Genomic DNA, 250,751 nt, shown 5'->3' with positions numbered 1-250,751 from the left:
TCAAACATCTTATAAAAAGTCTCTCTCAAGCTTTGAGCTTGCGTAAATTTCACATTTCTTACCCAAATCTTTTCCCATGTTTCCATCATTATTGGTTCTTCAAAGTTTTGTGCCCATTTTATCATGCAGTCTTTAACTAACTCTGTTTCAGAATCTGTTTCTATCAGTATATTATACAACCTTTTTATATGCATTTGACTCTGGTCCCTAATTTGTTTTACCAAATTATCCTCATTTTGCATGATACCAATTTTCTGGTCTTTTTTCCATCTAGCCTGTAACTGTCCATACTGAAACCAGGTTTGAATTACCCTTTCCTCTCTTAATACATTCAGAGGCTTTAACTGTGGTACACCTCTCTCTATGTTAAGAAGCTCTTTATATGTAATTACATCCTGTTTTTGTTCTATACTTATATTCTCTAGCATCCCCATGGTGTCATGTGATCAAAATTTAGATGCTTGGCAATTGGATTGTATTTATGACCGTTGCGGTGTCTCAGGGGTCCCCTTTTGCAACCTTCTGACAAAGTCAATGGGAAAGCCAGATTCACTTAACAACTGCAGTGATTCACTTAATGACTTTGGCAAGGAACGTCGTAAAATGAGGCAATACTCCCTTAACAATTGTCTCACTTAGCAACAGAGATTTTTGGGCTCAATTGAGGTTGTAAGCCTGTATTAGTTCAAATCAGTATTCAAACTGGAATCTTTAAATCACTGAACTGTTTTACTTTGAGTCACAGGTCCACGTATTGTATTAAGCCACAATTTAGATCTGATTTATTAAATACACCACACTTGACTGGGCTGAGATGGTATACTAAGATTGAATCAAACAAATCATATTATGGCTTAGCCCAGGGGTAGTCAACCTTTTTATACCTACCGCCCACTTTTGTATCTCTGTTAGTAGTAAAATTTTCTAACCGCCCACCGGCTCCACAGTCATGTGATTTATAAAGTAGGGAAGTAACTTTACTTTATAAAATTTATAAAGCAGTTACAGCAAACCCCTACCGCCCACCACGAAAGCTGGAACGTCCACTAGTGGGCGGTAGGGACCAGGTTGACTACCACTGGTTTAGCATATCATGTGACCCAGCCTTCTGTCATAAATGTATATCTCTTCTCAGCCAGCAACATGTTTATTGACATAATCTATCTCAATAAAGTATGATTCCCGTCAAGCTGGTGCACTCTGTTTCCAGCCCTCCCTCAAGTGGTTGACACCATTCCTTCAGATACTGCTGTGCTGTTCCTACTTTTTCACCTGATTCAGAGTTTTTATCTTTTTTCACCCATAAACTCCATCATATTTCTTACCTTCGTCTGCTAATATTACCCACAATCTCAAAATTCTAAACAGATTAAGAGACATAGAGTCGGAATGATGTAAGCTTTCCAAATACCATGTGAAATGAAATCAGAGTCGAAGCCGAAACTATGCTTAAAGTTCCAATTTAATAAAGCAGGCATGTTGGCATAGAGCTATGCGATTCCGACTCTGGAAGTTACATCAGAATCCCACCCAGTTAAAAGTTCATGATCTTGCCCCCACACCCACAGTCCATCACATGGTCCAATCTTCTTCTTCCACGCTGACCAGAACTTAGCGGTGAACTGAACTCCACGATCTGAAATGGCCCTTTTTGGCACCCCATGTAGGGGATAAATGTGTTTCACAACCACATTTACACAATTAAATTAATTATTATTGGTTAATGAGAATTCTGTTTTTTCTCTCCTTGCAGATCAAAATGTAATAGGTTTATGACAGTCAGAAAAATATCTACTGGATAACTCAGAATAATAAGTTATTTGTTGCCAAGCCTTCAAATATGCTTGTATCCAGTTGGACTTTCTCCAAGCTTTCTGCCATCCTTAATCTAACCATCAACATCATATTCTCATCACTACCATTATCAAAATCAACAGATTCTTAGGGTTTTAATCAGAAGGTAAGAGGGCTCTAATGTTGTTTTAACCACTGGTGGCATTTTTACATTCCAAAGGTCAGTCTGGGCTTTGACAAAATTATCTCCAGGGTGACATAAATCCCCCAAGAATCAGCAGGATAATTATTTTATTCAGTCCTTAATCCTCACAGAGCTCTGATTTTCCATAAAACTATATTTCACCTGATACTGGTATGACCCTGATCACAGAAATAGAGACAAGGCCTCCACAGTCTAGTTTATTTAATGCCACTCAGTTGTATGGTCTGCTAGAACGAGTGGAGTCAAATATAAATTGGAACAGATTTCCCTGTGTTGGGGAACAATGAAATGCTAAGTAACTCCAGACAAGGTGTAACCACCCATCTTCTAAAAGAGGAAATCGGGAGAATTTCCCTGCAGTATCCCAGCATTTCCATATTTCTTCTCTGTTGCCAACACTCATTTTCATAAGCAAACATTTCAAATTAGAAATCTGTGAAATAGAACCCCTAGTTGGAGTTCTTGAAGGTTCCACCACAAAACCGCGGTAGACTAAAGCGCGCTCGACGAAAGCGCGTATGTGACGTCATCACAGCGTGACAAAAACAGCACGCTGTGAGCGGTAAACTTAAAAATAACGCGTAAATCTAAACCTAACCCCCCCAAACCTAACCCTAAACCTAACCCTTAACCTAACGCTAAACCTAACCCTAACGCTTAACATAACCCTAACCCTAACCCTAACCCTAACCCTTAACCTAACCCTAACCCTAACCCTAACCCTAACCCTAACCCTAACCCTAACCCTTACCTTTATGTGAATCGGCTTGCTTTAAAAGCGCTTTTTAAAGCGCCCTTTTTTCTCCGCGGTCGTATTTGTCGCACTGCTGATGACGTCAGGTACGCGCTTTAGTCGGGCGCGCTTTAGTGGACCGCGGTTTTGACGGGTCACGGTTCTTGAATCATATTGGACCCCACCCCACTGCTGCACAAAGAACATGGGTTGGTAAAGATAGAAGATAGATATTTTTCTCATCTTCTCTAATAAACTGCGTAACATCAGAGCAGATTTACATGTTTATCCAAGATTAGGTTTTGAATGATTGCTCTTTGCTCTTTAATCAATGTGGACTATCATTTAGGCAACTCAAACTTTCTCTGATTGCCTGCTATAATAAGCTGTTGCCCTGACAATAGCTGCTTTTTGCTCTCTATTATTCTAATTGTTATACTCCGTTTCTATTTCTCTGTTCCTTTTTCAAATATATATTTCAAGACACTAAGCAGTAATTTTCTAAATCAGGGGTGGGTTTCTCGCTCCGTTCCAACCGGTTCGGTTGGAACGGGGCCGGCAGCGTCCTCGTGCACGCGTGCAGTGCACACATGCATACTAGCGTCTGTGCGATGCTCCAGCTGCTCCTGGAGGATCGCGCAGGCACTGTATGCGTCCTGCGCATGCATGGAAGTGCAGAAGTCATCAAAACCGGGTAAGGAACGCGGGCGGGCGAGTGGGCCCTTCGCCGTTCCCGGAAGTTACTTACTTCTGGGTTCGCCGACCAACCGGTTCACAGGGACCGCTGCGAACCGGTTGAAACCCACCCCTGGTACAGGTGGCACACATCCACAGTACAAATGAAATATACCTCTGCTATCTATCTGGAGGGCAAATCCAGGTAGTTTTATATTTAATGTAGTTGATGCATTGACGTATTTACAAGAAGCAGTGTGCTATAGTAGCAGATGGGATCTTCCACTAGATATCATTGGTTCAAAAGTGCAGTTAGCTTGACCAAATCTTTCTATCTGCAAAATTGAAAATGAATGTATAGAATGTATGGAATGCAGAACACGTTACTAATAAATGTGACCCGTAAAACCGCGGAGGACAAAATCGCGCTCGACAAAAGCGCGCATGTGACGTCATCACAGCGCGACGAAAAAAATTAAAAATTGAAATAAAATTAAAATTAAAGCAAGCCCATTCACATAAAGGTAAGGGTTAGGTTTAGGGTTAGGGTTAGGTTAAGGGTTAGGGTTAGGTTTAGAGCGTTAGGGTTATGTTTAGCGTTAGGTTAAGGGTTAGCATTAGGTTTAGCGTTACGTTAACAGTTAGGTTTAGGGTTAGATTTAGGCTTAGGTTAAGGGTTAGGGTTAGGTTTAGGGTTAGGTTTGGGGGGGTTAGAGTAAGGTTTTCGCTTTATTTTTACATTTTTCGATCACAGCGCGATGTTTTCGTCGCGCTGTGATGACGTCAAATGCGCGCTTTTGTCGAGCGCGATTTTGTCCTCCGTGATTTTGTGGTGGAACCACTAATAAACACTAATAAATTTGGGTATGCCAACCTGGATAGAATTTCATAGCCCTGGACAAACACTCTTTTCTTTAGTAAAGTAGCTAAACCCAAAGTCCTTCTGAATGACTCCCATTTTCTCCCCGTCCCACACAGGTCAAGCATCCATGCCAGATGATTTACTACTCAGAAGCCCCAAAGAATGGACTTGAGCTGTCACTGCACGCCACCTTTAGCACCACCCTTTTCAGATACCTCTTCCCATTTGTCCCACGATTTATCTCCTCGTGGCCTTAGTAGAGGAATGCCCTGCAAGTCCATGGTCCACTCTGTTAGATCTCACCAAAGGTTGCCTTGTCCTTGCAATCAGAGATGCAGACGATGTTGCCTAGAGAACCAGACCTTTTCCACCAATGAGGAGAGCTTACACCCACATCACATTAACAAAAGCTCTCCAGTCTGCTGCCAAGAAAACCAAAACACTGTCAGTCTTGAACCATGTGTCCATTCTCACCCTTTGTGGTGCTCAGCTCAAATAGAAGCAAGTAGGATACAGCCTTTGCTAGGTAGCTGGGCTGTGCTTTCCAAAACTCCTGTTCAAGAGGCAATTGACTTCTCTGAGCACCAACCGATGCCTGAGAGCTGCACGGTTTACTCCCTCAATGCAAAGGATTTAGACTTCGCAGGGCAATGTAGACATTGGGTTCCTTCTGTACCAAAACATTACGCCGTCTATTCATCACCCATTTCCTCCAGTTACCCCTTGCAAAATGAAAGTGGTCACCGATTCTCCAACAACATACCACCCGTGCTTGTTGCCCTGTATCCCAGGGAACGGGGTTTGCCGCCTTACGTAGAACAACTCGCCCAAATTGATCGAACACCCACACCTTCTCTAGCCGAGAGTTATCTGGCCTTCTCTGGCTAATAGACAATATGTCAAGAATACTGAAATGATTGCTTGAGCTAAAAAGCCTGCAAATTCATCCAATTACTTGCTTAAGTTTCATTTCACGCCTTCATCCCTCGCTATGTAAACTTGGCCTTGTTCTTCCTGCTGCTTTGGACTGGCTGATCTGAGTGCTTAAACATCATGGCGGTGATGGATTTGAACAAGAGAAGTGCCATGGCATACAATGCTGCTTCTTGAATTAAGGTTGGTGTGCAGGGTGGGTGCAAATGATTGTCCCTTATGGTATTTATCAGCTTTATTCCTGGATCCTGTAGCAGTAGCACCTAGACTTATATACAGTTTCACAGCCCTCTCTAAGCGGTTTACAGAGTCATCAGATCGCATAGAGCGGGCCTCCTCCGTATTCCATCCGCCAGTCAGTGCCGACTGGCGACCACCCGGAGGAGAGCCTTCTCAGTTGCTGCTCCGACGCTATGGAACAATCTCCCCGTGGAGATTCGTACCCTGACCACAGTCCAGGCCTTCCGTACAGCACTCAAGATCTGGCTAGCCCGTCAGGCCTGGGGATAAATTTTCTTGCCCCTCCCGAATGCTGAGTGAATGTTGTGTTTTAGTACTTTTTAGTTATCTCACATTTTTTTTTCTGTATTTTGTCTTTCACTCCCCTTCCCTTACTATTGTAAGCCGCCCTGAGTCCCCTCAGGGAAAAGGGCGGCCTATAAATGCTAAATAAAATCTAAATCTAAATCTTATTGCCCCTAATAATCCGGGTCCTCATTTTACCCACCTTGGAAGGATGGGTCAATCTTGAGCCTGGTGAGATTCGAACTGCCAAACTGCTAGCGGCTGGCAGGCAGCAGAAGTAGCCTGCAGTACTGCATTCTACCCACTGCACCACCACAGTTCTTGGGTAGGTAGTCCTAATTTGGCAATTACAACTGCAATTATAACTTGGTCATTAAATGAATGATTTAATGTGTCAGTAAGTGTAGACAGGTCTGTGCTTATGATCTGTTTTGCTTTGCAGACTTCTGAAGGTTGTGAATACAAGGACTGGTCCACACAGTTACTTTTTCATCTTTAAAAAATTGCATTGTAACTTTGGTCCCTAAAGGGGGCAGTTGCTAAATAAGGACTATCTGTACTCTTGAATAATTGCAAATAAATTTGTCCAGGTCTTTACAACTAATTCACCTTTAACTTTCAGCAAACCGAGTTGCAGTGTTCTGCTTTGTTCTTTTTAGGCATTATGCATGAATACTTTGAAAGGCTTTCTGATTTCAAATTTGCCATTTGACTAAAAGAATGTTAGTGTTCAGGAGGGCCTTAATGTTTCTTCCATTTGTCATTCTATGCAATTTTAATAGCACTCCCTGCTTGATAAATGAAATTCAAACAGCTCTCAGGACATATCTATATGCTCCTCACAATGGTTCCACCACAAAACCACGGTAGACTAAAGCGCGCTCGACGAAAGCGCGTACATGACGTCATCACAGCGCGACGAAAACATCACGCTGTGAGCGGTAAAGTTAAAATTAACGTGAAAACCTTACCCTAACCCCCCCAAACCTAACCCTAAACCTAACCCTTAACCTAACCCTAACCCTTAACCTAACGCTAAACCTAACGCTAACCCTTAACCTAACCCTAACCCTTAACGTAACCCTAAACCTAACCCTAACCCTTAACCTAACCCTAACCCTAATCCTTAACCTAACCCTAAACCTAACCCTTAACCTAACCCTAAACCTAACCCTAACCCTTAACCTAACGCTAAACCTAACGCTAACCCTTAACCTAACCCTAACCCTTAACGTAACCCTAAACCTAACCCTTAACCTAACCCTAACCCTAACCCTAACCCTAACCCTAACCCTTAACCTAACCCTAAACCTAACCCTTAACCTAACCCTAACCCTAACCCTTAACCTAACCCTAACCCTAACCCTTAACCTAACCCTAAACCTAACCCTAAACCTAACCCTTAATCTAACGCTAAACCTAACGCTAACCCTTAACCTAACCCTAACTCTAACGCTTAACGTAATCCTAAACCTAACCCTAACCCTTAACCTAACCCTAACCCTTACCTTTACGTGAATCGGCTTGCTTTAAAAGCGCTTTTTAAAGCGCCCTTTTTTCTCCGCGGTCGTATTTGTCGCGCTGCTGATGACGTCAGGTACGCGCTTTAATCGGGCGCGCTTTAGTGGACCGCGGTTTTGTCGTGCCACGCCTCACAATTCCTCAGCCAAAAACAAGAAACAGCAGTGACTGCTTTTCTGGCAGGTTCATCTACAAGTTCTTGGTTCTCACGTATAAATTACCTATGGGCCTTCAAGACAGCTTCTTGCTTTTGCAATGGTTTTCTAAAACTGCAGCTGTTATGTGCTAGGAATTGTTATGTTGCAATGAATTGTGTGTATTTGAGATACGTCAAGTTGCCCATTCATTATTTTGCTTACACAGTGAAGCTAGACGCAGTATTTTGGGAGTACTCTCACACCTAAATTTCAGACTTAGTTACACCATCGTATGTAGTGTATTGTGTTCTTAAGTGGTCTTTGTGCCTAGGCAAATACTTATTCTGCTATTATCAGAGAGACTGGAGTGACAGTTGGCTCTCAGGACTATAGAAGGGAATATTTGATAGTGGCCAAAGATCAATTAAGCCAATTTGACGTAGTGGATATGGCATCAAGCTAGAAACCGGGTGTGTGAATTCTAGTCCTGCCTTAGGCACAATGCCAACTGGATGATCTTGGACCAGTCACTTTCTCTCAGCTCTAGGAAGGAAGCAAATCGCTTTTAAAAAACCTTGCCAAGAAAACTGCAGGGACTTGTCCAGGCAGGCTCTGAAAATCAGACACGATAGAAGAGACCAATTAAGCCCGTTAGTGCCAGGAAATTTCAATACATGCTTAAAGGTGCAATCTTCTCCTAAGCGCATCAGTCAACCTCCAACTGTGAAATCATGTGTTGGCTCTGGATGCAATTTTTTACTTTTTTTTCCACGCATTAGTAGAAGCTTGGTCATGAGTTCCAAAGTAGCACTTCTTCATATACCCTAAGGCAGTGTTTCTCAACCTTGGCGACTTTAAGTCCTGTGGATTTCAACTCCCAGAATTCCCCAGCCAGCTCTCGCTGGCTGGGGGATTCTGGGAGTTGAAGTCCACAGGACTTAAAGCCGCCAAGGTTGAGAAACACTGCCCTAAGGACTGGAATACTTTAAAAAAATGTATGTATGCCTCCAGTGAACTTAAAAGTATTCAATAAGTGCCCTTTACAAATACAGCAATTATGAGGAAGGCCTTGGTGGTGGTACTGACTGGAATCCTGTTTGTGCAACTGCTGCTTAAGTGGGTTAGATTTTACCACTAAATAAAACACTTTTTGGGCTGTATTGTCTCACTAAGTCAGGGGTGTCAAACTCATGTCGTCACGTGACGTATTGGGACTTTTTTCCCTTTTCTAAACCAGACGTGGGTGTGGCCAGCACATTACGCATTCAGGCACGTGACCCGTCAAAACCGCGGTCCACAAAATCACGCTCGACGAAAGCGCGCATTTGACATCATCACAGCGCGACGGAAAAAATTAAAAATTGAAATAAAAATAAAATTAAAGCAAGCCGATTCACATAAAGGTAAGGGTTAGGTTTAGGGTTAGGTTAAGGGTTAGGTTTAGAGCGTTAGGGTTACGTTTAGCGTTACGTTAAAGGTTAGCGTTAGGTTTAGCGTTACGTTAAGGGTTAGGTTTAGGGTTAGGTTTGGGGGGGTTAGGGTAAGGTTTTCGCTTTATTTTTACATTTTTCGATCACAGCGCGATGTTTTCGTCGCGCTGTGATGATGTCAAATGCGCGCTTTCGTCGACCGCGCTTTTGGCGTCCGCGGTTTTGTGGTGGAACCTTCAGGCAGTGAGTTTGATAGCCTTGCACTAAGTGCTTTGATTTTTTTAAAAAACTACTACTATGCTGGTCTATCGTATTTTACTTTTTCCCCAATTCTATTTTTTAATACTGGGACTTAATCCTGGGAATTGGTCGAATGTTAGATTTTTAAAATAAGTAATTGCATAATTCAATTTAGCTATGTCAAATGAAATAAAAAAAGATTGCATCCTTACGAAAGTATCTTACACAAAATTGTTTATGGTGCATGCCATTGGAGAAATTTTTCTATGCAAGGATAAGGATTAAGTGGGATGTTTTCAGTACAAGTGCTCTCACAGTATGATCATATGCCCACTTTTAAGATCCCTCAATAATTCTGTATAATTTTCTGATTTATCATGAAGTAGTTTTCTGAGTTTCTCTTCTTTGGAATTAGGCTTTAAGAACAGAATTGATAAGAGATGTTTTCCCAAAACAAGGATTTTAAGTCCATGACTTCTTTGGGACAAAATTTAAGTTCAAAACATGACCCAATATTTTATGTAGAGAATATTTTATTAGTTTCTGTAATCAAACCCATGTAAATAAGACCTTACATATTTAATACAGTGCGTTACCCCTGTACAAATGAAAAAAAAAGTTTAAACTTTTCTAGACCAATATGGCTGTTAATTTCTGTACAATGCCAACTCACAGAACAAGTGGATCTCTTTCTCCAAAGCTGACATCACAGCTAAATTTAAAAAAAAAAATGCAAATTATAATATTTATATAAAAAAGATAACCAACAGCATTTCACTAGGCATCAATAGCAGCAACAGACTTTTCCAGATTTTGCCATCATCTGAACAAAATTATACACATTACACCGTTTTTGATTCATTCTTTGTTCCAGAAAGGGGTCGGGAAAATTGTCAGAGAAAATAGTTCGGTATGATGTGCCATGTGGTGCCCTCCAATTGACTTGAAAAGTCTGAATAACTTCATTATACAGCTCTGCTATAGCACAGTCACAACTACATATTGTAAGCAGGAATGAGATATTTTACATTCACAGAAGTTATCATACAGTACTTTTCCTACAGCTATACTACTAAGAGATACAATTTAAGAAGGCATTATTTTGACTTGATTCTATTTTCCAGCACAATGAGCAGAAAGAGTGATGCAGCTCTGATATAAATATCTGGTTTTTTTATGGCCCAAAATGAAATGCTTGCTGCTTTATGCTCACAAATTAAGAAGCATTTCAAGGCCAAAGGCTTTCTTCTCAAGCTCTGTCTAGTTCGAGCTCAACGCAACTGGCAATGTAAAAGGGAGCCTCCCAAAACTGCCCTTCTGATATTATATTAACATGGAGAAGCAATTAATATCTGTTTTTTTTTTCAGTTAAAATTCAGCACCATAATCAAATTGTAGTAGCAGACCACCTCCTGCCTTTCCTGGAAATCTGACATCAAACATTTACAAAATGAAATGGTGTGTAATGGGAGTAGGGGGTGATTAAGCTGCTCTTTTTATGACTTTATTCATGGTCGTAAATTCTCCTGCTCCGTTTTGAAAGAACATCTGATTTGGGCCCGAGTAGCCCAAACTCCAACCCCGTGTTTTTTATCCCAGCATGGTCTCCTCCGATCTGCCTTTCTTTCTCTAAATAAATCAGCAGCAAAAAAGGAGAATGTTTACCTTTGGCTAATAAAATGCCTCAGGAGCATTATTTAGTTTTGCACCATTGAAAAAGCAGAGAGGTGCCTCAATTCTGATTGATCACATTCATTCATGCAACGGCATACAAAATGTCCCATAGAAAAGTCCCCACGATTCCAGATCTTTAGCACTCATAGCTGATGACAGCCGTCTCTGTTTTTGCTACTCATAGCTTTGAACAGGTATGCCTCGCCCTCTCTGGGCTCAAGGTTGATTCAGCTGACATTTCACTCTTCATATTGGTTTGCAAAAAGCATCATTTTATGATTTCGTTTCTTCTGTCTTGATGGCCTGGGGTTTGATTGGACCAGTTCTAATAGGCTTGGGTGCTGCCGTAGCATTCTGTTTCTCTTCCACTTTGTCTTGGCAGATTCCAGAGGTGGGGTCTGTCACCGCCTCTGGAGCTTTGCTCCCATTGTCACCCACTTTCTGTATTTTGCCTCCAGGTGGCTTGCTCTGCTGCTGTTCAGAGAAAAATCTCTGCGTTGACTGAATGACTTCTGCCCTCTGTTTCGCCTTAATAAAAAAGGATTGTGACATTAAACAAAGCAGTCCAAAACAATCATAGCTACTTCTTCTGTTCATTAAGGTTGTTGGTTTTTTTTAAAAAAAATCCCAGTAATACTTTTCAAAAATGGAATCTAGTACCATCTCTTGGGAATTTCCTTTATATAGCAGTAGACTTATATACCGCTTCATAGGGCTTTCAGCCCTCTCTAAGCGGTTTACAGAGAGTCAGCATATTGCCCCCAACAATCTGGGTCCTCATTTTACCCACCTCGGAAGGATGGAAGGCTGAGTCAACCCTGAGTCGGTGGGATTTGAACCGCTGAACTGCTGATCTAGCAGTAGCTTGCAGTGCTGCATTTAACCACTGCGCCACCTTGGCTCTTATATGCTTATGATAGTTGCTTTTCATTCTATGGCAGTGTTTCTCAACCTTGGCAACTTGAAGATGTCCGGACTTCAACTCCCAGAATTCCCCAGCCAGCGAATGCTGGCTGGGGAATTCTGGGAGTTGAAGTCCGCACATCTTCAAGTTGCCAAGGTTGAGAAACACTGTTCTATGGGCTTCAACTCCTATTGATATTTCCTACAAGCACTGTTTTTACATTCCCTTATATCTAAATTCTACTAGTAGTAATACAAGAATTAGGAGGTTCAGTGAGGATTTTGAGTACTGTTATCACAAATAGTAATTTAAATTGCCAGACAAAATATATAATATTAAGTAGTTTTCATACAATACGAAAACAGCAATTTTATTGCACAAAGTGACTACGGTAGTTATTTATCACAGACAATAAGTTCATACTTTCTTCAAATATTTCCCTGCTTGGATACTATAAATTGATCAAGATAAGGACGGTACTTTGATCAATTTATAGTATGCTTGTTTGAAAAAGGATTTGCACACGCATACTGTAGCTGTGCTATTAATATAGCAATAGCAATTAGACTTATATACTGCTTCACAGTGTTTTACAGCCCTCTCTAAGCAGTTTACAGAGTCAGCATATTTTCCCCAACAATCTGGGTCCTCATTTTACCGACCTCTGGAGGATAGAAGGCTGAGTCAACCTTGAGCCTGGTGAGACATCTATTTTATGAGTCAAGCTCTGAAATAAGTATTTGAAGTTTTGTTTGTCTGGAATTATCTGATACAAAAGGCACAGAAAGTATACTTAAGAGCTCTTTTGTGGTTTCAGAAAAGAGAGGGCAAAGAAAATTAGTTTACAGCGTGTGTGTGTGGTGTTAAGGGGCACAATGGGGCCATAATATGCCTCTAACTTTTTATACCTGAAATCCCTCCGCAAAACGGCCCTTGGGAGGTTTGCATGGTACAAAATGTATATCCTTTTTCTTGTTTAGCCAACTAGCACATTTAGGATACTGGTTCTAAATAACTGTATTTATTCTAGTTTTATTAATCTAATATTCATTTAGAAATAGCAATAGCACTTACTTTTATACAGCTTCACAATGCTTTACAGCCCTCTCTAAGCGGTTTACAGAGTCAGGATATTGCCCCCAACAATCTGGCTCCTCATTTTACCGACCTCGGAAGGGTGGAAGGCTGAGTCAACCTTGAGCCTGGTGAGATTCAAACTGCCTGCAGTACTGCATTCTAACCACTGCGTCACCAAACTCCTTTGATCTTTTTACTAACAATATGCAATTCTAAGCTTTTCCCTGGGAACCAATGCTGGGTTTTGAAAACAGAATAGCACATACATAATTCAATTAAAAGTTACTTCAGATTAATTTATAAGCTCAATAACCCACCAACTAGGGCTTGGATAAAACAGGGTAAAACATGAAGATTTTAGCAATGTGCTGATAAATCAAGTGGTCTCACTTATCTCAGATTAACACTCTTTCATGAATGAAAATAATGGAAAAGATTAAGCAAGTGATGCCATCACTTTCAACCATGCAAGTTCATCGATTATAGATTCTTTCTTTCTTTTATGACATCCCCACATGGACTTTGCAAGACAGCTCAATTTTAAGGGAAAAAGGTTTCATCGAAAAGAGTCTCCAAGTGCTTTTATACCAATTTTACGGAGTGAAATGCAGCTATGGGTGGTTTTGCTTGAGTTTTAGACTTGAAGAATGAGGAAAAACACAGAGAATGAATACAGTTGACCAGATCTTAGACTGCATTACAAGTAAGTAGGTGAACTTAAACCTATTGCTGGAAATTTAGTGATGGGTTTTTGCTGTTTCTATTTGGCCACTTCAGAGGGAAATCTGAATCTTAAACCAAGTATAGCATCTTGCCTTATCCTTGCAAGTTGTTAAGACTGTACTGTGGTTAACACAGCATGGCCATCCAAAAATACTAACCTTTATGTCTTGTTCAGCCTTCATCGCAGCCTGGGCCTGATTGCCTCTGACTCCAGAGAATGATCCACAAGGACCCCTCGGCACATGTGGCAAACGAGGGTGGCTCAAAAGACCTGTGGTCATCTGAGGTGGCATCTGACTAGCCAGTGCCACTGGCGGCCTCTGAACGGGTGCTGGGAAGGTGTTAGTATGTGGGGCTCTTACCAATGGAGGGACCAGGTTAGGCTGAGAGAGGATCTAAGTGGGGGAAGAAAAAAACAACAACAACAAAAAAGAGAGACATTTAGCTGTTAGCAAACTGCCAACCTGATCATATGGTGGCTTTTCTGCAGGGAGCATGCCTCTGTTATTTAACAGTGCCAAGTAGTGGATTCACTTTTTATGTTAGGATTGGCTCTGTTGGGAAAATTCAGCACGGGAAAATCTTAAGGATACTGTGCTTAAAAACTGCAGTAGCACATCAGGGACAGATGATATCCTCAAGATATATATATATATCAAGATGCAGGAACTGTTAGAACGTAGATTTGTGCCTCTAGGCAATATCCAGCAGCTGCAAATTTCATATGCAATATCCAAGGCAGTCTCAAGTCAAAAGTATCTCATATTTCCCTATCAAGAAGCTTTACAGCATTTGCATTCTTTTAAAGAGGGATTGGTGTGGGAGTTTTTTTCCTGCCAACTATAGCTATTTTGGAAATTTACTTCACAGCTGCATTTCATGTAAGCAACTAAGGGAAAAACAACCACGAGTCTCTACAATCTGAGTGAAATGGTGGAGGTTATGCAGAGAGACCTTTGCCCTCTGACAATTCCCATTCTTTCTGCACAGGAGACATTCTAAGTACATTATGTTGTAAACAGTTGCTGGAGACACGAAGCCCTTCTCTTACAGAATATTTTGTCCTTCTCCCTTCAAATGATGAACCTTGGATTATAATGAGAGCCATGTGGGGAAGTCTGTGGTCATCCATTTGTTGTCCAATTTCTCAACTTCACAAGCATATATTTTACTGAAAACAAAATACTTTCCTCCCAATACTAAAACACTCGCATTAATTGTAATTATGGAAAGCGTACTGAATAAAATATCTGACGTATTTCAGGATCCAGGAAGTCTTAATTCAAAACATAACCAAGCTAATGAATATCCCATCCTACTGCAGAAAACCAGCTGCTGCCCACCTGTGGTGCAAACTGAGGAGGAAATGGTTGAGCCATTCTCACAGCTGCTGATTGGAATTGCTTCTGGTAAATAATGGTGTTAATTTTATTCGTCTGACTGTTTGGACTTGTAGAGACGGCCCTTGAAGACAAAATACATTGTTACATACATGCCATCATAAATAACGTCAATTCTTGTAACATTCATATTTTTACCTTATCTTGAAGAAAAAAATATGCATTAAGTAAACGATAAGTTTCAGATTATGCAACAAAACGTGCATTAACAGTATAATCCACGTCACCATGAGAGTCATATAAAATTGCATTTAATACTTTTAGCCACATAATGAGAATAATAAAGCTTTGGTCATTCTTTTGGATTCCAATGAATATAAATGCAGAAGTCTTGCATGTCTTCAAACTAATCAAAGTTATGTTTCTTTATGTTAGTTTACTGATGCTCACTAGAAGCAGAGTACTTGATGTTCACTATATTTCTGAATGACACAATTGAGTTTTTGAACAATTAAGGTACAACTACTTACAACATTAATGGCTAGCCCTAAATATTGTTATATTAAAATATTAAGAATTCTTAATCCAACCAATACATATATTTGACACATACATTGTAATTGACACATACATTTGACACATTCTACTAATATATAAAATCTAGTAATCTCCACACTATATATCACCCTAATCCTATCCCAACTCTTCCATTATTTAACTCGGCATGCTTTTAAAATACAATTCTTCAGATAACAATGGCCAGAATCTAATGAATTGTAAATACAATGAAAACTTTCCTGATAGCCCTACCAGACAGCTGTTTTTGTAAATTAAAAATTTAATATCAAAAAGCAGTTTGCAATATGGCATGATGGTCAATAGTTGAAAGAAGAAAGAATTATTCTACAAGAGCAATCTTCTCATGGGGATGTAAGAAGATCTTTCGAAGCCAATCTCCTAGTTCTTGCACTTCCTTTGTCTGCTTCTGTCTTTCAAGGAAGCAATATATTGAAAAAATGATGGCAAGACACTTGTCTTTTTCAGTTTTCAAAGGAGTGGCTTTTCCATTTTCACTTGTTCATAGGCTCCTGTAAGAATTGGAGCTTAGTATAACACAAGGGCTAACAAAATGATCCATATCCTTCCATCAATCTAGACAAATAAGAGAGGCTCAGTAATTGTTTCATCTGTGTAATATTTGAATTATCAACCAAAAATATATTGATTACGGGTAGTCCCCATCTTATGAATACAACTGAGCCCAGAATTTCTGCTGCTAAACAAATAATCTGTTAAGTGAAATTTGCCTCATTTTATGATCTTTTTGTCACAATTGTTAAACCACTGCAGTTATTAAGTTAATAACATGGTTGTTAAATGAATATAGCTCTCCCACTGACTTTGTTAGAAGGTTGGAAAAGGTGGATTGCGTGATCATGGGACACTGCAACCTTCATAAATATGAGCCAGTTGCCAAGCATCCAAATTTTGATTACGTGACTATAGGGGATGCTACAACGGACGTAAGTGAAAAACGGATCATAAATCATTGCCTTCATTGCTATTGTGTTGTGGCCCAGCAGGAGCCGTTGGAGCTGCCACCAGACTCCGACAGCGAGGGGCCCTATGAGTCGGCTTTGGAGGATGTGGAGGACCCTGGACAGGGTTCCGACTCCAAGCAGGGTACAGAGAGGCTGGCTGGCCACCAGGAGCCGCCCTAGCCTTGGACGAGTGGGGAGGAGACAAGGGAGTGTGATCCGGACGTCATGCACTGGAGCAGTGGGGAAGAGTCAAGGGAGTTGTTCCTGGATGCCCGGCACCAAAGAACTAATAGGCGTAAGGAACAGTTACGCAGTTACAGGAGATAATTGCACTCAGCTGGTGGTAATTAGGCTCCTCTCAAGACTATAAAAGGAATGCTTGTGCACACGCCCCTTTGCAGGAGTCAACGTATTCACTAAAATCGGAGAACTCTAGTGGCTAGCTTGGCAAGCTGGCTTGCTGCCAAGGCCTGGACTGTGCTGGCTTGCTGCCAAGGTCCTCTCTCTGTGTTAATAAATCCTTGCAGTATCTTTGTCTCGGCGTGCTTTGGTGTAGGACGAGGGGGGTCAGAACACTATTGTAACTTTGAATGGCCATTGAATGAATTGCTGCATGTCGGGTTTACCTGTATATAGACAGAGCAGATAGCCAGCTTTATAACTGACTATAAAAAGCCATGGTTAGTACTAGGGTGAGAGACTACCAACACATTCCAGAAGGCAATGGCAAGCCAATTCTGCAACGTAGCCAGGAAAGTAACCTGACCGTTAGTATGCTGTTATCATCAGTCAAATTCTAATCAAGGGAGACTTTACCTATATAAAATATAAGTAATGAAATGAAAACAAGTTGTTCAACGCATAGGAGTTAGAAATGCTGTCAAATACTCTTAGAAGTGCTATCAAATTACCTCCCAAAGACCAATTCGATCGCACAGGCTTGGCCTTCTCCGGGTTCCATTTGCCAGCCAATGCCGGCTGGCGACTCCCCAGGGGAGAGCCTTCTCTGTTGCTGCTCCGGCCCTCTGGAATGAGCTCCCCGTGGAGATCCAGACCCTTACTACCCTCCCGGCCTTCTGTAAAGCTACTAAGTTCTGGCTGCTCCGGCAGGCTGGGGGCTGTTAAAGCACCCAGCCCCGTTTTAACTGTGACTTGTGGATTTTAAAATTGTTTGTATTGCCTTATTTATTCCCTCCCCTGTTTATTGTGAGCCGCCCGGAGTCCTTCGGGAGTGGGCGGCATACAAAACCAATAAACCTAACCTAACCTCTTGAGGCTTTCATTGGCAACATTTAATATCCAAATCAGTCATATTGGATCCTGATATTTATGCTTGTTTGAAAAAGGATTGCACACGCTTAGCTGTGCTATTAATATAGCAATAGCAATTAGACTTATATACTGCTTCACAGCCGTCTCTAAACCGAGTCAGCATATCACCCCCAACAATCTGGGTCCTCATTTTACCCACCTCTGAAGAATAGAAGGCTGAGTCAACCGTGAGCTTGGTGAGATTCAAACTGCCTAATTGCTGGCAGCTGGCAATCAGCAGAAGTAATCTGCAGTGGTATTCTAACTACTGCACCACTGTGGCTCATATACCTGGTAATATAACTGCAAACTGGGCATTTATCTAACCGTGTTTTAGTGTCTGCAAAATAATATTGACTTTTCAAACAGATGTTCCTTTTCAATTGACAAATAGTTGAGTTTTTAGTTAACATCCGATATGGTTTCTTTACTAGAAAGGATATATCAAAATGCAATCTCAAGGGAACAATAACCATGTCTATTACTGGTATTTTCGATGTATCTATATCTCTGAGCCAGCCAATGCATTCATTCTTAATCCTTAAAATTCCTATATACAATGTAAGTTCTCTTTTTTTTCAAAAAATGAAAATCAAGGCAATTTACAAATCATGGATGAGTAATGTCTGTAGAATTTCACATTTTTACAACATCCTTCATCTGTTGGATGCTTAATAACATAGCAATGTTGCTGAATCAGGCCAAGCCCACCGCAGTCTGCTTTTTCATGGCTGCCAATCAAATGTTTCTGAAGTGCCCACAAGCAGGTAATAGTCACACAGTTCTGCCATTTTGTCTTGCAAGTAAAATTTGGAGTAGGCTATGCTTGAACACAAAAGCAGCACTTAGCTGAAGATTGAGACTGAAATCTATTTTTTTATCTGAGCTTGTTATAAAGGCATCCAGGTTACCATCAATCTTGTACCAATAAATTCCACAGGCCAAAAATGAGTACCATGAAAAATACCTTGTCCGTCCTAAATCTCCTTCCTTTTTATTGAATGACATGTAATCCTAATATCATACAGTTTTATATACCTTGATCATATTCACGTTCTATACTCAGATGCCTTTTTTTAAAGCTGGAATCTCAGAAGTCCTGTCCTTTCTCATAATACAGACCCCCAGTAATTTTAGTTGCCTTTCAGCACCTTTTCAGTTTTATTGTATTTTTCTTCAAATGTGGCAATCAGAAATTCATTCAGTATTTAACTGAAACTGAGATTTGCGTAATGGCATTAGAATGTTGACAGCTTTATTTTCAATACTCCTCCTAATGATATCTAGCATTATCATTGGCCCTTTTTTTGCAACTACTGTATACTTGAGTTGACATCTTCACTGAGCTTTCCCATGAATATCAGATTCCACCAGTGCAAATGGAACTGAACTTGCCATTTGGCTGACTAAAGAGATCCTTTTGGAGCTCTTTATTCACTTAGTTTTCTACCAAACTGAGTCAAGAAAATTCCCAAACAATTTAAAAAGCACAAGTACCAATACAAATCCTTGAGAGACTCCACTCATTTCCCCCCACTAAGAGCATTGCTCACTTATTCCAACTATTTACTTTTTAAAAAAATCATTTTTCAATTCACAAAATAATAGATCATCTTATCCCATGCCCACTAAATATATTCAGGAACTTTTGAAGAAAAATGCCAGATTTTTTTTAAAAAAAATGATCAAATATACAATATTGACAGAATTACTTTGATCGACATTTCTCTTAAGGTTGGCAAGGCAAAATTTGCCATTGTGATTTTTGCTGCAATACCGCTTATTGTTTATGTCCCTTTTTTCATTACCACTCATATCTATCTGCACACAACAGGTGTTAAGATGACTGGCCTATAATTTCTTGTGACTCTTTTAAAAAATGGTATCATATTGACTGGCTTCCAGTTGTGGGTACTGAAGGACAAGTTACATAGTTCTGCTAGAAGCTAGAAAGAAGGACTAGGGGAGACACGATAGCAGTGTTTCAATATCTCAGGGATTGCCACAAAGAAGAGGGAGTCAAACTATTCTCCAAAGCACCTGAGGGTAGAACAAGAAGCAATGGGTGGAAACTGATCAAGGAGAGAAGCAACTTAGAACTGAGGAGAAATTTCCTGACAGAACAATTAATCAGTGGAACAACTTGCCTCCAGAAGTTGTGAATGCCCCAACACTAGAAGTCTTTAAGAAGATGTTGGATAGCCATTTGTCTGAAACGGTATAGGGTTTCCTGCCTAGGCAGGGGGTTCGACTAGAAGACCTCCAAGGTCCCTTCCAACTCTGCTATTGTATTGTATTGTATTGTAAGTACAGCATTTTCTCCTTTTGAGTTCCTTAAGGGTTGGTGACCTCAGAACTCAATGATATGTGGTTGCATCGTCTCTCAAGATGCCCTAAAATACCTTTATTACCTCAGTTTGGCTCTCTGAAAAAGTAAGTCCAGGTTCAGATATCTCACTTACAATTTTAGTAGTAAAGCCAGTAGTAACAAAAACTAATTCAGTTTCTTTGCATTCCATATACTATTTTTATTCCTCTATCAGCGCACTTGCTTTCCTGCCCAGTTTTGTGCTCTGAATATCTTTAAAGAAATTATTATGGTTTTTCTTAAAACTCTTTGTCTTCTGAAATTATTTTTTGGCCTTATGCTAGCAGTCTGGAAGTAGCAGTTCTTTTTATCCATGAAGGACAAGGGGAAATTATGTTAAGAATAATTTGCATTAATTACAACAAATAAAGTCAAATATTTCTTTGAATTATTATCACCCTTATTCATCCAGAATACTTATATTCCATTTCTGTTGTCAACATGGCATTGCTATATTAAAGTTTGATTCAATACTAAATTTCCCCTCTTTTCTCTCCATCATAATTTGTAAAGTTGACTTGTTTGAAAATACTTGTTTACCGGAAAGGGCTAGAAGTTGGGGTGGTGCTTCGTCCAGAAACTGGGGGTGTGCCTGGCTTATCAATGACACTTCCAAAAGCCTTTAAATCCATTTCTGACATCTGAAGAAAAACAGCAAGGTTATTTATAGTACAAAATAAAATACCGATAGGTTTATCAGGTCATATTCATTTAACTAGAGGAAGTTTATGTCATTTAGTAAAAATGGCAATAAAAATTGGTGTACATCAATTACTTAAGCATTTCTGAACAAAGTACTCAATCATTTTATTTGGATACATCAGGTTGTTATACCAGATTCATGCAGTTCAAATAAATGAAAAAGTGTGGTAAACTGATCACTTTTAAGTTATCTATTCAAAAATAAAACCACTGATTTTGCAGAAATGCTGTTTTTACTTTGTGTTTCTGTATCCGCCTTTCAATAAAATAATTTTTGGTGCAGTGGTAAATTGATTTGAGGATCTGAGAGAAAGTAAGCAACAACAAATTTTATTATGTGTGCAAGCCACCTAGAATGAACTTGGAATACAACAATTATAATAGATAATGAATACTAACAAAGAATTACTTCAGTATTAATAAGCAGATAATACATTGTATTTTAATTCCCAATGTTTCAATGTTGGCTATTCCCACCTAAAAAAGTAAGAATCAAAAGCACATTTTCATCTATATCTTCAAGTATATGGGTTGGAAACAAGAAAAAAAAACTTGAGTAAATATATGTGCAGAGTTCCTTTTTTGGGAATAACATGAAGACAAACATAATTTTAAATTATCTTTTGTACACTGTAAATTCCCTTGTATTCCCTCTTATTAAATCATACAAAGAATATCAATAGCTGACACACTCCTGACATAATCTATTCAAAGTTGAACTGTTTTAACTCTCACTCTTCAAGAGAATTTAGAATGTTTCATTCTTTTCACTGTAATCTATCGACTCAGAACAGATCAATTTTGGCTATGTAGTATCTGTAATAGGCTACTATGGAATTCATTAGGCACACCAGAAGCTATGTGCCACAATCTCCCTCTTAGAGCAGTGTTTCTCAACCTTGGCAACTTGAAGATGTCTGGACTTCAATTCCCAGAATTCCCCAGCCAGCATTTGCTGGCTGGGGAACTCTGGGAGTTGAAGTCCGGACATCTTCAAGTTGCCAAGGTTGAGAAACACTGTTCTATGGGCTTCAAATCCTATTGATAGTTTCCAAGGTTGAGAAACACTGTCTTAGAGTCTTCATCCATATTTTAGACTAATAGAGTTAAGTTTTAGGAAGGGATAGGGGGTGGGAATAACCAATGTTGAAACAGTTGTTGGGAATTATTATTATACTTTAATACGCTGTCTGCAGCACCCTAATGCAGAGTTTGAGAATGGCTAGAGTGCTGTGAGCTGATAAGTTTGGGAACCTCTGTGCTATCGTAATGCAAGATTAACAGGAACATCTTTACCTTTCCAGTTATAATGCTGTGCTGAGTGCCAGCTGGAATTAATCCTCTGAAAGGCTGACCCACTTGTGTTGGCCGACTCAGGCTTTGAGCCTGAGGTTGTGGTGGAGTGTGCTGTAATGGAGGTTGAAGGGATTGTGGAAGAGCAATTAAAGGCTGGCCTGCTGATCCAAAGTTGGGCAAAGAAAGTTGTGATCCTGGTATAGGTACTGTCATCTGGAATAAAATGGCAATGTGTTAGACAAGCAGAAACCTTATTAACTGCATTAAAATAAAATTGTCATGTTTGAACATGACAAGAAAATATAAATACATATATAATACTATTAATATATCCTGTAACTATTTTTTTTATGAATCAGGGAAGAAAAAAGTGTTCATATTTCTATCCTTTAAGGTTGCAGAGAAAACTTTGAAATTCAACAGGCAGTAACTATTTTTCAGACCACAAGGTGGATTATGTTCATTAAAAATGAAATTGTTCCATTATTCCCCCATATTATACTTAATCCCTTCTGTTTGTGAATTCTGTAAATATACAGATTTTGGAAACAGAATGTCAGTTCGTTAGTTGTAAATGCACTTTGGAAATTCTGAACTTGCAAAATCAGGGCAATTTTATTTACTACTGATAAAGAAGAATATTTGTAGCTAAGGGTTCCTTGGTGCTCTCTGTGCTTGGTTGTTTCCTTGCAGATGTTTCATTACCCAAACTACCATATTTTTCGGAGTATAAGGCACACCGGAGTATATGACGCAGCAAGGTTTTGAAGAGGCAAATTTTTAAAAAGTGGGTAGGTAGATAAGAGGGATAGAGAGGGAGAGAGAAATACAGTAGATAGGAAGAGAGAGAATCAGTAGGTAGGTAGAGGGATAGAGAGAGAGAAATATAGTAAGTAGGTAAAGAGAGAGTGTGTGTGTAGGTAGGTAGAGGGATAGAGAGAGAAATAGAAAGAGAGAGAAATACGGTAGATAGGAAGGGAGAGAGTGGGTAGGTAGGTAGATAGAGGGATAAGAGAGAGAGAGAAATACAGTAAGTAGGGAGGGAGAGAAGGTAGGTAGATGTTTCCAGATATATTTATCCATGTGCTGGAGAAGGAAATCACTGACAAACTTTAAGATTTTGTTTCTGCTGGCATAGCACTTATTCAATGTAATTTTCATCAGTTAAAGAGCTTTCTGAAAGGAAAAAAGAGGGTTTGCACTCTGCAAACCTCTGAAAAATGGCCAGTTTTCATGAAAACAGGCCCGTTTTTTTCAAATAAAAGCCATGAATGGCCTTAGGGGGGCTTGCAGAGTGCTCCTGGGGGGGGGGGGCGGCAAAAAATGGCCCGTTTTTCACCAAAAAACCTGCATGCATAGCCTTATGGAGGCTTAAAGAGTGCTGCTGGGGATGGGGGCAAGAAAATGACCAATTCTTTGCTCATTTGTGCCCCCCCCCAGGCCCCAGGAGCTCTCTGAAAGCCTCCATAAAGGTATTCACGGTCATTTTGGTGTAGGGGCGGGGCTTCTGGAGGCAAAAAATGCTGTATTTGATGTATAAGACACACCCAGATTTTCAGCCTCTTTTTTGAGGAAAAAAGGTGCGTCTTATACTCTGAAAAATACGGTAGTCACTAGCAGTGGTAATATTGCCTAGTTTGGGTAATGAAATGTCTGCAAGAAAACAAGCAAGCTCAAAGAACATGAGGGATCCCTCAATCTTATTTACATTTTTTTTAAATGGCTAGTAGTAAATAACCAATTAAAATCAATTCTAATCAATTGGAGTATTAAAAAATAATGAAAACATGATGACCTTAACAAACACTGCACATACACAAAGCCAAGACATTAAAATAAACAGAGCATTTGAAAAATATGAGCAAATATGGAAGTCTTATTGGGTGATACTACTTCATTGTACATCAATCAGTCTATATCAAAGCACCCAGTAAAAGGCACCCGAAAAAGAATGGTGCCGGCATGTTCAGGTAAGAGAAAGGATTCTTCAACCTTATGAGGCAAAGCTTTTTCCGTTGAGGAGGGCTTGCTAGTGGCATACCAGCCTGAGTTAATGAAGAGCCAAGGTGGCGCAGTGGTTAAATGCAGCACTGCAGGCTACTGCTAGATCAGCAGGTCAGCGGTTCAAATCTCACCGGCTCAGGGTTGACTCAGCCTTCCATCCTTTCGAGGTGGGTAAAATGAGGACCCAGATTGTTGGGGGCAATATGCTGACTCTGTAAACCGCTTAGAGAGGCCTGAAAGGCCTATGAAGCGGTATATAAGTCTACTGCTATTACTGCTATGTGTCACTGAAACTGACACATCAGTTTCAGACTGAAAAGAGCCGAGGTGGCGCAGTGGTTAGAGTGCAGTACTGCAGGCCACTTCAGCTGACTGTTATCTGCATTTCAGCGGTTCAAATCTCACCGGCTCAAGGTTGACTCAGCCTTCCATCCTTCCGAGGTGGGTGAAATGAGGACCCAGACTGTGGGGGCGATATGCTGACTCTGTAAACCGCTTAGAGAGGGCTGAAAGCCCTATGAAGCGGTATATAAGTCTAACTGCTATTGCTATTGTATGTGCCAGAAATGAGATTGGCCTTAATTTTATTCTGTAAACTTAATTCTTTAAAAAAAAAAAAGATTTTTATTTTTTTATTACAAATTTTAAATTCTTTTATAAACAAAGTGTCGCCCGGGTTTTCTCCTTTAACATCCTCTCATATACATAATTCATTTTACGTCCTATTTCTATTTCCAATTTCAGCCACATTGTTTCCTTTCCATATTTTTCATCTTAAACTTAATTTCTTCTTAATACATAAACAATATCATTATTTGCTCCTTCCAAGTTAAACCAAATTATCATTTCATTTTCCATCCGTTATTCTATTTTGCTATCGGTTAACATACATTCGCAAATTCAATGTTTATGTAATAAGCATTTAACTTAATCAGTTATCCACAATTAATAATGTTATTATAATTCCCTCACATCTTAGTTGGCTACATAACATTAACAATGTTAACACATTTCACTTTAATCTACTAATATATTCTTTCCCTTCTTTTCTAACCATTTTATCTTGGTCTCTCAAAAATTCCACTTCTTTTAGCTTCTCTTCTTTCCACCAATTCTCTTGGCTTCTTTTTCTTTTTCTTATTTTTATAATTACTGTATCTCTTTAAAATCCTTTTTCTCCCTTTTAATTTTATTGTTATGGTAAATTTCCTCTGGATTTCTCCCAATCTTTCCCCACTATTCCCTTCTTTACTGTTTAGTGTTGTTGTTTTTTTTTTTGGGGGGGGGGGGACGCATTCCCTCTTGCCTGCCTTTTGTGTGCCACTGTAAATCCCAGTAAAATTATCTAAATGTTTTCCTTTTTCAATCCCTCTCTCTTCCATGTTATCTTCTTGTTCTTTATTTGAACCCTTTTTTTACCCCCTTTTCTCCTTTTTTTCTGCTCTGAATGCTGTAAACTTAATTCTGATGGGGAGGTGGGCCCTTTCCGACAAGAGAAAATTTAATAATAGAGCGGGGACCACTCCAAAAAAATAAATGTTCCTGTGCTAAAGCAATCTATTAAAAAGTAGATATTATTAAAAAAGTAATCTTCCATGTTTAAGAATTGTTTTAGATTTCCGCTATATAGAGCGCTATCTACTTTGCACAAAATGGAATATTCATTGAACCATAGTATTACATACAGCACACACGTATGGATAGTTAGAAAAATTGAAAGCAATTTACCATGCCATAGTTTACCTGCTGGAGAGTACTGGGAGACTGAGCAGTATTATAGAAGCTTGTCTGCCCTGGTTGCTGGACCTGTCCAGAATACAAATTTGAGGCCTGGGTAAGAGTAGCTCTCGCCTGAGAAGAAAGAGGTCAACATTTTTTGGGTGACTAAGTAAAGTTACTTTAACTTGAAAGAGCAGAACAAATATGAGTATTTTATTCTGTTGGTAATAATTCTGCTTACTGTAATATTTTACTATTTGGAAAAGTAGCTATTATAAAGCAAATAAACATTTATTGTATAGCTGCCAGCTGAATCAGGAAAAAAGCATTAAACACATCTTGACTTTCATATATATGCTTCTAAAACTTGCCTTATAACTAAGACTAAGATAGCTTGCTCTACTAACTCTTTGTTGTAAAGCTAAGTGCTGGAAGATGGTATCTTCCATGGTATTGGACCTGGGTACTTGAGAGACCGCCTGCTGCCACTCACCTCCACTAGACCGATTAGATCCCACAGATTAGGCCTCCTCCGAATTCCATCCGCCGGCCAGTGCTGACTGGCAACTACCCGGAGGAGAGCCTTCTCTGTGGCTGCTCCGACCCTCTGGAACGAACTCCCCGTGGAGTTTCGAACCCTCACCAACCTCCAGGCCTTCCGCAAAGCCCTTAAAACCTGGCTGTTCCGACAGGCCTGGGGCTAAAGAGCTGTTGCCCCCGTCTCGAATGGTATGACTGTTGTGGGTTTTTAAATTATGTATTGTTATGTTTCGTCTTTTATTTTTTGTCTGTACCCCCCTTCCCTGATTTGAATTGTGAGCCGCCCTGCGTCCCCTTCGGGGGGAAAAGGGCGGCATATAAATATAATCAAATCAAATCAATCAAATCAAGATGTGGTTGAAATCTCAAAACTATATCAACCAAGTTACTAGAATTATTTCCACGTTGATAGGGTTACAGTGCAGAACTGCCTTGAAAGTCCCCTTAACAGTGGGATTGCTATGGTAGAGAGAGAGAGTAGTTGTCAGCTGAGTTTCCAGTATAATTACTTACAATGATCCCAACAAATTGTAATCTAAAAAAAACTATAGACCTCACCAAGAAATGCCTATGGAGATACTCAAGCCATTCCGGTCATCCAAGAAGCTTCTCATCCAAGCTTCTTGGATGAGAAGTGAAATGTCTTCAAAGAAAAACCAGAAAGTCCAGTTGCCTCTTGAAAAAGCACCTTTGGGACTCTCCAAGAAATATTAGATCTCAGGCAGGGTAATCAAAACAATGAGCAATTCTTAAGTTACACGAGAATGTCAGATGACTGATCCTGATCTTTTCACTCAAAGTTAAGTTTTCAGCAAAATGTTTTGCTAAAGGCTATAATATTTTGCTTACTGGTTGCTGCTGACTAACATAAAAAAAGGGAAAATGGATTGAAAAACCATAGGTAAAAAGTAGGCAGCATATCAACTTAATATGAGATACAGCATATATGCAAAAAGAAAAAGTGTGGAAAAATACATCAGCATCGAACCTGGCGCATTACAAAGAGAAGGTTATTCCCAAAAATCACTGTTATTTTTGAAGAAGGCCAATTTCTTTATGTCTGCCCGGATGCAAATGCAAAGAAGACAAAATCAATGCTAAATATATTATGACTATAATATATGCTTACGGAAAGTGGCTGTAACTAAAGGCACTATTTTAGACAAGCTGTTCTCAGGTTGTATAGGACCTTGTAAAAGCAACATCCTGAATCTGACTAATAACCAGCAGTCAATTCAGATTTTTCAGCACAGGTATAATGGGAGCACAGAGTCATCTTCGAGTCAGTAGCTTAGCCTTTGCATTTCACGTTAGCTGTAGCTTCCAGCCTAGCTTCAAGTACTGTCCACAAGGACTATAATGTAATCATACCAGTTCATGAATCAATGAGGCAAGTCATAGCTGTCTATAAATAGGCACATCAGCCTAATGTGGAGGACTTTTTATTTATTTTATTTGCTGGAGGTATATAAACTATTGAATCTAAACAAATCTCAGTGGTTTACAATGTGGTAATCACACAAATATCAGACTGATTCTACAGTTGGAAGAAATGTATTATATGAATTCAGGGGGCTGCCCCTGAAAAGTGTTCAGAGACTACAATTAGTCCAGAATGCAGCCGCGCGAGCGATGCTGGGTGTACCAAGGTACACCCACATTACACCTGTCCTCCGCGAGCTGCACTGGCTCCCTATCGGTCTCCGAGCTCGATTCAAGGTGCTGGTTATTACCTTTAAAGCCCTACATGGCCTAGGACCCGGATATCTGCGAGACCGTCTTCTGCCGCATACCTCCCAACGACCGATAAGATCGCACAAGGTGGGCCTTCTCCAGGTGCCATCAGCCAGACAATGTCAGCTGGCGGCTCCCCGGGGGAGGGCCTTCTCTGTAGCCGCTCCGACCCTATGGAATGAATTACCCCCAGAGATCCAGACCCTATCCACTCTCATGGCCTTCCGAAAGGCTATCAAAACTTGGCTATTCCGGCAGGCCCGGGGCTGCTGACCTCTTGACCGAGGTCCAGCCCCGATTAGACTGGGTGCATGATGTGCTTTCTTTTAATCTGTTTTTCGCTGTTTGTTTTTAACTCTTCTTTTTAAAATTTTATTTCTGTAAGCCGCCCGGAGTCCTCCAGGATTGGGCGGCCTATAAATTTATTAAATCTAATCTAATCTAATCTTTTCAGTCTTGGTTCAAGCAGATATGGAACTGAGTCCATGTTGATTGCTTTTATGGATGATGAGAAGTGGAACTACAGAAAGGGAAAGTATAAACTTTGATTTGTCAGTAGCTTTTATTTACCATATTTTTGCACTATAAGACAGGCCGGTTTTTTTTTTGGGGGGGGGGGAAGGGCATGCAGATATATAGTAGAGAAAGAAAGGTGCTCAGTTCTTAATATTTGAATGTATCTTCTTAATAAACATACTAGTAATAATGTATTAGAATATTTCCTTTCTCCCTCCCTCCCTTCCTTCTTAAAAATTATTTGGGGCCACATGCAATTCTTCCTTCCTTCCTTCCCCTCTCCTTCCTCCCCTCCCCCTCCTTCTTTCTCTTCAGCAATTAAAAACTTCCTTCTGAGCAGAGCAGCTTCCTGAAGGCTTTTCAATTTAAAGCTGGGGTCTCCCAAGTTTGCAACACTGACTTGTGGACTTCAACTCCCAGAATTCCACAGCCAGCCATGCTGCTGGCTGACACCTGATTTAAAGCTACGGCATTTGTTTTTCTTTGTTAAGCGATCTCCTGGCTGAAAAGTGAGTCCTGATTTTTTTCCTTCTAACAATTCCCTCTTCCTTCCTTCCTTCCTTCCTTTTTCTTCCTTCCTTCCCTTCCTCACTCCCTCTCTCCTCCCCCCCTTTTCTTTCAGGCAAACCGGCAGGAAAAAAAAGGCTTTTAAAAAAAATGTGGATTGCGTGCCTCAAGCCTTTTTTCCCTGCTGGTTCAAGCAAACCAGTTCAGGCATTTCACCCCTGCTTGAAAGGCAATAAAGCCCCCCACTGACCTCCTGCTGGCAGGCTGGCTAATAGGGTTAGCCAGGAGAGGCGGAGAAGACAGAGGGCAGCCGATTGGAGCCCTCCGAAAGAAGGAGGCTGAGGGAAAGAGCATGTGCTACAGCATGCTTTCTTCCTCCCGTAGTCTCCTCAGTGCTTGCTCGTGGTCCTCCTCCCCAGTCTAGCTTGATTACAGGCGGAGCACATTACCTTTTACAAGGCTGCTGTTGGTGAAGCTGGGTGCCAGTGAAGGCAGGCTTTTTGCATGGCTTTGTCCAGCTGTTTGAAGGGGGAGGAAGCCATTCCCCGGCCCCATCCATTTCCCCCCTCCCGACAGCCGGACAAAGCAGGGGTGGATTCCTGCTGAAACTTTTTCAATGAAGATTGTTCTGCGCATGTGCAGAACAGAAAATAAAGATGGCGGCATCCAGGATAGAAGCGGTACGGTCATGTGCCTGGCCGAGTTACTACCTATTTGGCTGAACTGGTCCGAACAGGTAGGAACCCACCTCTGATCCATGATATTCAGCTGACACATGGTAACAATGTCAGCCAATGAATAGGCATAGCAACTCAGTCAGCCAGTGAGGGCTACTTGGACTCTGACATTTGCTGTGTGAGCAACAAGGAGACAGGAAGGAAACTGGCTTAGCTGAGAACTGAAAGTGAAACTGCTTGTGTTTTGCTTGCATTTACTGCTACCTTGGAAAACCTGCTTTTGGCAATGTATTGCATATTATTATTATTTTTACTGTGCACAGTTACTGTGCTTTCTGAATGTAATTGTTGCTGCAAACTCTAAACAGCCAGGTCAGCTTCAGCACTTATTGCAGCCTGATTCAGCACAGCTGATTGGTGGGTGGATTGGACTGCTGGAATACCCCCCAATCATCTGCAGGGATTGCCACAGACCATCGCTGCCTCCATGCCTCATGTTTATGGCCTCTGGTGGTGTTGGGAGGGACTACATTTGGTGTATAAGACGCACCCAAATTTTCGCCCTCTTTTTGGGGGGAAAAGATCCATTTTATACTCCTAAAAATACAGTAGTTGTTGAACAGTGGTGGATATGATATTAACAGTAATTTATGAACCATTACAATTATTCATAATTCTGCAGTCTTATGATTTACAATGTAATCTGAGCTTTATTTTAATAAAGCTCAGATTACATTGTAGAAATAGATTAAAAAAATATTACAACCAAAAAGAAACTGGTTAAACCAACAACTGCCACAAAACAATGTTGTGAAATGTCTTTAATTCAAGTCGACATTCAGTGTCTTGTTGGGAAAAATATGCAAAGCCTTAGAATAATCTTAAGAATGAGAATGATATCAGATGAATCAATAACAATCTCTTTAAGTATTAATGGGCCTCTGTTCACAATTTAAGTCACAATTTAGCAGGATTCTAAAAAATAAACCTTCTGTTGGGACACTAAACATAAACATTCCATAACTATGTTTATATACGTCAGTTTCCTTTTGTTACATCAAAAAAGGCAATAATTCCAAAGCTTCAAAAGCCATGTTAGTATCCATTGTTTTTCTTACCTGGAGCAGATGTGTATCAATAAGTTGGGAACCTCCTAATCCTGAAGGTTGACCTAACTGGTGCTCATACAAGATAGGAATAGGCTGAGTGTTGGATGTTTGTTGAAATGCAAGGCTTGACTGTGCTTTGGCAAGTTCTTGATGCTGCACTGTTGGGAAGTTGTGTAAAGCTGTGCCCGAAAGAACCACTGGAGATGGCTGAGACAAGCCACTCTGCATAAATGCCTGCTGAGATCTATTTAAAAAAAAAATGGTCTAAATTAATCATTTAAATATTGTTAATTTATTAGAAAGCTGCCACAGAAAGAAAAGTTTAAAGTTGCACTGAAAAAAATGAGCGAAATACTCAAGTAAATACAATAGTTTGTATATAATTCTATGCCTATATTTAACCAACATAGCTGTAGTTTTAATTAAGGCAAAGGATTCCAATGTAAAGCATGACTGAAATTCTGGCTTCTTTTAATATTATTTACGGCTGAATTTGGAATCTTGGTTTATTTGATGCTCTACCCATGTGGTTAGGCTTAAGAGGAAAGAAATTAAGCAGGACTCTCCTCAGGCTAAACTACTGTACTGTTCCAAATACAGGACTTAAGTATAAATGTGATCTGCAAATAGAAGGGAAACTGGTAACAAAAAATAAAAATAAACTATCAAAATTTCATTCACCATCAAATATGTGCATAAAAACCAACAGAGCAAATGCTCTAGCAACCTTTTTTATAAGTATGTGGTGCACAGAGGAAATTTTTTGAGAGACTATATTTTTATACAGTTTATGCTTTGCCAGTATGCCTTTTTTAAACTACTGTACTTACTCTCCTGCAAAAGAGTTGTGTGTTGAACTTTGTGTCAAGAAATATAAGGCTTGGTGTATGGTGGTGAGATTGCTTTTCTCTATCGTCAATTAGGAATTGGATATGGCACAAAGTTTGTCATCAGAGGAGAAATTTAGAAAAAGCAAGAAATCACACATAGCTGAGTGACACTACCTTTTTATGGCATTAATTTATCTTGCATTACTATGAATCAGAGCTCAAAGCTATGATTACATATTCTAAAAATAACAAGCCACTGTTAATACAGAATTTGTAAAATAAATAATAGCTTTAGTCAATGTAATCATTTTTTTTCTGAACTAAGGATATATTCACTTTCTTATTAGAATATTTGTAGGGTTGTGACGTTATTGAAGGGGCAGAGCCAATCGCAGATAAAACTAAACAAGTATTTTTTTATTTTAATTTTGTTTTTCATCTTATTTGTAAAACTTCAAACCAGTATTTGTAAACAATTAATTAGTAATTGTACTGTACTTGTTTAAATGACATGCCTGATTAGGAACTACTTAAATCTAAACCTCACTACTTATTTGAATATGCTACAAAAATGCAGCATATCATTCATCTCCCTCCTCACAACTCAAAATGCTTCTTTCAGGCGCAATTACAAACAACCAGTAACATTCTGAACAAAGATATTTCATAAAATGCATGTACTAATATTCTTAAAAATTCCAAACCTTCTTTCACTATAAGGAAATCTGAACACTGATTTGAAACAGCATCAACCACCACCACCACCTCAGTTAAATAAACTTAATTGATGTTAAAGTAACTTAAAAATATCGTGCAAATTATCTTGTATTAATGGTATGAATAAACTAGTAATGCAAATATTTAGAGCCATGGTGGTGCAGTGGTTAGAATGCAGTATTGCAGGTTAATTCTGCTGACTGTCAGCAGTTTGATTCCCACCGGCTCAAGGTTAACTCAGCCTTCCTTCTTTCCAAGGTCAGTAAATGAGGACCCAGATTGTTGGGGGCAATATGCTGACTCTGTTAACAACTTAAGAGAAGCCATAAAGTACCATGAAGTGGTATATCAGTCTAAGTACTATTTAGGAGAAAGAGACAGAAACCAGTATTTTCTGTTTCCTGATTTTATTTTTATTTGTTTGTTTGTTTATTTCAAAGACTTACCTATAGGGCTGCAGAGAAGAATTAAACAACTCCTGGGCCTGGGAGACAGCAGGTGCTGCTCCTAAACTCAGTTGAGCTTGATGCTGTCCTTGAAGAGGAGCATATATTGGAATTGGTATCTGCTGAACTGAAGTAGGCTGGAAGGAAGAGACATAATTTCAATATTTATGCAACCCATTGACATAGGAAACTCTCCTGAGCTAAATCCACCCAGCTAATCCACTGATTCTTTCTCCAGTCTCTCAACATAGAGGTCTATTCTAGCCTTATGGTTTCACATCCTTTAACTGTACATTCAATTATTTATAATATTTGTATATTGCTTCCCATTTTAAAAACCACATGAATGATTAACAATAAAATGATATATTGAATAGTGAACTGGACATTTTAATATGCCCCAGTAGCTCTAACCTGTGGCATCTCAACTAATAATTGTACAGCAATTTCATTGTAGGATGGAAAATGCTACTGCTAAATTTGATTTATAAGAATTCTGAACTGTCTCAGACATCCTACTGTTCAATTCACAAAAATAATCTTGCATATTGGGATTCCTGTTATCTTTTTGATATAATGTAAAATATTTCCATATAGGGAATCCTTAATTTAGCATGGGTAACATCCAAAATTCCTATTGTATTTGTAACATTGGTTGATAAAATAAAGATTTCATTGTATGAAGGTATTAGGATGTTTATCAAGCAGATTTTTAAATTTAAAATTTAAATATCAATAACCAGTCCTCCCCGGAATTCTGAAATCAGATGCAAAATTTCCCCCCCCCATCAAGTCTGCATACTAGTGATAAACACAATTCTCAAGCTGCTTCTAAGATAATTCCTGCTCTTTTTCCAATAGTATTGAGACAATATTTTTGTTGGTGAATATTATCACCCCATACCTCTTTTACTTCAACCTATCACTTATTCATTTTCACCTAGAATGATATAATTTCTTCACTAGAGGAATTAAAACCAACTAGCACCAATGCTAACTTAACTTTTTATTGCAAGAGTGATAACAAAAAACAAGACTGGATAAATTTCAAGCTAGGTTGATTTAATTTAAGTTGAATATATTTGCAAACTGTTTGTTTAGCAATCTCACCAAATGTACCTGTGAGAGTCCCGGTTGAAATCCTTGCTGCTGGGCAAGTGAAGGAGGAGCTAAACGGGCATGTTGGGTATTGAACAAATGAGTTGTATCCATATAGAATGCAGGAATTTGAGCTATAGGACCACAAGAAAAGATAAAAATTAAAATATGAACAAAAAAAAAATAACTAATCCAATTTTCAGAGAAATTCCAATATTCTTTTGTATACTAAATTAAGTTTATATGCCTGGGAGAAAACAATACTGAAGTTTGTAAGGATGCATACCAGAAAATAAGCCAACAGAAGAGATGAATTTAAATTTAATGAATAAATTTGTCACATTACCTGCTGCTGACTGAGACACATAGACCTGTGGACTTTGTTGTTGTTGGGCGATCAGAGATGGCATACAGCTTAACTGGGAAAAATGACCAGCAGATGCTAAATTGCTTGTTTGTAATTGCTGTGGCTTCACTTTACAGATGTTGGGTGGATCGGAGGTTGTAGTGGTTTTTGTACTTAATGAGGAAGTAGTGTATGTTCCAGCTCCTAAAATCAGCAAAGCAAAGATTCTAGAGTTACTGACAAAATATTTCAGCATAATAATCAAAAGATTGATTCACCTTAGAAGGTTGCACCTAATTAGATGAATCTTAATGCAAATTGCAGTACAGCAATATTTATTAAATATTTTTTTCAATTTCAGAACATTATTGTACAAGGATACGACTGTCTACATAAAATGGCATGATAGTGAAACCTTAATGATATGCATAAACAGAGACATACTGTACATGGCAGTTATTCTTCAACAATGACAATTTCCTTGAAGATATATTAAAGAACAATACGTTTTCCTTGGTGTACTATTTGCTAAACCAAGATTATTTATTTCAAATGACAGCAACCTATCTCAGCTCTTTTAGACATTTTACATTATTTTCCTAGACACAGGCAATAGACACAAGCAATTTGATACCCTATAAAATGAATTTAAGAATTAAAGTTTTAAGATTATCCAAGAAACAGATAAACTTGAACATTACTTTATATCCCTGAATTATCCGTTCCTTCATACAAAAGCAGCAAATCAGAATGTTCTTTATAGAAATGGCTAAAAATATTGGTCCGTAACTTAAAAAATTTAATAGCCAGGGTGGGCTAAGGAAAGTTATACAGTTCAAGGCATGATTAAATGCCGAAGGTGCACGGAACTCTGTTACTTCCCACCAAAGGTGGCTCCTATTTTTCTACTTGCATTCTTACATGCTTTCGAACTGCTAAGTTGGCAGACGCTGGGACAAGTAATGGAAGTTCACTCCGTTATGCGGCACTAGGGATTTGAACCGCCCAACTGCCAACTTTTCTGATTGACAAGTTCAGCGTCTTAGCCACTGGGTCACCATGTCCCTTTTCACTAATCATCAATATAAAAAATGCACGAGAGCTTTGTTAAAGAAGAATGATTCAAAGTTTTTAGTTCTAATAATTTAGATAAACAATTTAAAAGGATACAAAATTAAGTGAATCAAACTAAAATATCACACACCTTGTTTTTTAGACAGGACTGAACCAAATAATAAGTAAAGTAAATAAAGTAAAGAAACAAAGAGAGCTTCATTTAAAAAAGATAGCAAGTTATTCAGTCACATTTCTCAGTCATATTTCCTAAAGGTTAATACCTGACAATGAAGTTGTAGGTGTAACAGAAGCTACAGGAATGGGAGGCATGGGTGCACTTGAAAAAGAGCTGTATGTACCACTGGTTGGTCCACTGCTACTGCTGCTATTCCCACCTCCGCTGCTACTACTATTACCACCAGTAACAGGAGATGCTGATGATGTAACAGGTGAACTCTTTTCTCCCACATTTGGTGAATTCTCCCACGCTTTGCGAGCAGATTCCATCTATTCCGCAAAAAAAAGAAGGCTTTATTTTTAAGACTGCTACTTTTTCATTTCTGTATTTTTGTTTCAATTTATTCTAGACAACTCCCTATTATTTTAAGTAAATCTTCCGGGAAAAGCAAACTCCATTACTGCATTGCAAATAAATATGACAACGACAGTCAACTGGCTTTGTTTCTGAAATTAATCAATTCCTATAGATCTGAGGACAGTCCAGTAATGCTTGTTATTTGCAAAGCCCACCATATTAACATCATTCATTCCTTTCTTGTATTACTTCTCTGGAAACCGCAACATAGATTGTGCAATCAAATCAATGAAAAGGTGATGTGGTTCTAAGCTCTGCATCTCAAATTATGGTTGACTTTCATAATTTAAGAATACAGAGGTGATCCTGATCATTTCCACTGTCAAAACATAATGCTATAGCTTTCAGATAAATTCTATCAAATGCCAATCACTATACCACAATAAATTTATAGATATTCATATTTCAGCAATATCAGTGACAGACCTACCCCAGTCAGGTCACTTAGGCAAGAAAGACCCTTGACTCCATTTGGATGAGGTGAAAGTGTTTTTTTTAAAAAAAAACAAAAAACTAAAGGCTCCTGGCTACATTCCAACTCCTCCCCCATGACGAGTTTGTCTTAAGCCAATGAAGAGCCCCATAGGTGTTTTGAGAAATGCTGAGATATTTGGGTTAGTCCACATTCTTTTCTCAGAATGCATTGCCTGTAATGCTACACAAACTGGTTCTTGCTTCTCTGGTCTCCGTAAAACTGTCATCCCCTCTCCCATTACATCCCCATACATTTATTGCCCATTTGTTCTCCTGTGCCCCCCCACCCCCCCACCTTTGATGACAGGATGCCAGCAAGGCGCCAAGCTGAGTATCAATAATATATTGATGAAACTGTTCCCAACTGCACTGTGTAAATAAACAAAATTGTAGTTTCTCAAAACACAATCAATTTTATGTAGACATTTACTGGCACCTCATGAAGACTTTGTTAAAACACTTTTTCTAGGATACAGGTAGGCCTCAACTTACAGCCACAATTGAGCCTAAAATTTATATTGCTAAGCAAGGCAGTTTCTAAGTGAGTTTACCCCCCTTTTATGATCTTTTTGTCACAGTTGTTAAATGAACCGCTGCATTTGTGAAGTTAGTAACACAATTGTTAAGTGAATCTGGCTTCCCCATTAACTTTGCTTCACTGAAGTTTGCAAAAAGTGGTCAAATGACCTTGGGACTCCCGCTGTCATCAAATGTCCAAATTTGGTCACATGACCATGTGGAAGCTGCAACTGTTGCAAGTATGAAAAATGGTCTTTTTTTATTGCCATTGTAACTCCGAACAGTCACTAAATGAATGGTTATAAGTAGAGGACTACCTTATATGAACTATCCAAGCATAGAAAGGCCATCTTGGTGGAGTAGATAGATTCCTATATAAACATTTAATTGAGATACGTGGAATAAAGATATTAACTGGGAATTCAATACTGATAATAATTCAGCTCTTAGATGATGACCAATGGTGAGTGTGTATGTACTTAGCATTTTCCTACAGAAACGAAATTGGCTGTATTTGACGGAATGTTTTTTTGTCCCCAGATTCTCATAGATGAAAAACATTCCACAGAATACAATTTGAAAATTGTTGCATAAAATCACTACATGCTTATTAGAAAAAAGGTACAGTGCTTTGTCAGAACAACACTTCAAACATATCATATTTGAAAAGGTTAAAAAAAAGGATGCTTAAATATATTTTTTTAATGTAGAGACAGGATATATATAATTTGTAAAACTGTATATATACAGTATATTCTAAAAACAGCTCTTACATGTTTTATAATTATTTTAGGAAGTATTAAGCCTCAATGTTTCATTTTTAAATTCTGTTTATGACTTCTTTATGCATATATATATAAAGCATGTTTTCCTCATGTATGCCAACAGTAAATAATATCTTCAAGAAATAATCAAATTCCAGGAGGAATATTCGTATTAAATTTAGAGAAATTTCACTGACGTGAGTTATGCAAAAGCAAAGATGTATGTATATATCTATATCTGGACTTACGTATGCATCGATGAATGGATAGATGAATAGACAATAAGGTAAGATAGAAGGGGATAGAGATGTACTAATGTAAGAGCTAAAACTAAAGTATGTCATATTTAAAGAAATCAATTTATCTACCAAATTATTAATATTAGAAAGCTCCTGTGTTTAGTAAATAATCAGAATTTCTGGTTTTAACGTTAGAATTCTCCAGATATGCTTAAGATGAAAACAATGTTTGTAAAAAGTGGTTCTTTGATATAAAACTATATTATTCATCAAGATTGCTAAGATTTTTTTTCTGACCTTAATATTGTATTTAGCTTATTAAACTTGCTTTTGCTAATACAATTTTGCTCCTCTGAAATTAAAATTTAAAGTCATATTAATTAGAATCCTTTCTGGATTCTAATTGGAATCCAATTGGAAAGGAGGAGAGGAAGAGGAAAAAGAGAGAGAGCTGTAGCTTTCTTACTGTTTTGAACAGAATTGATGTCAATCTCCAAATAATTTTTGTCACTTACTTCATAGCAAATTGAAATGGTATCCAACCAAAAATATATATTGTCAATATGAATTTTGCCTATCTCCTACCTCTCATATCATCACCAAAAGACTACAATTAACTACCAAAACAGTAACTATAAAGAAGTCCACAAATATTAATCAGTTTATTTCTCAATTTGATGTATCATAGATCAGCTAACCAATATCCATCAAATTGCTATGTTCAACCATGTTAATACAAATCAGAAAAATTAAATTTAAAAAGCTCTGCAATATTAGCTATAAGCACCTTTTCTATATGTTCTTTGTGGAAAGGGAAATCATAGATAAATCTTACTATTTATTCTGATCTATATCCAATTATACATGGCAGATAGCAGTTTCTTGGTGTTAAGTTACCAAACAGGGTTAAAAGAATACAATGAATACTCTCTTTTTAGTTATTTAGAAAAAAAGGTATGCCTCTCCCTAATCTACAGCAAAAGTTTAAATCTTTTCCCGGCATGCAAGAAAATTCCCCTGAAAGTGGCATGGTACATACCTTGAGGGTGAGGTCGACGGTAGCGGGAGAAACTGGAGTTAGGCTGGAGCTCTGTTGTAGAGTCTCCCTCCTAGGGAGGGGAAGGGTGTGGGGCAGGGGCACCTGAAAGGTAGGCAACAGAGGTCACATTCTAGCTGGGTCTATGACAAAAGCTCCATCAAAACCAAGAGCTCAAGCAGTGCAACTGAACGAGGTAGTCTTCCACTTAAGTACTTGACAGGGAAGCATTCAGAAGGGGTGGGTGGGGTATCTGACACATGGAAAAAATTATCTGATCATTTATGATCTTGGAATATTATATAATTTTAAAAAAATCAGGAAAATAAATTTCCTTTAGATTGAGCCTCAAAAGATTCATATGGATGTGATATAAATGTATCTTTCAGATACATTTCCTTCTATAATGCAATAAAAGCATAGAACTGTTGCAAATATAGCATGATTTTCCTTGAAACTTTTTCGGTTGGATTCAAGACTTAAGAGGAAGTTATTTGAACTTGACTAGACACCTTAAGATTTCCCAAACAAGAAAAGACAAGCAGAACTTCTTATTCCTCATCATTTCCAGTGCACTAAAATCATCACCTTCCATGATACTGCCAAAGAATGGAATAAAGCTAGTTTAACCAATAGAAGTACTGGTATATGAATTTTTAAGTCATGCAACTATCAGGAAACACAAGGCCAAAATTAAATACACCAAATACACCAGTATCTAAGAATTATAAGGTGTTCTGCTTGGATGTGATTCAACTAAAAGCTTTACATTCTTCTGAAAAGGAAAGCAACAAACACTCTCACAAAGCAGAACCCAGTGTACTGAATATCATGAGATACATTTAATGCTGTTTCTCCCCCCCCCACCCCAAATACAATAATTAAGAGATGGCATTGCAAAGCAAAATAATAAGGCTTCCATGGTAAAAGATACTTTTAACTGCCAGATAACATTTGACACTTTGCAACATTAATTAGAGCAGGCATGATCAAAACCGCTCTTTTAATTAGCAACTTTTCTCTCCAAGGTTAAAATTATATTGCATTCATAATTATTTCATAAATATATTCACTAAAATATTTATTTTTTTACATAGAGTAAATAATTAGATACCAGATGGCAAGGAAACATTAATAGAAAATCAGTATATGAAACTTAAGAAACATATTTGCTTTCAGAATGGTTATAATTCATATTCGTACGTCACAAAACCTAACCATTTAGACCCCACTGCACTCATTTCCCTAAATTATTAGTTTTTTGTGCTACTCCTATTTTTAAAGTCCTCAAAAAAACTTACAAACTTTTCCCTTACAGTAACAGTAAAGGCTGAAGAGTAGGAAGGAGTCATTTAGACAGTTAAATAAAATCCCTGCTCCATCTGCTAATACAGCAGCAGTAACAGATATTGCAGAACTACAGTTTGATTAGAAGCATTTTCATTTTCACATATCTCTCCCCTAAACATTTTTTTTCCTTTTGCCTTGAGTTTTTGAAAATTAATTTCACAATTTAAGCCCTGACTAAACAAATCATAACGTTAAAGTTTAAAACTAGTAAAAAAAAACATACACTCCTTGAACATACACTCCCAAACCAAAAAAGATAATTGAAAAAAAGAATATAAACACCCAGTACAAACTTACTCTACCTGACAGCAAGCATACTTAGTCAGGTCCAGTTTGTCATTGTTATATGATTAAAATTTGGCAACCATTCTGGAAACTTCTCAATCCTGATAATTTAAAAGATATCCCACTATTGCCACATGAAATTAATCTGATAGGTTATGATGAGAAATTAATTCTACCCTCCAAGATTGGAAATAAGACACTTCAGAAGTATGTATGCTATTATCTCAATTTCAGACTTTGAACAAATGTTGTACGCTACTCAAGTCATTTTGTGTGAGATGGACACCTGTATACATACATACGTGCCTATGTGTGCACATGCATTTAATAAAGAAACAAAATGACCTTGGTAAGAAGGCCATTAAACCTTTTCAACAGCATCACTGTTAAAATATGATCCAATTGTGACTATGTGAAAGGTCTCCTATGTGGTAGACAATAAAAATATTTAGGGGTGGTAAATGTTCATTGTGGTGGAGATATGAAATACTAGTTTTCTTTCTTTGTATATCAAAATCAATTATTCTCTGCTTCAGCTTGTTCCAGGTTTTGTCTAAGTCCAGCATAGACACAAATTGGGGTGCTGCGCGGTGAGCTCACACTAAAGGTGGGATGTGGACTGCTCTGATATTACAGTGGGATAGAGGGGTATGAAGAATTTCATACATACATCTTAGTATTATAAAATAGTAAATTTGGAGTAGGGACGAAGGTTTTGGCCTAAAAATCAAGACATTGTGAGTTCTTGTCCTCCCTTAGGCACAACAGCCAACTGGGGTGTGACTCTCTCTCAGCCCAGACAACCTTACAGGGATGTTATGGGAACTATAGGAGGCAGGATCATTAGCTTTGTTTGTCACCTTGAGTTATATATTTAAAAAGGCAAGATAAAAATGTGATTATCATCATCATGATCATAAAATGGTTCATATGAGGAACATTTTTTAAAAGAGGGATATAGCTACTTTGATCCTTTTGGATTTTGGTAAAATTGAATGACACTATTAACCAGTCCACATGACAGTATAAAATACGTGATATAATAACATGTGTTTAACAGTTCCTAGGGCCTTTGTTCTTTATTACAAAAGTAAAATGGGATATCTTTGTATCTTCCTTCTAAGACTTCAGCAGGAAGGGCATCAAAGGATGAGTCAAGGAGAATGTCCTCTTATATTTAGGGAGTGTAATTTGACATGGGTGTTAACAAATCTGAGGAGGATAATGAACAGGAGTAGGACAGCAGTATATTGCTGGGAAAAAGATAGCTGAACTAACTATCAATTCTTAATTTGCTGCCCCAACAATACTATTGTACACCTGTATCTGAATGTGCAAAAGATGGAATAATGAAATCAAAGGATGTCAGATCAGTGGCGGCAAAACATGTTTTGGCTGGATGTGTGAAGATGCGAAACTAGCCATTGGTCTTATTGCAACTGAAAGCAACCTCATGGGAAAAAAGGATTTGAGACACAACAGAAGACAGAAAGTGATGTGTATGTATATACATGCTCTAGAATGTGTAACTACGTGTTCAATTGAACATGTATCTATATATCTATATCTATCTCTACCTACCTATGATATTTACACAAATCATTGTTTTTGGATGTGCCAGATTTAAGAGTGTACTATGTAATTACCCTGAATGAATATTTCTTAATTATTCATTTAATAACCCAGTAATAATAAGTGTACACTTCTTTACCGCATGTTATTTTAATATGCAAAGAGCACATCACCTATCTTGTAGATATTGTTTCAACATCTAATCACTTTTTACAAGTTTTCCAGGATATTTTAATTGGGAGTATATATGTTAACATTATTTAAAAGCCATGATTTTATTCTCAGTAGATAAGAGAAATGTAGCTTATTTAATAATATTTTTCTACAGGTATAACCAAAATCTAAAATAATTTAATTTTAAAATAAAATTAAATAGAGGAATTATACTATGAGATAATCAATACACCTACATTTGTAACTAAAGCCTCCTCCATCTTTGCACTGTTTGTTGCCACTGTACTTGAATGAGAAGACGGTGTTGTATAGTCTGTTACAGACTCCTGTAAAAAAAGTTCAACCAGTTTATCTAAATCTTATATGTAACTTCACTCAAAAATATGATTTGAACTTTGAGCAGAAGAGAATACTTTGTCATTTTCAAATTCCCAAGCTGAATTTCTCTATTAGAATAACAAAACTGTTAACTTCACATATTCAGTATTTTTAAAAAAGTAAATCTTTGTTGGATATTATTTAGAGAGTAAATGTAAAGAGCTATAGTCTATCAATAATTAAAAAAAACCTGAAACATGATTTTAAATTTCATATAACCACTGAGCAGGAAACTTAACATTCCCACTCATTTAAAATATAGAAAACACTAGCAACACATTTGATATTCAAATACCCTATTCAGTGGTCTGAACCACCAGGCCATGAAACAGCACTGGTCTATGGCTTGTTAGGAAATGGGGCCACACAGTTACAGGTGAGAGAGCGAAGTTTCATCTGTATTTGCAGCAGCTCCCATTGCACAAGCATCCCATTTAAACTCCATCTCAGATCATCAGGCATTGGATTCTCATAGGAACACAAACCTTACTGTAAATTGTGCCATGAGAAGGATCTGGATTGTGCACTGCCCCCCCCCCCCAATGGAAAAATGTCTTCCTGGATGCCAAAAAGGTCGGGATTGCTGCCTTATGTCATTGTCAGAAAAACTGTGGATTGAAAGACTCTTTCCAAAAGTACATCATTTGCATTATTTAACACAAGAAGTAGTTCTCAAATATTGTATATCAATCCCAAAATGAGCCAAGATGAATAGCCTCATATTGGACTCTATGCGTTTGTTATGACTCTAATAATAATCTGCACGTGTTATTAACTACTAATATCAAAAAATGATTAAGAGACTTCTGAAACATTGGACATCCCAATAATTGAAAGGATAAGCATCTACAGAGTTAGGTTCTACAAGTTCTACAGTTTCAATGAATCACACATTCTCCAATATCACATTTTTCTACTATAGAAATATTAGAAAACTATAGAAACAGTAGAAAATAGTGATAATAAATCTTACTACAGCTAGCCCTCAATTTATATTCAGTTTACCAAATGTTTGAAGTTTTGACAGAACCCCTAAAAGCTACTTTCAACCTGGTTTCAAAGTTCTGACATAACACATGCACAGACGCCCAAAACAACCAATCATATGATCATAGTTTGGGCACTTATCAACCATTTTGCAGTTTTGGCCATTTGCAACCAGCTGTGGTCATGTGACCAGGGTTGACAACAATTTTGCCAGAAACTGGTGATTACTTCTGATTTCTGGCAAAAACTAATCCATAGCAAACCGTAAATTCACTTAACAACCACTGCAATAGCTTAACAACCATCAGAAAACAAGCCGGTTGGTCACATGTGACCTGCTTTATCTGTCACAACTTATGACTGTAATTGATAGGCTCAATTATGGTTCTAACTTGAGAACTACTTCTACTATTTTTTGAAATGGGGAGAAGTCGACTAATATTAAGATTTGTCTTCACGACAAACAGACATATACTTCTTTTACGCTCTCACTTCAGAAAGCACCATAAAAGAATGTATTTGATAAAATTTGGGCAGGAAACAGGCACTTCTCTTTTCTTACTTTTTGAGTTGTTCCAAATTCTGCAGCCGACACTGATATCATTGTTCCTATTTCTGTACTAAGTTCATTAGTTGATTTGTTTTCTTTAGAAGTAATAGGATCTGAGCTTCTGACTGTATTAGCACTGGACTTTTCTTGCATCTCAGAATCGCCCTGTTGAGCCTCCTTTACTTTTTTGTTCTTTAGTGATCGCTCTTTCCCAATTGGGCCAGGCTTGTATTCTTTGCTTTCTACTGGATTCATATCTGGAAGCTAAAAAGAATTAATATTTAATGTAAATATATGTATATGCTGAATTCCAGAAGAAGGTATGGAAGTAATCAATCCAGTAACCACTAAGTTGCTTTTGTGGCTCATCAAAATTTGTATTTGTATAATATCTAACTATCTTGATTCCAAAACTTTAAGCAGGATTGGATTAAATATTTGGCATATCAGAAAACCTGAAGGCTTTAGACCAGTGTTTCTCAACCTTGGCAACTTGAAGATGTCTGGACTTCAACTCCCAGAATTCCCCAGCCAGCATTCGCTGGCTGGGGAATTCTGGAAGTTGAAGTCTGGACATCTTCAAGTTGCCAAGGTTGAGAAACACTGCTTTAGACTATATTGAGAAGGGCAGAAAAAAATCCTGAATATAATTACATAGCTATCAGGAGTTGAACATCATTCAAAGAAGAATTTATCTTTTAGCTATGTTCTATCGAGGGAAGATCATATGTGGAAAAATTCATCCGATTTTGCAGATTTCTAAATTCCAAATCAAATTAGATTTTGATTCCAAGGAAACTTCAGATTTGTAAAAAGTAACCCAAACCAAATTAGGAACATTCAGAAATGTGAACTGTACTCCTGAGCACTGTAAAAAGCTACAGACTTTTAAAGAATAATAAAAAACAGAATGGCAAGAAGAAAAAGAGACAGATCTGATGACATATAGTTCTATAATCTATGATTCTAGGTTCCAACTACTTCCAATTTTTTACATTGTTTGTTTATTCAGTAAAATTCCTCTGCGACAGTTATCAGTAATTGGGAAATCTATTGCATTAATAAAAAGCAACTAAAATCCAATTATGGTAAAAAATTCTGTTAAAGATAGAAGATAACTCATTCAGACATGAGCAGCCTCTATTAAATTAAAGATGAGTCCTGGCTGTTTAAGCATCCTGTATACTGTATGAACTCAACAATTCCTTCTCCCCACTACAATGACTTCAATCATTAACTTCTCTTTCACAAGATCCAATGAGGAATGGAGCTTTTTATTATACATTTTGTTCAAAATTATTGGAGGATTAAATTTCAGGGTGCCTCTCTAATTGATGAGAATTGGAAAATTTCACCCACCTTTTGTGTTTTTATAGGTCCTGCACGTGGTTGTTTTTGCCTTTGTTCCTTTGGTTCAAGAAGCTTTTCTGAGGCCTTATCTGAAGCCGGCCCAACTTCACTATCACTCCCACTAGAGGCTGGAGCTCCAAACTGAATGGTTTCTATTCCCAAATCAATTCCACCTTCCTGTCCAGCAGGGGTTCCCTAGTAAAGGCACCAATTTTTTTTTATTTATAAGTAGACTTTTGTGCTGTATTGAAGCATTTAAATATTTTGGAGAAGTTACACCTAAAAAACTTGTGAACCCACCATATTCATTAAATTTTAACAAGTTAAATCATAGAAATCAACAAAAAATATCCTGGTTGGAAAAAAATAACAACAAAGTATCTATTTTACCATATTTTTTTATATTTCAAACCCACTGAATCTTTCTAATTATGCAGGAAGGGTAGAATTACTGAACAACTTTATACACGAGGGTAAAATGACACAGGTTAAATTGTTTATAGCAAAACGGAGAAGGGAGAAATAAGAATTCCAAGTCTACAAATGCTATTACTATGTAATACTATTGAGTAGCATGTTTTGTTAATATAACCTTGAACAGTTTTCAAATTGGCTTAAATATGAAACTAATGCTTTAAAAATAGTTTAATTTAAAGCATTATCATTTTCTAGTTGTTCATTAAAAAAACAGGTAAACCCCTTGTGGAAAATAGCTAAAATTAATATAAGATAGTGTTTACTCTCTTGAATGCACATACAAACACACACACACACACATACACACACACACACACACACACACACACACACTTACAGCAATGTCACCTGTCCAAAACAAGTTGTAAACAGTAGGTTTGAAGTACATCTTCTTAAAACAAAAAGTATTAAAGGGGAGATTGAGTCTTTAATACAGGTAGTCCTTGACTAATAACTGTTCGTTTAAAGACCAAAGTTACAAGAGGTACTTAAAAAAAGTGCCTTATGACCAGTTCTTACACTTATGACTATTGCAGCATCTCCACAATCATGGGATCACATTATGAGTGCTTGGCAACTGGCATGTTTTTCCAATGGACTCATTTGCAATCCCATTCTAGGGAGCTTCTCCCAAGCAAAGTCAGTCAATGGGAGAAGCCAGATTTGCTTAATGGCCGCATGATTCACTTAGTAACTGTAATGATTCACTTAACAACCATAGCAAAAAACAGTCAAATAGGGGCACAACTCATTTAACAATGACTTGCTTAGTAACTGTGGTCATTAGTCGAGGGTTATTCTGCACTTAATGAGATTTTGCTTATATATGGGCACTCTAGACCAGTGTTTCTCAACCTTGGCAACTTGAAGATGTCCGGACTTCAACTTCCAGAATTCCCCAGCCAGCATTCGCTGGCTGGGGAATTCTGGGAGTTGAAGTCCGGACATCTTCAAGTTGCCAAGGTTGAGAAACACTGCTCTAGACGAGTTAAAAATAGGTTAGAAAATAGACTGTTAAAAAGAAACACTGAGCACTGTATTAGTTGACACTATCAATTACTGATAGTTTTGCAGCTTACAACCATTACTGAGCCCAAAATTTCTGTTGCTAAGCAAGACAGTGAATTTTGTCCCATAGTAGAACCTTTCTTTCAATAGTTAAGTGAATCCCTGTAGTTGTTACGTTACTAATGATTGTTAAATGACTCTGACTTCTGACAAGCATTGACTTTGCTAGTCAGAAGGTAGCAAAAGGTGATCACATGACTTTGGGATACTGCAACTGTCATAAATACATGCTGATTGCCAAGCATCCAAATTTTGAACACATGACCAGAAGGGTATTGCAACAATCTTAACATGTGAAAACTGGGCATATTTCAGTGCCACTGTAACTTTAAACAATAGCAATAGCAATAGCAGTTAGACTTATATACCGCTTCATAGGGCTTTCAGCCCTCTCTAAGCGGTTTACAGAGTCAGCATATTGCCCCCAACAACAATCCGGGTCCTCATTTTACCCACCTCGGAAGGATGGAAGGCTGAGTCAACCCTGAGCCGGTGAGATTTGAACAGCCGAGCTGCTGAACTGCAGTCAGCTGAAGTAGCCTGCAGTGCTGCATTTAACCACTGTGCCACCTCGGCTCTATAAACAGTTATTAAGTGAATGGTTGGAAGTAGGTGGATGTACTGTATTAGTATATTCCTAATGGATTAGGAAAGGATTTATTATACAGTAACAGAACTAGCTAATTGAATTATGTATTTAAATTTAAAATTAAAAAATGAAACAAGATAAATCTGTACTCATCAGATCTTAACATGCACCATTAATTTAGATAAAAGATGCTTTCAGGCACCTTTTGTGTCACTTTTCCTTTATACAAGTGAATGAAACGGTAACTCTTAATCATTATTAATTAATTATGAAGAGAAAAAGCATCCTAGGAAAAAAAAAAGCAAGAGGGAAATGACATCGCATTCTCAGCAGAGATTTCAGATTCTTTGTCAGGGAGAAAGCTTTTGCCCTTTACAGCCTATTGGTTCCTTTGATCTGAATGCGAGATCCTTTGCTAAAAAGAGGCTGAGATTGTTTTTAAAGATCTCTGGGAGTGTTTTCCACACATTTCCAGCTATTTGTCAGCAAGGGTCCCCCCCCGCCATTCATGTCAATAGAACTGTGTTTGATAGTCACTTTTAAAGGTTTAAACACTGCCTTCTGTTTTCTACTTTGTGTATCTATCACTTTCTATATGGCTATATCTGCCTGGATCAGTCTGTGCCTATCTCTCTCCAAATAATTTGCTGTATCCAGAGAGAGAGAAAAAAGCAAAACTATAGATTCCATTCAATTACAAAGTGACTGCAACCGAACACTTTTTAAAACTGAAACATAACCAGCAATGCAGCTTCCAATATATGGCTTAGATACAGGTTTTTCTATTTAAATATATATGCACAGCAAGTTTTAAATCAAAATTCAAGCTGTTATCATACCTCTGGCGAAGTAGCTGATCCAAATGATGTCAAAGGCTTATTCCACGCACTGACAGAAGGTGGCTGTGGAGGACTAATAGGCCCCACTAAAAATCCAAAGAATAAAATAAATCAGAATTTTTGAAAGGAAAACATATTAGCAAAAGTTTTGAAAAGTGGTTTAAAGATATCTCCCATGCAGTTAAAGTTCAGGACATTTGGAAAACAACAAATGTCTTACTAAAATATATAACTGAAGAAGAAAAAATTCTGGAATTGATCCAGAAAAAAATGGAGTAACACAGCATGTGAAAGTGGTTAAAGCAGTTCCTATTATAATTTGGGCAATATTCACATATTCAAAGTTCAAGTGGTAGCTAGAAAAATTACAATATTTGGAAGAGTTAAGAGAAAAAAAAAAGGAACAGACAATGATACAGATTTTAAAAGTGTGTGGCTGAACTCTGCAGCTTTAAGATCTAATTTTTACACATAACAATACCATATGAAGGGCTGGAACATTTCATGTCAAGAAAAACATTTCATGTCAAGAGACACTGAAAAGCCCAGGGAGAGAAGCTAATTCAACACTTTAAAGTACACATTTTTCTTTTCTTGTATATGGAAAAAAAGGTTCTCTGCTTACATTTTTTAGAGATGTCATTGAGGATGCTTGTAGGGGGTACTTTATTATCCCAAAATTCGGTTCCTACAGCATTATGGGCAGGTGCATTCTGCAGAGTTTTGCTTGTTCCTGCATAGTCTGTACAGATGTTCAACGAACAAGTTGCTGGCGTTTGTGCCTGGACCGAAGTTTGTGGACTTGGAATCTGAGGCACACCTTGCAATGGGACTTGTGGTTGAACCTGGCCTTGTTGAGTGGCAGCTGCGGCTGCGGCAGCGGCTGCAGTTGCCTGTTGCTGCTTTTTGGCAAACCTGGGCGGCAGTTTAGAATTTGTACATCTCCCTTTTTCATTTGAATTCTTTTTGGTCCAGACCTGAGAAAGAAAATATTGTTGAGAGATGATCCACTAGGGCAGTGGTTCCCAAACGTGGCAACTTTAAGACTTGTGGACTTCAACTCCCAGAATTCTCCAGCCAGCAGAGCTGGCTGGAGAATTCTGGGAGTTGAAGTCCACAAGTCTTAAAGTTGCCACGTTTGGGAACCACTGCACTAGGGAAAGATGAAACTGAAATGCTTAAAAAGCAAAACAATGTTTTCCAAATGACATCCAATTAACTCAGGAAATACGTTTGCCTGATGATTAAAAAAAATGATTAGATGAATTTATACATCACAAGCAGACTGATCAGATATTCCTTCTTACAACTATAAGATTTTTCCCCTCCGTGGCCATTTTATCAACTATCAATCAGATAATGATGAATAATCTGAACTGAAGAGTTGCATACAAATGAACAATTTAAAAGACACCATGGTGGTCATTTAACAGAATATTGAACTAGTTAGCCCCACAACTGAATCCACTATGGTAATTCTTGTGGCCTTCAAGGAAAAATGTTCTGGAAATGTTGCCATTAATTTCAAGTAGAATGTTCTGTGAATAAGGATGCCCGAGTACCATTTACTTCAGATGTTTCTCAATTTCAACTCCTGGTCAAGCCAAGGAATATGAATCACAGCAAGATATATGCAAGCAGTTGTAATTCAGCAACATCTGAAGACCCACAGAATACCCAATATATGGTGAGGGATAATAAGTGATCAAACGTATTAATTATGTAAATAGCTTATAGCACAAGATCAACTTATCCTGTAAGATTCCAAACCGAACAGGACGTCACAAAATGGAGTAAATCAGAATTCTTTTGCAGGGACTAAAGAAAGTGCAGAGTGTAATTGAAACTACCTGAGTAACTATAGATATAATTCAAATCAATACTTCTTTCTACAAGAAAAAGTAAATGCTATGCATGATGTCAAACCTGCACTGTTTGTTCTTCTTTTTTTCTACGTTCTTCATCTTGCAAACGTTTTTGCTGTTTTTTTGACACTACTTCAGTAAAACCATCATTGCTCAAGCTGGATTGGGAATCTTCAATTACTGTCACTTCAGGATGGTCATCAATAATGACAACGCCTATAAAGGAAGTCCAAATTTTAATTGGACCTATACCAGTTTAAAGCAATGGTCATTATCATAAGTTTAATTTATTCAGGGGAAATGACAGGCTCCCCCCCCCCCAAGTACCATTATTCCACTCGATGTTTCATGAAGAAAACATTACATACAATCATAGAGTTGGAAGGTACCTTGGAAGTCTTTTAGCCCAACCCTTTGCCCAGTGCAAGAATCCTCATAGGATTGTGGATAAATGGCTATCCAATATTTTCCTGAACATCTCCAGGAATGGAGCATTTATGAATCTTAAGCATCTTACAGAGATTTTCCAAGTACATACTTGCATAGTTATTAAGGTCAAACTGAGAGATTGCATCCACTTTCTCTTTGGGTTTCTTTGGGCCAGACTTGGATTCTTCCCGTTTCTTGCTGTTGCTATCTTTGGAACCTTTTGGCCCAGCAGCACTGTTACCGTTTTCCTCCTGATACAAATTGCTGCTTATTGATTCAGCGCTAATCACAACAGGTATCTGTTCTTCAAATGGTCTGTACAAGGAAAGGGACCAATTAATTTAGTAATAATAATTAGTAAAAGGATAGCAATGGAAGAAATAATAACATTTAGCACATTATGGAACATTGCCCATATTTTAATTCCACATGTCTCGTTTTATGTACAGGTAGTCCTCAACTTACAGTTGTTTAATGCAGTCATAACAACCTCAGAACGGGTGCTTTGGGACATTCTAAAATGTTGCACCTCCTCCGTTACATGACCACATTGCGATCATGTGACTAGCATTTGCAATCCTCTCTGCCACTGACTTTCTGGGGAAGACAGCAGGGAAGGTTGCAAACACAGGAGATGCCAGATTTGAGGTATGTCCTCAGGATACCAAGGGATTTCCCCTCTCCTCCATACAGGGACAGGAAAGCCTATAGAGGACTAGAAGAACATACCTCAGTTCTAGTGAAAATACTAGCACACAGAGATTTTGAGCCTCCAAGAACAATGGCATTTGCTAGCATTTTCATTAGATTTGAGGTCTCTTCCTCCAGGACACAGAGGGATTTCTCACCCATCTCACCAAGTCCAGGAGATCCGGGCCCTCTACCCAATGCTCTGCTTAACAACCCACATTATCACTTAATGGACATAACTGGGAGAGCTGGGATTGCAGTCATTGCATGAAGTGGTCACATGGAGTCTCACTTAATGATTACGTTGCTCAATGACCAAGATTCCAAGTCCAATTGTCATTGTAGCTATTTTGTCCTTCCTTTACAAATGCAGGAAGTTTCTTTCAACACATGCCCAAGATTTTGGAGTGGAGAGATAAGGAAGGAAGAATGTAATGGACTTCCAACTATAGTGGAATATCTGTCCTTATTTTGAAAACAAATTTTACTTTTGTAAATTAAGATTTGTGCATTTTGTGTGTTGAGTAGAACCTTTGTTCACAAACGCTTCTCACCACGACCAAATCGGGTTCCAACCAAAACATTCACAAAATTTTTGAAGCTCGTCATGAATACATACTCTGGTGGCAATCAAACACGGCCGAGGCCAATTTTTCCTTCCACACCATTTTTTTTTTGTAAGCGCCAAATTTCCTGTTGTTTCTGATCACAACCAAATCGGGTTGTGATTAAAGTTATGGAACGAATTATGATCGTGACCAGAGGTTCTACTGTACAATCAATCCAAACAGGAGTAGCAACAGCGTAAAAAGGGGAAAATGTAAACAAAAACATCTATTTTCCTGTCTAACATGTTTTGAATTGAATTAGTTCTGTTTAGCTATACTATAGCTATAGTATAAACTCAAGTCTTTCATACATGTTTACAACACATAAACACCATTAAAATATGCTGTAGTGCCTTAACCACTCTATGGATCACAAAATATACAGAACAATGATCAAATACTGAATTTGGTTAGCACAATCCTTTCACTTTAAAAAAGCCAGTGCTTTTTGACAAATCATTACATTTCCCTGGTAGGAAAAAATGCAGGAAATTTGTCTTTTGATAAAAACACAGAAAATATTTATGTAACCAGTTTTACCAAAATTGGGGGGGGGGGGGGGAAACCTTAATATGATAGAAATTAAAATAAATGGCAGTGCTTAAAAAAAACCAAATAAAAAAACCAAGCACATTCCTATTTATTCCAACATAATTCCAGGTGAAATGGGGCTCTAAGAACAAAATGCCTATCTTGGTTTTGTCCAAAACTGTCAATTTTAGGAAAGTAATTTCTTTGTTCCTTATTGAAGTGGAAAGTAAGGTAACGTTAACCAAGGGGGTTCTTTGATTCCATTATTTGGTAGTTGTCTCTAAATGTGACAAAATGAAGGTGCACGGAAAGTGCATAGACAGAAAAAACCATCTTCTAAAAAAAAAAGGGGGGGGGGTTGTAAGCAATGTACTCAACCTGAAACTTTACAGATTCTGAGGAGGTTTATATAAGCCTGATTTAAAATATCAGGTTGCCTCTTTTATCCTGAGTCAACGTTTTCCTATGGCTGCAATTCAAGTGATGATAGCATGGAATTTAAACACCTCTACCTGTTGCAAAGAGGAATCTGTCAGCAAGAGCTTTCCATGTTAGCGAAACAAAGCAGGCTCTTTTATCCCTGAGCTGCCTGGTGTGATCCTGGAAGCAGCCACCATTGTTTGGATAGCTGCACTGAATTGTGGGTAATCTGAAAACGGCAGCTACTTCCGAGATTAGACTATGTGGCCGAGGAATTGTGTGGCCTGTTCTGCTTCAATAATGTGAGCTCTGGTGATCTTTGAAAGGTAAATGCGAGATGAGTGACATGTGGTGAAGGGGAAGTTGTGGGGTCCAGTGGAATGGGAAACAGGCCAAGGCCTGTGGGGACCTCAAGGGGCAGAAAGTGGATCAAGGGATACCTCAGGGAGCAGGGGAGGTCCAGGGCAGGGTCTGTGCTAAGTCTTCCAGGGGTCCCCTCAGGGTCCCTGCAGCCTGTTCTCATCAGGAAGAGAAAAATGGAGGATCATAAGTGAGATAATCACATGGTTGCTTCACTTAATGACCATTATGACTTCTGACTTAATAGTTAGGCTCCATTATGATAATCAGTTAAGGACTAACTATGCAAGTGATTAAATATTATCAGGCATTCTCAACCATCAACTTCCAAGAAACTATAAGAAAAGAAACCGAGAGAAGGAATTATGATGCTGGATTTAACTGCAATAAATGTATCTCTTCTCTCATTAACTTCCCTTCCCTCCTAGAAATATCCCCTATAACAGGGGTGTCAAACTCAAAGAGTCACGTTGTCGTCACGTGACACTTCATGACTTTTCCTCCCTCGCTAACCTGGGAGTAGGCGTGGCTAGAGGGTGACGTATCTGGCCTGGGGGCTGCGAGTTTGACACCCCGGCCCTATAACAATAATTTCCCTATTCCTATCTTTTAAATGGAAGTAACTTTCAGAGCTGTGCAAGTTTGGATTCATGTTTTGTTTTTAAAGAGTTAGAAGCCTTGGAATGTGAACACAGCATGTCCACAACTCATTAAACAGACCCAGCACTATCTGTCCACAAGATTGTGCAGCTGCTGTGTTGAGAATTCCATTGCAATCGCACAACTTGGGAAACAGATGTGGCTAAAAAATGAGCTACAGTCAAGGGCTGCTTTCATGTGCCTACATGTTCTATGAATCTGAAGCATTAATATACTATTTTTAAAAATAATTTAAAATTAAAACCATTTAATTAAGTCTAGGTTCTATAATATTTCAAAGACTTAAAATGGACACCTAACATCAAATCTGTCATCGAAAAAAGCAGAACAAAGAATGTTCTTCCTGCGCCAACTCAGAATGTTCAGGCTGCCCAAGAAGCTGCTGATTCAGTTGTACAGAGAAATTAGTGAGTCTGTCATCTGCATTTCTATAACTGTCTGGTTTGGCACTGCAACCCGTCAAAGACAAATACAGACTTCAACGGATAATTAGAACTGCAGAAAAAACAATTGCTATCAATCTGCCTTCCACTGAGGACCCGTATACTGCACGAGCCAGAAAGAGGGCTGTGAAAATATCTAGCCCCTCACATCCTGGACATAAACTGTTTCAACTTCTACCCTCAAAACGACTCTATAGGGCACTGCACATCAGAACAACTAGACACAAGGACAGTTCTCTCCCGTTTCCCAATGCCATCACTCTGCTAAACAATTAATCCCGTCGAACTATCAACACTGTCAAACTATCTAGAAAGTCAGTATTACCATCGGTTCCACCACAAAATCGCGGAGGACAAAATCGCGCTCGACGAAAGCGCGCATTTGACGTCATCACAGCGCGACGAAAACATCGCGCTGTGATCGAAAAATGTAAAAATAAAGCTAAAACCTTCCCCTAACCCCCCAAACCTAAACCTAACCCTTAACCTAACCCTAAACCTAACCGTTAACGTAACGAAAAACCTAACGCTAACCCTTAACCTAACGCTAACGCTCTAAACCTGACCCTAACCCTTAACCTAACCCTAACCCTTAACCTAACCCTTACCTTTATGTGAATCGGCTTGCTTTAATTTTAATTTTATTTCAATTTTTAATTTTTTTCGTCGCGCTGTGATGACATCACATGGGCGCTTTCGTCGAGCGCGATTTTGTCCTCCGCGCTTTTGACGGGTCACGTTACCATCATTATTGTCATCTTTCCTATCTCCTTATCTTCTAACTGTTGCTTGTATCTTGCGATTTATATTGTTTACTTAGTATCCTAGTATGATTTATATTGATTGCTTATTTGGTATCCATTACTATCACTAAGTGTTGTATCTAATGTTTTATGATGAATGTATTTTTACAATGACCATAATAATGATCTATCGCTATTGTTGTATGTACACCGAGAGCTTATGCACCGGGGGAAAATTCAGTGTGCCTAATCACACTTGGCCAATAAAGAATTCTAGTTCTAAATTTAAAATTCCAGCAAAATAAATAGCAGAATTGGCTTTTATTTGAAGCCTTCTACATTAGGTTTTTCTAGGAAACATACTTACCCCCTTTTTCCAGGTCTCATTGGAGGGCCGCTTCTCCTTTCGTTTCTTGGCCCTGAAAAGTTTCGTCCACATTTGGATGGGCCATTATTACCACGGCGATTCTGCCGATCAATCCCAGGTCTCTGACTGGAAAAACTTCTCTTAGCTATTTCTCTTTTAGGAATCAGTGTGTTTTCTCCTGTCTTAACAGCTCCCTGTGCTGCGACGTCTGCTAATTTCTTTTCATCCCTCTCGCGTCTCTCATTGAAATCGCTACTTTCTGAAGCAGTTTCCCACTCTTCATTTGCCTGGTCTGAAGAGTTCTGATTGGACAGGTCAGGCGTCTTACTTCCTGAAACCTCCAAAGTAGTGCTTGGCTGCTCATTAACAGCATTACTCACTGCCACACTTGATGATGAACTAGTTGTGACTTCATTTATTTTTGATGCCGCCTCTCTTTCTTTTAATCTCCGAAAACGTGGCGGCTTGTCTTGTCTGGGAGGTCGTGCAGGCCTTTGCCTTCGGGGTCGTTCCCTTGCGGGATCAAATTTCCTCTCAAACTTTGCAGGAGGTCTTTTATCCAACTGTATAGGGCCATAATGTTCATGTCTCCGTTGTGGTTCTCCATCTTCAGGCTTGGAGATTTCTGTTTGTCTTGGGTTCCACTGATTCTCTCTGTATCCTGGTCTCCTAAGAATAGATGGTCGGGGTGGGCGACCAACTGAATCCCTTCCACCACGTCTAAACATCCCCCCTCTGCCATGTCTAGAAGGTTCTCCTTTAGGGAGAAAACCAGGCTTGGTCTTATTTTCATCTTCTCTTACATATGTTTTATCAACTCCTCTATGGTCCCCTCGAATGTTGTTTTCAGGTTTGAAAGGTAGCAGGGCCTTTGAAGGTTTTTTAACATCTGCCCTTTCTTCTCTCTTTGGGTGTTTGCCTTTGCTTAAGCTGTCTTTGTCTGACAGAAGAGTATCACTGGCGCTTTCATGTACTTCGCTGTCAGAGTCCGTTTCTGAGCCTCTTTGTCTTCGTCGTTTTGGAACAATTTCAAAATCAGAGCTCTCGCTACGGGTTTCACTCTCCTCTCTCTGCCTAAGAGGACCAGAAGCAACATGTTCTACTCTAGGTTTAGTATCTCGGTAATGGGGATAATCTCTATTGTGACCTCTTCCACCTCGACCCCTGCCTCCATAAGAACCCCTATAGCTGCGTCCCCTAGAGTAATATTCTCCACGTCCTCTTCCTCTGTATCCTTGGTCCGGAAACCAGTCCCTGTTTTCTTTCCAGTATGTTCTGGGAGGTGCTCCGGGCTCCCTTTTTACTGGTCTGGTTTCAATACCAGGTCTTTCTACAGGTTGTTCTTTGTTAATTATTTTTTCTGGCTGCTTTTCTTCCTTCACATTTGCAGGTTGTTGAACTGATAACTCTTGTACACTAAGTGGTGGAGCCTCAACTGCAGTTTGTGGAGTGTTTGGCTGTGGAGCCGAAGGTGGAAGCGTTTGGATTGTAGCTGGCGGCTGAGATACAGGAAGTACTGCTGCTGCTTGTTGTACAACGACAGGCTGCTGAACAGTAGGCGTAATTATAGGTTCTATGGGGCCGTCTGTACACTCTGCAGCTTGCGATGTGTTTTGCAATGTTTTCTTATCAACTGTAGTGGCTTTCTCTGGTTCTAACCTGGAAATTAGCATCTGAGGCTGATCCCTTTTCTCAATTTTATTGACTCTCTCATTTGTCAGTTTTTCTCCCTCCCGTTCTTTCTTCTGCTCACGCTCCTCTCTTTGTTCACGCTCTTCTTTCATATCACGAAGAATAGGCTTTTTAATGGGACCCGATCTTCTCATTGGCCTGTCACTACCTTCCTCCCTTCTACCATACCCTGGTCTTGGACCCCATCTAGTTTCAGATTTAGGTTTAAAGGGCTTTTCAGGTTTTGATCCCTCTAACAACCTACTACTTGTGAACCCCTCCTTTTTTTGCTTGCCGTCTAGTCTTTCCAGCAGTGGTTCTTTTGTTTCAGTGTGTCTGTTGTTTATTTTGGGAATATTTGCCTGTGTATTGCCCACCGATTCTTCTGATTTCAAAGAATGAGTTGATCCATGAGAAATGCTTTTCTTCAGAGAAGAATTATTCTCTTCTATAGGCACCTGTTGTTCTTTGGAGATTTCTGAAACATTTCCTGCAGTCACTTCAAAATTTCCTGCCGATGGACATGTATCAGATGGATGAGGCTGTGCATTTTCCAAAGACCTGCTTGAAGTCTGTATGTTCACATCCTCAGATTTTTTGAAATCTGTCTTTATATTGGGATCTAACTGACTCTCTTCTCCTGAGTATACTGCTTGCGCTGTTATTTGATCTTGATCCAAAAGTTCTTCAGACCTAGAGGAAAACAAGCCACATTTTCAGCTGAAGTCTTATCAATCATCCTAAACAATATTTTTAAAAAAGCATGTTTAAAATGTGAGTTATTTCTTGTATCCTGGAAGATATCTTATTGGTGACCCAATTAGATTTGGAGATATTTGGGGTGGTAACAGAGTGGCAACATTTAGAATACTCTTAGTAAACACTTAGAATACTCTTAGAATATAGTAAATCTCAAAAGTATTCCAATGGGCATGTATTCAGAAGAAACTGAAGTATTGTAGCTACTAAAACAAACAGATATAAATATGTATACAGGCAGTTCTCATTTAGTGATCATTCACAGTTAAAGGTAAAGGTTCCCCTCACACATATGTGCTAGTTGCTCCCGACTCTAGGGGGTGGTGCGCATCTCCGTTTCAGAGCCGAAGAACCAGCGCTGTCCAAAGACATCTCCGTGGTCATATGGCTGGCATGACTAAACGCTGAAGGCACACAGAACACTGTTACCTTCCCATCAAAGGTGGTCCCTATTTTTCTACATGCATTTTTACATGCTTCCAAACTGCTAGGTTGGCAGAAGCTGGGACAAGTAACAGGAGCTCACTCCATTACGCGGCACTAGGGATTCGAATCGCTGAACTGCCAACCTTTCTGATCAACAAGCTCAGCATCATAGCCACTGTGTCCCATTCACAGCTACAACAGTGTTAAAAAGTAACTTTACAACCAATCCTCATGCTGAGGACCTTTGCAAGTCTGTAAAGCAAAGGTGAAGTAAGATCATAAACATAGTTGCAGATTCACTTTAATGACTGAGTTGCCAATCCCAACTGCGTTTGCTAAACGAGTCACCTGTATATGATAAGATTTAGTTCACTATTGAACTATTTTAGCAGGCTTTATAGCTATTTATAAATATCTTATAGAGGTTAAAGTAGATAATGATGAGGGAGATGTGTGGATAATCTTTTTTTAAAGTGGAAAATTGTCTTTAATAAAAATGAAGGACAATGTCTCTGCTTTTTCACTGCCAAATATTCTGTTAATTGTAATGGAACTGGAATTACATTTACATTTTTCTGTTATTTGTCCAAGACAGACAATTGCACTGAAGAATACAGTTATTATCTAAGAAAAACCATTGATTAGAGGTATGCCTGAATGCAAGCACTGTAGAAAAGAAAGCCACGTTATACACAAAACCCCAAATATTACCTTATATCAACAGTTTCTTCAAGGATTTTGGGAGAGGCACTAGTCTGTTGAGGATCTGTGTGAGTATATGGTTCTGACCCCCACATCATACGTGATTCTGTCAGTGGTATGGCATGTTCCCTCGCTGATCGAGTAACATGATCAAAAGAATCTGAACCAGCTCCTGTCCCATCTATTTGATCCCTCCTCAGAAGTGGTTTAGGAGGTATAATTCCTGAAATGGAGATATTCAAATTAAAAAGCGTAAGTGCTAGGATTGGCATCAGATTCTTCTGACTTTTAATATGGAGAGATAAAACTGTCAGTCCTTCAAACAGATCAGACTAAAAAACCCAAAGTTATGAATGTTAATACTACTTTTATTACAAAATCACAGTAACAGAAACCCTTCTTTTATCTATAAGACACAAAGGAGGGACAAGCCTGAAAGGCTTTCTTAAAATTGTCCAACCATTGATTGGGTTGCGGCTCTTACTCCTATTCCTAAAAGTTACTATTACAACCCATTACGTACACTGAAAAACTGTTTAAAAATGTATAGCGAACACATCTTATAAATATATTTTGCTGTAGGAACATATTTTTGCAGTTGGAGCGCAACCACAGAAGAGATCATATTCCTATTCATTTATCCTCAAATAATGTCATTAATGTTTCTAATAATGATATACTGTAACTTTCAACATACTCGCTTTGAAATAAATAACCCTTTGAAATGCCTAATCTCAGAACGTTTATGATCTACAGCCCAAAGACAATTACACTCAGGAAAAACGAGAAAATGAAGTTCAGCATACAAGTATACAGCATATAGTAAGAGTTATACCAGGATGCATGGGTGGCATATCCATAGTAGGTCTTCCTGACATTATTCTTGGATTCACATAGGACTGCATCATGAGCCACCTTGGATCAAAGCCCATAGAAGCCAAATGTGGGGGGTGCGATTGCATAGGTTGGTACAATGGTCTATGTGGTGGCGGGGGAACAGGACTGTTAGAAGGTTGTGATGGTGTAGATTGTGGTAAAACTCCTTGCTGCTGCTGTTGCCACTGTTGCTGTTTCATTTGCTCCTACAAAAAAGCAAATACAATTAACTTTTCCTCTATACATTTGCTTTCTTAGAAACATGTTATATAATTCATATTCTTTTCAGCTACAGGTGTTTTGGAATAGTATTTATTTAATGTTCTTGGTGTCCAAACTCCCAATTGTCATTATGGTGGGAACTTTGGTAGCATTAACTATGACAATGGCGGAGCCATAGGAGGAGGCGGGATGTGACATTGGACGCTACCACACGGGACGTGAATTTTGCTGGGGTAGCGTCGGATGAAAATTCAAGTGCTGTGACAGTTTGTTTACATCCTGGTGCAGGCGCATATCTTCTGGTGCAATCCTAGGTCGCAATTGTTTAAGCCATGCTAGAGATGTTCTATTGAAGAACGAGGCCGCTGCGGTGGCCCCCAACGGTCAGGCAGTTGCCTGGTGCGTTTTGCGTATCATTAGTTCTGCTTTGCAGTCCTCAGCCTTGAGGCCTTCCGAAACATTGGATGGAACCAGGGCTGAAGAGGCTAAGGCCGCTACCGGAGGGTCTACCGTAGGGAATAGAAGAATCCCGTCCAACACCAGAGTTAAACTATAGAGCTTCCTGACGCCATTGCTAGGAAGTGGGACAGCAGCTGGTTGTGTCCACTGTCATTGGACAACATCTAAAAATAGTTTAGGGAATGGAATGACCTCCTTTTTCAGAACTTGTTCCGAAAATAGACGATCTGTGGAATCTAGACCAACCGCAGTGCTAGCTTGTGTGATAGTCCCCCCCTCCCGCCCGAATTGGCTGTGGCTTTAGCCTTGTACAAAAGTGATCTGAACAAGATGGGCCAAAATAAACCAAAGAATGCAGGCTTGTCCTGCACCAGACCCTCATCATCGGAAAGTTCCTGATCCCCCATATCATCCTCCTCATCCAACACTGAACCTTCACTATGAATAGAAGGAAGAGGTGAGGGGGGTGGTCCATTTGAGAAGTGGACAAGTCCCTGGATAAGACCAAAAGCCGAGGCTGTTGATCCCTACGTTGGAGCTCTGCATCTACGCCCTGTGAAATAGCTGCTGAGATCCTATCCTTTATCTCAGGGGGAAGGCTGCATGTGAGGCCTTCCTCGGGCCTCAACTCTGCAGCCATAGGGGTGAAGGTGGCAACCGGGACCGAACGCCTAGGTGTAGGCACCGGGGCTAGGTCCATTTCAGAAGGTCTGGAAGGGGATTGGAGTCCCAATGCCATGCCTCAGATGAAAATCCCTGTGGTATTGGGATGTCGGGAGACCAACCTTGGATCCCTGCTAGATTAAAGAGGAATCCAGATGGAGATCCTTCTGCTGTTAGAGCCAGTGGGGACCTGCTAGTAACTGTGGCTGCGGGAGGCTTGGGTAAAGGTTTGCCCCTTTCCTTGCACTTGGCGGCCCTATCCCGAGCCACGGACGAGGCGGATGCTCGGGACCCGCTACCAGTGGTCTTAGAGGTGGATCTGTCCATCCTCATGCTGACCCTAGCGGTTTCAGGCTGCAGCAGGGGAGAAGAGTCAGCTGCAGCGCAGCTCCCAGATACAGAATAATCCGCCATTATCTCAGCTCTTAAGGGAGATATACAATTGAACGCCCAAGTTCACGGTGGTGATCAATATGCACGAAGAGAAAAGCGATGGATCTGGAGATATCGGTGCTGAAACGGCTGCCAAATGACTATCACTAGCGTAGCTGGAGCACAGGCTGCCACAACTGCTCTGAATCCAAACCACGTGTGCAATGCCGGAATGGCGGCAAATTGACCTCCCAAGCACACAATCTGCGGCAGTTATGACGTCACACCAATTTCAGCGTGAACAGGAGAGCCACTCCTTCAGTGTCTCTTCAAACGGTGCGAAATTCAAATTGCAACCCAAAACACCCGCTGCAATAGCGAGGGAGCCAAAAGACAAGAAGGCAATGGCTGCCTGCAAGACAGTGATGGTGGTGATGGCAGCAGCAGCGGCTCGATGAATGTTACTAGGGGACTGACCGCACTACAAGCGGGTTGCACCCACGCCAGCTGACACGAGAGTGGTGAACCAACTCTCAATCGCGGCAACTCTCAATTAAAGCAACTAATAGGCAAGGGACAGTGACAATCCCTTTTGCCGGGCGACATCTCCAAACGGAAAAACAATAACCATGCAGGTCAAGTCGTCCGCATCTTACTGCAAAGCACCAGTAAATGAAATGGGTGTGGTCGCTACCCATCAGAACGGAACAGCTAGCCCGCTCGTGCCCATCAATAAATAGTGAATTTATCCAAATGAATAAAACAAGTAATTATCCTAAGATGCAATCATTATGAGTTAAAATATTGTCTATTGTCCTAGAGAATTTTTTTTTACGTCTCTTCAGGCTCGACTGAGTTAAAAAACTGAACTCTTCCAGTCAGAGGAGGCGTGGTCAACAATTTTACAACTCACTCTCTAAGCTAATGGACAAAGTTAACTCATGCTTGGATTCTCCAAGCAGCGCACTGGAGAATTGCTAGATTAAATTTGGATCATGGAAGCAATTACTTATTCAGTGGAGTCTAGTTATAAGCAATCTTTAGTTACTTATTTGATTCCATAAATGAAATGGAATAAAATATGTACTATAAAGCTTGAGATTACCTGTTGTCTCTGAAATCGTGGTGGCAATGATTTCTGAAACTGCTTTGAATAGCCAGAAGAAACAGCAGGACGAGGCTGAGCTCCAGAATCAGGCTCATTTTCATGTGAATTGTCTTTTTCATTATGATCGGTTTCTTGTATGGTGGAAACAAGTTGACAGTCTGTCCAAGGGAAAAGACAGAAAATTAGTGCCACATATGATTTAACTGATAAAATTATGAACAAAACAAAATATATAAATTCAGTGTTTTATAAGAAGTTGTCACCAGAGTAGCTTAAATTAGGCAAACTGGTATTTAAACTAAGAATCAATTTCAAAATGTTTATTGCAGATGTTCCAATTAAAGCTATACTGGAACATAAAGGGCAATCTGCGGATACCAAAAATGTTCAAAATTATACTGTAATTGACTTTCCAGGCATTATTTTGCAAGGCTTCTATTTTAATCATATTTAAAAATGTGTTCCTGCTTACGAAACACACAATGCCTATTTCAGGATGTCCAAATTTTTTAAGTCTAGATCTCGCTGATATTCTAGCATTCACAAAATATTGCTTGCTTCCAATCTGATCTTGCGCCCACCCCCTGAAATACTGCCAAAGTTTTAGTCAACTTGAGTGAAAACAAGGAATGCTGAAAACTAAAGTATAACTATATTATATATGGATGAAAATTATACTTTACATTAACAAAGGAATTGATACAAACCTCTTTCTTCCTCAATGGTGGTTTCTTTTTCTTCTTTCTCTAATATCACTGGGGCAATGACAGACTCCTGAGGCTCAGAAATTTCAGTTTTAGGTTTCTCCTCTACTTTAAGTTCCTCTTCCACTTCTTCTTTCTCCTCTCTTTCTTTCTCCTTTTCTACTTCTTTGCCTTTTTCTTGATTTTCTTTTATTTCCACATCTATCAATTTTTCTTCCTCCTTTTCAATAGTTGGTTCCTTTTCCCTTTCAACATCTTTTTCTCTGATAATTTCTTTTTCTTTCAATGGCTCTTCTCGAGTTGGCTTTGGTGCACACCCAAATTTCTCATTTAAGCGTTTTAATTTCTCAGCACATGCAGCTTTTCTTTGTTCCTCCATTCTTCGCTCCTCCTCTTCTCTCCTTTTACGGGCTCGTTCTACTGATGCAGATATTTCTGTCTGCTGTCTTCGCCTCTGCTTCCAAATCTCATCATCATCTGGTGCTGGCCTAGGAGGAAAGGAAGCTTGCCTTCCTGGTCCTGCCATGCGATCTGGATGTGGATGCTAAAAAAGAAAAAACAAGAAGACCAGTAAATATTTAAACCAAAGACGTACTATGAAATTCCCTTTGCCTAAATACATAGGCAAAACGGCTCTTCAATTCTCTTTGGAAGTGAGACCTCAAAATAATTTGTCATATAATCTTGGGTCAGGTTTAATAAAAAATAAATAGTGCCAATTATAAATGAAAAAACATTGCTGGAGATCCTGGAATTTGATCTATTTTCATCGAAGAATAATCAAAATGTACACACATTTAAGAACATTTAATCCCCAAAATGTACATGCTGTACAGTTAAGGACATTTTCAGTGTTAAAAGATATTTAAAATAATCCTTCTTCTAAAACATTAAGTATTTGTTTGCAAGACTTTTATTATTTTGAACTTCCCCATGAATTAATTTTTAATTCCTTAGGCTGACTGAAATCGAAAACTTAAGGAATAGCAGCCTTGTATTTTAAATTGTAATCTCCCTCCCTGAAATCTTGCCATCCAGTGGGACCTCAGAAGCAGGACTTTTCTGCAGCTGCTGCTACATTGGGGAATCCCTCCTGCCAGCAATTCAACAGGACCCCATTCTAGGTGGTTTTTTTTTTTTTGAAAGCCATTAACACCTTGCTTTTTATTGATGTGCTGGCATTATATGGGTAGAAGACATGGAAGTAGCTAAGCCTGCAGTAGAGCATCCCAAGGAGGATAATTAATGAACAGGATTTTTAAAAATTGTTTTGTTCTTATTACTACCTCATTTATTGGTTTTATGGTTGTTGTAAGCCATCCAGAGTTGCTTAAGATCTGCAGTCATATAAATCAGTTAAATGAATGAATAAATAAATGCATTTATTTATTCATTTAGTGCAATTAGAAAAAAATGACATACAAATACATCCCACACATTCAATTTGGAGTTCAACCTATGAATTCAGCAAAGGCATTAAAGGAAAAAATGTCCAAATTCAACTTCTTACAGAACTTCTAACAGAAACTATCAGCATTTTAAAAAACAGGTAAAGGAATATTTTGTATGTGAATCAGAGATTATTTCTGTTAAACAAGCATTTGATGATACCTGAAGAATTGATTTTGCATGAAGTCCAGAACTACTACTTCTCTCAAGTGCTGAAGATTGTGCTGGTAACACTCCACGTCCCTGTTAGATTTTAATTAAAAAAAACAACCCTTTGTGGATATTCATATGAAATTAAAATGTTGAACAAAGTTAACCGTTTCAAATTAAATTTTACTTAGAGGTAGTGTAAAAGCAGAAAAGTTGAAATCCTTCCCCTAATACATATCAATTTATCTATTTAAACATGTAAAATTATTTGTTTTTAAACATACGAAATTATTTCTTACTTTCAAGCTGATATTTTGATATATAGGACATGATAAAATTATACATACATACATTTTAAACAGAATTTAAAACAACAATAAAACCTAACTGATTTTAAATAGTGAAACCAAGAACAAGCAAACATTAATTAAAAATCATGCCAAAAAGAAACATCTTCTGCTTTTGCCTAAAATGTGCAATCGAAATATATTTCAAATCTATGAAAGATAACTCTTTTCCAAAGCAATTAAACTTAACTCATAAATATATATTACACATCAGTGGTGGGTTGCCAATTTTGTTACCACCGATTCAGACCCGGTGGGACCTCATGCCGCCATTACTACCAGTTTGCCCAATCTGGGAGCAACCCACCTCTGCTACACATATATTGCACATAGCACTAATCATAAAAGGCTACTTGTTAACTTTAATGATCAATGGAAAAAGGATCAGATTTAATTGCTACTGGAAGAGAGAGGAAGAAATATTTTTACTGCAACTTTTCTCAAACTAATAAATAGAATTCTGTTTGGAACAGTAAATGCCACTCGTAGCATGGAAAAAATTGAACATTCAGACTTTTGGCACATGTGCTTAGCTGAGAAAAAAAATGTTCTTCAGGAACAATATGATTCTAAAGAGACAGCAACAACACGTACCTGGTCGAATTGACTGCTTTTGCTATATGCTCCTTTTGATCCAACTGATGGCAAAGGAGCAGATGATTTAGAATCTTCTACGTCTTTCTTGTCTACATCTCTAGTAGATTCATTACTATATAAAACATACAAATGGAAACACTTATGCATAAAAATTTTATGCCAAACATATTTTACCAACTTTGTACTAATTTCATAAATATTGCATTACTAAAGCAAGCCCATCAAGTGTTTAAGGTAGCTGAAAATGGAACCATGAACCAATGAGCCACAGAAAAACAAAATTAACACAATGAGAAACATGCAGAGATTACAAATATACATATCCTGCCTTTCATTCAGAAGCTTAAGATCGCATGCCTATTGCTCTCTCCACCACATCTGAGAGATGATTGTCCCAAAGTCATTGAAAGAGCATAGGTGACTGATGGACTAGAACTGGGGTCTCTCTGCTCATAGCTCAATTCCTTAATCATTACACAATGCTAGTTCTCAAATGTGAAACGGGCTAGATGGATGGCAATGACATACTCAACATTATTTAGCTAATGCAAATTCTATACTTAAACAGATATTTACACCCGGTAGATACCTGTGCACTATACCACAATGGCAAAGTGATGCAAACATTATACACAGAACTTAAAAGACTAGCAGATGATTTTTATATTTTCTGTATCTATATTTATTACCTGTTTTCCTGTTCTTTCTGATTACCTCCCTGTTCATCATCATCACTGAAGTTCAACTGTTCAGTATAATCTACTTCACTTTGAGCTCCTAAATAACAAATTGGAGATTAGCATGATGGATACTTTTTTTCTGCATGCAATTTTAGTTCGATGTATATCAAGATCTACATTGCTTACCAGCCCAGCCCTCATCAGCTTCAGCATCTAAATTATCAAACTTATCAAGTTCTTTGAGTTCATTAGCACTTAGGATTGAAGGACGTTCTACAGCTTCGGAGTTCCGTGAAGGTGGCCCCCTTCCTCTTGGGTTTCTAGAAAAAGAGAAAACATGTCACACATTTGAATTTAAAACTCAGAAAATGGTACTCAACTTAGTTAACAAATGAGAGAAAATTATCATATTAGGCAGGATTCTTTTCATACAGCATGTTTAAGCAGAGACTGGGTTTATCTAAATCAGGGGTATCAAACTCAAGGCCAAATTTGGCCCAAGGGGTGCTTAGATCTGGCCCTTAGGGCCGCCCTGGAAACAGCAAAAGACCGGCCCATGGTGCCTATGCTAGCATAAATGGAGCTGGGGAAGGCCGTGTGGTCCTCCTGAGCTCCGTTTTTACTGGCAGAGGGTTTCAGGAAGCTGTTGCAGCCGAAAATGGAGCTTGGGAGTCCATTATTGCTGGGAGAACTCTCAGGCCACCACAGACACTAATGACCTTAAGCTGGCCATGCCCCCCCCCCTTCCGAGGTCAAGTATAACCCTGAGGCGGCCCATCAATGAAATCAAGTTTGACACCCTGATCTAAATAGATAGATTTAGATCCTAGATAGATCTAAAGCAATATATCAAGAAAGGCTTTAATCTGAATTCTTGCATGGAGCAGGGGATCAGATGTCCATGGCTAAATGGACTCTTCCAATTTAAGGATTAAATGATTGGTTTAACACAGTACTGAAAAAATACTGAAGTATATTTTTTACTAGAAGCTAATTAAACTTTAGGAGTCAATAGAGGAATAAGCTAAACTTCTTGGTACCAGTATATACAGAGTTCTCATTGTCTGCTAAGAGATTACAAATTTCAGCCACATAATGTACTGTAAATGCACAATGTCTAACTTTCTGGAGACATGATTATACAGTTAATAAGCAAATCTAGTTGTAGTATCAAGTGCAAACTGATTTTGGAACAAAGCAAGCAAAACAATTGGCTTTCTCACCTGCTGCTCTCAGATGGGGCAGGAAATCTGTTGGGACCTGCCATTGGTGGATACGCTAGTTTAGGGTACTGATTAAGCATCTAAAGAAAAAAAAAGACTAAATCAGTAATAACTAAATATCAAAATTATGCATAAAAATGATTACATAAATGCTATGCACAATGCTAAACTGTAATCTAAGCAATGATAAATTGGTTCCCGTATGAAATTTTAAACTAAGTTTTTAAAAGGTCAAAAGGAATTTACTAATTTACATAGCAAAATTATGCAGAAGTATATCATTTATTTCAGAAAATGTATGGCTATATTTAAACAAATTAGCAAATTATTGCAAATTAGCTCAATAAGATAACATTAACAATTAGTTAACACATACAGTCCCTTTGGTCAGGCTTCACATATCCAGTTGAATCAGAAGTCATTGATATATCATACATTCCCAATGTGAACAAAATCACCAGTTTAAGATAATGTCAGGATGTTAAACCGCACTATGAATCTGATTTTGTATTTTTGTAAGTTCTGAAGTTTGATTAGTTTCCTGACTTGTTTTGTCCAAAAGTATAATTAATTGAAAACTTTCTATAATTGCTCAGTCAACCAGGAAAGGAACACATAGAATGCCTGCATAAGCAAAACAATTATTCATATCTTAGAATATTAAGCTGATACAATATTCTGAATTTGCTAGTTTCTGTAACTTCAACTAATACAATTGAAGGACATTTCTGACATCTCATGTAATTATAAATCATAATAGATGAAGCAATCAATCTATCCAAAACAGCCTGCTCTATTTTCTTAATAAACTTTTAAAACAAACTATGGCAATTAAGACAACAAAATTTAAAGATGCAAGGACTTAGTTCTTGGGTAGAAATGAAAAGATGTGGAAAAAGATGAACTGCTTGCTTCTGATCTAGCAATTGGAGGATTCATTATGTCCTATGCCCGTGATGGCAAACTTATGGCACTCGGGCCAGAGGTGGTACACAGAGCCCTCTGCTGGAACGGGCGCCGTCACCCCAGGTCAGATCTCTCTCTTTTTGTGAGCTTTTGTTTCCCCGCAAATGACGAAACAGAAGCTCATGAAAGAAGATTGCCTCTTGCTGTGCTGCCGGTGTTGGGATGTCCTGCTGGTCTTCAGGTCTCTGCTGCGCATGTCCCACACATCCGTGTATATCTGTGCATGCATGCGCACAGTTTGGGCACTCAGTATCTAAAAGGTTCGCCATCACTGTCCTATACTAAGTCTCAAAACAATGGTCATTTTGAAGGCAGTTTATACATTCATGTATTTATTTCAATTTTTCCAAAATTTCAGCTCCAACTCCCCTGAAAAACTTACTCCTCCCCAATGATTCAAAATCGATATACATTTTTAGTTCTATAATTGAGTTAAAATTATTCAATTTTTCATGCGTAGTGTGATATGGATCTAGAGGAGTGAATGTGAGAAGTTTCTGTGTCCATGGTCTGAAGTATGTGCCTTATATCTTATTGATGTTAGCCTCAAGGTAGATTTAGAAAAATGAAAAAAATGCACTGGCTTCATTGCTGATTATAAGGCTAGAATTAGTACTTTCTGCTCATGTGTTATAAATCAGGGCTCCCCAATCCCTAGTTTTAGGAACTGGGCCGGGTAAGTGACTGAAGCTTCACCTGTACATGATGTAGGTTGTGCACAAAACCACCCACCCCACCCCCATCCGTGGAAGACAATTTTTCTTCTGAAATTGGTCCCTGGTGCCAGAAAGGATTGGGACTGCTGGTATAAATAATACTATCGATAGCAGAGTCTGGTAAAATAGGAGTGCAGTGTGCTGGCTTTTTAAATTTATTGTGGAATGCTAACCTACACTATCCATGCAATTAAGCAGGAACAGCCCAGTTTTGAAACCAGCGCAACTTCTTCCCATCCTACCAATGACAGGTTCATATACATTTAAAGAAATCCTGTAGTATCATAGCAATGGAAGTGCAATAATGTTACTTGGTTAGGTTGGGATTCAGTCTTGGAGCTGAAAAATGTTATATGTTATTAGAAGCTAAATAACTGCCAATTGAAGATTAAGTCTGTTGTTCTGCAGTACGAATGTTGAGTTTTCTCTTCTATCAAAGCTGTTAGGGACTTCAAAGAATTTGTTTTTATTATTTTATTTTTCCCTGTTCTATTTGGGTAAATTGTAGCAAAAATCAGCATCTATATCTATATTGGTACTGGTGGCCTTGGGTTAAAAAAAAAGGGAGCTAGGGATTTGTTCTGATTTCACATTATTTCTGATGGCCAGAAATTTGAAAAGGTTTGAGTTTTGTTCCTTTGGAATGAGCTAATTTAGAAAGTTCAGGAGGAAGTGAAGGTGCTTGGTTCTGGGGGGAAGAGGGGTGCTAATCTGAAGTAAAATATTTTTTGTTTGTTTCATGCATGTTCCTGTTTCAATTAATCTGATCACAAACCAAAAGATACCTTTTGAATCCTGAGGCTATAGAGATTCTTTCTCAACATTTTATGTTTTGTAAGATTCTTTAAAAAGGTTATTATTGTTTCACTTTGTCTACTGCTTAAATATGATCTAAAGCCACACCAGAAATGGAAGAGAATGATTAGCAAACAGGCCATACATGCTATCTGCTCTATAGGAATAATTTGCCTCACACATTCCATTCTTTATAACATGACTCTTGGAAGTGAAAGAAACTTTGCAAGAATTTGATCTATCAGACTTACATAGGGTGGTATCATTCCTTTATACTGAGGAGGGATCCCTGGCTGTTGCTGGCCATTCATCTTAGGTGGGGGAGGTGGTGCTAGCCGTATCTCCTTCTTTTCTGGTATCTTAAGGGCATCAATTGGTTCTGTTGGTCCAGGCATATTACCATCTTCTTGAATAAGAGGTTTTGCTTCTTGATCAGTTGGAGAGTTTGGAGAGTTTAAACTTCTGCCTCCACCTTCTCTCCAGCTAGCAACATCTGCATTGGAAAAGGGAACATCAAATTCTGAGGTGCTGTACCAATACCAGTTTTATTTTCCCCTTCCACTGCCTGAAAAAAGTTAAAGCAGCCAACTGGAGCTCTGTAATCTAGATGATTACTGAATGAACTGGGTGATGAGGTTTGTTTTTTCCTTCACCACTATAAAGGGTGGGATCAACTTACAAAAAGGGGTTGTCTCATCATACTAAGCATCTCTCAGTATTTTTGGAACATCTCACTTTTGGAAAACCCTAATATTATGCAGTGCACTTTCCCAATATGACTGAGCAGGAAAAAACTGACTGCCAGTCCTCGGAAAGCGGGAAATCAGAAATATTTGCTAATGTACAGGTAGTCCTATGGCCATTTGTTCAGTATCTGTTCAAAATTACAATGGTGCTGAATGAATGAAGATTATGACCAGTCCTCAGAGTTCCAGCTGTCTCACATGACTGCAATGAACATACCTAGTAGTCCTTCCTATTTCCCCCACAACAACAACACTCTAAGGTGGGCTAAGAGAGCGACTGGCCCAAAGTCACCTAGCTGGCTTTCATATGTAAAGCACGACTAGAACTCATGGCGTCCTGGTTTCTAACCTGGTGCTTTAACCATTAGGCTAAACTGACTTGCCAGTTATTACAACTTTAATGACTGGTTCCAGCATCCTGTGATCATGATTGCTTTTTGCAATCTTCCCTGCCAACTTGTCCAGAAAGTCAATGGGGAAACCAGCAGGGAAGTCACAAGTTGCTATGGTAATTCTCTCCCACCCATGTACCCTTCTTTAGCATCTTTGCATTCATGCCACACTGGCCACTTATACACTCCCAAAGTCCACCCTTCAAGCACCCTCTCAGACCTATGCTGGACCCTTGTGCTCCCTCTCTGGAGGGAGGGATTCACAACCACATGCACTCCCTGCCCAATCCTTGCTGTACCTTTCCATGAACAATCCCTAAACTTGCACACTTGCTATGCTACCTTCAAATCCATACAAATCCCTCACGCCCCATTCCATCAAACACTAGCCACCTATCTACCTGCTGGCCTGGAACTTGCAACATGCTGCTGGCTTCCCCATTGACTTTCATTGTGGGAAGCGGGTAGGACATTACTTTGCCTAACAACCATAGCATTCAGTTAACATCAACAACTAGGACTGCAGGGACTGCCATTACTAAACCATGCAGTTGTACTTTATGACATTGTTTAGTGATGGAAATTCTGTCATTGTTAAGTCGAGGACCACCTGTAGTACTAACCCCTACATATCTAGCAGTATTTCTAGATCCATCTTTTATTTGACAAGCATAATGGGCATTGTTCCACTTCTGAAGGCCTTTGAGCCTGCATATTTGAAAACAGATGGATTCCAGACTACATTTTACATGTTTAACTCTTTTCAGTTAAAGAACACAAAACTATTGTTTGGTATGAAGTATAAATTGTCTTTGTTCATCTTTGCCAATTTGGTTTATTTTGTGTTAAAAGAAAACATCAACCACTGCAACCATAATGATATTCCAACCTACCACTCAAAATAGGGAATGTGATAAACTGAGTATTTCTTTTACAAATTCGGGTGCCCTCTTAAAGCGACACAAACCTCCAAGGCATCAATTTTGACAGTTCTTGCAACAGATATAATTTTCTCTAATATGAGAATCCAAACGTGGTCCAAAGTGGGAAACTTTCAAGCCTATCTGACCTTAGACTGGAGCACTCCCAAAACAGTCCCAACGGGCGGACTGAGTTTTCGAACTGAGCATGCAGAGGCAAAGAGAGGGGTGGTCAACTAAAAATATCACTCAATCCAAGGGCAGATAGGCTGTGTTAACCCAGCATTGGACTCTCCGAGCAGTGCACTGGAGAACTGAGTATTTCTTTTACAAATTTAGTGAGCAACCAAAAATAAAACAGAAAATATCAATTTGTAAATGAGGTTTCAACTAATGAAAGCAAATAGATTAAAATCCTTAATCCTAGATAGATACATTAGGATATTATTTGCAAATTAATTCTGACATGAATCAAATGTGAATTAATATTGAATTCTATGAAGAAAATTTAAATTTATTCATTAGATTTGTTAAGGCTGCTCAAGTCTAAGACAATGTGTTAACTCTAGTACATAGATAAAAAAACAGATTAAAAAAAACCACATAATCCTGAACAGAAACAGCATTCCCCAAGATGAAAAACTCACCAGGAGCTCCACAACCACAACAATCTTAAGTTATTTTAGGCACACCTACTTTGTGGACGCAAACTTGGCCCAGGACCGTAAGGCTCTTCAGGTGCATCCTTTTCTTTATTTCCCTTTTCTTGATCTCCAGCTGCCTGCAAACTAGGAAACTCTTGCTGGAAATAACTATTTACTTGAGCTCCAGGACCTGAAAGTTATTAAAAAAAAACTAAGTCAATACTGCACATAATATTCTTTTATCCTTATATTTAAAATATATTCTATCACAATTCATATTGCTTCAGAAGATTTAGAATCACAGAATCATAGGGCTGGAAGGAACTTTAGAGATCTTCTAGTCATACCCTGCTCAAGGTGTGAATCCTTATTCCTTCCTAGACAAAAGTTTGTTCAATCTTTTCTTGAAAATCTCCAACAGTCAAGTTGACAGCTATCATGTCATCCCAATCTTTCTCTTGTTAGGTTGAACATTCCTAGTTGCCTTAGCTGTTCATTGATTTAGCCTCCAAACCCCTTATCATCTTTGTTGTTCGCCGCACTCTTTTTAGGGTCTTAGTAACTTTTTGGTATTGTATCAATCAAAACTGCTCGCAGAATGTATGTATGTATATATGTTTGCCTAGAGGTGACTCTTACGCTATTTGTAAACATACCTTAAAAAGTTTTATGCTTTTATCATATAGGGTTGGATCATTTTTCTCAATAATTAAATGAACAAATTTAATGTATTGAATTGAATTGAATTTATTGCACTTATATGCCGCCCTTTTCCCCGAAGGGGACTCAGGGCGGCTCACAATCCAAGTCAGGGAAGGGGATACAGATAAGGGATAAAAAAGACGAACAAAACAATACACAATTTAAAAGCACACAACAACCATACCATTCGGGGGGGGGGGGAAAGCTCTTTAGCCCCAGGCCTGTGGGAACAGCCAGGTTTTAAGGGCTTTGCGGAAGGCCTGGAGGTTAGTGAGGGTTCGAATCTCCACGGGGAGCTCATTCCAGAGGGTCGGAGCAGTCACAGAGAAGGCTCTCCTCCGGGTAGTCGCCAGCCGGCATTGGCCGGCGGATGGAATTCGGAGGAGGCCTAATCTGTGGGATCTAATCGGTCTATTGGAGGTAATTGTTTTTGACTTATTTGTTTAATTTTTTGTAATTAGATTTAAGAGATGTAGGGAGAACATATGTTTAGGTCATATTTATGCAGAAATACTGAAAATTCAAAGGGGTTCACAAACTTTTAAGACTCACTGCAATTTGTGTTAGACCAATTACCAACAGGGAGATGGCTGGATGAGATCAATTACACTAAGCCTATTTACCAACATTTCCTTATCTGACAAATCCCTTCCGAGCTTCATAGTTCCCACTATATGCTAGAGCCGTGATGGTGAACCTATGGCAAGTGTGCCACAGTTGGCACGTGAGCTGCCAGCTCCGGCACACATATGAACGCCAACTAGTTGATTTTCAGCAGTCTGGAGGGCCGGGGGAGGGCATAAAACAGACTCAACGGGCCAACCGGAAGTTCGGAAACAGTTAGCTTCCAACTTCTAGAGGGCCTCCGGGGGAGGCTCTTTTCGCCCTCCCCAGGCTTCAGGAAAGCCTCCGGAGCATGGGGAGGGCGAAAACTCCCCCCCCCTGCGTGCGAGTGAGGGGGGGTTGTGTGCGCAAGGGTGGGGCGGGTGAATTGTGGGCGAGGACACACACAAAAGTGCAATAGCCCGCGCACACACACACAATTTTGGCACACCTTTAGAAAAAGGTTTGCCATCTCTGTGCTAGAGAAACTCTGCTCTCTCTCCACTCTCCCTCAAGGCCACAGAAGCAGCAGCAGCAGCCATACATATGAACAAACAATAACACATGTAGAAGATATAATGACCAAAATAGCTTTCCATTAGCATCCTTCAACAGCTCCCTAAAGGGCAGTATCTCTTTTGCATCAACTGTTCAGACACAGACCACACACCCAGGATTGAATCCCTTATGGTTCTGACTTGAGGAGAATGCACTAAACAGAAAGAAAGTGTTTATATTTAGAGCAAAATCCTTTCCAAAAGTTCTAGTTTTAGATCATCACTTTAGCAACGTGACCTCTTTGGTGTGTTAAAATAATCGAAGCCTAGACAAAGCAAGTACAAAGCAAACAGAGGGAATGAAGTTATTCCCTTCTTCTCCACAGCAACTCCCACAAGAGTAACTCACTGGGCTGAGCTTCTAAGCTTCTTTTCTCTCTCCCCCAGTGCAACATACTCCCCAGTCAAATTGACCCCCTAATCTCCCCAGTGTTTTCCTTCTTCTCAGCTACTGCCATCAATATACTTGGTCCTTTTCTTCCTGGCTTCTATTTCCAAACTACTTCTGTCAGGAACATACTCTGATCACGCACAGACCTACCAAAGCCAGCTGTATCTGTGCCCCTACTAGCATTTTGGTGTAATCCCCCCTCCACCCCTAAAACAATTAATCAGTGGAACTTGCCTCCAGAAGTTGTGAATGCTCCAACACTGGAAGTTTTAAAGAAGAGATTGGATAACCATTTGTCTGAAGTGGCGTAGGCTATCCTGCTTAAGCAGGGATTGGACTAGAAGACCTCCAAGGTCCCTTCCAACTCTATTATTCTAAACTTCTAAACTTGTGATACTACCGTCTCATCCTTTAATAGTCTCTCCTAAGTTTTCCTTCAGAAGGCAACTCCTACACACTTCAAACTTTCAAAGCTATGCAACCATATTTCACCAAAGAATAATGATTCTACTACATCTCTAATATTACCCAAATAAATAAGAAAATGAAAGAATTGATGGGTCTTGGGAGAAAACTGCAGTGTGGAATTATTGGCTCAGCTAGATTGGCCCATCTTTCCTTCACTCACCATCACCCTGTCCACCCTGCTTGGTATTAGCCCATGATTTGACAACAGGAGGCGCTTCTGGAGGAGCAGGAACTGCAGGTTTTGGCTGTACCTGTGGTACTTCTACTGGTCTAAAAGCAAGAGAAATTTGAAAATGCTTGAGAGAAAATGGCTAACATGACTACAAACCACATTTTAACAAAGAATTCAAAACTTCAAATCATTACTGAAAGCTTCTATAATAAGAGCAGAACAACTTATATCCGGGATGGCAAACCTACGGCACCACATTGTCACCAAAGATCACGTGCAAAGGCTTATACAGTCTATGCCGAAGCGATGCCGCTTAGTGATAAGCAATAAGGGCTGGCCAATTTCATATTAGTAACCATGTTTGGTTACCTAAACAGTCCTTTTCAGGGCCACAAACAATAAAAATGTTAACATCGGCCTTAGTAATTGCAACACGTATGCCACTGGGTCTGCATCAGTTAATCTGTTTTCATAGTTATTGTAAGCATGCATTGTAAGCATGCAAGAACATTCACAATTCCCATCCAAACAGCACCAAATTGCAAAAAAGTTATGCTTTTCACTTAAAAAATCATCCAGTATTTATTTAAATATAACAATATTTGCATAGCAGTTAGCATGAAATACCATAAAATCAATGGCCTATCCCAAAAATGTCATAAACTGTAAACCGTAAAGCGTGCAGGATTTTTCACACAGCTGTATCTCCCAAATGGGGATGAGAATCAAATTGAGGGATTTTATTTCTTTTTACTCCAAGGAAACACAGGTAATAAATTATCAGAAAACTAAAGTGCTAGTATTTGCATGAAATTCTTATAAAATTTATAATTATTACTAATTAAGTAATAATGGGCCTTGTGAAGAGTCAACAGCTGCCTTTTCTGGGCAGGAGGAAGTTGATGGTGAAGGTCAGTTGGGGTGATGGGGGGGGCAGAAGAGACAGGCAGCAGAAGTGGCAGGATAGCCAAAAGGTGGGATATGGGAGGGAGTTAAGCAAATGGAGGCATCGAGACATACGTTGCAGTTGTAAATTTAGGGAGGTGCCAAGTATCCAAATTCTTATCATGTGATTACAGGGATGCCACAACTTTAAGGACCAGCTTTAAGGAACCAACTATTGGTTCATTGCTATTGTAACTACAAGTGGTCAGTGAATGAATGGTTGTTAAGCAAGGACTACCTGTAGTGTTCTGTAAAACTCTGCTTTAGCAGCATATGCTAAAATGTTACATTAATAAAAGGAAGGATGATTTGTAGTGCAACTTACTTTTCTTCCTCATGTTGTTCTTGTTTAGAAGCCCAACCTGTGCCATCCTTAGGCACAATGTTTATGTTGGGATCATTGCCTTTGTTTTCTGCTTTAAGACTAGGGAGGTTAGCTGGAGGGGGCATTCTCCGTGAAACAGCAACTTTCCCAAGACTTTGTAATCCATGACGAGCTGCAACTATGCAAAAATATAATAATTATAAACTGTTAATGTGCGTCTACTCATCCTTTTTTTCTTGAAAAAAAATTTCTTGGCAAAATACTATCAAAAATTATATTTTGGGACATTGAAAAACTAGGAACAAATTCCTGCCCTCTCATTTACTTGCAAATGATGGAGAAAAATATACCGTATTTTTCACTCCATGAGATGCACCCCCACCACCAAAGGTAGATGGTGCTGGTCCTTTGATGAATAGCAGCCGGGCTGCGGCGGTGGGGTCCTTTTACAGTGCTGAATCCCACCTCTTCTGTCTTTGCCATTGCCCATCTCTTCTGTCTGTTTTCCGTAGTGCAGGAGTCAAAAGGCAGAGCTAGCATATGAGAAGACACCTATTTGTGGTCCTCTCAGGCTCCGCCTGATTTTTTTTTCTTGTTTTCCTCCTCTAAACCTAGATGCTTCTTATGGTCAGGTGTGTCTTTTGAAGTGAAAAATACGGTAACTCTTGGTTTTCAAATTAATATATGGACAAGTGAATATAGCACGTTAAATACCTGATTATTCTTCTGAGGTCTTATTTTAAAAAATAGTAAACAGTACAAAACATCATTAAAGTCTAATGTTGAGCTATAAGATTTATAGAGAGAACTTTCCTACATCAAGTATAAATTAGTTCTATTTTTGTTTATTGCTCTCTTTTAAAGACCAGCAACTATGATAGGAATTGTGAAATTCTTTTTTCCCCTTCTTTGCTCATGGAGCTTGTATTTACTGTGAATTTGTTCCTCAAGTACACGGGTTTTATTATGGATGTAAACCATTTTTCATTAATATATTCATAACAATGAACAATGTAATAAAATAAAATTTATACAAATCAAACACAAATATTTAAGAGATGACAGATGAAATCCATGGACTCAATGCTAGATTATCAAAAGACGAAGCACACTGGAATTTACATACAATCTTGCCAGAAGGCTTTTTAGAGTTAGTTTTAGTATAATTATTTTAAAATATCTGAATATTAACTATAAAACTGTCAGGCATGTAAATTAATAGAGGTAAGTAGGTTGCAAAATTGAAAATTTGAAGTTAAAATGCCTTAAGTGCTGATATTTCTCGCACAAAACAAAATTAAAACCAACCAAGACCTAATAAATGGGTAGTAAATACTCTATTTTAACAAACATACCTGTAGTTTTCTGTGTTTCCAGAGCCTTTCCTTTATATGTATTGAATAAACTAAGTGTTGCATACTTTGTTTTCCCGTCCTTTGCTTTTGTGCTCTGGCTTGACTTCTCAGACATTTCAGTTCATCGAGTCTGGAATCTCCTTGCTCACCCCCTGAAAAGGAACAATAAACTGACTAGTTATAACAACCTAAAAAAAAAAAGACACATCCATGCAACAACAGATGTAATTATCATGGGAATTGGGATATTCAGAATGTAGTGCAGCTGCTCCATAAAAAACTCTGTGGTAGCTTTCCAATATATGAAATAGCACAACAAATAATGAAATTGTTAAGTGTGTTCCAGAAATCCTGTTAAAGAGTTTGATTTTTAGTAACAGCAAGACAAATATCAGAATTAAAATGTATTAAAGAGATGGGATAATCTAAAATGAATGCTACTAATATGCTCCAAGTAACTTTGTGTGTGACCTCATCTATATTCATGCATACAGAGTAGTTAACATTAGGATTTATACATCAAAGTTCAGATAATCAAACTCTCTATAGATGTACTCATTTCTTAGACCAGGTATCAATCTTTGAGGTCAGGGGGGTCAGCAAGTTATTGTCCACAGCTAAATCTGACCCACCCCCTGCTTTTACGTGATCTGCAGCTAAGAACTGGATGGAAAAGAGAGTAGCAGATCAAGCCTGAGCCTCCACCAAGATCCTGGGGTTAGAAGAGGAGCTGAGGATGGGGCTGTCCAGGGTAAGGGCAGTGGCCTTTCAGTAGCCAACAACTGTGGGAGACAGATATAGCAGTTTACAAAAAACATTCGCTGACCAGTATGCTAGACTATATAAATTCAAAATGTTTCCACGTATGGCAATTGCTATAAAGTATTTGAGAACAGATACATTATAGTCTGATCAAACTATAGAAAACAGAAAATAGGTTTTCATTCGTACGTCATGTTAATATGTCTAACTTAATCTAGATAGTTTAATTAATCTAACCCCAAGCAAATCTTTAAACCTTCTGCACTTGCAAGTTCCCATCCTTCATTGGTGAACAACTTTTAAAACATTTAATTCAGAAGTCAAATTTAATGTGAAGACTAGATTTGCATTAAAGTGCATTGTGAGGTAATTTGTAAGGGAGTGCACCAAATAAACAAGCATCAGAACATAGCATAACACTGCCAAATTTAGAAGAGCATTTTATACCATAAGATATAAGATAAATACGTAAACACATGCAAGGAACAAGACCCTAGCACTTCCAAAGAATCACTTATTCAGAGCTCTTCTCAAACAATTAAGCTTTAAAAAAAATACTTTTTAAACTCTAGTTGCAACAGCAAGCAAAACATCTCAGAAGACTACTGTATCCATACAGTGTATATAAGATTCTAGCTAAGCATTAAAATAGAATGCAAATACATAAAAATATAAAACTACAATCCTTTAAATTTTACTGTCTTATATCTTAGGATGGCAAATTGAAATAGCACATATAAAATCTACTCTGCTTTTGTAATATAAACAGCATGCTAAATTCCAAATGGAATTCTAGGGAAAATAGTGTTAGTATTCCTAAGTTTACAGGAATTTGAAAATAGTGTGCTAACAACAAATACTCTATTACAGAACTATCTATTTAGGGACACAGCTGAAGAAATCCCTTTATTAATTTATATAACAATATTGTTCTTATGTCAACCATCTGCACTGATTGTTTTATTTTTTTAAAAAAAGAAAATAAATTATAGCTCAATTATGTAAGAAACAACTATAATTACTGATTTTCATAGTATAAAATCTCTTTTAAAGTGCAAAAGTCTTAAGAAAAACAAATAGCGGTACTAGCAGAATACATCAAGGCAAATTCATACACTGTGATTAAACATTAAATCTTGCTCAATGTGAAACCACAAAAGCCTTGAAAATGCTTCTACTTAAATATAAAGTCCATAAAAATGGACTGCCTGTCTAATGTATTAGTCATTATCTGTTGAACATGGACAGCTTCAAAGAGGAACAAATTATTTATATTACAGCAGCATTGTCAATTGGACCCCTGGAAGAATTTGTCTCCAAATGGAAACACATATTTACAACCTTAAGTAAAGACCATCCCATAGCTTAGCTTAATGGATATCATTATTTCACCAATGTCAGCTTTCTCAGTACATAAATAAAGTTTTCAAGTGTGGAATTTTACACATAGAATAGTCACAACCGAACAAACATTCAAATACTTTGCTCCAGGTACAAGACACAGGAAAGTATACTATGCATTGCCTTCACTGCCAATCCTTCTTGACTTTGCAGGGTATCCAGCCTCTTTCACACTTCAAGGCAAAATGGCCAACAAAGACTGTAACCAACGATCAAGAAAGAATGGGCAAGATTGCAGCAGCATAAAATGGCCAGTAGGAGTTGGCCAAGTCCTAATCCCTGACTGAGTCATCGACTATATCATTGATGAGGAATTGTGCTGGACTCTTCTCAACAAGGGGGGGGGGACTATTAAAGCTGGAACAAGCAATGGCAACTGCCTATGGATATTCTCAATCATCCAGGTCATGATTGTCCCAAAGGCAACTAGACTTTCTTGATTTTTTCCTTAAAAACATTCTTACCCAAGACGTTTCTTCAGTTCTGATTGAATGATGAGGAATGAAAGGAGTTATACTTTTTGCAGTCACCTGGTTACTTGAGGGTTTATCTACATCAGAGTGCAAATAGGTGTGGAACCTTCTTGGGGTTGCTGAAAGGACTGAAACAGGAGAGAGGTGGTGCCATATCCCTCCCCCTCTGTTGAGAGAAGGCTATTCAGTTTTATCATAGATGGCATCTTTGACTGTACTTTCAAACTAGTGTTCCTCTGTTCAGAATGTAAACTTTGCTATCTTCAAAAGATCTTTGTTTTTCAGATGCAGATGGACTGCTGAATGCTGTCCTGATGGGTTTGTTTTCCTGTGTTGTGCCATGCGCTTGTGAAGTGGTTGTTCTCTTTTTTGTCTAGTATGGAGAAACTCTGGATTTGATGAAGCTCAGTTGGCATAGCCACAAGTTCTGAGGGCTTTCCTTGATGTGTTTTGTTATTTTTCTTTACTCTCTCTGCTAGTAGGAAAAGCTTCAACCAGGTGGTGTAGCATTGTGATTATGTTTGTGCTCTAGTGGGCAGTAAGAATCAAAATGTAAATACTGATCTTGGTGTGTGGGTTTTCTGTATATTTTTATGTTGAGGCTTCTGTCTCTTTAATAAGTGTACCGCACAGTTCAGGAAAGCCAGACTATCGCAGTACACATTGTGGATTCTAAACTTAATATATGTCATTGTTTTAAAGATTTTAAATTTTTATAATTATTTGAATATGAGTGATATCTACAAATCTATCTTAAATTCTGCTTCCAATCATCATTATTCACTAACAGTTATTTTCCTCTTCCCAAGCATTTGCGCTGTTAAAACATCACTTCTACTACCTTCTTACATTGCTGCCAAAATATGAAAACCCAAATCTTCAAGGAATTGAAATATCACTTTTAAAACAAAGCATAGAATTAGCTAATACAGTACAAAACTTGATTAAAACTAACTTAATTTGGGAAAAGAGCCTACTTTTTTGTGCAGGCATCATTGCTTTAAATTACAAAGGACAGATGTAGGTGTTATGGTTTCAAAAACATTTCAAGTCTGTATATAAGGGTACTTTAATCCATATAATGTGACTTGACAAAGGCACTTTTAAAGAGGGGCAAAGTACCAGGATTTGTTTTTAAAAGAGAATTAATTGCCGGGGTGAGGGGAAGCAAAAAGTCCTATTTTTTCATGAAAAAAATAAATAAGAGAAACGAAAGGTAAGATATTAAATAAGATATATTATAATCCAATATCAGGAATAATCTAAATGCTGCAAGGCTAAGTGGCATAAAGATGAGGCGTTAAGTATATAAGGAAAAAAAACTCCCAACATATATCATGTTGGAACTGTTGACATTTAAGTCTTAACTTTTCAACAGAGAACTTATTCAAATTAGATCTTGCATTTTTATATCCTAGAGACAAGGTCATTACAGGAAGTAATAAAATATTGTTATTTGCAAGAGCGAATAAATGAAGGCTTCTTTAATATAATCTATCACTAGTTCTATAAAATTCAACTCCATGTGGAAGGTGAACACAATTTCAACTTAATTATACCAACATGACTATGTCCTCACTATACATTAAATTGTAAAATCGGTGTGTTGCTAGATTACTTCCAACTCTTTGAGGTTTACAATTACTTATCATGTAGGCTTGAACACTTACCAACTTGGAAGTCTTGAAGCAAATTTTTGCAATCTAGGTTTATCATTAACTGAGTTGTGAGGACATTGTCTTAAAATAATAATATGTATCTCTGTAATCAAGATAACAACTGTATAATTATAATCTTTTATTCATATCATTTTTACTCAGGGGTCATCCATCTATTAGTATTGTCCCAATTTACTGTTATATAAATGAGCCTTTCATCTGGAATACTCCTTACATTGTTCTAGTTCACTTTGATCAACTTTATCCAAACTGAATGTGATTCTTTCTATCTAGATCAGAATATGATTTGCAATCTTACCTTGCTGATTCAGATTTAGCAAAAAAGAGGAACTACCTAAGTATTCAGGACAAAAGAACAACCAGATTACAAGATCTGTTAATATAATATAAAATTTAGTTTGTAGTCATGACTTCAACCAATATATAGGCTTAACTGTTTGAGCAGCAAACTACATAGAAAAAGCAGCAGAGATCACTTACATATACTGCATTCAGACAACTGATATTCAAAAATATTCACACAACAAAGCAGCTAAGTAAAGGAAATGAGAAAAGAATATAACGTGCTAAAAAAATACTGAGAATCTTCTACCTCAGGTTTTCTAATACTGCCATTTTTATTATTAGAATGAAGATCCCTTCTTGTGGTTTTCTTCTTTAGCTTTGAACTAGAAAAGGAGTATGGGCTGCTCTGAGCCTCTTCCCCCTAAAATCATCACCCGATAGAAGAGATTGCTGTGAACATTTCATTGTTCCAAAAATACAGCCTTAAGATTTATTTACAATGTTTGTAATCTTGGAGATCTCTAGACAGCATATTACACTACACAAAGTAAAAATACATAATAAAACCAAAAGTTAAATGTGGTAGATGAATACCGACTCAAGATTTGCTGAAACAATACAGTCTTGCTTATGTATGGAACAGTAATAAAAAAGTGGCTATGCATACTTCTGGGATGGATAATGCTCCATTAAGTGTAGGCTACCAAAGAAAAAATATGGTGCCTAGCCCATACCTCATGTAATAGAGCTCTCAATGACTAAATCAGTCAAATGATAATGTAAGGGTGAAAAATTCAATTAGTTTACCTAGGTATGACTGTGGTTAGGGCAACAGTTTTAAAAAGCTGGGATCTTATACAATAAAGCAACTGTCTTCATATGAATGTTTATAGTGATTCTTAATCATCAAGGTCTCAAAGATGCTTTTTTCAGTTAGATCTGAAAAAGCTTCTTGGATGAGAAGCGAAATGTTTTCAAAGTAAAAAAAAACAAAACCCAAGAAGTCCAGTTGCTTTCTTTAAAAAAAAAAGCACCTTTGAGATAACTGTAGGAGTCACATTTTGCCTCCTATACTGTTTGGGTATCACACAAAGTGAGACCTAAACTTCCAAATGGTATGCAAGAGGAAGAGCTGCAGATTAGACAATTGTTATGCAAAAGATATCACAGCACACAAAAGGAAAAAAGATGTGGGAAGCATTTTGGAAAGATCTCTCCGCCCGTTTTTCTGGAGAGTAAAAGAAAAGGAGAAGATAAATGCTTTCAGATGTAAGGTGTTATTGTAAACTTACAATAAAGATGTTAAAATACATGTTTTATGCTTGTCTGGGCTATCTTAAAAGGGCTGATAACCACTTTTACACATTCATCCATTCTGTAGCAGGCATCTGTAATTTCTTCTAGGAAAAGCATGTCATCACCAAGGATTCATATCATAAAACTACCAAAGGGCTGAGAAAAACCACAGGAAAAATAAAACATGAAAGATATTGGAAGGCATTTCAACTGGAAAATAACTCTCTACTTTTCGAGAAAAAAAGCTTCTCGTGATGACCTCCAATGACCAGCAAGGAGTATCTTATTTTTCAACCACACACTATTTGATAACTGGACTGTTAGTTTCTGATTGCTCTTTAACACACAATTGCCCTTCCTGCCAGTTCATTGAGAGCAAATTCGCCTGATCTGAATGGGTTGTTCTACTAGATTTTAATCCCGTTCTTTCTTACTTTCTAAAACTCAAGAAAGCTAACATATATAATATTCTTCCTGCCAGTTCATTGAGAGCAAATTCGCCTGATCTGAATGGGTTGTTTTACTAGATTTTAATCCCGTCTTTCTTACTTTCTAAAACTCAAGAAAGCGAACATGTATAATATTCTTCCCTGCTGTTTTTTCCCCATCAGCAACCCTCTACTTACCAGCTCAAGACCTTAACATTTTACCCTTTGCCTCACCACCAAGAAATTAACTTTCAAAATTAGCCCAAGTACAGGAACAGCAGCCTTGAGCAATCTTAGGCCATGGCTTAGTCACGTAAATTACTCATGTTCCCCAGAAGGAACAAAACGGAAAGGAGAGAAACGCAGGAAGGGGAATGAAAGGTGAGAATAAGGAGAGTAATCGAGGCTTTTTTTTGGAGAATTAGGATTGGGGGAAATTAAAGTTAGGAAGCGACGCCGGAACCTTCAAGACGAAAAACCGGATGTTGAAAAAAAAGAGAGGGGGGGGGGGAATCTCCGATTCCTGCGGTCTTCTCTGCCCCCCCCACCTCTCCCCCCCCCAAATTTCCTTTTGTCCTGAGTTAGGAGTAAAAGAGGCAGCTCAAGGCGCGGTTCTTCCCTCAGCTCATCCCTAGCTTAGACCCAAAGACGTGAGGGGGGAAAAGGCGCAGGAAAAGGACGATGCTCTCCCTGCGAGGGCGCCCGGCTCCAGCCCGGGGCTCGCCGCGGGCCACCCGACTCTCTCCGCCGGGGAGATTCCGCCCTGCCTGGAGCCTTTTAAAGACCGCCGCCACCGTATTCCCGTCCCCCCGCTCCTCCTCCCCGTCGCCCCCCGCTATTCCCCGGAGAACGCCGCCTCGAGATCCCACTTACCGAGGCCGAAGCGACCGCCCGAGCTGCTTTCACACAGAGCGGGCCAAAATGGCGGGCGAATAGCCAAACCGGCGGCGCCTCACAGCGTCTGACTTCAGCACGCACGTAGCGCTGGCGACCCCACGTGACTGAGCGGCTGCGCCGGCGGCGGCGGCGCCAGTCTCTTCGGAGGGCGAGCGCTGGCGCCCCCTACAGGAGTCGCGGAAAAGGCAACGCGCTTCTGATTAACCTGTTGCGCCTCCGAAGGTGCGTCACTATGCAAAGAGGGAGAAAAAGTTTCCTCCACGCTAAATTGTGCAGGCATAACCGCAGAGAAAATTCAAGATCCTCTGCAGCTTGTTTGTGATGATTATAGCAATAGCAGTTATAGCAGTTAGACTTATATACCGCTTCATAGGGCTTTCAGCCCTCTCTAAGCGGTTTACAGAGTCAGCATATTGCCCCCAACAATCCGGGTCCTCATTTCACCTACCTCGGAAGGATGGAAGGCTGAGTTAACCTTGAGCCAGTGAGATTAGAACCGCTGAACTGCAGATAACAGTCAGCTGTAGTGGCCTTCAGTACTGCACCCTAACCACTGCGCCACCTTGGCTCTTATATAGCGATGTATCTCCTAAAGGGGCTAACAATCCTCTTTATTTCCGATGCTTTTTATCACGCTCCTCAACTAAATGTATTTACGTCAACTTTCTCAAAAAAGCCGGAATATAAGTTTTTAAAAATTGGTCAAAGTTGAGAAAACAAATGGCACTGCAACAAAATATGTTTGAAAATATCAAGAACTACCAACCTATGTTCAGATTAAAATCTCAGTGGAGATTTTAGGGGACATATATAACGTTGGATCTTTCGTCTACCATCAAATCAGACTATTAATATAGACTTGAATGTACATTTCAGGCCAATCCATGAATACTTTCGAAGAATCAGATCTACTACATACCTGCTACAAGTACAGACAGCAAGAAAACTAAATTTCGAGGGTTTTTCTAAAGCACAGTACTTTGCTCCATGTATCTCATCATTGTCATAACCCACAAAATCAAAGTGAAGATAAATTTATCAAAACTCTGTATCGCAGAGTTGTTTTGATATTTGTATAATAGACTAATAGGACAGAGTTATCTGGCAGGTTTTTGTCCTCAGGTCCTCCGTTTGGCAGGCATAACCTTAAAAACAAATATTGGCTGGCTTTTTGAGTCTTTTGCAGTTTTTTTTGGGGGGGCGGCTGTTTGCACAACTGGTCATTTAAACGTTCCTCTATTGTCAACGATCCAGCGACAGGCATTCTTCATTTCCTAGAGGTCTTGGGCCTGAAACCATCTCAAACTTTAAATGGGCAAGAAGCCTGGCTTGCTATCCTGGAGCCCAGAATAGCATGCAAGATGCCTCAAGGGCCCCTTTTGGTATGTTGAAAGAAATGTCCTTTTGGGTTCAGCTCCAAGTGGGGAAGAAGACACTGGAGACATGGAGGCTGCTTGGAAAGATGGTTTATTGTTGGATAGGGCCACATGGCTTGAGCCCTGAACAGAAAAGGTGATCACATGTTTCAATGTTGGTGGAGAAGAAGAGAAGGGCTGAGGAAGGGGCTTGCTAGGCTTTTTATACCCTGTTTAGTCCCACCTCTCTGTTTCCTGTTCCTGTGGAAGAAATGCATTCTGACTGGTTGTCAGACTCCCATGGTGCCATGCAGGGGGCTACTCTTTAGGCTGTGATGAGTTCTCAGTTGCCTTGTGGTCAGTTGAGTAATATCCCTTCCCCCTACAGCTGCAGTGAGGAGAAGTCTTTATTATGTAAAGTGGGCTAGCCTGGCCATTTTAGCTGGGGATGGGCAGAAAGCTATAGGCAACTATTCTGTCTTTTGAAACATGTTTCTTTTCACATCCAGAGAAATATTCTGCCTTTTCAATATTTCCTAGGATATTTCATTTTTCTGGGAGAGGGCTGGATGATAACTTCCCACACAGGCATAACCTTAAAAACAAATATTGGCTGGCTTTTTGAGTCTCTTGCAGTTTTTTTTGGGGGGGGGGGTGTTTACACAACTGGTCATTTAAACGTTCCTCTATTGTCAACGATCCAGCAACAGGCATTCTTTATTTCCTAGAGGTCTTGGGCCTGAAACCATCTCAAACTTTAAATGGGCAAGAAGCCTGGCTTGCTATCCTGGAGCCCAGAATACCATGCAAGATGCCTCAAGAGCCACTTTTGGTAAACAGAACTTGTAGTGTGGGGTGAACCAAAAGCGGGGTTAAGGGGATGGTGCTAATGCTTGTGGGAAGTTATCATCCAGCCCTCTCCCAGAAAAAAAATAAATTATCCTAGGAAATATTGAAAAGGCAGAATGTTTCTCTGGATGTGAAAAGAAGCATGTTTTAAAAGACAGAATAGTTGCCCGTAGCTTCCTGCCCACCCCCACTTTGTCAATAGGCCCATTGAGATGGCCAGGCTAGCCCACTTTACATAATAAAGACTTCACCAGCAGCTACAGAAAGGCATGATAATATACTCAACTGACCACAAGGCATCTGAGAACTCATCACAGCCTAGAGAGTAGCCCCCTGCATGGCACCATGGGAGTCTGACAACCAGTCAGAATACATTTCTTACACAGGAACAGGAAGCAGAGAGGTGGGACTAAACAGGGTATAAAAAGCCTAGCAAGCCCCTTCCTCAGCCCTTCTCTTCTTCTCCACCAACATTCAAGCATGTGATCACCTTTTCTGTTCAGGGCTCAAGCCATGTGGCCCTGTCCAACAATAAACCATCTTTCCAAGCAGCTTCCATGTCTCCAGTGTCTTCTTCCCCACTTGGAGCTGAGCCCAGAAGGACATTTCTTTCAACATGCTCATGCCTGAAAACAGTGTGAGACCTATGGTGGACATCCAGGTTTGCCAGAATTGGGTTGTTTGGGAATGCAGCCCAAAGCCGATGGTAAATTCTACCTAAGGCTAAAGACCAGTGCATAATTAATTTCCTGATCGGCTGCAATCCAGTGGCTCCAAATCTATGGTCGTGTAGCCTATTGATTATGTGGCTCGGCATACATTTCTTTGATGAAATTTGGAAAGTGCACCATCGTTGATTTTATATTATGACTAGCATGCGTTCTTGAAAATAAAGATTTGTAGGAAAAACAATGTAATTGGAAAGCTAGTCTTTGGAAAAAGTAATTATATATACATGTATGACTAAGCACATTTTTTTTGGCAGATGTTCTCAATTTATGAAACCAATTGTTTTAAATGGTTAAAGGGCTCATAATGAAATAAAACATAAGGTGCACTTAAACCCCTGGGGTGGTGTAGGTTCTATGGCTAATTCTAAAGGCAACATTCTGACAGCTGGCACCACCTAAGAGCACAATGCAGAGAGCACAAGGGAATGAGCCTGAACTTGCAAATTGCTGGAAATAAAACATGCAGCATCACAATCAATTTAATTGCATAGTAAAGCTATTCTATTAACTCACAAACTTTATATTCTCAATCAATAGTATATCCAGAAGTGGAACATGCCACCAATATTCAGTAACCCAAGGTGAGCAAATACTATAAAAACAATTGCAACACATTTGTACACAAATACAGTATATTTCATTTCATTTCCCTTTATTTGTATGCCGCCCTTTTCCCTGGGGGGACTCAGGGCGGCTCACAGCTCAAAAAAAAAGGGGGGGGGGAAGGACAAACAATTTTCCAACATGAAGACAATACAACATATTAAAAAGAAAACACAACAGTCACACAATTCGGGTGGGGTTAGAATCTTAACCCCAGGCCAGCCGGGACAGCCAGATCTTTAAAGCGGCGCGGAAGGACTGGAGGGTGGTGAGGGTCCTAATCTCCACGGGGAGTTCGTTCCAGAGGGTCGGAGCAGCCACCGAGAAGGCTCTCCTCCGGGTAGTTGCCAGTCTGCACTGGCTGGATGATGGAATTCGGAGGAGGCCTAATCGAAGCGATCGTATCGGTCTACTGGAGGTAATTGGCAGTAGGCGGTCTCTCAAGTACCCAGGTCCACTACCATGAAGGGCTTTGTAGGTGATAAGTAGCACCTTGAAGTGCACCCGGAGATCAACAGGCAGCCAGTGCAGCTCGTGGAGGATAGGTGTTACGTGGGTGAAGCGAGGTACACCCACGATCGCTCGTGCGGCCGCATTCTGGACTAGCTGAAGTCGCCGAATGCTCTTCAAGGGCAGCCCCATGGCATATTGAATGCCAAAGCCTCTTCCCACTTTGGTTTTGTAATTTCCTCTTGTAGGAAGTTATCACCCAGCCCTCTCCCAGAAAAATGAAATATCCTAGGAAATATTGAAAAGGCAGAATATTTCTCTGGATGTGAAAAGGGAAGAAACATGTTTTAAAAGACAGAATAGCTGCCTGCAGCTTCCTGCCCACCCCCCTTTGTCAATGAGCCATTAAAGCCTGAGCTAGTCCACTTTACATAATATAGAGTTTTCCCCTTCAGCTCCAGAGTGATGGGATTAAGGCATGATAATATTGGCCCTTTATCCAACTGGCCACATGGCATCTGAGAACTCAACCAAACCTGGATTCAAAACCCAGCCTAGAGAGTTGCCCCTGCATGGGCCCATGGGAGTCTGATAACCAATCAGAAAACAAGCTCAAGATTAAAGGCCAGAGAGGGCATAAAACCAGACTCAGCTTCTCTTCCTCCCTTCCCTTCTCCACCAACATTGAAGCATGTGATCACCTTTTCTGTTCAGGACTCAAGCCATGTGGCCCTGTCCACCATTAAACCATCTTTCCAAGCAGCCTCCATGTCTCCAGTGTCTTTTTCCCCACTTGGAGCCGAACCCAGAAGGACATTTCTTCCAACACTCTTTTACTGCAAATTATTCAGTTTGTAGTGTTGGAAGAAATGTCCATCTGGGTTCAGCTCCAAGTGGGGAAAAAGACACTGGAGACATGGAGGCTGCTTGGAAAGATGGTTTAATGGTGGACAGGACCACATGGCTTGAAGTCCTGAAAAGGTGAACATACTTCCATCGTTGGATGAAGAAGAAGAGAAAGAAGGGCTGTAAGTTCCTGGCTTTATACTCTCTGTTCAGGCCCCACCTCTCTGTTTCCTGTTCCTGTGTAAGAAATGTATTCTGATTGGTTATCAGACTCCCATGGGGCCATGCAGCTCACTTACCAGCAGGCAGAAGTCAATCCAGAATGATGTAGATGTTAATACAAAGAACTGATCAAATTAAAATGGTGAAATTAGTCAGGGAAATATTTTTCAAAGAAACTTTTGCCGCCATTTTTTCTTCCACACGAGCCGACCTCCAACCTCCGTGCCCCTCCCCTCTGGAAAATCCAGGAAATAACACTTGCGGCCCCTCTAGCCAAGCATTTCCTGGAGCTCTATGGTACTTGGTCATTTTTTCTTATAAAATGAGGTAAAAGGGGCGGGGGGGGGTGTCCGTTTTCTTGCTTTAAAGTTTTAATATCTTCAATGAAAGTACTGAGACAGAGAGAGAGAGGTTAGACAGGGTGTCTTTTGTCTTGCCCCGGTTAGGATTTCTTAAGCAAATCCACTGGCCTTTCAACATGAAGCCAGAAAATCGGGACTTTTTAAAAACGGCCCGGGACACGGGACAAATTGTTATAAAGCGTGACCGTCCCGCTGAAATCGGGACGTCTGGTCACCTTACCCCATAGGAATCTGGCAACAGCCATTAAAATATTGGACATATTCTTGCACAGGAACAGGCATCTCCAAGAATGTATAAAAGCCTACCTACCTCAAGCCCATTTTGTCAGCTATCCCCAAAACATGCTGCTGTCACTGAAGTTTATGGCTAACAAACAAACTGACACTTTCTTTCCTGCAACCTGCCTCAATTTCATTTCAGCATCTTTCTCCCAGCTTGGAACAGGACTTGATTTTTCTTCCAACAAATTTCTTTTATTTTATGACTATCATCCCTAATTCCCCCAAATGCCAGCCTTCCTTAACCTGCTGCTTTCAGTTACAATTCCTTACACCATATTCTGTCCTATGGCTAAGAAGATGGGAGTTAAACTTCAAACTACTGAAAGGCCCTAGCTTGGGGAAAATTGTTTGGTAATAATACAAATCACCCTTCCAAAATACGAATTCCAAATATGACATATGGATGAAAGAAAAAGTAAATACCATATTTTTCAGGGCATAAGACACACCTTTTTCCCCACAAAAGAGGGTGAAAATTTGGGTGCGTCTTATATACCGAATGTAGCCCCACCCACCCCCACCAGAGGCCAAAAACGTGAGGCATGGAGGTAGCGATGGTCTATGGCAATCCCTGCAGCCCGGAACAGCTGATTGGGGGGTATTCCAAGTCCAATCCCGCCAATCAGCTGTGCTGAATCAGGCTGCAATAAGTGCTGAAGCTGACCTGGCTGTTCAAAGTTTGCAGCAGCAGCCATATTCAGAAAGCACAGTAACTGATTCAGCAGGATTCAAAATAATAATAATATGCAATACATTGCCAAAAGCAGGTTTCCCAAGGTAGCAGTAAATACAAGCAAAACACAAGCAGTTTCACTTTCAGTTCTCGGCTAAGCCAGGCTCCTTCCTGTCTCCTTGTTGCTCACACAGCAAATGTCAGAGTCCAAGTAGCCTTCCTTAGTTAGGTACCTAGTTGCAGGGATGTGCAGTCACTAGAGGCAAGGGAGGCGGAGCCTCACCAGTCTCCTCAGGAAAAAGAAAGAAATTTAAATTTTTTTTTTTAAAAAAAAATTAAAGCCAAGATAGTTGCTACCAGATTCCAGGTCACAGTGGCTTGGTGTCTGCTTAGTGTTAACCAAAGCAGGAGGCGAGATAACTCGGGGCCTCCTTTCCATAAGGAATTTTTTGCCTTCTAAAAGTTAAGAAAGAGTTAAAAGGCAAAAAAGTTCAGATGCAAAAGAGGCACTAATTCTCCCGCCTCCTGATCTGGAAGCAGCGAATCATGTCTTCTTGAGCACGCTTACGTTGGGCGGGTTATTTCGGAGGGCGTGCTTCAGAGGAGACAGGAGTGGGGGAGAAGGAGGAGGCTCACTCTTTGCTGCAGACCCAGGCGCTTGGCTGCTCCCGCGATGCAAATTCCCCCCCCCCTGCTGAGGCCGACTGCTGCCCTGCTGAGCTGCTTCGCAAAAGGATGCCCAGCTGAGCCTCACCAGGCATAAACCTCACCGCACGTCACTGCCTAGTTGCTATGCCTATTCGGCGGCTGACCTTGTTACCATGTGTCAGCCGAATGCCATGGATGCTGGTAGGCAGAGGCAGAATTTTTCTTATTATTATTTTCCTCCCCAAAAACTAAGGTGCGTCTTATACTCTAGAACATCTTATACTCCGAAAAATATGGCACATTGGATGGTTCGGGTGGGGTGGGGGCGGGGTGATTTTATTATAATATACTATATTATTTATTTGATTCTTTTTATTAGTTTTATTGTTTTTAATTTGCTTTTATATTCTGTAAGCCGCCTTGAGTCGCCATGGGCGGATAGATGGCAATAAACATTCAAATTATAATAATGATGCTGATGATGATTGGCAGAAAGAAGTATTGTCCAAATTTGTCATTCAATAACAAATCATCCCCAAAACAAATTTACTGATAAAAATCCCATTAAAAATGAAAAGTTACATAAATCTGTAGATCAGAGACCCTAGAGCAGTGATGGGTAACCTTTTTTGGATCGGGTGCCAAAAGCAAGGGGAGCACAAGGGGGTCATGCGCGGGCGTGCTCACACCCATAATGTTATGCGCATGACCCCAGCTCCCCCCACTTCTGGCGTGTTTTTATCGCCCTCTCCAGGCTCCAGAGGTTTTCTAGGAGGTTTCCCTTGAAGGCTCCGGAGGGCGAAAAACGGCCCTACAGCCAAACCGTCAATAGGGCCATTTTTCGCCCTCCGGAGCCTTCAGGGAAGCCTCCTGAAGTCTCCGGAGGGCAAAAAATGTCCCTACAAGCAAACCGGAAGTCCATCCCCAAACTTCCAGTTTGTCCGTAAGGCTGTTTTTTCGCTCTCCGGAGGCTTCAAGGAAGTCTCTACTGACAGGGCAATGCCTCACGTGCCCTAACAAATGGTTTCGTGTGCCACCTGTGACATGCATGCCATAGGTTTGCCATCACAGCCCTAGAGGTTGTTTTTTTTACTTTTAAGTAAAGCAACAGTGTAAGTAAAAAAATTTAAAATACAAGATCTTGCCAAAGCCACTTCATTGTTAATTTTAGGAAATTGTGGTACTGCCAATTTTGAGAAACTTTTCCCTAAAATGTTCCTTCCATCTAATCCCGATGCCTCTATACTATGTTTCCCCTGTGGCTTATAGCAGGAAGGAGTTTTGTTTTTGTGTTATATAAAAACCAGAACATATTATCCAATTTTTAAAATCAAATCATAGCTGCACATACGAAATAGAAAGAATTATCGTTCTAAATACGGTAAGATAAATTGCATGGTTAAGTATTATATTTATTAAAACTATACTATTATAACCATATTTTTTGGAAAAAATAAAGGGCAAATGTGAAAAAGGGACAAATCTGAAAGATTCATAGCATAAAATATATAGTTGCTTAAAACTTCGCTTTGCAAAGGAAAATTCAAGAGCAAAATCAAGAAAAACTTCACAAAATAGCACATAGCACATTCTCAAAACATCTTAACTCAAATAGTATAGGTGAATTTATTTTAAAAAGATAATTCCATTTCCATATTTGTCGGGTACTTGGTGTTCTCTGATTGGGCTATTTTATTCACTGCTTAATTGTTGCTCTGGAATTAATCCTGGTATTAATCTCTTATTATCTAGGTGTTTATTGCTGGGGAGGAGATGTTTTTGTCCTTTTGTTTCCTTGTTGATTGTCTCTTTTGAATGGTACATAGCTGTATATAGATATAGATGTATATCTATGTACCTAGTGATGGCTGATTTGTATGAGTGCCAAGCTTTCAGAAATTCTCTAGTTTCTCTAGATTTGGTTTGGTCCAGGATTCTCAGTCGAAACTATGGTTAAACTTGTCCATGTGTTGTGCAATTAATTCGTTTTCATCATGTTCTCTGACTGCTAGTTGGTGTTCATGAATCTTTGCCTGCTTATCCTACATAGTGACTGTTACAGTCCTTACACTACGTCAGAGGTGGGTTCCTACCAGTTCGCACCTATTCGGTAGAACCGGTTCGTCAAATCTACCGAACCGGTTAGAAGAGGTTCCACCAGTGGACCCGGAAAGCAGGCCACACCTACGGAAGAGGTTCCAAATTTTTTTTTGAAACCCACCATTCACACACACACACACACAGACTGACACACACACACACAGAGAAAGCAAGGAATAAATAAATAAATAAATAAAAAAGAAAGAAAGAAAAAGAGTGTGAGATGAAAGAAAAAAAGAAAAAAGGGACAGAGAGACAAAAGGAAGGAAAGAGAGAGAGAGAGAGAGAGAGGGAGAGGGAGAGAAAGAAAGAGAGAGAGAATGAAAGAAAACACATGGCTGGCAAGCCACTCCCACCAGGTCACATGGCCAGCAAGCCACTCCCACAAAGGAGGCCACAACCACGGAGTAGGTTCCAAAAAAATTTGAAACCCACCACTGCACTACGTGTTGTAAATGATTCCTGGTTTTTGTCTGTGTGTGTAGTTGCTGGGTATTTTGATTCACTTAAGATGTTTTGGAGGTGTTTAGTTGGTTGGCGTTCTACAGTGATGCTATGTGGTTGTTGTAGTCTGTTGGTTGTTACATAAGTTATTGTATAGACGATTTGTTTTCATTTTCCTGATGTTCATGGTTGTTGCAGTGTCTTTGTGTTTGTCTTACATAGCTTCTCTTATGGAAGGTTGGCTTGTGACTTTGGTATTGGAGCACTTGGTTAGCGTGGGTGGCTTTACAATAGATTTGTTTTTTTTTTTAAAAATTGCCACCATTATCTCTTCTGACATAAATTATCCTACCCCACTCTCAACCTTATGTTGCCTCAATAAAAACGAGTGTGCGCCGTCCAAACTTTACAGTTTTAATGTGGGACAAGTGAAGAAAATTGGAGAATTCCCCAGCTGAATTTCCCCTTTGATGAAACATCAGCTATCCAGGAAGAAGTACTACCCATTATGTTTGTCAGGCTTTTTGGCGAGCCAGACTAGAAATAGATAAGGGGACATTCAAGGACAAGACAGCTTTTAACAAGTAGATTTAGTGAAGAAAAGATAACAACTGTCATTATAAAACAATTTTAGTAACTGCTACCTATCAAATGTAAGCCCTAATTATATTGAAATAGAGGTACACATTCTTGTTCTCTTTTCTTTTGCCTGCATAATGGAATGGGCTTGAAAGTTGTGTTGGGAGTATACTCCTAGTGTTGGGTAGGATATATGTGTGTGTGTGTGTGTGTGTGTGTGTGTGTGTGTGTGTGTACACATACATACAAAACACAGCCCAGAGAGTTGCCCCTGCTTGGCCCCATGGGAGTCTGACAACCAATCAGAATACATTTCTTACACAGGAACAGGAAACAGAGAGGTGGGACTAAACAGGTTATAAAAAGCCTAGCAAGCCCCTCCTTCAGCCCTTCTCTTTTCTCCACCAACATTGAATCATGTGATCACCTTTTCTGTTCAGGGCTCAAGCCATGTGGTCCTGTCCACCAATAAACCATCTTTCCAAGCAGCCTCCATGTCTCCAGTGTCTTTTTCCCCACTTGGAGCCGAACCCAGAAGGACATTTCTTTCATTACCATAAAGCGAGATGACTATGTTTTATAATTAGGCTCACATGGTGTATATTTTGTAGAGCTAGGAGGCTGATAACAATACATTTAGTGAATGTAAATGTTTATTTTTGATTACAGTTTGCTTAGAGCATTTAAAGCTATATACTTCATTGCATTTTAATTTTTAAACAATTGATGCAGCTTAGAAAGCAATATTGGAAAAAAACAACCAGTCAATAAGGAAGGATTATAGGGCAGTTTAGTCATTTTTTAGTCATTTATTTGACATTTATAGGCTGCCCTTTTCCCTGAGGGGACTCAGGGCAGCTTACAATTAATGGGAAGGGAGTGTAAGACAAAACACAAGAAAGAAAAAAAATGTGAATAAAAAAATAAACCGATAAAACACAACATTCATTCAGCATTCAGGTGGGGCGAGGTTCGAGTCTTATCCCCAGGCCTGACGGGATAGCCAGATCTTGAGGGCTGTGCGGAAGGTCTGGACGATGGTGAGGGTACGAATCTCCACGGGGAGATCGTTCCAAAGCGTCGGAGCTGCAACTGAGAAGGCTCTCCTCCGCGTAGTCGCCAGTCAGCACTGACTGGCAGATGGAATTCGGAGGAGGCCTACTCTATGCGATTTGATGGGACGAAGGGAGGTAATTGGCAGAAGGCGGTCTCTCAGATAGTCAGATCCACTACCATGGAGGGCTTTATGAATGGTGAGTAGCACCTTGAAGCGCACCCGGAGATCAACAGGTAGCCAGCGCAGCTCACGGAGGATCGGTGTTATGTGGGCGAACCGTGGTGTGCCCACGATCACTCGCGCGGCCGCATTCTGGACTAGCTGAAGTCGCCGGATGCTCTTCAAGGGCAGCCCCAGTTGTTTATAGGGTGCCTGAATCTAATGAAAATGGGGAAGATCATGGAAAAATAAACAGAAGACAAAACTTGCAGTTTCGCATAAAGTCAGGATGCTATTTTGTATAATCTGTGAAACAAGCACAGGTTTCATGAGGTGAACATATATTCATAATATTTCTGAGCAAAATATTGTATATTACAAGATTATTTTTCCAAGTCCAGCATATATGGCATATGGCTTGTGTATGCTGCTTTGATGCCAGATTAGTTTTTTTTTATTCCTCCTGTAAAATAATGAAATAAAGTTCTAAGATTAGGTATTTTCCTTAGCTAGTATAAAATGAGTACTGACGTATGTAAACATGAGTATAGTCGTTCCAAGGAGTGCAGTGAAGTGAAATACTTTTTTCCAAAGGGATGGCTTGATATGTTTTGAAGAATTATCTACGATCCGAGTCTTCAAGGGCTTGAGAACACGGTCCCACTGGGTCAGAATTGTACTTCTAGCTTTCTCCCACTTCCCAGGCCCACAGAGGCGATACTGGTAAGAGGTACAAGGACCAAAGAAGACTTTCAAAGCTAGTTTGGGGTCCTGTAGTAAAAGTAATGACACATTGGGCTTAACTCCTATGCAAACAGCAATTTCATCCATGTAGTGAACAAATAATTCCTTTTCTTTCTCTGTGTTGGAAGTACCCCTGGAGCAGAAGACAAATGGAAATAATAATCAGTATTCTGTAGCTATAGATGGAGAGAAAGATAGGGGACTTGTGGGGCAATTGCTATGCCATGTGTTGGAGACAGCCTGGTCTGTCAGGTGAGGAATTAGTCTGGAATCTTTGCATGGGCACCAGATGGCAAAGTGGAACCCCCCCCACCCCACCCCTCTGAATGCCACTGAACATTATGTAGTCTGGCCGAAGTGCAAAGCATTAGTCTGGGAGATTGCTGCGAAATAGGTATGAGCAATGAAGTAGCTAACTGAACTCTTCATGTGCGGATCTGTTGTTCATGCTTGATACCACACTGCCTTTGGCACTGGGAACTGTAGTTCAGCAATATCCAGAGGAACATTTATTGTGAACTTTGATGTGATAAGTTTGACTGAAAGAAGTCATTCTAGATCCAGGCATTAGTGAAAGCCAGAGAGTTGTGAACGTGGAATTTGTTAAAACAAAATAGCAGCAAATGGCAAAATACATAGTAGGATATAGTAGAGAACAAATTAAAGATGCTATATAGCAAATTTAATTCAGTTTACTTGTACATGAAATTAAATAAAATGTCCTCGACCAGATTCATATCCTTTGGGAGTAGAATTTTGTGAATGCAATTTACAGTCCAATATCATAATGAATAAAAACCTCTATCCCTGCATTAAGCCATGGCATATTGAGTAATAGTTTGACTTTATTTTTTGAAACTAAAAAGAAACCTGCAATATCCGAACCATCAGAAACCATAGAAATGTTTGAAATACAGAAAGGTTGCTTCCTCTGAAGTTAAATGTGACCCATTCATTTGTAGATCAGTTGAATGTATGTCACAGCAAATTATCTTTCACCCAGAGCAATAAATTGCTCAGATCTCCTCATGTTTTGCCTTGTCCCTGAGGTCTGTTTACCTCTCTCTTCTCTAGCAGAAGAAAAACTCAGTAGCAGTGGTGGGTTTCAAATTTTTTTCGAACTTACTCTGTGGGTGTGGCCTCCTTTGTGGGAGTGGCTTGCTGGCCATGTGACCTGGTGGGAGTGGCTTGCCGGCCATGTGTTCTCTCTCTGTCTCTCTCTCTCTCTCTCTCTCTCTTTCTCTCTCTCTCCTTCCTTCCTTTTGTCTCTCTGTCCCTTTTTCCTTTTTTTTCCTTTCATCTCTCTCTCATTTTTTCTTTCTTTTTTTCTTTCTTTTTTTCTTTCTTTCTTTCTTCCTTTCTTTCTCTTTCTCTCTCTGTGTGAGTGTGTGTGTGTCTGTGTGTGTGTCTGTGTCAGTGGTGGGTTTCAAAATTTTTTGGAACCTCTTCTGTAGGTGTGGCCTGCTTTCCGGGTCCACTGGTGGAACCTCTTCTAACCGGTTTGGTAGATTTGATGAACCGGTTCTACCGAACTGGTGCGAACTGGTAGGAACCCACCTCTGCTCAGTAGCCTCTTATTTGCTTTTCTTAATGTTATTTCTGATTAAAACAAAAACAACGAAAAACTCCGCTCATATATATCCAAACCAAGCATATAACAATAGCAATAGCAGTTAGACTTATATACCGCTTCATAGGGCTTTCAGCCCTCTCTAAGCGGTTTACAGAGTCAGCATATTGCCCCCAACAACAATCCGGGTCCTCATTTTACCAACCTCGGAAGGATGGAAGGCTGAGTCAACCTTGAGCCGGTGAGATTTGAACAGCCGAACTGAGGAACTGCAGTCAGCTGAAGTAGCCTGCAGTGCTGCATTTAATCACTGCGCCACATCGGCTCCAGGTAACAAGGGTTACCTGGAATCAAAAGTATCTAATTAGAAGTGTCTAACCACACAGAAGAGCTACAATTGAATAACTCAGATGCTTCTAGGTCAGATTTGTATTGTGCCTCATCCACAGAATTTTACATTAAAAAGGGTGAGCATTATAATACCTTCTCCCTGTAACTCTCCTCTATCCTCTTTATCCCACTCAAAACCCAAAGGAAAAGAGAAAATACCGTGGCTACATAATATCTTTTTCTTAATGGTATTAAATCTGGAAATATTTCATGAATCAAGGTGTAGTGGAAGTTATTTTCTGCGGCCACATGATGGCACCATATGGACAGTTGACAACTACAAACTGCACCATATACATAATATTTTCTTCTTCTACAGTTTAAGGCTTCTATGGTTTAAGGATTTTCAAACATGTTCTATGTTCTCTAATGCCATTAAAGGGACAGAGGCTGATAATACTCTTCTGCCTCAAGGATCCTAAAAGATTTCTTGTTATGTTTAGTAAATGTTATATTTACTAAACATATATTTGACGGGTTACTATGTGACCCGTCAAAACCGCGCTCGACTAAGCCGCGCCTGATTAAACCGCGTCGCTGACATCATCAACAGGGCGACAACAGCGAGCGCGGAGAAAGAAGGGCGCTTTAAATAGCGCTTTGAAAGCAAACCGATTCAACTTAAGGTAATGGTTAGGTTTAGGGTTAGCTTTAGGGTTAGGTTAAGGGTTAGGGTTAAGTTTAGGGTTAGGTTAAGGGTTAGGGGTAGGTTTAGGGTTAGGTTAAGGGTTAGGATTAGGTTTAGGGTTAGGTTAAGGGTTAGGTTTAGGGTTAGGTTAAGAGTTAGGGTTAGGTTAAGGGTTAGGGTTAGGGTTAGGTTTAGGGTTAGGTTAAGGGTTAGGATTACGTTTAGGGTTAGGTTAAGGGTTAGGTTTAGGGTTAGGTTTAGGGTTAGGTTAAGGGTTAGGTTAAGGGTTAGGTTTAGGGTTAGGTTTAGGGTAAGGTTAAGGGTTAGGTTTAGGGATAGGGATAGGTTTAGGATTAGGTTTAGGGGGGTTAGGTTTAGGTTTAGGGGTTAATTTTAGGTTTAGGGTTTACAGCATGCTTCTGTCTCCATGCTGTTGTCGCCCTGTTGATGACGTCAGCGACGCGGTTTCGTCGAGCGCGGTTTTGTGGGTGAACCATATTTCTATTCAGAGGGTACATTGGGTAGCTCTCAAAATATCATTCAGCATCTATTTAGATTAAAAAAAACTTGATAAAGAATATTAAAACAGCCAGAGTTACATACACTTCTGTACCTGTTAGCTTTTTTACCTATATACTTGAAGCAGCAACTCTTAGGCCACAGCTATGTACCATTAATATCCACAAGCAGTATGCCAAGATAAAATGTTTTGTCCCAATTGTTGATCCTTACAATGCTGCAGTAGCAAGAAAGTGGTACGTTCTACCCTTACTGTTTCAATGCAAGGCAAATTAAAGAAAGTTATTGGTAAATTCTCCCAGCTTCCCTTCCCATTATGTAACCCTGTAGGCAGGAAAAAGCAACCTTCAATTGTAGTCCGTGATATAGGAATGTGCCAGGATAGGCAGCTGCTTAAATGTGGTCTCACTAGTGCTGTATAAAGCTGTACTACTCTTCATGTGATCTCGAAACTATTCTTCTGTTGATGCAATCTAGGACTTCATTAGCTTTTTTGGCAGCTGTAGCACATTGCTGGCTCATACTTATGTGATGGTCTACTAGAGATGCTGGTCTAGTATAATAAAGATTTGAACTGATTTGACAACCAAGATTGAATAAGAAATTTGAAAACCATTTGTGAGGCATTATATGGGTAGATGTCCAATCTTTCCATGATCAAATGGCATATCCTAATCCTGAATTCTTCCTAATTCATTGATGAAATGAGCTAAATTATAGTGTGCCAGGAGAAAAGAGAAAAAAAATTACTTTAAAACTGGAACAGATAAAGATTAGTTAAATGAGCTAAATTATAGTGTGCCAGGAGAAAAGAGAAAAAAATTACTTTAAAACTGGAACAGATAAAAGATTAGGTAAACTGATTCAGCTAGGGTTTGAGGATGAGATGAAGGTAATGTCATCAGGACATGGTATTTAAAAACTGGAACATGTTCATCCTGTAGTTAGGGGGATAGGAACTTAAGACCTTAGGCTCAATTTTTCTTTCTTAAATCAATGTCAGGACCAGTTGCTAAAATGCACATAAACATGTTCAAAAAAATTATCAGGAGTTGAGCTGAGTGGAATTACAGGTTATTTGTTTACATTAAAAAAAAAACACAGTGTGGATCTTTGTTATCCCTTTTCCAATTTACTTCATTCTTTGTGATATGTTTTGTCTCATCTTATTTTAGGAGTGTCATGTCTTCTCTTTAAAGAGTTTCTGTCTGTTAACTTCTTCCCAGGAACTTTGCATATATCTTTCAAGGTATTTGCTAGGATGATACCTTGAATTAATGTTTGTTGAATCTCCGGGTTAATATTTTCTCTTATAATTCACTGAAGCTGAGAGGCAAAAAGTACTAACGACAGCTTTTAAAATAATATACAATATTTCATACTTTTTAAGGAGCCTTTTCTTCTGCTTAGCAACTTCATTCATCATTCTGTTCATTGGAGGCAGCTTATTAAATCCTGGTAAGAAAAAAAGAAACAGTATGGATGAGTTTTGACCATGACAACTTCAGCTGTTGCTTTGAGTTTCTTTATGAGAAATGGCGTGTTAGGCTCACACTTTGTGGCTAGTTACAATGCCAATTATAAGATGGTCATCTTATCAATCATGTTACAGATCATTAACCAAAGTGTTCACAACCTCTGTTTACTTTGCTATAGAGAACAAGTTTCTAAGTAATCTGTCCACTGTCATTCTGTCTGTCTGTCTGTCCCATCCATCCTAGCAACTTCTGAAGTTTTACTCATATGCCACTACATGAGAAATACAAATCAATCAGTTTCTCATTCATTTTTCAGAACCAAGCGCACAAGATATGTATGTGAAAAACAATGGTGTGTGAACCGAAGGTCTTAACTAAGTGCTGTTTTTCTGTTATCATGCACTGATTTGTAAGAGATTAAAAACCAGCAATATTAACATGACCCGACAAATGCGCGAACGTCAAAAGCGCGCCGACAAAACAGCGGCGCTAAAACCGCGATGTCAAAAGCGCGCCGACAACAGCGCGCCGACAAAACCGCACCAACAGAAGCGCGATTTAAGTTAAGGTAAGGTTTAGGGTTAGGTTTAGGGTTAGGTTTAGGGTTAGGTTTAGGGTTAGGTTTAGGGTTTGGTTTAGGGTTAGGGTTACAGCGCGCTTCTGTCGGCGCGCTGTTGTCGGTACGCTTCAGCACTCATTCGTCGGCGGGGTTTTGTCGGCGCAGTTTTGTCACCGCGGTTTAGTCAGGCGTGCTTTTGTCGTTCGCGCATTTGTGGTGGAACCAATATTAATAGCAATAGCAATAGCAGTTAACTTATATACCGCTTCATAGGGCTTTCAGCCCTCTCTAAGCGGTTTACAGAGTCAGCATATTGCCCCCAACAACAATCCGGGTCCTCATTTTACCCACCTCGGAAGGATGGAAGGCTGAGTCAACCCTGAGCCGGTGAGATTTGAACAGCCAAACTGCAGAACTGCAGTCAGCTGAAGTAGCCTGCAGTGCTGCATTTAACCACTGCACCACCTATTAAACATCCACAAACTACTTAATCTTTCTATATGGGTTCAATTCATGTGTACAGTATTGGTTAATACTTACGTTGGATTATACATCAATCATAGCCCTTCTGTGCTATTAATCAATGCCTATATCTTTTAAAATCCCTTTTTGATTTTTTTTTTCCTGATTGCAGAAAATACGACTTCAGCAACGGAGTGGTGAACGCCTGGAATGCACTACCTGACTCTGTTGTTACATCCTCAAACCCCCATAACTTTAACCTTAAACTGTCTACTGTTGACCTTACCCCATTCCTAAGAGGTCAGTAGGGGCGTGCAGAAGATCCCTGTCCTACTGTACCCATTTATTTGTACCCATTTCCTGTGTTCTTATTCCTGTTTATTCTTATTCCTGTTATCTTGTACATGAGTGACAAGCTAAATAAAAATAAATAAATAAATAAATAAATAATTTGGAACTCTCTCTGCTACAAATTGAAATAGATGACTATCATCTTGTTTGTCTATATCCTGCATTTTTTTGGGTGAAATTTTCTTTTATCAGCTATTTTGCAAGCAGCTATATTGCTTAATTGGGCAGCTCTGTCATTATCTACTTCAATACTGAATATTTGCATTTTAATACTTAACATAAAAAAGTGTGGTTACATATTATCTTTGTTTCCTTTTGATGTATTCATGTCCTGTGAGACTGAATCATCTTTCAAATTGGAAAGAGCTTAATCATCTGGTATTTATTTTATTTTGCAGCAAAGCTAGGAAGTGAGATTATAGAAATTCACCATTTTCATTTCGACTATTAATTGCCAGAAAGACAGTGCTGAATGATGTGAGAATCCCAACTTTCTTGCAGTGTTACTGGAAAGATATCTCCTTTCTAGATGCTACTTGGAAGATAGGCAACAATCCCCGAAATGTCCAAGCTACTATACCAGAGCAGGATATGGAACCAGGTTATGAAGATCCAGAGGTTTTGGGCAGAAGAAATTTGGGATACCCACCTGTGGGACTCAGCAATCATCATAACATATAATACAATATAATGTAATGCAATATCTAAATATTAGCATATTTTGACCATCTTGAAAATGTGGGCTGAACTTGTGAAAGGTGTGAACCCCGAAAATGCATTTGCAAGAATCTCCCTAATTGCATTTTGATGGATTTCATAATAAAGAGGCCAGATGCTTAGCTGGCATTCTAGAAACTAACATGCTATTTAATTACAATGTAGCATTGTGATGAGATTTCTACGGTTTTTGGCTTCATAAAATGTAAAGCTCACATGGGTGCAGACGAACATGAGAATATTTTAGTATTAAATGTAATATTAATATTAACCTGGAAAGCAAATTAAAGTTGAGGTTCGAGGTTCATTTTATTTATATGCCGCCCTATTCCCGGCGGGACTCAGGGTGGCGCACAAACCCAAGGGAGGGGAAGGGAAACACAAAGAACTACAACAAAAAAGTACAAGGGAATTTAAAACAACCAACAGCCACACGATTCGAGAGGGGAAGGGAACGCATCGACCCCAGGCCTGCCGACACAGCCAGGTTTTAACGGCTTTTCAGAAGGCCTGGAGAGAGGTGAGGGTCCGAATCTCTGCGGGGAGCTCATTCCAAAGGGCCGGAGCCGCCACAGAGAAGGTCCTCCCCCGGGTAGTAGCCAGATGACATTGGCCAGTAGACGGAACCCGGAGGAGGCCTAATCTCTGTGATCTAATGGGTCTTTGGGAGGTAATTGTCAGCAGGCGGTCTCTCAAGTAATGAAATATACTGTTTATAGATTAGCCTTACCATTAAACACTCTTGTAACCCAGCGAGCTTGAAGTTCCACTGCTGGTAGAATAGATCCTGTTACTGATATAAAACCTATGAAGGCAAGTGTGGGCTTCTGCAGGTGAGGAGGGAATACTTGTTTATAAAGGAATGTACTACTTTTGCAAACATTGCGAACCGATTCTTCCAGGAAGAGAAACGAAGGGGCATAGCCTGTGGTAAAAATGACCACATCTATATTTTCTTCTACAGTTCCATCTTCAAATATGGCAGAAGTCTCAGTAAACCTCTTCACATTTGGCTTTACAACCACTGAACCACAGAGGATGCAGGTGGGCAGTTCGTCATTTACAATGACGTATGTCAATGAACTGTTGGAAAGAACAAAAGTAGAAAGAAGCACTGTTAGTTCAACTATCCCCATTAGCCTAGTCCCATTTTCAGGTACTACCCTATTTTGCTTCTGAAAGACTTATATTCAGGGGTGGGTTGCTAATCCCGTTCCAACCGGTTCGGTTGGAACGGGGCTGGCGGCATCCTCGTGCACGCGCGCAGTTCACGCATGCGTCTTAGCGCCTGCGCAATGCTCCAGCTGCTCGCGGAGACTCACGCAGGCGCTGTATGTGCCATCCGGCTGCTCGCGGAGAATCGCGCAGGCGCTGTATGTGCCATGCGCCTGCGTGGAAGCACAGAAGCCTTCAAAGACCGGTAAGGAGCGCGGGCGGGCGGGTGGGCCCTTCGCCGTTCCGCGAAGTTACTTACTTCCGGGTTCGCCGACCAACCGGTTCGCGGGGACCGCCGCGAACCGGTTGAAACCCACCCCTGCTTATATTGACTCTCACTGCACAGACAAAAAATGTCAGCATGCCTTTCTACTTTCACCACCTTCCTTAACTGTTGCCTGGATATTAAATACTTCCAAATGTTGGGTAGTTCTTCAATTGTTAGAATTAGATCGCAGATAGAAGATAGCCGAATTTTGATGCCAGTCTGACTTGCCATTAACTGCTACAGAAATTTCTTTCTCCTATTTTTATTTCAGATTTCAGTATGGCTAGGCATAGATTATCCCCCAAATGAGATATGAGAAGTGACCCTAGTTAAGTAGTTGAGTGGCTAGTTTATCAGCAGATGGACAATCAAGTTTATTTATTTATTTATTTATTTGTCTTGTATGCCGCCCACTCCCGGAGGACTCCGGGCGGCTCACAAAAGATAAGGGAAAGGGGGGAACGAGACAAAGACAACATATTAAAAACAAAACCAACATTCACAGTTTCTGTGGAGGTAGATGCTTCTCAGCTCCCCCCAGCCTGCTGGAACAGCCAGGACTTGGTGGCTTTGCAGAAGGCCGGGAGGGTAGTAAGGGTCCGGATCTCAACAGGGAGCTCGTTCCAGAGGGCCGGAGCTGCAACAGAGAAGGCTCTCCCCCGGGGAGTCGCCAGCCGACATTGGCTGGCAGATGGAATCCGGAGGAGACCTAACCTGTGCGATCTAATTGGTCTGAGAGAGGTAATCGACAGTTGTTAACAGATCAGCCTGAATCAGCCTGGGTGATAGATTTGGTACAGGGGGCCTACAGATATAATCTCTGCTTTATGAGATCAGTTCTAAAATGTCTAAATTTATTTCTTTTAATTCTCAACGTGCAAATGATACTCTGCTTTTAATGCCTCTTGTAACTGAGCTAGAGTTCAGTTCTCGGTTTTTTTTTCTGAGAAAGCGAAAATAATTGTGTCTCATAAGCAATAAGTTGCCCAATATGGATTTGAGAATTCTCCAGGAACATAGTTCATAGAACACTTTCGGGAAAGGCTCAAGAATCAGCAAATAGTCTAGCTAGCGGTTTTAACAGTACATATTTTTCCCTGAGGAAGGGAAGTTTGTTAAAAATGCACAGGGAAAAGAAAATTTGACAACAGACCCCGAAGAGCAAATTAGTTTTTACTTACTAGCAGACTTCATCTTTTCTAAGCTCAGCATTTCGGCAAATACAATGTCATCAGTGGTGGGTTTCAAAAATTTTCACCACTAGTTCGGTGGGTGTGACTGGATGGGGGGGGGCATGTGGCTGAGCGGGTGTGGCCAACTTGACATCCCTCATGCACATGCCCGCTCAGTCACATGACCACCCCACCAAGCCACGCCCACCGAACCGGTGGCAAAAAAATTGGGACTTTTTGACATGTATGACCCTCCAGCTCATAGGCCAGATCCAGTTCCAGACTCAGTGGGGTGGCGGTAGCTGTCTCAGCTTTCCCTCCATCGCCCTTCCTGGCTGAAAAAGTGGGGCCGGTGGGCGGCGGGTCCACAGAAACAAGGTCGCACTCTGTCCTTGGTTAAGCCACCCTGAGGTCCAGTGGGAAGCCTTTCTCCTGCATGCTCATCTCGCAGACGGGACCCAATTGGCTCAGCATGCCAGCAGGAGTGGGGTGCTCCAGCTGCAACCGCTGGGAAGGCCCATCAGAGGCGAGAAATGGAGCTCCTCCCTTGGCTGTCACAGAAGCCGCTTGGGAGAGCTGCTCCCCACCTCCCCAGGTGAGGCCCACAGCTCATGCCAGATTGAGGCTGTTATCCGCTCCCTTTGTCCGCCCAGTTGGCGGGAGCGGCAGTGGCGCCAGTCAGGCTGTGGGCTCTCAAAGAGGTGGCCTGGAGGCTTCTTCATGCAGGCACATCCCTTGGACTTACAAATCCAAGGGATGTACATGCACGAAGATGGCAAGGGCAGCAGCTTTCTCACCAGCCGACTGGAGGACTTTTTGGCATCCTCTGGCCAGCAGCTGGTTGGCAAAGAAGCCTCTCAGTCATTGGGTCTCAAAGAGGCGGCAGCTGGGAGGATTTTTTGCCAGCCAGCCACTTCCCAGCAGTGGCGGCTGGCTGGGGGCTGCCAAAAACTCCGGTCAGCTTGCCTTCCGGACTCTGGACCAACTGCCACGGAAGATAAGTAGCCCAAAGAAAGAGGTGGTGGTGGGGAAGGAAGCAGGGCTAGAGCTGGGGCCGTAGGGCAGGGCGGCAAGAGGGTGGCGGCTCTGTGGCAAGGCCAGAGCTGGGGGATGGTGCATTCCCTGACCTGGCTGATGCGGGTGGCTCCAGAGTGGTGGCTCCAGGGCAAGGCTGGAGCCGGGGAATGGCACTTTCCCTGACCTGCCCGAGGTGGGTGGTGAGAGGGCCCCGATTCAGGGCAAGTGGGTGGCATGCTTACTTACCTTTATTAAGCTAAGCAAAACGGGCGAGGCATGGAGGCGACCAGCAAGGCACATAGCTGGGGCCTGGGCCGCATGGCAAAGGCATATACAGGGCTTGGATGGGTGGGGCAAGCATTGAGCGAGTGAGCGAACGTCAGGCAGGTGGGGTGAGCAAGCATTGGGCAGTCAGGTGGGGTGAGCGAGTGGCGATAGGAGACTGGTTCGGGGGCATGGCCAGCCGTCCTTTGCTACTGGTTCTCTGACCTTGGGGAAATAGCCACCACCGGTTTGGTGAACCAGTGTAAACCGGCTGAATACCACTTCTGAGTGTAATGCATAGAAAAAGAGATTACCTTTTAATAGGGAGCAATCCATAATTCTCATGGTTAAACCATTGATTGAATTTCTTTGCCAATAACTTGTCTCTAACTCTGACAGGAAGAAGTCCTTGAATGAAGCTTAGAAATCGAGTTTGGAAGACCATATCATTAGGCCAGCCAGCTTTTGACATCCGACTTAGTACCCAGGCTCCATTTCTGGTGCTGAGAAAGACCTAAGGGGTGAGAAACTGAAAAGAGCATTCCCAGGAACTCTCCAACTACTCCAACTACTAGTGATCTAGTCCAGCCAGGGCCAGATTTTCCTATAGGCTAACTAGGCTTCAGCCTAGGGCCTCACGATCAAGAGGGGCCTACATTCAAATTGTTAGCAAAATTAAAATTACACTATTCTAAAAACAGTGAACACTAAAACACTGAACCGAAAATAAGGAGAAATTCTACACATATGACTAATAAACAAACATAAAAATATATTGGTTAAGATCATTTCAGCGCCACGGCAGTTGGGGAGCCCGCCCACATTCCCGGCACTGGCGGTCGGGCGAGAGGCACGGCCGCTCCCAGTAGCCGCCCCGTCGACGCGGAGCCCACCAGCGGCCAGGCAGGTGAGGGTGAGGGGGCCGAGCTGGGCAGCTGAGCGCAGCAGGGGAGGCGGCTGGCCTCGCTGCCTTTGCCGCAAAGCAGAGCCACCCTCCGTCGGGAGGCCAGCTATATATATTGATATCTATCACAGTAATGATGTATTTTATTGTCTCTCATGTAATTTACAAACTTAAAAATGGGAGGTGAAAGGGCCTCATAAGTGGAATAGCCTAGGGCCTCTTTTCATCTAAATCCGGCCCTGAGTCCAACACTAAAGGGCAAAAAGGAGGCTAAATCCTTTTTGGTAAGTTGGTAAGATAGACAGCATTACTAATACATCCAAAACAAAAACATTAAAACAATATCCAATGGAGGCGCATAGCATGGAAGAACAATATTATATCAGGCTTACAACTAAGGATGTGAGAATAATATGACCTAATAATGCATAACCTATAAGAGGCTAAAGAATATGGCAAGCTAAAAACTTTTGGCAATATATTCAAGAAAGAATTAGAAAGCAGTGCAGGAAGGACAATAATTCTGAAATACAGGTAGAGGTAGTTCTTGACTTATGATCAAATTTCTGTTGTTAAGCGAGACAGACCTTAAGTGAGTTTTGTTCCATTTTACAATCTTTCTTGCTATAGTTATTAAATGAATCACTGCAGTTGTTAAATTAGTAGCATGGTTATTAAGTGAATCTGGCTTCTCCATTGATTTTGCTTGTCAGAAGGTTGCAAAAGTTGATCACGTGTGGCCAGGATATTGCAACCGTCATAAATACGAAGCAGTTGCCAAGCATCCAAATTCTGATCACGTGACCATGGGGATGCTGCAACAGTCGTAAGTGTGAAAAATGGTGATATCACTTTTTTCAACGCCATTGTAACAATGCTCACTAAATGAATGGCTGTAAGTCAAGGACTACCGGTAGTCAAGGAATGTTTGATTGCATCATTATGATGTCTTAAAATAGGAAAATTTTGGTGATGTCTATCAACTGCCAGGCCTTTTGTTAGGATTTTGCAGCCCATAAATAGTTTTCTGAACAAAGCCTTTAGACCTATACTTGACGGACATAGGAAACAACTAAAGTAACGTCATAAAAACTGATAAAATGAAAGTTTTCAGGAGATGCATGTGCTTAGACCAGCTTTGTTGAAATAGTTATGCCAGTCAGAGTGACTCAAAAGAAATTACGGCAGTAAATAAAGTTCTACTTAATGTTTATTTGCCATGCTCTTAGCATATGAGTCCTTATGAAAGGAGGCGTGAAAGAGCCCCGGATAGTATCTGCCTTTGCACTAAAGATACGGCAAAACCATGTTTCACTGCTTCTGACTCTGCTCTTTCAAAATTGATATTGTATGGGACTAAGAAACTCCAGATAGCCTATGCTTAAGATTAGCAATAAGTTAAACTGCTTAAAGTTTGGGTAACAGTAAGAAGCTGAGTCCAACGTAGAGATCTTATTGACTTTCTTTTTTTCCCCTTCTTTAATATCCTTTGTTTTAAGATATTTTAGACTGTGTTTGTTAAAAAGCTATACCATGTACGGGCTCTGGGAAGTCGGGGGGAGGGAAGGGAGGTGGGGTTTTAGGGGGAGGGGGGAGGGGGGAAATAATATGTGTTAGATCCTAAAGCACATGATTGCATTCGTATACTGTGGCTCTTTAATGTTAGTGTAAAAATAGGACAAGCTGAATATATTGATAGACAATAGAAATACACCGAAGGGAGGAGTAGAGCAAAAGAAGAAAGAGGGGTAGAGAGGGTGGGAGAGAGGATTGGAGGCAGGAGGAGAAGGAAGGGAGGGAATGTATTGGGAGAGAGGAGTGATAGAGGGGGAGGGGAAGTAGGAAGTAGAGGGGAGTGTTGGAAGGAAGAACGAAAGTTGGAGGGGGGTGAAAGAGGGTGTATGGTGGGTCAAGGTGGTATATTGGGTTTGTATTTTGGGGGGTATTGTCTATAAAAGGGAGGGCTGTGTTTATTATTCAATGTTATATGCCCCGGTTATGCACAGTATACATGTGATTGTATGGAATAAAATGGAAATAAACATATTAAAAAAAATTGATATTGTGTAATGATAATGGTGATGACGATGAGGACTCCAAGGTGATCACTTCTTTCCTACGGAAGAGTAGGAGCATAGCATAACTCATTCAGCAAACAATACCTTGGCAGCTATGCGGCTCACTTCCACAGCTACGTCGCCTCCAGTGTTCCCAGCACCAAGTATCAGAACATTTTTACCCTCCAACCCTTTTGGATCTCTGTATTCCCTGCTATGTATGTAATGACCTTTAAAGTTTTCAAATCCTGTAAAATGACAGAGAAGACAATGTCACGTCTCATGAGATATTTCCCCCTGACAATAAAACAGGTTTTTTTTTCATTACTCAGCACAGTGCCAAAGGTACTTTATTAAACTTTACAGTGTTTATATATATGTATGTAGGTACGTACAGAGTTCGACTCCTTATCAGCTATTTGGGCATACCGGGGGTTGTAACTCTAAATAGATACCTATCACCCTGGCTTAGCTGATAAGGAGTCGAACTCTGTGGCTTAATGGTTAACACATCTGCCTAAGATGCAATACAGCACAGGTTTGAATCCCAGTAAGGGTATGGCTAGCTGATGAGAGCTAAATAGCTTGAAATAGATCTATACTAGTCTCCCTTTATTTATTTATCAGCACAAATACAACACATATGTAACAAAGGCAACAGTAAAAATATTGGGTTTCTGTCTGGATGGTCTCTTGTGACGAGCCGATGGACAGAGAATGGAAGTAGTGAACTTCCTCCCATATTTGGGCATACCGGGGGTTGTAACTCTAAATAAATAAATAAATAAATAAATAAACAAACAAACAAACAAACAAATATACATACATACATACATACATACATACATACATACATACATACATACACACATACACACACACACACGTTGCCAAGACAATCTCAATCTTACACGGGAAAAGACCCGAATACAACAAGTCCATATATATGCTGGTCTTCGGGTATTCGGGTCTTTTCCCATGTAAGATGGTATTTCATAGACTCCTTGGTTTTCTAGCTGGATTTTGTCTTTGGGGTTTCTTAAGATGGGAGACTCCTCCCAAGAACCAAGACACAGAACAGGACAATGGCATCGCCCTCTTCCCTTATGTCAAAGGCACCACAGATAAAATCAGCAAAATTCTCCACAAACACAATATCAAGACAGCCTTCAATACTGACCAAAAAATAGCCAACATCTTAAGAAACCCCCAAAACAAAATCCAGCTAGAAAACCAAGGAGTCTACGAAATACCATGCAAAATCTGCCCTGCAACATACATAGGACAAACGAACAGGAGAATAAATGCATGCATCGCAAAACACAAGAACGCAGTAAGAAAAAAAGAAAAAACTTCCTCCCTTTTCCAGCACCTTAAAGCTACAGGACATGAAATTAATTTTGAAGGAACCAAATTAATCTCCAAAACTGAACACTTCAACAAGAGAATAATTATGGAAGCTATCAAAATAGAGAAATGCCCCCACAACATGAATAAACGTGATGATACCTCCCACCTGCCAGACATCTGGAAACCAACCCTAGTCAACAAACGAGCCCCACTCACCACCCAGGCCGTTACAACACAAAACAACAACGGACACATAGCCAGCACCAATCAGCACCAATCTACCAATCATGATACAACCACACTGCCAATCAATCCACTTACTGAAACAAAGCCAGCACTCCACACCCCGCCACCAAGATTTATAGAAAGACGGCAGCTCTGACCACGTTTTACTCACACAAACATGAAGCAGAAAACACCAGCCTGAAGATGGCGAGTGAGACCTCGCCGAAACGTTGCCAAGACAATCTCAATCTTACACAGGAAAAGACCCGAATACAACAAGACCAGCATACCTATACCTGTGAAAATCTATGAATCTGTCTGTCTGTCTGTCTGTCTGTCTGTCTGTCTGTCTATCTATCTATCTATCTATCTATCTATCTATCTATCTATCTATCTATCTATCTATCTATCTATCTATTTATCTATCTATCAGAGGCTATCTGCCAAGAGAGTTAGGGGAAATACTGTACCATAGCAAGAGACAGCTACATGGCCCTTAAACCTTGGATTTAATCCTCTCAAAGCATCTGTGAGTACAAATATCGCACCTCTCTGCAACACTTTAAAATGTCATTTTCTTTATTGACTCCCTTGATATTCTGTATAAGAGTTTTTTAGAAGGACTTGATTGGGTCTACTGGCAATATACTGGACTAAATAGTCCTGATCTACTGGAGCTCCGACATTATCAGATTTATTCAACTATAAATAGGACTGATTTCCTTCTGTTTTCTTTCTTCTGTAACAGGGCAACTTATTTCATTGTCTCTGATACCATTTAATTCTTCTGCCTTAAGTAGTGATTGTAATGATCCATCTCTCTTCTATGAAAAAAATGAAATTCAAAAAGATGTGATAGGAATTGCATAATTTTGAGAACATAAATAGCTACCATGGATGGAAATGGGGTAGACTAAAATAACAGGTGAGATAACGTGGTTTTAGGTCTTTATCCCTACTGTAATTTCCATTATAATTGCCTCTCTGCTTTCTGAGTCTGCTGTCATTCATGGGAGAAAAATCTTCTTTTGGAATCATTCTTCCCATTGAAAATAAGCAAGCATATGGGGAAGATAGCAATTCTCATATTGCAAAAACATGTAATAAAATTGCTTTTTGCCCAAACCCTTCCCCACTGGCTATTTATTGTTCAAATTATACATGCCAAGACTAGAAAAGTGATGTTAGTGTAATCCTGGATAGCCCCAAAAATGATTACTGACAAATCATACCCAATGGGTAGTCCTTACTGTACCACATCTATATGTAGGGAAGTAAGCAGTGGGGACCAGAAGTTTCGGTCTTGCAGATGACACTAAGATGACAGGAATAGCCAACACTCCAGAAGACAAGCTCAGGATCCAAAAAGATCTTGACAGACAACGGACTTTATCCAACAACATGAAATGTAATATGGAGAAAAGCAAAATTTTACATCTAGGTAGGAAAAACCAAAGGTACAAGTACGGATTAGGTGAAACCTGGCTCAAAAACACTTAACTGTGAGAAGGACCTTGGAATCCTAGTGGACAATCACTTAAGCATGAGTCAGCAGTGTGTGGCAAAAGCCAAAGAAAGCTAAATACAATCCTTGGTATAAACAGAGGCAAAGAATCAAAATTGTGAAGTGTTAGTATCGCTTTACAAAATCCGTAGTAAAATCACACCTGGAATACTGCATCCAGTTTTGGTCACCACATGACAAAAAAGATGTTGAGACTTTGGGAAAAATGTAGAGAAGTGCAACTAAGATAATTAAGGGCCTGGAGACAAAGACTTATGAAGAACGGTTACAGGAATTGAATACAGCCAGTCTAGAGAAAAGAAGAACTAGGGGTGACACGATAGCCGTATTCCAGTATTTGAGGGGCTACCACAAAGAAGAGGAGGTCAACAAGACAAGAAACAGTGGATGGAAACCAATCAAGGAGAGAAGCAATCTGGAATTAAGGAGAAACTTCCTAACAGTGAGGACAATGAACTAGTGGAATAGCTTGCCTTCAGAAGTTGTGGGTTCTTCATCACTGGAGGTTTTTAAGAAAAGACTGGATAGCCATGTGTCTGAAATGGTCTAACGTCTCCTGCTTGAGCAGGGGGTTGAACTGGAAGACCTCCAAGTTCCCTTCCAGCTCTAATCTGATTGATTGAATGCCACTGATGAAATATCTTAGAGTAGTTGGGCATGTTTCTTCTGCTAATCCCCTATGAAGGACAAAGGGAAGACTACAGATAGTCCTCTACTTATGACCACAATGCAACCCCATTTGTTAACATAACATTTGTTAAGTGAGTTTTGCTTCATTTTACAACCTTTCTTGGCACAGTTGTTAAGTGAATTACTGCAGTTGATATATTAGTAATCTGGTTGCTACGTGAATGTAGTTTCCACATTGACTTCGCTTCTCAGAAGGTCACAAAAGGTGATCACATGACCTTGGGATACAACAATGGTCATAAATATGAGCCATATGCCAAGCATCTGAATTTTGATCACATGATTGAGGGGATGCTGCAAGGTCATAACTGTGAAAAATGGTCATAAGTCACTTTTTGTTGTTGTCGTCGTAACTAAATGAACAGTTATAAGATGACAACTGCCTGTATTATTATTCTAAGTTGGTGTATAGCTGGCCACTGAAGTCTCTTGGCAGTTTATAATATAACAACTATCTTGATGTTAGATAGTTAAAATAACAATTAAAATCCAGAACACAAGTTACGCAAATAAAATGAATAATTAACAATTAAGCAACAGTTATAAACCAAAATGTATTTTAAGGACTTTTTAAAAAAGTTAAAGGAAACTTCAGGACCTTGAACTCTGCAGGAAAAACATTCCACAGAAATGAAGAATCAGCCAAGAAGGCTTGTACTAAGTCAATGCCAGATCAGCCCCCCACCCCTTGTAGGTAAACATCATCACTGCTCTCGGCAACTGTGGAAGTTCCTATATGGACCAAAGTTTTGTACTATTTACAACCAGCATTTTGCCAGGAAATGAACAAGCAGCCAGTGCAATAATTTGATCACCCATATGATATGGGCTCTTTGCATTTTCCCACAAACCAGTTTGGCTCTTGATTTTTACATATACTGAAGTTTTAGACTAGACACAAAAGTAGACCAACATACAGCATGTTACGTTTGTTCAGCCTAGAGGTCACCCGCCATGTGTCCTGTACTATTTTAAGGTCATTTTTGTCCTCCCCACAAAGAATGTACTTGGCTTTTTCACCCGTGATCAAATCATGGATTATTTATTTTATTTTGAATCAACCTGGCATTATAAAACAGCAAGACCGTGTTGTTTTTTTTTTTTTAAATAGCTGGAACCATGATCACATTGACTTATTTGTATTTAGCAAATTTGATCAAAACTCACCAGGAAAAGAATCTAAGGGCAGATTAACTTCTGTAAAATTGCCACTGCAGATCATAACTGCGTCAAAGACAGTTGATTCCTTTTTTCCGTTAGCCTCTGTGTAGACCACCCATTGTCCAGTAGTTGTGAAATCCGGATGTTCTCTGATGCTGTATACTGTAGTCTTGTATAACCCACAAACAAAACAAAACAACTCAGCATCATTATAGAGCGACGGCATCCCAAATTTTGCTATTATTTTGTGTTCTATTGGGATTTGTGAGGATTACTAGATAAGAGGGTAGAACTACTCAAAAGGCATAATAGTTGACAAGAGCACTAAGCACTCAGAAGAAATAATAAATCTCTCACTGCTATCCATATCTAACAGGGACTGCGTGTACCCTTTTCTATCTAAGCCAATTAAAGTGTAAACTCCAGGTTTTTACAAGATGTGGTATAACCCACTCAAAGAGTGTTGTACGCATGATCAGAAACACTATATTCCTGGGTATAACAATGGAATAAAATTCTAATAAATAAATAAAATACTGTATAGGGGTAGGAGGCAGACTGCAAAGAGCTTCCCAAAGGCAGCTGCCTAGATGTTAGAACAGGTCCCTTCCAACCCTATAGTTCCGTGGCACGACAAAACCGCGCTCGACTAAGCCGCGCCCGATTAAACTGCGTCACTGACGTCATCAACAGGGCGACAACAGTGAGCGCGGAGAAAGACGGGCGCTTTAAATAGCGCTTTGAAAGCAAGCTGATTCAACTTAAGGTAAGGGTTAGGTTTAGGGTTAGGTTTAGGGTTAGGTTTAGGGTTAGGTTAAGGGTTAGGTTTAGGTTTAGGGTTAGGTTTAGGGTTAGGTTAAGGGTTAGGGTTAGATTAAGGGTTAAGGGTTAGGTTTAGCGTTTACAGCGTGCTTCTGTCTCCATGCTGTTGTCGCCCTGTTGATGACGTCAGCTATGCGGTTTCGTCGAGCGCGCTTTAGTGGAACGTGGTTTTGTGGTGGAACCCTATAGTTCTATGGAATCTCTCTAATATAGTGGAGTTCTAATATTTTTAACATATCAATAGTTGAAATGTCACTTAACATTTGCATTCCTTTCCTATTCTGACTGTTGCAGAAATACCTATTTCCCCTCTCACCTTAAACTGAATGCAGTCCAGAAGGTGAAAATGTTTAGCATAATCCTTGAGGTACTCCAGGACTAAGGAGTGATGTAGGTAGTTGGGGCAGCTTTCTGGAAATGGGAAGTCACTGAAGCAGGTCATTTCCTTGGACGTGTTGCTCACCACAGATCTGTAAACATTGGTCCTTCCCTTTTCAGGAATGTCCTGTACAATAGTTGTATATAATATAGTAAATTGTTTATAAGCCTTTAAAAATCATTTTTGAAAGTGTTTTGCAATGCAACCTACTATTTACACGTAGTCTGCCTTAGCCAAGGGATAAATTTGGTTTTATTTAATTCTGCTGACCAGTGATATATAGCTACCTTTATTTTAATGACCTTAGTTGTCCAGCTTTGGACAACAAAATGAATGGCATATAAATGTAAATATTAAACAAATAAATAAAATGACATTGCATTTTCATCTTATTCTACAATCAAATTTTAATTAAATATGTGTTTGTGTGTTCATTTGCATCATTTCAACATTCCAAAGGAATCTTTTGGTGCAGGGAGACTTAAGAACACAAAAAGGGTTTCTGTGACACACTGATATATATATATATGGAAGATGTTAGCTTCCTCCCATAATTGGGGCTTACCAGGGGTTGTGACACTAAATATATACCTTCTTCCCTGGCTTCAGCTGATAAGGAGGAGAACTTGTGGCTTAATGGCTAAGACGTTTGCCTAAGATGTAATATAGCACAGGTTCGAATCCCAGTAAGGGTATGGCTAGCTGATGAGAGCTAAATAGCTTGAAATAGATCTATACTAGTTTCTCTTTATTTATTTATCAGCACAAATATAACACTATATATATATACATATACACACACACACACACACACATATATATATGTTATGTTTGTGCTGATAAATAAATAAAGGGAGACTAGTATAGATCTATTTCAAGCTATTTAGCTCTCATCAGCTAGCCATACCCTTGCTGGGAATCGAACCTGTGCTCTATTGCCTCTTAGGCAGATGTGTTAACCATTGAGCTACAGAGCTCGACTCCTTATCAGCCAGGCCAGGGTGAAAGGTATATATTTAAAGTCACAACCCCTGGTATGCCCAAATATGGGAGGAAGGTCACACTTCCATTCTCTGTCCTTCGGCTCGTCACAAGAGACCATCCAGACAGAAACCCAATATTTTTTACTGTTGCCTTTTTGTTACATTTGTTATGTTTGTGCTGATAAATAAATAAAGGGAGACTAGTATAGTTCTATTTCAAGCTATTTAGCTCTCATCAGCTAGCCATACCCTTGCTGGGAATCGAACCTGTGCTCTATTGCCTCTTAGGCAGATGTGTTAACCATTGAGCTACAGAGCTCGACTCCTTATCAGCCAGGCCAGGGTGAAAGGTATATATTTAAAGTCACAACCCCTGGTATGCCCAAATATGGGAGGAAGGTCACACTTCCATTCTCTGTCCTTTGGCTCATCACAAGAGACCATCCAGACAGAAACCCTTATTTATCAGCACAAACATAACAAATGTAACAAAAAGGCAACAGTAAAAAATATTTGGTTTCTGTCTGAGAATGTTGAGAATGTCATTTTAGTGATTCCCAGAATGAGGTAGTTTGGGGATGAGCATTGGAGTCTATATAATTAATCCTGGGAATAGCTAGCTTCTCTGGAAGCAGAGAATGCCTGGTTTCTTTGTCCTTCATCAAACAGGAAAGATTACAAAGGAGTTTTAATATATCTAAGGTATGCCAGTAAAATAGGATAGTAGAAAGTTTTAATACCGCCTACTCATTTGTCATTTTTTTTGTCATTTTATTGACATTTATAGGCCGCCCTTTTCCCTAAGGGGACTCAGGGCGGCTTACATTTCATAGGGGGGGGGGTGTGAGACAGGACACAAAAAAGAAAAAAAATGTGAATAAAAGAAAATAACCAATAAAACACAACATTCATTCGACATTCGGGCGGGGCAAAATTAGGGACTTATCCCCAGACCTGACGGGATAGCCAGATCTTAAGGGCTGTGCGGAAGGTCTGGATGGTGGTGAGGGTGCGAATCTCCACGGGGAGATCGTTCCAAAGCGTCGGAGCTGCAACCGAGAAGGCTCTCCTCCGCGTAGTCGCCAGTCGGCACTGACTGGCGGATGGAATTAGAAGGAGGCCTACTCTATGCGATCTGATGGGACGAAGGGAGGTAATTGGCAGGAGGCGGTCTCTCAAATAGTCAGATGCACTACCATGAAGGGCTTTATGAATGGTGAGTAGCACCTTGAAGCGCACCCGGAGATCAACAGGTAGCCAGCGCAGCTCACGGAGGATCGGTGTTATGTGGGCGAACCGCGGTGCGCCCACAATCACTCGCGCGGCTGCGTTCTGGACTAGCTGAAGTCGCCGGATGCTCTTCAAGGGCAGCCCCATGTAGAGCACATTGCAGTATTCCAGCCTAGAGATCACAAGGGCTCGAGTGACTGTTGTGAGAGCCTCCCGGTTCAGGTAGGGCCGCAACTGGCGTACCAGGCGAACCTGGGCAAATGCCCCCCTGGTCACAGCTGACAAATGATGGTCAAAAGTCAGCTGTGGGTCCAGGAGGACTCCCAAGTTGCGGACCCTGTCTGAGGGGTATAAATTTTGACCCCCCAGCCTGATTGATGGAACGTTGGCCAAATTGTTGGGAGGGAAACACCACAGCCACTCGGTCTTGTCTGGGTTGAGTACCAGTTTGTTAGCTCTCATCCAGTCCTTAACGGCCTCAAGACCCCGGTTCATCACGTCCACCGCTTCATTGAGTTGGCACGGGGCAGACAGATACAGCTGTGTATCGTCCGCATATTGATGGTATTTTATCCCGTGCCTCCGAATGATCTCGCCCAGCGGTTTCATGTATATGTTGAATAGCAGGGGGGATAAGACCGAACCCTGTGGCACACCATAAGTTAGGGGCCTCGGGGACGATCTCTGCCCCCCCACCAACACCGACTGCGACCTGTCCGAGAGGTAGGAGGAGAACCACCGCAAAACAGTGCCTCCCACTCCCACGGTTATGTCGGCGCGGAAAAGGGCTTCGCGGTTTTGCCGGTGAACTGAAAAAAGGTCATAAGTCGCATTTTTCAGTTCTGTTTTAATTTTGAACAGCCACTAAAGTCAAGAATGATCTGAATTTTAGTTTAAAGGACCCAAATTTTCTTTGATGGAACAAGCAACAGAGAGAGAAAAAATTCCAAACTCCACAAGCTTTGGATTCATGTAAAGTTTTTCGCTGTTGTTCCTTGTAGAATTACTTACATGGGTGGGGTTTTTTCAGTATTTTAAGTTTGAATTCGTGCTACTCACCGTGAATTGCCAAAGTCCTCCAATGACATCATTTTTTTCAAAGCAGGTAGGTTCCAGCCGTTCCTCGAGGCAGCACTTGATAGAGGCCAGCCCACTCACTCCTGCCCCAATAATGGCCACTTTTCGTCCCATAACTTTGTGTCAGGATAGAAGCTTTTCTGAAGAGGCACCTAGAAAGTTGCACTGGTATTAATTCACGCACTACTGTCTGTTCGGCAGAAAGTCCAAAGGTTATAAATCTGTAGCAATACTTTTATTATTTCCTTGTGAAGTTGTGTAAGCAGGAAGCATTTCTCTCCTCCCTTAATTATATATCTTTGCCAGGAAGCATCTGTTTATATTGTATATTGGAACACAAATTACTGTTCGTTTCTCAGGGAGGCCCTCTTGCCTCTTTTAACACTAGAACTTTGTTAATACTCACCATCCCTAAACAACATTCTGCTATGCAGTGTCAGAGATTCTCATAATAATGGTAAAAATAAATATGGAGAATACAGGGACTCCAGATTCTATTGGGTATGGGGTGGGGGTTCTCAGTCATGAAAAAGGAAAGTAAAAATTAAAAAAAAAAGTGAATTGTGCTCCAATACAGCATTTTAAGTCAAGTTAATGAAAGTGTTTGCAAACAGAGCTGAGGTGGCGCAGTGGTTAAATGCAGCACTGCAGGCTACTTCAGCTGACTGCAGTTCTGCAGTTCAGCTGTTCAAATCTCACTGGCTCAGGGTTGACTCAGTCTTCCATCCTTCTGAGGTGGGTAAAATGAGGACCCAGATTGTTGTTGGGGGCAATATGCTGACTCTGTAAACCGCTTAGAGAGGGCTGAAAGCCCTATGAAGTGGTATATAAGTCTAACTGCTACTGCTTTTGCCAAGTCATACTATTTTTTATTTTTACACCACTGGTTGTTGAATAAGTCAACATTGTTTTGGCACAACTTTCCAAACTCCATAATATAGTTGGTGTTTTGCCTTGACAAAACCGTGGTAGTTTTATTTCTTTATTTCTAGAGAAGGTGGAGTTGTAGTGGAGGTGAAAATCCACAGTAAAAGCAAAGTCAATGACTGTGAATGTAGTTCACAGAACTACTACAGAAAAACTCAAAAGGTGACCAAGAGTCACAGGAACTAGCTTTATCACATGATGTAGCAATAATAGAGTTGAAAGGGACCTCAGAGGTCATCTAGTCTAATCCCTGCTCTCGCAGGAGACTTAAAAGCTTCCGGTGATGGGTTACCCATAATTTCCAAAGGCAATTTGTTCCACCGTTCAATTGTTCTCTCTCTTGGGAATTTTCTCCTTAGTTCTAGGTTGCTTCTTTTCTTGGTTAGTTTCCATCCATTGTTACTTGTCCTGTCTTCAGGTGTTTTGGTAAATAAGTTGGCCTCTTCTTCAGTTCCAGTATTGGGAATACTACTATCATGTCACCCATGCTTCTTATTTTCACTAGACGATACCCAGTTCCTGCAATTCAGTGGTGGGTTTCAAAATGTTTTAGAACCTCTTCTGTAGGTGTGGCCTGCTTTGTGGGATTGGCTTGCCAACCATGTGACTGGGTGGGATTGGCTTGCCGGCCATGTGACCGAGTGGGAGTGGCATGCCAGCCATGTGATTGGGTGGGCATGGTCAAATTGTAAAATGTGATGAAACTCACTTAACAACGCTCTTGCTTAGCAACCAAAATGTTGGCTCAGAAACTCTGGCATTTGAAGCATGCAAGTCTTAAAGCTGTCAAATTACAAGACCCTTGCACCACTAAACCTTTAGAAAAAAACACCCCAGGGGTGTTCAAACTTGACAGCTATAAGACTTGTGGACTTCAACTCCCAGAATTCCTCCTCTTGCTCTTCATCTTGATGATGTGTGGACGGGTTGGGGGAGGGAGCTGGAACCGGTTCTAAACGGTACTGTAGATTTGTGGGACCTCTTCTATAGAAGAGGTTAGAACTGGCAGGAACCCACCCCTGCTGCAATTGTTCTTCATATTTTTATGCCCCTAATCATTTTTGTTGCTCTTCTCTGAACTCTTTCCAAAGTCTCAATATCATTTTTATTTTGGAGTGACCAAAACTCCATCCAAGAAGGATTACAAGCCATTTAGCATTAGCAGACAGTTGCTAGTAATATAGACTGAAAGGAAGGCAGAAAGTTAAATGCTGTGGCAGCCTAGTTCTTCTGTTATTTGTGTGTGAATTTGCAGCAGAGTCAGACCTACTCCTGGAAGATCTGCATGACTTTTCTTGCACTCCAAAGCATAAGTCTTTCTCCCATTCCTGTGTATTCTCTGCAAGCATCAGTTTTCTCTGGGGAGAAATCCAGACAGCATTTAGTAGGTGCTGGATTAATTTCCCGTGACCTGTCAAAAGCGCGTTCCACAAAAGCGCGGTCGATGAAATCGCATATGTGACGTCATCACAACACGACAAAAAAGATCAAAAAATTGAAATAAAAATTAAATTACAGCAAGCCGATTCACATAAAGGTAAGGGTTAGGTTAAGGGTTAGGGTTATGGTTAGGGTTAGGGTTAGGTTAAGGATTAGGGTTAGGGTTAGGGTTAGAGCGTTAGCGTTACATTTAGCGTTAGGTTAAGGGTTAGCGTTAGGTTTTTCGTTACGTTAAGGGTTAGGTTTAGGGTTAGGTTTAGGGTTAGCTTAAGGGTTAGGTTTAGGGTTAGGTTTAGGGTTAGGTTTGGGGGGGGTTAGGGGAAGGTTTTAGCTTTATTTTTACATTTTTCTACCTTTTTCGTTGCGCTGTGATGACGTCACATACGCGCTTTCGTGGACCGCGATTTTGTCGTCCGCGGTTTTGTGGTAGAACCTAATTTCCTTGACCTGGAGGAATATTGTATAGTCCAGTCTCAGCTTGAATTGGTAACTGTGCCTTGATTATTTCTTCAGTTCAGTAGTTCCTCATTTGAGGATATGTCAGAGGAAGGCACGACAGTTCTAGATGAGCCACATCAAACAAATTGTATTTCACTTAGCATGATGTGTCAACTAACCTGAGAGGTAATTGATATGCTCAAGGACAAAGAGTGGTTTCTTAGTTTTGATTCTATTAATTATGAAAGCAAAGCGCTGATAAGTTCCTTCTTTTGTACATTTCCCTCCCTTTTTGAGTAGGGGAGTCCATAATGAAACTACAGCAGGCACTTTTCGAGAAAGGCAAACCTAATTACATCCCATACATTTACATCACTAATCTACATGTATCTGTGCACATTTAGAAGTATGGTGAACTTATTCTGAATTTTGCAAAATAAAATCAAACAGAACTAGGAAAGGGTGCTGGAGAAGAGGAGTCGAAGTCACGATGACACGACGTGCGAGCTCAATGCTCTGAGATCGCAGTTGACACTTTTGTCTCTGGGTGGTCCAAACAGACCTAAACCGTCCTGTAGAGATGGTGAACAGGAAGAATACATCTTGCTGATCACAGGGGCATTGCAAAGTCTCTGGATTGATCCAAGAGAAATTCTTCAAGCTGGTGACAAAAAATCCAGCCAAAAGGCTGATGAGGTCGGGGCGGCTCCAAAATGGAAGGATATGGAAAGGGAAAGTATTTTCGGCTGTTGAGGAATTTTTACTGTTTTAAAAGTGACTGCATATAAAAAAACCTTAAAATTAATTTAAACTGGAGAACAGAAGAAATAAGTGGCGGAATTAAATTTGGACTGATTTTGAACAATGGGTTATCTTACTTTTTAAATGCTATTTTTACGGATGGAATTTATGTAAGCCTTTTAAAATGAACGGATTAAGTTTCCTTCTTCTATTTTTTTTCTTTGACTACTCTCCATAATCTATGGACTAAAACTCTCCTCTTTCATTACTGTGGGTGTTTTTCTAACTCATTTAAAAATCGGACCTTTTTTAAAAAACTTGAAATACAAAAAGATTACAAAAAGAAACAAAGAAATGGTAACATTGTAATTTTGTAACTGCTTCTCAGAAGTTAGATATTTGTGTATTGGAAACAAAATACTTTTTTTCACTGATTATCCTGGCTTGGCACTTCAAGGACTCACAGCTTGTTTATAGAGAGTGAAGAAAAACACACAGATGTCCCTTTGAAGTAGATTTTTAACCAGAGAAAAGTGAAATGTTATTGTGATGCTTAATTCTGCTAAAACCTTCTAAGCTAGAGTAGCAGTGTTTGTCAGCCAGAAATCATGGCGCAATTTCAACACCAGAGAGAAGTTTTAAATCTGCAAAAGATATTCTCAGAAATACAGAAATTATCAACTACAGATGAGAGGATAGAGAAGAAGTTGGATTACTTAGTGCATCTAACAGTAAAATATGATGGAGAAGTTGAAGATGTTCATCAAATGGAAAAAGTGGCAGTTAAAATCCAAAAAACCGAAGAGGAAAATGAATATAAAGAATTTAAAATTGCTGAGACATGGTGATTGGTTAGTTTCTGAAAATGGAAAGAGTGGAATCCTGAAATAGGAATTAAATGGAGGGGAAACTTACCCCAAATGGGAAGATACAGAAGAGAAAAAAAAAGAATTTATGGTCCTAAAGAGAGAAATCTTATTAGCAATGTTTTGATAACACCAGTGACGTGCGGTCAGCTTTAAGCCTGGTGAGGCACTATTTAGACTTGTGGACTTCAACTCCCAGAATTCCACAGCCAGGCATGCTCAGTTCCGATTTAAAGCGACAGCATTTTTCCCCCTTCCAAAATAAGTTTTCCCATTCTTTTTCTTCTCCCTCCCCCTCCTTCCTCCCTCTCTCCCTCCCTTCCCCCTCTCTCGAACAGACCTCTAGGCTGGAGTACTGCAATGTGCTCTACATGGGGCTGCCCTTGAAGAGTATTCGGCGACTTCAGCTGGTCCAGAATGCAGCCGCACGAGCGATCGTGGGTGCACCTCGATTCACCCACGTAACACCTATCCTCCGCGAGCTGCACTGGCTGCCTGTTGATCTCTGGGTGCGCTTCAAGGTGCTACTTGTCACCTACAAAGCCCTTCATGGTATTGGATCTGGATATTTGAGAGACCGCCTACTGCCAATCACCTCCATTAGACCGATAAGATCGCATAGATTAGGCCTCCTCCGAATTCCATCAGCCAGCCAGTGTAGACTGGCAACTACTCGGAGGAGAGCCTTCTCAGTGGCTGCTCCGACCCTCTGGAACGAACTCCCCGTGGAGATCCGGACCCTCACCACCCTCCAGACCTTCCGCACCGCACTTAAAATCTGGCTATCCCGGCTGGCCTGGGGTTAATGATTCTAACCCCTACTAGAATTGTATGACTGTTGAGTTCTTAAATGATGTAATGTTTTTATGTTGTAAATTGTTTGTCCTTCCCCCACCCCTTTTGAAATGTGAGCTGCCCCGAGTCCCCCCAGAGAAAAGGGCAGCATACAAATAAAGTGAACTGAACTGAACTGAACAGACACACGCACACAGAGAACTTGTATCCCTCTCTCACTCACTCACTCTCAAACACAAACACAGAAGTTGGATTGGATATATTTTCCAAAGGCTTGAAAACAGCTCCTCTGCCATACCCCGCCCCCTCATTCCCCTGCTGCCTTCCAATCGGAGCCTTTGATTGCAGGTGAATCACGTTGCCTTTTCAAACTTGTAATCAGTGAAGCTGGGCTTATATACTTTTATCCAGCTCTGTGTGTGTGTTTGTGTGTGTGTGTGTTTGAAAAGGCAACATGGTTCTGCATGCAATCAAACTTTTTGAATTCCTCCCCCCTCCCCATACACGCAGCTTTTCCAGCTGTTTCAGAGAGGATTTCAACTCTGCTTTTGCCTGCCCTCATGAAAAGAAAAAAAAGCCTCTAAAAATGCCCTCTACAAAAGGCGAGATAACACGTGCCTCCTTTGCCTAAGAAATTTTTCATCTTTTAACCCTTGCTTAACTCTGCTCAAGTGATCATAAAGCTAGAGTAAAGGAGGCCCGTAGTTCCCTCGCCTCCCACTGCAGTTAAGCACTAAGCAGAGTCATCCACTGTGAATCTGGCAGCAACTACCTCAGCCTTTTTCTTTTTAATTTTTCTTTCTTTTTCTTCATGATGCTGGTGAGGCCCCGCCTCCCGTGACTGCACGTCCCTGTGATGATGATGGTGTTGGGTAATGAAATGTCTGCAAGCAATAAACCAAGCTCAGAGAGCACCAAGGACTCTACATTTCAACCCTGAGCTACAAAGATGATTCTCTTCCATTAGATCTCATCTTGCAAATTTAAACATGGGGGAAAATGTATTTTCTACAGTGTTTCCTACGTGGCAAGTTGGTGATGTTCTTTCATTTTTTTCAACAACTGGGATGATAAAATATTGAATTAAATTGAATTCTTCGGCTAAAGGGGATACAAAGGTGGATACAATTTTCCCAGGAAAACCTTCATGTAGGATTTTTTTCTTGTTTCTGCTGTTTCAAGTTTATAAAAATGCAAAAAAAGCAGATGAGACCACCACATATATGAGGAACCGTGTGGATTTTAGAGTAAAGGTTTGCCATTTGCCTTTGGTATTAGAACTATGATATCCTTATTTTGGTGACATGAGGGCACCTCTTGTCCCCCTTCATATTCAAAGGTGCCCATTTCCTGTGTGCCATATAAGGCTCACCCCTAGCACCCATCCACAGCTAGATAAAATATTAAGGGCCATGTCATCAAACACTGATTGTGATGACTATGACTGCTACACATATATATATCCAGGATCCCAATCCTTGTGCTGAGGCGTTGAGTAGTTGAGGTGCTGAGTAGCGGAGGAGCTGAGGTGCTGAATTGCGGAAGTGTTGAGAAGCTAAGGTGCTGAAGTGCAGAGGTTCTGAAGTGCGGAGGTTCTGAGGTGCTGAAGTACTGAAGTGCGGAAGTTCTAAAGTGCTGAGGTTCTGAGGTACTGAAGTGCTCAGGCACTGAAGTGCTGAGGAACTGAGGTGCGGAGGTACTGAAGTGTTGAGGTGCTGAAGTTCTGAGGAACCGAAGTGCAGAGGTGCTGAAGTGCTGAGGTGCTGAAGTGCGGAGGTGTTGAGGAGTTAAGGTGCTGAAGTGCGGAGGTTCTGTAGTGCGGAGGTTCTGAGGTGCTGAAGTGCTGAACTGCGGAAGTGCTGAAGTGCTGAGGTTCTGAGGTGCTGAAGTGCTTAGGCGCTGAAGTGCTGAGGAGCTGAGGTGCGGAAGTACTGAAGTGCTGAGGTGCTGACGTGCTGAGGAGCTGAAGTGCGGAAGTGCTGAAGTGCTGAAGTGCGGAGGTGTTGAGGAGTTAAGGTGCTGAAGTGCGCAGGTTCTGAAGTGCGCAGGTTCTGAGGTGCTGAAGTGCTGAGGTTCTGAGGTGCTGAAGTGCTCAGGCACTGAAGTGCTGAGGAGCTGAGGTGCGGAGGTTCGGAAGTGCTGAGGTGCTGAAGTGCTACAGATCTGAAGTGCGGAGGTGCTGAAGTGCGGAGGTGCTGAAGTGCGGAGGTGCTGAAGTGCTGACTTCTGAGGTGCTGACGTTCTGAAGTGCGGAAGTGCTGAAGTGCTGAGGTTCTGAGGTACGGAAGTGCTGAGGAGCTGAGGTGCGGAGGTGCTGAAGTGCTGAGGAGCTGAAGTGTTGAGGAGGTGAAGTGCTAAGGTGCTGAGGTGCTAACGTGTGGAGGACCAGCGGATCCAGGTAAGGACACACTTCTGGAATTATGGTCCAGTGGGTCACAGGTTACACTTCTAGAGCTGAGATGTCATTGCCAACCTTGCACCAAGCCTTGATGACATGTTTGCTTTCAGTATTTAGTGAAATTTGGGGGGAGGGGGCAGACACCTTGGTGGATGTCTGTAAAATCCTGTTGCCCATCCCCATTTTAAAGGCAGATAAATCATAGAATCAATATAGAGTATCAAGAAGACCTATGCTATTTGTCGGCCTCTGTTCTGATCAAACTTTGAAGAAAAAAATCTGCAAACATCAATAGCTGAGCTTGTTTTGCATATGAAGCTCTCATCACTATTGCAAATTTTGTTGATGCAATTGTGATGTCATGCGACCTCCCAAAAAATGTACTGTGAGGCAGTAACTTGTTGGGATACCTTTGCAGATTGGCATTTGGGAACAAAGTGAGAACTTTTCCCACATACTAAATAAAAAAATGTACCTCTAGAAATTGTTTTGAATTGTTTGGGTCTCTTGTGGTATGAAAAAGAAAAACGTTCTTTGAATTAAAAGGCTCTTCATGGGGAATATTGACAGCCAGTTATATATATCATTTGAGATAGTTCACAGATCCATGGCTGCATCCCAGTGGTGGGATTCAGCCAGTCCGCCCCTATCCGGGAGAACTGGTTGTTAACTTTATGAGCAGTTCGGAGAACCAGTTGTTGGAAGAAATCTCCCTTCCCCCCCCCACTTTACAGGGCTAATCCTGTAAGAAAGGCAGGAAGGAAGGAAACATTCTGGTGTTGTTTCTAGCCTAATATTTATTGCCCTCCTTACAGAAACTGCCTCTCTGGTTAACCCTAATTACATTGTAACAGCTAAGGGGAAGCCCCCATCGACCTGAGTGATATTGAGTTGGTCACACCCAAACAGTCACATGACCACCGAGCCTCACCTACCCAGCTGGTCATTAGGGCAGAAAACCGGTTGTTAAATTATTTGAATCCCATCACTGCTGCATCCCCTACATTGTAGGATTTACATTTTTAAAGCAATGTTAGTTTTGATGTTACCTGTTATAATCTGTTAATGTTTTATTTCATTTAGCTGCCTAGTGTTGCCTTTAGGTCAGATGGGCCACATATAAATAGGAAAATTGAATTATGTGGGGTTTAGATAGGTAGGTTGTAGCTTCTAGAAACACTTGAAGGGGTTGAAATAGCCTGGGGAAAAGGAATGTCTCCCACATGTTGAATCGTCTATCCATCTGCTTTCATGAAAAAGATCATAAACTTCCCCTGTAAGTCATAGGAGATTGAAAAGTAGCTTAAGGTTATGGGACCTTATCAATTGGAATAGAAATGCCCAATATTTAGTTGAAAGAAAAAAAGGAAAGGGGAAACTGCTGGGGAGGGAAGGGCAACGCTTGTCCTAAAGGATCAGAGTAGAGGAATTTGAGGGCAAATGTAATTAACCAATCATGTCCTATTCTAGACATTGTCTCTCAAGTTTACATTCCAATTTTTGAAATAAAAATGCCAAAGCTATTCTGCCTTGTCACCTATTTCTTTACCTTCTAGTTTCCGTCACTGATTTTGCCATGGAAAACTATCGGTTGAGGAAATTAAGCAAAAAACTGAGGTGTCTCCAAAAGGAGGTAAGAGAAAATATTTGTTCATAGGCTGTCACAGTAAACGTGTGATGGAATCAGTGGTGGGATTCAGCCTGTCCACACGTATTCGGGAGAACCGGTGGTTAACTTTTTAAGCAGTTCGGAGAACCGGTGGTTGGAAGAAATCTTACTTTGGTTTTTTCCGCTTTAAAGGGCTAATCCTGTAAGGAGGGCAGGAAGGAAACTTTCTAGTGTTGTTTCTAGCCTAATCTTTATTGCCCTGCTTACAGAAACTGCCTCTCCGGTAAACCCTTATGACATTGTAACAGCTAAGGCGAAGCCCCCATCGACATGAGTGACATTGAGTTGGCCACGCCCACCTAGACACTTGACCACCAAGCCCTGCCCACCCAGCTGGTCATGAGGACAGAGAACCGGTTGTTCAATTGTTTGAATCCCGCCACTGGATGGAATGTATAGAAATTTAAGGAAGACAGACAGGCAGATTAGGTAGTTAGAGACAGACAGACAGAATATTAATTATGGTTTCTGTTACGCCACGGTTAAGGCATCAACCTGCAAACTCAGAGACCGACATTTCTTGCCCCACTGTAGAAGCAAAGACAAGTGGGTCACCCTGAGCCAGTTAGCTTCTCTTAGCCCTAGGAAGAAAACAACACCGAATCACTTCTGAAAAACCTTGCTAAGAAAACTGCAGGGACTCGTCCAGCCATTCCCAAAAATCATTAAAAATTGGGTCTTTGGTCATTGCAGGGAGAACGATCGAGACTTCCTCTTCTGTCATCTACCACCGAAGAACGGAGACCTGCTGAGGTATATAATGTATACTTGTAGCTCACCTTGGAATATATTTATGAGAAAAATGAAAAGAAATGATTTCTTCACAATTGGTAATTGTGAATAATGCATGTGCAGCATATTTTATAGAGTATATATGTTCGCTTTATATTTCTACTATATGGATGAAATCCATACACACACACATCTATTCAATACAAACTAGTTTATTTGTAATTTCTATTCAAGAATGGCAATTGTCAGAGTTCATGCTCATTCTTGGTTGGTTCCTTCTTTGCCACATTAGCTAGTTTCTTTGGCCACATACAACACCAATGGCGGTGAAATAAAATGTAGATGATTCAGATTTTGTTTGAACCACCGTGTTTTGCATTTCCTAAACAAATGAACTAACACTAAATCTTTCTTTTTCTATCCCGGTGTGAATAGCCTTTATTGCCTGCATTAAACATCTACAGCAATAAATCGGGAGTTGCACATTTGTGCTCATCTTGACATGCATGATTTTAATATGCACAAATATGCTTGTCTACACCCTAGACTTTTTTTCCCTAAAGAGGATGTTTCAACGAATATCTTCTTTACACTGACATGAGAGAATTTATGGAAAACAAATTCATGTAATTCTTCTCATGACCATGAAATGAAGGAAATTATGAAGCAAGCGTTTAAAATTCATTTTGTTCTTCATTCTTCACGGAACTGCCAGGTTTCCCGGAGTCCAGAAAAGCACATGGACCAGAACATCAGCTGAAAGATGCGTTCCCATCGGGTAAGCAACCTAGCATGGAAATATATTCCTGACTTGTGATGTATTTTGGCTTCTCTAGATTGTTCAGACAAAAAGTGAGAAATTGGAAGAAGATCTGAAGACAGTAACGAGCCAGAGTTATACGTAAGTCTTTGCATAGTTCATCACATCATTTTATAACCCTATTCAGTTCACACTTTTTTATACAACATTCATCATTTGTCCATTGGCAATGGGACGGGCCATTTTATGAAACAAGTGATGGAAAATTATATTCTAGTAAAGCTTGGGAAAAAAGGGTGGAATGTGTTGTAATTGTATCAAAAGGTTGATAATTCAAGTAAAAAAAAAAAAACCCCAAGGGCCTAATTTCTCTCTGGTCTTCATAATTTGCAGAAAGACAATGGAAATATTCAAACTCCTGTCCGAAAAAAAGGAGCTCAGAGTCCAAATTCAGGACCTAATCCAGCAAAACCACCAGCTGGCCGAAGAGTACAAGGATTACAGAGAAAACTTGAGCAGGTTAAAAGATTTAGATAGCCACCCTGACTTTCTCTTCCTTTCTCAGCTATTTCAATTAGTTTTAATTTTAAACAAGTTTTATAATTCAAATAAAAAAACCTAAGGGAGCTAATTACACTTTGCTCTTGATATTTTACAGAAAACTGAGTTCAGAGGAACTTGGGCAGCTGGAGAAACTGAGGCAAGAGAACCAGAGACTCCGCTGCGAGGCTCAGAAAGAAGCTGCAGAGAAAGCAGAGCTCCTCCGGGAGAATAAGGATCTCAAAGAAGAACTTAATAGGTGAGAAATATTTAGATAGCGATTTGACTTTTTCTTTCAAATTCAGATTTATTTATTAGATCCCTTAGGCCAGATATACTGGATAAAAGAAGTATTCCATTCATGTATGTATGTATGTATGTATGTATGTATGTATGTATGTATGTATGTATGACTGAGTAAGAGAAGAGCAATAGTTATAATAGAATACAATAATAATTAGTAATTCAAGTAATAAATTAAGAGGGCTAATATCTCTCTGGTCCTCATAATTTACAGAAAGAGAGCAGTGATGTCAAAACTGACTGCAGAATGTGAAGAGCTGCGAAACAAAACGGAGATTCTGACGTTTAAAAATATCCAACTGAACGATGAGAAAGAGGCGTACGAAGAAATACTGTGCAGGTGAGAAATGTTTCGATAGACACCACAAACTATTTCTTCCAGAATTTCATATTAGGGTCTCCTTATCTTAGAAAGCTTGGAAAAACCTGACATTCTTCTTACTTTAGAAAGAAATTAACAAACTGTGGCTCTTATACTTTCACATATACAAATCTAGGAGTTAGTCTCATGGAATGGGAAGATAGGTATAGAGGAGACTTTTCAATCTCCATCCCCCGGTGCCCAGCAATATTCATAAACTTTCAGAGTGAGAGTTTCCTGACATCAAAGAAGTTCCCGTTATTTTAACTAAGAATACTTTGTTGTTGGCACAGATTCACAGCTAACATTCTGATTTTTTTTCCAGAGAGGAACTACAGAGAATAAGCCGCTGCACCTTATTGACACACGGAGACCAGAAGGAAGAGGAGACAGGAGCTCAAGAGGAAATGAAGCCTCAGATGGTGGAACATCAATTGAACCAGCAATGGCTGAAAGCTTCAGTAGACAGAATTAAAAAATCGAAGGAACCCGGGTCAAATCTTCTGAGGTGGCTGCAGAAATCTCTCAAACATTTAAAAGAGGATTCCTCTGAACAGTCAAAACACACCCTGCCAGAATGGCTTAAAGCATCTGCCACCAACCTCCCGGAGGAATGTCCTAAGGCAGCCAGGGAGGGTGTGAATGATTGGCTAGAAGAATCAATTCATCATCTCCAGGAAAAAGGGCCAGAAACGTGCGATTTAGATGTGGAGGGATGGCTTCAAGCATCTATCATCGGCCTTCAACATCTTCAAAAGTTCAGGTCAGAGTCTCGTGGAAGCCGGAAAAAAAAGGGATGGCTTGCAGAACCAATAGAAAACCCGAAGAAGGGGACTTCCTGTGGTGATGTCACCATGCTTAGAGTGGAGGGAAGGAAGTTCTCCTAACTCTAACTCCTTTGTTTGGGCTCTTTTTTGAGCACTGTGGGAGGAGTAACCATTGGGTATTAACCTAATCTTGATTGCCTATTGGAGATTGAGGAAATCTTTGGAAGCCACACCTCCTGCTGGTCCGGTGGCTCGCCACTTTAACCGAATATCTGAACGGTATCTGAAAGGAAGCAAAAAGAAACAGCCAATACCGATTCTTCCTAGTTGTTGCTTGAACCTGGACGTGCTCAGGCCCTGCTTCACGGCGAAGGTCACCATAATGGGCGGGAAGTGACTCCTCCCACACTTCTCGTCGAAACATGCAGTTCAGGTAAGTCCAACTGCCAGTTTCCGAAGAGAAGGTGTGGGAGGAGTAACCATTGGGACATACCAAAGTTAGTTGTCCTGGGAGGGAATGGACGGGCCCGAGCCCCCTTGCATGTCTAGGACGCCCTGAAGGACCCTCCTGCCGAAGGCAGCGTCCGCCGAGGCGTAGGCATCCAATCTATAGTGTCTAATGAAGGGAGACGGGGAGGCCCAGGCGGCCGCTCGACAAATCTCTTCTAGGGGAGCCTGGGAAGACCAGGCGGCTGAGGTGGCAGCACTTCTAGTGGAGTGTGCTGTGATACCCTGTGGGACCTGGAGACCCCGAGCCTGATAGGCCTGAGATATGGCCGCTCTGATCCATCTGCTGATGGTGGCCGAGGAGACCTTAGCCCCATGGGTGGAAGGTTGGAAGGACACGAAGAGGACCTCTGATCGTCGAAAGGGAGCCGTGCGTTTCAGGTAGATGCGTAGGGCTCTTCTAACATCTAACTTATGCCAGGATTTCTCCCTCTCCCCGGAGGGATGGGGACAGAAATCCGGAAGGATGATCTCTAACCCTCTGTGGAAGGGGGAGTTGATCTTGGGCATGAAAGAAGGGTCGAGTCTGAGGACGACCCTGTTCTCTAGGAAGGTGCAGAGGTCTGCTCTGCTGGAAAGGGCATTGATCTCTGAGACCCTTCTAGCTGAAGTGATGGCTACCAGAAAAATGACCTTAAGGGTCAGGAGCTGGAGGGAAACCTCCTTCAGAGGCTCAAACGGAGCCTCCGTTAGAGCCTGGAGGACTGTGGGAAGGTCCCAGGAGGGGAATCGATGGACCACTGAGGGTTTCAAATTCGCCGCCCCTTTGAGAAAACGCCTGAGAACCGGGTGTTGAGATAGGGGGGGAGCGTTCACCCCTCCTAGGACTGTGGAAAGAGCGGAAACCTGACGTCTAAGGGTGCTGGTGGCGAGGCCCTTCTGGTGACCCTCCTGGAGGAAGTCCAGAACCTGAGGAACCGAGGCAGTCATAGAATTTAGAATTTAGAATTTTATTAGAATTTGTAGGCCGCCCTTTTCCCTGAGGGGACTCAGGGCGGCTCACACAAAAACTGGGAAAGGGGAATACAGACAGTAGGACAAAACATGTAATAAAATAGCAAACAACAAACACTCATCATTCGGGCGGGTAACTATCCTATCCCCAGGCCTGACGGGCGAGCCAGTTCTTCAAGGCTATGCGGAAGGCCTGGACGGTGGAGAGGGTACGAATCTCCACGGGGAGCTCGTTCCAAAGGGTCGGGGCTACTGCTGAGAAGGCCCTCCTCCTTGTAGTTGCCAGCCGACACTGGCTGGCCGATGGAATACGGAGGAGGCCTAATCTATGAGATCTTATCGGTCGTAGGGATGTAATTGGCAGAAGGCGGTCTCTCAAGTATCCAGATCCACTGCCATGTAGGGCTTTATGGGTGATTAATAGCACCTTGAAGCGCATCCGGAGATCAACAGGTAGCCAGCGCAGCTCGCGGAGGATAGGTGTTATGCGGGTGAATCGGGGTGCACCCGCAATCACTCGCGCGGCTGCATTCTGCACTAGCTGAAGTCGCCGGATGCTCCTCAAGGGCAGCCCCATGTAGAGCACATTGCAGTATTCCAGCCTAGAGGTCACAAGGGCCCGAGTGACTGTTGTGAGAGCCTCCCGATTCAGGTAGGGTCGCAACTGGCGCACCAGGCGAACCTGGGCGAATGCCCCCCTGGTCACAGCCGTTAAGTGGTGGTCAAATGACAGCTGTGGATCCAGGAGGACTCCCAAGTTGCGAACCCTCTCTGAGGGGTATAAAATTTGACCCCCCAGCCTGAGTGGTGGAATAATAGCCAAATCTTTGGGAGGGAAACACAACAGCCACTCGGTCTTTTCTGGGTTGAGCACAAGCTTGTTCACCCTCATCCAGTCCATAACGGCCTCAAGACCCCGGCTCATCACGTCAACCGCTTCATTGATTTGGCACGGGGCGGACAGATACAATTGAGTATCGTCCGCATATTGATGGTATCTAATCCCGTGCCTGCGGATGATCTCTCCCAGCGGTTTCATGTAGATGTTGAATAGTAGGGGGGATAAGACCGAACCCTGAGGCACCCCATAATTTAGGGGCCTAGGGGACGATCTCTGCCCCCCCACTAACACCGACTGCGACCTGTCCGAGAGGTAGGAGGAGAACCACCGTAACACGGTGCCTCCCACTCCCACCTCCCGCAGTCGTCGCAGAAGGATACCATGGTCGATGGTATCGAAAGCCGCTGAGAGGTCAAGGAGGACCAGGATGGAGGAACGTCCTTCATCTCTGGCTCTCCAGAGATCATCCATCAATGCGACCAAAGCGGTTTCTGTGCTGTAACCGGGCCTGAAGCCTGACTGGAAGGGGTCTAGGTAGTTTGCTTCCTCCAAGGACCGTTGGAGCTGGAAGGCCACCACCTTCTCAACAACCTTCCCCAGGAAGGGAAGGTTGGAGACTGGACGATAGCTATTAAGAACAGCTGGATCCAAGGATGGTTTCTTCAGGAGGGGTCTCACCACCGCCGCTTTCAGTGCGGCGGGGAAGTTCCCCTCCCGAAGGGAGGCGGTCACAACCGCCTGGATCCAGCCTCGTGTCACCTCACTGCAGTTAGTAACCAGCCATGAGGGACACGGATCCAGAACGCAGGTGGAAGTACTTACAGCTCTCATGGCCTTGTCCACATCCCCGGGGGTAACGTCTTGAAACTCAACCCAGAGCTGTTCTACTTGGTCCCCCTGCGCCTCGGCTGGAACTGCGGGGGTGGAGTCCAAGTCCGACCGAAACCGAGCAATTTTGTCCGCTAAGAATTGGGCATATTCTTCAGCTCTGCCCTGCAAGGGTTCCCCCGCCTCCCTTTTGTTCAATAGGGAGCGGGTTATCCTAAACAGGGCGGCTGGGCGGGACTCAGCGGATGCTACCAGGGTGGCTATGTGCGATCTTTTTGCTGCCCTAAGTGCCCTGGTGTATTCCCTGGTGCAGGTGGTTACCATTGCCCGGTTCGATTCGGACTTATCGGACCTCCAACGGTGCTCTAGGCATCTCCTCCGGCGCTTCATCTCCCGGAGTTCCTCGGTGAACCAAGGGGGTCTCCGGGATCCGCCGCCTCGGAGGAGCCGCAGTGGCGCAATCCGGTCGAGGGCCTCCGACGCTGCCGAGTGCCACGCAGCAGCCAGAGTCTCCACCGGATTGTGGGCGAAAGAGTCAGGAATAACCCCAAGCTCTGTCTGGAACCTTACTGGCTCCATAAGACGCCTGGGGCGGAACCACCTGGTCGGTTCCTCCTCCCTACAGTGGGGGTTTGGCCTCCGGAAGTCGAGCCTCAGTAGGCAATGGTCTGACCACGACAGGGGTATGATGTCACTCCCCCTCAGACCAAGATCACAAATCCACTGCTCCGAGAGAAATACGAGGTCAAGCATGTGTCCCGCTGAATGGGTTGGGCCCCGAATTACTTGGGTCAAGCCCATGGCTGTCATGGAAGCCATGAACTCCTGCGCCCCATCAGAGTTTTCACCGAGCGACGGCAAATTAAAGTCCCCCAGGACCATCAACCTAGGGAACTCAATTGCCAGCTCGGCTACCGACTCGAGGAGCGAGGGGAGGGCTGCTGCAACGCTGTTGGGAGGCAGGTACGTTAGCAGCAGACCCACTTGACCCTTGAGGTCCAACTTTAACAGCAAAGACTCACACCCGACAATCTCCGGAGCAGGGACCCTACGAGGAACTAACGACTCTCGGATAACAGCGGCCACACCCCCACCCCTTCCCTGGGCTCTCGGCTGATGCAGCACCTGAAATCCTTCTGGGCACAGCTCTACAAGGGGGACTCCTCCCTCTGGGCCCAGCCAGGTTTCAGTAATACATGCCAGGTCTGCCCTCTCGTCTAAAATTAAGTCCCGGACGAGAGGAGCTTTATGTACAACAGACCTGGCATTTAGCGACAACAGCCTGAGACCAGGGTCCTGACTACTTGCGCCATCTGGTCTTGGAGTGGGACTCCTAGGGCCGGAAGGAGGGATCTCTGTAATGTAGCGAACCCTCCTTCCCCGGTAATGGCCTGCCCTAAAGTCCCCGCCGTATCTGCCCCTCCCTGTTACGACCGCAATACCCCGACCCTCTCCCGTGTCTCTGGTCCCCTCAACCACCCCCGTGGCCCCCGCAACTCCCGGCAGGTCCTCCGAATCACGCATACTCATACACTCCCCCAAACAGTCCCCACGTAAGAAGTTAAAAACACAAAATTACAACAATATGATCATAAAAAAGTGGGACATTCATCCATCTCAAGCGTACCTCAAGCATAACCCATACAAAGACAGAAGAAAAAGGTGAAAGAAAAGAAAGAAATTATAAATTGCGCATAAAAATTGATTGGTTTAAAGTGCGAATAGGACAGATGTCTTTACCCCGGCACCAGTCTGAGAAGGCCACCCACGAGGCATTGTAGATGCGGGTGGTGGATTGTCTCCGGGATGCCTCTACCACCTTGATGACCTCCTCGGAGAACTGAGCCTGTCTCAGTTGTTCCCGCTCAAGCGCCAGACGGTCAGATGGAGCCACTCCGGGTCTGGGTGCTCTAGGGATCCCTGGTGAAGCGTCACCTCCCCTGCTGGTATCCTCCAGGTCCACCAGATCTGCCAGCCAGGGGCGGCGCGGCCAAAAGGGAGCCACCATTATCAGATCTGCCCTCTCCGCTACCACCCTCCTCAGAACCCCGGGGATGAGGGGAAGGGGGGGAAAGGCGTAGAGAAGACCCGGTGGCCAGCTGCAGATCTGCCCTCTCCGCTACCACCCTCCTCAGAACCCAGGGAGGAGCTGTGGACAGGTCCACCAGATCTGCCAGCCAGGGGCGGCACGGCCAAAAGGGAGCCACCATTATCAGATCTGCCCTCTCCGCTACCACCCTCCTCAGAACCCCGGGGATGAGGGGAAGGGGGGGAAAGGCGTAGAGAAGACCTGGTGGCCAGCTGCAGCGTAGGGCGTCCGTGTCCATGGCTCCCGGGGACGGGAACCTCGAGACGAACTTGGTAGCTGGGCGTTGTGCGGTGTCGCAAACAGGTCCACCGTCGGATGGCCGAACCTCTCGCAGATCCTATGGAAGATCGAGGGATGGAGTTGCCACTCTCCATTGTCGATCGTCTCTCTGCTTAGCCAATCTGCCTGATGGTTCTCTGTTCCGGAGATGTGCTCCGCCTTGATGGACGCCAGGTGTTTCTCCGCCCAGTGACCCAGGCGCAGCGCCTCGTCGCGGAGAGCCTTGGAGTGGGTGCCTCCCTGTCTGTTCACGTGTGCCTTGGCCGCTACGTTGTCTGTCAGGACTAGGATGTGTTGACCTCTGACCATGTCCTTGAAGTGTCGGAGGGCCAGGTGGATGGCCCTAAGCTCCAACCAGTTGATGTTGTGCTTTAGATCTGTTGGAGTCCACCGACCTTGGGCGATCTGGTTCTCCAGGTGGGCCCCCCAGCCGAAGAGGCTTGCGTCGGTGGTGAGCGTCATTCTTGGTGGATCTCTGAAGAGGCAGCCTCTGTTCAGAGCTGGGGACAGCCACCAGTGGAAAGATAGCAGCACTTGGGGTGATACTTGGATCTTGAAGGTCGCGTCGCTTGTCCCGGACTTCTGATGTGGTAGCAGGAACCACTGGAGCTCCCTGGTGTGCAGTCGGGCCCAGGGGATGATCCCTATGCACGAGATGAACTTTCCCAGGAGCCTGGAAAGAAGAACTACAGGGACAGAGCGTGACTTGCGAACCTCATGAATCATCTTAACGATGCTGTCCTTCCGATCCTGAGAGAGGAACACCTCCCCCGCTACAGAGTTGATAATGGACCCTAGGTGAAGCAGCCTAGTGGAGGGCACGAGGTGGCTCTTCTCCAGGTTAATGGAGAACCCCAGGGATCTTTGAGTGTCGATGGTAGTATTCAGATCCCTTGCAGCTGAAGCAGAGGACCTGGCCAGGATGAGTATGTCGTCAAGGTAACAAAATAAACGGACAGGGAGGGAACGTAGGTGACCAGCAGCTGCAGCTAGCACCTTGGTGAAAGTCCTGGGGGCTGAGGCCAACCCAAAGGGCAGGGCTCTGTATTGGAAATGGTCCCCCTCATGGGAGAACCTCAGAAACTTACGGTGTTCCGGGGCGATCCTGATATGCAGGTATGCCTCTGTAAGGTCGATGGAGGCAAGGAAGTCGCCCGGCCGGATGCCCTCCAGGATGGATCTTAGAGAAGCCATTTTGAATTTACGGTATACCACCCTGGAGTTGAGTAATTTAAGGTCCAGGATGGCTCTCCAACCCCCCGAGCTTTTGGGCACTAGGAAGAGGTTTGAATAAAATCCTGACCCTTTTCCCCCCTCTGGGACCCTCTCGATGGCCCTGATGTCGAGGAGATGTTTAATGGCCTTGGCCTTAAGGGCCCTCCTGTTTGGGTCTGAGGAGGAGGAGAAGGTGCGGAACCTACTGGGAGGAAGGGAGCGGAACTCCAGGCGAAGCCCGAGCCTTACCGTTTGGAGAACCCACTCATCCGATGTGATACGCTCCCAGGCATCCGCAAACATGGAGAGGCGACCGCCGATGGGGTGATCCGGGGGCGGATCACTTGAATCTGCGGAAGGGACGACCGCCTCCTCCACGAAAGGGCCGCTTCCCCTGGTGTTGGCCCCTGAATCTGTTCTGAAATTGTCTATCCCCCTGCCTCTGAAATCTGGGGTTTTGGTACCTCTGGCCTTGGCTGTCTCCTTCAGGTGGTCTGTAGGAGGTCCTCCTAGGGTACGGTGCATGGCGGAAATCCAACCGCTTGTTCGTTGACGGGAGGATCTTCCGCTTGTTTTTGTCCTCCACAAGGAGAGGCTCCAGCGCCGTCCCGAATAACTTGTCCCCGGTGTAATCCGCGCCGGTTAGGTGCCACTTCATTCGGGATTCCGCCTGCCAGTGACGTAGCCAGAGTAGTCGCCTAGAAGCAACTGAAGAAGACATAGCACGCGACGCATACTTTACCGCGTCCAAGGTGGCGTCCGCTGAGAACTGCGTTGCCGCAAGCATCTTGGAGATGTCCTGCAGGAGTCGCACTTCAGAGGCTGGGGTCCTATCCCTCAGTTGCTCCAGCCACAGGACCGTGGACCTATTAAAAAAGGAGGCAGAGGCGGCCGCTCTGATAGCCCAGGTGATGGCCTGGAATGTCTTGCGCAGAACAATGTCTGCTCTCTTATCCTCAGGCTTGAGGCAATTAGCAGTGTCTCCTGCTACGACCGTTGAGGAAGATGCCAAGGTTGCCACCGGGTTATCCACTTCCGGAACCTGCAAGGCTTGGGCAAAGGCTTGGTTAAGATTATAAAACCTTCTTTCATTCCCCCCTGGGGTTGGAAAAGACCCTGGCTTTACCCACTGAGATTTGAGCACCTCCATAAACATATCTGGGGTGGGGATTTCTTCCTTAGCTACGGGGGGCCTATGGAAGGGCCCTTTCTTCTTGCTTTTGCCCTTGCCCGAGGACTCAGCTGCGGGTTGGGGATCCGAGGGTGGATCCAGATCAGCTGTGGCTACTGCCTTGCGTAAAAGGGAGCTGAACAAGGAGGGGGGGAAAAGGCCCGCTACGGTGGAATCCTCCTCCCCCTGGGGGACCTCATCCTCCGAAAACCCCACATCCTTTAGTTTTTCAAGGATTGTGGAAGACATTTTTCAAGAACTGGTCTAGGTTCTCTAGAAAGGGACAGCCTTTCTAAGGATCCTCGAAGTCATTTTAACATATTCTTCAGATCCTTCAGGACATTACTTCTTCAGGTTTTCTATTGATTCTTCAAGACATCCCTTTTGTTTCCGAAGAGAAGGTGTGGGAGGAGTAACCATTGGGTATTAACCTAATCTTGATTGCCTATTGGAGATTGAGGAAATCTTTGGAAGCCACACCTCCTGCTGGTCCGGTGGCTCGCCACTTTAACCTCAATCTCGGCCTAATTGGAGCTATTTTCCTGCTCTCCTTTCCATCCGAGATTCAGGAGTTTTTTTTTTTTTACTCTCAAGAAAAGCCTCAGCAAGGGATTTCAATTTAAATTGACCTCACCTGCCTTCTGCTGTGCTCCAGCTGCTCATCAAGCCTCGGCTTGCCAGAGCGCGCGATTAGAAGCCTGCAAGGAAGGGTCAGGATCACAGAAAAACTTACAGACAAAGATTGGAAAAGCCAGGGAAGCCGGAGAACCCAGAACCCTTCCAGGATTGCAAAGAGGCTTCCACCGGAGGAAGGAAGGAGACTCCAGACGGCACCAGCTGCCTCCATTTTGGATTGTCGCCATTTTAGGAGCACGTGGGAGTGTGTAAACAGTGTTCCGACACTGAAAGCACTCACAAGGCCGTGAAGCATCCCATCTAGGTCCTCAGGAATGGCTTGAAGCATCTATTAAGGACATCCAGGATCTCAAATAATCTAAGGAATCAAAAAGGAGCATGGGAAAGACGAAGGAGAGAGTGATTTGGGTAGAACCTGCTTGCTCTGAAAGAAAGTGAAGGATGAACCCTTGTCATCAACAATTTTAACTATTGTGGACTTACATTTGGGTGTTCCACATATCCCGGCTGATTCTACTCTGATAGGAGGTCTTTATGGTCACCCTGGAGAGGTAGCGAAGAAGCGAGGGATTACTTGTTGTTTCCGGGAGAAAAGCAGCTCTCCTGCTTGATCCCAGGAGCCCTCCCGACGGGTGGAGAAGAAGGACAGCCGTTATGACTGGAATAAAGCTGGAGCAACCGAGCTGGAGTGGTGTGTGAAAAGAGTATTGGAAATTGGGTGAGAAGTTTTTCAAATTAGAGACCCACCTAAATAAAAGAAGTTTTAAAAGTCTCCAAAGTGGCAACGTAATACACGGAGATAAATTATAAGACCCAAAAGAGAAATCACATTTGGATGGAAGAATATGAAGTTTTACGATATAGAAAGACTGAATTGGAATTTTGTTGCCTTTTAAAAGTGACTTTGATTTGCCTGCAATATTGTTTGAGTGTTAGAAGAAATTGTAAAAAGAATGTCTTTTCTTTTTGTTGAACTTTGATAATCAGCTGTTAGAGGTCTCCCTGATCTTGGTACCCAAAGTAACAGTTGAGACCCCATCTACTGGCCAAAGACGATACTGTATTATTATATGGTTGGAAAGAACCTTGAAAAGAAATGAGTTGATATGAAAAAAAGAAAAGAAAAGTCAGGAATGATAAGAAGAGAAAGAAAGTGAAAGGAAAACAACTTCTGGAAGGCCTTCTTTTTGTTTCCCCTTTTTATCTACTTGTTTTTTTGTGGCAAAAGTCCAATCAGAGTCTTGAGAAAACCTATGGAAGAGATGCTTTGAAAAATCAATAGAGAACCTCAAGAAACAATGTTCTGAAGGAACCGTGGAAAATATATTACAATGGCTTCAAGGATCCTTAGAAAGCTTGGCATTTTCTGAAGAACCTATACCACTTCTTCAAAAATGGCTTCAGCGATCCCTGAAAAACTTGGAAAAGGTCCTACAACATACAAAATAGATGCCAACAATGGCTTGAAGAATCTCTAAACAGCTTCAAAGAGGAAGGACCGTGAAGCATCCCATCTAGGTCCTCAGGAATGGCTTGAAGCATCTATTAAGGACATCCAGGATCTCAAATAATCTAAGGAATCAAAAATAAGCATGGGAAAGACGAAGGAGAGAGTGATTTGGGTAGAACCTGCTTGCTCTGAAAGAAACTGAAGGATGAACCCTTGTCATCAACAATTTTAACTATTGTGGACTTACATTTGGGTGTTCCACATATCCCGGCTGATTCTACTCTGATTGGAGGTCTTTATGGTCACCCTGGAGAGGTAGCGAAGAAGCGAGGGATTACTTGTTGTTTCCGGGAGAAAAGCAGCTCTCCTGCTTGATCCCAGGAGCCCTCCCGACGGGTGGAGAAGAAGGACAGCCGTTATGACTGGAATAAAGCTGGAGCAACCTAGCTGGAGTGGTGTGTGAAAAGAGGATTGGAACTGGGTGAGAAGTTTTTCAAATTAGAGACTCACCTAAATAAAAGAAGTTTTAAAAGTCTCCAAAGTGGCAACTTAATACACGGAGATAAATTATAAGACCCAAAAGAGAAATCACATTTGGATGGAAGAATATGAAGTTTTACGATATAGAAAGACTGAATTGGAATTTTGTTGCCTTTTAAAAGTGACTTTGATTTGCCTGCAATATTGTTTGAGTGTTAGAAGAAATTGTAAAAAGAATGTTTTTTTCTTTTTGTTGAACTTTGATAATCAGCTGTTAGAGGTCTCCCTGATCTTGGTACCCAAAGTAACAGTTGAGAACCTATCTACTGGCCAAAGAAGATACTGTATTATTATATGGTTGGAAAGAACCTTGAAAAGAAATGTGTTGATATGAAAAAAAAAAGTCAGGAATGATAAGAAGAGAAAGAAAGTGAAAGGAAAACAACTTCTGGAAGGCCTTCTTTTTGTTTCCCCTTTTTTATCTACTTGTTTTTTGGTGGCAAAAGTCCAGTCAGAGTCTTGAGAAAACCTACGGAAGAGATGCTTTGAAAAATCAATACAGAACCTCAAGAAGCAATGTTCTGAAGGAACCGTGGAAAATATATTTCAATGGCTTCAAGGATCCTTAGAAAGCTTTGCATTTTCTGAAGAACCTATACCACTTCTTCAAAAATGGCTTCAGCAATCCCTGAAAAACTTGGAAAAGGTCCTACAACATACAAAATAGATGCCAACAATGGCTTGAAGAATCTCTAAACAGCTTCAAAGAGGAAGGACCGTGAAGCATCCCATCTAGGTCCTCAGGAATGGCTTGAAGCATCTATTAAGGACATCCAGGATCTCAAATAATCTAAGGAATCAAAAATAAGCATGGGAAAGACGAAGGAGAGAGTGATTTGGGTAGAACCTGCTTGCTCTGAAAGAAACTGAAGGATGAACCCTTGTCATCAACAATTTTAACTATTGTGGACTTACATTGGGGTGTTCCACATATCCCAGCTGATTCTACTCTGATAGGAGGTCTTTATGGTCACCCTGGAGAGTTAGCGAAGAAGCGAGGGATTACTTGTTGTTTCCGTGAGAAATGCAGCTCTCCTGCTTGATCCCAGGAGCCCTCCCGACGGGTGGAGAAGAAGGACAGCCGTTATGACTGGAATAAAGCTGGAGCAACCGAGCTGGATTGGTGTGTGAAAAGAGGATTGGAACAGGGTGAGAAGTTTTTCAAATTAGAGACCCACCTAAATAAAAGAAGTTTTAAAAGTCTCCAAAGTGGCAACCTAATACACGGAGATAAATTATAAGACCCAAAAGAGAAATCACATTTGGATGGAAGAATATGAAGTTTTACGATATAGAAAGACTGAATTGGAATTTTGTTGCCTTTTAAAAGTGACTTTGATTTGCCTGCAATATTGTTTGAGTGTTAGAAGAAATTGTAAAAAGAATGTTTTTTTCTTTTTGTTGAACTTTGATAATCAGCTGTTAGAGGTCTCCCTGATCTTGGTACCCAAAATAACAGTTGAGACCCCATCTACTGGCCAAAGAAGATACTGTATTATTATATGGTTGGAAAGAACCTTGAAAAGAAATGAGTTGATATGAAAAAAAGAAAAGTCAGGAATGATAAGAAGAGAAAGAAAGTGAAAGGAAAACAACTTCTGGAAGGCCTTCTTTTTGTTTCCCATTTTTTATCTACTTGTTTTTTGGTGGCAAAAGTCCAGTCAGAGTCTTGAGAAAGCCTACGGAAGAGATGCTTTGAAAAATCAATACAGAACCTCAAGAAGCAATGTTCTGAAGGAACCGTGGAAAATATATTACAATGGCTTCAAGGATCCTTAGAAAGCTTGGCATTTTCTGAAGAACCTATACCACTTCTTCAAAAATGGCTTCAGCGATCCCTGAAAAACTTGGAAAAGGTCCTACAACATACAAAATAGATGCCAACAATGGCTTGAAGAATCTCTAAACAGCTTCAAAGAGGAAGGACCGTGAAGCATCCCATCTAGGTCCTCAGGAATGGCTTGAAGCATCTATTAAGGACATCCAGGATCTCAAATAATCTAAGGAATCAAAAATAAGCATGGGAAAGACGAAGGAGAGAGTGATTTGGGTAGAACCTGCTTGCTCTGAAAGAAACTGAAGGATGAACCCTTGTCATCAACAATTTTAACTATTGTGGACTTACATTTGGGTGTTCCACATATCCCGGCTGATTCTACTCTGATAGGAGGTCTTTATGGTCACCCTGGAGAGGTAACGAAGAAGCGAGGGATTACTTGTTGTTTCCGGGAGAAAAGCAGCTCTCCTGCTTGATCCCAGGAGCCCTCCCGACGGGTGGAGAAGAAGGACAGCCGTTATGACTGGAATAAAGCTGGAGCAACCGAGCTGGAGTGGTGTGTGAAAAGAGTATTGGAACTGGGTGAGAAGTTTTTCAAATTAGAGACCCACCTAAATAAAAGAAGTTTTAAAAGTCTCCAAAGTGGCAACTTAATACACGGAGATAAATTATAAGACCCAAAAGAGAAATCACATTTGGATGGAAGAATATGAAGTTTTACGATATAGAAAGACTGAATTGGAATTTTGTTGCCTTTTAAAAGTGACTTTGATTTGCCTGCAATATTGTTTGAGTGTTAGAAGAAATTGTAAAAAGAATGTTCTTTTCTTTTTGTTGAACTTTCATAATCAGCTGTTAGAGGTCTCCCTGATCTTGGTACCCAAAATAACAGTTGAGACCCCATCTACTGGCCAAAGAAGATACTGTATTATTATATGGTTGGAAAGAACCTTGAAAAGAAATGAGTTGATATGAAAAAAAAAGTCAGGAATGATAAGAAGAGAAAGAAAGTGAAAGGAAAACAACTTCTGGAAGGCCTTCTTTTTGTTTCCCCTTTTTTATCTACTTGTTTTTTGGTGGCAAAAGTCCAGTCAGAGTCTTGAGAAAGCCTATGGAAGAGACGCTTTGAAAAATCAATAGAGAACCTCAAGAAACAATGTTCTGAAGGAACCGTGGAAAATATATTACAATGCTTCAAGGATCCTTAGAAAGCTTGGCATTTTCTGAAGAACCTATACCACTTCTTCAAAAATGGCTTCAGCGATCCCTGAAAAACTTGGAAAAGGTCCTACAACATACAAAATAGATGCCAACAATGGCATGAAGAATCTCTAAACAGCTTCAAAGAGGAAGGACCGTGAAGCATCCCATCTAGGTCCTCAGGAACGGCTTGAAGCATCTATTAAGGACATCCAGGATCTCAAATAATCTAAGGAATCAAAAAGAAGTATGGGAAAGACGAAGGAGAGAGTGATTTGGGTAGAACCTGCTTGCTCTGGAACTGAAGGATGAACCCTTGTCATCAACAATTTTAACTATTGTGGACTTACATTTGGGTTTTCCACATATCCCGGCTGATTCTACTCTGATAGGAGGTCTTTATGGTCACCCTGGAGAGGTAGCGAAGAAGCGAGGGATTACTTGTTGTTTCTGGGAGAAAAGCAGCTCTCCTGCTTGATCCCAGGAGCCCTCCCGACGGGTGGAGAAGAAGGACAGCCGTTATGACTGGAATAAAGCTGGAGCAACCTAGCTGGAGTGGTGTGTGAAAAGAGGATTGGAACTGGGTGAGAAGTTTTTCAAATTAGAGACTCACCTGAATAAAAGAAGTTTTAAAAGTCTCCAAAGTGGCAACTTAATACACGGAGATAAATTATAAAACCCAAAAGAGAAATCACATTTGGATGGAAGAATATGAAGTTTTACGATATAGAAAGACTGAATTGGAATTTTGTTGCCTTTTAAAAGTGACTTGGATTTGCCTGTAATATTGTTTGAGTGTTAGAAGAAATTGTAAAAAGAATGTTTTTTTCTTTTTGTTGAACTTTGATAATCATCTGTTAGAGGTCTCCCTCATCTTGGTACCCAAAATAACAGTTGAGACCCCATCTACTGGCCAAAGAAGATACTGTATTATTATATGGTTGGAAAGAACCTTGAAAAGAAATGAGTTGATATGAAAAAAAGAAAAGAAAAGTCAGGAATGATAAGAAGAGAAAGAAAGTGAAAAAAAAAACAACTTCTGGAAGGCCTTCTTTTTGTTTCCCATTTTTTATCTACTTGTTTTTTGGTGGCAAAAGTCCAGTCAGAGTCTTGAGAAAGCCTACGGAAGAGATGCTTTGAAAAATCAATACAGAACCTCAAGAAGCAATGTTCTGAAGGAACCGTGGAAAATATATTACAATGGCTTCAAGGATCCTTAGAAAGCTTGGCATTTTCTGAAGAACCTATACCACTTCTTCAAAAATGGCTTCAGCAATCCCTGAAAAACTTGGAAAAGGTCCTACAACATACAAAATAGATGCCAACAATGGCTTGAAGAATCTCTAAACAGCTTCAAAGAGGAAGGACCGTGAAGCATCCCATCTAGGTCCTCAGGAACGGCTTGAAGCATCTATTAAGGACATCCAGGATCTCAAATAATCTAAGGAATCAAAAAGGAGCATGGGAAAGACGAAGGAGAGAGTGATTTGGGTAGAACCTGCTTGCTCTGGAACTGAAGGATGAACCCTTGTCATCAACAATTTTAACTATTGTGGACTTACATTTGGGTTTTCCACATATCCCGGCTGATTCTACTCTGATAGGAGGTCTTTATGGTCACCCTGGAGAGGTAGCGAAGAAGCGAGGGATTACTTGTTGTTTCTGGGAGAAAAGCAGCTCTCCTGCTTGATCCCAGGAGCCCTCCCGACGGGTGGAGAAGAAGGACAGCCGTTATGACTGGAATAAAGCTGGAGCAACCTAGCTGGAGTGGTGTGTGAAAAGAGGATTGGAACTGGGTGAGAAGTTTTTCAAATTAGAGACTCACCTGAATAAAAGAAGTTTTAAAAGTCTCCAAAGTGGCAACTTAATACACGGAGATAAATTATAAAACCCAAAAGAGAAATCACATTTGGATGGAAGAATATGAAGTTTTACGATATAGAAAGACTGAATTGGAATTTTGTTGCCTTTTAAAAGTGACTTGGATTTGCCTGTAATATTGTTTGAGTGTTAGAAGAAATTGTAAAAAGAATGTTTTTTTCTTTTTGTTGAACTTTGATAATCATCTGTTAGAGGTCTCCCTCATCTTGGTACCCAAAATAACAGTTGAGACCCCATCTACTGGCCAAAGAAGATACTGTATTATTATATGGTTGGAAAGAACCTTGAAAAGAAATGAGTTGATATGAAAAAAAGAAAAGAAAAGTCAGGAATGATAAGAAGAGAAAGAAAGTGAAAAAAAAAACAACTTCTGGAAGGCCTTCTTTTTGTTTCCCATTTTTTATCTACTTGTTTTTTGGTGGCAAAAGTCCAGTCAGAGTCTTGAGAAAGCCTACGGAAGAGATGCTTTGAAAAATCAATACAGAACCTCAAGAAGCAATGTTCTGAAGGAACCGTGGAAAATATATTACAATGGCTTCAAGGATCCTTAGAAAGCTTGGCATTTTCTGAAGAACCTATACCACTTCTTCAAAAATGGCTTCAGCAATCCCTGAAAAACTTGGAAAAGGTCCTACAACATACAAAATAGATGCCAACAATGGCTTGAAGAATCTCTAAACAGCTTCAAAGAGGAAGGACCGTGAAGCATCCCATCTAGGTCCTCAGGAATGGCTTGAAGCATCTATTAAGGACATCCAGGATCTCAAATAATCTAAGGAATCAAAAAGGAGCATGGGAAAGACGAAGGAGAGAGTGATTTGGGTAGAACCTGCTTGCTCTGAAAGAAACTGAAGGATGAACCCTTGTCATCAACTATTTTAACTATTGTGGACTTACATTTGGGTGTTCCACATATCCTGGCTGATTCTACTCTGATAGGAGGTCTTTATGGTCACCCTGGAGAGGTAACGAAGAAGCGAGGGATTACTTGTTGTTTCCAGGAGAAAAGCAGCTCTCCTGCTTGATCCCAGGAGCCCTCCCGACGGGTGGAGAAGCAGGACAGCCGTTATGACTGGAATAAAGCTGGAGCAACCGAGCTGGAGTGGTGTGTGAAAAGAGGATTGGAACTGGGTGAGAAGTTTTTCAAATTAGAGACTCACCTAAATAAAAGAAGTTTTAAAAGTCTCCAAAGTGGCAACTTAATACACGGAGATAAATTATAAGACCCAAAAGAGAAATCACATTTGGATGGAAGAATATGAAGTTTTACGATATAGAAAGACTGAATTGCAATTTTGTTGCCTTTTAAAAGTGACTTTGATTTGCCTGCAATATTGTTTGAGTGTTAGAAGAAATTGTAAAAAGAATGTTTTTTTCTTTTTGTTGAACATTGATAATCAGCTGTTAGAGGTCTCCCTGATCTTGGTACCCAAAGTAACAGTTGAGAACCTATCTACTGGCCAAAGAAGATACTGTATTATTATATGGTTGGAAAGAACCTTGAAAAGAAATGAGTTGATATGAAAAAAAAAAGTCAGGAATGATAAGAAGAGAAAGAAAGTGAAAGGAAAACAACTTCTGGAAGGCCTTCTTTTTGTTTCCCCTTTTTTATCTACTTGTTTTTTGGTGGCAAAAGTCCAGTCAGAGTCTTGAGAAAACCTACGGAAGAGATGCTTTGAAAAATCAATACAGAACCTCAAGAAGCAATGTTCTGAAGGAACCGTGATAAATATATTTCAATGGCTTCAAGGATCCTTAGAAAGCTTTGCATTTTCTGAAGAACCTATACCACTTCTTCAAAAATGGCTTCAGCAATCCCTGAAAAACTTGGAAAAGGTCCTACAACATACAAAATAGATGCCAACAATGGCTTGAAGAATCTCTAAACAGCTTCAAAGAGGAAGGACCGTGAAGCATCCCATCTAGGTCCTCAGGAATGGCTTGAAGCATCTATTAAGGACATCCAGGATCTCAAATAATCTAAGGAATCAAAAATAAGCATGGGAAAGACGAAGGAGAGAGTGATTTGGGTAGAACCTGCTTGCTCTGAAAGAAACTGAAGGATGAACCCTTGTCATCAACAATTTTAACTATTGTGGACTTACATTGGGGTGTTCCACATATCCCAGCTGATTCTACTCTGATAGGAGGTCTTTATGGTCACCCTGGAGAGTTAGCGAAGAAGCGAGGGATTACTTGTTGTTTCCGTGAGAAATGCAGCTCTCCTGCTTGATCCCAGGAGCCCTCCCGACGGGTGGAGAAGAAGGACAGCCGTTATGACTGGAATAAAGCTGGAGCAACCGAGCTGGAGTGGTGTGTGAAAAGAGGATTGGAACAGGGTGAGAAGTTTTTCAAATTAGAGACCCACCTAAATAAAAGAAGTTTTAAAAGTCTCCAAAGTGGCAACCTAATACACGGAGATAAATTATAAGACCCAAAAGAGAAATCACATTTGGATGGAAGAATATGAAGTTTTACGATATAGAAAGACTGAATTGGAATTTTGTTGCCTTTTAAAAGTGACTTTGATTTGCCTGCAATATTGTTTGAGTGTTAGAAGAAATTGTAAAAAGAATGTTTTTTTCTTTTTGTTGAACTTTGATAATCAGCTGTTAGAGGTCTCCCTGATCTTGGTACCCAAAATAACAGTTGAGACCCCATCTACTGGCCAAAGAAGATACTGTATTATTATATGGTTGGAAAGAACCTTGAAAAGAAATGAGTTGATATGAAAAAAAGAAAAGTCAGGAATGATAAGAAGAGAAAGAAAGTGAAAGGAAAACAACTTCTGGAAGGCCTTCTTTTTGTTTCCCATTTTTTATCTACTTGTTTTTTGGTGGCAAAAGTCCAGTCAGAGTCTTGAGAAAGCCTACGGAAGAGATGCTTTGAAAAATCAATACAGAACCTCAAGAAGCAATGTTCTGAAGGAACCGTGGAAAATATATTACAATGGCTTCAAGGATCCTTAGAAAGCTTGGCATTTTCTGAAGAACCTATACCACTTCTTCAAAAATGGCTTCAGCAATCCCTGAAAAACTTGGAAAAGGTCCTACAACATACAAAATAGATGCCAACAATGGCTTGAAGAATCTCTAAACAGCTTCAAAGAGGAAGGACCGTGAAGCATCCCATCTAGGTCCTCAGGAATGGCTTGAAGCATCTATTAAGGACATCCAGGATCTCAAATAATCTAAGGAATCAAAAAGGAGCATGGGAAAGACGAAGGAGAGAGTGATTTGGGTAGAACCTGCTTGCTCTGAAAGAAACTGAAGGATGAACCCTTGTCATCAACAATTTTAACTATTGTGGACTTACATTTGGGTGTTCCACATATCCCGGCTGATTCTACTCTGATAGGAGGTCTTTATGGTCACCCTGGAGAGGTAGCGAAGAAGCGAGGGATTACTTGTTGTTTCCGGGAGAAAAGCAGCTCTCCTGCTTGATCCCAGGAGCCCTCCCGACGGGTGGAGAAGAAGGACAGCCGTTATGACTGGAATAAAGCTGGAGCAACCGAGCTGGAGTGGTGTGTGAAAAGAGTATTGGAACTGGGTGAGAAGTTTTTCAAATTAGAGACCCACCTAAATAAAAGAAGTTTTAAAAGTCTCCAAAGTGGCAACTTAATACACGGAGATAAATTATAAGACCCAAAAGAGAAATCACATTTGGATGGAAGAATATGAAGTTTTACGATATAGAAAGACTGAATTGGAATTTTGTTGCCTTTTAAAAGTGACTTTGATTTGCCTGCAATATTGTTTGAGTGTTAGAAGAAATTGTAAAAAGAATGTTTTTTTCTTTTTGTTGAACTTTGATAATCAGCTGTTAGAGGTCTCCCTGATCTTGGTACCCAAAGTAACAGTTGAGACCCCATCTACTGGCCAAAGACGATACTGTATTATTATATGGTTGGAAAGAACCTTGAAAAGAAATGAGTTGATATGAAAAAAAGAAAAGAAAAGTCAGGAATGATAAGAAGAGAAAGAAAGTGAAAGGAAAACAACTTCTGGAAGGCCTTCTTTTTGTTTCCCCTTTTTATCTACTTGTTTTTTGGTGGCAAATGTCCAGTCAGAGTCTTGAGAAAGCCTATGGAAGAGACGCTTTGAAAAATCAATAGAGGACCTCAAGAAACAATGTTCTGAAGGAACCGTGGAAAATATATTACAATGGCTTCAAGGATCCTTAGAAAGCTTGGCATTTTCTGAAGAACCTATACCACTTCTTCAAAAATGGCTTCAGCGATCCCTGAAAAACTTGGAAAAGGTCCTACAACATACAAAATAGATGCCAACAATGGCTTGAAGAATCTCTAAACAGCTTCAAAGAGGAAGGACAGTGAAGCATCCCATCTAGGTCCTCAGGAATGGCTTGAAGCATCTATTAAGGACATCCAGGATCTCAAATAATCTAAGGAATCAAAAATAAGCATGGGAAAGACGAAGGAGAGAGTGATTTGGGTAGAACCTGCTTGCTCTGAAAGAAACTGAAGGATGAACCCTTGTCATCAACAATTTTAACTATTGTGGACTTACATTGGGGTGTTCCACATATCCCAGCTGATTCTACTCTGATAGGAGGTCTTTATGGTCACCCAGGAGAGGTAACGAAGAAGCGAGGGATTACTTGTTGTTTCTGGGAGAAAAGCAGCTCTCCTGCTTGATCCCAGGAGCCCTCCCGACGGGTGGAGAAGAAGGACAGCCGTTATGACTGGAATAAAGCTGGAGCAACCGAGCTGGAGTGGTGTGTGAAAAGAGTATTGGAACTGGGTGAGAAGTTTTTCAAATTAGAGACCCACCTAAATAAAAGAAGTTTTAAAAGTCTCCAAAGTGGCAACTTAATACACGGAGATAAATTATAAGACCCAAAAGAGAAATCACATTTGGATGGAAGAATATGAAGTTTTACGATATAGAAAGACTGAATTGGAATTTTGTTGCCTTTTAAAAGTGACTTGGATTTTCCTGCAATATTGTTTGAGTGTTAGAAGAAATTGTAAAAAGAATGTTTTTTTCTTTTTGTTGAACTTTGATAATCAGCTGTTAGAGGTCTCCCTGATCTTGGTACCCAAAGTAACAGTTGAGACCCCATCTACTGGCCAAAGACGATACTGTATTATTATATGGTTGGAAAGAACCTTGAAAAGAAATGAGTTGATATGAAAAAAAGAAAAGAAAAGTCAGGAATGATAAGAAGAGAAAGAAAGTGAAAGGAAAACAACTTCTGGAAGGCCTTCTTTTTGTTTCCCCTTTTTATCTACTTGTTTTTTGGTGGCAAATGTCCAGTCAGAGTCTTGAGAAAGCCTATGGAAGAGACGCTTTGAAAAATCAATAGAGGACCTCAAGAAACAATGTTCTGAAGGAACCGTGGAAAATATATTACAATGGCTTCAAGGATCCTTAGAAAGCTTGGCATTTTCTGAAGAACCTATACCACTTCTTCAAAAATGGCTTCAGCGATCCCTGAAAAACTTGGAAAAGGTCCTACAACATACAAAATAGATGCCAACAATGGCTTGAAGAATCTCTAAACAGCTTCAAAGAGGAAGGACAGTGAAGCATCCCATCTAGGTCCTCAGGAATGGCTTGAAGCATCTATTAAGGACATCCAGGATCTCAAATAATCTAAGGAATCAAAAATAAGCATGGGAAAGACGAAGGAGAGAGTGATTTGGGTAGAACCTGCTTGCTCTGAAAGAAACTGAACCCTTGTCATCAACAATTTTAACTATTGTGGACTTACATTTGGGTGTTCCACATATCCCGGCTGATTCTACTCTGATAGGAGGTCTTTATGGTCACCCTGGAGAGGTAGCGAAGAAGCGAGGGATTACTTGTTGTTTCCGGGAGAAAAGCAGCTCTCCTGCTTGATCCCAGGAGCCCTTCCGACGGGTGGAGAAGAAGGACAGCCGTTATGACTGGAATAAAGCTGGAGCAACCGAGCTGGAGTGGTGTGTGAAAAGAGTATTGGAACTGGGTGAGAAGTTTTTCAAATTAGAGACCCACCTAAATAAAAGAAGTTTTAAAAGTCTCCAAAGTGGCAACTTAATACACGGAGATAAATTATAAGACCCAAAAGAGAAATCACATTTGGATGGAAGAATATGAAGTTTTACGATATAGAAAGACTGAATTGGAATTTTGTTGCCTTTTAAAAGTGACTTTGATTTGCCTGCAATATTGTTTGAGTGTTAGAAGAAATTGTAAAAAGAATGTTTTTTTCTTTTTGTTGAACATTGATAATCAGCTGTTAGAGGTCTCCCTGATCTTGGTACCCAAAGTAACAGTTGAGACCCCATCTACTGGCCAAAGAAGATACTGTATTATTATATGGTTGGAAAGAACCTTGAAAAGAAATGAGTTGATATGAAAAAAAGAAAAGAAAAGTCAGGAATGATAAGAAGAGACAGAAAGTGAAAGGAAAACAACTTCTGGAAGGCCTTCTTTTTGTTTCCCCTTTTTATCTACTTGTTTTTTTGTGGCAAAAGTCCAGTCAGAGTCTTGAGAAAGCCTATGGAAGAGACGCTTTGAAAAATCAATAGAGAACCTCAAGAAACAATGTTCTGAAGGAACCGTGGAAAATATATTACAATGGCTTCAAGGATCCTTAGAAAGCTTGGCATTTTCTGAAGAACCTATACCACTTCTTCAAAAATGGCTTCGGCGATCCCTGAAAAACTTGGAAAAGGTCCTACAACATACAAAATAGATGCCAACAATGGCTTGAAGAATCTCTAAACAGCTTCAAAGAGGAAGGACCGTGAAGCATCCCATCTAGGTCCTCAGGAATGGCTTGAAGCATCTATTAAGGACATCCAGGATCTCAAATAATCTAAGGAATCAAAAATAAGCATGGGAAAGACGAAGGAGAGAGTGATTTGGGTAGAACCTGCTTGCTCTGAAAGAAACTGAAGGATGAACCCTTGTCATCAACAATTTTAACTATTGTGGACTTACATTTGGGTGTTCCACATATCCCGGCTGATTCTACTCTGATAGGAGGTCTTTATGGTCACCCTGGAGAGGTAACGAAGAAGCGAGGGATTACTTGTTGTTTCCGGGAGAAAAGCAGCTCTCCTGCTTGATCCCAGGAGCCCTCCCGACGGGTGGAGAAGCAGGACAGCCGTTATGACTGGAATAAAGCTGGAGCAACCTAGCTGGAGTGGTGTGTGAAAAGAGGATTGGAACTGGGTGAGAAGTTTTTCAAATTAGAGACTCACCTGAATAAAAGAAGTTTTAAAAGTCTCCAAAGTGGCAACTTAATACACGGAGATAAATTATAAGACCCAAAAGAGAAATCACATTTGGATGGAAGAATATGAAGTTTTACGATATAGAAAGACTGAATTGGAATTTTGTTGCCTTTTAAAAGTGACTTGGATTTTCCTGCAATATTGTTTGAGTGTTAGAAGAAATTGTAAAAAGAATGTTTTTTTCTTTTTGTTGAACTTTGATAATCAGCTGTTAGAGGTCTCCCTGATCTTGGTACCCAAAGTAACAGTTGAGACCCCATCTACTGGCCAAAGACGATACTGTATTATTATATGGTTGGAAAGAACCTTGAAAAGAAATGAGTTGATATGAAAAAAAGAAAAGAAAAGTCAGGAATGATAAGAAGAGAAAGAAAGTGAAAGGAAAACAACTTCTGGAAGGCCTTCTTTTTGTTTCCCCTTTTTATCTACTTGTTTTTTGGTGGCAAATGTCCAGTCAGAGTCTTGAGAAAGCCTATGGAAGAGACGCTTTGAAAAATCAATAGAGGACCTCAAGAAACAATGTTCTGAAGGAACCGTGGAAAATATATTACAATGGCTTCAAGGATCCTTAGAAAGCTTGGCATTTTCTGAAGAACCTATACCACTTCTTCAAAAATGGCTTCAGCGATCCCTGAAAAACTTGGAAAAGGTCCTACAACATACAAAATAGATGCCAACAATGGCTTGAAGAATCTCTAAACAGCTTCAAAGAGGAAGGACAGTGAAGCATCCCATCTAGGTCCTCAGGAATGGCTTGAAGCATCTATTAAGGACATCCAGGATCTCAAATAATCTAAGGAATCAAAAATAAGCATGGGAAAGACGAAGGAGAGAGTGATTTGGGTAGAACCTGCTTGCTCTGAAAGAAACTGAACCCTTGTCATCAACAATTTTAACTATTGTGGACTTACATTTGGGTGTTCCACATATCCCGGCTGATTCTACTCTGATAGGAGGTCTTTATGGTCACCCTGGAGAGGTAGCGAAGAAGCGAGGGATTACTTGTTGTTTCCGGGAGAAAAGCAGCTCTCCTGCTTGATCCCAGGAGCCCTTCCGACGGGTGGAGAAGAAGGACAGCCGTTATGACTGGAATAAAGCTGGAGCAACCGAGCTGGAGTGGTGTGTGAAAAGAGTATTGGAACTGGGTGAGAAGTTTTTCAAATTAGAGACCCACCTAAATAAAAGAAGTTTTAAAAGTCTCCAAAGTGGCAACTTAATACACGGAGATAAATTATAAGACCCAAAAGAGAAATCACATTTGGATGGAAGAATATGAAGTTTTACGATATAGAAAGACTGAATTGGAATTTTGTTGCCTTTTAAAAGTGACTTTGATTTGCCTGCAATATTGTTTGAGTGTTAGAAGAAATTGTAAAAAGAATGTTTTTTTCTTTTTGTTGAACATTGATAATCAGCTGTTAGAGGTCTCCCTGATCTTGGTACCCAAAGTAACAGTTGAGACCCCATCTACTGGCCAAAGAAGATACTGTATTATTATATGGTTGGAAAGAACCTTGAAAAGAAATGAGTTGATATGAAAAAAAGAAAAGAAAAGTCAGGAATGATAAGAAGAGACAGAAAGTGAAAGGAAAACAACTTCTGGAAGGCCTTCTTTTTGTTTCCCCTTTTTATCTACTTGTTTTTTTGTGGCAAAAGTCCAGTCAGAGTCTTGAGAAAGCCTATGGAAGAGACGCTTTGAAAAATCAATAGAGAACCTCAAGAAACAATGTTCTGAAGGAACCGTGGAAAATATATTACAATGGCTTCAAGGATCCTTAGAAAGCTTGGCATTTTCTGAAGAACCTATACCACTTCTTCAAAAATGGCTTCGGCGATCCCTGAAAAACTTGGAAAAGGTCCTACAACATACAAAATAGATGCCAACAATGGCTTGAAGAATCTCTAAACAGCTTCAAAGAGGAAGGACCGTGAAGCATCCCATCTAGGTCCTCAGGAATGGCTTGAAGCATCTATTAAGGACATCCAGGATCTCAAATAATCTAAGGAATCAAAAATAAGCATGGGAAAGACGAAGGAGAGAGTGATTTGGGTAGAACCTGCTTGCTCTGAAAGAAACTGAAGGATGAACCCTTGTCATCAACAATTTTAACTATTGTGGACTTACATTTGGGTGTTCCACATATCCCGGCTGATTCTACTCTGATAGGAGGTCTTTATGGTCACCCTGGAGAGGTAACGAAGAAGCGAGGGATTACTTGTTGTTTCCGGGAGAAAAGCAGCTCTCCTGCTTGATCCCAGGAGCCCTCCCGACGGGTGGAGAAGCAGGACAGCCGTTATGACTGGAATAAAGCTGGAGCAACCGAGCTGGAGTGGTGTGTGAAAAGAGGATTGGAACTGGGTGAGAAGTTTTTCAAATTAGAGACTCACCTAAATAAAAGAAGTTTTAAAAGTCTCCAAAGTGGCAACTTAATACACGGAGATAAATTATAAGACCCAAAAGAGAAATCACATTTGGATGGAAGAATATGAAGTTTTACGATATAGAAAGACTGAATTGGAATTTTGTTGCCTTTTAAAAGTGACTTTGATTTGCCTGCAATATTGTTTGAGTGTTAGAAGAAATTGTAAAAAGAATGTTTTTTTCTTTTTGTTGAACATTGATAATCAGCTGTTAGAGGTCTCCCTGATCTTGGTAGCCAAAGTAACAGTTGAGACCCCATCTACTGGCCAAAGAAGATACTGTATTATTATATGGTTGGAAAGAACCTTGAAAAGAAATGAGTTGATATGAAAAAAAGAAAAGAAAAGTCAGGAATGATAAGAAGAGACAGAAAGTGAAAGGAAAACAACTTCTGGAAGGCGTTCTTTTTGTTTCCCCTTTTTATCTACTTGTTTTTTTGTGGCAAAAGTCCAGTCAGAGTCTTGAGAAAGCCTATGGAAGAGACGCTTTGAAAAATCAATAGAGAACCTCAAGAAACAATGTTCTGAAGGAACCGTGGAAAATATATTACAATGGCTTCAAGGATCCTTAGAAAGCTTGGCATTTTCTGAAGAACCTATACCACTTCTTCAAAAATGGCTTCAGCGATCCCTGAAAAACTTGGAAAAGGTCCTACAACATACAAAATAGATGCCAACAATGGCATGAAGAATCTCTAAACAGCTTCAAAGAGGAAGGACCGTGAAGCATTCCATCTAGGTCCTCAAGAATGGGTTGAAGCATCTATTAAGGACATCCAGGATCTCAAATAATCTAAGGAATCAAAAATAAGCATGGGAAAGACGAAGGAGAGAGTGATTTGGGTAGAACCTGCTTGCTCTGAAAGAAACTGAAGGATGAACCCTTGTCATCAACAATTTTAACTATTGTGGACTTACATTTGGGTGTTTCACATATCCCGGCTGATACTACTCTGATAGGAGGTCTTTATGGTCACCCAGGAGAGGTAACGAAGAAGCGAGGGATTACTTGTTGTTTCTGGGAGAAAAGCAGCTCTCCTGCTTGATCCCAGGAGCCCTCCCGACGGGTGGAGAAGAAGGACAGCCGTTATGACTGGAATAAAGCTGGAGCAACCGAGCTGGAGTGGTGTGTGAAAAGAGTATTGGAACTGGGTGAGAAGTTTTTCAAATTAGAGACCCACCTAAATAAAAGAAGTTTTAAAAGTCTCCAAAGTGGCAACTTAATACACGGAGATAAATTATAAGACCCAAAAGAGAAATCACATTTGGATGGAAGAATATGAAGTTTTACGATATAGAAAGACTGAATTGGAATTTTGTTGCCTTTTAAAAGTGACTTGGATTTTCCTGCAATATTGTTTGAGTGTTAGAAGAAATTGTAAAAAGAATGTTTTTTTCTTTTTGTTGAACTTTGATAATCAGCTGTTAGAGGTCTCCCTGATCTTGGTACCCAAAGTAACAGTTGAGACCCCATCTACTGGCCAAAGACGATACTGTATTATTATATGGTTGGAAAGAACCTTGAAAAGAAATGAGTTGATATGAAAAAAAGAAAAGAAAAGTCAGGAATGATAAGAAGAGAAAGAAAGTGAAAGGAAAACAACTTCTGGAAGGCCTTCTTTTTGTTTCCCCTTTTTATCTACTTGTTTTTTGGTGGCAAATGTCCAGTCAGAGTCTTGAGAAAGCCTATGGAAGAGACGCTTTGAAAAATCAATAGAGGACCTCAAGAAACAATGTTCTGAAGGAACCGTGGAAAATATATTACAATGGCTTCAAGGATCCTTAGAAAGCTTGGCATTTTCTGAAGAACCTATACCACTTCTTCAAAAATGGCTTCAGCGATCCCTGAAAAACTTGGAAAAGGTCCTACAACATACAAAATAGATGCCAACAATGGCTTGAAGAATCTCTAAACAGCTTCAAAGAGGAAGGACAGTGAAGCATCCCATCTAGGTCCTCAGGAATGGCTTGAAGCATCTATTAAGGACATCCAGGATCTCAAATAATCTAAGGAATCAAAAATAAGCATGGGAAAGACGAAGGAGAGAGTGATTTGGGTAGAACCTGCTTGCTCTGAAAGAAACTGAACCCTTGTCATCAACAATTTTAACTATTGTGGACTTACATTTGGGTGTTCCACATATCCCGGCTGATTCTATTCTGATAGGAGGTCTTTATGGTCACCCTGGAGAGGTAGCGAAGAAGCGAGGGATTACTTGTTGTTTCCGGGAGAAAAGCAGCTCTCCTGCTTGATCCCAGGAGCCCTCCCGACGGGTGGAGAAGAAGGACAGCCGTTATGACTGGAATAAAGCTGGAGCAACCGAGCTGGAGTGGTGTGTGAAAAGAGTATTGGAACTGGGTGAGAAGTTTTTCAAATTAGAGACCCACCTAAATAAAAGAAGTTTTAAAAGTCTCCAAAGTGGCAACTTAAAACACGGAGATAAATTATAAGACCCAAAAGAGAAATCACATTTGGATGGAAGAATATGAAGTTTTACGATATAGAAAGACTGAATTGGAATTTTGTTGCCTTTTAAAAGTGACTTGGATTTTCCTGCAATATTGTTTGAGTGTTAGAAGAAATTGTAAAAAGAATGTTTTTTTCTTTTTGTTGAACTTTGATAATCAGCTGTTAGAGGTCTCCCTGATCTTGGTACCCAAAGTAACAGTTGAGACCCCATCTACTGGCCAAAGACGATACTGTATTATTATATGGTTGGAAAGAACCTTGAAAAGAAATGAGTTGATATGAAAAAAAGAAAAGAAAAGTCAGGAATGATAAGAAGAGAAAGAAAGTGAAAGGAAAACAACTTCTGGAAGGCCTTCTTTTTGTTTCCCCTTTTTATCTACTTGTTTTTTGGTGGCAAATGTCCAGTCAGAGTCTTGAGAAAGCCTATGGAAGAGACGCTTTGAAAAATCAATAGAGGACCTCAAGAAACAATGTTCTGAAGGAACCGTGGAAAATATATTACAATGGCTTCAAGGATCCTTAGAAAGCTTGGCATTTTCTGAAGAACCTATACCACTTCTTCAAAAATGGCTTCAGCGATCCCTGAAAAACTTGGAAAAGGTCCTACAACATACAAAATAGATGCCAACAATGGCTTGAAGAATCTCTAAACAGCTTCAAAGAGGAAGGACAGTGAAGCATCCCATCTAGGTCCTCAGGAATGGCTTGAAGCATCTATTAAGGACATCCAGGATCTCAAATAATCTAAGGAATCAAAAATAAGCATGGGAAAGACGAAGGAGAGAGTGATTTGGGTAGAACCTGCTTGCTCTGAAAGAAACTGAAGGATGAACCCTTGTCATCAACAATTTTAACTATTGTGGACTTACATTGGGGTGTTCCACATATCCCAGCTGATTCTACTCTGATAGGAGGTCTTTATGGTCACCCAGGAGAGGTAACGAAGAAGCGAGGGATTACTTGTTGTTTCTGGGAGAAAAGCAGCTCTCCTGCTTGATCCCAGGAGCCCTCCCGACGGGTGGAGAAGAAGGACAGCCGTTATGACTGGAATAAAGCTGGAGCAACCGAGCTGGAGTGGTGTGTGAAAAGAGTATTGGAACTGGGTGAGAAGTTTTTCAAATTAGAGACCCACCTAAATAAAAGAAGTTTTAAAAGTCTCCAAAGTGGCAACTTAATACACGGAGATAAATTATAAGACCCAAAAGAGAAATCACATTTGGATGGAAGAATATGAAGTTTTACGATATAGAAAGACTGAATTGGAATTTTGTTGCCTTTTAAAAGTGACTTTGATTTGCCTGCAATATTGTTTGAGTGTTAGAAGATATTGTAAAAAGAATGTTTTTTTCTTTTTGTTGAACTTTGATAATCAGCTGTTAGAGGTCTCCCTGATCTTGGTACCCAAAGTAACAGTTGAGACCCCATCTACTGGCCAAAGACGATACTGTATTATTATATGGTTGGAAAGAACCTTGAAAAGAAATGAGTTGATATGAAAAAAAGAAAAGAAAAGTCAGGAATGATAAGAAGAGAAAGAAAGTGAAAGGAAAACAACTTCTGGAAGGCCTTCTTTTTGTTTCCCCTTTTTATCTACTTGTTTTTTGGTGGCAAATGTCCAGTCAGAGTCTTGAGAAAGCCTATGGAAGAGACGCTTTGAAAAATCAATAGAGGACCTCAAGAAACAATGTTCTGAAGGAACCGTGGAAAATATATTACAATGGCTTCAAGGATCCTTAGAAAGCTTGGCATTTTCTGAAGAACCTATACCACTTCTTCAAAAATGGCTTCAGCGATCCCTGAAAAACTTGGAAAAGGTCCTACAACATACAAAATAGATGCCAACAATGGCTTGAAGAATCTCTAAACAGCTTCAAAGAGGAAGGACAGTGAAGCATCCCATCTAGGTCCTCAGGAATGGCTTGAAGCATCTATTAAGGACATCCAGGATCTCAAATAATCTAAGGAATCAAAAATAAGCATGGGAAAGACGAAGGAGAGAGTGATTTGGGTAGAACCTGCTTGCTCTGAAAGAAACTGAACCCTTGTCATCAACAATTTTAACTATTGTGGACTTACATTTGGGTGTTCCACATATCCCGGCTGATTCTATTCTGATAGGAGGTCTTTATGGTCACCCTGGAGAGGTAGCGAAGAAGCGAGGGATTACTTGTTGTTTCCGGGAGAAAAGCAGCTCTCCTGCTTGATCCCAGGAGCCCTCCCGACGGGTGGAGAAGAAGGACAGCCGTTATGACTGGAATAAAGCTGGAGCAACCGAGCTGGAGTGGTGTGTGAAAAGAGTATTGGAACTGGGTGAGAAGTTTTTCAAATTAGAGACCCACCTAAATAAAAGAAGTTTTAAAAGTCTCCAAAGTGGCAAATTAATACACGGAGATAAATTATAAGACCCAAAAGAGAAATCACATTTGGATGGAAGAATATGAAGTTTTACGATATAGAAAGACTGAATTGGAATTTTGTTGCCTTTTAAAAGTGACTTTGATTTGCCTGCAATATTGTTTGAGTGTTAGAAGATATTGTAAAAAGAATGTTTTTTTCTTTTTGTTGAACTTTGATAATCAGCTGTTAGAGGTCTCCCTGATCTTGGTACCCAAAGTAACAGTTGAGACCCCATCTACTGGCCAAAGACGATACTGTATTATTATATGGTTGGAAAGAACCTTGAAAAGAAATGAGTTGATATGAAAAAAAGAAAAGAAAAGTCAGGAATGATAAGAAGAGAAAGAAAGTGAAAGGAAAACAACTTCTGGAAGGCCTTCTTTTTGTTTCCCCTTTTTATCTACTTGTTTTTTTGTGGCAAAAGTCCAGTCAGAGTCTTGAGAAAGCCTATGGAAGAGACGCTTTGAAAAATCAATAGAGAACCTCAAGAAACAATGTTCTGAAGGAACCGTGGAAAATATATTACAATGGCTTCAAGGATCCTTAGAAAGCTTGGCATTTTCTGAAGAACCTATACCACTTCTTCAAAAATGGCTTCAGCGATCCCTGAAAAACTTGGAAAAGGTCCTACAACATACAAAATAGATGCCAACAATGGCTTGAAGAATCTCTAAACAGCTTCAAAGAGGAAGGACCGTGAAGCATCCCATCTAGATCCTCAGGAATGGCTTGAAGCATCTATTAAGGACATCCAGGATCTCAAATAATCTAAGGAATCAAAAATAAGCATGGGAAAGACGAAGGAGAGAGTGATTTGGGTAGAACCTGCTTGCTCTGAAATAAACTGAAGGATGAACCCTTGTCATCAACAATTTTAACTATTGTGGACTTACATTTGGGTGTTCCACATATCCCGGCTGATTCTACTCTGATAGGAGGTCTTTATGGTCACCCTGGAGAGGTAACGAAGAAGCGAGGGATTACTTGTTGTTTCCGGGAGAAAAGCAGCTCTCCTGCTTGATCCCAGGAGCCCTCCCGACGGGTGGAGAAGCAGGACAGCCGTTATGACTGGAATAAAGCTGGAGCAACCGAGCTGGAGTGGTGTGTGAAAAGAGGATTGGAACTGGGTGAGAAATTTTTCAAATTAGAGACTCACCTAAATAAAAGAAGTTTTAAAAGTCTCCAAAGTGGCAACTTAATACACGGAGATAAATTATAAGACCCAAAAGAGAAATCACATTTGGATGGAAGAATATGAAGTTTTACGATATAGAAAGACTGAATTGGAATTTTGTTGCCTTTTAAAAGTGACTTTGATTTGCCTGCAATATTGTTTGAGTGTTAGAAGAAATTGTAAAAAGAATGTTTTTTTTCTTTTTGTTGAACATTGATAATCAGCTGTTAGAGGTCTCCCTGATCTTGGTACCCAAAGTAACAGTTGAGACCCCATCTACTGGCCAAAGAAGATACTGTATTATTATATGGTTGGAAAGAACCTTGAAAAGAAATGAGTTGATATGAAAAAAAGAAAAGAAAAGTCAGGAATGATAAGAAGAGACAGAAAGTGAAAGGAAAACAACTTCTGGAAGGCCTTCTTTTTGTTTCCCCTTTTTATCTACTTGTTTTTTTGTGGCAAAAGTCCAGTCAGAGTCTTGAGAAAGCCTATGGAAGAGACGCTTTGAAAAATCAATAGAGAACCTCAAGAAACAATGTTCTGAAGGAACCGTGGAAAATATATTACAATGGCTTCAAGGATCCTTAGAAAGCTTGGCATTTTCTGAAGAACCTATACCACTTCTTCAAAAATGGCTTCAGCGATCCCTGAAAAACTTGGAAAAGGTCCTACAACATACAAAATAGATGCCAACAATGGCTTGAAGAATCTCTAAACAGCTTCAAAGAGGAAGGACTGTGAAGCATCCCATCTAGGTCCTCAGGAATGGCTTGAAGCATCTATTAAGGACATCCAGGATCTCAAATAATCTAAGGAATCAAAAATAAGCATGGGAAAGACGAAGGAGAGAGTGATTTGGGTAGAACCTGCTTGCTCTGAAATAAACTGAAGGATGAACCATTGTCATCAACAATTTTAACTATTGTGGACTTACATTTGGGTGTTCCACATATCCCGGCTGATTCTACTCTGATAGGAGGTCTTTATGGTCACCCTGGAGAGGTAACGAAGAAGCGAGGGATTACTTGTTGTTTCCGGGAGAAAAGCAGCTCTCCTGCTTGATCCCAGGAGCCCTCCCGACGGGTGGAGAAGCAGGACAGCCGTTATGACTGGAATAAAGCTGGAGCAACCGAGCTGGAGTGGTGTGTGAAAAGAGGATTGGAACTGGGTGAGAAGTTTTTCAAATTAGAGACTCACCTAAATAAAAGAAGTTTTAAAAGTCTCCAAAGTGGCAACTTAATACACGGAGATAAATTATAAGACCCAAAAGAGAAATCACATTTGGATGGAAGAATATGAAGTTTTACGATATAGAAAGACTGAATTGGAATTTTGTTGCCTTTTAAAAGTGACTTTGATTTGCCTGCAATATTGTTTGAGTGTTAGAAGAAATTGTAAAAAGAATGTTTTTTTCTTTTTGTTGAACATTGATAATCAGCTGTTAGAGGTCTCCCTGATCTTGGTACCCAAAGTAACAGTTGAGACCCCATCTACTGGCCAAAGAAGATACTGTATTATTATATGGTTGGAAAGAACCTTGAAAAGAAATGAGTTGATATGAAAAAAAGAAAAGAAAAGTCAGGAATGATAAGAAGAGAAAGAAAGTGAAGGGAAAACAACTTCTGGAAGGCCTTCTTTTTGTTTCCCCTTTTTATCTACTTGTTTTTTTGTGGCAAAAGTCCAGTCAGAGTCTTGAGAAAGCCTATGGAAGAGACGCTTTGAAAAATCAATAGAGAACCTCAAGAAACAATGTTCTGAAGGAACCGTGGAAAATATATTACAATGGCTTCAAGGATCCTTAGAAAGCTTGGCATTTTCTGAAGAACCTATACCACTTCTTCAAAAATGGCTTCAGCGATCCCTGAAAAACTTGGAAAAGGTCCTACAACATACAAAATAGATGCCAACAATGGCTTGAAGAATCTCTAAACAGCTTCAAAGAGGAAGGACCGTGAAGCATCCCATCTAGGTCCTCAGGAATGGCTTGAAGCATCTATTAAGGACATCCAGGATCTCAAATAATCTAAGGAATCAAAAATAAGCATGGGAAAGACGAAGGAGAGAGTGATTTGGGTAGAACCTGCTTGCTCTGAAAGAAACTGAAGGATGAACCCTTGTCATCAACAATTTTAACTATTGTGGACTTACATTTGGGTGTTCCACATATCCCGGCTGATTCTACTCTGATAGGAGGTCTTTATGGTCACCCTGGAGAGGTAACGAAGAAGCGAGGGATTACTTGTTGTTTCCGGGAGAAAAGCAGCTCTCCTGCTTGATCCCAGGAGCCCTCCCGACGGGTGGAGAAGCAGGACAGCCGTTATGACTGGAATAAAGCTGGAGCAACCGAGCTGGAGTGGTGTGTGAAAAGAGGATTGGAACTGGGTGAGAAGTTTTTCAAATTAGAGACTCACCTAAATAAAAGAAGTTTTAAAAGTCTCCAAAGTGGCAACTTAATACACGGAGATAAATTATAAGACCCAAAAGAGAAATCACATTTGGATGGAAGAATATGAAGTTTTACGATATAGAAAGACTGAATTGGAATTTTGTTGCCTTGTAAAAGTGACTTTGATTTGCCTGCAATATTGTTTGAGTGTTAGAAGAAATTGTAAAAAGAATGTTTTTTTCTTTTTGTTGAACTTTGATAATCAGCTGTTAGAGGTCTCCCTGATCTCGGTACCCAAAGTAACAGTTGAGACCCCATCTACTGGCCAAAGAAGATACTGTATTATTATATGGTTGGAAAGAACCTTGAAAAGAAATGAGTTGATATGAAAAAAAGAAAAGAAAAGTCAGGAATGATAAGAAGAGAAAGAAAGTGAAAGGAAAACAACTTCTGGAAGGCCTTCTTTTTGTTTCCCCTTTTTATCTACTTGTTTTTTTGTGGCAAAAGTCCAGTCAGAGTCTTGAGAAAGCCTATGGAAGAGACGCTTTGAAAAATCAATAGAGAACCTCAAGAAACAATGTTCTGAAGGAACCGTGGAAAATATATTACAATGGCTTCAAGGATCCTTAGAAAGCTTGGCATTTTCTGAAGAACCTATACCACTTCTTCAAAAATGGCTTCAGCAATCCCTGAAAAACTTGGAAAAGGTCCTACAACATACAAAATAGATGCCAACAATGGCTTGAAGAATCTCTAAACAGCTTCAAAGAGGAAGGACCGTGAAGCATCCCATCTAGGTCCTCAGGAATGGCTTGAAGCATCTATTAAGGACATCCAGGATCTCAAATAATCTAAGGAATCAAAAATAAGCATGGGAAAGACGAAGGAGAGAGTGATTTGGGTAGAACCTGCTTGCTCTGAAATAAACTGAAGGATGAACCATTGTCATCAACAATTTTAACCATTGTGGACTTACATTTGGGTGTTCCACATATCCCAGCTGATTCTACTCTGATAGGAGGTCTTTATGGTCACCCAGGAGAGGTAACGAAGAAGCGAGGGATTACTTGTTGTTTCCGGGAGAAAAGCAGCTCTCCTGCTTGATCCCAGGAGCCCTCCCGACGGGTGGAGAAGAAGGACAGCCGTTATGACTGGAATAAAGCTGGAGCAACCGAGCTGGAGTGGTGTGTGAAAAGAGTATTGGAACTGGGTGAGAAGTTTTTCAAATTAGAGACCCACCTAAATAAAAGAAGTTTGAAAAGTCTCCAAAGTGGCAACTTAATACACGGAGATAAATTATAAGACCCAAAAGAGAAATCACATTTGGATGGAAGAATATGAAGTTTTACGATATAGAAAGACTGAATTGGAATTTTGTTGCCTTTTAAAAGTGACTTTGATTTGCCTGCAATATTGTTTGAGTGTTAGAAGAAATTGTAAAAAGAATGTTTTTTTCTTTTTGTTGAACTTTGATAATCAGCTGTTAGAGGTCTCCCTGATCTTGGTACCCAAAGTAACAGTTGAGACCCCATCTACTGGCCAAAGACGATACTGTATTATTATATGGTTGGAAAGAACATTGAAAAGAAATGAGTTGATATGAAAAAAAGAAAAGAAAAGTCAGGAATGATAAGAAGAGACAGAAAGTGAAAGGAAAACAACTTCTGGAAGGCCTTCTTTTTGTTTCCCCTTTTTATCTACTTGTTTTTTTGTGGCAAAAGTCCAGTCAGAGTCTTGAGAAAGCCTATGGAAGAGACGCTTTGAAAAATCAATAGAGAACCTCAAGAAACAATGTTCTGAAGGAACCGTGGAAAATATATTACAATGGCTTCAAGGATCCTTAGAAAGCTTGGCATTTTCTGAAGAACCTATACCACTTCTTCAAAAATGGCTTCAGCGATCCCTGAAAAACTTGGAAAAGGTCCTACAACATACAAAATAGATGCCAACAATGGCTTGAAGAATCTCTAAACAGCTTCAAAGAGGAAGGACTGTGAAGCATCCCATCTAGGTCCTCAGGAATGGCTTGAAGCATCTATTAAGGACATCCAGGATCTCAAATAATCTAAGGAATCAAAAATAAGCATGGGAAAGACGAAGGAGAGAGTGATTTGGGTAGAACCTGCTTGCTCTGAAATAAACTGAAGGATCAACCATTGTCATCAACAATTTTAACTATTGTGGACTTACATTTGGGTGTTCCACATATCCCGGCTGATTCTACTCTGATAGGAGGTCTTTATGGTCACCCTGGAGAGGTAACGAAGAAGCGAGGGATTACTTGTTGTTTCCGGGAGAAAAGCAGCTCTCCTGCTTGATCCCAGGAGCCCTCCCGACGGGTGGAGAAGCAGGACAGCCGTTATGACTGGAATAAAGCTGGAGCAACCGAGCTGGAGTGGTGTGTGAAAAGAGGATTGGAACTGGGTGAGAAGTTTTTCAAATTAGAGACTCACCTAAATAAAAGAAGTTTTAAAAGTCTCCAAAGTGGCAACTTAATACACGGAGATAAATTATAAGACCCAAAAGAGAAATCACATTTGGATGGAAGAATATGAAGTTTTACGATATAGAAAGACTGAATTGGAATTTTGTTGCCTTTTAAAAGTGACTTTGATTTGCCTGCAATATTGTTTGAGTGTTAGAAGAAATTGTAAAAAGAATGTTTTTTTCTTTTTGTTGAACATTGATAATCAGCTGTTAGAGGTCTCCCTGATCTTGGTACCCAAAGTAACAGTTGAGACCCCATCTACTGGCCAAAGAAGATACTGTATTATTATATGGTTGGAAAGAACCTTGAAAAGAAATGAGTTGATATGAAAAAAAGAAAAGAAAAGTCAGGAATGATAAGAAGAGACAGAAAGTGAAAGGAAAACAACTTCTGGAAGGCCTTCTTTTTGTTTCCCTTTTTTATCTACCGTATTTTCACCCATATAACCCGCGGGTTATATGCAGTTTTTACATGCACAGCGCCCCCCTGCGGGTTATATGCGTGGGCGGGGTATACGGAAGATATTTTACACGATCGGAGGCTTGCACAGGCTTCTTTCTCCGTTTCTTCCCCCACCCCGATCTCAGCTGTTTCCTTCTCCTCCGTTCCTTTCCTCTTCCCCAGCTTGCGCAGGCTTGTTTCTCCGTTTCTTCCCCCACCCCGATCTCAGCTGTTTCCTTCTCTTCCGTTCCTTTCCTCTTCCCCAGCTTGCGCAGGCTTGTTTCTCCGTTTCTTCCCCCACCCCGATCTCAGCTGTTTCCTTCTCCTCCGTTCCTTTCCTCTTCCCCAGCTTGCGCAGGCTTGTTTCTCCGTTTCTTCCCCCACCCCGATCTCAGCTGTTTCCTTCTCCTCCGTTCCTTTCCTCTTCCCCAGCTTGCGCAGGCTTGTTTCTCCGTTTCTTCCCCCACCCCGATCTCAGCTGTTTCCTTCTCCTCCGTTCCTTTCCTCTTCCCCAGCTTGCGCAGGCTTGTTTCTCCGTTTCTTCCCCCACCCCGATCTCAGCTGTTTCCTTCTCCTCCGTTCCTTTCCTCTTCCCCAGCTTGCGCAGGCTTGTTTCTCCGTTTATTCCCCCACCCCGATCTCAGCTGTTTCCTTCTCCTCCGTTCCTTTCCTCTTCCCCAGCTTGCGCAGGCTTGTTTCTCCGTTTATTCCCCCACCCCGATCTCAGCTGTTTCCTTCTCCTCCATTCCTTTCCTCTTCCCCAGCTTGCACAGGCTTGTTTCTCCGTTTCTTCCCCCACCCCGATCTCAGCTGTTTCCTTCTCCTCCGTTCCTTTCCTCTTCCCCAGCTTGCGCAGGCTTGTTTCTCCGTTTCTTCCCCCACCCCGATCTCAGCTGTTTCCTTCTCCTCCGTTCCTTTCCTCTTCCCCAGCTTGCACAGGCTTGTTTCTCCGTTTCTTCCCCCACCCCGATCTCAGCTGTTTCCTTCTCCTCCGTTCCTTTCCTCTTCCCCAGCTTGCGCAGGCTTGTTTCTCCGTTTCTTCCCCCCCATCTCAGCTGTTTCCCTTCTCTCTTACTCGTCGCGGGTTATATGCGTGGGCGGGGTATACGGAAGATATTTTACACGATCCGGAAAACCCGCGGGTTATTTGCGTGGGCGGGTTATTTGCGTGGGCGGGTTATTTGCGTGGGCGGGTTATATGGGTGAAAATACGGTACTTGTTTTTTTGTGGCAAAAGTCCAGTCAGAGTCTTGAGAAAGCCTATGGAAGAGACGCTTTGAAAAATCAATACAGAACCTCAAGAAACAATGTTCTGAAGGAACCGTGGAAAATATATTACAATGGCTTCAAGGATCCTTAGAAAGCTTGGCATTTTCTGAAGAACCTACACCACTTCTTCAAAAATGGCTTCAGCGATCCCTGAAAAACTTGGAAAAGGTCCTACAACATACAAAATAGATGCCAACAATGGCTTGAAGAATCTCTAAACAGCTTCAAAGAGGAAGGACCATGAAGCATCCCATCTAGGTCCTCAGGAATGGCTTGAAGCATCTATTAAGGACATCCAGGATCTCAAATAATCTAAGGAATCAAAAATAAGCATGGGAAAGACGAAGGAGAGAGTGATTTGGGTAGAACCTGCTTGCTCTGAAATAAACTGAAGGATGAACCATTGTCATCAACAATTTTAACTATTGTGGACTTACATTTGGGTGTTCCACATATCCCGGCTGATTCTACTCTGATAGGAGGTCTTTATGGTCACCCTGGAGAGGTAGCGAAGAAGCGAGGGATTACTTGTTGTTTCCGGGAGAAAAGCAGCTCTCCTGCTTGATCCCAGGAGCCCTCCCGACGGGTGGAGAAGAAGGACAGCCGTTATGACTGGAATAAAGCTGGAGCAACCGAGCTGGAGTGGTGTGTGTAAAGAGGTTTGGAACTGGGTGAGAAGTTTTTCAAATTAGAGACCCACCTAAATAAAAGAAGTTTTAAAAGTCTCCAAAGTGGCAACTTAATGCACGGAGATAAATTATAAGACCCAAAAGAGAAATCACATTTGGATGGAAGAACATGAAGTTTTACGATATAGAAAGAGTGAATTGGAATTTTGTTGCCTTTTAAAAGTGACTTTGATTTGCCTGCAATATTGTTTGAGTGTTAGAAGAAATTGTAAAAAGAATGTTTTTTTCTTTTTGTTGAACTTTGATAATCAGCTGTTAGAGGTCTCCCTGATCTTGGTACCCAAAGTAACAGTTGAGACCCCATCTACTGGCCAAAGACGATACTGTATTATTATATGGTTGGAAAGAACCTTGAAAAGAAATGAGTTGATATGAAAAAAAGAAAAGAAAAGTCAGGAATGATAAGAAGAGAAAGAAAGTGAAAGGAAAACAACTTCTGGAAGGCCTTCTTTTTGTTTCCCCTTTTTATCTACTTGTTTTTTGGTGGCAAATGTCCAGTCAGAGTCTTGAGAAAGCCTATGGAAGAGACGCTTTGAAAAATCAATAGAGAACCTCAAGAAACAATGTTCTGAAGGAACCATGGAAAATATATTACAATGGCTTCAAGGATCCTTAGAAAGCTTGGCATTTTCTGAAGAACCTATACCACTTCTTCAAAAATGGCTTCAGCGATCCCTGAAAAACTTGGAAAAGGTCCTACAACATACAAAATAGATGCCAACAATGGCTTGAAGAATCTCTAAACAGCTTCAAAGAGGAAGGACAGTGAAGCATCCCATCTAGGTCCTCAGGAATGGTTTGAAGCATCTATTAAGGACATCCAGGATCTCAAATAATCTAAGGAATCAAAAATAAGCATGGGAAAGACGAAGGAGAGAGTGATTTGGGTAGAACCTGCTTGCTCTGAAAGAAACTGAAGGATGAACCCTTGTCATCAACAATTTTAACTATTGTGGACTTACATTTGGGTGTTCCACATATCCCGGCTGATTCTACTCTGATAGGAGGTCTTTATGGTCACCCTGGAGAGGTAACGAAGAAGCGAGGGATTACTTGTTGTTTCCGGGAGAAAAGCAGCTCTCCTGCTTGATCCCAGGAGCCCTCCCGACGGGTGGAGAAGCAGGACAGCCGTTATGACTGGAATAAAGCTGGAGCAACCGAGCTGGAGTGGTGTGTGAAAAGAGGATTGGAACTGGGTGAGAAGTTTTTCAAATTAGAGACTCACCTAAATAAAAGAAGTTTTAAAAGTCTCCAAAGTGGCAACTTAATACACGGAGATAAATTATAAGACCCAAAAGAGAAATCACATTTGGATGGAAGAATATGAAGTTTTACGATATAGAAATACTGAATTGGAATTTTGTTGCCTTTTAAAAGTGACTTTGATTTGCCTGCAATATTGTTTGAGTGTTAGAAGAAATTGTAAAAAGAATGTTTTTTTCTTTTTGTTGAACATTGATAATCAGCTGTTAGAGGTCTCCCTGATCTTGGTACCCAAAGTAACAGTTGAGACCCCATCTACTGGCCAAAGAAGATACTGTATTATTATATGGTTGGAAAGAACCTTGAAAAGAAATGAGTTGATATGAAAAAAAGAAAAGAAAAGTCAGGAATGATAAGAAGAGACAGAAAGTGAAAGGAAAACAATTTCTGGAAGGCCTTCTTTTTGTTTCCCCTTTTTATCTACTTGTTTTTTTGTGGCAAATGTCCAGTCAGAGTCTTGAGAAAGCCTATGGAAGAGACGCTTTGAAAAATCAATAGAGAACCTCAAGAAACAATGTTCTGAAGGAACCGTGGAAAATATATTACAATGGCTTCAAGGATCCTTAGAAAGCTTGGCATTTTCTGAAGAACCTATACCACTTCTTCAAAAATGGCTTCAGCGATCCCTGAAAAACTTCCAAAAGGTCCTACAACATACAAAATAGATGCCAACAATGGCTTGAAGAATCTCTAAACAGCTTCAAAGAGGAAGGACCGTGAAGCATCCCATCTAGGTCCTCAGGAATGGCTTGAAGCATCTATTAAGGACATCCAGGATCTCAAATAATCTAAGGAATCAAAAATAAGCATGGGAAAGACGAAGGAGAGAGTGATTTGGGTAGAACCTGCTTGCTCTGAAATAAACTGAAGGATGAACCATTGTCATCAACAATTTTAACTATTGTGGACTTACATTTGGGTGTTCCACATATCCCGGCTGATTCTACTCTGATAGGAGGTCTTTATGGTCACCCTGGAGAGGTAGCGAAGAAGCGAGGGATTACTTGTTGTTTCCGGGAGAAAAGCAGCTCTCCTGCTTGATCCCAGGAGCCCTCCCGACGGGTGGAGAAGCAGGACAGCCGTTATGACTGGAATAAAGCTGGAGCAACCGAGCTGGAGTGGTGTGTGAAAAGAGGATTGGAACTGGGTGAGAAGTTTTTCAAATTAGAGACCCACCTAAATAAAAGAAGTTTGAAAAGTCTCCAAAGTGGCAACTTAATACACGGAGATAAATTATAAGACCCAAAAGAGAAATCACATTTGGATGGAAGAATATGAAGTTTTACGATATAGAAAGACTGAATTGGAATTTTGTTGCCTTTTAAAAGTGACTTTGATTTGCCTGCAATATTGTTTGAGTGTTAGAAGAAATTGTAAAAAGAATGTTTTTTTCTTTTTGTTGAACTTTGATAATCAGCTGTTAGAGGTCTCCCTGATCTTGGTACCCAAAGTAACAGTTGAGACCCCATCTACTGGCCAAAGACGATACTGTATTATTATATGGTTGGAAAGAACCTTGAAAAGAAATGAGTTGATATGAAAAAAAGAAAAGAAAAGTCAGGAATGATAAGAAGAGAAAGAAAGTGAAAGGAAAACAACTTCTGGAAGGCCTTCTTTTTGTTTCCCCTTTTTATCTACTTGTTTTTTGGTGGCAAAAGTCCAGTCAGAGTCTTGAGAAAGCCTATGGAAGAGACGCTTTGAAAAATCAATAGAGAACCTCAAGAAACAATGTTCTGAAGGAACCGTGGAAAATATATTACAATGGCTTCAAGGATCCTTAGAAAGCTTGGCATTTTCTGAAGAACCTATACCACTTCTTCAAAAATGGCTTCAGCGATCCCTGAAAAACTTGGAAAAGGTCCTACAACATACAAAATAGATGCCAACAATGGCTTGAAGAATCTCTAAACAGCTTCAAAGAGGAAGGACCGTGAAGCATCCCATCTAGGTCCTCAGGAATGGCTTGAAGCATCTATTAAGGACATCCAGGATCTCAAATAATCTAAGGAATCAAAAATAAGCATGGGAAAGACGAAGGAGAGAGTGATTTGGGTAGAACCTGCTTGCTCTGAAATAAACTGAAGGATGAACCATTGTCATCAACAATTTTAACTATTGTGGACTTACATTTGGGTGTTCCACATATCCCGGCTGATTCTACTCTGATAGGAGGTCTTTATGGTCACCCTGGAGAGGTAGCGAAGAAGCGAGGGATTACTTGTTGTTTCCGGGAGAAAAGCAGCTCTCCTGCTTGATCCCAGGAGCCCTCCCGACGGGTGGAGAAGCAGGACAGCCGTTATGACTGGAATAAAGCTGGAGCAACCGAGCTGGAGTGGTGTGTGAAAAGAGGATTGGAACTGGGTGAGAAGTTTTTCAAATTAGAGACCCACCTAAATAAAAGAAGTTTGAAAAGTCTCCAAAGTGGCAACTTAATACACGGAGATAAATTATAAGACCCAAAAGAGAAATCACATTTGGATGGAAGAATATGAAGTTTTACGATATAGAAAGACTGAATTGGAATTTTGTTGCCTTTTAAAAGTGACTTTGATTTGCCTGCAATATTGTTTGAGTGTTAGAAGAAATTGTAAAAAGAATGTTTTTTTCTTTTTGTTGAACTTTGATAATCAGCTGTTAGAGGTCTCCCTGATCTTGGTACCCAAAGTAACAGTTGAGACCCCATCTACTGGCCAAAGACGATACTGTATTATTATATGGTTGGAAAGAACCTTGAAAAGAAATGAGTTGATATGAAAAAAAGAAAAGAAAAGTCAGGAATGATAAGAAGAGAAAGAAAGTGAAAGGAAAACAACTTCTGGAAGGCCTTCTTTTTGTTTCCCCTTTTTATCTACTTGTTTTTTGGTGGCAAAAGTCCAGTCAGAGTCTTGAGAAAGCCTATGGAAGAGACGCTTTGAAAAATCAATAGAGAACCTCAAGAAACAATGTTCTGAAGGAACCGTGGAAAATATATTACAATGGCTTCAAGGATCCTTAGAAAGCTTGGCATTTTCTGAAGAACCTATACCACTTCTTCAAAAATGGCTTCAGCGATCCCTGAAAAACTTGGAAAAGGTCCTACAACATACAAAATAGATGCCAACAATGGCTTGAAGAATCTCTAAACAGCTTCAAAGAGGAAGGACCGTGAAGCATCCCATCTAGGTCCTCAGGAATGGCTTGAAGCATCTATTAAGGACATCCAGGATCTCAAATAATCTAAGGAATCAAAAATAAGCATGGGAAAGACGAAGGAGAGAGTGATTTGGGTAGAACCTGCTTGCTCTGAAAGAAACTGAAGGATGAACCCTTGTCATCAACAATTTTAACTATTGTGGACTTACATTTGGGTGTTCCACATATCCCGGCTGATTCTACTCTGATAGGAGGTCTTTATGGTCACCCTGGAGAGGTAACGAAGAAGCGAGGGATTACTTGTTGTTTCCGGGAGAAAAGCAGCTCTCCTGCTTGATCCCAGGAGCCCTCCCGACGGGTGGAGATGCAGGACAGCCGTTATGACTGGAATAAAGCTGGAGCAACCGAGCTGGAGTGGTGTGTGAAAAGAGGATTGGAACTGGGTGAGAAGTTTTTCAAATTAGAGACTCACCTAAATAAAAGAAGTTTTAAAAGTCTCCAAAGTGGCAACTTAATACACGGAGATAAATTATAAGACCCAAAAGAGAAATCACATTTGGATGGAAGAATATGAAGTTTTACGATATAGAAAGACTGAATTGGAATTTTGTTGCCTTTTAAAAGTGACTTTGATTTGCCTGCAATATTGTTTGAGTGTTAGAAGAAATTGAAAAAAGAATGTTTTTTTCTTTTTGTTGAACTTTGATAATCAGCTGTTAGAGGTCTCCCTGATCTTGGTACCCAAAATAACAGTTGAGACCCCATCTACTGGCCAAAGACGATACTGTATTATTATATGGTTGGAAAGAACCTTGAAAAGAAATGAGTTGATATGAAAAAAAAGAAAAGAAAAGTCAGGAATGATAAGAAGAGAAAGAAAGTGAAAAAAAACAACTTCTGGAAGGCCTTCTTTTTGTTTCCCCTTTTTTATCTATTTGTTTTTTGGTGGCAAAAGTCCAGTCAGAGCCTTGAGAAAGCCTATGGAAGAGACGCTTTGAAAAATCAATAGAGAACCTCAAGAAGCAATGTTCTGAAGGAACCATGGAAAATATATTTCAATGGCTTCAAGGATCCTTAGAAAACTTTGCATTTTCTGAAGAACCTATACCACTTCTTCAAAAATGGCTTCAGCAATCCCTAAAAAACCTGGAAAAGTTCCTACAACATACAAAATAGATGCCAACAATGGCTTGAAGAATCTCTAAACAGCTTCAAAGAGGAAGGACCGTGAAGCATCCCATCTAGGTCCTCAGGAATGGCTTGAAGCATCTATTAAGGACATCCAGGATCTCAAATAATCTAAGGAATCAAAAATAAGCATGGGAAAGACGAAGGAGAGAGTGATTTGGGTAGAACCTGCTTGCTCTGAAATAAACTGAAGGATGAACCCTTGTCATCAACAATTTTAACTATTGTGGACTTACATTTGGGTGTTCCACATATCCCGGCTGATTCTACTCTGATAGGAGGTCTTTATGGTCACCCTGGAGAGGTAGCGAAGAAGCGAGGGATTACTTGTTGTTTCCGGGAGAAAAGCAGCTCTCCTGCTTGATCCCAGGAGCCCTCCCGACGGGTGGAGAAGAAGGACAGCCGTTATGACTGGAATAAAGCTGGAGCAACCGAGCTGGAGTGGTGTGTGTAAAGAGTATTGGAACTGGGTGAGAAGTTTTTCAAATTAGAGACCCACCTAAATAAAAGAAGTTTGAAAAGTCTCCAAAGTGGCAACTTAATACACGGAGATAAATTATAAGATCCAAAAGAGAAATCACATTTGGATGGAAGAATATGAAGTTTTACGATATAGAAAGACTGAATTGGAATTTTGTTGCCTTTTAAAAGTGACTTTGATTTGCCTGCAATATTGTTTGAGTGTTAGAAGAAATTGTAAAAAGAATGTTTTTTTCTTTTTGTTGAACTTTGATAATCAGCTGTTAGAGGTCTCCCTGATCTTGGTACCCAAAGTAACAGTTGAGACCCCATCTACTGGCCAAAGACGATACTGTATTATTATATGGTTGGAAAGAACCTTGAAAAGAAATGAGTTGATATGAAAAAAAGAAAAGAAAAGTCAGGAATGATAAGAAGAGAAAGAAAGTGAAAGGAAAACAACTTCTGGAAGGCCTTCTTTTTGTTTCCCCTTTTTATCTACTTGTTTTTTTGTGGCAAAAGTCCAGTCAGAGTCTTGAGAAAGCCTATGGAAGGGACGCTTTGAAAAATCAATAGAGAACCTCAAGAAACAATGTTCTGAAGGAACCGTGGAAAATATATTACAATGGCTTCAAGGATCCTTAGAAAGCTTGGCATTTTCTGAAGAACCTATACCACTTCTTCAAAAATGGTTTCAGCAATCCCTGAAAAACTTGGAAAAGGTCCTACAACATACAAAATAGATGCCAACAATGGCTTGAAGAATCTCTAAACAGCTTCAAAGAGGAAGGACCGTGAAGCATCCCATCTAGGTCCTCAGGAATGGCTTGAAGCATCTATTAAGGACATCCAGGATCTCAAATAATCTAAGGAATCAAAAAGAAGCATGGGAAAGACGAAGGAGAGAGAGATTTGGATAGAACCTGCTTGCTCTGAAAGAAACTGAAGGATGAACCCTTGTCATCAACAATTTTAACTATTGTGGACTTACATTTGGGTGTTCCACATATCCCGGCTGATTCTACTCTGATAGGAGGTCTTTGTGGTCACCCTGGAGAGGTAGCGAAGAAGCGAGGGATTACTTGTTGTTTCCGGGAGAAAAGCAGCTCTCCTGCTTGATCCCAGGAGCCCTCCCGACGGGTGGAGAAGAAGGACAGCCATTATGACTGGAATAAAGCTGGAGCAACCGAGCTGGAGTGGTGTGTGAAAAGAGGATTGGAACTGGGTGAGAAGTTTTTCAAATTAGAGACCCACCTAAATAAAAGAAGTTTTAAAAGTCTCCAAAGTGGCAACTTAATACACGGAGATAAATTATAAGACCCAAAAGAGAAATCACATTTGGATGGAAGAATATGAAGTTTTACGATATAGAAAGACTGAATTGGAATTTTGTTGCCTTTTAAAAGTGACTTTGATTTGCCTGCAATATTGTTTGAGTGTTAGAAGAAATTGTAAAAAGAATGTTTTTTTCTTTTTGTTGAACTTTGATAATCAGCTGTTAGAGGTCTCCCTGATCTTGGTACCCAAAGTAACAGTTGAGACCCCATCTACTGGCCAAAGACGATACTGTATTATTATATGGTTGGAAAGAACCTTGAAAAGAAATGAGTTGATATGAAAAAAAGAAAAGAAAAGTCAGGAATGATAAGAAGAGAAAGAAAGTGAAAGGAAAACAACTTCTGGAAGGCCTTCTTTTTGTTTCCCCTTTTTATCTACTTGTTTTTTGGTGGCAAAAGTCCAGTCAGAGTCTTGAGAAAGCCTATGGAAGAGACGCTTTGAAAAATCAATAGAGAACCTCAAGAAACAATGTTCTGAAGGAACCGTGGAAAATATATTACAATGGCTTCAAGGATCCTTAGAAAGGTTGGCATTTTCTGAAGAACCTATACCACTTCTTCAAAAATGGCTTCAGCGATCCCTGAAAAACTTGGAAAAGGTCCTACAACATACAAAATAGATGCCAACAATGGCTTGAAGAATCTCTAAACAGCTTCAAAGAGGAAGGACCGTGAAGCATCCCATCTAGGTCCTCAGGAATGTCTTGAAGCATTTATTAAGGACATCCAGGATCTCAAATAATCTAAGGAATCAAAAATAAGCATGGGAAAGACGAAGGAGAGAGTGATTTGGGTAGAACCTGCTTGCTCTGAAAGAAACTGAAGGATGAACCCTTGTCATCAACAATTTTAACTATTGTGGACTTACATTTGGGTGTTCCACATATCCCGGCTGATTCTACTCTGATAGGAGGTCTTTATGGTCACCCTGGAGAGGTAACGAAGAAGCGAGGGATTACTTGTTGTTTCCGGGAGAAAAGCAGCTCTCCTGCTTGATCCCAGGAGCCCTCCCGACGGGTGGAGAAGCAGGACAGCCGTTATGACTGGAATAAAGCTGGAGCAACCGAGCTGGAGTGGTGTGTGAAAAGAGGATTGGAACTGGGTGAGAAGTTTTTCAAATTAGAGACTCACCTAAATAAAAGAAGTTTTAAAAGTCTCCAAAGTGGCAACTTAATACACGGAGATAAATTATAAGACCCAAAAGAGAAATCACATTTGGATGGAAGAATATGAAGTTTTACGATATAGAAAGACTGAATTGGAATTTTGTTGCCTTTTAAAAGTGACTTTGATTTGCCTGCAATATTGTTTGAGTGTTAGAAGAAATTGAAAAAAGAATGTTTTTTTCTTTTTGTTGAACTTTGATAATCAGCTGTTAGAGGTCTCCCTGATCTTGGTACCCAAAATAACAGTTGAGACCCCATCTACTGGCCAAAGACGATACTGTATTATTATATGGTTGGAAAGAACCTTGAAAAGAAATGAGTTGATATGAAAAAAAAGAAAAGAAAAGTCAGGAATGATAAGAAGAGAAAGAAAGTGAAAAAAAACAACTTCTGGAAGGCCTTCTTTTTGTTTCCCCTTTTTTATCTATTTGTTTTTTGGTGGCAAAAGTCCAGTCAGAGCCTTGAGAAAGCCTATGGAAGAGACGCTTTGAAAAATCAATAGAGAACCTCAAGAAGCAATGTTCTGAAGGAACCATGGAAAATATATTTCAATGGCTTCAAGGATCCTTAGAAAACTTTGCATTTTCTGAAGAACCTATACCACTTCTTCAAAAATGGCTTCAGCAATCCCTAAAAAACCTGGAAAAGTTCCTACAACATACAAAATAGATGCCAACAATGGCTTGAAGAATCTCTAAACAGCTTCAAAGAGGAAGGACCGTGAAGCATCCCATCTAGGTCCTCAGGAATGGCTTGAAGCATCTATTAAGGACATCCAGGATCTCAAATAATCTAAGGAATCAAAAATAAGCATGGGAAAGACGAAGGAGAGAGTGATTTGGGTAGAACCTGCTTGCTCTGAAATAAACTGAAGGATGAACCCTTGTCATCAACAATTTTAACTATTGTGGACTTACATTTGGGTGTTCCACATATCCCGGCTGATTCTACTCTGATAGGAGGTCTTTATGGTCACCCTGGAGAGGTAGCGAAGAAGCGAGGGATTACTTGTTGTTTCCGGGAGAAAAGCAGCTCTCCTGCTTGATCCCAGGAGCCCTCCCGACGGGTGGAGAAGAAGGACAGCCGTTATGACTGGAATAAAGCTGGAGCAACCGAGCTGGAGTGGTGTGTGTAAAGAGGTTTGGAACTGGGTGAGAAGTTTTTCAAATTAGAGACCCACCTAAATAAAAGAAGTTTGAAAAGTCTCCAAAGTGGCAACTTAATACACGGAGATAAATTATAAGATCCAAAAGAGAAATCACATTTGGATGGAAGAATATGAAGTTTTACGATATAGAAAGACTGAATTGGAATTTTGTTGCCTTTTAAAAGTGACTTTGATTTGCCTGCAATATTGTTTGAGTGTTAGAAGAAATTGTAAAAAGAATGTTTTTTTCTTTTTGTTGAACTTTGATAATCAGCTGTTAGAGGTCTCCCTGATCTTGGTACCCAAAGTAACAGTTGAGACCCCATCTACTGGCCAAAGACGATACTGTATTATTATATGGTTGGAAAGAACCTTGAAAAGAAATGAGTTGATATGAACAAAAGAAAAGAAAAGTCAGGAATGATAAGAAGAGAAAGAAAGTGAAAGGAAAACAACTTCTGGAAGGCCTTCTTTTTGTTTCCCCTTTTTATCTACTTGTTTTTTTGTGGCAAAAGTCCAGTCAGAGTCTTGAGAAAGCCTATGGAAGGGACGCTTTGAAAAATCAATAGAGAACCTCAAGAAACAATGTTCTGAAGGAACCGTGGAAAATATATTACAATGGCTTCAAGGATCCTTAGAAAGCTTGGCATTTTCTGAAGAACCTATACCACTTCTTCAAAAATGGTTTCAGCAATCCCTGAAAAACTTGGAAAAGGTCCTACAACATACAAAATAGATGCCAACAATGGCTTGAAGAATCTCTAAACAGCTTCAAAGAGGAAGGACCGTGAAGCATCCCATCTAGGTCCTCAGGAATGGCTTGAAGCATCTATTAAGGACATCCAGGATCTCAAATAATCTAAGGAATCAAAAAGAAGCATGGGAAAGACGAAGGAGAGAGAGATTTGGATAGAACCTGCTTGCTCTGAAAGAAACTGAAGGATGAACCCTTGTCATCAACAATTTTAACTATTGTGGACTTACATTTGGGTGTTCCACATATCCCGGCTGATTCTACTCTGATAGGAGGTCTTTATGGTCACCCTGGAGAGGTAGCGAAGAAGCGAGGGATTAGTTGTTGTTTCCGGGAGAAAAGCAGCTCTCCTGCTTGATCCCAGGAGCCCTCCCGACGGGTGGAGAAGAAGGACAGCCGTTATGACTGGAATAAAGCTGGAGCAACCGAGCTGGAGTGGTGTGTGAAAAGAGGATTGGAACTGGGTGAGAAGTTTTTCAAATTAGAGACCCACCTAAATAAAAGAAGTTTGAAAAGTCTCCAAAGTGGCAACTTAATACACGGAGATAAATTATAAGACCCAAAAGAGAAATCACATTTGGATGGAAGAATATGAAGTTTTACGATATAGAAAGACTGAATTGGAATTTTGTTGCCTTTTAAAAGTGACTTTGATTTGCCTGCAATATTGTTTGAGTGTTAGAAGAAATTGTAAAAAGAATGTTTTTTTCTTTTTGTTGAACTTTGATAATCAGCTGTTAGAGGTCTCCCTGATCTTGGTACCCAAAGTAACAGTTGAGACCCCATCTACTGGCCAAAGACGATACTGTATTATTATATGGTTGGAAAGAACCTTGAAAAGAAATGAGTTGATATGAAAAAAAAGAAAAGAAAAGTCAGGAATGATAAGAAGAGAAAGAAAGTGAAAAAAAACAACTTCTGGAAGGCCTTCTTTTTGTTTCCCCTTTTTTATCTATTTGTTTTTTGGTGGCAAAAGTCCAGTCAGAGCCTTGAGAAAGCCTATGGAAGAGACGCTTTGAAAAATCAATAGAGAACCTCAAGAAGCAATGTTCTGAAGGAACCATGGAAAATATATTTCAATGGCTTCAAGGATCCTTAGAAAACTTTGCATTTTCTGAAGAACCTATACCACTTCTTCAAAAATGGCTTCAGCAATCCCTAAAAAACCTGGAAAAGTTCCTACAACATACAAAATAGATGCCAACAATGGCTTGAAGAATCTCTAAACAGCTTCAAAGAGGAAGGACCGTGAAGCATCCCATCTAGGTCCTCAGGAATGGCTTGAAGCATCTATTAAGGACATCCAGGATCTCAAATAATCTAAGGAATCAAAAATAAGCATGGGAAAGACGAAGGAGAGAGTGATTTGGGTAGAACCTGCTTGCTCTGAAATAAACTGAAGGATGAACCCTTGTCATCAACAATTTTAACTATTGTGGACTTACATTTGGGTGTTCCACATATCCCGGCTGATTCTACTCTGATAGGAGGTCTTTATGGTCACCCTGGAGAGGTAGCGAAGAAGCGAGGGATTACTTGTTGTTTCCGGGAGAAAAGCAGCTCTCCTGCTTGATCCCAGGAGCCCTCCCGACGGGTGGAGAAGAAGGACAGCCGTTATGACTGGAATAAAGCTGGAGCAACCGAGCTGGAGTGGTGTGTGTAAAGAGTATTGGAACTGGGTGAGAAGTTTTTCAAATTAGAGACCCACCTAAATAAAAGAAGTTTGAAAAGTCTCCAAAGTGGCAACTTAATACACGGAGATAAATTATAAGATCCAAAAGAGAAATCACATTTGGATGGAAGAATATGAAGTTTTACGATATAGAAAGACTGAATTGGAATTTTGTTGCCTTTTAAAAGTGACTTTGATTTGCCTGCAATATTGTTTGAGTGTTAGAAGAAATTGTAAAAAGAATGTTTTTTTCTTTTTGTTGAACTTTGATAATCAGCTGTTAGAGGTCTCCCTGATCTTGGTACCCAAAGTAACAGTTGAGACCCCATCTACTGGCCAAAGACGATACTGTATTATTATATGGTTGGAAAGAACCTTGAAAAGAAATGAGTTGATATGAAAAAAAGAAAAGAAAAGTCAGGAATGATAAGAAGAGAAAGAAAGTGAAAGGAAAACAACTTCTGGAAGGCCTTCTTTTTGTTTCCCCTTTTTATCTACTTGTTTTTTTGTGGCAAAAGTCCAGTCAGAGTCTTGAGAAAGCCTATGGAAGGGACGCTTTGAAAAATCAATAGAGAACCTCAAGAAACAATGTTCTGAAGGAACCGTGGAAAATATATTACAATGGCTTCAAGGATCCTTAGAAAGCTTGGCATTTTCTGAAGAACCTATACCACTTCTTCAAAAATGGTTTCAGCAATCCCTGAAAAACTTGGAAAAGGTCCTACAACATACAAAATAGATGCCAACAATGGCTTGAAGAATCTCTAAACAGCTTCAAAGAGGAAGGACCGTGAAGCATCCCATCTAGGTCCTCAGGAATGGCTTGAAGCATCTATTAAGGACATCCAGGATCTCAAATAATCTAAGGAATCAAAAAGAAGCATGGGAAAGACGAAGGAGAGAGAGATTTGGATAGAACCTGCTTGCTCTGAAAGAAACTGAAGGATGAACCCTTGTCATCAACAATTTTAACTATTGTGGACTTACATTTGGGTGTTCCACATATCCCGGCTGATTCTACTCTGATAGGAGGTCTTTGTGGTCACCCTGGAGAGGTAGCGAAGAAGCGAGGGATTACTTGTTGTTTCCGGGAGAAAAGCAGCTCTCCTGCTTGATCCCAGGAGCCCTCCCGACGGGTGGAGAAGAAGGACAGCCATTATGACTGGAATAAAGCTGGAGCAACCGAGCTGGAGTGGTGTGTGAAAAGAGGATTGGAACTGGGTGAGAAGTTTTTCAAATTAGAGACCCACCTAAATAAAAGAAGTTTTAAAAGTCTCCAAAGTGGCAACTTAATACACGGAGATAAATTATAAGACCCAAAAGAGAAATCACATTTGGATGGAAGAATATGAAGTTTTACGATATAGAAAGACTGAATTGGAATTTTGTTGCCTTTTAAAAGTGACTTTGATTTGCCTGCAATATTGTTTGAGTGTTAGAAGAAATTGTAAAAAGAATGTTTTTTTCTTTTTGTTGAACTTTGATAATCAGCTGTTAGAGGTCTCCCTGATCTTGGTACCCAAAGTAACAGTTGAGACCCCATCTACTGGCCAAAGACGATACTGTATTATTATATGGTTGGAAAGAACCTTGAAAAGAAATGAGTTGATATGAAAAAAAGAAAAGAAAAGTCAGGAATGATAAGAAGAGAAAGAAAGTGAAAGGAAAACAACTTCTGGAAGGCCTTCTTTTTGTTTCCCCTTTTTATCTACTTGTTTTTTTGTGGCAAAAGTCCAGTCAGAGTCTTGAGAAAGCCTATGGAAGAGACGCTTTGAAAAATCAATAGAGAACCTCAAGAAACAATGTTCTGAAGGAACCGTGGAAAATATATTACAATGGCTTCAAGGATCCTTAGAAAGCTTGGCATTTTCTGAAGAACCTATACCACTTCTTCAAAAATGGCTTCAGCGATCCCTGAAAAACTTGGAAAAGGTCCTACAACATACAAAATAGATGCCAACAATGGCTTGAAGAATCTCTAAACAGCTTCAAAGAGGAAGGACCGTGAAGCATCCCATCTAGGTCCTCAGGAATGTCTTGAAGCATCTATTAAGGACATCCAGGATCTCAAATAATCTAAGGAATCAAAAATAAGCATGGGAAAGACGAAGGAGAGAGTGATTTGGGTAGAACCTGCTTGCTCTGAAAGAAACTGAAGGATGAACCCTTGTCATCAACAATTTTAACTATTGTGGACTTACATTTGGGTGTTCCACATATCCCGGCTGATTCTACTCTGATAGGAGGTCTTTATGGTCACCCTGGAGAGGTAACGAAGAAGCGAGGGATTACTTGTTGTTTCCGGGAGAAAAGCAGCTCTCCTGCTTGATCCCAGGAGCCCTCCCGACGGGTGGAGAAGCAGGACAGCCGTTATGACTGGAATAAAGCTGGAGCAACCGAGCTGGAGTGGTGTGTGAAAAGAGGATTGGAACTGGGTGAGAAGTTTTTCAAATTAGAGACTCACCTAAATAAAAGAAGTTTTAAAAGTCTCCAAAGTGGCAACTTAATACACGGAGATAAATTATAAGACCCAAAAGAGAAATCACATTTGGATGGAAGAATATGAAGTTTTACGATATAGAAAGACTGAATTGGAATTTTGTTGCCTTTTAAAAGTGACTTTGATTTGCCTGCAATATTGTTTGAGTGTTAGAAGAAATTGAAAAAAGAATGTTTTTTTCTTTTTGTTGAACTTTGATAATCAGCTGTTAGAGGTCTCCCTGATCTTGGTACCCAAAGTAACAGTTGAGACCCCATCTACTGGCCAAAGACGATACTGTATTATTATATGGTTGGAAAGAACCTTGAAAAGAAATGAGTTGATATGAACAAAAGAAAAGAAAAGTCAGGAATGATAAGAAGAGAAAGAAAGTGAAAGGAAAACAACTTCTGGAAGGCCTTCTTTTTGTTTCCCCTTTTTATCTACTTGTTTTTTTGTGGCAAAAGTCCAGTCAGAGTCTTGAGAAAGCCTATGGAAGGGACGCTTTGAAAAATCAATAGAGAACCTCAAGAAACAATGTTCTGAAGGAACCGTGGAAAATATATTACAATGGCTTCAAGGATCCTTAGAAAGCTTGGCATTTTCTGAAGAACCTATACCACTTCTTCAAAAATGGTTTCAGCAATCCCTGAAAAACTTGGAAAAGGTCCTACAACATACAAAATAGATGCCAACAATGGCTTGAAGAATCTCTAAACAGCTTCAAAGAGGAAGGACCGTGAAGCATCCCATCTAGGTCCTCAGGAATGGCTTGAAGCATCTATTAAGGACATCCAGGATCTCAAATAATCTAAGGAATCAAAAAGAAGCATGGGAAAGACGAAGGAGAGAGAGATTTGGATAGAACCTGCTTGCTCTGAAAGAAACTGAAGGATGAACCCTTGTCATCAACAATTTTAACTATTGTGGACTTACATTTGGGTGTTCCACATATCCCGGCTGATTCTACTCTGATAGGAGGTCTTTATGGTCACCCTGGAGAGGTAGCGAAGAAGCGAGGGATTACTTGTTGTTTCCGGGAGAAAAGCAGCTCTCCTGCTTGATCCCAGGAGCCCTCCCGACGGGTGGAGAAGAAGGACAGCCGTTATGACTGGAATAAAGCTGGAGCAACCGAGCTGGAGTGGTGTGTGAAAAGAGGATTGGAACTGGGTGAGAAGTTTTTCAAATTAGAGACCCACCTAAATAAAAGAAGTTTTAAAAGTCTCCAAAGTGGCAACTTAATACACGGAGATAAATTATAAGACCCAAAAGAGAAATCACATTTGGATGGAAGAATATGAAGTTTTACGATATAGAAAGACTGAATTGGAATTTTGTTGCCTTTTAAAAGTGACTTTGATTTGCCTGCAATATTGTTTGAGTGTTAGAAGAAATTGTAAAAAGAATGTTTTTTTCTTTTTGTTGAACTTTGATAATCAGCTGTTAGAGGTCTCCCTGATCTTGGTACCCAAAGTAACAGTTGAGACCCCATCTACTGGCCAAAGACGATACTGTATTATTATATGGTTGGAAAGAACCTTGAAAAGAAATGAGTTGATATGAAAAAAAGAAAAAAAAGTCAGGAATGATACGAAGAGAAAGAAAGTGAAAGGAAAACAACTTCTGGAAGGCCTTCTTTTTGTTTCCCCTTTTTATCTACTTGTTTTTTGGTGGCAAAGGTCCAGTCAGAGTCTTGAGAAAGCCTACGGAAGAGATGCTTTGAAAAATCAATACAGAACCTCAAGAAGCAATGTTCTGAAGGAACCGTGGAAAATATATTTCAATGGCTTCAAGGATCCTTAGAAAGCTTTGCATTTTCTGAAGAACCTATACCACTTATTCAAAAATGTTTTCAGCAATCCCTGAAAAACTTGGAAAAGGTCCTACAACATACAAAATAGATGCCAACAATGGCTTGAAGAATCTCTAAACAGCTTCAAAGAGGAAGGACCGTGAAGCATCCCATCTAGGTCCTCAGGGATGGCTTGAAGCATCTATTAAGGACATCCAGGATCTCAAATAATCTAAGGAATCAAAAAGAAGCATGGGAAAGACGAAGGAGAGAGAGATTTGGGTAGAACCTGCTTGCTCTGAAAGAAACTGAAGGATGAACCCTTGTCATCAACAATTTTAACTATTGTGGACTTACATTTGGGTGTTCCACATATCCCGGCTGATTCTACTCTGATAGGAGGTCTTTATGGTCACCCTGGAGAGGTAGCGAAGAAGCGAGGGATTACTTGTTGTTTCCAGGAGAAAAGCAGCTCTCCTGCTTGATCCCAGGAGCCCTCCCGACGGGTGGAGAAGAAGGACAGCCGTTATGACTGGAATAAAGCTGGAGCAACCGAGCTGGAGTGGTGTGTGAAAAGAGGATTGGAACTGGGTGAGAAGTTTTTCAAATTAGAGACCCACCTAAATAAAAGAAGTTTTAAAAGTCTCCAAAGTGGCAACTTAATACACGGAGATAAATTATAAGACCCAAAAGAGAAATCACATTTGGATGGAAGAATATGAAGTTTTACGATATAGAAAGACTGAATTGGAATTTTGTTGCCTTTTAAAAGTGACTTTGATTTGCCTGCAATATTGTTTGAGTGTTAGAAGAAATTGTAAAAAGAATGTTTTTTTCTTTTTGTTGAACTTTGATAATCAGCTGTTAGAGGTCTCCCTCATCTTGGTACCCAAAGTAACAGTTGAGACCCCATCTACTGGCCAAAGACGATACTGTATTATTATATGGTTGGAAAGAACCTTGAAAAGAAATGAGTTGATATGAAAAAAAGAAAAGAAAAGTCAGGAATGATACGAAGAGAAAGAAAGTGAAAGGAAAACAACTTCTGGAAGGCCTTCTTTTTGTTTCCCCTTTTTATCTACTTGTTTTTTGGTGGCAAAAGTCCAGTCAGAGTCTTGAGAAAGCCTATGGAAGAGACGCTTTGAAAAATCAATACAGAACCTCAAGAAACAATGTTCTGAAGGAACCGTGGAAAATATATTACAATGGCTACAAGGATCCTTAGAAAGCTTGGCATTTTCTGAAGAACCTATACCACTTCTTCAAAAATGGCTTCAGCGATCCCTGAAAAACTTGGAAAAGGTCCTACAACATACAAAATAGATGCCAACAATGGCTTGAAGAATCTCTAAACAGCTTTAAAGAGGAAGGGCCGTGAAGCATCCCATCTAGGTCCTCAGGAATGGCTTGAAGCATCTATTAAGGACATCCAGGATCTCAAATAATCTAAGGAATCAAAAATAAGCATGGGAAAGATGAAGGAGAGAGTCATTTGGGTAGAACCTGCTTGCTCTGAAAGAAATTGAAGGATGGATGGATGGCTTCAAACATCTTTAGCAAGTTCCAGACAGTCTGGTTCTACTGCATCCATAACAGATATGCAAGTATAGCTACAATCATCTCTGCAAAAACTCAGTCACGAATCCCCAGAAGAAGCCAGAAACAATCTGGAGGAATGGCTCTAGGAATCCAGAGAAAATGCCCTGAAGAATCCAAGTAATAGGTGAATGAGTAGTTTGAGATACCCTTAAATGACTTCCATGAGGGAGGGCCTGAAACTCCCCATCCATTCCATCTTGATATATACTTGTCTCTCATTTCTGCTGCTTCTAGTGTTACTGCGATCAAGATGATTAAATGAACAAACTGGAAATGAATCAGCAAGTATTTATTCTTTTGGTTTTCCAGCACTTACTGGGCCTTTATGAAGTGAGTGACATACTGTTTTAGTAATGGACTACGGTATTCCAACATAGCAATAGCAATAACAACAACAGTTAGACTTATATACCACTTCATAGGGCTTTAAGCCCTCTCTAAGCGGTTTACAGAGTCAGCATATCGCCCCCACAGTCTGGATCCTCATTTCACCCACCTCGGAAGGATGGAAGGCTGAGTGAACCTTGAGCCGGTGAGATTTGAACTGCAGATAACAGTCAGCTGAAGTGGCCTGCAGTACTGCACCCTAACCACTGCGCCACCTCGGCTGTTACATGAGCTTCATAACCAATGAACCCTTGTCATCAAGAATTTTGATTATCTAGATGCTCCCTTAAGTTGAGTGGGAGGATAAAAGAAAGAGAGAGGAGGGAAAAAGAAAAAGGAAATATGGAGAGATTGATATGGAGGAAGGAAAGGAAATAAGGAATCCAGAGAAAATGCCTGAAGAAATCGTGCAATATGAGAAGCAGTAGCATGAGGTCTGCGATCAAGATGACTAAATGAACAAACTGGAAATGTATCAGCAAGTATTTATTCTTTGGGTTTTCCAGAACTTCTTGGGCCTTTTTGGAGCGAGTGGCAAACTGTTTCCTTAATGGACTATGGTACTACAACATGAGCTTCATAATCAAGGAACCTTTGTCATCAACAGTTGTGATTATCTAGATGCTGCCTTAAATTGAGTGGGATGATAAAAGAAAGAGAGAGGAGGGAAAAAGGAAAAGGAAATAAGGAGAGATTGATATGGAGGAAGGAAAGGAAATAAGGGCCAAAGAACAAGCACAATTTATGCCAAAATGCCAAGAATGGCTAGACAACAGTAGAGCACAGAGAAACAAAGCTTTGAAAGTGAAAAGGAATGAACCAAAATCAGGAGGGTCCCTTGACTGCAGCATTGCCGGCATAACAATTCATCTTATGGGGAAGAGAAGAGGTGCATTATCAGGAAACCTCTCAAGACTTCCATGCGCGTCAGACAGTTACAGACCATGGTCTGGTCCACAGTCTGGGCTATACACTCAGGGCTTTTGAGTATCATCATTACTATAGGGGGTTATGGGGTTCCCAGCAGCTGGACGGAGATCCTTGGACCTGAAGGTGTGGCAGCCTGAATGGATTTCCAGAAAAATTGCAGACTACGGGAATCCTTTCAGCAGTTCCCAAAACACTGCACAGCCGTTTGCACTACTGTGGTGATCCTGAGGATCAGGCAAACATCCAAGTGGTCTCAACAACTCCCTAAAAGAATGCAAATGACCAGCTGTCTGCAAGGAATATCAATCCTCTCCTTCCCACCATCCAATCAGAGCTGAAGAAGCTTCTTGGATGAGAAGGGAAACGTCTTCTAAGACTTGATTGGTTCTTCTATTTAATTTGCCTTCTGCAAGTACTTAATAAAGCCTGAAATCTCCTTATTAACTGGTGTGTTCATTGTGTTTGGATATCTTATCTCATTTATCCGGCTCCTGAGCCGTTGCCTGATACTTGGTGAAAAATACACACAGACAGACACATAAACCTATCTGATTTATCATATCAAATGTATTTCCTTTCAATAACAAAGTAAATTTACAATCAAACAAAGGAGACCTTAAAAACTTTCAGAAGCAATTGTGGCAAGAGACCAGAATCTCTGGTAAAACAGTCTCTCACCAGAAATCAACTGTACCCATAAGGTATCTGGGTCGGTCCACCAGAATGGGCCTGGCCTTGCGTGGGCAGCCCGAAGCAGGCTGCAGCACTACCAAACCATCAAGTCACACTATGGCAAATGCCAAGGATAGGAAGCTTTGCTTGGTTTTCTGCCCAGTGACCTCCCTGTCTGAGGAAAGATGCTGGAGAGGAGCAGAAGGCCCTTGGCCCTTGGTCTGTGGGGGAAGAACCCAGGCTCTGCTCTCTCCACGGAGTGCATCGTCTCCATGCCTGGAGCAGCCTTCCTCCCAAGACGTTTTTCTAGAAACCAGAGTTCTGGGCTGGCTTGCTGATTCCACAGCAAAGACAGCTAGTATTTGAGCCCCAGGAAAGAAAGCCTTTTGTTCCTTTCATTCTAGGTTAAGCTGAAAGAAAAGAGCTCGCAAAGGGCCACATAATACTGTACTACACCCTCTCCTGCCAAATGACCTCACCTCTACTGTTGGGATTAAAAAGGAGCAGCAACAAACTGGACACTCAGACCATGCTATTCATATGCTTGCACAGAGCTTGGAGGCTTTGCATTTCACCATAGGGAAGAATGGGGTCCACCCACCTCAACCCTAGCTCTCAGTGGGGCTCCCCAAGAGACAGCCGCTAGGCAGTTTGGGTTTTCTCTGGATTCACAACTATTGTTCCAGGAGCGGCTGGTAACTGCCTTTGCACAGAGCTATCTCCTGCAGCCATGCTTGGACTGAGAGGAATGCTCCCAGTCTGTCACAAATTGGTCCTTTCACAGTTGGAGTCATGCAACGGGCTATACAGCTAGTCTTGCTGTGGAAACTTTCTGGTTTTTTCTTAGGCACAAAACAAAGTCCTGTGCATCACTTTTCAAGCCACAAATCCTCAGATCCAGGATACGTGCCTCTCTTTGAGGGTACATGCCCATCCGACCATGTCAAATAGGGTGGGTCCCTCTTGGCCCCCTCGCTTAGATGTTGTCACCCAGTGAAACCTAGTTAGCGCATCTTTCCCATAGCTGCCCTGCCCTGAGAAAGAGGATTATGAGATCCAGCAACCTATCTCTATCCCCTTACTGGGTGATAAGGAGACCACAAACAGCTGGTTCTTTCCCCAATACATGGGGTAGGTTGAGACTACAGTCCAGAAGGTGTGGTTGTGGAGGGCAGGAAATGGTTTTGCAGGTACCGTAGGGTGTACAGTTTGTAATTACTATCGTTTTGTTGGTTTTTATATTTTAATGTTATGCAGTGACCCATCAGGCATATTGTGTATAAGATATGTGTCCACATCAGTCTCTTAAAGTGAATGAGTTCAGATTCTGGGTTCTTTTGGCCTCTGGTATGGTTCCCTGCATTTTGTTTACTTGGATCTGCAGGGGAAGAATTTCTGTGGTTTTAAAGACTGATCCTAAATGGCAAAAAACTCTGACCGATTAGCGTTGTGTATGTTGTTGTTGAGGCCTTCCTGGCATATTGTGCTTTCCAGTAGAGAATAGTCAATTGGATGAATGTTGACTATTCATTTGGGCTCATTTATCTCTTTCTTTCTGGAGTTTAGCTTGAGTAGTTTGATTTGGAATTTTGTTTTTTGGCTTAGAGATGGAGCCATGACAATGTCAACATTTTTGGGTTTGTTCCAGTTGCTCCTTGAGGTTGTTTACGGTGCATCACCATAAAACACAAATCAACTAAGTAGCTTAAGAAGACAAAACCAGAGGCCATCTACAACATGTGGAATAAGAGCCGCTATGTAGGACAGAGAGACAGACTGCATCCATAAACACCAACTGGCAGTCAGAAGACACATACACACAAAAACCCCTTAATCTTACAAGACATACACAGACTCAACTATATTTTCAATTGGGAAACTTTGACCATCCTAGACCAAGCCAAATCCAAAAATGCTCGGGGATTTTCAGAGAGATTAGCACAGTTGGAAGGGACCTTGTAGGTCATCTAGTTCAACTCCTCCCCCCCCACACACAAGCAGGAGACTCTACTCAGATGACAGTTGAGTCCCTTCTTGAAAGCTTCCAGTGATGAAGCTTCCACAACATCTTAAGGTAAGCTATTCCATTGATTGATTGTTCTCACTGTCAGAAAATGTCTCCTTATTTCCAGGTTGAATCTCTCCTTGTTCAGTTTCCACCCATTATTTGTTGTCTGGCCTTCAGGTACCTTGGAAAACAGTTTGACCCCCTTGTCTCTGTGGCAGCCCCTCCAATATTGGAACACTGCTATCATGTCTCCCCTGGTCCTTCTCTTCACTAGACATTGAGCCATCCAACAATGGACACAAAGAGATAAATCACATTTACACATCATTCAAAAAAAAGGCTAAGAAGGAAACAAAAAGACTAGAATGAATCCTCTCCAGTAGTCTACACCTTTTTAAGCAGGGATTAACACCAAACACAGGGCTTGGTTTGCCTGAACGTATCTCTATGACAGCAGGTTTGTGACTTTTCAGACTGACATTTTGTTGTTATAAGTACCCGCAAGCACAGCTGAATTGTTGAATTGGGCCCGGATCCTCCGTTTCTGCTAACTCTTTCAGAATTTCTGCCAACCCTTCCTGAAACTGGATGTTCGGGGTGAATTTCATCCTACAAAGCGTGTTTTCCAAAGACGAGCATGCAACAGTCAGTCCAAAGCTTAAGAGCAGAGTCAGGGTTGTCAGCCAGTCCAAGGGTCGAAGGTTCACATGTGAAATTAATACACAGGGATCACATTTGAGCTAACCCTCCTTTCCTGCTAAGAGCAGAGAGGGAGCCAAGTCTGTTCTGTAGGCCGTCACTCCTCAGAATGTTGTTGCAGCAAACTGCCACTGTCTGATTCTTTACTCTGTTGTTAGGCAACTAACTGAATGGAACTTTCCATATGTCCTCCTCTCTCCTTTCATGGGTCATGACTGGTCAATGCTTCAGGAGCCAAAATAAAACAGCCAAAGGGACAAAGCACAACGTAATCTTGCCCCCTTCTGGATATAACATGGTTTAGTTAGATTACCCTTGATCATAATTTGAACCTTCTGAGATGTATATATTGACTTAATTCCTTGAATAAAATTGTTGTCAAAGTGCATAATTTCCAGAACTTTAAACAAAAAAGACCAATTCCATTCAAAAGCTTTCTCTGCAAAACATGCCTTGTTTTTTATGTTGTAAATATCGCACCTTTTCCAGCTGTTTCAGAGAGGATTTCAACTCTGCTTCTCCCTGCCCTGCCCTGCCCTCCCCTGCCCTCCCCTAATGAAAGGCCAGAGCTCTGTCAGACTGAGCTAGTTGCTCCCAGAGAACTCTAAAAAGCCTCCAAAAATGCCCTTTACAGGAGGCGAGAGAATACGTGCCTCATTTGCATAAGGAATTTTTTGCTTATTAACCCTTGGTTATCTCTTAAAAGGCAAAAAATTCCTTATGCACAGGAGGCCCCTAGTTCTCTGGCCTCCTCCTATGGTTAACACAAAGCACTGTTCCAAGTCACTGTGAATCTGGCAGCAACTACCTTGGCTTTAATTATTTAAAAAAAAATCTTTAAAATTCTTTTTCTTTTCCTCATGACTGGTGAGGCCACGCCTCCCTTGCCTCTAGTGACTGCACATCCCTAGATAACACCACCAACAATCAAAGATAAACAGATTAAGGAAACAGAAGAAGGGCATCGAAATTACATAAGAGATCTTATAAGCAAAGAGTTGCTAAGAGGAGTCCATACAAAGCTGATTAAGAAGATGATTAGAGGATTGATGCCACAAAGGGCAGAAGATATGACACTGTTTTGTTACTGGAAAGATACAGGTTGATAGATGGAAGAGTATAATTTAAAACTAGCTAAACTTAGCGAAATTTAGTGATAGTAGATATAGTTAAATAAATAATTGATAATGATGATAATGTATACAATGTTTAGTTTTATGATAAGTAATAACTGGATATGAATATTGAATGGCACCCATGAAAGAAAGATTAGAAACCCTTTTGGATTATATATAAAGGTTAATAATAATAAGACTAGTAACCAATGCCAAATCCAGCGAAACAACTGGCCGCTGTGATATAATTGTTTAATAATAATAATAATAATAATAATAATAATAATAATAATAAAGAATTAAGTTAGATTCAGTTAAGTTTTGATTACTAGGGGGAAAAATGATATGATGCAGGATATAGTAAAATAAAGGAGGGATAATGATAATAACGTATATATATGTATGGGTACAATATAAGGAAATGAGATGTAAATTGTACACAGCGATTTGGAAAGAAGGATAGAAAACTTTGTTATTAAATATTATGGATGTTTAGCTAGTATAGGATATAAGGATTTAGTGTCATTGGAGGATTTTAGAAATAGTAAATGAAATGCCGGTATGTGGTTATGTCTAGCTAAACTTAGCGAAATTTAGTGATAATAGATATAGTTAAATAAATAATTGATAATGATAATAATGTATACAATGTTTAGTTTTATGATAAGTAACAACTGGATATGAATATTGAATGGCACCCATGAAAGGAAGATTAGAAATCCTTTTGTGTCATATATAAAGGATAATAATAATAATAATAATAATAATAATAATAATAATAATAATGATGAAACTGTTGATCACATACTCAGCTGCTGTAAAAAAATCGCGCAGACTGATTATAAATTGCGGCACAATTCAGTAGCACAAATGATCCATTGGAATTTGTGCAAAAATTATAATATTAAAACAGCAACAAACTGGTGGGAACATCAGCCTGAAAAAGTCACCAAAAATCAGATGGTCAAGATCTTGTGGGATTTCCGTATACAAACCAACAAAATACTGGCGCATAATACACCAGACATCACACTGGTTGAGAAAAATAAGGTCACAATCATAGACATCGCAATACCAGGTGATAGCAGGGTCGCCGAGAAGGAACATGAAAAAATCGCAAGATACCAGGACTTAAAAATCGAAATTCAACGACTATGGCACAAACCAGCAATGATAATTCCAGTGGTAATTGGCACACTGGGTGCTATTCCAAAAGCACTGGAATTACATTTAAAACAGTTAAAAATTGACAAAATCACCATCAGTCAAATGCAAAAAGCCGCACTGCTTGGATCTGCATGCATATTACGAAAATACGTTATGGCGTCCTAGGCCCCTGGGTGGGGCCTGAATAGTAACCAATGCCAAATCCGGCGAAACAACTGGCCGCTGTGATACAATTGTATAATAATAATAATAATAATAAATTAAGTTAGATTTAGTTAAGTCTTAATTACTAGGGGGAAAATAATATGATGCAGAATATAGTCAAATAAAGGAGGGATAATGATAATAACGTATACATACATACATACATACATACATACATACATACATACATACATTCAGGTCTTTGGTTATTCAAGTTTTTCCCCACGTAAAATTGGAGGTCATGCCAAGACACCTCCAATTTTACGCGGGAGAAAACCCGAATAACCAAATACCTACATACTAACCCCCGCGAAAACCTTAGAAAACATATATATATATATATATATATATATATATATATATGTATGTATGTATGTATGTATGTATGTATGTATGTATGTATGTATGTATATATATATATATATATATATATATATATATATATATATATATATATATATATATATATATATATATATGTTAGCTGATGAGAGCTAAATAGCTTGAAATAGATCTATACTAGTCTCCCTTTATTTATTTATCAGCATAAATATGTATGTATGTATGTATGTATGTATGTATGTAGGTAGGTAGGTAGGTAGGTAGGTAGGTAGGTTAGGTAAGGTATGTATGTATGTATGTATGTATGTATGTATGTATGTATGTTTGGGTACGGTACAATATAAGGAAATGAGATGTAAATTGTAAACAGCGATTTGGAAAGAAGGATAGAAAACTTTGTTATTAAATATTATGGATGTTTAGCTAGAATAGGATATAAGGATTTAGTGTTACTGGAGGATTTTAGAAATAGTAAATGAAAGGCCAGTATATGGTTATGTATTAAACCTTGATATATTTTACGATGAAGGATATTTAAACAACTATAGTCAAATGAAAATGGAGGTATGATGACGGTAATATGTATAAATATCTGAGTTAAAATACTTGAGTTAATATAAATTATGCTTGATGACTGTGGAAGAGATGCACGAAAGTTTTTTGTAACCCACTGATACACTTTCTACAGTATGTAAAAAAGGTCTTGCTGCCGTTATTAGGTGCAGAATAACGGTAGCAAGACTGTTGGTGGCGCAATACTGGAAGAAGGAAGACTTGCCTACAATCCAAGAATGGACATTGAAAGTCACAAACTTAGCCGAGATGGCTAAAATATCGGCATATCTTAAAGATCACTCAAATGAGAGATATAAACGAGACTGGAAAAAATGGATTGACTATATACAAAATAAATACGGGACCAAGAAATTCCAGTTAGCCTATGCTTAAGATCAGAAATGATTTAAATTGTTTAAAGTTAGTTCAGCAAGAAAAAGCTAAGGTCAATGTAGAATGTCATTAATTTCTTTATTTCTTTTTTCTCAATAGATTTTAGACTGTGTTAGTTAAAAATCCATACCGTGTATGTGTTCTGGGAAGTCGGGGGGGGGGGGGGGCAGGAGGAGGAGGGAGGGGGGGGAGGGAGGGGGGCATACAAAAAAATTGTACTTCAATGTTTTAATGATTGACGAATGATGAAATATTTTTTTAAATTTTTTAAATTTTTTAAATAGTTTTTTAAAAGAAATAAAACCTTTAGAACAAAACAAAAAAAAAGTATGTAAAAAAGGAAGATTTTATGTGTTGTGTTTGTTTTGAAAATAAAAAAATAAAAAACTTAAAAAAAAGAACTAGGAAAGGGTGCTGCTTAAAAAAAAAAGCAGAATTCATTTCTCAGCAGAACATTTCCCTTCCCCAAACAGTTGTAGAATGGTTAAAGTTTTTGTATTTATTTTGTAGAGATTAAATGCTGACCATGAAGTAAATTGTGGACTATCACAAATATTATGCCTTGCACAAAAACAATTTCATTTTTGTTTCCTCTACAACAAACTGCATAAATTTTGATTTTTACTTTTTTGCAACTCTAGCTTTTGTTTTACAAACAAAGTTTCTTTTTTCTTCTGCCAAAACATCCACCAAGCTGCAATGTGTGGACTTGTTTTCAATATTCTTCGTTACAGTATTGCAGCTAAAATTTACAGTGCAGGGAAAATGTCTCTTGCCTCTCAAACCCAGTTGAAATAGGGTATAAAACCCTCGCGTGGATTTGTCCTAGGGCTAAAGTACAATTTCCCATAACTTATTTCTGAAGTTGCTTTCTAAGCATACTTTTTTGCAAATAAAATCATATTCATATGATACTACTTCCTGTTCTTGTAACAGTCTGAGCTCATTTATTTTGCTTCCTAAAAAGGTTTTGCCCACATTGTTCTGTGATCACAAGGATATCTTTAAATGCATTCTGCGGGATAACTTCTGTTCAATATTCATGTAACTGTTGATTAATGAACGTTTGCAGAACCCACCTCTGCAAATTTATTTGGGCAAAAGTCACAAGCACAGGGCAAACAAAGGAAGAAGAGCTAAAAATTGTTGTTACAACTGTGATTAAGAAACAAAAATGCTCCAGATTTCTTTCTCTGCAGCAGCATAAATGCAGCATTTCCAGAAGTTTAAGTGTGGAGGAGGAGCTAAGAGTGAAAAGAGAAATCACTTGTATTTATACTGTCCAAACGATTTTGACTCATCCGACAGGAATTAAGGACAGAAAGAAAGAGAGAAGAAATGGGGAGGGGGGTAGAGAAGAGGGTAAAAATTTTCCCTCCAGTAGTTGCTTTCGCAGAGCATATTTTTGGGTGGGAGGGAGGGGGTAAAGAAAATTATTGTACATACCTTAAATAAATGAGATAACTGAGAGGAATGTTTTTTTCCTTTTCTCTTTAATCCACAAACTTTACCGTAAACAGCAGACTCTCTTCATACAGCTTCATAGAAGGCAGCATTGCATAATCCACCAGTGTTATGGTGGATTATGCAATGCTGTTATTAAGAAGGCAGAATATTTCCCTGGATGTGAAAAGAGAGAAATATATTTTTAAAAGACAGAGTAGCTACCTGCAGCTTCCTGCCCCCCCTCAATGAGCCATTAAAGCCTGAGCTAGTCTACTTTACATAATAAAGTAGGATTAGCCTTCTACAGAAACTCACCACATGGCATCTAGAAACTCAATCAAACTTGGACTCAAAACACAGCCCAGAGAGTTGCCCCTGCATGGCCCCATGGGAGTCTGACAACCAATCAGAATACATTTCTTACACAGGAACAGAAAACAGAGAGGTGGGACTGAACAGGTTATAAAAACCCAGCAAGCCCCTTCTTCTTGCTCTTTTCTTCTTCACCCAACATCTGGAAACATGTGATCCAATGGTGGGTTTCAAAAATTGTTCGAACCTACTCTGTGGGTGTGGCCTCCTTTGTGGGTGTGGCTTGCCGCCCATGTGACCGGATATGAAGATGCCGACGACACTTGTCAGAACCACCTTAAATTACCTCACACACAGCACTGGCATGCATAAGAATATGATGTCAACTTGTTTTTTAAAAGGCATCTTTGGTTGCCGTTAAAACAACTTCAACACACGCAATGTTCTGATTGGACCACAAATGCAGTAGTCATCCTTACCTTTCACAGAGGCACTGAGTTTTATAAATATGAGCATGATAGTGTAGAATAATCATATCCAAGGACCAGTGGTGGGTTTCAAAAAACTTTGGACCTCTTCTGTAGGTGTGGCCTGCTTTCTGGGTCCACTGGTGGAACCTCTTCTAACCGGTTCGGTAGATTTGACGAACCGGTTCTACCGAATAGGTGCAAACTGGTAGGAACCCACCTCTGATGTGATCCCCCTTTTCTGTTCAGGAGCTCAAACCGTAGGATCCTGTCCACCAAAGAAGGGCAATGCTACTGTTGGAAGAAAAATCCCAGGTCCAGTTCCAAGCCCAGAGACAGGCACTGGAGATAAAATGCAGGCTGGAGGCTGTTTAGAAAGAAAAGTTCCCTTGATTGATGAAGTTTGTGATATTCAACTGGATATTATCTGCTTACCAATGATACCAATGAACTTCGTATTAAATGCTAAATAAGGGTGTCAGAGTTGACCTTTATGGTGCAACACAGTGGAAGACTTTTGATATAACCTCTCTTCTGCTCCCCCAAATCTCCCCCTCAAGAAGAAAGGTTACTATAAAATAGTGCCCCCCAATTTCTCCTTGGAGCAGGAAGTTAGTTTGATAGATGTGATTACCACTATTCTTTATTATATGTTGAAGTTTTCAAAAGCTACTGAGAAATCCAGTAAGTCCATGAGAGTTACACTATCCATGTTCCAAGGTCATCCCCAATATTATGGCCCCCCAGTAATATTTTCTTAAGAAAAGGTGATCACATGCTTCAATGTTGGTGGAGAAGAAGAGAAGGGCTGAAGGAGGGGCTTGCTGGGCTTTTTATACCCTGTTTAGTCCCACCTTTCTGTTTCCTGTTCCTGTGTAAGAAATGTATTCTGATTGGTTGTCAGACTCCCATGGGACCGTGCAGGGGCTACTCTCTAGGCTGTGATGAGTTCTCAGATTGCCATGTGTTCAGTCGAGTAAAGTTCCAATATGCCTTTCTGCTGTAGCTGCTGGTGAAGTCTTTATTATGTAAAGTGACTAGCCTGGCTGTGTCAATGGCCCATTAACAAAGTGGGGATGGGCAGGAAGCTACAGGGAACTATTCTGTCTTTTAAAACATGCTTCTTTTCACATCCAGAGAAGCATTCTGCCTTTTCAATTTTTCCTAGGATATTTCATTTTTCTGGGAGAGGGCTGGGTGATAACTTTCCACAGATGAGAATTGGAAGGATTTATATTCCTTGTAGAAATTTGGTCTTTAGTACTTTGAAGGTCGGTCATTAATTCTCTGAGACTCCTTGAGGACAATTGGGGGTTAATCTGTGCCTTCAGGTAACCTGAATCACAGTGAAAATGGCTGTGATATCTTCTTGGAATTGCTCAAAGGATTGTGTTGTAAACAGGAGATAGATGGTATCCTATCTCATCCCCTCTGTTGAAAGAGGGCTTTTCAGTTTTAACTTAGATAGCCTCTTTTACCCTCTTTCAACCTAATGGTTCTGTCTCTCCAGAATATGGACTTTGCTGTCTTCAAAACAGTGACCTTTATCTTTCAAATGCAAATGAACTGCTGAATCGTATCCCGATAGATTTGTTCTCCTGTGTTGTGCCATGCATTTGTGAAGTGGTTGTTTTGTTTTTCCAATGTACATATCTGCACATGTCTCACTGCATTGCATTGCAAATTGTTGGAAGAAATGTCTTTCCGGGTTCGGCTCCAAGTGGGGAAAAAGACACTGGAGACATGGAGGCTGTTTGGAAAGATGGATTAATGGTGGACGGGACCACATGGCTTGAGTCCTGAACAGAAAAGGTGATCACATGCTTCAATGTTGGATGAAGAAAAAGAGAGTGTGAGATGCTGAAAGTTCCTGGCTTTATACTCTCTGTTTGGCCCCACCTCTCTGTTTCCTGTTCCTGTGTAAGAAATGTATTCTGATTGGTTGTCAGATTCCCATGGGGCCATGCAGGGGCAACTCTTTAGGTTGTGCTTTGAGTCCAAGTTTGGTTGAACATTGCTTTTTCTCAGGTGCCCTGTGGTGAGATAGGTGATGGGCTAATACTATCATGCTGTAATCCCATCACCCTGGAGTTGAAGGGGGGAGATCTTTGTTATGTAAAATAGGCTGGCCCAGGCTTTTTTAATGGCCCATTAAGGAAAGTGGGGGCTATTAAAGGTGAGTCTGTTTCCTGCCTTAAAACATGTTTCTCCATTTCTTATCCAGGGAAATATAATATTCTGCCTTTTCAATATTTCCCAGGATATTTCATTTTTCTAGCAGAGAGGTTGGGTGTTAACTTCCTACAATATATCACAGTGTCTCAGTGCTTTATCATTGGAGTGGACAAGCTTCTGCCTTTGTGTATTCTTAGGTTTAAGTGTGTATGTATGTTGTGTTGGTTGAAAATCCTCCTAAGCTTTTCAGATATTCCTGCAATGTATTGAATGACAACATTGCTTGCTTTGCTGTTCTTTTTTTTTTTTTTTGTCTGTTATGGAGGAGCTTCTGCTGGTCTTTTTTGGATTTGATGAAGGTCCAGGTGATATAGCCACAAGTTCTGAGGGCGTCCTTGATTTGTTTTAGTTCTTCTTTTCCCTCTTTGCTGGTAGGCAAACCTTCAGCCTGAGTTCTGATCACTCACATTTTGTGTTCTGGTGTAACATTTTTGCCTTTTCAAATTTATTTATTTATTAGACTTATATACCACTTCATAGGGCTTGCAGCCCTCTCTAAGCGGTTTACAATTTTTTTTAGCAAATTGAGTCAGCAACTTGCCCCCACAGTCCGGGTCCTCATTTCACCCACCTCGGAAGGATAGAAGGCTGAATCGACCTTGAGCCGGTGAGATTTGAACCGCTGAACTGCAGATCACAGTCAGCTAAAGTGGCCTGCAGTACTGCACCCTAACCACTGCGCCACCTCGGCTCCTTTACGTTCTATTCCACTCCATAATTGTTATCATGAGTAAAACTAGAAATTCTTGCTCATTATTATGCAATGACATTTAAAATTGTTAATGTAGCTAATGTAAAATTATTTAAAGTGTTAAACTAGAATTTGTTTCTTATAGCATCTGACAGCAAAATATCAATGGTATTAAACATATTTTATATGATATTGTTTAAAGCAGCGGTTCTCAACCTGTGGGTCGCGATCCCTTTGGGGGGTCGAACGACCCTTTCACAGGGGTCGCCTAAGACACGGGCGCACGCTGCCCTCTTCTCTCTGACAGCCGCATGGTTAAAAAGCCATCCTCCGTGGCGTTTTTCCCTGGGGGGCTCCGCAGAACATTCCAAAACCGTAAGTTTGTATAAAATTTCATGTCATCAAACTAGTATATATGCATTATCATTATTACTCATTTATGTGATTATAACTATTCTCACACCATTTTATACATAGTCTAAATTTAACTAAGTTTGACTTAATTTTTATTGTAAACTTTCATTACATCAACTTGTGTCTTTCCAAAAGTAGTGCAGTTTTATATCTCGGGCCATTTGTAGAATTAATATTCTGGTTGTTTTCTTGATAGGTCTTATATGGACTTCTTTTCACACCTTGTTGCTCATTGCATATTTTATGAGCACTTGTTCCTTTTGTTCCTTCCATCAACTTTTCTTTGGTTATCATCGATAATTCTGTCAAGATTTCTCTCTTTACTTCCATCAAATTTTCTCTTTCTTCTTCTTCTTCTGTACTTTGAGGTCTGAGATAGAGTTCCAGTCCATCTGTCTCCCCTTTCCATAGTCCACTCTGGCTATTTTCAACCACGCTCAGTTTACTGTTAGTATCAACTATTTCCTCATCTCTTTGCTCCTTTTTTCCTTCAATTTTTGGAACTCTGTCCTCAACTTTCTCCATTTAATAATTGTCCTCAATTTTCCCATCTCTTTTTGCTGATCTTCGTTTTGCATTCTCCATTCTCTCCTCAATTTTCTCTGTTATTACTAGTATTTTTTGGATTTCAAACATAATCATTTGCAATATTAATGTTTTTTTTTCATGTTGCGTCATTCTTCCAACGTATAAACACTGCCAGTATAGCTTTCAAAGCTTTTTGTTATATTTCAAGCAAGTTCATTATAATCTTTCAGTTCAAGGCTTTGTCTTCACTCCAGTCCAGCTACTGATAAAGCTCCTGAAGAGCACCTGTAAACAATTAGTGCTCTTCCCACTATCTCTCTCAATACACAAACTGAAATGCCTTGAAGTGTAACTCCAATGATCAAAGAAAAGAAAGAAAAAACAATATTTCCAAACCTCCAAACTTAAAGTAGCAGTGTTACTTTTTCTCTCTCTGCTGTTACAGCCCTCTTTATTTCCAAACTTACAGAGAAAAATTCTTAAGAGAAAAGAAAATCCAATCAAGCATTGTAAAAAAAAAAAGAAATTTATAATCCACAAATATATTAAAAAAATGAAAGAATAAAAAGTAGTAGAAGAAAAACTAACCCATCCAATTTAAAAAATAGGAAACATTTGGAGAAATTTCATCCGTAAAAAAAAAATTAGAAAAAGATAACACACTAAGTTTATGTAGCTTAATCTCGCCGCTTATTTTCTTCTGTCTTCAATTTTAATTTAGTTATGATTTTCTTTGGGTAATCTCTTTTCTAATAATACAATTTCCTCATCAATTCGACACACTTTCTCTTCTGCTTTCTTTCCGTTCCGGAGCTGTCCCAACTTCAGCAGCTTCAAGGCTGCGTTTCTGTCATTGGAAAAAAGAGCTTTTCCTGGATCGATCAGGGACTTTCCAGTGTCCCTGAGATCAGCAGGACATACTCTTCACTATCACCATCTCTACGGGATGGTTTAGGTCCAAAAGGACCGCCCAGTGACAGAAATATCGACTGCGATCTTGGAGCTCCAGGATCGCACGTCGTATCGTCGTGACATCAGCTCACTCCCCAACACGCGCCTATGTTTTCTATGGTGTGGGGCTGCGGCCAGAAGATGAAGAATGCAGGGGGGACCAGCAGGGCCTCGTCCTTCTGAAGAGGACCTGTCCCCAAAGAGGGGAAATGTGGTGGCATCAGTCTTGGGATGTTCTGCAGAGCCCCCCAGGGAAAATGCTGCTGCCAGGTACTTTTAACCATATATTTTGGTCCTATGACTGCAGAATGCTGCAAAAAATCATAAATACAGGCCAGTTGTTGAGTGTTTCGAATGTGATTGGAACACTCAACAAGGTGACCACAGTATGTGTGTCTGTCTGTGTGAGTGTGAGTGAGTGAGTGAGAAAGTGAGTGAGGGAGAGAGAGAGAGAGAGAGGGAATCAGAGAGAGATGGACAGACACAGAAAGACAGAGAGACAGACAAAGAGGGAGGGAGGGAATCAGAGAGAGGTGGACAGACACACAGAGAGAGACAGAGGGGAAGGGAGGAAGGGAGAGACAGACAGAGAGAGACACACACACACAGAAAGAGACACACTGAGTGATTAAGTGAGTGAGTGAGAGACAGACAGACAGACACACACGTACACACACAGAGTGACAGAGACAGAAACACACACACAGAGAAGGAGAGAGAGAGAGACAGAGATACACACACACACACACAGAGTGAGTGACAAACACACACACACACAGTGACAGAAATGGGGAGGGAGGAGAGAGAGACAGAGTGATACAGAGAGAGAGAGACAGACAGACACACAGAGAGAATGACAGATAGAGAGAGAGAAGGAGGGAGGGAGAGAGAGAGAGACAAAGAGCCACACAGAGAGAGACAGACAGAAAGAGAGAGAAAGAGAAAGAAAGGAAGAAAGAAAGAAAGAAAGAAAAAAAGAAAAAGAAAGAAAAAGAAAGAGAACTTATGACCACAATTGAGTTAAGTGACTTTCACCACATTTTGTGCAACTGTGCAATGAGTTGGATGCGCTGAACAATGCTCTGCTATTTCACATTGTGCATACTGTCGCAAAATGTAGCAATGTAGTTTACTGTTGTTATATTAAGACTGCTACTCATGCTACATCATGCTTCAAGACAAAATTTCATTTATTTGTAATGAGAAACAAATATTTCACAATATATAATTACACATTGTTTTTGTGATTAATCACTATGCTTTAATTATGTTCAATTTATGGTAGTGAAAATACATCCTGCATATCAGATATTTACATTATGATTCATAACAGTAGCAAAATTACAGTTATGAAGTAGCAACGAAAATAATTTTATGGTTGGGGGGTCACTACAACATGAGGAACTGTATTAAAGGGTCGCGGCATTGAGAAGATTGAGAACCACTGATTTAAAGTATTTACAGTGAAATTTGCAAAGCATAATATCTTGACAACAAAGATGCCTATTGACAAGGTCATAGCCTTATCAATTTAACATATCAAAGCTAAGTTAACAATTAAAAAGGCTAATAGATCAATGCCTTTGAATTGTGACAGTGGAGAAAGTTTTTTGAGAATATCTTGTGCTCTAAGAAGAATAAATTTTTCATTACCAAAATAGAGGTAAAAGCATACTGCTGTGCACTAGTAATGAAGTTAAAAGTTTAAATATTTTTGATGTAGTGCAAATTTCTTTGGAGAAGGCACCAATATATGGTAAATATAGAAGGAAATAGAAGAAAAAGAAGTTTTAATAAGCACAACTATTAAAGCTGATATCATGAACATTCGTTTATTTAAGATATGATTATGAAACTTCAGTTAAGAGTTCTGAAACTTGATATTTTTTGTCAATTTTATTTCACAATTTTTTCGATTATAGTGCCCATTATATCTGATTACTAACAATGATGTCTGAGCCTTGAGAGAATTATAGCATAAAATGCATATGTCAATATCTATTACTCATCATAGTAAAATCAAACTCTGAACTTAGTTGCCAGGTTAAGGAATCATATTACTTTCATCTCCCATTGATGGGCTGGCTGCTAAAGCAAGATCATGGTACACACTTGAAAGTAAATCAGGAAGACTGTAATTGGGGGGGGGGAGTCTGTCTGGCAAGAACAGAGAATGCTTATGAAGAGGAAATATGCATGTGTAAAGCTTGTAGTAATTATGGGTAGCTAGAAAGCTGATAAAAGCAACAAGGATTAGACAACTTGCAGACCTCAGGCAAAAGTTAGCAATGGAGATGGTCTGCAGCAAATGAAATGTCTATTAGATGGTTCCACCACAAAACCGCGTTCGACTAAACCGCCCTCGACGAAACCGCGTAGCTGACGTCATCAACAGCGCGACAACAGCATGGAGACAGAAGCACGCTGTAAACGCTAAACCTAAAATTAACCCCTAAACCTAAACCTAACCCCCCTAATCCTAATCCTAAACCTAACCCTAAACCTAACCCTTAACCTAACCCTAACCCTAACCCTAACCCTAACCCTAACCCTAACCCTAACCCTTAACCTAACCCTAAACCTAACCCTAAACCTAACCCTAAACCTAACCCTTACCTTAAGTTGAATCGGCTTGCTTTCAAAGCGCTATTTAAAGCGCCCTTCTTTCTCCGTGCTTGCTGTTGTCGCCCTGTTGATGACATCAGCGACGCGGTTTAATCGGGCGCGGCTTAGTCGAGCACGGTTTTGTCGTGCCACGCTATTAGATAACTCCTGGAGCATTCAGTAGCCAAAGCTTAGGAATGGGACAGCTATAGACCAATAGAACAAATTGTAGAATTATTACTAAAATGTTTATTAGATGATATTTCTTATTATCGTGTCCCGCCTTCTTCTGAAGTGAAAATGTATAAATCTCACTTAATCCTTTGTTCTTGGTTCTTGGCCTTTTGACCAGGATTCCTTTTCTTTGGAGTACTCCGATAAAAAGCAATCAGAAAACCTGCACCTCATCTCTGGTGTCCATCATTGGCTTCGGCACCAGGCTTATACCTGAATTGGGGACAACAATCTGGGAGCTCGTTCTGGGATTCCATGCCTGGATTCAATTGGAAGACACCAAAGACTACCAGAGGAGGGGCCCTGGACAGGTAAGACTTAGTAGCTGAAAGGTGTGTGATTGCTCTGAAATAAAACTCCCGGTCGGTGACCAAGACTTTGTGTTTCTGCACTGCCAGCCGCCCTCAGGGCTCACGAGTCTTTTGACAGCGATTGAGTACTCTGAAAAGCAAAGCAGAGATCCGCGTGTCTCACTGATGCAAAGAGTGGATTGATTGAATGTTAAGAGCCACTGTCTAAATGAACGTCCAGCCTTGGTAAGATCCTTGGTGACTTCTTAATTGAACTCAAAGGCTGAAGCCCTGAAGAAAGCGAGGAGGAAGAACGGGTGGAGGAACAGAAAGAGGCAAAATGTCGAGGAAAGGTAAGGACTGGACAGGAGATGTCCCAGGGGATAAGAGGAATCCACCTGAGATCCGGCTTTGAAATGGGAAACTGGTACCAAAAAGGCATCCAGTCCCCAAAAGGGAAGCTGCCCAATGATTTGCCGGTGGGTTATATTTTGTTTCAATCTGAGATATTAGGAGGATTAGATAATAGGGATCAAAGGCAGCCTTTTGTCATTATTGTATGTCTGTCTGTCCTCAACTTCCCTTGGAGAAATCCAGGTGATTTTGGCCATTTCAGGCACCTCATAATATGGGACCTATTGAGCAACAAAAAGCAATATTGCAGAAACAAGAGAGTCAGACAGAGATACAATATTTGAGTTTATTTATGAAACTTGCTAATAGTCCATTTCTGTTAGAGGAGTGTGGAGGTAGTGTATAGGTGTTTCCATGTTGTGTCATTTCCAAGACTTGGGAGAGGAGTAAGACCCTCTAATAACAATAAACAAAAAGACATTATTTTTAATTAGTTTGCTTTATAAAAAAGGATTTGGAAAAAATGGAGCTCATTGGCTTATGAAAGCTCCCTAAAATAATGATAATAATGATTGGTTTGCCTGGAGAAAGTATGAAAAGAAATATTTGTATGTGGATTTTTTTACGCAAGCAGTTTGAATGGAGGATAAACGTGTAAGTATGCGGATGTGTAAATGCTTGTGTGTTGACTCCTTATCCCCAGACTGTGAAAGGGGTGAATTATTTTGATTCCCTTTCTTATAAAGAAACCCAGTGCTCCTCCCGTTAAACTGGAGGACTCTGAGACTGGTCTGCCACTCCCTATTTAGTCATGGAACGGGACACTCCAGACAAAGAGATCCCAGAGAGGGGGGGGGGAGGCTGAGGAATAAGTAATCAAACAGTGAGGGACTCTTGTGACATCCAATCTCGTTCAAAACTAAAACCAGAGATGCAGGCTCACTCAGAGAAAATATAGTGGTAAGAAATAGATTCCGTTGAATGCTAGTTTACGCACCATTTTCTACTTCTAACCTTTATAACTGGAAGCAACAAAATTCCAGTTATAGGGAAGACCCAGAGAAAATGCACTCTCTGTTCTTATCTATTATAAGGACACATAACCCCACTTGGGCAGACATTCAGACATTGCTGGATGTCCTTTTAACACCAGAGAAACAGAGACTGGTGAAGGGGGAGGGCAGTGGAGCGGCAGTTAAGAAAGAAAGAAAGAAAGAAAGAAAGAAAGAAAGAAAGAAAGAAAGAAAGAAAGAAAGAAGCATGAGAATGACAGCCACTGGGAATGCCCCTCTCACGGAGCCAGAATGGGATCTGGATGATGATGGGGACAATATGAGCTACAAAATTCTCAATCTTTAGTCTTATATGGAATCCAAAAATGGAGTTCCCTAAATTAAGACTATTGTAAAAGTATATGAAATAAGGCAAAAGAGAGATGAGAGTCCTGAGGACTTTTCTTGAAAGAATATACCAGGATTTCAGGCAATGATCAGAAAACGATAAACATGGTTTTTTATAGGGAAGTCAGCAGAGGATATTAGAAGAAAGTAGCAGGAGGTCGTGGAAAGACATCTCAGAATTGGTTGAGATAGCTTAATGGAAAGTAAGCAGAAATAAGAAAGAAATTCAGAAGGCTCGCCGAAATGCTATCTTCCTAGCAGAAGCCCTAAGGCAGGAAAAGGTGGGAGGAAGGGGGACATACCAGAAGAGGTGGTGAGGAGTGGAAGTTTAGGGAATCTGAAAGTAGTATGGGAATGGAAGAGGGAAGGTCCCCTTGGGACCCAATCAGTGTGCTATATGCAGAAAGGAAGGACACTGGAAGAATGAATGCCCAATAGCTAAAGCCATGCGAGCAGAAGAAGAAGGGTGAAGAGGCCAGGGCAGGGAGGAACTCTTTTCCTTGGAGTACTCCAATAAAAAGCAATCAGAAAACCTGCACCTCGTGTCTGGCGTCCATCATTGGTTTCGGCACCAGGCTCAGACCCGAATTGGGGACAACACCATTTCCCAAGGGATCAGGTTCAGCAATGCTAAAAGCAAAGTTCTGAATCATCCTGTATTCTCTACAACTTTCCATTATTTCAAAAGATAGCACAATGTCCTATGGAGTAAATTAATGTCCTGGCAATTGCAAACATAAAAAATATATGTATTAATAAATATGTATCCATTACCATTTATGCATATGGTAGCCAAACATAGGAAATCACTTTGTATGTAAATAGCGCATTAATAAGCATGCTACTTAAAACTAGGAAGATATTGTTACCACAAATGCTTAAATGATTACAATCCCTTGCTTCTATAAGATGATTTGGGGTATAGTCTAAAACATCTGGGGAGTAGTAGATTGGGGAGGCTGGCTTGGTTAGTGCGTGTCCAGTCACACAATTAACCTTTTTACATACTTGTTCTCTAATGAGCTCTGTGAACGGACACCGTTATATTCATTGAAGCAAAATTAAAATGAAGGCAACATTCAAACAAATCTCTTAGCCTTGTTTCCTTGGGTTTGCAGTCAAAACAAGAGATCTTATCAATGGTGTGTGGGTGTGTGGTTGGACAGTTATTGGTCACAGATTCTGAAGAAAAAGTTAATCCCTGCATGGGAGCCTTCCAAATGAAAACAAGTTGATTAGTTTAAATCTGCAACACTGGCATGGAACTCTAACCTCTCGTTGAACACCAACAGAAAGTTTATCAATAAGTATTAATCACAATGGTCTGATTACTGGCTTTTGGGGAATAGGAACTTTAATCACGGCCTACTTATGTGGCCACAAAAAGATCAATTAATTAAAACTTTTATATATTCTAGCAGGACTTTTTATATTACCCGAATGACCATAAGAAAATCAAGAAAATGTCATGGCTAAAGCTGAAGACTAGATGATGGCTTTCGGGTGGCATACCAAGGCTGCCCTTCAAAAAAAAAAAAGTTAACTGGGTCAGGTCAACTTTTACATTTTCTTTTACTTTTAAGTAAAATCAAATGTAATTAATCTGATTACTATCTGGTCAAGTAATACATTTAAAATTAATATTTTTTAATGACGTTTAGAGAATTCTAACTTTTTGAAGAGGTACCTGGAGTAGTATGTCCTTTTTAAAAAGAAAAAAAATTGCACATTGATTGTCCCAAAGTTAAGGTGACCAGACGTCCCGCATCTGGCGGGACAGGCATGCCTTTCAATAATTTTTCCCGCGTCCCGTCGCGTATTGAAAAAGTACCGATTTTCCAAAAGAAAGAAAATAAATTTTAAAAAGGACGCTGTTAAAAAAAGAAAATTCTCTAAAGTGTCGTTCCTGATGTGACCTTTAGAGGGCAGTGTTTCCCTCCCTCCTCTTTTGCGGGCGCAGATTGCTGGCTTTTTAAATCAACTTTTTGGAAGGAGGATGGGAGGACGGATGGGGCGAGTACTAAAGGCATCCCGGCTGAAATCACTTTTTAAAAAAAGCCATTTTTTAAAAATCCCACTTTTAAGGCGGTGAGCAGATCTAATGCTCCTTCCAACTCCCCATAACAGAGAAAGGGGGGGGGGGAGAAAGTTAGGGAAGGAAGGAAAGAAGGAAGGAAAGGAAAGAAAGAGGGAAGGAAACAAGGAAGGAAGGAAAAGAAGGAAGGAAAGGAGGAAGGAAGAAAGGAAGGAAGGAAAGGAGGAAGGAAGGAAGGAAAGAAGGGGAAAAAAGAGTGACTGGCCTCATTTCATCCAAACAGGTTTTCATGTCCAAAATGGGACTAGAAACTCCTGATTTCTTGTCTGGTGCCTGAACCACTAATGAAAAGAAGGACTAGAAGAGACATGATAGCAGTGTTTCAATATCTCAGGGGTTGCCACAAAGAAGAGGGAGTCAAACTATTCTTCAAGGTACGTGAGGGTAGAACAAGAAGCAATGGGTGGAAACTAATCAAGGAGAGAAGTTGTGAATGTTCCAACACTGGAAGTTTTTAAAAAGATGTTGGATAACCATTTTTCTGAAATGGTGTAGGGTTTCCTTTCTAAGCATGGGGTTGGACTAGAAGATCTCCAAGGTGCCTTCCAACTCTGTTATTCTATTCTAACATATACTGTTTTAAAGAAGCACAGAGGGAACAATCCTCCAGGCTTTAGTGACCATCACTAAGTGTTGTAGCTTATGATTCTTGATGAATGTATTCTATTTTATTTTTCTTTATGTACACTGAGAGCATAGTCACCAAAGACAAATTCCTTGTGTGTCTAGGAGTTTAGCTTCTCTCTCTTGAAAATGTAAGCTACCATAAGGCATTATAATGCAAGCTAGCCTTAGCTTTCAAACTGTTCATTTAGTGACCAAAGTTGCAATGGGCATTGAAAAAAGGGACTGATGACCATTTTTCACACTTATCGACCATTTTCACACTTAGCGACCGTTGCAGCATCCTCACGGCCACGTGATCAAAATTTTGATCTTTGGCAACAGTTACAATTTATATTTGTAAATTGTAGTTATGTCGAAATAAAAAATATTACAATACTATTTTTTGTATTGTATGAAAATTTTTGTTGCTCCGTATAAATTTTTTAATCAAGCCCCCCCCCCCCACCCACCCCAGGTCAAAGGTGTCCCTCTTTACCAATCTGAAAATCTGGTCACCTTAACCCAAAGTGGTCTGCAAAAACTAATTGAAACTAAGGTAAATTCCAACCAAGATAACAAATGCGGCAAACCCTTTCAATAGGCAAGAGAAGCAATTTAAGGAATCTTCCACAACTCGGGTTCTTATGGGCTTGAGGACTCGTTCCCACTGGTTGAGGATGGCATTTCTAGCCCCATTCCACTTTCCTGGCCCAGTCAGACGATACTGGTAGGGGGAGCAGGGGCCAAAGAAAATCTTCACCGCTAGTAGGGGGTCTTTGAGAAGTAGAGCTGGCACGCTAGGCTTTATACCAATGAAGGAACCAAGTTCATCACAGTACACAAGGCAATCTGTCTTCAGGACTTCATCAAAGGACAAGCCAAACCTTAATCAAATAACACAAAGGAAGAGACAGGAAATATGTACAGTTAGTAAATTAAATACACAACCTGACATTGAACATTCTGTCCTTTTTCTTGGGGATTCTGGATCTTTGATATTTAGCTTCCTCCAAAACTTAAAATTTCTACAAATCCTTTTGGAGACAATATATTGGAATTGTTATGATTTAATCTAGATGAACAGAAATACCATTTATTTGCTTTTCTGATTACAAATAAACCTTAGCAACATTTGAGATACTGTATATACTCAAGTATAAGCCTAGTTTTTCAGCCCACTTTTTGAGCTGAAAAAAGCCGCCTCGGCTTATACTCGAGTCAGTGAAAAATTTGCTCGAAATGGAGGAGAAAAAGGGGCGGGGCCATGCCGCTGGGTGACGCTCGTGAATGGCCCAGCGCTCCTGAGTTTCCCCTCCCTCTGTGTCAGTTTGCCGCGCAGCGTGCACCGCACCATCCCCCCTCCTCACGTTCTAATGTAATGCAGGGCTGTCTTACGATTCCCCTTCCTCCCCCTCCTGCCGCTCTGCAACGATGTCCCACCTCCTCCTTGTTATGGCAAGCAGCCACATAGCGATGTCCCACCTCCTCTGGTACAGTGATCCAATGATAGGAATCACTGTGCCGTGTGTCATAGGAGGCGGGACATCATCATCACAGCGGGACATCAGCATCATGAGGTGAGTGAAGTATTTCATTGAATACACCGGTATTGTGTGATAATAATTTGTTATGCAGAGCAAATTTTTACAATGGCTACTGTATATTTAATGGGCACAGGCAGGCTGTATATGTTATTCAATGGGCAATGGCATTATTGGTATCTATTTTTATTTTTGAAATTTATCGGTAGCTGCTGCATTTCCCACCCTAGGCTTATACTCGAGTCAATAACTTTTCCAGTTTTTTGTGGTAAAATTAGGTGCCTCGGCTTATATTCGGGTCGGCCTATACTCGAGTATATACGGTAAAATTTCTACAAATCCTTTTGGAGACAATATATTGTAATTGTTATGATTTAATCTAGATGAAATGCCATTTATTTGCTTTTCTGATTACAAATAAACCTTAGCAACATTTGAGATACTATTATTCGCCTCATACAGCAGGGGCGACACAATTCACCTCACTGAAGTATAAAGGCAGCACAATTTCAACCAGAATCTCCAGTATCTGAAAGGGGCTTTTTTTACACACATAGAACATCTTCCAGCAATCAAAATGTGAGTCCAGATTGTGAGGGAGGCCCCGGAGCACCTCCGAATGAAGAAGAGAGGCTGCTTCTGTGTTACAACTGTGCTTCTTTGTAGAACCTTTTTAAAGATGGATTTGTATGCCCCTTGACATAGTGAAAGTCAGCTTTCTAAAGGCTACTAGACATTCTAGTAACACTGGCCAATGAAAGCAGAATCAATTCATCAGTTCAGCTGTCCTAATATTTTGTACTATATTATGGCTTAAGCAGATTCACTCCTTCCATTTAAGATACATTAAAAGCTGGACATTCCATCAATTTTTTTAAGTGACCTACCTGCAAAACAAGTGCTTTATGATTTAATTATGATCATTTGCCCTAGCCTAGAAAATAAAAAGATTTGAAGTGGCCCCAGGAGAGCCAGTTTTATTTATTATTTTATCACTTTTTTGAGCTGCAAGCATAACTCTCATCAGGAAATTGGTTCATAGATTGATTGCTCCAGAAAATGGACAAAATTCGAGGCATCAAAATTCGAGGCATCACGTAGTCTTCATTTAATGGCTGACTTATTTAGAATCTGCTGGCAGTTGCAATGAGGATGAAAAAATAACTTTGTGACCAATACCTGCCTATATGACTTTGCAGTTCTGTAAAGCAATTGGAAGCTGAAGAAAGATTATAAGCATAGTTGTGGTTAGCAGCAGGGGTGGGTTTCAACCGGTTTGTGGTGGTCCTTGCGAACCGGTTGGTCGCCGAACCCAGAAGTAAGTAACTTCCGGGAACGGCGAAGGCGCGCGCGCCCGCCCGCAGTCCTTACTCGGTTTTGACGAGTTCTGGGCTTCCACGCATGCGCAGGACGCATACAGCGCCTGCGCGATCGTTCAGGAGCAGCTGGAGCATCGCGCAGACACTAGTACGCATGCGTGCACTGTGCGTGTGCACGAGGACGCCGCCGGCCCTGTTCCAACGGAACCGGTTGGAACGGGGCGAGAAACCCACCCCTGGTTAGCAGGCACTTCACTTCATGACCAATTTACTGGTCCCAACTGTGGTCATTAAACAAGATCTATTGTAAAGATTGTTTGATGTCAAACTCATCATTGATTGGTGTCAAACTCATGGCGAGTGGGCCGGTGCATCACACGTTGGCCACACCCTTCCCTGTTTTAGCGAAGGGGGAAAAAGTAGCGATACGTCCTGTGATGACAACGTGACGACGTGAGTTTAACACCCCTGCCATAGACCATACTTAATTATCACAATTGGGACTGGCAATTCTGTCATTAACCACTGTGGTTGCTAAGTGAAAAATCAAGTGACTGCAACAGGCTTATGATGTCACTTCTCATTCAGTTGTTTGGCAAATCACTGTGAGTGATAAATGAGATATCACATGACTGTGACTTGTGATTTTATTTCTACATTCTCCATTAACTATGCTTGTCGGAAATCAGTTGTGGAGCACATTAACAACAGTCATGCATGCAAGGATTGGTCACAAAATTGGTTTATTTTACATTGCTGTAACTTTGAATGATACAAATATTGCTATAGAGCCGAGGTGGCGCAATGGTTAAATGCAGCACTGCAGGCTACTTCAGCTGAGTGCAGTTCTGCAGTTCGGCTGTTCAAATCTCACCGGCTCAGGGTTGACTCAGCCTTCCATCCTTCCGAGGTGGGTAAAATGAGGACCAGGATTGTTGTTGTTGGGGGCAATATGCTGACTCTGTAAACCGCTTAGAGAGGGCTGAAAGCCCTATGAAGCGGTATATAAGTCTAACTGCTATTGCTATTGCTAAGTGAGGTCTAACCCCGTATTCTTCTGAGCTATGACCACATCTGTTTACTGATTGGAAATAATGCCTGCTATTAAACTGCCTGCTGTTATTAAATTTTCTCCCTTTTGAGCCTTGTAATGGTATCACGAAAGTCAGCAATCATACCGCACTTTGCAAGCTTTGCCAGGCAAATATCTTTCATCTACTAAGTTTAGGTGCCACCATGAAATGAAAATAAACTGCAATATCCTGACTATTAAGACGCACCGGAGTATAAGACGCACCAAGATTTTGAAGAGACAAATTTTTTAAAAAAAGTTTTTGCTCTCCAGGGCCCCTAGGAGCACTTTGTAGGCTTCCCTAACCCTCTGCATGCCCCGCTTTGCAGAGCCGAGGTGGTGAGTGGTTAGATTGCAGTACTGCAGGCCGCTTCAGCTGACTGCTAACTGCAGTTCGGCGGTTCAAATCTCACCGGCTCAAGGTTGACTCAGCCTTCCATCCTTCCGAGGTGGGTGAAATGAGGACCCAGACTGTGGGGGCGATATGCTGACTCTGTAAACCGCTTAGAGAGGGCTGAAAGCCCTATGAAGCGGTATATAAGTCGAACTGCTATTGCTATTGCTATTGCTATTTTTGTGAAAAAGGGGCATGCAGAGAGTTTGAGAGGCCTGAAAAGTGCTCCTGGGAGCCAGGGAGGGCAAAAACGCGACACGTGGGGGTTTGGGAGGCGAAAAACAGGCCTGTTTTTCATGAAAATGGGGCATGCAGCGGGTTTGGGAGGCCTGCAGAGTGCTCCTGGGGGCTTGGGAGGTCAAAAGCAGCCCCGTTTTTGTGAAAAACAGGCCTGGTTTCACTCATTTTTGCTCTCCCCAGGCCCCAGGATCATTCTACAGGGCTAGCCCTCTAATAAAATTGAATTAAAACCAAGCTGCTGGTGTAATGGCTATATACAAGATTAAATCTGGTTTAAGTCAATATTTATAGAAATAAATTTTTTAACTATATTGCCAGTATTTTGAATTTATTGACATTTGTATGCCACCCACTCCCTTGGGACTCTGGGCGGCTTACAGACAAGACAAAAAACATATATGAAAATTAAAATAAGAATACAATTATTAAAATTTCACACCATGCATACAGTTAGAGTGGGTCTGGATACTAATCAACAGCCCCAGGCCTGCTGGAACAGCCAGGTCTTAGTAGCTTTACGGAAGGCCGGAAGAGTAGTAAGGGTCCGGATCTCTACGGGAAGATTGTTCCATAGGGCCGGAGCAGCTACAGAGAAGGCCCTCCCCCGGGGAGCCGCCAACCGACATTGACCGGCCGACGGCACCCGGAGGAAGCCCAATCTGTGTGATCTTATTGGTCGTTGGGAGGTAAATGGCAGGAGGAGGTCTCCCAGGTAGAGCCATGTGACCTGAACTAGTAAGCTATTAGCTGAGGATTTTATCCATATCACTCCAATTCCTCTTAGTTCATGACAAAGAGATATTAGTTCCTTCTTGTCTCATTTGAAGCAGCTTTAGCTTATGATTAGCAATAGCATTTAGATTTACAGCCCTTTCTAAGCAGTTTACAGAGTCAGCATATTGCTCCCAACAATATGGGTCCTCATTTTATCAACCTCAGAAGGATGGAAGGCTGAGTCAACCTTGAGCCTAATGAGATTTGAACTGCCAAATTGCAGGCAGCCAGCAATCAGCAGAAGTAGCCTGCAGTACTGCAGTATAGCGCTCTAACCCCTGCGCCACCATGGCTCATTAGATTAGATTGTTTATCTGCCATACAGTACAAAATATTAGCAATCAATGTTTACACTGTATGCATTTTTTTTAGTGTTTTCCGGATATCAAACATGTGCTGGAAGCTGGTCAGCTAATAATTAAAGTGCATTTTTTTTTCCAGCCAAGGAGATTTGGTCCAATATGGTCTTCATTACATAATGAGCCGAGGTGGCGCAGTGGTTAGGGTGCAGTACTGCAGGCCACTTTAGCTGACTGTGATCTGCAGTTCAGCGGTTCAAATCTCACCGGCTCAAGGTCGACTCAGCCTTCCATCCTTCCGAGGTGGGTGAAATGAGGACCCAGACTGTGGGGGCAAGTTGCTGACTCAATTTGCTAAAAGAAATTTGTAAACCACTTAGAGAAGGCTGAAAGCCCTATGAAGCGGTATATAAGTCTAATAAATAAATAAATAAAAGGACTTACCAGTTTACTTTGTTTTTTTTCTTTTCATTGATTTCTTCCATCATGGTTTTGAGTGGAGGCAATTTACACAAACCTGAAAGGAGAGAGAATGTTTCAGCAATATTTCAGAAAGTTGTTTTTTTTTTGCTCCAAAGCAGTGTTTCTCAACCTTGGCAACTTGAAGATGTCCGGACTTCAACTCCCAGAATTCCCCAGCCAGCATTCGCATTCACTGGCTGGGGAATTCTGGGAGCTGAAGTCCAGACATCTTCAAGTTGCCAAGGTTGAGAAACACTGCTCCAAAGCAAGTAAATGATAACTTTAATGGCAGATTATTACCAAACAAAAAACTGTCTGTCTTTCAAAGAAGATGTAGCAAATAAAAAAAAAAAAGCCCAACTGGAAATGATCATGAGATTATCTTTGTATTTAAATTATACTTGAAGAAGGTGTAGTTGCTTTCCTTAGAGATATATTCTGAGAATTGAAATGGATGTAAGTTGCCACCCTAAGGCTCCCTACTACTAATTTCACCTTCATCATAAAAAACAGCCCATACCATCAAGACACTGACAAGGGAAACAAGATGCCACCTCTGATTTGGGGAATTGGATCACCTTCCCCCTGCAACTCAACTCTGCAAACAAGAGTGAAGAGATAAAGTAAAGAAGTGGATTTAAAGAGTAGAAGTGAGAAGGGGTTTCGTGCCTCATTTCATCTGAAGCATGTAATGGGTGCAATCTTTGGAAAGGAAGTTATTCTGGAAATTGAATGGGAATACTATGAAATTAGAATAGGCCCCTTGAATCTCCAAACAGCACGCAAGATGAACACAAGTTTGTAACAAATAATCTCAGATTAATAAAGTAGGATAGTTTCAAAAACTAAACAACAAGGGGATATCATCTAAGTCAAAAATATAAGAAGATATAGAGGATGTAACCACTCTATTAAGGACAAGCAAGTATGGATCTAGTTAGTGTTTCAGAAGAGGGCTACTTGGAGTTAATTATTAAGATTGGAGATATGATAGTAATACCATTGTCAGTAATGACCTTGGCTGAGTTGGTTATCTACAGTTTTAAGATTGGAGATATGATAGTAACACCATTGTCAGTAATGACCTTGGCTGAGCTGTTATCTACAGTTTATGATGGTATTGAGTATGGGTATATCTAAAAGCAGGCTGGTAACTCTTGCTGAGAAGTTAGTTACTATCAAAGAATACCTAGCTTAGTTTATATCATCACTCTGTTGTCCAGCAGCATTTTGATATAAAATAGATATGCTCAAGGACTCATTAGACTGCAGGGGTGTCAAATTTGTGTTGTCACGGCAGCATCACATGACATATTGGGACTTTTTCCACCTTCACTAAACCGAGCAGGGGCAGCACCTGACGCATCCGGCCCGCGGGCTGTGAGTTTGACACCCCTGCATTAGAGGATTGCAACTCAGTCTACATACCATTAAAGACACGTGTGGCCCAACGTGCTTGGATTTCCACCACTGGTATGATTGCACCAAATGGCTTGATGAGGCCTATAATGGCTAGTGTTGGTTTCTCCAGTTGAGGAAGAAAGATGTATTTGTACAAGGAAGCATGACGGTTTTCAACCTTGAGGATTGATTCATCAATGAAGGGAAAAGAAGCTTTGTATCCAGTGGCAAAGACAACAATATCTACTTCCTCTGCAGTGGGAGCATTGACAAACACAACAGCATTCTCTTTGAACTCCTTGACTGCAGGCATAATAGAGATCTTTCCAGTGATAATGCATGAAGGAAGTAAATCATTTAGTACAGGTTCTCTCATCACACTCCTAGGAAGAAAAATAAATGCAATTAGTAAATTGCAGGCAAAGGAGATACCTCCTAGATTATCTTTTCTTTTCAGCATTTTTACAGATCATTCTTATTAGAGAAAGTTATGAGAAAGACATTCTCCCCTTGACTCTGAGCCTGGAATTTTCATTCATTTAACCATGAATATATAGTGGGTAATAAAGTTATCCTCCAAGAATGTATATGTTTGTCTGTGTGCATGTGTGTGTTCTAGGCTGGCTAAACTAATGGTAATTCTCATAGCTTGTACAAGTGAAGTCCATTAGCATGATGTAAAGTTGTATTTCCTTTGACGTTTTCCAAATCTCTTGCCCATCAATTCCATTAGATGACCCAGAGATCTAGTAATATGGTGAGGGGAAAATTCATTTATATTTCTCTTGGTTTTTGAGTTTTTATAGGCAGTCTCTTTTTTAAAACAATAAAAATTCCTCACCAGCTGGAAACACTTTCTCTTTCCGTATCCTTCCGTTTTGAAGCCGCCCCGACTTTGTCAGCCTGTGGCTGGATTTTTTGTCACCGGCTTGAAGAACGTCTCTTGCTTCTTTCGAGGATTTTGTGATATCCCCGAGATCAGCAAGACGTATTCTTCCTGTTCACCGTCTCTTCAGGATGGTTTAGGTCCGTTTGGACCACCCAGTGGCAAAAGTATTGGCTGTGGTCTCAATTCTCTGACACAACCAGCTCCTCCCCCCCATTTATCTCTCTCTTAAACAAGATAAAAGAACTGTAGTTTGCTAACCTCTGCTCTTTTCTAGCATAGCTTACAGTCCTCAAACTATGGCTCATGAGCACATGTGGTCTCCCGAAGCCATTAATCTGGCCTGCGCAGGGCCAAGAGGCTGTCTCGCCCACATCATCCCGCCCACTCTTCAGCTGAGCGCAGGACTTAACTTTGCAAGCCCCGCGGGCTGGAAAGGAATGGTAAGGCCAACAATTTTGGCCTGCAGAATGCTTTTGGAGGTGGGGTGGTGGTGAAAAACAGGGTGCACAGATGCCCCAGGAGGCCAAAAAAGGGCAAAACGGCCCGTTTTTCACCTCTCCTGCCTCCAGAAGATAGGTAGGTAGGTAGAGAGAGAGAGGGAGGGAGGGAGGGAGGGATGGAGGGAGGGAGGGAGGGATATTTCTCAAGCTCCTTGGGGCTGAGAAGAATTGCTGCAAAGCTGAGTTTCTGAAGTGAATCACTAGACTCCTAAACAACTGAAAAAATGATCTAATAAAAAGAAAAGGCAACCGAAAGAGCAATATGCAAACAAAAGCAAATAAAACACCCCCAGGAGCATTGTTCAATGGACTGTCAAATTGGCCACGCCCACCTAGTCACATGACCTAGTGACACCCACCCAGTCACATGACCACCTAGCCAAACCCAGACAGCGAGTCCATCCCTCCAACAGTCTGAGGGACCATGAATTGGCCCCCTGTTTAAAACGTTTGAGGACCCCTGGCTTAGGAAAACTCTAGATTCAGAGAAAAGCTTTAAGCTTTATGTAAGAAAAACCTCCCACATCTAGAATTTAAAATGCTTGCTATCTTGTCAGTTAGAAATAGATTTGTACAGTACATCTATAATTAGCAAATTGGTCTGCTTGTCTCCAAAAGAGTACTGCCTTGTGCTGAAAGACTGAGGCGAATCTGCTCAAGGCAAGGAATGCATAGGAATTCAGGAGGTAGCACAATCAAATGTAGAACAAAATAATGTAAACCTTTGAGTCCCCTTTAATGTTCATGTTTTGAATGGAGACTATATATCCATGATGGCGAACCTATGGCACGTGTACCACAGGTGGCACGCGGAGCCATTTGTTAGGGCACACGAGGAACTGCCCTTGAAGCCTCCTGAGTGTGAAAAACTGACCCTATGGGCAAACAGGAAGTTTGGAAACAGATTTCTGGTTTGGCCGTAGGGCCGGTTTTGCCCTCCGGAGCCTTCAGGGAAACCTCCCGAAGGCTCCGGAGGTTGAAAATCGTTCCTACGGACAAACTGGAAGTCACAAAACCTTGCCAAAAGCAGGGGGGGTTGCTGGTTGCGCACGCATGCATGCAGTGGGGAGAGTGTCACATGCATAGCATTATGGGTATGACACGTCCGCGCATGACCCCCCCCTGCGCTCCCCCCGCTTTTGGCACGGGAGCCAAAAAAGGTTCGCCATCACTGCTATATATCATATTGTATATGCACAATCCATAACCTCTTGCGCGAGGAATGGCTTTGTCACATACAGGTCAGCAGCCATTCTCTCCTTCACAAATAAATAGCTTAATCTTTTTAAAACGAAGGGCAAGAATCTGAAGAAGGAAATTGGGAAGGAGCATAAACAGTGCTGGGTTCCTACTGGTTCGGCCTGGTTCGGCCAAACCAGTAATGGTATGGTGGACTGGGTCACTGGAATGGGCAGCGACCTAGGCCTGCCACGCCCCTGAACCAGTTCCCTCATCACTGGCATTGCCACCACCATCTTGTTTTTAGTTCTGCGCACGTGAAGAACAATTTTAATTGAATTGCACCCTTCTCCGTGGTGACTCCCTCTCTCTGGAACATCATTCCCCCAGATATTAGGATGGCCCCCACTCTAGTACTCTTCCGGAAGGCACTGAAGACCTGGTTCTGCCAGCGGGCCTGGGAAACGCAGAGCGGGATAGAGCCCAATGAATAACTTGTTTGATGTGGGACGGGGGCAGAGGTGGGTTCCTACCAGTTCGCACCTATTCGGTAGAACCGGTTCGTCAAAGCTACCAAACCGGTTAGAAGAGGTTCCACCAGTGGACCCGGAAAGCAGGCCACACCTACAGAAGAGGTTCCAAAATTTTTTGAAACCCACCACTGACACACACACATACACAGACACACACAGACACAGAGAGAGAGAGAAAGAGAGAAAGAGAAAGAAAGGAAGAAAGAAAGAAAGAAAAAAGAAAGAAAAAGAGTGTGTGAGAGAGATGCAAGAAAACAAGAAAAAAGGGACAGAGACAAAAGGAAGGAAAGAGAGAGAGAGAGAGAGAGAGAGAGAGAGAGAGAGAGAGAGAGAGAGAGAGAGATGTGAGAGAGAAAGAAAATACATGGTCGGCAAGCCACTCCCACCAGGTCACATGGTCGGCAAGCCACTCCCACAAAGGAGGCCACACCCACAGAGTAGGTTCCAAAATTTTTTGAAACCCACCACTGGACGGGGGGAGGGGTTATTTTATTTTATTATATTACTTTATTATATGATTCTCTCTTTTATTAGTTTTATTGGTTATTTTATATGAGGTTTTTATGTTCTTGTAAGCCGCCTTGAATTGGTGTGTGTGAATAGGCAGCAATGGTTTAGTTTAGTTGCACCTCGTATGATGAAATAAAATGTCATCTACAGTATACATTATAACTATAAAAATAAAACACAAACGCACATTCTTCACATTCTATACACTTGAATTGAAAACCCGATATTGCATTAATATTGCACTATAAAGTAGAATTCAGTATAGTTGCAATATAAATTTTGTAAACAAACAAAGAAACAAACTTTATTATCTACCCATCTTTAGCCTCCAATTTATTCCCAGTACCTGTCTTGGGGAATTATGCCATAGTTTGCATGGTTAAACCATTGGCTCACTCTGTTTGCAATCATCCATATTGTGATACGTCCAGGAAGGCTATTTCGGATAATATTCAAAAAACGAGTTAGAAACACCATGTCCCAAGGGTAGCCATTGTCAAAAACACGGCTCAATACCCAAGCACCTCTTTCTGTGCTGATCATCACCTAAAAATAGAAGACAATGAAAATAGAGCAGCAGCCTGATATAGTCAACAATCTTAAGTCATATCTATACCTCACACAAAAATATTTAAAAGTATGATCTCAATCTAGGTTTGGGACCAGTGGTGGATTTCAAAAATTGTTCGAACCTACTCTGTGGGTGTGGTCTCCTTTGTGGGAGGGGCTTGCCGCCCATGTGACCGGATGGGAGTGGCTTCCCACCCATGTGACCGGATATGAAGATGCCGATGACACTTGTCAGAACCACCTTAAATTACCTCACACACAGCACTGGCATGCATAAGAATATGATGTCAACTTGTTTTTTAAAAGGCATCTTTGGTTTGCGTTAAAACAACTTCAACACACACAATGTTCTGATTGCACCACAAACGCAGTAGTCATCCTTACCTTTCACAGAGGCACTGAGTTTTATAAATAGGAGCATGATAGTGTAGAATAATCATATCCAAGGACCAGTGGTGGGTTTCAAAAAATTGTGGAACCTCTTCTGTAGGTGTGGCCTGCTTTACGGGTCCACTGGTGAAACCTCTTCTAACTGGTTCGGTAGATTTGACGAACCAGTTCTACCGAATAGGTGCGAACTGGTAGGAACCCACCTCTATTTGGGACTCTTACAATGAGAACTTGTATTCACTCACTCACTCATTGCCTCCCTCCCATATTATGTACAATATAATGTTAGGTCATGAAGTGCTTAATGCCAATTGTGATTGAGATGATATAAAGCTTCATAAATAACATTAACCCATGAAGGGCTGACCTTCTTGAAAGGCATTAGTTATGTAGATGAATTCCAGACTTCTTGCTGGGTTGAAATAGGTCCGAGAACTGCTTGCGGTACTTCTTCTAAGTGCCCACCTGGTTCTTTTAATTCTGCTGGCTATATTGTGGCCTGCCAATATCCATCTAACTGTGCCCACTAAGTAAAAGAAATCTCCAACACACACACACACACTCACACACACACACACACCAGCTGAGGCCACAGTAAAATATCAACTTTCCCCATGTAATTTATATATATATATATATATATATATATATATATATATATATATATATATATATATATATATATATATATATATATATATATATATATATATATATATATATATATATATATATATATATATATATATATATATATATATATATATATATATATATATATATATATATATATATATATATATATATATATATATATATATATATATATATATAGCTATTGCCTGGGAGATGAGCCAAAACATCATGGTTTTCTGAAAGGCCAATATTTTGATTGATAGAAACTGGAAATGTTCTGAGGGGCTACCACCACCCATTCTCCCACCACTGCTGCCCTGCCTCCTGATGCTGCAACTGCCCTGCTCCCTACAGCCAATGCCACCACGGACTGGACAAGGAGAGCTTTAGAGTCAGATGTGACTCCTGGGCTATGAAATTCCCAGATCTGCACTTGAAAGAAAGCCAGAAGTCATTAGAGATAGAGATCCCCTTTAAATTTCTGTACATAAATTAAATAAAGTTTAATAAGAATAATTTTAAAATACAATTTAAACGGCAGGGTAATTCGCATTCCTTATGTGCCCCTTTCCTTTGTGTGAATACGCTCCAGTGATATCATTGACAAGGATTAACAGAAGGCCTTCTGTAAATGATTTTAACTGTACAGTCAGGGTTACATGGGGCAAAATTCTTCTGCTAATTTGTACAAAATCCTGTTGTGGGAAAATCTGGAGATAGTTAATGTACTTTAGTAGCATATGAAGAATCTCTCCATTGGCTATAGGAAAAATATATATTCAGGACATAGTTTTTCACACAAGATGGAGCTACCATTCCACTTAAAGCTTCAAACAATAATATGGAAAATCAGAATTTTTCTTAAACCTTATTTCAATAAATTCCTCTGTATCTTGTTTTGAGATATACTGTATGTAGAAAAATGAAGATTTTTCTATATCAAACAGCTATATGTCATGTCCATCCAGTTATTATTTATAGTTGTTGATCAAATCTACCGAACCGGTTAGAAGAGGTTCCACCAGTGGACCCGGAAAGCAGGCCACACCTACAGAAGAGGTTCCAAAAAATTTTGAAACCCACCACTGGTCCTTGGATATGATTATTCTACACTATCATGCTCATATTTATAAAACTCAGTGCCTCTGTGAAAGGTAAGGATGACTAGTGCGTTTGTGGTGCAATCAGAACATTGCGTGTGTTGAAGTTGTTTTAACGCAAACCAAAAATGCCTTTTAAAAAACAAGTTTATATCATATTCTTATGCATGCCAGTGCTGTGTGTGAGGTAATTTAAGGTGGTTCTGACAAGTGTCGTCGGCATCTTCATATCCGGTCACATGGGCGGCAAGCCACTCCCATCCAGTCACATGGGCAGCAAGCCACTCCCACAAAGGAGGCCACACCCACAGAGTAGGTTCGAACAATTTTTGAAACCCACCACTGAAACATACCAAATTTCATCTTTCCATAAAAAGGAAAGAATTGCGTTTTCCCATGTTGCTGCATTCCTCATGGCGAAAACAAACAAACCAACAACCCAACAGCCCCGCCTTCTCTGCCTAACAAATTCCTAACAGTAAAGTTAAACATTCTGCTATAGTCCTTAAGTCATACTTTTTCTTTGACAAGCTTGAACCTCTGTAACTTTCTAAGCTGTGCAACACATACTGTACAGTAGTGGACTAGAATCTGCTGGGAATGCTGCATCGTTGTTCCTTTTTAAAACTTATTTGGAAAAAGCTACTTTGTTGAGGCAACTCTTCCTTTGTCTTTAACATAAATGGTGGCACACTCGTATTTGAACCCTTTTCTTGTTGAATTTGCTTTTGTTTATGTCTTATGGGAGGAAGAAAGTTCAAAATCCCTAGGTTGTCTGTATTACTAAAGCTGGGGTGGCAAGTAATTTGCATGAGCTCCTTTCCCTCATCATGCTACGACAGGGCAGGGCCGGATTTTCCTATAGGCTAACTGGGCTTCAGCCTAGGGCCTCAAGATCAAGAGGGGCCTACATTCAAATTGTTAGCAAAATTAAAATTACACTATTCTAAAAACAGTGAACTCTAAAACACTGAACCGAAAATAAGGAGAAATTCTACGCATATGATTAATAAACAAACATAAAAATGTATTGGTTAAGATCGTTCCAGCGGCGTGGCAGTTGGGGAGCCCGCCCACGTTCCCAGCACCAGCGGTCGGGCGAGAGGCGCGGCCGCTCCCAGTAGCCGCCCCGTCGACGCGGAGCCCACCAGCGGCCAGGCAGGTGAGGGAGAGGGGACCGAGCCGGGCAGCTGAGCACAGCAGGGGAGGCGGCTGGCCTCGCTGCCTTTGCCGCACAGCAGAGCCGCTCTCTGTCGGGAGGCCAGCTATATATATATTGATATATATCACAGTAATGATGTATTTTATTGTCTCTCATGTAATTTACAAACTTAAAAATGGGAGGTGAAAGGGCCTCATAAGTGGAATAGCCTAGGGCCTCTTTTCATCTAAATCTGGCCCTGGACAGGGGGATTCCAGAATGAACCAAGAAGTTTAGATCCAGTAACTTTGTAGCTCACATCGTCAAGCAAAAGGTTGTCATTTATAAAATGATATTTGCTGCTTTGAAACTACATTTTCAGTCCATAGATACAAAAACACTGGCAAAGGACTATACTGAAGGTGCTTGTATCCACAAGCCCTTTGTTTAAGCCATATAACATGTGATTGGCCCACTTAGTCACAGGCATTATGCCTTCACTTGGAAGATCTCATCTGTTAGCAATATAAATTTGGTGTAGAACAAGCATTATCAATCTTAAGTTCTGAACTTATTCAGTACAGTAATATGGATCATTTACTGAATAAATTAAAAAAGCTAATTCTCATTTTATTATTCTCATACTCATATTAGCTGAGTGGTGTGTTTTTCAGGAAGATTTACCTAGAAGTTCCTCACACATTAGAACAATACTGGTAAGATAATAGTTTAAGTGACTATTCTCTTATCAGTATTGTTCTAAAGTGTGAGGAACTTCTCTACCAAAATCAATGCTAAAAAGTAGCCCAATCAAGTTCCCAAAAGTGAAGTAGTTCTGAAGCAGTACTTTACCTTTTTTGCTGTTTGAGTGGCTTCTACAGCAATATCTACTCCAGAATTCCCCATGCCAATCACAAGTACCTTTTTATCTCTGAATACCTCTGGGGTTTTGTATTCCCGGCTGTGAAAATAGTGACCATTAAACTTTTCTGAGCCTGTGGGGAAACAAAGGCACATCCAATCAACTATCAAATAAAACTTATAATAAATAATAGCAGATTCCGTCTTGATTGCAATGGTGGCATTTATATAGAACAAACCTAATATGCAAAGGTTTCCACCACAAAACCGCGCTAGACTAAACTGCGTCCGACTAAACCGCGTAGCTGACATCATCAACGGGGCGACAACAGCGCGGAGACAGAAGCACGCTGTAAACCCTAAACCTAAAATTAACCCTTAAACCTAAACCTAACCCCCCTAAACCTAATCCTAAACCTAACCCTAAACCTAATCCTTACCTAACCCTAAACCTAATCCTAACCCTTAACCTAACCCTAACCCTAACCCTAACCCTAACCCTAACCCTTAACCTAACCCTAAACCTAACCCTAACCCTTAACCTAACCCTAACCCTAACCCTAACCCTAACCCTAAACCTAACCCTAAACCTAACCCTTACCTTAAGTTGAATCGGCTTGCTTTCAAAGCACTATTTAAAGCACCCTTCTTTCTCCGCGCTGGCTGTTGTCGCCCTGTTGATGACGTCAGCGATGCGGTTTAATCGGGCGCGGCTTAGTCGAGAGCGGTTTTGACGGGTCATGTATGCAAAGAGCTTGACCCTTATATGAGCCCAACAAAGTATATTGTAGTCCATCACTGGTGAGAAATCTGAAACTGTAGTTTGCCAACTAGATGCTATCTAAGAAATTCATAAAGCATTTTCCTCAATATTCCTATAAACACGCATAGATGGATAGCATTTGGGGGAATTTTAAGGGCTGCTGATAATCCTTCATTCAATGACCATATCTGAGTTTCATAAAACAATATTCAATAATATGTTTCTGGAATAGAGTTGATGCTAACCGTCTTTGCTGGACACTGTCACATAAATTATCTTATAGTCCTCCATTGCGGTTCCCTGCTGTAAGCTAATTCTGATTGGTTTTTGTAAAGGTTTTTAGAAGTGGGCAGAAGGTCAACCTTTCTAGTCATAGGTTTCTTTGTTTCTTGTGAACAATGCTGACTTACCTACAGCTTGGTCATCCAGCAAAACTATTATCTCATTCTAAAGTAAACAAATATTTTAATTGTTCTCAAGCTTCAATTCCTATCAATCAATGACCAAGATGAAAATTGGTAGGATTAGAAGTTGATCAACATTTGGAAGGCCACAAGTTGTCTGTGTCAACTTTGTCTCGAGGCTCGTAAATTAATTAGGTCATCTTCTGGGAACTTCACAGTCTGTGCCAGTTCTTAAGCAAGACAGCATAATTAGGAGGACTTAATTTTTTAATTTTTTAAAGAGACCCTGCTTTGTAAATTAAAGCAAATTCAATAAAGACTTTTGTAAAAACAGAGAAAAACCCAAACTGGCAGAAATGAAACCATATCATCCTAAAGAGGGGAAGTACAAGCTAACAGGGAAACCAGAGACCAAGATAATGATGTAGATGTAAAACAGGATACAGCTGTGATGGCGAACCTATGGCACGTGTGCTGGAAGTGGCATGCAGAACCATCTCTCTTGGCACGCGAACCATCACCCAATCCTCTTCTGGGTTCCGGCGCACCAGCCAGCTGGTCGTCACACACTCGAGAGCACCGGAAACCAGAAGAGCAGGCAGTAGTGCGCATGCACACCCCGGGAAGATGATCTTCTGGTTTCCAACATGCGCATGTGCACCAGCCACCTGGTCTTCCGGTTTCTGGTGCGCACGAACACAAGCTACTCTTTGTGTGAAGTTGCTCTTCCGGTTTCCAGCACAGGCTCCTGTTTTGGCACTCGGTGCCAAAAAGATTAGCCAATGCTGGGATACAGCAAGGCTCTCTAGTATTGCTTGACTTTCTTATTTTTTTTTAAGAAATTGTTTTGTTGATGTCCATTATGTATCAATATACCTAATTACAATGGGTCATTGTAACTGAGAGGTAGAAACTGAACTGGAGAAGGAGTTAGACTCCATTTTGTGCCCCTACAGAGAGTTCTCATATGGCTGCAGCAAAATGATAATTTTCAAAGGCATTTATTTTGAGTGGGTCAGGGGACTCCTATAGAAGGCCAAAATGTATTAAGTTTGCACATTGTTTAGGATAACAATTTATCAGTATAAATCCCCTCAAATAATATTCATTTCTCCTTCCACCTCAGGTAGTACTGCTTCCCTACATTTTCTGTTTCACTAAGACACCAAAATGCAAACAAAACTCTTTTACTGTTCCAACAAACTCAGCTCTGAGTACAAGAAGCTAAAATTAAAACATAATTCAAACTTTTCTTTAGCACAGTTTATTAAAATGATTGTGTAATGCTTCGAGAATTCTAGTAAGTGAACAAACGTCCAACTTAAACCCAATAACTCTCAGTGTCTATTAAGGTGGAGAGTTTCTGAACTTGTTTTTCACAGCCCTAAGGTACAGGTATCTCTACCAATAATGGGGAGGTTTGTTGCAAACCTGGTTTGTTTACTTAAAGGTTGCTTAAATTTGGATAAGTCTAAGAACCAGCTCTTACACCCTTCCTCATCTTAACATTGCAAATGTGATGTCTATGTTTACAAAGTCCTTGGACAGCAAAGGCAATTAACAAGCAAGTATTGGAGCGCATAACACCAGACACGTCATTAGAAGGCAAAATCATGAAACTGTGTCTCTCTCACTTCACTGGACTTCACTGGAGAAAGCAATTATATTTGGAAGAGTTAGCGGTAAAAGGAAACCAAGCCATCAAAGAACATGGTGGCTGGACACTATCAAAGCTGACACCAGCCAGAACATAGAACAATGCAAAGAAATAGTGCAAGATTGGAAAAAGTGGAGAGACGGGCCCATAGAATTGTTGGGTTGGACTTGACTGAATGGATAAAATCATCATCATCATATTTACAAAGATGCTTAAATGTGTATGTACATACATATTTGTTCTGACCCCCTTGTTCCACACCAAAGCACACTCCGAGCCAGAGATAAACTACAGCATTTAATTAACAGACAAACATGTCCTTGACAGCAACCCAGCACAGACAAGCTTGGGCAGCAATAAACACAGATAAGGCTTGGCAGCAATCCAGCCTGCCAAGCTCATACAAAGTTCTCCGATTCTGTGTTGACTTCTGCAAAGAGGGGCGTGTGCACAAATAGCTTTTTATAGTCTGGAGAGGAGCCTAATGACCACCAGCTGAGTGCAATTACCTCCTGTAATTGCGTAATTGTTCCTGACGCCGAGTAGCTCTTCGATGGCGTGCATCCAGGAACAACTCACTACTGGCCTCTGGCTCACTCTCCCTTGTCTCCTCCCCACTGGTCCAAAGCTCAGGTGCCTCCTGGTGGCCAACCAGCCTCTCTGTGCCCTGCTTGGAGTTGGAACCCTGTCCAGGGTCCTCCACATCCTCCAGAGCCGACTCATAGGGCCCTTCGCTGTCGGAGTCTGGTGGCAGCTCCAACGGCTCCTGATAGGCCACAACACATATTATATTATCATTTCCTTAAGTATTACAATCTGTAATTTAACAAATGAAATGTGAAAATCCCTGCTCATGAAGCACTCTAGATAACACAAGTTCAGCAAAGTGACAATTGATTATTTACCTGGGTAACTCTTGAGTGGCAATGAAGGCTCAGTAAGGTAGCCAACACAAACCATCACAGCATCAAAAGTGGTTGAGCTCTGCTTCCCATTGGCCTCTGTAACAACTTCCCATTGGCCGGTGTTAGAGAAATCAGGACACTTTGTTATGTTGATTACTTTTGTCTGAAACATTTCCAGAAAATAATCATTTATGATGATGCAAAAAGGACTGAGCTTGCAAATACATCTGGCTTTGAGTTCATAGGCAACTTTTTGAGCCGAGGTGGCGTAGTGGTTAGGGTGCAGTACTGAAGTACTGAAGGCCACTACAGCTGACTGTTATCTGCAGTTCAGCGGTTCTAATCTCACCGGCTCAAGGTTGACTCAGCCTTCCATCCTTCCGAGGTGGGTGAAATGAGGACCCAGACTGTGGGGGCGATACGCTGACTCTGTAAACCGCTTAGAGAGGGCTGAAAGCCCTATGAAGCGGTATATGTCTAACTGCTAAGTCTAACTGCTATTTTTAGGTTAGAAATAGATGAATGTACTAATATGAACACAAGTGAACAAGTGAATAAGCCAAATCATATATGTGCTCTGGAAAGTTTACACTTTGAGAGGCAAACTCTGGGTTGGAGTGTCACTGAACCAAAACCTTTAAAAATAAATGTACTACTTTTTTCAATGTGAACATTCAGCCAATACTTTTAAAGCTTACCTTTACTTGAATATATTTCTGGAGATCAAAATGTTTTGTATACATCCTCAAATATTCCAGAAGTTGGTGATGGGGTAAAAAGGATGGGAAGTTTTCTGGATATGGAAAATCTGTGAAGGCAGACATCTCCTTAGAGCTGTTACTAACCATCGACCTGTACGTGCTGGGTCTTCCATCTTCAATGTAGTCCTATTCATAAAATATTACAAGATGATGTATTAAAACACCAGTTTGTTAAGGCATCGGACGAGAAACCAGGAGACCGTGATGCTTGTCAATATCTGTTAAATACAAAGATTTCCAAAAGGAATTTGGAATCTAAGCTTCTTAATTTAAAAAGGGGGGATAAAATGCAACTTTCTTCAGTTTAGACAGATTCAGGTAACATTTTCAGGCATATTTGCCATTCAATAGAAATAAACTATGCCATTTTCAGATGAAACACAATACTTGTTATGAAAAGGATATGTGAGGTGATTAAAGAAGGCTAACTGCAATTTTATTACCTTTAGGCAATATCTGTTAAATACAAAGATTTCGACCAGTGGTGGGATTCAGCCAGTTCACACCTATTCAGGAGAACCGGTTGTTGGAAAAAATCTTATTTTTTTTCCACTTTACAGGGCTAATCCTGTAAGGAAGGCAGGAAGGAAACATTCTGGTGTTGTTATTAGCCTAATCTTTATTGTCCTGCTTACAGAAACTGCCTCTCTGGTTAACCCTTATGACATTGTAACAGCTAAGATGAAGCGCCCATCGGCATGAGTGACATTGAATTGGCCATGCCCACACGGTCACATGATCACCGAGCCACACCTACCCAGCTGGTCATTAGGGCAGAGAACCGGTTGTTAAATTATTTGAATCCCACCACTAATTTCGACTCAAAAAACTGGAAGGTGGCAGATAGATCAAATACTGTGCAATACTTGGAAGGTGAGTACATTCTTTCATGGTTCTCCCACTGTGAATAAAATATGAAACTTATTTTGCACAATAAATGGCATAACTGTAAAAAAGAAATAAATTAAGTGATATTGATATTACTGTTTCCATGACATAACTCCTCATAAGTTTACGCCTGGAGAACATTGAGGTTAATGAGACACTAAGATATATAGAAAATTATGGGATGTTGCCGTTATTTTGCAGTATCATCTGTTTTCCTTATATGAAGTATAACCATGTGTGTGTATGTGTGCATTATACAATTTGTTCTGTTTCCACCTACATAGGTGCAGTGGTTAGAATGCAGTACTGCAGGCTACTTCTGCTGACAGGTAGCTGCCAGCAGTTCATTAGTTCAATTCTCACCGACTCAAGGTTGACCCAGCCTTCCATCTTTCCAAGGTCAGTAAAAATGAGGAGCCAGATTGTTGAGGGCAATATGCTGATTCTGTAAACCTCTTAGAGCGGGCTGTAAACAGGGGTGGGTTTCAACCGGTCCGCGGCGGTCCCCGCGAATCGGTTGGTCGGCGAACCCGGAAGTAAGTAACTTCCGGGAACGCCGAAGGGCCCACCTGCCCGCCCGCGTTGCTTACCTGGTTTTGATGAGTTCTGCGCTTCCACGCATGCGCAGGACGCATACAGCCCCTGCGGGATCCTCCAGGAGCAGCTGGAGCATTGCACAGATGCTAGTATGCATGCGTGCGCTGCGTGCGTGCACGAGGACGCCGCCGGCCCCGTTCCAACCGAACCGGTTGGAATGGGGCGAGAAACCCACCCCTGGCTGTAAAGCACTGTGAAGCGGTATATAAGTCTAAGTGCTATTGATATTTAAAAAAAGAATTGGGAAAATAGATATTGTACAATTATTAAATATTTTGTGAATATTTTGAAATGATTGGTAGGATAAATATATTGAATACTTTTCATCAGGACCTGCTGAGGGAAAAATAGTTTTATTTATCAGTTACTTTGCTGTTTAAATAATAAAACTTGCAATAAAAGCCAATCTCTCGTAGTATAAACATTCAGTTGTCTCATTTCATAGTTAAGCAACGTAACACATGGGCATGATAGAGATGGGTCTACGCTCTACTGTCATAACTTACTGTGAATCGCCACAATCCCCCTATGTCGTCACTTTGTTCAAAACAGGTTGGCTCTAGTCCCTCTTCCAAGCAGCACTTAATGGAGGTCAGTCCACTCACACCAGCTCCAACAATAGCTACTTTTTTCACCATGGTTCCTTGCAGCAAGAAGAGCAGAAATATATGGGGTTAGTATTTTAAAAAAATGAAAGTAGCTATCTGTTTCAACTTGTCATGACAGCTGGTTGGATCTTTCTTAAAAAATTGTGTTAAATAGTCCAGATAGTCTATGCTTAGGATCAGGAATGAGTTAAACTGTTCAAAGTTAGTGTAACAGGAAGAAGCTAAGATCAATGTAGAGATGTTATTAACCTCCTTTCTTTTTATTTCTTTTGTCTCAATATATTTTAGACCGTGTTTGTTAAAAATCTATACCATGTACGGGCTCTGGGAAGTAGGGGGGGGGAGGGAGGTGGGGTGTTAGGGGGGAGGGGGGATATATACTATGTGTTAGATTTCAAGGTAATACGATTTCACATGTATACTGTTTCTCTTTAATTTCTCTGTAAAAAATAGGACAAGCTGAATACATTGACATATAGTAGAAATACACCAAGGGGAGGAGGAGTGGGATAGAAGGAAGAGGGGTAGAGAGGGCGGGAGAGAGGATGGGAGGGAGGGTGAGAAGGAAGGGAGGGAGTGGACTGGGAAAGAGGAGTGGTAGAGGGGGAGGGGAAGTAGGGTAGAGGGGAATGATGGAGGGAAGATAGTAAGTTGGAGGGGGACGGAAGAAAGAGGTGTATGGAGAGCGGAAGAGGTATATTGGGTTTCTATTTGAGTTTGCGTTTGAGTTTTATTTTATTTATATTTCTGGGGGTATTGTTGACAAGAGGAACTGCTGTGATTATTGTTTTAATGTTGTATGGCCCCGGTTATGCACAGTATATATGTGACTGCATGAAAATGAAAAATGGAAAATAAAAACTTTTTTAAAAAAAAAATGTGTTTAACTTACACTTTCAAGTCTGAATTTTGAAATTTGCTTTTCTTACACAGGAGATTTCATTCAAGGTACTTTTATTCCCCAACTTTTGTTTGTAGCTTCCTTTCAGTAACATACCTCTGTCTGTTTCAGATTTGCTCTTGGTAGAATATAGAATAACACAGTTGGAAAGGACTGTGGAGGTCTTCTAGTCTATCCCCCTACTCAAGCAGAAACCCCAAACTATTTCAGGCAAATGGTTGCCCAGTTTCTTGTTAAAAGCCTCCAGTGATGGAGCATCTACAACTTCAGAAGGCTAGCCATTCTACTGATTAATTGTTCTCACTGACCGATAATTTCCCCTTATTCTAGGTTGGATCTCTCTTTTTTAAGCTTCCATCCATTACTTCTTTTCCTGGCATCAGGTGCTTTTGAGAATAGGTTGATCCCCTCCTCTTTGTGACAGCTCCTCAAATATTGGAACACTGCTATCATGTCACCCAGAGTTCTTCATTAAACTTGACAATCCCAATTTCTGCAACTGTTCCACCTCCAGTCCCCAAATTATCTTTGATGCTCTTTTCTTACCTCCATTAGACCAATTAGATCCCACAGACTAGGCCTCCTCCGAATTCCATGTGCCGGCCAGTGTCGACTGGCGACTACTCGGAGGAGAGCCTTCTCTGTGGCTGCTCCGACCCTTTGGAACGAACTCCCCATGGAGATTCGTACCCTCACCACCCTCCAGGCCTTCCGCATAGCCCTTAAAACCTGGCTGTTCCGACAGGCCTGGGGCTAAAGATTCGCTGCCCCTATTTCGAATGGTATGACTGTTGTGCTTTTTAATTATGTATTGTAATTTAATGAGCTTATATGCCGCCCAATCCTGGAGGACTCTGGGTGGCTTACAAATACGGGATAAAATAAAATAACAAATAGGGGAAAGACAAAAACAGTTTAAAAAACACAACATACATTAGGCTTAACTGGGAGTTGGACCTGATTTATAAATCAGCAACCCCAGGCCTGTTGGAACAACCAGGTTTTGGTGGCTTTTTGGAAGGCCACGAGAGTGGGGAGGGTCCGGCTCTCTGAGGGTAGTTCATTCCACAGAGCTGGAGCAGCTACAGAAAAGGCTCTCCCCCGAGTGGTCGCCAGCCGGCATTGTCCGGTCGACGGCACTTGGAGGAGGCCTAGCCTGTGGGTTCTTATCGGACGTTGGGAGGTGTGTAGCAGGAGACGGTCTCTCAGATATCCAGGTCCAAGGCCATGTAGGGCTTTAAAGGTAATAACCAGCACTTTGTAGCGCGTCCGGAGACCAATAGGGAGCCAGTGCAGCTCGTGGAGGATAGGTGTAACATGGGTGTACTGAGGTACACCCGATATCGCTCGCGCGGCTGCATTCTGGACCAACTGTAGTCTCCGAACACTCTTCAAGGGCAGCCCCATGTAGAGTGTGTTGCAGTAATCGAGCCTTGAGGTGACGAGACCAGCTGGTTGGTGGGCATGTGCATGCCGGAAACCAGAAGAGCAGATGGCAATGGCGTGTGTGCCCAGAGAGAGGGCTCTGCGTGCCACCTCTGGCACACTTGCTATAGGTTCACCATCATGGGTATAGGTTCTACTGCTTCAGCAGGAGGATGGACTTGATGACCCAAAAGGTCCCTTCTATTCTATTCTATTCCATTCCATTCCATTCCATTCCATTCCATTCCATTCCATTCTATTCTATTCTATTCTATTCTATTCTATTCTATTCTATTCCATTCCATTCCATTCCATTCCATTCCATCTCATTCTCATTCTCATTCTCATTCTCATTCTCATTCTCATTCTCATTCTCATTCTCATTCCCATTCCCATTCCCATTCCCATTCCCATTCCCTATTCCTATTCCATTTCCTATTCCTATGGCTGCAAATGTTGCACTGATGTTCAGTGAAAATAAGATGGGGTCTTATTTTCTTTGACCCCTGAAATAAGCGCTTGGCCTTATTTTCAGGGAGGTCTTATTATTTTTTTATGTAAATATGTTTATTTTCATTTCATTTTGTACAGTCACATATATACTGTGCATAACCGGGGCATATAACATTGAACAATAAACACAGCCCTCCCTCTTGTCAACAATACCCCTAAAATACAAACCCAATATACCACTTCGACCCACCATACACCCTTTCTTTCACCCCCCCTCCAACTTTCGTTCTTCCCTCCAACATTCCCCTCTACCCTACTTTCCCTCCCCCTCTATCACTCCTCTCTCCCAATACACTCCCTCCCTTCCTTCTCATCCTCCCTCCAATCCTCTCTCCCGCCCTCTCTACCCCTCTTTCTTCTTTCCCTCTACTCCTCCCTTCGGTGTATTTCTACTATCTATCAATATATTCAGCTTGTCCTATTTTTACACTAGAATTAAAGAGCAACAGTATACAAGTGCAATCATGTTACTTTAAAATCTAACACATACTATATTTCCCCCCTCCCCCCTAAGACCCCACCTCCCTTCCCCCCCCCCGACTTCCCAGAGCCCATACACGGTATAGCTTTTTAACAAACACAGTCTAAAATATATTAAGACAAAGGAGATTAAAGGGGAAAAAAAGGAAAGTCAATAAGATCTCTACGTTGAACTCAGCTTCTTGCTGTTACCTTATTATTATTTTTGAGGTTCAGGAAGCCTCTTAACCTCTGCCTGTGGCCCCCAAATCAGCCGGTCCAGAGAGGGCCAGAAGTTCTGTCTCTGTTTCTTGCAGTCTTGCCAGCCCTAGTGTGGCTGGGCCTGACACTCTTTTTGGGTTGCGACTAAGAGAAGGGGTGCGGTACCCAGGGTTTGCGGGAACGGCCTTTGTGAGGCCATTCCGTGTGGATGGCAGGTGCATGCGGGGCGTGTGGGGCATGTTTCCACCCCTAGGAAATGGTAGGGACCGGCTGCACATGCATTTAAATATTTTAGGAGAGGCTTATTTTGGGGGGAGGGCTTATTTTAGCCCATGGGCTCAAAAGCCCAATTGGGCTTATTATCTGGGGAGATCTTATTTTCAGGGAAATAGGGTAGTTTTCTACCCTTAAAGCACAAGGGCCAAAAATAACAGATTCAATATCCTGCCCTGCCATGAGGAATGATATGGATAAGACAAAAGGCATAAAGAGTCAGAGGGGGGAAAATAACTGTGGTCAGTTCCTCTCCTATTAAGAAATATGTAGTTGAGTATTCAAGTAGAGTTTTTCTGTCTCCCAGATGACAAGTATGGCCAACATTCTCTTCACAACACTACAAGGCATAGGAGATTCCTCCCTTTGGTACCAATTATCATATCACTGATACCATCTTATTAGCAACTGACGCACCCTTTTACCATGATAATATGGTGAAAGAAAGCATGCAGCTTGTAAAGACTGTAGTGTTTGCTTTCTTGCTTCTTTTTGCTGAAACACTTAAATTCTTATCTTGAAAATATTGCATAACCTTTTGAAAATGGATTGCTCCCAGCCATTTGGAAATCCCTCTATTACAAAATTAATTGAGTTTCAGGATCTTGAACTTTTCCTGCACTGTTGACTTAAGCCCGTACATTTAAAACATCACTTGGATCAGCTGTAATCCTCATGAAATGGAAATCCTCTCACTGTTAACTTTTAACTCATAATGAGTTGGCATTTCAACTTTCAGCTAGAGTTCAATCAGCTTGTCAATCAGAAACCGTAGCTAGGAAGTTGTCCTAATTGTTAGAAAGATATGGCTGTTTTTTTCTGTACTGAAATTAAATGGATTTCTGCTAATAACAAAATTACACAGCAGATAAATTTATTCTTCACACAGTTTGAGGTAGAATAACATCTCTATTCCATTCTTTAAAGAGATTTTGCTTTCTAAATGCCAAGTGCAATACACACAGCCCTTGGTTTACAGCACTGTCCTCCATATCATTCTCTGGCTATGGACCCAGAATCCATACATTTTAAAGCCAAGTTTGGAAAAAAAATAGTTTAGAGAAATAGTTGATAGTACAAATTCTTCCCAATAAGAGGATTGGATAGAGCTGCCGTTTGTGACAAAACAACATATAGGGAAGGAACAGGGTTGATTATAAATTGCAGGAAAAGAGAGCAAATATTGTAATAATACTAACATTTTAATGAAAAGTGTAAGCATTTTTATGTATGGGAAGAGAAACAATTAGCAGAATATTACCATACATATATTGACATATATGAAATTATAAGGGAAAATCATAACAATTATATTAGTAGAACTCAAAGACTGAGATGGTGAATATAATTACAGTAAATCAAAGATGAAAACTAAGCACGAACAGATGAATTAATACATTTAAAAATAAAACAATACCTTTATTACGACAATTTCAGATATCTTAAAAAGTATGCAAGCTTTCAGGTTCTCCAGTACTTTTCTTCATGCAAGACTGTAAACACAGCAATCAGTTAGTAGATAAAGTGAAGAAAAAAAATGATGATAAACATAAATCTACACATGGTATGGTGGCACATTTTCATGGTATTTTGGTTAAAATTTTAAGGATTGGCTTATTCACAGATGAATAGTCTTAAAATAAACCATTTTTTTCCACAGAAGGAACAAGATAGGTATGAAGAGAAATGTCTGTTTCTTAGCTAAGTCATAGGAAACTATTTTGTGCTGGACATCCATTTGAAAATTTGAAAATATGAGGTGAATGGGTGGGAGAGCTGCTCGTAAAATGGCTGGCACATGTGGTTGTGACTCTGTTTTTTCTAGTTCCTTGAAATATTTATAATACGATCATTGCCTTTGCCTGTTCCCCTGGCAGTGGATGCTTCCAAGCAAGGCACACTTATTGCAATACCCTTCCCTCTAGTTTTATTATGTCCATGCAAGGTACAGAAATAAGGATACTGTCAGAGATTTTGTTATATATTGTATGTAGTGTCAAATTATTTTCTTAATTAAAACATTTGTTAAGCTGGAAAAGAAATATGAGAAAGTAGTACTGTATGTAGCAACTGTGGCAACAAAGTTGGGGAAATAATAAATTGTCCAGACTAGAAGATTGTCTTACAAAATGAATGAAGCTTGCAGAAAGGCAAAGCTGACTAATTTTATCAGGGAAAATACAATAGAGACTTTTAAAGGATTAGAAACTTTATAGAGAAGTTTTGCTGAAAGAAGAAAAGACTGAACTGGTGATTTATGGATTTGCGGATTAAAAAGGGCTAAAGAGGAAGGGGAAAGAGTAAGAGGCAATTACTTAATAGAAAGGTGGAAGTCATAATTCTATGCTTTTTTTTCTTTTCTTTTTTCCTTTAATTTTTATATTTTTATTGTATTGACAAATTCTCATGAAAATATTACAAACCGGTTTAAAATATCAATTATTTGTCCATCCGTTAAAAAGTGTGGTAGAGATTATAAGAACTTCAAGAGAAAGAGTCATGATTCTTAATTGGTTGCTTACCTTTTTCTTAGCTTAAATCTTCAACTCTGAGCGAGCACTCCTAAGAATTAAGTGTGGATTCAAAATTTATCCTTAAAAGGTTTGGTAGGTTAAAGTACCAGACTTCTCCTAGGATGTGAAAAGTGAATAATTTGCAAAGAAGTAGAGAGCCAGTTCACATACAGACATTAGAGTTTCCACAGAATTCCTTTTGAGGACCTCATTGGCTACCTCCTCTGGATACAAATTTAAGCTACTGCTCCTTTTGCAGCCCAATATATTCAGTTAAAGCCTTTATTGGTTTCATGTACAGAAATTTGTGGACAGCCAACATGTGAGGTTGTTTAATGAGCTGCAAAATGAGGGGGAAACCCTGGTTTTAGTCCCCTTTTAGGCATGAAAACCAGCTAAGTTAGTTTGGTCATGTTCTTAGCCCTAATTAGTTTCAGGCTCCGTAATCTCCTGTCTGGAAAATCATCATAAGCTTCATTGTAAGAATTAGGTGAGTACAGTATGAAAATAAGAAAAGCCTGCATTAAGCAGAACAAATGTGAACATGTGCTGAAATTAATGATTGACAACACATATAGCATCACCACAAAATATACAGTATATCACCAGAAACACATACAAGATTACTTTCCATATTCAAAACTGCTGTAAAGGCAAATTATAGTTATTCTGGTCAACTGGCAAAATTAATCCTCCCTGTATTATATAATTCTAAAAAGCAACAGAAAAGGATTTTAGTGACAAATCAATCCCTAGTTACATTCAGCAGCAACATTTTATTTATTCTCATTATACATATTTCCCTACTTTGGAATGTTTTTAGCCGAAGATTGACATATGGTCACAATCTTACCGCATTTCAGAAGTTCCCTTCAAATCTTCTTCAATTTTACAGGCTTACATAAGTTGCTTTGAAGGAATTGCTTTGAAATAGAGTACTGCAATGGATATGCGTGGAGTGTGTTGCAAGACTGTGTGGAGGGGTGGAACTGCTTTTTCTGGGAGGGCAAAGCAAACATTGTTTTGATTAATATTGGATTACACAACGGAACTTTGTAAACTGACATGACCATCATGTGGAAAGAAGCTGTTTAATCAGATTCGATCAGAGGAATCTCTGACATTTCAGCCAAGAAAAGAAATAGCATTTCTATAGTTTTTTCCTAGTGAAAAGCATTAAAAACCTATTTAACTAGAGTTTAACACCTGAAAGTTTTCTTGCAGACAGTAGCAAAAACATTCCACACTTAAATATGATTAAGGATTTACTTGGACTGCTAGGTTGCCCCATCAACAGAATGGGCAGACAAGTATTTCTGGAGGCATAAATGGATGATGCCACCTTCTTTCAATCCCCTGCTCATCTTCAAAATGATCTCAGGACTCATTCTTTTCCTATGATCTTTCCTATTATATTGCCTCAAGCATTCCTGTCTATGATTTAATTTACTGCAGGCTAAATCTAACATTTGATTTATTTGACATTATACTACTTCCCCAGTCTATTAAATTGACAATTCTATCAGATAAAAAGATAAGTTTCAGCAGACATGAATTGTTTGTGACAATCTCATGCTGTCTCCTCTTAATTGTAATACACCCATCCTACTCACAAATGAACTGCTTTTCAAGGACCTTTCCCAGAAGAGATGTCTTGTATTTTCTGTTAGGGATTGCACCAGTAGAGGCTAAACCAATTTCATTGTATATATGATGTACAATGACAATAAAGGCTATTATTATTATACAATTGTATCACAGCGGCCAGTTGTTTCGCCGGATTTGGCATTGGTTACTAGTCGGGCCCTACCCAGGGGCCTAGGACGTCATAACGTATTTTCGTAATATGCGTGCAGATCCAAGCAGTGCGGCTTTTTGCATTTGACTGATGGTGATTTTGTCAATTTTTAACTGTTTTAAATGTAATTCCAGTGCTTTTGGAATAGCACCCAGTGTGCTGATTACCACTGGAATTACCACTGCTTGTTTGTGCCATAGTCGTTGAATTTAGATTTTTAAGTCCTGGTATTTCGCAATTTTTTCATGTTCCTTCTCGGCGACCCTGCTATCACCTGGTATTGCGATGTCTATGATTGTGACCTTATTTTTCTCAACCAGTGTGATGTCTGGTGTATTATGCACCAGTATTTTGTCCGTTTGTATACGGAAATCCCACAAGATCTTGACCATCTGATTTTCGGTGACTTTTTCAGGCTGATGTTCCCACCAGTTTGTTGCTGTTTTAATATTATAATTTTTGCACAAATTCCAATGGATCATTTGTGCTACTGAATTGTGCCGCAATTTATAATCAGTCTGCGCAATTTTTTTACAGCAGCTGAGTATGTGATCAACAGTTTCATCAGTTTCTTTGCAAAGATGATGATGATGATGATGATGATGATGATGATGATTACTCATTAAACATGAAACTCAATCAACTGAACATTTAAAAATGTGTCACAACTACCATTGACTGGTGCTAATGGTTGATACGGGTTGCTGCCAGTGTCCTCGGTATCAACCAAGTATCTTCTTAAAATATATGATGTTCCGAGTAGCACACTTTTTGCAGTTCCACTGGTGTTATTGCAGGAAGCTGCAATTTTGTAAAATTCTTGGACATGGTACCAAGTGCCCTGATGACAATGGGTATCACTGTTACATGTTTCATCCATAGCTGTGCAGTTTCAATGGCCAGTTTGCGATATTTCATGATTTTTTTCAAGTTCTTTTTCTTAGACTCTGGCGTTGACTTTTGGGCTATACATCAAGTAATAATTGTGCAAAGGTGATTGATTTTTGAATTTTAATAGAGATTTAGTCACTGAAGAAAGTGTTTGCTTTTGCATTTTTTAAAATAAGGTAAGGACGCCAATACGGCATACCTAAGTTTCATACCTTACATATTTGAGATGTTAGGCTGGCTGTCAAGCCACTGATAAGGGGGTAAGGGGCACTTAAGAAAAGTTGGATGAGAATTGGAACCTGAATCTATACATTTTGTTATCCTTCAAATGGATCAGGTGACTGTAAATAAACTTGTCAGGTGTGATGACCTTGGAGGCATTTATATGGGCATACTGATGAGTGCAGGAAGGATTAAATGCTACTTTATACTTGGCAGTTCTTTTTAATAAATACTTTTTAATAAATACTCTTTAATAAATATTCTGCATTCATAGGCGCTTGGAAGATTTTAACAATGTGATGGTAAGAATTTTTTAATGGAATTGTACTTTAAGATCACTCTTCATTTCTGAAATAAAAACAAAATATATTAGAACTCTCACTTCGGCCATCAATAACCATGATATCAGGCGTGTTGAGTTCCAAATGACAATCTGACTATATTTGAAAGTCCCATATGATCTTCACCAGCTCATTTTCGGTAACTTTTTCCCCTTTATGTTCCCATGGCTTTTCGGATACAGGTAGGGCGTATTTCTTATATAGTGACCAGTGGATTAATTCAGCAACTCGATCATGTTTATCAAATCCACTCTTCTGAAATCCACTTTGCAACTCCAATTCTTCTCATTTGCTCCTCTTTTGGATATCACAAATTCAAAGATCAGATAATCATTTTCTCTAGGATGCCAATCACTTTCACTTCTTCAGCCATTTCGTTTCTGACAATTATGTTCAGGATAGAAGACCTCCATGTTGTTTCTTCTATAATCTTCTGACAAATGATGTTATCAGCAAGAGAGGACAAGAATTTGTTAGACCACTTACTCTTATCTGAGTTAGATTTTTATCTAGAATACTTAAGCTCCTGTACTTGAGAGACCGCCTGCTGCCAATTACCTCCAACAGACTGATTAGATCCCACAGATTAGGCCTTCTCCGAATTCCATCTACTGGCCAATGCCAATTGGCTACCACCCGGAGGAGGGCCTTCTCTGTGGCTGCTCCGGCCCTCTGGAACGAGCTCCCCGTGGAGATTCGGACCCTCACCACCCTCCAGGCTTTCCGCAAAGCCCTTAAAACCTGGCTGTTCCAACAGGCCTGGGGCTGATGAGCTCTTGTTCCCGCTCGAATGGTGTGGCTGTTGATTGTTTTTAAATTGTGGTATTGTTTTGTCCGTGTCTTTTTTTCCCCTATTTGTATCCCCCCCCCCCCGACTTGGTTTGTGAGCCGCCCTGAGTCCCTCTGAGAATAGGATGGCATAGAAATACAATAAAATCAAAAATCAAATCGTATTAAGGTGACCAGATTTTCAGATTGGTAAAGAGGGACACCTTTGACTGGAGGGGGAGGGGGGGCTTGATTAAAATTTTTATACGGAGCAACAAAATTTTCATACAACGCAAAAATAGTATTGTAATATTTTTTTATTTCAACATAACTACAATTTACAAATATAAATTGTAACTGTTGCCAAACATCAAAATTTTGATCACGTGACCATGAGGATGCTGCAACGGTCGCTAAGTGTGAAAATGGTCGCTAAGTGTGAAAAATGGTCATCAGTCACTTTTTAAAATCCCATTGTAACTTTGGTCACTATACTACCTTTCTTGCCACAGTTCTTAAGTGAATAACTGCAGCTGGTATTTTGTATTTTGGATAGAATCTTTTTTTAAATAGTCTAAGACAATTTAAAAAAAGAATTCACACAGAATAAAACTATTTTAGAAACTTTGCCACCATTTTTTCCACACGAGCAGACTTCCAACCTCCGTGCCCCTCCCCTCTGGAAAATCCAGGAAGGAACACTCACTACCTCTCTAGACAAGTATTTCCTGGAGCTCTATGGTAGTTGGTCATTTTTTCTTATAAAAGTGAGTAAAAGGGGCGCGGGGGGGGGAGTCCGTTTTCTTGCTTTAAAGTTTTAATATCTTCAATGAAAGTACTGAGACAGAGAGAGAGAGATTAGACAGAGTGTCTTTCGTCTTGCCCCGGTTAGGATTTCTTAAGGAAATCCACTGGGCTTTCAACATGAAGCCAGAAATTTGGGACTTTTTAAAAGCGCCCTGGGACACGGGACAAATTGTTATAAATCGTTACTATCCCACTGAAATCGGGACGTCTGGTCACCTTATCCTGTATAGCTCTTTGAAAAATTGCTAATCTTCTGACCACATCTACACTTTCTGCCTGCTTAACTGATCTATAAAAACATCCCTTCGATGTTTCTCTCTCCTTTTAATCTTACACAAATACTTTCAAGAGAATGTCTATGGCCTGCTTCTTCAATTTCTGTACAGATTTATTTTTTCTTTACATACAAAATGTATGGCAAGTTGCCAAAATGTGATTCTTCCAGCTGGGTGGGAAAATCTTTATTGTCGTAGGTTCATTTTTGGCAATAAGAATGAAGATACGGAATTTAAACTGTCAGAAAATTCACTTGGACTGACTTTTGGGCTATACATCAAGTAATAATTGTGCAAAGGTGATTGATTTTTGAATTTTAACAGAGATTTAGTTACTGAAGAAAGTGTTTGTTTTTGCATTTTTTAAAAATAAGGTAAGGACGCCAATACGGCATACCTAAGTTTCATACCTTACATATCTGAGATGTTAGCCTGGCTGTCAAACCACTGATAAGGGGGTAAGGGGCACTTAAGAAAAGTTGGATGAGAATTGGAACCTGAATCCATACATTTTGTTATCCTTCAAATGGATCAGGTGACTGTAAATAAACTTGTCAGGTGTGATGGCCTTGGAGGCATTTATATGGGCATACTGATGAGTGCAGGAAGGATTAAATGCTACTTTATACTTGGCAGTTCTTTTTAATAAATAACTAGTTCTGCATTCATAGGAGCTTGGAAAATTTTAACAATGTGATGGTAAGAATTACTTAATGGAACTGTACTTGGGAAGATCACTCTTCACTTCTCAAATAAAAACAAAATACAGTATATTAGAACTCTCAATGCATAGCTCACTTTTGTAGGGCATTTAGAATACAAATAAACAGTTCACCAGAATATTTTTATATTGCAGAAACTTGTTCCCGTGAGGAATAACTACAGAATAATTAGTTGTACTGTAACTTCCTGCAGTTAAAACAGTTTAACACTTCAGTACTTTTTTAAAAATGACTTTGACTTTGTCTTGTCTCCTGACAATTCCCAGGACAAGTTCATGACTGTATTTTCAAAGTGGTTTCTCATTGTTTTCTTCTTATTGCTGTGGTGGAATTAGTGATATACCTACCTATCCACCTCTAGACAACTCCACAGTACCAGCCCAATTTTGTTCAAGTGTGCTACATTTATATTTTAGTATTAAAGGAGTGTGGTGTAATGGGTTACTGTTAAGTGGGAAGGGAAAAGGCTATATGTTGGCTTAAATCTCTACCTTGTTAATATTAACTTAAGGATGTATTTAAGAAACCTAAATCATTATCCCTATTAGTTTGGTGGTTAGCACTTGATTTTATGTTTTACTGAACAGCTTATTTCTATTGTCAGAGTCTGTCAAAATAATGGGGTGAGAGATAGCAATACTCACATTTTTGTAATGTTAACACTTGCAAATGCAGCTAAGCAAGCAGTCATTCCTCTGTTAAGCTTGAAAACATTTAAAATGTCTCCATAAAAATAATAGAAATGCAACTAAGTCTACAAGCTTGACAGTATATTTAGTTTGGGAGAATATAATTTATAGCCAATTGAAGAATACTGATAAAAGATGAGGGTAGAGGTTCATTCTTTGAGCTTGTGGGTTAGTTTCCATTTTGTTACTAGGCTAGGTAACATCTTCAGCAGAGTTTAGAGGGGTGTCAGTGTTTTTCTGTTTATAAGGGCATCATGTGGTAAGTGCGTCTTATGATGGATCAGGTGTGAATGTGTCAAGTGAGGGTCTTGCGATGGGTCTTGTGATGCGTCAGGTGGGAGTCATCAGTGGGAGTCTTTTTATAGGTCTTGTGATGGGAAGGTTACATCAGGTGAAGGTCATTGGGAGGTGAAATGCTAGTGGAGGTGCTTGCACGGGTTGGTTGAGGGTCGATGGTGTCTCTGCTTAGCTGTGTGGTTGATTTGGGTTCTGAAGGGTTTGTAGGCTGGTTATAGGTCAATGTGTCTGTTGATGGAATTGCTTGTGGAGTGCTAGCATGAGCATGGTGGGTGGTAGCATGGCCAATGAATATTGTGTTGCTTCAATTGAACTGGTGCTGTTTGGTGTCAGTGTGAGTAAAGGATTTGTGATGATGATGTTTGATTGATGAAAGAATTAGCTTTTTGTCTTAAATGTTGGGCACCATGATCATGTCAGTTAGAAATGTCTGGGTTATTTTTGCCTATACGCACTGTCAATCTTTTAAAAATTATTCCTTTTATAAAGATCCTGGAGCACTGGGGAACTGCCAGAGGACTGGAAAAGAGCTGATGTATTTCCCATCTTCAAAAAAGGAAAAAAAATAGATCCAGGAAGTAGATACAGACCTATTAGTCTGACTCAATACATGGGAAGATTCTGGAAAAGATAATCAAGCAACGAATCAGCGAACACTTAGAAGCAAACAAAGTAATAACCAAAAGTCAACATCTTACTGCATTCTTTGACAAAGTGGCAAAATTAGTGGACCAGAGGAATGCTTTCCATATAGTTTACTTGGACTTCAGTAAGGCATTTGATAAAGTAGACCATAACCTACTACTAGATAATATAGAAAAATGTGGGATAGACAGCATCACCACCAGATAGATTCATAACTGGCTGACCAACTGCATTCAACATGTAGTCCTCAATGGAACTGCATCTACATGGAGGGAAGTATGCAGTGGGGTACCCCAAGGCTCTGTTTTAGGCCCAGTACTCTTCAACATCTTCATCAATGATTTGGATGAGAGAATAAATGGGGAACTCATCAAATTTGCAGACGACATCATGCTAGCAACAATAGTCAACACTCCAGAAGATAGGCCTAAGATACAGAAGGATCTTGAACATTGGGCGCTATCTAATAAAATGAAATTCAATTGTGAAAAAAGTAAGGTTCTACATTTAGGCAAGAAAAACAAAATGCACAGATGCAGTATATGTGGTATCTTGCTTAATAGTAGTAACTGTGAAAAGGATCTTGGAATCCTAGTGGACAATCATTTAAATATGTGAGTCAGCAGTGTGCTGCAGCTGCCAAAAAAGCCAACACAGTTCTAGGTTGCTTAAACAGAGGGATAGAATCAAGATCACGTCAAGTGTTAATACCACTTTATAATGCCTTGGTAAGGCCACACTTGGAATACTGCATCCAGTTTTCATCGCCACAATGTAAAAAAGATGTTGAGACTTTACAAAGAGTGCAGAGAAGAGCAAGAAAGATGATTAGGGGACTAAAACATATAAAGAACGGTTGCTGGAATTGGGTACATCTATAGTCTGATGAAAAGAAGGATTAGGGGTGATACGATGGTCGTATTGCAATATCTCAGGGACTGCCACAAAGAAGAGGGAGTCAAGCTATTCTCCATAGCACCTGATGGTTGGACAAGAAACAATGGGTGGAAACTAATCAAGGAGAGAAGCAACTTAGAACTAAGGAGAAATTTCCTAATAGTTAGAACAATTAATCAGTCCAACACTGGATGTTTTTAAGAAGAGTTTGGATAACCATTTGTCTGAAGTGGTGTAGTGTTTCCTGCCTAAGCAGGGGGTTGGACTAGGAGACCTCCAGGTTCCCTTCCAACTCTGTTATTCTATTCTATTCTATTCTATTCTATTCTGTTCTGTTCTGTTCTGTTCTGTTCTGTTCTGTTCTGTTTTGTTCTAGTCTAGTCTAGTCTAGTCTATTCATCTACAAGTTGACTAACTAGTAGAAGTCAGCA

The 250,751-nt window shown here is 40.5% G+C and overlaps 4 protein-coding genes across 16 annotated transcripts; 1 reads left to right on the top strand and 3 right to left on the bottom strand.

Moving 5' to 3' along the window:
* The first annotated feature begins 4,431 nt into the window (after positions 1-4,431).
* LOC148043355 (uncharacterized) lies at positions 4,432-5,157 on the top strand. The gene has a single exon (XM_087726788.1). The coding sequence runs from the start codon at positions 4,432-4,434 to the stop codon at positions 5,155-5,157; it is 726 nt and encodes a 241-aa protein (XP_087582914.1).
* A 4,413-nt stretch (positions 5,158-9,570) lies between these two features.
* PRRC2C (proline rich coiled-coil 2C) lies at positions 9,571-86,075 on the bottom strand. 9 transcript variants are annotated; one of them, XM_087726682.1, is made up of 35 exons: positions 85,955-86,075; positions 78,758-78,909; positions 77,403-77,580; positions 76,121-76,230; positions 73,292-73,429; positions 70,789-71,030; positions 68,061-68,140; positions 67,024-67,157; positions 66,847-66,934; positions 66,155-66,269; positions 65,226-65,306; positions 63,618-64,158; positions 62,908-63,068; positions 60,046-60,292; positions 59,220-59,433; positions 55,653-58,016; positions 50,940-51,145; positions 50,463-50,617; positions 49,162-49,513; positions 48,537-48,622; positions 45,573-45,758; positions 44,226-44,477; positions 42,535-42,624; positions 38,921-39,022; positions 35,572-35,797; positions 34,235-34,438; positions 33,910-34,022; positions 32,791-32,927; positions 30,807-31,041; positions 25,724-25,846; positions 21,992-22,204; positions 20,534-20,634; positions 14,777-14,897; positions 13,592-13,828; positions 9,571-11,257 (listed from the first exon to the last, which is right to left on the bottom strand). In XM_087726682.1, the coding sequence occupies exons 2-35, from the start codon at positions 78,870-78,872 to the stop codon at positions 11,003-11,005; spliced, it is 8,202 nt and encodes a 2,733-aa protein (XP_087582808.1). In that variant the 5' UTR covers positions 78,873-78,909; positions 85,955-86,075; the 3' UTR covers positions 9,571-11,002. The 9 variants fall into 9 exon arrangements, with proteins under 9 accessions (XP_087582808.1, XP_087582809.1, XP_087582810.1 ...); XM_087726683.1 differs by having other exon boundaries at positions 25,739-25,846; XM_087726684.1 differs by having other exon boundaries at positions 25,724-25,801.
* A 10,682-nt stretch (positions 86,076-96,757) lies between these two features.
* LOC106549176 (dimethylaniline monooxygenase [N-oxide-forming] 4) lies at positions 96,758-200,103 on the bottom strand. 2 transcript variants are annotated; one of them, XM_087726680.1, is made up of 9 exons: positions 200,088-200,103; positions 121,078-121,247; positions 117,743-117,931; positions 116,611-116,773; positions 111,759-111,901; positions 109,007-109,206; positions 105,487-105,839; positions 102,572-102,644; positions 97,957-98,109 (listed from the first exon to the last, which is right to left on the bottom strand). In XM_087726680.1, the coding sequence occupies exons 2-9, from the start codon at positions 121,207-121,209 to the stop codon at positions 98,097-98,099; spliced, it is 1,266 nt and encodes a 421-aa protein (XP_087582806.1). In that variant the 5' UTR covers positions 121,210-121,247; positions 200,088-200,103; the 3' UTR covers positions 97,957-98,096. The 2 variants fall into 2 exon arrangements, with proteins under 2 accessions (XP_087582805.1, XP_087582806.1); XM_087726679.1 differs by lacking the exon at positions 200,088-200,103 and having other exon boundaries at positions 96,758-98,215; positions 121,078-121,280.
* A 13,627-nt stretch (positions 200,104-213,730) lies between these two features.
* Positions 213,731-242,954, bottom strand: LOC106547113 (flavin-containing monooxygenase 1-like). Of its 4 annotated transcripts, none has more exons than XM_087726675.1 (11): positions 242,822-242,954; positions 241,978-242,085; positions 240,873-240,948; positions 235,561-235,697; positions 233,507-233,695; positions 232,809-232,971; positions 229,071-229,213; positions 224,728-224,927; positions 220,798-221,153; positions 219,352-219,424; positions 213,731-214,152 (listed from the first exon to the last, which is right to left on the bottom strand). In XM_087726675.1, the coding sequence occupies exons 4-11, from the start codon at positions 235,690-235,692 to the stop codon at positions 213,810-213,812; spliced, it is 1,599 nt and encodes a 532-aa protein (XP_087582801.1). In that variant the 5' UTR covers positions 235,693-235,697; positions 240,873-240,948; positions 241,978-242,085; positions 242,822-242,954; the 3' UTR covers positions 213,731-213,809. The 4 variants fall into 4 exon arrangements, with proteins under 4 accessions (XP_087582801.1, XP_087582803.1, XP_087582804.1 ...); XM_087726677.1 differs by having other exon boundaries at positions 241,978-242,017; XM_087726678.1 differs by lacking the exon at positions 241,978-242,085.
* Positions 242,955-250,751: the final 7,797 nt, after the last annotated feature.

Source organism: Thamnophis sirtalis, unplaced genomic scaffold (genome assembly GCF_051295495.1).
Source record: "Thamnophis sirtalis isolate CommonGarterSnake01/CBP01778 unplaced genomic scaffold, rThaSir2_p1.2 scaffold_12, whole genome shotgun sequence".
Taxonomy (NCBI): Eukaryota; Metazoa; Chordata; class Lepidosauria; order Squamata; family Natricidae; genus Thamnophis; species Thamnophis sirtalis.
The sequence above is the reverse complement of the archived record's forward strand: the minus strand, read 5'-3'. Positions and strand labels throughout refer to the sequence as shown.

Coding starts and splice junctions, on each gene's coding strand:
- LOC148043355 (XM_087726788.1), top strand. CDS start 4,432: ATGGACTTGAGCTGTCACTGCACGCCACCTTTAGCACCACCCTTTTCA.
- LOC106549176 (XM_087726679.1), bottom strand. CDS start 121,209: ATGGGACGAAAAGTGGCCATTATTGGGGCAGGAGTGAGTGGGCTGGCC. Junction 116,774..117,742: donor TGGACTGCATTCAGTTTAAG/GTGAGAGGGGAA, acceptor GGGTTATACAAG/ACTACAGTATACAGCATCAG. Junction 102,645..105,486: donor GGTTACAAGAGTGTTTAATG/GTAAGGCTAATC, acceptor TTTTCTTACCAG/GATTTAATAAGCTGCCTCCA.
- PRRC2C (XM_087726682.1), bottom strand. CDS start 78,872: ATGTCTGAGAAGTCAAGCCAGAGCACAAAAGCAAAGGACGGGAAAACA. Junction 60,293..62,907: donor CACGATTTCAGAGACAACAG/GTAATCTCAAGC, acceptor GCTTTTTTGTAG/GAGCAAATGAAACAGCAACA. Junction 34,439..35,571: donor ACCTACAACTTCATTGTCAG/GTATTAACCTTT, acceptor TGCTGATTTTAG/GAGCTGGAACATACACTACT.
- LOC106547113 (XM_087726675.1), bottom strand. CDS start 235,692: ATGGTGAAAAAAGTAGCTATTGTTGGAGCTGGTGTGAGTGGACTGACC. Junction 232,972..233,506: donor AGAAATATATTCAAGTAAAG/GTAAGCTTTAAA, acceptor GAAATGTTTCAG/ACAAAAGTAATCAACATAAC. Junction 214,153..219,351: donor AAAAAAAACAAAGTAAACTG/GTAAGTCCTTTT, acceptor TATTTGATTAAG/GTTTGGCTTGTCCTTTGATG.